Source organism: Opisthocomus hoazin, chromosome 8 (genome assembly GCF_030867145.1).
Source record: "Opisthocomus hoazin isolate bOpiHoa1 chromosome 8, bOpiHoa1.hap1, whole genome shotgun sequence".
NCBI lineage: Eukaryota > Metazoa > Chordata > Aves > Opisthocomiformes > Opisthocomidae > Opisthocomus > Opisthocomus hoazin.
The window spans coordinates 57,036,540-57,322,960 of record NC_134421.1 but is presented as its reverse complement, the minus strand read 5'-3'; the positions used below and the strand labels follow the sequence as shown (position 1 = coordinate 57,322,960).

At 45.4% G+C, this 286,421-nt stretch overlaps 5 protein-coding genes across 12 annotated transcripts; 3 read left to right on the top strand and 2 right to left on the bottom strand.

Moving 5' to 3' along the window:
• Nucleotides 1-39,957: 39,957 nt before the first annotated feature.
• On the bottom strand, nucleotides 39,958-49,772 carry ALG10 (ALG10 alpha-1,2-glucosyltransferase). The gene is made up of 3 exons (XM_075428906.1): nucleotides 49,566-49,772; nucleotides 49,046-49,243; nucleotides 39,958-46,019 (listed from the first exon to the last, which is right to left on the bottom strand). The coding sequence occupies exons 1-3, from the start codon at nucleotides 49,728-49,730 to the stop codon at nucleotides 44,964-44,966; spliced, it is 1,419 nt and encodes a 472-aa protein (XP_075285021.1). The 5' UTR covers nucleotides 49,731-49,772; the 3' UTR covers nucleotides 39,958-44,963.
• A 78-nt stretch (nucleotides 49,773-49,850) lies between these two features.
• Nucleotides 49,851-54,475, top strand: TPRKB (TP53RK binding protein). The gene is made up of 4 exons (XM_075428742.1): nucleotides 49,851-50,046; nucleotides 51,472-51,594; nucleotides 51,886-52,062; nucleotides 54,082-54,475. Exons 1-4 carry the CDS (start codon nucleotides 49,906-49,908, stop codon nucleotides 54,166-54,168), a joined length of 528 nt encoding a protein of 175 aa, XP_075284857.1. The 5' UTR covers nucleotides 49,851-49,905; the 3' UTR covers nucleotides 54,169-54,475.
• A 10,588-nt stretch (nucleotides 54,476-65,063) lies between these two features.
• Nucleotides 65,064-77,424, top strand: GTSE1 (G2 and S-phase expressed 1). Of its 3 annotated transcripts, none has more exons than XM_075428391.1 (12): nucleotides 65,064-65,160; nucleotides 66,116-66,199; nucleotides 66,929-66,992; nucleotides 67,073-67,688; nucleotides 68,898-69,068; nucleotides 70,423-70,567; nucleotides 71,912-72,289; nucleotides 72,484-72,556; nucleotides 72,939-73,187; nucleotides 74,393-74,573; nucleotides 75,706-75,846; nucleotides 76,855-77,424. In XM_075428391.1, exons 1-12 carry the CDS (start codon nucleotides 65,064-65,066, stop codon nucleotides 76,936-76,938), a joined length of 2,283 nt encoding a protein of 760 aa, XP_075284506.1. In that variant the 3' UTR covers nucleotides 76,939-77,424. The 3 variants fall into 3 exon arrangements, with proteins under 3 accessions (XP_075284506.1, XP_075284508.1, XP_075284507.1); XM_075428393.1 differs by having other exon boundaries at nucleotides 65,108-65,160; nucleotides 66,116-66,157; XM_075428392.1 differs by having other exon boundaries at nucleotides 65,108-65,160; nucleotides 75,706-75,840.
• A 1,544-nt stretch (nucleotides 77,425-78,968) lies between these two features.
• TRMU (tRNA mitochondrial 2-thiouridylase) lies at nucleotides 78,969-92,851 on the top strand. 2 transcript variants are annotated; one of them, XM_075428939.1, is made up of 11 exons: nucleotides 78,969-79,068; nucleotides 79,225-79,390; nucleotides 82,118-82,224; nucleotides 82,751-82,873; nucleotides 85,977-86,149; nucleotides 87,127-87,180; nucleotides 87,722-87,788; nucleotides 88,615-88,715; nucleotides 89,787-89,931; nucleotides 90,179-90,261; nucleotides 91,113-92,851. In XM_075428939.1, exons 1-11 carry the CDS (start codon nucleotides 78,984-78,986, stop codon nucleotides 91,257-91,259), a joined length of 1,251 nt encoding a protein of 416 aa, XP_075285054.1. In that variant the 5' UTR covers nucleotides 78,969-78,983; the 3' UTR covers nucleotides 91,260-92,851. The 2 variants fall into 2 exon arrangements, with proteins under 2 accessions (XP_075285054.1, XP_075285055.1); XM_075428940.1 differs by lacking the exon at nucleotides 82,751-82,873.
• Nucleotides 92,852-104,974: 12,123 nt separating this feature from the next.
• On the bottom strand, nucleotides 104,975-280,550 carry CELSR1 (cadherin EGF LAG seven-pass G-type receptor 1). 5 transcript variants are annotated; one of them, XM_075429586.1, is made up of 35 exons: nucleotides 277,412-280,550; nucleotides 207,469-208,107; nucleotides 186,895-187,117; nucleotides 182,732-182,847; nucleotides 178,275-178,363; nucleotides 156,774-156,931; nucleotides 155,503-155,666; nucleotides 153,933-154,058; nucleotides 148,312-148,478; nucleotides 147,670-147,855; nucleotides 147,223-147,336; nucleotides 146,722-146,896; nucleotides 145,843-145,984; nucleotides 143,532-143,652; nucleotides 142,123-142,306; nucleotides 141,272-141,373; nucleotides 139,354-139,448; nucleotides 138,819-139,028; nucleotides 135,949-136,132; nucleotides 132,995-133,138; nucleotides 131,544-131,745; nucleotides 131,039-131,206; nucleotides 128,482-128,608; nucleotides 127,662-127,862; nucleotides 122,581-122,755; nucleotides 117,780-117,892; nucleotides 116,376-116,455; nucleotides 114,967-115,093; nucleotides 112,882-113,007; nucleotides 112,432-112,568; nucleotides 111,819-111,922; nucleotides 110,834-111,001; nucleotides 109,706-109,948; nucleotides 109,140-109,404; nucleotides 104,975-107,192 (listed from the first exon to the last, which is right to left on the bottom strand). In XM_075429586.1, the coding sequence occupies exons 1-35, from the start codon at nucleotides 280,548-280,550 to the stop codon at nucleotides 107,168-107,170; spliced, it is 8,739 nt and encodes a 2,912-aa protein (XP_075285701.1). In that variant the 3' UTR covers nucleotides 104,975-107,167. The 5 variants fall into 5 exon arrangements, with proteins under 5 accessions (XP_075285701.1, XP_075285705.1, XP_075285704.1 ...); XM_075429590.1 differs by having other exon boundaries at nucleotides 109,706-109,906; nucleotides 277,412-280,191; XM_075429589.1 differs by having other exon boundaries at nucleotides 112,474-112,568; nucleotides 277,412-280,191.
• Between the last annotated feature and the right edge of the window lie 5,871 nt (nucleotides 280,551-286,421).

Sequence of the window (286,421 nt, the reverse complement as noted above, 5' to 3'; positions counted from 1 at the left end):
GATTGTAAGGGAAAATGATACCAGGTAATTAAACCAAAAGTCAATCAGATTCAAAGGAAACAGCACAGCTGAAAGATGTCCTTTGGAAAATCACTTCTACTCCAGCAGATCTCAATCTATTTAATCCATTTTGTTGCATCCATTCCTGCCCCTCCACTGATCTCTTTTGTAAGAGTCAAGAAGATTGTGTTTTAAAGCTACAGATAGACAAGATGCTGTGTGGTAGAGAACACAAAAAATACTCACATTGGTTGGCCTAAACTAAGAACTGGGCAATAAAACCATGCTCACAGCACAAGGTGGCCACAGGACCACTTTTCCAGTCTTTCCAAGGTTGGCCCAACCACAGACATACAAACATTTTCAGATTTCTTCTCTTCTTCATGCCCAAGATTTGTGTCTTTCCTACCACCCCAACAGCTAAACCTGCCATTTTTATTATCCATCTTTCTATTAGTACCAAAATGTCTCCCCCCTAGTGTCACAAGCACACTTTGTTCCTATATCCTCAGGAAATGACAAAGAGTGGGAGTACAGTATTACACTTGTTCATAGAAAGGGTATGCATTTTTCTATCCTTTCATTTAAAAACATTCCAGCTGAAATGAAGATAAAGTTTGGCATTACTCTTAATCACAGAATCACAGAATCACAGAATGGTAGGGGTTGGAAGGGACCTCTGGGAGTCATCTAGTCCAACCCCCCTGCCAAATCAGGGTCACCTACAGCAGGCTGCACAGGACCTTGTCCAGGTGGGTTTTGAATACCTCCAGAGAAGGAGAATCCACAACCTCCCAGGCAGCCTGTTCCAGTGCTCCGTCACCCTCAGAGGGAAGAAATTCTTCCTCATGTTCAGACGGAACTTCCTGTGCTTCAGTTTGTGCCCATTGCCCCTTGTCCTGTCCCTGGGCACCACTGAAAAGAGTCTGGCCCCATCCTCCTGATACCCACCCTTGAGATATTTATAAACATTTATTAGGTCCCCTCGCAGCCTTCTCTTCTTCAGGCTAAACAAGCCCAGTTCCCTCAGCCTTTCCTTATAGGAGAGATGCTCCAGTCCCCTAATCGCCTAGTTGATTTTCCCTATTTTTCCATACTAGTCTTAGGAGTCAGCATTACGGCTCCAATATTTGAATCCAAGAGATCTAATTCAGACCTTAAAGTTCAGGGGATTTCCAATGTCCACAACTGGTGTGAGAAAAACTGGATTTGCAAGGTGAGTTCAAGTTAAAAATGCAAAATAATAAACTGTAAAAACAAAAGAAGGAACATTCCAAATAAATAAAGCCTGTATTGCATGCTGAGAGATGCTGTAACAAGTTCTGAATTTGGGGAAAACACTACTTTCATCTTTCCGCACCCTCTCTCTACCTACCTGCCCTTGCTGCCCAGCAGAGTCCCTGTATCAGGCTGTTGAGAGCTCAGGTAGATTGGCACCAGCTGCACCCATAGACATTCTTACATGGACACATTTCCCTGCACTTAGATGGGAATAACCGGCGGCACAGATATGGGATGGAGAACAAGTGTCTGGGTAACAGCTCTGTAGAGAAGGGTCCAGGGTGAATCAGAGAGCAGCATGAGTCAGTTGTGTGGACCCACTGCGGAGAAGGGCAAACACCCTGTGGGGGTGGACAGGCAACTTAACCTGCAAGACATAAGAACTCACCCCTCCGAGGTCCCCACTGCTGCCGGTGACTCCACTGCATCCCTGTGTGCAGCCGTGAGTAACATGCCCCCAGGAAGACGTGGTGCAGATGAGGATGGAGATGAGAGGACTGCAGTCTTGTCCATTGAAGGAAAATTGAAAAAATTGAAATTGTGTAGCCTGGAGGCGAGAAGCATTAATAACACTCTTCGAGGACAGAAAAGGCTGTTGTGGAGAAGAACGCAATAAACTGGATAAAGTGTAACTAGCAATAGGACGAGAGGCAATGGCCTCAAGTTGCACCAGGGAAGGTTTTGATTAGATGTCAGGAAAAATTCCTTTACTGAAAGAGTGGTCAGGTATTGGAACAGGCTGCCCAGGGAGGTGGTTGAGTCACCATCCCTGGAGGTGTTCAAAAAACGAGTAGATGTGGCACTCCAGGATATGGTTTAGTAGGCATGGTGGTGTTGGGTGGATGGTTGGACTTGATGATCTTAGAGGTCTTTTCTAACCTATGATTCTATGATTCTATTCTATGGATTTTGTATCCTAAGAATATGTGTGCTACATCAGGCCAAAAGCTTGCCTCCCAGGATCTTGTCTCTCACAGCACCAAAGTGGATGTGTGGGGAAGTAAGGAAACAGTGCAAGCATACGAAAAAGATTCTCGCCAAACACTCCAGCCTCTAGTCATCTTCGCTTGGAGACTTCCCAACTGGGACCTGCTTGTTTGCTACAAGTAGGACAGGCAGCTGCAGACCTGCCCTGAGGAAGGAGCGTTTTGGGTGGGTGTCAGGAAATCTTTCCAACACAGGGACAGCAAAGCACTGGAGCAGGCTGTCTGGGGCAGTGGTACTCTCTCTATCGAAGGAAAGCAGAGATGGATCATGTCTTGAAAAGCCAACAAGCCTCCATTTAGAAATAAATGCTACCAAATCCAAAATAACTGACAGCAGAATGACATGGGACCTTAATCTCCGCCAGTAATCTGATTTTCAGCCAGAATGTGACCTGGCCCCTGGATTTACAGAGCAGGCACCCCTCTTTGGAGGGAAGGAGCACAGTCACAAATGTAGAGCAGGCTGTTGGGCGTTTACACATTGCCAGTTGTGCCACAATTTGGGGCAGAAACAAAATTAAACTTGCTGCTATTTTGGCGAGAGACAGAAGGAACGAGGCTTAAACAATCTGTTACTGAAAGAAGATACTGTGAAAATAACCACTGAAAAAATATGTGTAAGGTGGGTCTGAGTGATACGTGTAAAATTTAACAATTTGACGCTTATTCTTACATAATATGTTTATTATTATAACATGTTTATGTTTTACATTAAATGTTATAACATGCCGGTTGGACGTTAATGTAAAAACTATTAGATATTTATACTTTTTAGAAATGTAATAAGTGACAGTATTAGTCACTGAGATGGTGTTTCTTGTACAGCTTTGGGAAGATTTTAAGTCGCACAGATGAAAAATAAATGTAAAAAATGCATATATACTATATATGATATATAGACAGAGAGAGTTAAATATGAAATGGAGCTATGTGTCCCTTTAATAAATCAGAATTCATGGAGAAACTCAAAAGAAAACATTAAAGCAAGGCTTGAATTCTCAGCTCACCTCTCTCTGTTATTTCCACCAGCAGCGTGTGAGCTGGGCTATCACTTTTCTATACAGACCCAGAGTTACGTAGTCATTACTGGAGCTGACATTTGCTCTCACTCCATCCATTTCCTTAAGATTATTAACATCAAACAAAAAGTCAGTTTTACACAGTTGATCCTTGACCTTCGCTCGTGTTCCCATGGAGCAGGCTCCTTTTTCAGCAGCTCCAGCCCCTGTTTCCTTCTGTGAGTCATCCAGCAAAGAAACACTTGCGTTACTGAAGTTATCCTTTGGATCACACTGCGATGAACGTTTCTGTGGCATATTGTTTGCTCCTCTGTGCTTCTAATTATCTCCTGGAAAAGCTGTGTCTGAGGTACAGCATTTGATTGCTTGACACTCAAATAATTAGAACACTTCTGGTTTGGGGAAAAACTGGTGAGATCAAATGATCAACGACAGAGATCAATTTGTTCTAACGGATCTGTAAAATTCACATAATGACTTCCTATTGCTAGGGATCAAACCTGCTCCCACTTGCTGGGGGGGTTCAGTCCACATGTTGCTGATACTGCTTCGACCAAGCGTCTGAAGTGCACCTGGGAATGAATTATGTGCATGCTTTTTGTTGCAATGATTCATAGAGATGCCTGAGTAAACAAACACATCTCGATAAGAAGCCTTATTCCAATGGTTCGTTTGGTCCGTGGTTCAGCAGCCTGGGGACCTCAGAGGCAGTTCAGTGAGGCTGCGGGTCCAGCTAAGCTGCTAAAAGCATCAACATTTCCTGACCCCACCCCGAAATACTTCTTGATTTTGACTTTCTCTTTGCTTAGTCACATAGTCTGAATAGCGCTGAAGAGGGACAGGATCAGCCTAGTCCTCAGAATACTCAAACTGGGCTTTGCTTTGCTATCTACAGGCAAATTTATTGTGGAAAACATCTTAAGGTTTTTGAAATAATTCACATAGTATGCACAGTATTTCACTGTATGCCACAATAAAGAAGCAGCTTTTAAAGTTGGCAGTGGAATCAGCGGTGAACAGAGTCAAAAAAACTGCAATACCTGAATTTTTCCCTTTTCTGGTAGCACAACGTGATGGAAGAGGCATGTCCCCAGTTCCCACGTGCTGAGACCACAGTGGGTCTTGCTATTTTCTAAGCCTCATAACAAAAACAAAACATTCAAACAAGAAATATATGGACTCTTATTTAGGAATAGAGCAAAGAGAAGTAAATTAAAATGAGGCATGGGTACCACAGTGTCATAAGATCTAAGAAGAAGATCTCTCAAAGAAGATCTGACCCAATGTGGAACACAGTCACTCTCTGGACTATGAATTACAGGGGACCTGTAATCTGCAAAAATGCACCCAGAGAGTGTTTATGCAACTTGTTTTTGTGTCACACCAGTATCAAGGTCAACAGGGCTTATAGATAAACCAGAAGAAAAAGAAAGGTGTGTGGCAACAAATGCCCGACATGCTGCTAATGGAGTCGAGTGGCCCAGGGGAGAGCAGCAGGGCTACTGACCGATGGAGAACTACCGGTGGCAGCAGCGAGGTACCATGGTACGCCAACATCAACACCTTGTCTTTCACATCCAGCACCCTGGCTGTCACTCAGGAGGAGCTTTCTGCAAAACGGCGGGGCACACAGTGCCAGCCGTGCAGACCGCTCCCCCGTGGACACCACACAGCTCCTCAGTGCTGCCTACCTCCCCTCTGGGGTTTGTTCTTTTACTTCTGCTGATGGAGTCCCAGAGCAGCATCACGTTCCAGTGCCCTTTTTCCAGTAGCCAGTGTGAATGTAGAAACAGTACTTTCACATTTCCTATCAGCTCAGGGTGAGACCCTGGAAAGTGTTTTTTCACTTCTACGTTCTCTATAGCTACTGAAGTGCTTTCTCCTTGTAGTGACAACTTCCAAGGACCAACTGCTGCCTGCAGGACTCAGAGAAGGAAGAGAAAGCAAACTGAAAAATATCTTGAAAAGTAGATTTGTGAACAGCTGAACGAGTAGAACATATTTTCCTGAAAATACAAATCCTTTGTCCCCTAAACACATCATTCCTTCCATAACCTCCACTCCTCTCTTTGTCCTTTGTGGCATTCCCAGTTGGTGGGACACAACACGTCTGAAATGAAGCAGACGCTGTGGCGCCGCACTTACTGCTTGGTTGGCTAGGAGCTGCCAAGCAATGGGAACTACTGGAGTTTTCTGTGCTCTTTTCTAGGTGGGAGCGCTAAAAGGCTTTCACCATCCTTTACCTCCCCAACAGCCCTCACAGAATCCATAGGGATGACTGACCTTTGAAGAGGCTTCTAGCCCTCTGTCTCATGGGCTCAGGAACTGTGAGAAAACAGGAGAAAGAAAGAAGACATGCTCAAATGGTTTTTGTTTCCTTAGGAAACTGGGCTAAAGTCACAGTGGAACTAAAGAAATGCCTCAGGCAAGATATACTGCATTGTGTTTGTCTAGGAGAGCTAGGATGCTGTGGACCAGGGAACCTTTGCACTTTCCATGGATGGAGATCACACTGATGGTTGCTGGCAACAAAACCATAGACATAAATAACTTGGTATTACACGCAGGCATTTTTAAGGTCTGCTTTTTCTGGATTTCCATGAAATGTATAACCTCATATCATCAAAATAAATTATTAATTTAAAAAAAAAAAGCTAGATAAGTAAAAGACAATTAGCTGCAGTGACATATGGGGTTCTTCTCCCTTCTGGCTATTCCTCAGTGCAGAGCCCTTTCAGATCATTTGTTGAGTAGGTCAGCTTATCTCCCCACAAAAAAGCAAAACCAAACCCCCCCAAATCCCTCTTGCAGTATGAAGGGAAGGGCAAAGTGACATGTGCTGCACCACAGGAGGAGAGAAAGCAAATCCCAGAGTCATGGGCCTTTCATCGAAAGCTGGGACCTGCCAGGTAAACAAGGTAGCATCATTTCAGATGCAGCAGCTCCTCTTCATTTGCTGCTTGTTGAGAGAAAACATTCCATTTTCTTGATCATTTCCTCGACCAACTCCACTTCAGGCAATGCCTGTGCGTGTTTTTTCATATGGGGGCAGTGGGGCTTGGCAGGTAATGGTTTACAGGTGGTTCTATTTACCTCTGCAACTCAAGCTCTGAGATCAGAAATAAATCTTTCTCCGGTGAACATAAGCAGCTATTTCAGAGTTATTTTCTGCTGTGTGCCTCAAAGTGTAGCGGGCAGGTCATTTTTCAATTTGTTTAGATTCAGTTGGCAGGGCCAAATGAAACGTGGTTGATGATTTCAGCCTCCTTTTTGGGTGGCGTTCCAAAAGGCAGCAGTGGGATGCACCGTGTGGTCCTCGTGCAGAGAAACTGCAGTGATGAAGGCAGCGTATTGACTGAATTTCCTATTACCCTTTAGGCAGGTAACACTGAGCATGTACACGGCACAGAGTGTGGAAAAGCTCAGGCTTTGGCACTCACACTGTGTTTGTCTGGCCGTCTGCTGTAATAGACTCTTGGCTTTTGTGAAAACAAATATTTTCTCAATTTGTCATTTTCTCCTATGAGCTGTGAACACATGCAAAATTAAGATAAATATCAGAGGGCAAAGCAAATCCTCTTTGCACGTTGCAGCACCAAGTAAACTAAAACACGTATCTGCCAGACTCCGAGGGATTTCTGTTCGTGCAACTCACTTGCTCCAGCGCTGACCATCTCACGGTTCACTTCACCATACACCAAAAAAAATGCAAGCTCAGGTTAACACCCCAACTGCCATATGGCATTAGCTCTCACGTGCTGCAAGCTCAACTTTTGATATGAAGTTGCCTGCTGTAGATGACCCTGCTTTGGCAGGGGGGTTGGACTAGGTGACCCACAGAGGTCCCTTCCAACCCCGAACATTCTGTGATTCTGTGAAGTTTTCCAGTGGGATCTGTGTTACTCTTTACTTTCCTGCACAGAAATGTGAAAGAAGTAAGCCAATCTATCAAAGCTCCCTTCAGGCAAAAAGAACAGCATTTTACTGACATTTCCATATTGGCTTTGGGACACCACAGCACATACCATAGTGTGGGCAGGAGTGTGGCTGCCTCCTTTGTAGGAGGGGATGGTGGTTCGATCTCCCATTTCCCCAGGATTGCCACAGCCCTTATCTTCCTCTCCCCAGCTTCTCGACAGGATGCACTACCTGGATTACAGCTATCTTTCAAAGCCTCTTTCTTTCTCTACCTTTTTTTTTTTTCCCCACTAGGTTCCTCAGTTGGGCTGGCTCCTTGGAACAACTTACTCTGCTCCATTTTTTTCAGCCGATAGCAGAGTACTTCTTCATCCGTAGATTTGTAGCCATTTTTCCTACTAAAGCTTCCCTTGTTCAGGGGAGCTACTCATTGCTGATCTGGCAACCTCAGTATGGAAACACCCTGTGTTTTTCATACCGAGAAAAATGAAGGTGTTTGCCCTTTCCTCATCCCAGATCTCTCCCTACAGTGCTCCTTTGCCTCATCTCCCAGGAAGGTAGAGAACATAAGCATTTACTTCAAGTTCTTACTTTGCTCTTCTCATTGCAATATCTAATCTCCTTCCAGAAATACATGAAGCAAAGTGACTGGCACCTGTCACATCTCTGCACATTCCTCCTCTACCCTGGGGGATAAGTGTGTGCAAAGGAGTATCTTGGCTCTGAGCCTGTTTATTTTAAGCTTGATTTTCTTAACACAGAGCTCATGTATGTCATTTCCCCACCCCAGACACCACCAGACCATCTGTTCTCTTTCAGTCTAACTTAACAGAGGGACAATGGTCTTGAAGGCAAGGTGCTATGATGAGAGCCAGGCAGAAGAGAGAGTTCTGAATGTCTCCCATTGCTTGTCTTGGGGAGAATCTGCAGGAGGATTTCATCCCTGTTCAGACATCTAAGATGGTGCAACTTTGGCTCCAGGACACCAACTGTTGGGAATGCAGGCTTCATAGATCACCTCACTGAGTTGTGTGGTGGCCCTTATTACTAGACAAACCCCATCTACAGTATCTCACACAGATGAGCCCTTTCATTGCTGCCTCGAACTGCCTCAGTTGAGCAGAGTCACTGTGTGCTGTCTTCATACTGGTCTGACAGCTCATCTGGTGCGTACACTGGCCTCCTCATGGAGCAGCCTGAGGCACACAGACTGGAGAGTGGATGAACAATTGCATGGGAAGGTATTTCAGGGATGGTGGTGGCAAGCCACAGCATAGCCTTCTGTGCCAAGTGATGTGAAGGGATTGCTTTAGGCTTCACACCAGGGATGTTGCATTGCACATCCAAAAGACTCGAGTTACTGAGGCCAAGTCACCACTCTGTGTAGAGTTGTTTGCTAACGAAAGAGGAGGGTGTTGCTCATAGGCACTGCTAAAGAGCTGGACATGGACATGGACACCAAACACAAGAGAGGTGCTACTGCTGGGACTCATGCCAGGAGTATGTACCTTCAGGCAAAGGCACTGCATGTGGACGGATTTCTTTCAGAACTATACCCTATTCTAATCACCTCCATTCTGCTCAGATCTCAGAGAAGATGAATATGACTGATGAATCTGGCCAGACTCTTTTCAGCGGTGCCCAGCAACAACACAAGGGGCAACGGGCACAAACTGAAGCATAGGAAGTTCTGTCTGAACATGAGGAAGAACTTCTTCACTCTGAGGGTGACGGACCCCTGGAACAGGTTGCCCAAGGAGGTTGTGGAGTCTCCCTCTCTGGAGATATTCAAGACCCACCTGGACAAGGTCCTGTGCAGCCTGCTGTAGGTGACCCTGCTTTGGCAGGGGGGTTGGACTAGATGACCCCCAGAGGTCCCTTCCAACCCCTACCATTCTGTGATTCTGTGATTCTGTTGTTCTGTTGGTGACCTTGTCTCAAGATCTAAGCAACTTGCTTGAGAGACTCAATACCTAATTCCAAGCTTTTCTTCACAACCCTGAGAAACAGAAATATACTGTTTTAACTCAAAGCTGAGGTGTGCAGGTACTCGCAGAGCTCTGACTGCTCCTTCGGAAATGCACACAACGCTGGATGGCTCACTGGTGGGATTTGCCACCACCATGTGCTTTGTTTCTGGGTAGCCCTCAAAGCAAAAGTGCCACAGTGGTAAGCGGGTGTCTTACTGTCAGTGCAGGACATAGCATTGGGACAACTCTCCTACGCCATGTGTTTGGCAGCTGGACCACAGCCAGTGCACAGCATATGGAGACCAGGAGCGTCTCTAAGAAGGCCATCAATTAAGGCAACCCACATAGCTCCTCCAGCTGCTCTGTTATCAGCCTCAAACATTTCAACAGCAGGCGGAGGTTGCAGGAGTGGGGGCAGAGGTGGCTGCCTCCATAACACCCCTCCTTGCCTGGCTGGAGCAGGGAGCGGCTGTGGTCCCTCCATGGGCTGCCAGGGAAGACCCACAGGATGTGATTTAGCGAAATGTTTTCTCTGAGATCTGTTCTCCATTCCAAGCAGTACTTCTGTCAGGAAGGATTAATGAAGCACAAAATTTATTAAATGGAAACATTTGGCTTCAGCGAACTCATCTAGTTGTTTACTATTTGCTCTTATGCACATTTGTTTTTGACAAATGTTTCTGGTTTAATCTGTACATTTTCTATAAGCTCTTCCTTTACCTCAACACTTTTCAAAGTTAACAGCATTAATAAACATTTATATACCACATGCTGAACAAAAGCACCTGCCCACAAACACTATTTACTTCATTTGGTTAAGCCAGTGAGTTATTTATTTACCTGGCATACAGCTAAAAGTGATAGGAGACGGCTTTCTAGCTTAACACAGCATTGGCAAAAAGTATTGACTTAAAACTTATACATAATGCATTTGAAAGGAGCAAAAAGCAGCGCGCTCAAATAATTATGAGTTCCCAAATACACTTACTACCTTATCTCCCATTTTTTGTCATTTATTTTCTGACTTTTTTGTACCTTGTTTTTTTTTGTGTGTAGAGAGTGTAGACAGAAAGAGGGGAAGAAGCGTTTTTAAAACTCAAGCTGGTTTTAAAGAGCACTTAATATGTGAGGTGTTTTTTTCTTTGCAATGTTCCTAAGAGTTATTGAGAAGATGGGAAAGGGAATTTATTGGATACACCAGCCTGTGAATACTTGTCTGTATTTTATTTAGACAAGTACAGCGTGTGCTGCTGGTGTGAGCAGACTAAGGGCGGGGTTGAGACGATAGCTGGTTAATTACCTTTGTACCCACTTTTTGGTACTTGCTTTGATTTAGGCTTTCCTTGCTCTTTCACTGTCTTTCAAAATAGAGGAGTTTTATAAGGCCCAGGAACTTCAGATGTTTGGCCTGTTGTCCAGGCCAAAAAAGAACACTCCTTGAGCATAACTTCTCAAGCAAGCAAAGTGTCATCAACATATGGATGTGCTGATTCTGAATCCTATACTAAATATTTAAGAAAAAAAAAATATGCAGGAGATATAATAACAAAATTAAAAGAGAGGGGTACTATTCAGTCAAGATGCTGAGGTGCTGGGGACAGAGGAGGTTCTAGAGGAAAGTTGCAGTAAAAAGCTACCTGTGCTATTCAGTAAATGGCAACATCTTGCTCATCTGCAAAATACCATTTATCTCTGAAGTTCTGATTGTTTCTGGCCCCAGCCATTAAGACTGTTAATGCATTTTATACTTCACATCTTCAGAAATGCCAGGAACTAATTAAGGAATCAAGAGCAAAGCTCAGGTCTGCTCCCTCCCAGCAGAGGTTAGTTTCTGTCAATGAGGTTAAAGTTTTACCCCTAATCCTACCCTATTGCATGTCCTATTGCTGGACGTAAAGATCTGTCAAGCTCTTGCGAATCCTCCTGGTCACTGCAGTTTTCCCTGTGGAGCTGCATCTTTCCACAAGGAAGGCACAGGGAGCCCAACATCAGCTCTCTAAATTACTCTACTGTGCATTGTTTCTTCATGCAGAGCACAAAAATATTGCGATTCATACGCAGTGAGAAAGGCCTCTGCATTAAAATCTCTTTTAACTACGTGTCTCATGTGGTTTGCCTCTGGGCAACAAGGTAGAAAACACTTATTTTTCTTTCTTTTCTGTAAAATTGAGGTGTCAAAGGTTTTCCGTGAAAATCAGAGTGGCACTGTACTCATCATAGAAGAAAAAGTCGAAACACAGCTCTTGCCTGAAGAGCTGGGTGGCAGAAGGATGGAGCAAGGGTGACCAGACAGGGGAAATGGCAGAAAGAAGTTAAAAAAGATGGGGCAAGAGAGATCTTCTTACCTTCTGTATGCGAACAGAGGGAGCAGAAGTCAGAGGCAAGCTTTGCACAGATCGTAAGCCAAAAGATCAGAGCTGAACAGAAGTGACACACCAGCAAGCCCCGAGCGGGCTGGAAATCAGACCTTCTCCCATATCTAACACGTTGTTGGCCAACAGGACCACAACCACCTCCTGATACCTTTTTGGAAGAAAAGATCTTGTCTCTGTCATCTTCTCCATTCCTCTGTCAGAGAACCACCTGGGAAGGCTGTGGGGGATGCTGCAGGAATGCGGTTTCAGCCCCCAGCTGAGCAGGCACTGTTGGTCTCAAGGAGCCCTGTGTAGGTTATTTTTACGTCAAATAGTAAATCCTCAAGAAATGCTAATTCTTTTTTCAGACAGAAATTGGCCTAATCAGACTAAAACCTTAAAAAATAACAGCTTTGTTTCTTTTCAGTTTTTTTCTGTTCCAGCATATTCTGAATTTCATTACAGAATGGTATTTCCATTCCAACGGTGACTTAAGGTTTAAAAAAACTCTTAAAGGATTCAGTCTTCCAAAACAAAACATTTGGTTTCCTGTCAGATTAATCATTATTTACACAACTCTGTATCCCATTTTTGCAGAGTGCACTGGCTGTCACCTGCCAGAGGAAAGCTTTCCATAATGATCTGATTCCCTCACACTGACAAAGTCACGCCTGAAATTCCAGCGTTGAGAATTATCTTAATTAGCTTACGTTTTCCCACCATCTATTGCCTTAAACCAGAACTGGCCTTGTCTGACAGTGAACTTGTGAAATACTTGTCCTCTGAACTCTTTTTATGCAAATGTCCTTCCATTTTAAATTAAAATTTGTTTCAAGTGGAGATTAGGACACTCTTTTAGAAATGCGTTGGTTTGTTTTAACAAACCGTTCCATCTGGCGAGGTAATACGTCCCTGTCACTGTCCTTTTAGCTTTATTACATTAGAAACTTTCCCAGTATCTAAGACCAAGTCTGGGTTGTATATGATCTCTGTGTATTAATTAATTGCAAAGCTTTAAACATATATCTTGGCATCATGGTACTAATTTCTGAAGATCCAAAATGTGCGTTTGGGTGAATGGATTGATAATGAGTTACTTTATGCTGACATCAGGCGGTGTCTCTTCGGTCAGAACACCCCAGCAGAGCTGCCATGTGCTGTAACCGATTTGGTTGCTGGCACGGCAGCAAAATACTTGTGATCCCAGCACAGCTGAGACAGAGCTGAAAACTGACTGCATGTAAAGGGCCACCACTCATCTGCTTAGTCTTCTCCTTCCCTTTCCAGCAATGTACTGGTGCTTTGTGCCCCTTCCCAGTAACCGGCTGACCCTGAGCGAGGCAGAGTGGGAGGAAGGCCAGCTTCAACGGGCCCTGAGCAGTGCTGACACCCATTTGCATCCTCTGTTTAAGGTTTCTGCTCCCCAAACCATGCTCCACCTGGCAGAGGGGATGAGAAGAGAGGGCAGGACGGGTTGTGCTGCCTCTGTGCCCATGCCACCGTGCAGCTGTGCAGCACAGGCAGTCCTGGGGCTCGGGTCTGGGGGACAGGCTCGTGCTGAGGTCCAGCCACTCGCTTCAGCTCATGACAAAGTTGTCATTGTTCGGTGGATGGAGAAATCTGACGCGCTTGAATTTTCCATGTAGGTTTCATTTGATCAGAAGAAATCAGTTCCACTGTACCATCTTCTAAATGGTTCGTTATACACCTCACCCCACATCACCCTGTCTCTCTTGCAATTTAAAGAGACAATTTTTTCTACTTTCCTGAACTTTTAGCCCAGGCTGGTGAAGCAGATCTTTTGCAGCACAGAGATGAAAGCGTAGGAGCAGTGCGGGGCTCAGCATCGGCTGCGCTGCTCCTGGACCTTGGACTGTCCCTGCAACCTCCCACCACCGCAGTCCCCACCGCGGCTGAGGTGGCTCGGTGGCTGCGAGGACAACCTGAAGATACAAAAGGGACAACCGGCGCCTCGCAGAAACATACTCCCTGCTTCCTTTTTTTTTCCCTCAACATGATTTGTCTGTGTCTGGAGAGATGGGGCCAGGGGCTGGTAGAGGTGGTTAATGAGGGTTCAGCCAAGGGCTATGCCACCGGTTGTGAAGCCCGCTCATAACTGGCAGCTCCCCCTGCGCTCGGCTTCAGCTGCACCATGGCGCGAGGGCTCAGAGCCGTGTTAAGGGTGACACGATGTGCTCAGCCGGAGGGAAACCGCTCTCCCAATGCTGAGACTCGGGCACGCACAGACTGGCTGAGCCGCCCCGCATTCATCCGGCCCTGTTAAAGCCCAACATAAAAATAAAATCATTCATCATCTGTGACTAAATTAGTGCCCCAATAAAACTTTAATGTGCCTTCTGAAATTTAGCCGCATTCAGAAAGCGCTCTCCTAAATATTTCATCCAAAGCTTCCCAGGGCAGTGGCCACACAGCAAATCTGTTTTATTGACAAGGACAATGTTTTAGCTGAACTGCAGTTTTTAAAGACAATGCGCTTTCTCTGCTGAATTGCCTCTCGCGCAGGGGCTCGCACCCGCATCCCACCCTTGCTTCCCGGCGAATGTTGGTGCAGAATGTGCCTCTTTGTGTTTTGAAACATGCATCGTTCCTTCCACAAAGATTCATAATTTGGGGAGGTTATTTTCGGTAGCCTGAACAAGACACGGTGGGAGCAGCGCAAGGGTGATTAAAGGCATTTGTGCGTTGCACAATGCCATTACTGAGGCACCTCAGGCAGTCACTCCGTTTGCAGCACAGAACTATGTAGGAGGATATAATTCCTCTCTGTGTGTTGTAATGATCGGGATTCGTGGTTTAAAACCAGGGTAAGGTCTATGGTGCAACTCAATGCAAAGAGAAGCATAAGGTTATTAGTGCAGGAGTACAATTGTTATCATTAGTTCTATTTGTTAAGTGCTAATTATATTCTAGCCTTAATGCAAGTCATGAAACAACAGTTCCTGCTCTGAACTGTTTGCAGACTTGGCTGATATGTGGTTTCCCCCGGGTGGGCCAGTGGGTCTCCAGCACCTTCCTGCCGTGGGGTTTGCTCCGCTTGGCGCTGGCAGCTGACCGCCGACCAAGCCACGCGTGGGCTTTGGCTCTTGCTAGGGAGAAGTCACTTCTTCAGCAAGTATTTGGTGAGAGAGAGCAGGGATTTGGAGCTGGGGATTTCATGTACTGGATGAATATCATCAGAAGCAAATTACGGGACAATTTTAAAACAGGGATGTCAGTTTTCTTATCAAACTGTAAAGAAACTTAAATTCCCCTCGTGGAAAGGAAATTGTGGGATTATTCACTTGTAGTGATTAGTGAGGACTTCGAATTGGAGAGCAAAACTTGATGTGCCTTTACATAAGGCACAGGAACAACGTTTTACAGCTCTTTGTTACACTGGTAACAGCAACCAACACCATTTTTTTCTGAAACCAGTATATTCCCTGGGGTGCTACTTCAGGTTCCAGCCCTCTGAAGAGGGAGTTATTCCTTCAGGAGTGACTTTGAAATCTCAAACACTTTCATGCTTTTTCTGGCCTAAAATTATTAAAAATATGTCTCCTTTCCTGAAAAAAAAGCTGTCTCCTGAAAGCTTCTTATTTGTTATGCTCAGGAAAATACAAGTGCTCTTTGATTCATTTTTTCTCTGGGGAACTCAGTTACAGAGTTCCAATAATGAGAGGAACTTTTCAATCTTTTCATATAAATAGGCGGGTTTCTTATGCTCACGGCACCAACCAACCCTTCAACAGACACCCCTTCTACCAGCTTTACCGGAAAGAAGGCCTCTCAGTTAAAAGGCAAAACCATATTAGCATACACGACATGTGCAGCACTTGCATTTTTAAATGAGGTTAACATGTGCTTGGCAGTAGAATGAAAAAGCCATTTTGCAGTCTCCTGTTTTCTTATTCTTCTAAAAATGCTCTCAAGCTGCTGCAGTTTCTCCTTCTCACCTTCAGAAGGGGCTTCAGGCAAGACATGCCATAGCCAAGAAGAGAGAAAACAAATCCCGCTTTGCTGATGGCAAGTCATGGCTGCCCCATTAGATGTGGGGACTTGAGTTTACCCAGAGGCAGACCCCTCCACCAGCTGGGGCCATCAGCCATGTGCATGTGCAATGAGCCCAAGGCCCCATCACATTCAGGCATAAGCTTCCAGGCCAGGTGCCACAGAGCTTTCCAAAAGTAATGCCATGCTGGTGGATCCTGGTGAAACCATGGAGGAGGGTGATGGGCCACAGGTTCAGAGGAACTAGAAATATTGCTCTGTGCTCATGCAGAAAAAGTCACTTGTGGGTGGTGTTATGTAAAAAGACCAGAGCAGCAATAACTCTGAGCAGGAAGAAAGCTTTAGTGAGTTACTGAGGCAGGCTCTGCGGGGATTCATAACCCAGGAAACAGAACAGACCTTTCATCAGAAGCAAAAACAAAGTGCAAAGGATTTGTGAAGCACTGATGGCACTGCTTAGAGACGATGTGCTATAGAAAGGCTGTGGCTCCAGAATCTCCTCACCACTCAAGCTGTTACCATTTGTGCACCAGAAATCAAGAGGACAAAATTAATAGTGTGAAATACTGCAAAATACATTGTTCAGACTCTGAATATCCTGAAACAGAAAATGCCAAATGAGAAGTGGCTCCTAGTCATCAGAAATCTTGTTAATCCAGGTGTAGAAGGAGTGATTGATCTCATAACAAGAATAGTCACATCTTCAGAGTTACAAGAACACAGCGGGTTTCAGCTGCTCAGTTTGGAGGCATGCTCCCCACCACGCATGGATGAAGCAAGGAAAAATGTTGCAGGTAACCCAACCACTTAGTTTCCCTGGCTAACCGACCAGCCTGCCGTAGATCACCAGGTGCTGACAGCTGAACTGAGAACAGCAACCAGCCTGGCCTCGAGGCAGACCCCGCAGCCAGTGAGGAAACCTCTACGTACGAGATCAGAGTGAGTTAGCTCCTTGGTGCTTGGAGCTGAAGCAAGGTTTGATCAATTTGCCTCCTTCAGGCAGACGCTTCTGTGTAATTTCAGCAGTACAGAAAGAAGACTAAGCTCATTAGCTAGGCTAGGACACCTGATGAACTCCTCTGCCAGGATGCAGTCTTTCCAGTTACACACAGAAAAAAATATCGTCTGTCAAAGTATGTTTAAGTGCCATGTGCTTTGAAGTCATCAGCAGTTAGTATGGATCTTATTCAAATCCTAGATAAGCTGGGAGACTGCATACATTGTTCAAACGCTGAAGAAGCTGATACGGCCCTTTTCCTCCAGAAATTAAAATAAGCCTCTAACCAAGTTGTTTCCCTGCCAGTAAAGATTCACCCCTATATACACAAGTCTTATTTGGGGAAACATTAGCAGACAAGTGAAAAAAGACTTTTTGTATCATGTGAGTGGAATTGTCCATCAGTCTGCTTTGCCTGGATCACAGGAACATGGCTGGGCACCTACCTTGTGTAACATCAAGAAGAGCCTGGTGTGAACCTGTCATATTTAAACACCTAAACAAACTCACACAAGATGGGGTTCAATCAAACTCACAGCAATGTCTTGGAGACCCTGTAGACCTGCCTGCAATCAAGTCCTCTTAACAAAAATGTCTGCACCTGAAGAGACGATGCAAACCAGCTATTGCAGATAATGCAAATACAATACTTGCCAAAAAATTTTGGGGTGACCAGCTCTTCAGCAGGAATGGCACAGAAAGACACCATGTGTTTCAAAACCTCATATTCAGGGCATCAACCAGCTTAAACCAACTCGGTGCTTGACTGCTGTCCAGGATATCCTCCTTCTCTGCCCCACGCAGGTTTGTGTGGCTAAAAATGAACCCTGCCAAACCCCTGCTAGATCAGAGAGGCAGATGAGCCCCGTGCACCAGCGTATCCGGGCAAGCCAGGAGGGCTGCACACAGAGCCCTGGGGAAGGAGCCCAGCTCAGCCCAGGCCGGCCTCGGCTGCCGGCAATGCAGCCTCCAAGCCGGACCTCTGCGTCCTGCTGCCTGGAACTCCTAACGCTTCCAGGGCTGAGGTGCGGGACAGCTACAGGTAGGATGCTGCAGCCCTGCCCAAGAGCTATCCAACAGATGAAGAAGAAGCATCATCATAACTGTGCAGTAGAGCTCCATGAGGTTACTTATGAAGCCCTTCTTGCTTTAGCATGAAAAGCATTACTTCTCTGCCTATGGGATAATTATGCTGCCAAGCATCCCATCATCGCTTGTTGGAAGAAGTGTTTAAGCATTTCAGCAACGTTTGTGACAACATCTGCCAGGCACAATTCAACTCAATCCCTTTTAATGATTCATTTTCATGAATTGTACATCTATTTTATGTGCCCTGCAGTTACTTCAGAGGCAGTAGTAATGAAAACTCAACATTTTGGATTCCTTACACTGGTGTGGTAAGCACGAGATGTGGACCATTGCAGACACCTAGTGCATTACCAGAGCTCTAATATGCTTTCTTGGGAAATGATCCGGATTATTTATGGTATAATTAAAGGTATGGTATAATTAATTTGTAATTCTTCACTTGCAGTGTGAATCTTTTTGATTAGTAAATAGATAATGCTTAAGTGCTATTATGTAAAAATACATTTATCATCAGACAGAGGGGGTGTCATCATTAAGTACATAATTACAAATCTGTAATTACGGGAAAAGCTATGTAGGCAACGTCTAGAGACACAGACATCTTCAAAAAACATCATTATAATTTGTGCTCTCGGGGGCAGGGCTGAAACATGTACCTTTGAGCGTCTGGCAAAGCGCCGCATGTCCATCAGAAGATGGACATGGCCTGTGGCATGTGATGGTGGTTCAGCTCCCCGTGATGCCCACCTTCTCCACCTGTCCTGCCCCTGATTTAACTCAGAGCTGCTACTCGGCCCCGAGGCAGCAGAGTGTGCTGAAGTGCCTGCGAGCCACCTCCGCTTCCACTCTTCCCAGTGGCACTGGCTGGAGACTAAGCTGTGAAGTGGGCTTAAAACAGAATGGCAGAAAGAAAGAACAAGTCTGCTTGCAGAGCTCGCCTTGCAGATCACGCAGTGATTTACGTTCTACACCAGAGAAACAAAAATGGTGAAAACTGCTGCTTCTCGAGGCAGGTCACATTTCAGAGCAACTTTGCCCTCCTTCTGGACAGCCATAAATCATCACAAGGCATACAAATCAGTAGAAAATCAAGCTTTGGCTCTTTTGTTTAAATTCTCAAGGTCACATTTTTTCACTCAATAAGGTGGGTGTTGCAGGTGAACTGTAGAGCGTGGGACAGATAGTTGAGATAAAAATGTCAGGTGCCGGACAGTCCTTTACTGTATGACACTGAAATGCTGCTCTGCTCCATTTTGCTGCACACATTTTGGTACTTGTTTAGTGCATGCTATTAGTGTAGCTGTGTAGGAACCTACTTCAGCCATTTAGACCTGAAAATTGGACTTCAGACACTTTAAAAAAAATAACATTCAAATGCTGAAACATAGGCATGAGAGGATTTCCAGATAAAAGACACCAGCTGCTCTCCTAAGCCTTCCAGAGATTTCTGATACCTCTTTTTAACATTTTGTCCATCCAGCCCTGCTGTTTGTGAGGAAGCGGGGATAAAGGCCATAAATAAAGTCCGTGGTGTGTGATCTGCATTTTGAGCTGGAAGCTATGCTCTGGCACAAAGAATCATTCCAACTTCTCTAGATAATATTGCGGAGCGCCATGTGTGTGACTAATGGTAACAAATGCACTCCCTCCCCTGATTTTGTAGAGCACAGAACTTATGTGAGCATTCATGTAGAATTGGAAATCATTGATTCCTATGCAAACTTTCTAACTGGGATTTTCCAATTAGTCCTGAGGGAGGTATCGAATATTTATTCTTGTGTCACAAGTGGTCAGTCCAGATATAAAATTTTCAAATGTTTATTGAGAAAAAATTCTCATTTACTGTCTACTTTTCAAGGCTAATTAGCAGAGGTGCTCTGCAGGTTCTGAAGAATAAACCTCACTTCAAGTAAAGAAAAGCTCCGCAGAGCTGTGACTCTGAGGGGAACGCCTGAAGTACAGCCGGAGGTGTGTGTTCCCAGCAATGTACAGTCCGAGACTGCTTTTTTGTAGGCCAGCCTCTCGAAAAAACCTTGGCCTTTGCTTTTATACCCATCACATAAGACACTTCCCAAGCAATGGGCATGAGACCAAATGTCCAATAAATATTTAAAATGAAGTCAAGCGGCCCTGCCACAGCCTGGGCTGGAGAAGCAGCATCTCTGTCCCAGCGGAGAACAGAGGACTACCAGGGGAGTCAAGGGCTTCATCTGCAGCAGAACCTCCCCAGCGCAGGCTGCAAAGGCGCTGCAAGAAATTTCTGTCGGCTGCCTGCGTCTCTCCCCAAGGACAAAGCTGTAGCGCTGCAGCTCTCCGCATGTCGGTGCCAGGAAGCTTTCACCCGCATCGCCTGGTCCTCTGCCAGCCAAAACGGGCATCGTCCACCGTGCCTGAGCACGTGATGAAGTGACCCCAACAGCTTTGGGAAGGGGTTGCGCCGTCCAGTCTTCCCAGCTACCTACTGCAACTCCCTGGTGCCTTGCTGGAGTGGGGGAAGAGCATTACTTCATCATCTGAAATGCCAAGCAAATATGCTTTAATTTGATTCAGTGTTGATCGTAATATTGATTAAAGTTGGAAGATAGCCTGTGCTTCTTTGTGCATACAGGCAAGACATATTGGGATGTCTTTTGCAGCTACCCAGGGGAGAATAATTCTAGCTATAAGTAATGCTTGCCAAAATACATTACCTGGCATTATAGACGAAGGAGATGAATTAATATCATCATTACCTTTTTTCAGAGTTAATAAGTCACCCAGAGTTTGCAGTGAGGATTCCTTTATGCGCACTCAGTGCAAATGAGCTCAGAGATACACAGTCCTTGGCCAAGTCCTTATACCTAAGGAATGTCCCTAGTCGTAGGATATGCCTTAACAGTTAAGGGGTTTTTTTCATCTTTTTTTTTTCTAGGGCTGTATTTAAGGGTGTGTAAGAAGCAGAACAGAATTCTCTTGCTCTCATTTTAAGTGAGAATAAATTTGGTGCAGTTACTACTGATATCTGTTAATACAAGTCTCTGGAAATGACAGGTCGATAAGAAGAGACGGGTTTCACCCACATAATATTAACAAGCAAAACAAGTACTTTCTCAGTACTGATCTTATAGGAATACAAATGAACTCTGACATCACAGCTATAAATTCTTAAGTGTCAACCACACATTTTCTCAAAATTTGTAAGGCAGTTTAAGGAAACAGAGAGAAGTTTAAGGGCCTACTAGATGATTAAAGACTCACGATATTTGTCTGGGTGCAGGAATAGCACCACACACTAGAGGTTTTCCATTCTTCCAGGGGAGGGTTAAGGTGAAAGTTGAAGTTGTTGGCCATTGCCTACCTGTTTTAATAACTAACAGCCACATTTGGACCTCATCAGTGCAGGGGCTGATCTTGATGAATCTAACTTGTGTTTAGGTAAGATAAAATAATGTGAGTGCCAATCAGTCTCAGCATGCAGATTCTCCTAGGTGGGTTTAGCCCAGCTGGCAAATGTCTGGGGCTGACAAGAGAGATGCTTGTCAATAACATTCAGAGACATGAGGTGGCATTCATCCCACCCCATTCAAGTTTCTGAAGCTACAAGGGCATGTCTGTGCTGCTAAATGAAAGTGGGTCTGATTTCTGGCTCTGAAGCCAGGCGACACAGATTATCTCAGCTCATGTGCTTTGGGCCAAGTTCTTCTGGGGCCACATCAGCTCCACATCGCTCCAAGCCCCAGGTCTCTGCTGGACCCAGTGTCATGCACCTGTGGACCTAAAACTTCATTATTCTTCGGTGTTTGTGGTTTTTACAGTTCAAAGGCTCTGAAATCAAATGAGAATGATTCTGAGCACATTTTGTTTGCTACCTTAATTCACTCTCGAGTGAACCAATCCTCACCAAGTAAGTACTTAAGTCTTTGCTGGCCTCCAAAGGAAGACATTCTCCATCTAAGTTCAGGCACCTAAATGGCACAGACCTGGTCCTACTGTTATAAATAATATGAATTCTAAATTATTGTGTTTAAACTCTAATGTATTTCAGTTATTAAATGTAAAATGTTAAGCTTTAAAATAATTTTTAAGTTTGCAATACCCTTTAAAGTTGTAAAATGTTAACTAAATATGTGTGCATATATGGAGAGGTACATAATTACAAATATTTCATATATATATATATGCACACAGAGGCAATGTTGTTGTTATTGTGGGTAGGTAAGTACCTGAGTAAGCACCGATACAGCAGATTGTAGGATACCCAACTGGCAAGCACACGATCTACCAAAACGTCTGAATGTCTTCCAGGTTCTGTTAGATCACATGCAAAGAAAAAGACGAAGAAGCTGTTTGTACTGAAAGAAGAAACAGATTCAGTTACTTACTATATGTTGAGTCCCGACAGTGTGCTCATATCTGAAAATCTTATCTCCAAGCATCTCATCAATGAAGGACTGTGATTGGATCCCAATACCCTATATGAGAAACGAGTCACAGGGCTAAGCAGTAGTAAGACAGCACCCTGACTGTGGGGTTTTTTTTTAATATAAGGATTGCTAGGCATCATTATTTCTTGTTTTCTCTGATTCTTGGTTAGTATTCACCTGTTCTTCACAGCTTGTTTCTGTGACGCAGTTTTTTGAACAGTAACTAAGACTTCAAAATGAGTGTACGCTTTAGAAACAAATAAGCAAATGGCACATTTGTACAGATTTCATTTGCCTTTTAATATGCAGAACCTTTCAACATGGTCTTTTTACAGGTCAGTGTGGGGTACGTCTCTTGTTTGTTTTGGTGTATTAATTAGTCTCATACGTTCTTCTGGAAATCAAGACACAGACTCATCTGATTTTTTATGTCGGACAAAGCCTGAAAAAAACCTCAGATATTTCCTGAGTTCAATCTCTTCATTTAAATGAAATATAATCTAAATAGCATCCGAAATAAAGGTATGCAATTGGCTGGGTGTAGGTCATGATTCATAAGTCTTTCATAAACAGCAGGGAAATAACAGCTATTCTGACTGCTATTGCATATATTTTTGGCTTTAAAAACCCATCTACCATGTCAGTTAATAGTAACTATTTGAGCCAAAAATAACTGTCGCTTTTTCATTTTTAATTACTGCATCTGTTATCGCATTTAATCTTGGCATAGTAAGACAATGGGACATTACCAAAAATAACCCCACAAATTATTTCCAGGCTCATGAAGAAGCTGCCAGTGCATAGCAAGAATGCAGACCCACAGAAGGGTTTGCAGCGGTAAACAACGCTTTTTCGTGTGCATTAACGTTTCTAGTCAATTATCAGATGCTTCTCTAACTAAATATGCCTTTCTGGCATCCCTAATTTGATGCAGTCACCAGCGCTGCTCCGGTCCATGAGGGGAGGTGGAGTAGGAGCCGGTGATGACCCTGGGCAGCTCACAGTGGCAGACCCATGGCGCTGGCATCCTCCACTCACCACACACACCAGTGGCACCAACAGGATCACCCAGCCCTTGCCTGGCTCTCCAGCAGGTAATGGTTGCATTCTTGGAAGGGGTCGTATTCTGAAGTGCGAAAGGCCCGTTCAGATGCTGCTACGTTGCATGTACATGGAGATGGATGGGAAAGGCTGATGGGCAGGCAGGCACCACCAGCTTGCCCCGAGGTCCATCCAGCCACTGACCACGAAAGGGCGCAAGCGATGGTCCCCCTCCTCCGATCTGCTGTGGGAGAGCCCCAGGAGAACTGGCAGCGACAGAGAGAGAAATGCAAACCCTTGGGCTGGCATCACAGCCCCATCTAGCAGCCTGTGGTAAGGCAGCGTTGAAAAGCTATGTGTGAAAGTTCGGCACAAACCTGCCTCACTGCAGACAGGCAGACTGTGTATGTGGTGTCCTGTTTGTGGTCGAGTAGGTGGTGAAAACAAATGGCATAATTTTAGCATGGGGCTAGGCTGGAGAGAGAATGCATAATAAAAAGCATCAGTTTAGTGGGCTCCTCTGATTTCTCTACAGCACTGCTATTGAAGCTCTTTCTATTCAAGGAAAATTTGGGAAACCTTTTGCTTTGGTTTTCAGCGCGTGAAGACAAAGCAGAGTACGTGGGAAGGGTAACGGCTGTCTTTCCTGGCAACTTGAAATGTATTTTGACAGAGCAACCAGCAAGAGCATTGTAAAATTTTCTAAGTACAATTTAGTTTATCAGAAGTTGCTGGGTCCTCCTTCAGCTTTTATGTCATTTTAAATGAAAAAATTCCTACCATAATTTATGGCACTTACTTTTTGTTTTCTTCTGCCTGGGGGTTTTTGGAAGTTAATAAAATCAAACTGCATATCTCAGTAATTGCGTTTACATAAAGCTAGGCTGTAAATTCAGATTTCTAGCTTAATATTGTAAGATTACTGTCTTCAATTGCTCATTATGCATCCTAAGCATTTTCTTTTTGCTGGAAACTTCAACTAAGTTCACAGATTTATCTGCACATATCAAATATATAAGACGTTTATTTTCACTCCTTTTAGGATAATAAAGTCTGTGGGGAGTGCTGGAAGCTGCTTTTTGAGATGTAGCAGAGCAGAAGCAAAGGAGGGGAGAGAAAGCAAAACATTGAGAGCGTGGGGAGGGAGAGAGACTGAGCTTAGTTTTAATAATTGGCTCCCAGTGGCAAAAAAAAAATACAAAACAGAACCCTCTTGCTGACTATTTCATGGTAAAAGCTTTGACAGAGTTGTGCTTTCGTGTAATGTTGATGAAGGTCCCTGTGTGCTGAAGCCAGCTGAATTATATGGCCATATTCTTCACACGAGCAACACAGCTGTATGTTTTGCTGAGTAGTGAGCTGTAATAAGTTGATGCTGGATTTCAATGGGCTGCTGTAAGGTGGCAACATCACAAGAAAATAAAACATCCACTAGCAACCAAGGCTAGTATGTCTGACCCAATCCTGCTTTCAGAAACATTCTGCAAAAATTCTTGGCTTGATTTACAGTGATTTGAAAGCTACATTTTCTATCCATTAAATTAAATTATCAGAAGGAAACTACTTCAGATAAATACATCACTTAAAATGCTGATGAGTGCATCTCTGGCATTCAGCGAGCATTTCAATCAGCAGTGAAAAACATATCCCTTTTGGATATATAACAAGACAGATTACAAAACTCCTCTACCACACCATACCAAGAAGACAACTAATATATATTAGATCATCTTTGAGAATATCAGCAATGTTATGGACTGGAGATTAACTGGAAAAACATATTTAATAAATGCTAGAGGCTGTGTCTATTTCAAGAGAACGTCTTTTTAAAAATGAGGATGCATTATGGAAACACGATGCTCAAAAAACTAATGAGTTTTGAGCTAAATTGATCACCTGCTATACCATAGAATAGATGACTGGAACTATGCCATGGACCATGTCCCGGCCCCCTCGATGCCCGGGGTAGTTGTGCGATTCATTCAGTGAAGCAGGAAAGGCCCTCATGTTCTTGTTCAGGCAGGGCTGGAGACCAGCACCCTGCAGCATCGCTGGGACAGGGGCTGGTGTCCCTGGGCTGGGCTGAAAGCGGCTCCCAGGCCATGGGCAGGGTGTGGGAGGGCCCCGGTGGGGCAGGCAGGGACAGCAGTGCCCTCGGGACTTTGACACAGTCTCAGAGTCCCTGCCTGTCACCACCAGGTTATAAAAACAGGAGAGAAAACATGATCTTCTGCCTTCCCCATACAATAAGTAGTGCCCACCCTTACTTCCAGAACATGAGGATTATGGAGGATTTTGCAGCGATGCTACCTGACTACCTCTACTTTCCTTCACTGGGCGATCCCTCTTTAAGTTACTACATTTCATTGATGCACCTTCACAAGTCTGTTCCTGCCTGAACCTGCTCTTCCATGTGTCCCGCTGTTTCCTTTCTTCCTTCTGGCTGGACTGTTTGATCCGCTACTCTGACAGTTCAAACTAGAGGGTCCTTTGTAGCATCCGAGTTGAAAGCGTGCCTCCTCACAGAAAAAGGCTTTGCCAGGCTTTATTCATCCCTGTAAGCTGCTAGTCTATTTAAGAAGGATTTTTCATCGGTTGCTTTTCCAGAGCTGCGGAACAATTACTAATCCTAACCAGTTTCCTACCTGGAGAAACAAGACGACTTGAAAGCCACAAGTCGGGAGAGATCAGAGAGCCCAGGCAGGTGGGTCCTTCTGCTACAAGACAGTTTCTCAAAATATCGATGACGACTCTGGGAGAAGCCAAAGCTTAGAAAAGAAAAGCATTAATAAACTGCAAGGAAAGCAGGGGATTCCTGATGTAATGAAATCACTGACTAACAGATATTTTTCTTGGTTACATTTACCACATCTTGTCCAATGTGAAATAAATTAATCCAAAACAGATGATTTTTTTAAAAAAAACCTAACTAATGGTCGGAGGCATAAGAAACCAATTTTTCCTTTAAAATGCTTAAAGAAATTCTTTTGCACTCAAAAGTTCAATTGCGCATTAAAACACTAAACTGTTGTATCCTTATCAAGGATACAACAGTATAAATATTCTGATTACTTAAAGGTTGGCATTTATTTTGCTGGGAGCAGGGCTATGGAGGACATAAATATATCGCCTATAACCATGCCTGTCGTAGTGGAACGAGACTGAATGGTGCAAACAGTAGACAAATACAGTACATATTTTCTGGTCTTTTCACCTCCTCAGCTTCTACACGGATTCTGTCACAAAAGAGTAGCACTTGCTAGACTGGGTGAGCCCAGAAATACAGGTGTCTTACTTTTTACATTATGATTCGTTCCACCGGCTCTTTGCTTCCTTTTTTTTTTTAATGAGTTTTTTGGCTGAATGCCATTTTGGCTTGTGGCTGGGAAAGCACAGGCATGTTCACCCAACCATCCGGATCATCTGTGGCGAATCAGTGCCAGCACACCACTAGTGTTTGCACAAATGACTGTTCTCACCAGCAGTTAACATCAAGAGAAACACAAAAGGGAGCCTGAAGTGTCTTGTCTCAGGATGAGTTGATGGACAAAGTTCTTGGCAAAATAATTAATTTTCTCAGAAAATGACGATTGTTGAAACTTCAGACTTGCTTTTCATTAAATTGCAGAGAAGTTCCACACATTACAAGGTCTGATAGCTCCAGTAGAAGAGATGTATAATACTCCTGCTAACATAAAATAATTTAAATGATGGTGTTACAAGACACAGGTATGACTAAGCTCCACTACTACTAATACCAAGAGATTTAAATCAGATTTTAGAGGCAGGCAGACTAGAGTGCCCTTAGACTAGATGACTCCATCTGAGCACTAAGACACATCTTCCTGGTTACCTGGTCGTTACCTATTTTAACAAAAGTTTGCTTTCAGAGTTTAGGTAGAGGAGAAGGAAATTAAAGGCAATAAGAGGAGAGAAGGAAAGGCAATACAAGGGAAGGACTGACCACCAAAATGCTGAATGTCAGTCCATGCAAGTGCATCAGTATGAGACCAACTGTTGATCTTTTCAGCCAGTGGGTCAAATCGAGTTAAATCATTCCACCTTGTTGCATGTTCCAGAACTAAATCCAAAGACAATTTTAAGATTTCTTGGACAGATCTTATAGACTGTTTTTTGAATTTGTTTTAATGCAAGGTACTTGCTGTTTATGAAATCTTCCCATTCTGTACAGACATGCTTAAAGGAATCATTTTCTTCTGCTGAAACATGCTCGTCGCCTTAGACGCCCACTGGCTTGTCCAAAAACCACTTGTAAAAACAAAATTTCAGAACATCTTGGAACTAGTCAAGTGTGGGATGTGAAAACTTTGGAAGCCAGTAGCTACTCAGGTTGTCACTGAGAACCCTAAGTGGTCCAAGCACCTGTGGCTCTTTGGGAGAAAATTCACTGTAGGCACCAGCACACAGCAACCGGGGTGACCCTCTGCTTCTCTTGTACACCCAGAGGCAGACAAATATTTGTACAAATATGTACTGCGCACAGCTACACAGGGAAATGTGCAAAATGTAGCACATCCAGGTTTTGAAAGCATTAAATGAGCATCTAATGAAACATCAGCACTGCATGGGAAAGGGGAGGAGGGCGGCAGCTTAGTGTGCACCGCAATATCTGCAGTGTCAAAAGTACTGGAGTCAGCTCAGAAACCGAATTTTAGAAGGATATGGTAAACCTGAGAGCTGCCAGTGATGAATTACATCCTTTTAGGACAAAATGCCCAGCTGTAAGTCACCAGGTCAAACACTAAGTGATCTGCTTTAAAGAGTTTGTAGCAGAACAAGGTCTTAGGAGGAGATGCTGAGCAAGCAGGGAGGCAATATGAGGGAATGGAAGGAGCACACGCTTCTGTCAAACACAAGCGAGTGAATAGTTAGTCTCTGTTACAGCAGTCTTGGGTTGAGTGATTAAACCCATGTTAAAAACTGTGATTTGTAAACAGATGGCTCTACAATTCTGCTGCTGCTGCATGCACATAAACACCACCAAGTACCAACAACCGCAGGAGTAAGTTTTTTCCCTGGTCTTCTGAATGGAATACCTTCACCAGAATAATAATGAATGGACTGTTGGTATATTCATCCTTCCTTCCCCCATTATTACTGAGAAATCTGATGTCACCCTTCAATTTGTTTATGATTAACAAGCCTTTGGTTCTAACTAGAAGAGATGCATTTCGCTACACATCAAAGAAAAGCTGGTTTCAGAGTGCTTATTTTAGAGTTGCAACCACAGGCTCAACTAGAGCAAACCAAGAGCAGGAAGAGTGGCTTTCAGCCGGCCTTGTAGTAGGTGTCTCATCCAGAGCATTCAGCTGAGCAACAAACTCCGGTGACAGGTACCACCACTAGAACAAAGGCAGTCAGATGTTCACGGTGACCCAGACAGATGGTCTTAGAAATAACGTATGTATATTTGAACACACTTTCAAAAATCCAGAAATTGTTGTAGTTCACTTAAACAAGGGTAACTAGGTCCCTGGCCAAAGCCGATCTGATTTCTTAGGTTTGCAGGAGAGAGACTGTCATTCCCAAATGCAGGTTGCCCTTCAGGATATCTCTTTCCTCCATTCCATGCAACCCTTCAGTAAAATGCCACTTTCAAACTGCATAACCCAGAAAAGCACTCACTGACCCGCTTGTCCCTGCACACCCCCGAGGAGGGATCGTCCTGTCCCCAGTGATCATACCAGAGCCCACCAAGACCAGCTTTCCATCTCCTTCCCCCGTTTGGGACCCTAAAGACACAGAGCATGAAACCCCCCTAACTGTGCCGTAGACTCACACAGGGTATTGACTCATTTTCCCCAAACGAAGGATATCTATGCAAGTAGACGTTCTTCCTGACATATTTCTCCTGTCACTTTACTGTCTATCATCATATTTTCCAGCCAGCGCCTGGGGTCATGGCCGCGTTCTTCACTTCTCAGCCGGCAGGGAACATGAAGCAGCCTTTATAAACGAAGCAGCTCAAGTGCCAACATCAACATAGACTTCTTTCATTAGCCTGTGTAAGCTGTCTGAAGCTATTTAAAGATCACTTTGGCAAGAACTATGGGCAATGGGCACACTGGCAAGGGGAAGTAATTTAAAAATACACCTTCTCTGCTCTCCCTCTTTCACCCAGCAATCCTGTGCCAGGAAAGCCCCTGCATCACTCCCCTGTCCTCATGGGGCAAAGCCAACGTGGTCCTCAGAACACTGGGATGAAGGCCAGGAGGGACTGGCACAGCCTTTTCTCACATCCTCCGCTGGCCTGGGGAGAGGATGGTGCCTTCTCCCATCCCAGTCAGGCCCTCGCAGGAGAGAGCCCCAGGGCAGGAACCCCACTGTGGGGGTGATGGGTTGCACCTCCTGCACCTTGAGAGGGAACTGGGATGCACAGCAGGTAAACGCTCATCAGCAAGAATACTAAAATGAAAAGCAAATTCCTCTCTCCATCCTTATTGCAAAGATCAGGAAACGGAGATATGAAATCAGATCTCTCTGATACAGCTCTCAGCCTTCTTCACGCATTCTCGTCAAATCCAATTCTGTTTTCCTCCACTTCATGCTTTTAAAAATAGCTCTCGGAATGTGGCTTTTAAGTGGCGTAGAGACGATGACACGATACAATACAGGGCACTATTTTCACTATTTTGTGGATGATTAAAATAGAAGAACCAAAGAGCAACTTACTATAATTTTAATCTCCCACACAAAGACTATTTATCTCTCTTCCCCCAAAGTAAATTACAGGCTTTGTTACTAAAATCGTGAATCAATTTGTAGATGTACCAGAGTCGTTGATAACTCTGCAACCTTCTAACCCAGTTAGGTTTATTTAGTGTGTATGTACAGGCTCACAGTTATTAGGCAGCATCCATATGTGAACTCATATTTCTTTGTTATTCTGTATTAGGAATACAATTTTTCGAGTTACCCAAGTCTTCCTTTGGGATCCTGATGCTATAGGCAAATTCTTTATTATCTTGGGGGAAGGTGTGCTCTGTAGAAAAAGAATACTTTGGCAAAGTTTTGGCATTCACTATAGCAAAAAGAGAAGTTATAGTTTTGAAAGAGAAATAAAAATAAAAGTACTATCATTTTTTAATTACAGAACATAGAGTTTCTCTTTGCATTATAATTGGTACTAGATTTAAGGGTCACATAAGAACCTGTGATAAAATAGATAAATTAGAATTAGATACGGTTTGAGCCAGATCTAGCAATATCCTCTGAATCCTTACAGGCGAGCCTTCAGCAAATTGATTCTGACGGATGCCTACGACATTAACAGTGAAACTCTAGGACTTTGGTGATCACTGTGTCACCATCAGCTTCAATTACAATAATTCGGTCAGGTGGATCAAAATCTGGGTGATTTTAGCTATGAAAAACGTGCATGCCTTCTAGTAGCTGTTCGAGAGATTCTAATCAGAGTTTGAGTATACTCTTTTGTTTTAAAGCCCACAGGATCAGAAAGCTCTTTCTCTCCAAGCTGCATAGTCACAATTATTTGTGACAGATAGATGTACTCAGAACAGCTTCTGATCCATCGATATGTCTAATGTATCAAAGGAGGAACTAAACACAACAGAAAGGAGAAAGTTAAATTAACCTTTAAGATTAATTTCCAGGAACCTGACATCTATTAAATTATTTAAAAACAAAATCAAAACGCAACAAAAGCATTTGGAAAGCAGTTAAGTCATGGGCTGTTATCTCTCCCTGGATTCTGACCACAAGAACATGACAGACTTATTTGCTTTGCATCTTGTTTAATTAACATGCCATCAGAGGCGCAGTGGCAGTGGCAGCATGGACCACCCCTGACACTCACCAAATTCCAATCAGCATCTTCTGTCCTCCTGCAGACAGGCTTTATTTGACAAGCTCTTTCTGGCTGACTAATGTGCCTTGGGTGATGTTTACGGTTAGCATAGATACTTGTAGAGCAGATATGACTTATTACAACATGTGCCACTTGTAATGAAAATCTCATATTCTCCAGGAGTGGGAAAAAAAGAAGAAACAAGCAACAGCTTTATAAAGGAACATCTTTCAAGACGTTCTGTTTAGGCAATACCTAATTCCAAGCATACCAGCATTTTATTTTCATTCAGAGAGAAAATGATTACTTTTTGAGGCAGGATTGCTTTGTGTTAGAGAAATGCAATAATAAAATGCCGTAAGTTTCTAACAGTAATATACGATAGAAATGCTGGGTATTTAAGAGCAACACAGCCCTATTTGCAATGAACTGAAAAATTGAAATGACAGAGTCAGTGCTAAGGTCTCAGCTTTTTCCTTATTATCCGTGTTGTACAGTAATAGGTGAGGTGAAGAACGAAAGCTGTCATTGTCTGAATCAGAAGCTTTCAGACCTGTGGCTTTCATCAGTAGGTCACCTACCTGCTCTCAGGTTTTAAATTGTCAGCAATTATTTTAAGTTTCCGTGAAGGAAAATTGGCCTAGATAATCACGGAAAAGGAAAACTTTACATTTGCTAACACTGCATTGTACAGTTTTGTGAGTTCCTTGTATTAACTTTGACTGGACATCAGATTTATGTTATCCCTGTATGAGCACTAAAATAACAATTGGACGAGAATTCTCTTTTTCACTGATGGTCACACACTGGGCTAAACAAAATTGTCACTTAGGCATTAAGTTTCTCACTGAGGGTCGCACCGCTGCCATCTTGTCAGGGAATGCCACCCCCATTACTGCCCTGCACGGAAATTCCTCACTCCCACCCCATGGCCTGCTGCCCCTCGCCCTTGGCCACAGCCCTCGCAAGCACAAGCAGAGCCATCTCCAGCTCTCCCCACCACCCTGTCGCAGCGGTTGCCACGTCTCGGCGCTGCCTTTCCACGCGGAAACACGTGCGTTTGCACCTCGCCATGCTGAGCTGTAAGACCAGCGTGCCTGGGATGCTCCTGACCGACTGCCTGTGCGCCGTGCAGTTCATCTGTGCAGCGTGGGGTGGTTCCCAGCTGGTTTCCAGCTGTTTTTCCAAGAGGGCTGTAAGGCACCTGGAACTGCTATCTAATTTTTCTAAATCCTCTAATCTATGTAAGCCTGACTTTCAGCCAGGGAAAGATGACACTCCTAGGAAAATTCGGACACATGCTCTGTCTCATCATTCATCTGAGCTCCTGCATGAACACCAGTCCCTTCCAAAAATATTTAAATTTCCCATCTACAACCTGACTTGTGAGGTGAGTGGTGGTAACAGGTAGATGCAGCTACCCATATAGCAGCTGTGGGGGTAGCTCCTGTACTCCAGGGAGTAGCTACGTGCTTTTATCAGTAGGCAGCCAGCGTCCTCTGAGAGCCACAGTTCCGGAGATACTGAAGAATTTTTAGGTGATCATTGTAACAAATCTGTGCCAGAGCTTATGATCATGATGAGTTTTTAACAGGGAAACGTTGGGTAACAGATGTTAGGGGAGAGGACGAGCATGGGAGGGAGCAGGAGGCACCTCTCCTCTCGGACTGCCACCAGCAGCTCCAACATCTGGTTCAAATCACAGCACTGCCAGGCTCCCATTTCTACTCCTTTTACGTCTCCCACTTCTACATACAGATATTCGCAAGCATCAGTCTGTTTCTAAGTAGGTCTCGTTTTCTTGTAAATGTTCAGGGTCTGATGAGGTCTAGTTACTGGCTTATTCCCCGTGGTCTTTTTAATTGCTGCTACATAGTCCCCTCACTCTGTGGCTGGCTGGTATGATTTGGAGCTTGGATCTTCTGCTCCTCCCTCGGCTGCAGGAGACTGAAGGTGTCACCCATTTCTGTGATGCTCTGACGTTCTTGAGCAACAACACCAACGGTACAAAGAGCAGCCTTACTACCTACATCAGCCTTTTTCACCCATCTTTTTTGCCTTATTATACATATGCACTGTCTCCAGTTGCAAGGACTTTCACTCACATGGACATTTATGTAGTACATTCTATATTTGACTTCATTACAGTGTTAATAATTTTCACTCCTCATTTTTGCCATCATTTCAACAAGTCCAAATCCAAGCCTTGAAAGTGCTGTCCTCTTAGCAATATTCATTAGGCATTTTAACATCTTTCTTACCTTTTTTATAGTTTTTCTTTTAACTAGCCTGGATAGTCTGGGCACTCATTTGTTACTTTCAGTACTTTAACTTCTAACAGTCAAAACATGATTTACTTTATTTTACTTTACTATATCACGACAATGGGTGTGCCATGCTAGCAAATACAGATTTCATTCTTGAAATTGCTCATTTACTAATTTCTAGCAGTGTTCTTGCTGAAAAGTAGGAATAACAATCCAGAATAACTGTATTTTGCGGTTAAAAAAAAAAAATCCATGACAGCACAGTTTCCAGTAAATCTGGAATTCCTAACAGAGGCTGTTCCTTTTCAGTACCTTCATTTTCCTATAAATGTGACTAAATGTTTGCCTGAACCTTTGCAGTGGTTTGCTGCACTCCTCACCATCCTGAGCTGCTGTAGAGCCCTGATCTGAGCCCCAGAGTAACATATGAGATACCACCACCAAGGGACTTGTTTCCAGTACTGGTTTTGCTCCAGTTCCAGTAGCAGATTGTGTTATTGACCAGTCCTTAGCCACAATGGCACAGTATGCCAGATCAGACCAGAAGCAACTATAAAAAAGACAAATGGGTAATTTCCCCAAACTAGGGTGAGGAGCGAGCAAATTGGGCATATGACCAGAAAAGCCAAGTCTGGGCTCAGCTGATGGGAGCTCAGCTCTTCAGGAAATGCAGAAAGTATTGCAATGGATGCCTTGACTTCTTGAGCACCACCACGGCACCACCGCTCACTCTTGTGAAGGACCTCTTCAGACAGAATGAAGCAATCATCTTACTGCAAATATGGAAACTTAAAGATTGCTGCTGATAAATACTTAGCACCCTGGCTTCTCCCCTTCGTTCACCCACTGTGGGTTTTTCATTGTCTAGAAAAGTTATATTTATTTATGTTTTATTTGCTAACGATTTCTTTAAATGGAACAATGAAGGGAAGGTTTAACAGGAGCAGCAGGAATTAGAGGATATTGACTCTTGTTGTCCAAGAGAGGCATAATACCAGTCTCTGCTTTGTGAGTGGAGCCAAAATGTAAAGGTTAATTTTTACAGCTCTGTTCTAAAGAAAAGTCTCTTTTATCATTAATGATAAAAGATTAATCATCAGTTTAATGTTTCTCCATGTATGAGGACCTGTATTTTTTTTAAAACCAACAAAGACAGCAGATTATCTAACAATTCTTTCAAAAAACACTGGTTATGATTCTTTGCTGGGTTACGTGTATTGGAAACGTATTTATCTAAAGCAATTTTTAAGTATTGCAAATTAAATAAAGTATAGAATGAGAGAACAAGGCTGGTCCTACATAATTAACTCTTATCTTCTCTTTATAAAAAAGGTTTTTTTGCAAGAAGATGCAGGGAAAAAACCAAAGGCAACACAAACAAAACTGGGAAAATATCCTTATGCAGTAAGAGGAAAGGCAATGAGACTAGTTTGCCACATATAACAGATGAAATACAAACAGAAGAAAACAATTGGAAATGAAAGAAAAGAGTCACTCCCCGGTGCCACTTGACCACTAACGCCAGCTGCACTCATGCATTTTGAAGGACATCAACCCATAATGGGTCACCAGAGAACCTCTCTCACCAGCCAAAACCAGTGTAAGGTCCTCTAATCTTTTACAGGGACTCATGTACATGGAAAGCAATGAAAAGTGAATTTCATTCTATAGCCGCAAGTCCAGTAAAGAATATCCTTTTGTGTATTATCTCATCCACTCTCCACTACCTTCAGTGCGAAACTACATGACAATAAATGGAACAGAGCAAGAGCATTAAGGGGTCAAGTGGGCTACTTTGGTTCTCCATGCCCATGTCACTTCTAACAAAACTAAATTTAGCGTACCTCCGAGTACAAGAAATTAAAAAAGCAGGACAGAAATTGTCCCTTCCTTTGATTTTAAATAAAAGGACTTCTGGAGCTTGAATCATAATATTTAAGTGCTAGTGACTGGCAAGTCTGCATTTGTGGCTTTGAAAACATCTTCCATAGGTGATTTAGTGACACAATTTATATTAGCTTAAACAAGAGTCAGATTGCTTATAAGTTCAGAAAACATCAAAAAGCAATCTTTGGCTTTCAGGTTGCTCAAGAGCCACCCACTTCCAGGTTGAGCAGATGCTGACACTGCAACATCTCAGATGAGGAAGCCAGGCTGGGCTAACAACTCACGTGTAACTTTAGGGCTGTCTTTAACGCTTATTGAGGATGGAGCGCTGCAGTCTGCCGAGCTCAGTCGCTTTGCAACCATTATCTCAGGACAACACAAAAGGGTTGTTAGCTCATCCTAGCTAAAAAGGATCAATCATCTGGAGGGGCCCTACTATGGCTACGAAAATCAAGACAAGCGAAACTCCTCCTCTGCCAATTTTGCTTCTGACAGCCAGGGTAGAATTATCACACACTTCTTTTTCCCAGGCAAGTCTTCTTAGCGCCATCCCACCCAGCTGATGATAAGTACAGCCTACATTTAGATTTCCTGAAATCCTTGTCTGAATGAGCACAGAGTTCTGGTTTTCAGCAGCAAGAATGAGGCAAAGGAACAGCCTCAGCTTGCCAGGGTGGCCAGGACAAAGGCAGTGACAACTGCAAAGTCTGTGGCACGTGCTTACGTGAAGAGAGGGTGGCACCAAAGGAAGAACAGCCAAGCAAGAAGAGGAACAGTCTGTGGTGGGAGGCATGGGTTCATCCACCCTAAAGAGGGATGAAACTGGCTGAGGGGTCAGGGTGAAGCAGGGTTGCCATTACCATGGAATTTATTCCTGACCCAGGCTCCCTGCAAACGCACACAGCATTACTTTTATCTTTCTTCTCCTCCATACAACCCACCTGGCACAGCTCTCACTCTGTTCTCTTATTTGTTATCAAAATACAGAAGTCCTAACAAAGGTTCAAATAAAAAGATCAGATTTATAAGGGTATTTAGGACCATAAAAATGCAGATGAGCACCTGCACAATTAGATCCTACTTTTTCAGATTTGGTGCACAGCTGCTTTCTACCTTGTACAAGCTGGCAACAGAAAACCTGTTACAAAAATTCTTTTCAGCTTTGTATTTCCCTGTATTGTTTCATTGTTACAAATATCAAATGGTAGCTTCGCAAAAAATGTAGTCACTGCTTTGAGTTTTATTTTATTTATCATTATGCATTCTACTGAATATACCAAATCCAAAAATCTTTAAGGTCTTTATGTCTGTTCTTTCAGGTTGTAAGACTGAGAGCATGCAGCCCGAGTGTTTCAAGAGGGCATTATTATTTCTTTAGTGTGTAGTTCCTGTTGATTTAGATCCTCTAGATAGTGTCCTTGGAGAACACACTATTGAAATGAAAATAAGTCTGTCTCATGAAGTTGTACTTACTACAATTTCAATTAACTTAGTGTGTGGGTAACGGAAAAGAGAGTTAGACTGTACTTACCTTCTTCAACTCTGCCTTGGAGGTATATGTTCAAAGCACCAAAGAAACTGTCAATATCTATGCATTTGCAGAATAACATGAAAGATTAAATCTGATACCCAGTTATCCTGCTTATTTTATGCTGGATTTAATGAGAAAATAAAGTATTGAATATATTCTGTCAACACATACCATTGTCTGCATTTTGACTGCAGAGTATAGGTCCATTTGCTTCAAGTACTACTCACTACTCATGCAAAGGTATACACTTCTTTAACTTCATAAAAAAGACCCCCAAATCAATTTTTCATCTAAGAGCCAATAAAGCCAAGTCCAGGAAAGAGGATCTTGCATTGTTAAAGAAAGCACATCAAGGGCTGAAGAACATTTAGCACGAGATCCACCACAGCAAAATGACCAGAAATTTTTTTAAAGCACTTTACGAAAAGAAAGGTGTTGACTACAAGCTGGTTTTGACATGCTGTTTTTTGCCAAGTAACTGCAGACTATCAAGACACTAAAACTGACTTTAAAGACTTTTCTTGTTTGTTTGCTTATTCTCTCTGACGAAATGATGGGCAAAAAAATTCAAGAGCATCATGTACTGTATTATGTGCAACCTAAATAGCAAGGTAGAATCATTGCAGGTGTTTAACATCTTTGACTCGGATTCAGTCACAAACAACTTACATTAACTGATCTTTGCCACAATTGTACGCAAAGGTTTATAGAAGGCTTAATAGCTTATTAAAACAAAGCCTAAAACCCTCTAGCCCCTCAGCAGGCTGATTCCACAGATTCGCGAGTACTTAGAGCCCCACCAGTGCAACTACATTTTGCTTTAGTCAACCTGAGGAAAAGCAAGGAGGGCCTCCTTGCAGAGCCACTCCATTCTCATAGTCAGAATACCTCTATTTCAAGCCAGACAGAACAAGAAAATTCTTGTGCTCAATCTCCCCCCAAAAATTGTGTCTCAAGGCGAACACAGCCAGCCTCTCAATACAACAGCAAGCTACTCAAGTTAGCCCCAGCTTTACAGGTCCAGACAGCAGTCAATCTGCTAAATTTACCTCCATAAGCACTTAACTTCAAGGAGCTCTACAGGCAACAGCCAAACCGTAAACTGCTCAGCCAAACTGAAACTCCACATGCCCTAACTCTGCCTGCCTCTCCCTGGTTATTGCTACTAACTGATGTGCACATCTCTAGCCACTTCACAAAGATGAAAGCTGTTGTTATGGGAATTGTTAATATATTTATTTTGGACTGATTTTTACATTAGCGTGGCTTCAGAAGTCAAAAAGTGATGCTTCACCAATAAGGCAGCCAGAACGCTCTTCAGACTAAGGGTATCAATACAAGGTGCCACAGAGCTTGTTTTGGCTAAACAGAGCAAAAGCAGAGCTCAAAAGCGTCGTGTAATCCTCAGTTCTGACGATGATACTTCTTTACATGCTGAAAATAAACCCAGAGAAAAACAAACTGGAGCACAAAAGTCCTCATGTCTCTGTAGGTCAGCAGGTTAAGAGGCTGTTGGGTTGTGATCTGCACATACCAGTATACATGGTGTGTATCCACATATGCAGAAGAGGAAAATGGGGAGAACTGTCTTTGCACAGATGCAGCATAAAGCTCACAACTAGAGAAAAAAGTTTCCTAAAAGAAATTAATTTCTGAAAAGCTTGTCAAAGGATATGGCAAATTCATCACTACTTGCTGGTTTTAAATAGAGCGTATTTTCAGAAAATATGCTCCATTTCAGCTACAAAATTCACTTACATAATGTGGAAACTAATTCCCTCCTTGGTGGAAGTTCCCAGATAAAGTTTTGTGGCCTCCTGTCAGGCAAACAGCTTGATGAGGCCATTGCAGGGCTACCTCCTCCTCCACCGCCTCCAGAATTTAAGCAGTGTATATTTACTAAGCAGTAAAGGAGGGTGGAGGGAATTACTAGTATTTATCTTGACAGCAAACTTACAGCTCCTCTCAGACAACAGATGGTTCCAAAATCCAAAATATATTTCCTTCTTAGTTCATAAGAAAAGTGCAAGCATTTAATTTCATTTTGGTTTTAAGCAAACTATCACTCTTCCCTATTTCAGAAAAGAATGCAGAAAATCCCATCTTAGTAATAATTAGCTGAATAAAATTCACTGTTACTGAAGCAAATGTGCACCGGTACATTTTTACCAAGGATGCACACAACTCTTTACTATAGCCAGAAAATAAATTCCTTTTCCTTTGACTTGCTCCTGGTTCTTTTCCTGCGGGACTGGACCTGGACAGGGAAGGTTATTCCACAGGGCTTCTTGAGATTGTAAAGCAAGTTAACATGTTGTATCGGGTTGAAACTTTCCAAATTTAGCTAGCAAGTGGCTGTCAGCAAAATCAGCTCAAACACGTGTCATTCTGGCCTAAGTCTCGGATGCGAGGCTTCCCCAGCTCAGCGAGGGTCCTGCCCAAACAGGCTGTGCTCTAGAAAGTAGATTGCACTAGAAGGTAGTTGTGACAAGATGCCTGGCAGATGAATTCCCACCTTCACAACTATCTCAATGGACTACGAAAATCCTCTCGGTAATGAAAAGTATACAGTGCTACAGCAGCACAGGAGTGCACAGAGCAGTAATGAATTCTAGCTGCAACAAAGAAAACATTTGGTATAAAACACCCACGCTGCTCTTCGCCAGGACTATAGTTACGATGTGCTTACTCCCACCTACCAACAGTGTTGTGGCATTTGCTCAGCACCGACCCAGAGGGTGAAGCACCATCTCTGAAATCGGTGATATTCCTGACTGCGTCTCCTTTGTTCTTTTCGAAGCTTGTCATTTCAATTTCAATTCAGCCAGGCAATGCTTTGTTTGGGATTTGATGGAATGCAGGAAAATGCAGCATGATTTATGTGTATTAAACTTGCAGGTCTGAAACAGTGCCCTAAAATTAGAGACTGTTGCCAGCGATAATCACCGTAACCATTCCTTCTGCATTGTATATTCACAAGATTATTTCTGTGACAATACTTCTAGGAGGGTTGATATGAAAACGTAGAAATCTAATCTCATTAGAGAAGATCTGAAGCTAGCTAGGGACATGAACTTTTGCAATTACATCTACACTGCTACTATTAATACAAGTTCATACCAATTTGAATAAAATGCATGGGATATTAGTTTATACCTACTTAAAACCATGAAGCACATGGGAATACATTGTTCTAAAAATATTTCTTTTTTAGGATATGACAATTTTTGCTTTATAAATACTCTAGAGTATCTGGGCAACTAACAATCCAAAAATGAAAGCAACCCCTTTCCTATCACTGACACAGCTGCAATTCAAGTAAGCTCACAACATTTTGTTAACACAGTAAGAACAGTTTTTATTTACAAATCCACAGCTAAGTACAAAAACATCTTTCCATAAACCAATTAGCTCCCAAGTTTCAGGAAGATCATTCTCACAGTGATCAGACCAGCTCTACACAAGGAGCTTCTCCTTCCAGCCAGAGAAGACATGTCCACTCGCATGGCAAACAGCTCTCCCCTATTACCACACACTTCAGCAAGCCACAGTGAGCGGCTAAATACAGCAGTGCCCCAGAACGCCCCAAAGCACCCCACTCCTTTCCGCTCCCAGTAGCACTGCACGCTCCTACCTGTGGCAGCACTGCAATGGCAATTATCTGCACAAATCTTTTTCCTCGTGCTTCCTGCTCCTCATATCCCAACTATCCCTTTAGCTGCAGGAACAGCATGAGGCCCTGAGCATATTCTAAAATTAAGCACAAAGCCTCACAAATTAAGGGCATTTTAGCTACACATTGCTAGCTAGGTTAGCACTTCTCTCTCATGTAGAGATCCTTTTTGTTTGCAAAATGATGTTTGTTAGGAAAAACAATGATCTCCATCCATCTAGAGTATACTTTTAAGGATGTTTTTCTATAAAAGATCTCTCAGCTGACATACAAATGTCACCGAATCAAAAATAAAAAGCATATCCTGTCTAACAAGAGATAAGCAAGGAAAGCAAAAGCTTTCCAGGGGAAAAAAAATAGGATGGTGAATACAGACAAAGAATTTGAGATAACTGGAAGCAGTCTTTATCATGGACTCTGGCTTTACACTTTCTCATTACACAAATCTAGATGACACATTTAAAATGCAGTATGTCAACTACTATCGGGCTAACAGACATTTGAGCATTTGTATTTCATACGTGCATCATCAGAATTAAAAAGAGCAAATATTTCAGAAAATCACCATGTGTTAGTCTCAAAAGTATAATTACTTTGCTTTCCTCAATTTGCCCTCCAATTTTTTTAGACAGCAATGGGTAGAATGAATATGTGAAAAAAATAAGAAAGCTGTAAAATTTAATAATAACACATCAGAAAGAAGTGTGCCAACTCTCTAAGCAACTACACTGTTTAAAACAAGGACATCATTTCAACAGTAAGCTTTCAAGTTTTGTTTTGTTCTCTTAGACCAGACATGAAAATTCCACAAATACCAAAAATATCAAAATAAGACATTTTAAAGATGCACAAAACTTGCTCTTCTTCTAAAACTTAACACACAATATATATTTAAAATTACACACAAGGATATTTTAGCTAAACCAGTTAATAGAACAAGCATCAGCCATAACAGAACTTGAAGTTTTCTAGTTCTCAGAAATAGTCTTGCAAAACACCCTGACGTTACGACTTCAAGCAGCGCTGCCTTAAGCAGTTCACCACCTCAACAAGATGGCACAAGACCGCCACCTTGTGAAAAAAAAAAATCAGACCTGCATTAACAGGACAAAAATCAACTGTCACCAGAAATTATAGAATACTTTTTCCTACAATATTTTTAACAGAAGTAATCCATATGATTTATCTACTCACAAGAAACGTAACAGATAAAAAAAATATTTCAGCATGCACTTGTTGCTTACAGCGTAAAATTCATGCTAATTTTGAACTTGAACTCATGTTGTCAAAGAACTTCACAGGAGTGAAATACAGAATACTCACAAATAACAGAAAATACAGTTCACAGCATATAGGATCACTAAACAAACTTCCTATCTTCCCAAATAACCACCTGTTTTTAACTAAAAGAAAAAAACAAGGTGTTAAATTATTTGTCTTTTTTTTCCCCCCACCTCAAAACAATTCAGCCATGCTATGGCTGTTCAGCTCTCTATTGTTATTATTTTGACAGTTATGGAAAAATCATCATCTTCTTTCTGTCTGAGAAAACTGAACCTGAGCCTTTATTTTTAAACAGCGATTACAAAAATCTTAGCTGCACTATTTTTGTTTTCATCTTGGACTTTTCAACAAGTGTGCGTGACTTTTTTCTACATAGACAGCTGATTAATAAGATTTGCAATAAATTACCAGTTTAATGCTGCTGTAAGTAATTTCATTGCCAAATGACACCTGCTGAAGAATTAACCTAAAGTGAACAATTATGGCTGTACTGAAACTAGAAGACCTCGGAAACATAAACCAGCATAAACACAGTCCTTTCTGTAGGTTTTTAAGACTAATAGCTAATAAATTATGAACAACTACAATGGAAATGTTTCAGGGGCTAAACACTAAAATGGATTTTCCAAGAGGTACTTGTTCCAAGATTATAAAGTATGTTTAAATAATTCCTGTATCTAGATTTAAACTATGCGACTGATATCTGTCAGATTTCTAAAAGATGTTGATGGAACTTGGAGACCTTTCCTTATGAGATATATATATGATTACAATCATCTTGATTTCTGAGACTGGATCAGGCTAACACTGAATATTACCCACAAACTCCCTGTGGTTCGTCAGCAAAAGTGAAAATATAGCTTTACTCTAAAAATAAATTCTTTCATGTTTTAGTAATTCATGGACTTTCTCCTTCAACTTACATCAACTCAGTCTGCTTTTAAATTAGCAAAATAGGTTGAGAATAACTGTACTCTTAAATTAAAATATGTAAGTATACTGATAAATCTTTTGATAAAATATTATGCCATCTTTTAACATTCATTAAAAAAAAACCCAACAGTTCACATACATCTCTCTACATGTAACTTTTCTAGTGTCTTGTGATGTGGAGCTCGTTAGAAGGTATTGTGCTCAAAATTTTGGGGGACTTTTTGCATTCACTTTTCTTCACAAAAGAGTTGCATTAAAATTGTATATATTTAAAATGAGTTCTTTTCACTTGAAACATGGCTGCTGTCTCTGTTAAGAGTAAGGAGGAAGCATAAACACTGTTTCTTAACAGGGTTGATAATCGAAGGCATTCAGGCACCAGCATCAACAGACATGCTCGACAAAACAAGACACCTGTGGACTACATAAGCACAGGATTTTTTGCACCTTGTTAAGTGAATAAACAGCTGCTGCCCTACACAAAGCCAGGAAAAAAAAAACCCAGATCTAGAAGACAACTCAGAATTCTACCCAGAGCCCCATCCCTTCCCATGTTACCATTCCAACTCAGTACTAAAATTTGAGAACACAAATGAAGTTGTACTAAAACACACATATGGTCTTCATCTTGCTTATGTTTTTACTGGCATGGCATACAAAAACAAAATTGGCAGCAGAAGGCACACAAGACTTTCCCCCCGGATCTATCATACTAAAATCACAACACGTGACAACATCCTGGACTCTTCAAGAGCCATGCTGGATTCTTGGAAAGCAACCCATTTCGGGTTTCTCTTGACCCTTCAACTTCTACGTAAGCCAATCAGGAGTGATTGAAAATGGCTTTCCCTATTGTACACACATCATCAACAAATTACCATACCGGCAACAGGTCAAGAAGCAGTTACCTGGCAAATGTCTTAAATTCAATACAAATAAACCTACTCATTGAAGAGAGGCTTTCAGGTTTCCTTAGCAGAAACAGGGTTGCAAAAACATTGGAGAGGAGAAGCTGAGTTAAACACAATCTTCATAGTGTTAGTACAGGGAAGGGATCAGAGTCAGGACACAGATCAGCATACTGTAAAAGAAAAAAAATAACAGTACTGATGTGAGTAAATAACTCCACAGTACTGACCTTTTGAGAACAATTCCATTTCTGAGTGACTGGAGCAGCAATAATATGATATGTTTACATAGACCTGGCTGCAGTACTTTCATTACAGAACAAGAGAGAACCTAAAGATGCTACACAGTATGTGAAGTTTTGGATCCCCTCCTGCACATAATTTAGTTATATTTATAAAACAGTTTAATAGTTAACATCAAGCGATCAAATATTTTAGAGCCTGATTAATGTCATTTACTGACAGGAACCATTACAGCCTTCTTTTGTTCTGATGATAATGCACGAGATGCTTTAAAAATATATATATATATATATACACATTGTATTTTACCTTTGTAAAACAAAATATATACTCTCTAGTTCTGTTAGATTTGTATATATATGAAAAAACATTTAAAGAACAATTCAGTAATGCCATTATTATTTCTGTAAGATTACACATCAAAGATCTCAGAAACACTCAGTTCAACTTGGGAGTGCACTCCTATCCTACTTCAGTACAAACCTGTGAACACAAAACCTCAGGACATAAAAGCCTGATTACTTAACAGAGTATTCATTAGACTGCATTCCACTGTGTAATCACACGTTTCAGTCTGACATACATAAATTACTCCCCTTCTAACAGGGCACATTATCAACTGCAATTTATCTTGTGTTGTACGGTAACATTTATTCCTTCAAAGAAGTACATGCATATAGCCTCCACTGTATTTTCTAAATACTAGTTCGAAATAAAATTTTCAAAATGCTCTAATGATTTAAGAGCCTACATTCTGTTTGCAAAACTAATGTAAGCATTTATTGAAAAAAAATATCATGAAATTCAGCGGGATGTAGGAGGTTCTGAAAACATTATACTTCAGTAGTGGTTTATACCTTGACCACCAGCAAACCTAGATGGAAACAACCTGATCCAAGGAATAAATATGCACCCAGAGGTAACAAAAAGGTTAAACATTTAAACACTTTGTTTTAAAGAGAAACCTCTGAAACATAAACTGTCATACCTTCAAGGGCATTTTATATAGTATTTTATTATAGTGAAAATGAAATGTAAACATCTCCCTTATTTCACATTAATTACAGAAAGGTCTTCAAATTCCCCCTCACACTGAATTTGTTAATTCCAGAAAATCATAAATTCAGTATGTGGAATATCTTCGCATCACAACATATCAGATGTCACATTCAGTTGCAAGAACATAAGCAAACAGCTTACTTCCCCAGTTCCAACTGGGAAAAAAAGTCCTTACATAACGCAGAACATACTGCTTCATTCCAGAGTCCGCAGTTCTGAAACAGAACAGCATTTTCCTAAGGGTATGAAAGCATGAAGAAAAAAAAAAAAAAGATAAAAAATCACCACATAAACCTCTGGATTTCATCACTATTTGGCCATTGGAATGTTTTGTTTAGAAAAAGATAAAAAGTTAGAGCATTCACAACAATATAAAAAGCCAGCTCCAGAAGCTGTCTACATAGAGCTGGAAATGGAATATTAAGCCTATATATCAAGAATGGCAAAATAAAGTAACGGAATTCTAGCAATTTTTGAGGAACTGTGACTGCTAATAAACATAAAAAATACATTAAGATCCAGAATATTGATTTTGATTTTAGTGTATCAGCAAAACTCCAGCCAGCAAACATATAGACTGGCACTAACACATATTTTACAAGCTCATGTCTTTGGAAGATTTTTCTCCAGACATAGAATGTATAATGTCTGTTATCTGCTAGTAAATACTTATGAACATAGGTAAATTTCCAGATCAGGAACCAAGAGATGACAGTGATTAAGCTGTACTGCACAGGGTGCTTTCGTAATGACAGAAGGAATTTCCTGATTTTAGTAGGGGTCAGTAGATGAGGGAATGAAAAAAAGACAGTAAAGGACAGGAAATAGAACAGCTGAGGAAAGTGCAAACAGGCTTCGTGGCTACTTCTGTCACCAACAACTATTCCACCATTGATGAAGACAAAAACGAAGAACGCAGTTACTAATATGATGTATGGCCAAATTAAAGCAGTAAGTGTAACTAAGTTTTTAGGCGATATGAGATACTCAATGAGAAACTGCAACATTCTGATCAAATCCGAAAATGATCCTTTCCTGGAAGAAATCTTTTCATCTTTCTTTTTCTGTAACTCTGTCTTCCAGGCTTCGTTTAGCTTCTCTGCAACAACATTTCCAGCACAAAAAACTGTCCACACAATATTTGTCTGACGAAACATGAAGCCACAAAATCCAAGCAGAGCTGAAGTTTTATGGTTACCATAAAGGCACATTAAATAGGCAAAGAGAGTAAAAAATACTGATCCTGGGTCCGTATAATAAAGGAATGTAAAAAAATAAAGGGTGGGAAACACTGCAAGAGTTAGCGTAGACAAGATTCTCTGGAAACCAGACACAGCCTAGAGAAGAAGCAGAAAAATGTGGTTAGCAATGTTCAGTAAAAATAAAAAAAAAAAAACAAACAACCTAATAAAGAGTATCATTCTGGAGAATTCCATTAACACAATATAACATTTCTTACAGTGTTTGGTTCCATTACTACACAAGCACCCCTGCTATATTTTTGTTAAACCTCCTGCTATGTTAATACAGAGCGTCGGACTATACAATGTTAAAAGACAAATGCAAGTACACAACATTATTGCAAGTGAGTTAAAAATACAGCAATGAAAATACACCAACTTCTTTTATACATCAGGTGTTTAAATATTTGTGGCATTAAAATAACTGTGGGAGTATAACTGCTCCAATACGTAGGATAAAAGAGCTGCATTAATGGGCAAAAGAAAACAAAAAAAATTCAGTGTTTTAGGTCCCTGCAATCTCATCATCAGACTCTGTTTATCCGTGAGAGAGCAGAACATATCATTCTGTGCTTGTACTATTGCCCCTTTTGAACCCAGTCCACAGAATGGCCAGTTCCAAGTTTCTAATCTTTGGTGCAGCTTTTATTGTTTATCTTCATTATAATTCACGAGTTAGAAAATAAACTTTAAGGAAGATAGGCAACCACGCAGTTAAAAACTCCTCCCAAATATCCCTCTCACTACTTCATGCAACGTAATTCACAATATTAAAAAATGTTGCGTGTTGTTTCTGAATGATGTAGTGTGGGGTGCAACAGCCAGTCACCACCTTATAGAAAAAAGGAATGGAGAAAATGCTTAGTTCGAAGAAGTGCCACATTTTCTCATGTTTAGACTATTGTTATGAACCCCTTTTGTTTTCTTACATTTACATTTCCACCTCCAAGCATAAAATTAAAAGTATTCTGAAAGTGGAAACAATTTATTGAATTTGACCCAATTCTGTATAGTCTTATCATGTGCTTAAACATGAAGAGTCTCCTATAATAAAGTACACCAGGAGAAATTTTCTTTATAGTAAAGGAATCCTTCAGTTATTGGGGAACAAGCAAAAATGTTTTAAAAAAACAAAGTGAAGCAAAAGAACTTTACTAAGGTGAAAGACTTTGAACAGGCCATTAACCACTGGAACAATTTACCTACTGCAGCAGTGGATGCTCCACCACTTTAAACATACAATATTCTTGTATCTAACTTGAACTGTTATGGTCTGGATGGGTGGACTGCTAGACAGGTAAAAACTGGCTGCATAGTTAACTGGTCACACTCTATTGAAAGGTGAATGTAACAACCAGAGTATCACAGGGATCTACAGCAGGACCTGTCCTGTTTAACATCTTTATCGATGACTTGAAATCAATGAGAGTACGCTCTCATAAAATCTCAAAATAGATGGCTTGGGAGGACCGAACAGCAGTGCCTACCGATACCCGTGAGGACGTCAGCAGGTAAAGGGAGCCAGGTCCCTTGACGCGGGACACGGTGGGAGGACAAGAGACAACAGGCATAAACTCAAATGAGAAGTTCAGACCAGAAGTAAGAAAAGCCTACTTCACCGTGAGTGTAGTCAGGCATGGAGCAGGTTACACAGAGAGGCTGTGCAGTCACCCTCCATCCCTGGAGAATTTTCCAGGCCCCAGCTCTGAGCAACGTGGTCTGATCTCAGGGGCGGCCTGCTTTGCGCTGGAGGGTCCCTTCTAACCTGAATCATTCTCCCGTTCCTTCCTCTGGTTCTAAATACTGACTTCAAACCTGGTATCTTTCTAAAGAACACATTTCAATTTAAACGCAGCTCACAGAGCTTCACTCAGGATTCACTGGTTGAAGTTTTGTGGAGACTCTTAAGCGATTCCAACCAGATCAGCATTCAGACCTTTGGATAGTAAGTCTATATGTGTACTAACTTTAACTTCTATTTCAATGGGACTACTTATAGATAAGAGTACATTTTTAGAGGACTGCACCCTGAGACAGAAAAAAAGATACTAAAAAAATGTAGAGAAAAGGACCATGCCTCCCTGGCCAAACTCGTAGTTGTAACTGCAGTTACATAAAACTGAAGACAGCTCACATACGCAGTGAAGCGAACGTACACGGAGCCATCAAAATTGCTTGTGCAGGCCCATAAAATCATAGAATTATAGAATGCTTTGGGTTGGAAAGGACCTTTAGAGATCATCTAGCCCAACCCTCCGGCAGCAAGCAGGGACATCTTCAACTAGACCAGGTTGCTCAGAGCCCCGTCCAACATAGCCAATACCCTTTTAAATCCTCTAAGCTCTGGTCAAGAGTGACATCTCATACAGCAGGGTCTGATAGCCCAGCTGCACCTGCATGGAAAGACTTCTTCTCCCCTTGGGTTCAAATGTCTTCCCTTTGAATTTGTGATGACTCCTCTGCCTCTCCATTATAAGAGTTGTTGAGATACCAGCCTACCCAGTTTTATGCACTTGCATGGTGGCTTTTATGAAAGCTGTTCCATTTAACAGCACAAGAACATAAGCTCTATGCCTATTGTTGGCCTAAGAAGAATCAAAGCCATTTGAAGATGTTTAATTTGCTCCTATAGCGTGATGTGGTGAGGAAGGGGAGCCCGGTTGTCTGCAGAGCCTCCTTGTCCAGGAGAACATGAGCAGCTCCACCAGCACTGTCTTTGAGTGAGCCAGTGATAAGCTTATGTTGAACTGCTCCTGGGGGGACACTGCTCCACCAGTGCATGACATCTCCACACCGCACTCATCATCACTCACGGTGGTTTGTAATAAAGGCTCCTGGCTTTGTTCACTTTCTACTAAAATGACTGCCTTTCTGCAATCACAAGAGCAGATGGTTCATTAGCGGAGCCACTGCTACCTCAGGACCCTGTCTGAATTTGACTGAGATTCATCTTGGACATTTCTTTTTGGTGAGTTACCTCAAGGGTGACTCTGTCCTATTCATATTGGGTGCAGTCCTAACTGTGGTATATACCGGTTAGCTTGGGCCCTGAGGTCATGGCAAGGTGGCAGTGTAGCGTCATCAGCATCGCTAACGTCCTCATCACTCTACTTTGACCGTACCTTATTCTTCTGATGGATCTTGAACAGAAGTAAATACAGTAGGTAGAAGTTGCCAGCACCGAAGAGGAGGTTAATAAACCTGAGCATTCCCGCCGAGCACACCACGCTTCCCGTCCACCCGAAGAGCCACGCCGCGGGCTTCACCACTCCCACCGAGGCCAGGTACAAGCCCGGCGGCGTGGTGATCATGGGGTCCCACTGGAAAGCGGAGAGGAACAGGGTTACGGGGCTGCCACCACACGAGGAAGGGCCAGCGGCGGGGTACGGGACCCCATCCCCACCCACGCCCCGTTCTGCCAGCTCGGGTGTTTAGCAAATTCCCGGCGTTATCAGACCGACACGTTGGAGTAGTTTGCATCCCACGCCGCGCGGCGCTGCACCACCGCGTAACGGAACGGGGAAAGCACCGGTCTGGAGAACAACGGCCGCGAGCGACCCCCCCTCCCGAGCGCCCTCGGTCCGTTCGGAGCCGCCACCGACCCCGACCGGGGAACGCCGCCCGGCAGGGCCCCGCGCAGACCTGGAGGAAGCGGCCATGGCAGTAGGCCTGCGCCTGGGGGACGTGGAAGGCCTCGTCCATGTATGGCCCGCGCTGGCGGCGGTTGATGGCCGCGAAGAGCAGGCACGACAGCAGGAACGCGCCGCTCATAGCGGCCGAGAAGCCGTAGGCCTCGGCCCGCTCCATGCCGGCGGCGGAGGCCGGGTGACCGGGAAGCGGCCGCGCTTCCGGGGCGGGCCGGGCGCGGGGAGGAGGGGCCGGGCGGGGGAGAGAGGCTGCGGGCTGCGGGCGGGCGGCCGGGCCGGGCCGCGCCGCGCCGGGCGGGAAGGGGCGGGGAGCGCGGGCCGTGCTGCCGGGCGTGATGGAGTGGACGCGGCCGCTGGAGCTGTTCCCGGGCTGCGCCGTCACCCTCCTGCTCTTCCACGGCGTGAGGAACGCCGCCGCGCTGAGGAGGAAGGCCGTGGAGGGAGCCATTGAGGGAGCCTTGATCAACCCGGCCATGGTGAGCGGGCGCTTCCTGCGGCGTGGAGACCCTTCCCCGTGGGAGGTCTGTGGAGACCCTTCCCCGTGGGAGGTCTGTGGAGACCCTTCCCGGTGGGGGCTCTGTGGAGAACTCGTGGCCGCCGTCACGCGTGCCGCTGTACAGGCGCTGCGCGGTGCCCGTGCTTCGCTGTGGTTACGCTGTACACTGTGGTACAGTGTCGGGGTTCATCTCCGTGAAAGAAGCAGCCGCGGCCAAAACGCCATCGTCTTGGTTCGCTTCACATCCTGCTAGGTGGAGCTGTTTAAACCGGGTGCTGTCTGTACAATGTAGTACCGATTGCTACATGCAATTGTTGTCAGCTCAAGCACACTTTTTAGAATAAAATTGTGTTTATATTGGTTTGACTACTTTGGATTGAGAGAGCTGGCCTTAGACATGCCTGTTGTTTTAAGGGCTTTGCACTTAATACAGAAAAAATTACTTCCACAAGCAAGCAGAAGTGTTTTGTTCCACACTTTTATGCGCACAACTCAAATTATCGTTAATGGGTGTTAGATCTACTTCTCATTTGATAGATCTACATCTCTATGTCTTCACTAATGGGCAACACAGCTTTTAGCTTAAATGTTAATAAACAAGATGCTTTTGAGATACTTCATGCTTCTAGAGTAATCTGAGGCTTGAATAAAAAATAAAATGAAATATGCTACATGTAAATTAGGCGAATGGGTTCTTTCCATCAAAATTTCTGCTAATGTAATGACAGGGTCTTTCTGCTCGGGAGAGGGCTGTCAGGAAATTGTTACGGTGAAAGAGAAGTTCCTGTGTCTGTTAGCCTGCAGTCCTGCATGGCACGTGACTGCTTGTGGCTGCTTTCCACAACTTCCTCAAGAAGTTACCGTTCCTACGTATTTGAACCCTGCTTCAGTAGGAACATCGATTTCTGCAGAAGCTGTTCTCTAGAGCAACCTCTAGCTAGCAGGTGTCAAAGGAGACAAAAGCCTGCTGTGTGAGTTCATGTAAGACCAATCAATATACCCAAATCTACTATTTGGAGCCTTTGTTCTCATTTAAACCCATAAGTGGTTTCTGAATCTAGTCTTTTTTTGGTAGAATTAGCAAAGCAGGAGTTAGGGAAGGGGAAAAAAAAAATCTGTTCTGGCAATTTACTGACAGAAGATTTAGTAATGTAATTCCGTTTTCAAAAGATTTCAGTTACCTGACTGAGAGACTGTAATCTTTATTTTTATGTGAAGTATTACCCCACGCAGGAAATAATCGCATTGACTCTGTAAGAGCAAGAATTGCTAAGATATCTAGCAGAATACTGTTCTGCTCACTTCTATGACTGCAGAATTAGACTATCTAGTGGTCAGGATTTTTTCAAGAGTTCAAAATAGTATGTTAAATTTCTGTTTTGACTTCTTCTGTTGTGTTTTACAGATTGTAGATACTTTTCAAATTCTTGTGGCGGCCAACAAAGCAGTTCATCTACACAAGATCGGCAAAATGAAGACCAGATCTCTCTATGCAGAAATTATTTTCAGCCTTTCACCAAACAACAATGTAAGATTTACTGAACAAATGTCTTTTTTTCCTAGAGAAGCTTCCTAAGATCCATGCAGCCAAACTAAATATAAATATTCACTTAACTGTTTACCTGGCTACTAATAGAAGTTACTGTTATTTTTAATAATGCTAATATGCTGTTATCTCCTGTAGTTTGTTAGAATTCCATTAGTGTAAAACGTGTGTCAATTTATACTCTTGGTTTATTTGACCCAGTAACTGAAAAGGCTGCTTATATGTAGTGAGAAAGTGACTAACAATATTTTGATATTTTTCACCTTTTCTTAGATTTCAGATGCATTTAAAAAGTTTGGCATTTCAGACAGTGACACAGCAGTACTCATTGTTCTGGTTGTGGATGGAGAAAAAACTGTAAATCTGGAAGATCTCACGTCTCAGGTAGAAGGCCAACAGGTTCCTCTAGATGAACTCCCCCAGCTAACAGACACTGCCAAGATTAAAAAGGTACGTAGCCAAAAGAGATGACTGGTGTAGAGAAAAGGGATAGTTTAGTTGTCTTGTTACTGGAAAGCGGCGAAATAATTCACTCTCTAAAACTTAAGATGCTTTTATGTTCTTCTGAAGCCAACGGAAGAGCTGAGCCTGTACCATGCAAATCTGAGTGGGTGGCTCAGCTGAAACTGTGTGGCTCTGGTTTGATGATTTAGTTGACCATTTTGGATTCTTCACAGTGCATATGGAAGAAAGAGGCTGTCTGCCTTTTTGGAGGGGGGGCGTTGATTTTTTTAAAAATAAGTTTTCAGCTATTTTTCTGCTGTATTCTTTTCATTTTCTGATATGGAACTTGCTGGGGGGGGGAGAAGCTATAGTCAACCATTTCATTTGACACGACTGGCGGATTTATTAATATCTGAAAAGCAATAAATGTGTTTCCCACATTGCTGAAAGTATAGTGTTTCACTGCTTCATTGGTCAGAGCTAAATTGTGTGTGGTATTTGTGCACAAGCTCTGAAGAAGTTCAAGGCCAAGTTGGATGGAGCTCTAAGCAACCTGGTCTAGTGGAGATGTCCCTGCTCATGGCAAGGGGGTTGGAACCAGATGATCTTTAAGGTCCCTTCCACCCCAAACCATTCTATGACTCTGATTCTAAGTTTGGAGTTTTAGAACGCAGGCATTCTTCATTGCAGCGCTGGACACACAGGGGATAGCTCCGCCAATTGTGCGTGCCGAAAATACACAATTACTAGGTATTTGTGCTATGTTAACATACATATTCATTATATTTCTGAGAAATGCTTATCATATTCATAGTTTTTCCGATAACTCATTAGCATATGTTAATGTCCTTCGCACATGTCTGTTGGTGCCTGTCGGTGGTCATCAGGGGTCTTCAGATGAAGGCATATACTCTTCATCACAGTGTCTGCTGGTTGACCTTTGCTTCTGCACAAACTCAGTTCCAAGATCATGTCTACCGTGTCCTTCAGGGTTGCTTCGTTCCAGTCTTACGGTCATCTTGGATCCCCCTTATCTCTGTAGTTTCGTACATCTGCTCTCCCAAGGCTGAGCTGTCTAATGGGGGATTATTTAGCAGTCTCTCACCTTACAACCATCCCGATTATTCCCAACTTGCTTTGGTTTTAATTAGTCTGTTGTGCAATGATTCGGATGACTTGAAGTGATAACTTTTATCTACATCTGCTACATTCACTACATTCACAGGTATCAGTCTGATTGAATATCGATGAACATAATTAACGTAGGGTCTGTATTTCTTTAGCACAACTGGAAACTTGTTTTAAGTGAACCTTGACTGTTTCTTTCTTAAATTTTTTATATTTGAAAAAAAGTTCTAGGTGTCAAACCCTGACATCACAGATTTTAAGTCTTTAAATTCTTAACATTGTCAGGAAGTTGGAACATAAAAATAAATTCCAGATTGCTGCCTACCATTCAGGCACTTTTGCTTCCTGTTTTCTCAGGCAAATATCCATTTAATGAAAAATAAATTTTCCGTCCTGAACAGTTTCATAATCTTAAGCATGTGACTATTTAGTCACAGCATGGGCGGCTAAAATAAAAATGTGTTGATGAGCTGCCAGGAGCTGTGTTAGAGCATGCATGGTCTTAACAGATTACCATATGGTAGATAGGTATCTTGAAGCATATGTGTTTTTTGTGTGATATAATTCAAGTAACTTAAATCAACTTGATTATGTCTTTCAAAGTAATGATGGGAGACATATGAACAGAATTGGAGAAATCATAGCCTATAACTTGTGGAGTTAAAAGTGCTGCTGTCATTCAGTTTCTTAGCTTTCCTGTATGCCTTGCAGTTTCAGAATTTGCTTGGTTCCTCAGTCCCTATTTTGTCTTGCAGTCACAATACGATAGGAATTTGCAATGTAAAAAGTGGGGGAGGGGGGAAATCTTTTCTTGTGTACAGATTTTTAGAAGATATGTCATCAATTTTTTTCTTCCTTATACAGCTTTTATCTTTTTCTTGTTCTTCTTTTCTGCAGATGTACAAAGTTACTCCACAGGAAGAAAAAATCAGCACCTTATTGGATAGCGTTGTTTGCAGAATGTCAACAAAGGATGTTTTATGAAAATGTGGAAATAAATTTTTTTGAAGGAAAAAGAGGGCTTTGTAAGATGTAAAAACAGTTCATTGCAATTCATCCCGCTTTTCAGAGAAAGTGGTGTAGTACTGAATAGTTCGATGACATCTGAGCTTTAACCACAAACGAGCGAGCTTGGATATGGGGGCAATCTGAGCTGAGTTCTAAGCACAGAGAGCAATTCTGCTGTGCAAAGCAGAGTTTGCCATTGGCATTTCTGTCCATTTTCTTAACAAGAGAAAGAAAATCACTTTTGCCAGTACCTTAAGTTGATCATAAACAGAAGTCTTGGAAATCTGTACTTACTTTTCTCTTTCATCAAATGTTTTGCTAGTCCCAGATAGGGTTCAAACATTGTAAATCATTTTTATTAATCCTCCTCTAATTGGTTTTGCTTTGGCACCCTGATGGATGATATCCTTTTAACGATACTACTGCTGGAAAAGGCATCTCTGTGGCACGAAGTATCACTGATGGGACTAGCAAAAGGAAAGTTTCCTTTGAGAACTGGGAGGGATGGGAGGAGCACCATGGCAGCCAGTGCTGGGGGCATCAGAGGTGTGCAGAGCAACAAATAAGGTCAGTATGGATGATGCGGCGGTGGTGGTGGCACCTGACAATCTGATGTCATCAGATGCCGCGTGCTGCTGAGGTGCGGGTCTGTCGCTGTCATACCTGACTGTTGGTGTTAAAGGATAATGAGAGGTACTTTTACTTCATAACACTGAATTGTGAGTGATGATGCTGACTTACTAGAGTCTGGTTCCAGGTCCAGAATTCACAGAGAAATTTGCACCATAGATATATTCACTTAAATGGTCAATTTAACTTACATAGCACTCTCAAAGGACCATTGAACTCATTTTGTTTCATTGAACCAGTGTTAGGAAAGGCCATCAAAGGGATTTCCAGTAGTCACCAGGTCCAACAGCGCTGCATGAGTATCATTTAATCATATGCTGGCATCCTGTTTAAGAAAAATTGCTTTCCAAATTAGGTAGAAATCCATACTGTTTGGTTTTTTTGTGCTGTATTATTTTTCTGGGACGTGTATAAAACCATATAGCTGTCTGCATCTTTGGGTTTTTTCCCTAATGTTCTCTGACGTATTACAATTTGCCTACTTGCAAGATATTTGGAAGAGTATGCCCCACATACTTACACAGTGTTTGGGAAAACAAAATGTATTCTGGGGGAGAGATAAGTGTGAGTTAGAGTTGAAACATTATCCACCACGGTAAACAGACCAGCAAACTGACATATAGATGTAGCATTGTCTGCGTTTCTGTATTTAATATGGAAATGCCTAGCTTCTGTTTTGCATTTTGATTTTGGTTAATCTGACCCTCAATTACACCATAGTGTATATACTGTCCTTACCAGCCAAAATCATCAGCAAAATACTTAACCCAGTACCAAAGGAATTATAAGGTTTATCAAAAGAAATGATTCAGGAAAACTGGCTGTGCTAATTTCTTCATTTAAAGGTGGTTTTACAGAATGTATCATCCTCTCTAAAGGGAAGTGTGAGGCAGTGGTAAAAAATGGAGCTTGGAAGGGCTTGAGTCTTTTGAAATAAAACATGCATAACAGTCTGACAGTCCAATTGGTACATGGAGTGTATCATCAGATCTGCTGGCTGAACTGCTGGCATTGTTCTTGGTAGCTTAAAATAACAGCAGACAGGTATGCATAAACCACAGCCTTTTTGGAACATGTGTAAAACATCAGTCTGATCTCTTTAATATAGGAGAAATATTAATAAAAAGATCACTACATGACATTTGATACGCACATTCCAAACTTGTGTTCCCCATTTCTGATTCTTGTCAATCTATTGCATTGGTGTAGAAGCAATAATCAGTTTGTTACTGTTTGACATGAGTTAAATTATGAAATTGTGATTTACTGTGAGACCCAAAGGAGCTCTTTTCATGGGTGGATTTACTGGAAATCATTTTGGGAGCTAAAGCCTCTGTCGTATTCATTTAGTCAGGCGGATGATTTGGGTCTGTTGGCAGTGAAGACTATGCTGTTGCCCTGCAAGACCACAGTTTTTCCCTAGTCCTGGTTGCACTATCAAAGTTAAATTACCTATTTACAAAAACTGGTAAAAAATGTAGATTTTGTTGACCCTGCAAAGTTATGTTTGTCTTTCTAAACATATTAAAAATTAGTAAATTTGGATCTATAATGTTACTGTTAAATCAACCACCATTTTCCAGCAAAGCAAAAGTTGAAGGAAAAAAGACAGGTTTTTCAAAATATTAATGTTCTGCTGCTGTCTCCTCTGAACTTTCATACCTCGTCTCCTCTATCACAAGGTGAAAGAGAGGACGCTGAAACATTTTCAATACCTTACTTGGATCTCCAGTGCTTCAGAGGCAGGATTGTACCTGCAGGATTTATAAACTTAGCAGCTAAGTTCAGAAGTATGATGTGTGGTCAGTTGTCTGTTTTTTAGGTGGGGTGGTTGTTGGGTTGGTGGTTCTTTTTTGCCTGTGTTGCCTTTTTAACATAGTCTGTATGACAAAAATTGAGCAAAACCAGCAGTCTGTGCTTGTAAAAGGCAATGATTAAAACCTCGTCCACCACAGAACTCACTTTCCTGCTTGAATGCTTTGCAATACAGGAGTTTGTTAAGGAAATAAAAAAAATAGAGGTGGTGAGGCAAGCAAGAAACAGACTGTACAAAGCCATCTTTGGCAATGACTTTGTAATATGCTGTAAAGCCAGCAGGCTATTGCTGTTTGCCTAAGCTTTCAGCCTCGTCCAACCTGCTGGACAGGGTTCACCAGCAGCCCTCACCTGCAGGCTGGTGCATGTGTGTGGGATCAGCCGTGTGCCCGTCTCATGGTTGGGGGAGTGTGTGTTTTGGCACATGGCAATCCTCGCAGTGAAGGGGACAGTCGGAGGTTCTGCAGGGAGAGAGAGAAGCAGAGAGGAGGATGCCTCGTGTCGGGATGATGACTCCTCAGTGCTGTGCGGCCACATCTGCATGCCGTCGTGATGAGCGTGGCAGCACAAGCCATGCAGGTTCACTGATCTCGCAGCTCAGTTTGAGCTGCACTCTGTGCACCTCTGAACTGTGCGTTTGATAATAGTAAAAGCTAAAGTTTCTAAAAACTACGTGTGTTAGAACAAATAACCAACCCGATTTGCAAAACATTAAGCAAAGAAAAAATCCACGTCAGCTGTTGGTGACTGGTTCCAGGAGTGAATTCCCCTCACCATTAAGCATCCCCCATCCCCAGCTCTGTTCACTGGCTTCCTCTCTTCTGTCATCCCGAGATGCTTTCACTTATCTGCTTTTACCTGTCTGCTTTTACTTCCGAAGCCCTTCTCAGGCCACATTGGTGTCCTACAGCCTAAGCTTGTTCTTTTGCCGCGTTGTTTTCAAAGCTGCAGCTTCGGGCCTCCTTCCGTGCCTCCTTCAGTTAGGGGAAGCTCCCTTCATCACTTTCAGAATAAATGATTATTCAGTACCACTGTTTGACCCATTGTCAAAACTCCCTCTCTCCTGCAAAAGCCTTGATGATGGTAAGCTTCCAGCACGCTGAGGCTGTTGCCTGTCACACAACTCCCATCGCTTGGGGTTTTTCATGCTACCACCAGAACATCTGAATCCCCCTCTCTTCTCGTGTACTTGAATGGTACGTTTACAGGGGAGGGACCATCCTTTTGCTTTCACTTGCAACATTAGTTCATGCTATATGGTTTAGGACTGGGGTCCCTATGTCCTATGACAGTGTATTTAATGTGCTAATCATCATTTTTTAATTATTATTATTCCTTTGTCTGCTATTCTTCAGAGAGCATCATCCAAGCTTTGCTCCCATGTCAAAGCATGATGGGGTGGTACCTTAACAAGGGCATTGCCTGAGCAGGGTAACACTGTCGGAGCGCTGCATAGATACAGGAACGCCAACTCCAGCACCCACACCAGCCTGCTGAGAGCTGGCACAGGTGTCTCTGGTGCTGCCCTGTGCTTTGTAAACTCTCCTGGAGGTAGGTCATGTAGGGCTTCTGAGAAACATTTCTGTTTACGGACCCCTCCTGCTTGTGGGTGGATACCAGAACGAGGTACACGATACCTAGAGGAATTGCATTGTCTACAGGTACTGTGTAATTACAAACATGTATCTATCCATTCCTAAGTATTCAAAATGTCTTGCAGTTCTTCTTTGTTTGTTAGGATATTGCTTGTTAGTTTAGGCAATGTTGAAATTTGGGGGTTAAGATGAGTTTAAGCTCCAAAGACTTGAACTATTGTTGCCAACAGTCACTGCCCCTCAGAGCTGCCAGTTCATTAACCTGAGCTCATCAGGAGCAGGCAACCATACAATAAACAATGAGTTTAACAGTCTGCCAGCTGGCTGTATTTCCAGACAGCTTGCAGTTTTTCGAGGGGAGTTACTTCCCTGAAAAAGTGGGAGTATGGAATGCCCCCCATCAAGATTGGGCTGGTGTATGTAGAGGTTGGTACTGCCACGAGATATTAATGAGTTATGGAAAAGCAAGCAGTGGTTGAAGATGAATTAAATATATTGGTACAAGATTGCAGACTGAGCCAGCTGGTTCTGCAATAAAGGATTCTTACCAATACAGCTTATTTCACGGTTTTATTCCTGAGTTTACAAAGGCATTACCGTAAGTTAAAAATATGCAGATGCAAGTCCCATATAAACTCTCTTCAGAAATGGAGACAAGAATTTGAGTGGTTCAGAGGTCTTCCTTTGCCTGCAGGATAGCTAGCTTTATTGGGGTTTTTTCCTATGTTGTTGTGACATGCCAGATTATTTGCCTGCTTATAGTGTATGTTTCACCGTGGACTGGGACAGGTAATCTTAGCAGAGGTAAAGACTGGACAACTTAAGTTCAAAAATGGAAAGCTGGGGTGAATATACAAAACACTGACCAATAAAAACATAAGTTCAACTCTTCTTCTTGCTAGCATATTGTGCTTAAATTAAGCTTCACGTACATGCAAAGGGTAATATAAACACGTACAGTGCAAACAGGTATATGTTATTCACAAAGTCATGTTCTGTACATTGCCTAATAAATTGCTTCACAGATTCAGTTCCACAAGTAGCAACAGTTTAAGCAGTTTCAAGTAAACTGTAATACGCTGAGACTGGGTTTTTTTGTACCTCCGGGGTATGTATAATCGACATAAATATTCCTTTAAATATTTGACAGAGAAAGCATATTGCTGCTATGAGGATGAATCCTTTCTCGACCAGGCTCCCCAAATTGCCACTAGAAGGATCAGGACAATCACTGTGTAAAGGGTATGGACTGTGGCAAGATCATCTCCATGCTGGTGCTTGAACCCAGAGGTGCTCTGCCGGTTCTCACTTTTGTTCCCATTGGCTTTCTGTCTGTGAGCACGGAGAGAATGTATCCTGCCATAACAAAAAGCAAGACTGAGATTAAAAAGGATTCTTTTTTATTAACAGTTCAATAGTGTTTATAATGAAGTCCAGAGTGTGCATTGTATCATTGACTAGATTTGGGAAAGAGCTCTTCAAACTGTATGGGGCTAATAAAGTAATGTCCATAATTGGAAATGCAAAACATTTACCAGCCATTTGGTATCTCTCCCGCTGACAGGCAGCGGGACTGAGTATGGGCTTGTTAGAGGACACACAGTGCTCTTACTCTTCACTGTTGATACAGATCAGTTGTATGAGGAAAAACATACCCTTTCATTTGGCAATATTATGAAAGTGGCAGGGTTTAAAAAAAATTACCAGTGTGCTATGTGAGCTTCCCACCCTACTCTGATAATGCATTTCTATCTCTGCTTTTCAGAGGGGACTTCCCTCAGCAGCTTGTGTCAAGAAATTCATGAGACACCCATCAGGAGTAACTACACAAAGCATATCTGCAGGATTCTCTGGAGTGACATTTTACATTGCTTTGCCACCTTTCCCAAACGGTTTGAAAGCAGAAGTGTCAGCTGATAGTAACTGACCTCCTGTTATTATCTCCACTGAAAATTGCCTGCTAAGCCCCAGGGGGCCTCCTTCTTTTTTTTTTTGTAAGAGAAAAAGAAGTTGAACGTCCACAATTCCATCTGAACTGGAATGCCAAAAGGAGATCAATCAGCTTGTCATTTTCATGTTGCTTAGGAAGGGGTCTGAGTAGTATTAGACATATTGCAGCTCTCGTTCATACATGCTCCTGCTGTTATTATCACAGAAGAGTAGGAGTAACCAAAAATGTTACCGCAGACACAGCTTATGAGTAAAGGGCTTTTAAACACAAATCATATTCATATACTCCTGCACACTTGGAAGAGAGCTGTCAAAACTGATTTGTTAAAAATGAATGACTAGGAAGTGCAATCCGCAAAAGGGAATTCATCAATAAAACAGAAGTTCTGCAGCTGAGATTTTACAGAAAGTAGCTGTAGAATTACAAATACATATATAACATTCACATCAGGACAAGGGCTACCTTCCGTCTTGTGTAACTGCAAATCAAATAATACATTTCATGATCATCTAGCAGCATCGTGTGAAGACCACAAGAGGAACATCCTATCAGTAGTTTGCTCTCCTGTTCCTACCTGAGGGGAATGCAGATGTGCAGCTTACCTCCTGGAAGCATGCATGGTGTCTTGGTGACTGAGCTCCCAATGCGTCAGATTTCTTCTTGCAGAGAGGAAAAAGGCCTTTTTTATCCTCTTGTTTCCTTGCACAAAAGAGGAAAATCTTCAATCAGTACCAACAAAAAGAATCTTTCTTCCAAGCCCACCAACTTGACCAATGCTAATCTGGGAGCACTTGATATGTGTCAATCAAAATTCTCAAATTACTGGTTTTCTAAAGCTGATTTTGACATAGTTTTTCAAGAAATTCCCTGGAGCAGCTCGCAAGGCAAGTAATGAGTAATCCCAACGACTGGCTTCTTTTAGCTGCTGGGATCCCTTCTTATAAACAGTAGCTCACTGCTAAAGTGTTGCCAAATTCATAGCAACACAAGTAATGCACAGATGGAGGGTGCTGGTGATGAAAAATGCAGGATGAGCTGTAACTTAGAACTACTTTCTATTAGATCACAGGCTATTTTCGGGTAAAACTTAGTTCCTTTCTACAACTTTAATTCGGTTTAACTTGCCTGGAGTGAAATTTCAAGCCACCATCACTTAGATGTGCTCTAATATTCAAACACTTTTATGAAAAAGTAAGTACCTTCTTTAATAATCTGTCAACTTTTATAACACAGTCATATTCAACAGGCAGTCAATAAGCAGTGCATCAGCACAAAAGAAAACATTTGGATATTTAGGGTTAGTAACAAAGTCACAGATGTCCTATTCTTCCCTGACCACTTGGAGCCGTTAATTATCAAGAGGCTGTGCCAACGGAGAAGGTCTCCCAAAAGTTGGGTACTGCATGATTAGCTGGGTTAATGGTGGTTTTAGTATAATAAATCCAATGGTCCAGTAAATGTTTGTAGGTGACAGCAGCATCTCTCCTACGAGGAAAGGCTGAGGGAGCTGGGCTTGTTCAGCCTGAAGAAGAGAAGACCTTATAAATGTCTACAAATATCTTAAGGGTGGGTGTCAGGAGGATGGGGTCAAACTCTTTTCAGTAGTGCCCAGCGACAGGACAAGGGGCAACGGGCACAAACTGAAGCATAGGAAGTTCCAGCTGAATATGAGGAAGAATTTCTTCACTCTGAGGGTGACGGAGCACTGGAACAGGCTGCCCAGGGAGGTTGTGGAGTCTCCTTCTCTGGAGATATTCAAAACTTGCCTGGACAAGGTCCTGTGCAGCCTGCTGTAGGTGACCCTGCTTCATCAGGGGGGTTGGACTAGATGATCCCCAGAGGTCCCTTCCAACCACTACCATTCTGTGATTCTGTGATAAACACATTTAAATCTGTAGTTTAGAAAAACAGGCCAAAGCCCTTCTTCCCCGAAACAAAACATGAACACCTTCTTGCATCATCTTTAAAATATCAAAAAAATTCAAATAACCTTATTTCTCATTTAACTGTTAGTTTAAGATTATTGTCACATATAATTGCTGTTAAAACAAATCTGAACTTGTAGTTCTGGTGCATTTCTAAAGGTTTTTGCCTTTTCTTCGCCTACCATTTATGTTTTTATATAAATAAAATCGGTTCCTTCGGTTTTAGTAAAACAATTAACAACTTCCATATATGTCTTGGGATATCACTTACACTCCAGAAAATTAAGACTGAGATTGTTTACTCATACTCTCAGTGGTCTTAAAACCCTTTTCCATAAATAACATTTATAAGAAGAGCTATTTTAATTTCATCAACACTGTGACCGTTTAACGGAAACTGATCCCGTGTCCATTTCCTTTACGTAAACTTGTTACAAGACCAGTACCTCAGTGTGCGTTTCAGGACAAGTGCACGTGCGGTTTACTTCCAGTGGCTACGTGAGCAAAGCTGTGTCATTGGAACCAGTGGAGCTACTCAGGACGTCATATCAGTCTTCATTATTAATAATGTATTAAATACAGAAAACCAAAAATATTACAAAGAGTTGGAGGAAGAAATTTGGACATCAGTAAAGAATTACTGACTTGAATCACTTCTAGCTTTTTCAGACTTGATTCTGAGAATACAGGCTGTTACAACTTTTGGATTCTGTTTTCTTAAATAACATATACAGAGATGCCACAATAAAAGTTGTACACTGAGTTTTTCCTGTCTGTTTTTAGCTTTCTTTACACATTTTTTCTACTTCAGTCCTAAGATGTGTAGTATTTACCCTTTTCTGCATTAGTCCCATCTTGGTTTTCTGTTTCTTACTGATGCTTTCACTTTTTGACTGAACTAAGCAAAAGGAGGTATGTGCAAGCCTCACCTCAGAAGTGTGAGACTGTTGATTTTTGGTCATATATTACACTCTTGAGATCTCCCAAGTTTTACTCTTCTATTGTAAATTTCTTTGGGGAAAATTATCCTTTATAATGTGCAAGGCCCAGTTTTGCTAATACAGCAGTGGACCCTTGTTCAACTTAGTGAAAAAAAATTGCTGTTCAGCTACTGTTGTCTCACAAACGGAGTTCGTTACCCGGTGTGCAACATGCAGTATGCACACAGAGCAAAGGTACCAGTTTATTTCATGTCTGCGCAGAGAAGGGTGCTAGGTGGTAACGCCACAAAGCTAGCACAGCTGGTTACAATCACATAGCATACTTACACAAGTAAAGAGTAAGGGTCTCTGCTTGGGCCAGGGTGTTGAGCTCAAGGGCTGTGGGTTTTTGTATTATAATGAGGATAGTTTTTTTAAAGGCGCTCTTTATCATTCTTCTGCTGACAGTTCCAAATTGTTCAGAAACATCTTAATTAGCTTACATATTTTTCCAAGATATACTTTGTTCCCAAGGACAGTAGTTCCTGATTAGACATTCCTGTATCAACCACTCTTGCCAACGTCTTGGCCTTCCATTAGCACTAGAGTACATATTTTAGCTAAATAATTAGGCCTGACTGACCTTCTATGCATACTTGTTTAATGCTGGTTTCAACCGACTACACTATTAGTGAGATATTCTATAAGCTAAAGCAATGCAAGAGAACAGTAAAAATGTAGAACTGAAATAGTTACATCAGTAATAGTAATTCAAGAACTCACGAGAAAAACACCAGAGAGAACAGGTATCAAATCTTGAGGTAAAAAGCTAGAAGGCAGAAACTGTAATAATGAGGGCTGGCCTGTTTTAGGAGCCACAAGGCCTTGACACTTCCCCACCTGACTGACCACTGCCAGCCAGGAGGGACTCCCGGGGTGATGGGCAGGGGGGAGAGGTGCAAGGTGAGCATGTTAATACTCAGCCTAGTAGCCTGTTTGTCCCAGCCATTTACTGTGCATATTAGCCAACACACGGGATACTTGCTATATACTCCAGGTGCATACATGCTGCTTGCAAGGCTCCACGGAAGATACCCGCGTAAGTGGCCAAGTAGAGAAAGGGTTACAAAATATTTTCTCTGTATGAAAACCTGCAGGTCATGATTAACCATTTTTATTCGGCTGCCAAATTCCAGGCTGGTGATTTAGTTAGTCATCCTGGAACACTCAGAACACATCACAGAATCACAGAATGGTAGGGGTTGGAAGAGACCTCTGTGGGTCATCTAGTCCAACCCCCCTGCTGAAGCAGGGTCACCTACAGCAGGCTGCAGAGGACCTTGTCCAGGCGGGTCTTGAATATCCCCAGAGAAGGAGACTCCACAACCTCTCTGGGCAGCCTGTTCCAGTGCTCCGTCACCCTCAGAGTGAAGAAGTTCTTCCTCATCCTCCTATGAGGATCATCACTGAACTGCAATTTCTGAGGCTGCGTTAGGGGAAAACCCTAAGCACTGCACAGCATCAAACATCAGAAGGGACGTGGAAGAGTGCTGTTCTCCTGGTGTTTCTCACTGACACGTACCTACTTTTTAAACTAGTCTGTCAGCCCGCATTGATCGGCCGCAGCTGTGATGGACATCCCGGAGCCTTGCTGTTCCTTATGTCAGCTCAGGAACAGGTCTTTTTGGTCCCTTCTCGTGCAGTGAAGTCACCAGGACAAGCGTGTGGAGGAAGCAAAAGGAGCCCGCCCGCAGGCTCCACCGCAGCTCTGCCCGGGGTCACCCCCAGGCCCCGCACCCGGCAGGGCCCCGACGCCGCGGCCTTCAGCGATACCCGGGCGCTCCAGACGCCTTTCCCTTCCGACGCCGCCACCACTGCAAGCCCGACCCCGCAGCGAGAAGCTGCCCACGGCCGACAGCTGATGCCCGGCGGCGGGCGCGGCCCTGCCACCGACCGCTGTTGGGGAGCGCGGACCGACTACAAGCCCCAGAATGCCTTGGAGCGGGGGAGGGACGTGTATAGTTCGAACCTGCCAATGAGAGCGCGTCGGGCGCGTCACGTGAGCGGGGCGCCATTTCAAACGTGTGCGGGCGGCAGCGCTGTGCTGCTTGGTGCTCGGCGGCCCCGTGGAGGTGAGCGGAGCGGCGGCGGGCGGGAAGGAGCCCTCGGCGGCCCCGGCCGCTTCCCCGGCGTTGCGGTGTGGTGTCCGAGGCCTTCCCCCGAGGCCCGGCTGCAGGGGGCCTGAGGAAGGGGCCTGCGCGATGTCGCCTGAGGTGGGGCGGTGGGAGGGCGGCCCGGGTGGCTCCTCGCCCCTCGCGGGGCTCCCTGTGGCTTGTGAGCCACTCCGCGCCCGTCGGGCCGCTTCTCCTGCCCCGGGGAGTGGGTGGGGAGCCCCTCGGCCCCTGTGGGCCCCGTGAGGGAGCAGCCCCGTGAGGTCCCTTGGGTCCGGCCGCCCAGCGCGAGGGGCTCGCGCTGAGGCTCTCCCGGCCAACGAACGCCTTGGCAGAGCCCGACCGGGGTGCGTTAGGGTCGGGACGAGTCTGCCGTTGCTCCTGGGAAGATCGTTATTTGGTGGATTTCTGCACAGGAGTGGAAGGCGCTGCCTGAAGCACGGCACACGTTTCCTCTGTGGAGCAGAGATGTGCCCAGTCTCGGTTACACCAGTCTCCAATTAGTGCTGTAAAAAGCTTTTTTTAAGGCTGTGGGGTGGCCGCATGCTGTGTCTCCCTAGCCCTGCTGCCCACTGCGGCTGTGTCCATACAGCGGGCGTAGCTGCTGAACGCAGAGCTTGTGTTAAGGACCTTCAGAAATCCTAGGCATTAGTGCTGTGTCTGAAGGCTTTTTATGCAGGTTGCAATGCTTTACATATATGTAGAGTCAGATAATTCGATAGCATGTTTCCAGAGAGGGTGGTGAGTTGTGTGACGTCCCGTAAAGCTATGTTTGTGTGGCTGTCCCTAAACATAACATACAAGAGTGTTCAAAGGGAGTATTTACCTCCTTGCTAATTTGGCAGTATCATTAAAATTCTGTGACCTTCTTGTTGTTTCTTTAAACCTGCTGCATAGCTAATTCTGTATTTTCCAGACACTATGGAGGAAGGAAAAGAAATGGCAGCACATTGCTCAGGTAGCGTGACTGAAGAAAAACTGGATATTTACATGAGCAGTGGTAGGTGGAGAATGCGCTGGGGTATTCTTTACTTGGGGTATCTCTTATTAAAAGTTAAGACCTTTCAGATCAGTAGATTCCTGTATCTGCTTTATAACTTGTTCTGTGTACTTGGTTCCTTGCATGGGCTGCAGTTGCCAGTCTCAGACTTACAAGCCTCCCCAAGAGCTTGTGGAGCATAGGTGCTAGAGCATGTGTAGCAATGACATGATTGTCATCGACCTCTTTTCTATGTATATCTAAACTGAGCTCCTCCCTTTTCCTTATATGTCTGCTGCAGATTCAGTTAATATTTAGTGTATATATTTTCTAACAGAAAGACTAATCTTTCTACCTGGCTCCTGTTACTGTCCTGTGGTGGTCTGAACTGGAAAAGAACTGACTGATAGGATGACTGCATTGTCATATAGCTCTAGATTATATATTCTCACTTTTCTTGATTGGAGACAGCTGATGCCCTTTCCCACAGTCAGATGCCATGTTCTTATTATGGATGCTTAGAAATTAACATTGAGATCTTTTGCGATATTTGGGTATGTATCACAATTATGATTATATTCAGCTGTACCTTCAACTTCTTTGACCTAAACCATGTTTTTATTATTTTCATTATTTAAAATTGGTGGCTAAAACTCTCTTTGCCATCTGACATCAACTTCACCAAATTGTCAAAGCGTAATGCAGTCATTTTTATTGCAAATCCACACTGTGACAAAATCCTTGTTATAGTTTCAGACTTTCCTCTTCTGACTGATGAAGTGTTTGATTTTGACCTTTCACTCTCTCCAGCAAGGTAAGTGAAGGATCCACGTGTAAATACACCTTTAAAATGGACACACGTAAGGTGCTGGGCTGACTTATTTTTCTTTATAGTGGAAATGAAGATGAAGTTTTTGTGGGATCTTTGGGACACAAAGAAAAATGTATTGCTGTCAATATTGAAGCAAAAAGATGTGCTGAAAAAAAGAATGTGCCTTCTGATGATAAACTTATGTGGAGCCCACTTACAGGAGAGAAATTTGTGGAAATTTTCAAAGAAGCTCATTTGTTAGCACTGCAGATAGAGACTGGAAGCAAGAATGAACAGACTAAAATAAGCCAATCAGAAGAACGGGAAAACAAGATTACAGAAAAATTTGTGGAGGACTCAAAGTCAAAACTGAAAATACTGAGAAACCAAAATATAGAGAAGAGTCCCAGGGCTGTTAAGAGGGAGACGTACAGTGTGTGGGATAGCCCAGCATGCCAGCTGCCACCTTGTTTTCAGAAGGAATCAGATAAACTTCTGTCAGATGACAAAACAGATGCTCTTAATACTCCTCTGAACAGAAGCCCTGTTAAAATTCAGGTATCTCCTACAAAAATTGCCAGTTCACCTCTGATACAAGAACTGAAAACTAAGGAAAGAAATACAAAGGCAACTGGCAAACTGCCAATGGCAAAACCTTTATCTACTCTTGGAAAAAGCAATTTGGTGACTACTGAAAAGGTAAAGACAGCTTCTGGGCCACAAAGTTTTCTTTAAACATGGCCTTTGTGTGTTCTAGAAATGTTTAAACTGTCTATAAGCTTTTATCTTCCGATGTTTCTCTGTCTCATAAGATCCTTAGGCAGGAAACATTATGTATAAAAAAGAAAAATCAGGCCAGATACTATAGTATGGTAGCCAACTAGTTCATTTATTATGACAATGTAGAGCATCTGCAGGCAAATTTCTTTTTCATTGTATTCTGGTTTTGTGAATACCATTATTCCTCGCTTCTCTAAATGCTGGTTTGTTGCTGATAAAATTACTGCACTGTTCTTAGTGACTTAATGTGCAAAAAATACTTTGTTTACTGTTATGCCTTGTCAATGAAGGTGGGGGGGAGGGCGACACCCCACAATTATTTCAATAGGACAGGAAAATCTATCCGCTCTAGTTCTGTCCACAACTTCTCAGTCATGAAAAGCACTGATTAATGGTGCTACGTTTAGGATGTGGTTATGTCAGCAACTGAAAATGTACTCTAGGACAGCAAGGAAACAGTTGTGTTAGTGACCTTGTGTGCACAAATCTCAGTCTCCAGATATTCTATCTTCTGGATTTTATTGCTCTACACCTTATGGCTTAGGCTTCAGTATGTACTGCAGATTTTACTGAGAATGTGATATTGGCTTGTTGGGAACCATCACCTATAGAAAATAGGGGACCCTTTGATTCCTTTGTGGTGTAAGTCTCTTCTTGATTGTGGGCGCTATAAGAAAACGGACAGTCTTAATGCTTTAACTAGCCAGATTGTACCCCACTGTCTAAATGGTTTGGATGATGCAGTCTACTATTGTAAAGTCTCATCTTTTGGAAAGCTAGAGTAAAGCAGAAGAATGTGAATTAAATTGAGAGCTCGTAGTTGTAAGGAGCAGCTGTTACAGTATGTAGGTGAACATGGTTATATGAAATTTGTGCTGATGAATTGTTTTTGCAGAACTGTTCTTAGGTTGATGCCCAGTATCTGAGTTCAAGCATGTTCTAGTACCTAACAAATACACTCGCTAGACTAACTTTCTGTTAGTCTAAAGACTAAGGACTTGACTGGGTTCAAAAGCTTCTTCATTGACTGTTGGCTTGGTTTCTTAACAAAATCAATTTGTGTAAAAAGCTTTATGGTGGTTTCTAGAAACACTAGTAGCTTTTAAAATGTTGCATTGAAATTTGCAGCCCAAACTAGGAAAATGCACTAGTATTTCTGCAAAAAGAGACTTGAACAGCATGGGATCATATGAAGATCTGATTTCTGATAAATCTAGTGCTGCTTCAGATGTCTTTGAGTCTTCGTCCAGTGGCAGTTCCTCAGTGCAAGACAAAAAAGCCCTTCCTGCACCAAGTAAGGTAATGGCAAGCATTCTTAATATAAAAACAATTTTTGTGATGTTCTAATAAAAAGAAGCTGAATATAGTTTACCTTCTAATTTAAAGCTATGTTGTTGTGTCTAATGGTTTTAAGGAGAAGTAGTCTCTGTTCTGTAATTGCCGTTCTTGAATGTGTGTTCTAAGTCTATAACACAATGAACATACTTAAGAACAATTATAAATGTGTGGATTAACAAGCATTACCTTTGCTTTCAAAGCACTAGCTGCAGGTAAGTGATGAGCAATTTTCTGTAAGAAACAAAAGTTTTTTGTGTGTTGTTTAACTATACCATATGACAAGGTTGCCATAAATTAATGAAGGTAGAATACCTATAGCTGTCAGGAGTTGTTCTGAAGTGTTAGACACCTACTTCCATGCTGCATGCCACTTAACTGAATCACAGGATGGTTGAGGTTGGGAGGGACCTCTGCAGCTCATCTGGTCCAACCCCCTGCTCAAGCTGGGCCACCTAGAGCCAGTTGCCCAGGACCATGTCCAGACAGCTTTTGAATATCTCTACGGATGGGGACTCAGTCTCTCTGGGCAACCTGTGCCAGTGTCCGGTGACTTTCATAGTGGAAAGGTGTTTCCTGATGCTCAGAGGGAACCTCCCATGTTTCGGTCTGTGCCCGTTGCCTCTGGTCCTGTCCCTGGGCACCAATGGAGACTTTCAGATATTTGTATGTATTGATGAGATTCACCTTGAGCCTTCTCTTCTCTGGGCTGAACAGTCCCAGCTCTCTACACCTTTCCTCAGATGGGAGATGCTTCAGTCCCTTAATCATCTTAGTGGCCCTTTGCTGGACTCTTTCCAGTAGCTCCAAATTACTCTCCCACTGGGGAGCCTGGAACTGTACACAGGTCTTCATGTGTGGCTTCTCCAGTGGTGAGCGGAGGGGAGGGGTTGCCTCCCTATACCTGCTGGCAACACTCCTGGCACAGCCCAGGATACTTTGTTGCAAGGGCACGTTGCTGGCTCATTAAGCTTGTCCACCAGCACTCCCAAGGGCCTATTCTGCAAAGCTGCTTTCCAGCTGGTTGGTGCCCAGCGTATACTGGTGCCTGGGGTTACTCCTTTTATTCTTCAATCACTTTAAGTCCATACTCAGGTTTGTGGCAGGAATAAAAATAACAGTCTACCTCCTAGACTTGATGTTCCACTTCTGTATAATAACCCAGATATAACTATTTCTATGAAAATTCACTTTTTAAACTGTCATTTCAGGAAGGATCTTCTCTAAAATTCAGAAATAAAAAGCTATAATACCAAGAAAAAGCACAGCAAAATGTGTTAAATGTGTTGTGTTTTTTTTTTTGCTTTCCCTGATTCAGCCTGGCTTAAAGAAAACACATCTGAAACTTCCTGGTGTTCCCAGTGGTCTCACAAGAAAGACTACTTCATCATCTTTGTCATCAGTTTCCAGCATGAACTCAAGTCTGAATTCAAGTTTACCCATTTCTCCCACAGGAAAAAATGGTAATCACTCTTACTATAGACTTGTGCTGCAAATTGATTTTGAAGTAGCTAAGCATGTCTTGGACTGTGCGTTGGATGTGTTTTAATGGTGTCAGTACATACAAGCAGTAAGAAATGTTTTGAATGGAGAATAAAATTTTGTACACTAGCCCAATAAATCTCTGTGGACTGAAGATAAATGTTAGACTTCTATTAGTTGTAAAAACTAGATTTGTGTAGGCCTGATGCCTACACGTGAGGGTCTGACACAGCTAGAAAGTAAGCAATGCCGCTGGAAACCTGTTACTTTTGTACATTATCTTCTCTATTATTGTCAAATATGTAAGCTTCTGAAAGCTGTAGGCTTGTTTAACTTGAATAAAAATAAAAAAAAAAAAACACAAAACACCCAATGCCAAAACAACTGAAATATGGAAGGAAGGTTGAAGGTCTAGTCCTGAGTTACTGTAAGCCTAGTAAAAGGATGAGCTTTACTCAAGCAAATGGGAAAAAAACCTCTGGGGAGATAACAGAGTACAACAAAGAGGTTTATACTACAGGGAAGACATCAATTTGACCCTTTCGGGAAGCCTCAAAGGATCAGGAAAATAAGTCTCCTAAAAATACTGACAGCTGTAAGCAGAATCACAGAATAGTAGGGGTTGGAAGGGACCTCTGTGGGTCATCTAGTCCAACCCCCCCGCCGAAGCAGGGTCACCTACAGCAGGCTGCACAGGACCAAGCACCACAGTTCTTGTAGATCTATCAAGATACCAAGCTACTGCAAATTTTTATTTTGCGCTTTGTTTCTGCATGGATAATATATCAGTAAAAGTTAAGATTTTTAAATAATAATCTTAAAAAATAAGAATTATTTTATATGATAGAAGTGTCTAGTCAAGATTCATCCTATTAATGAAATTAACCTACAGACTAAAATTAAGAACCATACAGAAAACTGAGAAAAGCACTTGCAGTTCAGCCCGTGGTGTGAATCAGTAACTTGAACTACTTACCTTCTCGAATGCCTGCTTAAGGGAACAGAGCCAACTATGCTGGGAGAAAATGTTGAAAAAGTAACTTGAATCTGCAGGCCGTTTTGGCATTCCTTGAAGAATATTCTTTGACTTGATTACAGTAATTCAGGAATTTGGTGAGGAGACTTTCTGAAATGGACAAAATTGCTGGAGAATTCACGGAGTAAGTTTTCAGTAGTTGTATATGTTCTTAAACTTGAGTTGTTTGAACATAAATAACTGCTGTAAACTGCTGTTTTTCTTTCCTCTGTGAGCATAATTGTTCTACTTAGTTAATAACTTAGCAACAAGCAATTACTCAGAAGTATAACTCAACTTTCTATTTCAGGAAAATCAAGCATGTCTTCAAAAGCTAGTGTGAGTGGCTCTAAGCTTTCATCTAGTACAAACAGACTGGTCCTTGTCAGACCTACCAGACTGTCATCTCTCCAGGCTGCCAATACCGACAAATCCAGGAAGGAAGGAAGATCAGCTAGTACTCCCAGAATATCTAGTGCTGTCAGCTTGACTCAATCTTCAGCTTCTGCAACATCGTCTGAGGCTGCAGGCAGTGGAATTCAGAGGCTGGGCTCTGTTCCCAATCTGCAGAAGCTATGTCAGCAGAATAAAGATGGAAGTGCAACAAAAGGAAGCCTGTGTCCAAAGCCCGCAGCTAGCGTTTTGTCTGTTCTTCCAAGTGAAACTAAGGTTCCAGTGAAGACTGGAGGTAAGCACATACTTTGTATGACCTGTCTTCTAGCTTGGCTATTAAAAGCAGATGTTACCTTGAATGCTTTTTGTTTGTTATGTGACATTTCTGTCCACCTCTTAGAAGCAATTAGTATCTTAACTGAAAGGTAGCTGTTACTAAAAAAGATAAATATGAATGTGGATAGCAATTAACAAAACTTTTCTCTTTAGATACACGATCAACCACATCAGCACCAAAAGTAACACCGTCTCTTGGATTAACATTTTGTGGCACGCATGCAAGGTAGGGTTTAACTGAAAATTGAATGTACTGAGGCATACTTCTTAGAATGCAACATGGTTGGGTGTTGCAAATTCGAACTTCATTGTCTGGTTTCTCGAGACCCCCAGGTTAGCTATGTTAATGCCCACTGGAGCTGATTAAAAAACCCACGAACAAAAAAAACTCCTTTCAGAAGAGGAGGATTTTCTTTGCATTGCTAAATAGACTAGAGTCATTCATAAAAGAATTCTTATGAAGTAAAGCCCTTACTATGCTGTGATTATCAACTTTATGATGATTACCGCTCACTTACTGACCAAAGGGAGACTGATTTCTGTTTGGTAGAGTAGTTTGAATAAAACTGATTATGGAGGCTCTTGGCTAATGCATGTTCCTTTTTTAGTGCCATGGCAGTCAGCACTCCTGTGAAAGCCTCAGAAGATGGGATCTGTCAGAATTCTTGTTTTCCCGGGAGGTCTGTGTCCATGACTCCTGCCAGTCTGAAACGGTCTGGCTTGCCCACACCTGTTCATCATATCTCAGGATTTCCAGCAGTGACTCCTAAAACTGTGCCAAGAATGGCATTTTCTCCATGTGCTGCATATGTCCGCCAAAGTTCCAGCTTTTCTACCAAGAAGACTCTTACAGCTGGGTAAGACAGAAACCTCCATATATATATATATGTGTGAAATGAGTATTGTAGGCAAACTGCCTCTAAATGAATCTTAACGATGAACTTCAGGTTTCAGCAACCTCTGCTAAATGTTAGATAAAGCATTTGAGCAAAGATGCTGTATAGGCCTGATAAAGATTTGTATCTTGAGACTAGTAAAATACTGTAAGCCTTACTGAGGGGAGTCAATATCTAATGTTAAAAAATTATAATCTCTAATAGGAAGTTATTTGTATTTCTTTAGCGGACAACTTAAGACTTGTATCTGATGTTCTGACTGAAAACAGATTTGGTGTTGGCATTATTTTGCTGTTTTCTTCTGAAGAGAAGTAGCTGGTTAAAATACACACTGTTCTGAACTTTGCTTTATACTATTGCCAATACTTCTGTAAAATTATATGTTGTTAAAACATCAGTCAAAAAGCCAAGGATTTGGTTGACTGAGCAGGTTTGGTAGACTGAGATTTAGTTTCTGAGCAGGTTTACCTGTGTTACATTTGAAATAATTGAATGGGTGAATCCTACACTGTTGTTAATCAGGTTTTCTCTGAAAATGATGTTGCCTTCATATTATCAACCCAACATCTCAGAAGTGCCATATATATGTATGCAGACTTGCTTCATGGTTGGAGATGAACAGTATTAAAGTAGGAGTGATTAATGGCTAGAAAACTCTTCCTGTGTGTCATGCTACTTAAGCTAAATGTCCAAAGTAGTATTTTCTCTCAAGGAAACAATTACTCTCCTTACAATGACTTATCATACTAATCAGATTACAACCTGTGGTCCTCCAGCCGGTGCTGGTACTTCCTCTTAGCAGGGACTGAAGTGGGTTGCTGAGTGATAGGCAATGTCAGTACTTGTTTGCTAGCTGTTTTCAAAGTATAAAGAATCAAAATCCCATGTGTGAAGTTTAGGCTGCATGTGTATGTCAATTTAAGATTAAATTCTTCATCATCCTCAAGCTCTTTTTATGCATGGCTAGGCTATACATTTATTGTAGCATGGAATATCTTGTATTTTGCAGGTAATTAGCATACTTTTGGGTGAAAATATGGGAAGCCTTTTGGTTATTAAAACTTTGGGTAAAAAAGGAGAAAATTAGGTTAGGGCATTGGCTTGTCTGTCTATAGTAGTTCATGCTGATTGAAGAACTCAATTGTTGCCAATGCTCTTTTCCCTAGTTCTAAACAGACAAAAGACAGTAAGACACAGATGTCGTCTTCAGAAGATGATGTATCTCCTCCACCTGTGCTCCCTCTTGCACTTAACTTCTCACCAGAAAAAACTGCTGCAGAAGCAGTAGAAAATGAATTAAAAGAAGCTGAAGTACAAAATCAGCTGGTTGAAGAGAAACAAACTGAGGTAAGAAATAACAGTACATTTTTTACAGAACTATTAAGTAACCTGCTTGAAAATCAATTGTTTCAAGATGAGTCATAATTAGGAAAACCACTTCAGTACATGTGAAGTTGCAGTGGATTCACTCTAAGCATATGCACCCTCTGGTGCCTATTTCTAGCAGTGAACATCTGTTCTGTGTTTCTGCTACATTTGTTCACATTTCAAAGCTTAGTGGTCAAATACTTGCAGATTTCGTATTAAATATCCACTTCAGGATAAGTGCTGTGAAATCTTTGTGGATTTGATTAGAAAAGCAGTGTCGCAGGGCAGTTCCTATTGCAGCCATAAAGCCCTTTTGAAAAAATAAAAAATAAAACCATGCACTGCTGTAGCTAAATTCAGTCACCTGACAACATGCAAATCTGCATCCAATGAGTGAGGATTAAACCCCAAAGCTATGTAGCAGTAAACTTGGTGAACTGTTGTGTACTTAGTCCAGTGAGCACTTTTCTCCTCTCCCAAGAATCTGCTGGCTTTGTGTTGAAAGCTGGCACTCCACAAGCATGGAGAAAGGACTGAATTGGTAGTTCTGAAATATCAACCTGTCAAAGTGGCTGTTGATTTACAAATACTCAGGTGTAGAATAATCTGTAGATTAATTACTTGATGTTACTGCATCAGTATTTCCCTTGTTAGCTTACTTGATGACACAAGGTATCTTACGGAATTGCTTAGCACTTGTATGGAGTAGTTAATTGGGAAAACAGGCAACTAGTTTGCAGCTCTACAGAATAGTTGATATGGCTAAATTACATTGCCCAATAATTTTAGTAAATTCATTTAAATGTTAAGAGTTATTACTCTTCTGTTTTAAATTTGACTTGATTCTGCTTTTAAATGAAGAACTATTTTATGCCCCAAGGAGCTCTTTTGTCTTGCTGCATTTTCCCTATTTGTGATGGTAGCCACTGGCAGAATGAGAGCTGAGGTTTTTACATGGTGTGCAAACAATCCTGCATGAAAAATACCCAACCTATAAACTAAGCCTGTCCTGTGATTCTTACAGCTGTGTTAGCTAAATTGTCTGCCTTAATGTTTACAAAGGAAACATGGAGAGCAGAGGGGGAAAACCTGAACTATCTCTTTTTTTAAGGCCTTACTGGTAGATATTGGAGTTGACACATCTCTGCCACATGCTTTGGAATGTGCAAGCAGACCTCTGATTGACCTTTCCAATACTCCTGAAGTAAATAAGATTACTCCTCTAAAGCCTATATTCTCAGAGCAGGTAAAGGTAAGTTACATTCAAGTCTGCTGGTGCAAATTTACTAGCACAAAAATGTCAGCTGGCTGCATATACTTGCCTGCAGAGCAGCTCCACAACATTGTAAGAATTTTTCAGCATTAGCTTAATATACTCAATATGATATTACATACTGAGGTGCTCTTAAGTAAAGAGAACATAATGTTTAAAATCAATGTGCTCTAAACTAGAGCTTAGTGACAAATCTGCAGATAGGAAAAGCAGGAGGATGGAGAAAGAACTTAATGCTTAAAGCAGTTAAAGAATTAAACTCTTCTGAAGCAGGAAGTGAATGCTGTCTTCAGCAGAGTAGCTATGTGGACTCTTGTTTTCCTTTTCTTGCAAATTTTCAGTTCTTGGTGGCAGCAGCAGCTCATTTTCAGCAAAAAAGCAAGGCTGTCTCCTGTTTAACTCCTTTCCTAATCCCCTCCTTAGTTGAAAGATGTATGCTAGAATCTACTCTAAATTTGACAGGCATTTCTGAGCAAGTGTTTTGTACACTAGTGGCTTGAAGGTGTAGATGCTGTTAGATACTGTCAGATGAATGGTAGTAACTATGGGGATGTAGCCTTTGATGACATTAGATGTAGTTGGGATCAATTTAACATTAGGTCCTTCAAAGTATCTCAAAAGAGGATCACAGAAGTCTGACTTCTAGGGGCATGTTCAGAGGAGTTTGGAAGTGCTCTGCCCTGCCTGGATGACAGTGTCACTTCAACATGTGTACTAGTGAAGCTCAGAAAAGCTTTGTAGGGTTTTAAGGTGAATATGGGTAATAACCACCTTGTGAGAAGCTTGTGCTTTTCTAACAATGAGCTAGATGTTTAAAGACCTGAAACTAAAAGCTTGAGTGTGGTGCTTGTATCAGTCTTCCAGATACTAATAGGAATCCTAAACAATAAAAAGTACTTGAGAAGACTGCATTAATGAAGATTATCGCTGCTGGTGGTTATGTACAACAGCTGACTACAATACTAGATTTTACTGTTTTTCTTTCAGCTAATTGATTTGAGTTCACCTCTTATCACTCTGAGTCCTGATGTAAACAAAGAAAATCTGGATTCCCCTCTACTCAAGTTCTGAACTCGAAATGAAGAATTTCTGGCATCTGTGACCTTTAAAGTGTTTAGGTGTTACTCTTCACTTGTACACGGTTGGTTTTTTTTTTGAAGATGGCTACAGGTTATCTGATGAACTGTATTAATACAATAGAATTCTAACAGTCTTGATGTAGTTAAACCGAGTCTGATTAATGGTTCTGTTCATGGATGTGCTGCAGTGGAAGTATTTAAACTGTGTGGTTCTAAGGCAAAAAGGGATATTGTCTGTACTGGAAGCCTGTTTCTTTTTATTGCCTATCAATTGTTCTTTGATTCCTTATCCCCTATGTGCAATGAAGATTTAAGTTAAAATAAATGAGTTGTTTACCAAACTGTTGTACAAAATAGCAACCTTTTACTACAGGGTTTGGTTACACTATTTTAGTGTTTCACTAATAAATGTTAAGATGTAGGTAAAGCTGGTGGGCTTGAGTGGTTTTTCATACAAAAGTGTAGCAAGTTTGGAAATAAATGTTTTACTGTTGAATGCTAGCAGAATACACTAACAGCAACAGCTGCATTTGTGTGACTCAAAGAAGAAAGCAACACCTTGTTCCTGCCAGATGGTTTAGTCTTGACATTTGAAGGTTAGACTTGAACTTTCTCGCTGTCAAATAATAGAAAAATGTGTTCTTACCTGAATTTACCACACTTGGATAATACACAGATATTTTAAATACAAGGAGGTGAATGGAAATGAAAATGCATGCAACTTGCAATGCACTTGCCTGCTTCTCAGCACAGCTGCCTGTTCTGTGGTTGCTGCAGTGTCAGACTGTTGGGAATGAAGGCCTTGGGCCAGATTGTGAACATTCTTCTGAGTCAGAGGAAACAACCATGCTACCTGCCTCCTGCCAAATGTGAACCATAAAAATGGGGAGTTTGTATACTTTCTTTGCTTGTTCCTGTGTTCCTTCTGTGAAAAGTGGGAGTAGTGTGGCCAGCAGGAGTAGGGAGGTGATTGTACCCCTGTACTTGGCCCTGATGAGGCTGCACCTGGAGTACTGTGTTCAGTTTTGGGCCCACTCACTACAAGCAGGACATTGAGGGGCTGGAGTGTGTCCAGAGAAGGGAAATGAGGCTGGTGAGTGGTCTAGAGAACAAGTCCTATTGAGGAGCAACTGAGGGAACTGGGGCTGTTTAGTCTGGAGGAGGCTGAGGGGGGGACCTTACTCCTCTCTACAACTACCTGAAAGGAGGATGTAGTGAGGTGGGTGTTGGTCTCTTCTCCCAACTAACTGGTGATAGGACTAGAGGCAATGGCCTCAAGCTGTATCAGGGGAGATTTAGATTGGAGATTAGGAAAAATACTGAAAGAGTGATCAGACATTGGAACAGACTGCCCAGAGCAGTGGTGGAGTCCCCATCCCTGGAGGTGTTCAAAACATGTGTAGATGTGGCACTTCAGGACATGGTTTAGCAGGCATGGTGGTGTTGGGCTGACGGTTGGACTTGATGATCTTAGAGGTCTTTTCCAGCCTTAATGATTCTAAAAGCAAGATGGCTTCTTCAGCTGAAGCATTTACAAAGACTTTGAGTTGGTGCTGTGCCGTTGAAAGCAATGCTCAAACCAGGTCCTCAACTGGTCACTAAGCAGGGGAAGAAATGAATTTGGCTGCATATTTCTAAATTAAAATGGAGATATTAAAAAAAAAATCATAAACTTTTTTCTTAAGTGCTGTATTTGTGATTCCTTTTTTAAAAGAGGTAAATGGCTTTATGCCCTACGCTTGGAGGGCTGGCGGGTGCGCCAAGCGTTGCGCAAGTCGTTGTGTGAAGCCGTGTTGCCGCAGGCAGCCGCTCTCGGTCCGGGCTCTCGGCACGGCCCTGACAGCCCAGGAACTCGGGGCAGCCAGCCGCACCGCCCCAACGCGCGGCCCGACGGCAGGCACCCGGCCGGCTGCGCGCCTCTGTGGGACGCCCCGCGCCCGGAACCCCCGGGCTGCCGCGCGTTTCCCCCGAGCGCGGTCGGGCGCCGGGCCGGGCTGGGCGGCCGGAAGGGCAGGGCGGGCGGCGGAAACGGCGGGGATGCTGGCGGCCGGGCGGCGGGTGGCCTGCGCCGTCTCCGGCGGGGTGGACAGCGCCGTGGCCGCGCTCCTGCTGCGCCGGCGAGGTGGGCGAGGGCGGCGGGGCCGGGCGCTGCTCCCCCCCGCGCCCGGCCCTGCCCGGCCCGCGGCGCCTCGGGGAGCGGGCCTGGAAAAACGCGGGGTTTGGGCCCGGTTCCGCGGGGAATTCCGCTCGCTGAGCCGTCGCCGCCTTGGTTCCGCAGGCTACCAGGTGACGGGCGTGTTCATGGCCAACTGGGACCCGCTGGACGAGCAGGGAGCGTGCTCGGCGGACAGGGACTGCGAGGACGCCCGCCGCGTCTGCCAGAGGCTCGGCCTCCCGTTCCGCCGGGTCTCCTACGTGAAGGAGTTCTGGAACGACGTGTTCAGGTAGCGGCGGGAGGGCGGGCGGAGCGCTGCCGGGGCACCGGCGCCCAGAGAAAGCGCTGGAGCCTCTGGAATAGCGGAGGAGTTATTTTTTGTCGGATCGGTGGTTAAGATCAGACTGTACGCAGTGCTACAGGCTTGGGGAGGGGTGGCTGGAAAGCTGCCCGGCGGAAAAGGACCTTGGGGTGTTGGCCGACAGCCGGCTGACCATGAGCCAGCAGTGTGCCCAGGGGGCCAAGAAGGCCAACGGCATCCTGGCTTGTGTCAGGAGCAGCGTGGCCAGCAGGATAGGGAGGTGACCGTACCCTTGTACTGGGCACTGGGGAGGCTGCACCTGGAGTACTGTGTTCAGCTTTGGGCCCCTCACTACAAGAAGCACATTGAGGGGCTGGAGTGTGTCCAGAGAAGGGCAATGAGGCTGGTGAGGGGTCTGGAGAACAAGTCTTATGAGGAGTGGCTGAGGGAAACGGGGCTGTTTAGTCTGGAGAAGAGGAGGCTGAGGGGGGACCTTACTGCTTTCTACAACTAGCTGAAAGGAGGTTGTAGTGAGGTAGGTGTTGGTCTCTTCTCCCAGGTGACTAGTGGTAGGATGAAGAGGCAATGGCCACAAGTTTTGTCAGGAGAGGTTTAGATTGGATATTAGGACAAATTTCTTTACTTAAAGAGTGATCAGACATTGGAACAGGCTGCCCAGGGAGGTGGTTGAGTCCCCATCCCTGGAGGTGTTCAAAAAACATGTAGCTGTGTCACTTCGGGATATGGTTTAGCAGGCATGGTGGTGTTGCGTTGATGGTTGGGCTTGGTGATTTTAGACATTTCTTCCAACCTTAATGATTCTGTGATTCCACTCTATGATAACATTTACTGAATCCAGTTTACCACAAAGCAGTCGTGAGTTAGCCTTGCTCCTTTAAACTTGTTCCCTGAAGAGGATGTTAAGATGTTTCTGTGAATTTGTTCTGTTTTTGAGGGAGAAAGTTCAGCACAGGAAAAGCTGAGATTTTTTCTTGGGAGGCAGGAGAAGAAGGGAAGTGTTGGTAAAACAACATAATTTCTCTTTTACTTACTCAGCATAAGTACATAAAGGTCGTTCCCTGATCTTCATCATTCCCCCTCAAAGTAGTGCTGCTGTTATCCTGCCTTAGAAGCAGCTGAAAAATAACCTTGTCATGCTACTTCTTTTCATGTTGAAATGGTGTCAAGTTGAGCCCTAAACTTTTCTACAGTCAGTGGAGAAAACGGTTCTGTTCTGGGAGAGGTCACTCCGTTTTTCTCTGGTGTGAGAGAATGATTAAATGTTTCCAAAGCGCTCGGGCAGTGGGGGGAGTCCGTAGATGAAGGTGAATCAAAGATCGTGGAAGGTCAGCTGTTCTTCTGCTTCTCCTCGCTAATCAGTACAGTGCTATCAAACAGTCTGTTGCAAGTATCTTTCTTTGTTTCGGAGTCCTTTTTTCTTTACTGCCATCACCGAGCTTGAATTTACTCCTCCTCCCGAGTCTCTCCTTAAAGCGCTGTTCACCAAAACCCGCCTTTTATGGAGAGAACTGTCCCAGGTCTTTCTTTCCTGTAGTCTGTGCAAAGTCCGTTGTGCTTGTTGCATCAGAGCGATTCAGCGGGCATCCTTCGCCGCCTTTGCTCCGATTCTGTGCATACGGGAAGTTCCGAACTGACATGAGCCTGGCTTTATGCCGAGTCTTTTGTAATGCTTCCAGTGTGCTCTTGCAGTATTTACACAGGAGTAGTGTGTTACCGTGAGAGTACGGTGCTGAGCCAGCTCTGGGTAGACCCAGGTGATTTAATTATTAGTGTAAATTATTAGTATAAATTGTTGAATTCAGAACTGTTAAAAAGGACTTGGACAAAATAAGAGGAGTTGGGTTTTTTGCTATTTAAAGGTAAAGTATAACATAGTAAGGAAAAAACAATTGATTCTGTTTTGGGTGGTGAAGAATAAACCCAGATACTGGAGTCGCTGGTGTTCTTTTAAATACAGCTCAAGATACTGCTCCAGTCTATGCCCTCAGTTCCTCTTGACTTCAGTGACTACTGAGGACAAGCACAATGATGTAGTGGTCAGGCCTTTTGACATCTCGGTGCATCACTGTGTGCTTGTTTAATTTCATTAGTTAATGTGTTTAATTTCCTTAGTTAGTGTTTACATGTTTTCAAGCAAATAGTGCTAAGCACTTTAGTTACACAAAAGTGTAAAACTGCGACATGACTTTGAGACACTACTTGAATTTCTTCAAGGAAGAAAAAAGAAGGAAAAAGTCTCTGTAAAATTAAGAGCCATAACTGCTTGTGGTGGTGGTGTTGTAGATTAAGTTACTGTCCTTTCAGCTGGAATGTAGTAACTCCTGGTGCGTGCTCCATTGCACTGTCACTTTGAAAAATGAACCGGGGTTCTTTAATTCTGAAAGTAAGTGCTTTATAAGAGATGAGTAGGATGTGCTCAGTGGGGAGCCACATCTCCCCTGAGGGAATATTAAGTTAATAAAACACAGTTGCAAGGTTGTGAGTGGTTGTTTGACTATGTCCTCAGACTGCTTTAGAGAAAATCTTCCAAGCATTGTTTTTACCAGGTTAAAATCTAGTGGGTATTTTATTTCTTAGGTAAGATGCTTAGTATGACTGAGTCTCAAGTTCTCATGTTTAAACAGATTGTCCGGTCTTGGATAGTATTACGCAGTGTTAATAAGGTTTATTCACATGTGAATCTTTGTTTTACAGTGACCTCTTAAAAGAGTATGAATTGGGAAGGACTCCTAATCCTGATATTGTGTGTAACAAGCACATCAAATTCAACTACTTTCTTCATTATGCTATGGATAACCTTGGTAAGGCATTTTCAAGTGTGTCGGTACACAGTGTGTGCTGTGGAAATACTTAATGGATACAAACTCTTGAAAAGGTGGGGAAAACCATGAATTCATGTGCATGCCTACTTCACGTATCTCTGTGGCAGTATTTCAGTATTTGCAAAGTATTTGTTTTTAGTTTGTTTTTACATACAGAAACATAGAATGGTTTGGTTTGGAAGGGACATTTAAAGGTCACCTAGTTCCAACCCCCCTGCCTTCCACCAGACTAGGTTGCTCCTGTGTAGGAGCACGTTTAGGGATGTGTATTGACCTGACCATTAAGTTTTGCCTTTGTATGTGGTCCTTAAGGAGGAAAGCACAAGTTCTGGCATGCCGACGAAAAGTTTACATTATTTATATAGCAGGAGTATTGTCAGTATAAGACTTCATAGGTTTTCTTCCATCATTGGTTTCTGCTTTTTTTCCTAGGCGTTTATAATGCTGTTTTAAACTGTGAATTTCAAGTATGTGCCTCTGTGTTTTGTGTTTTTTTCCTTGATAGGAGCAGATGCAATTGCTACTGGGCATTACGCTAGGACCTCACTAGAGGATGAGGAAGTGTTTCAACAGAAACACATTAAAAGACCAGAAGGGCTTTTCAGAAACCGTTTTGAAGTTAGAAATAGTAAGTGGTTTCTTCATTTCGTATTTCATTGCGGATACGAAAGAGAAATTTAAGTTATGTTCGGCGTCACAGAGCCAGAGAAGTTTGTTACCTTACACTCAGTGATTACCATTTAAACTCCAGGATTAGTAGAAGGTTGATTGGGCAAAACAGGGGATTACTGAAAATCACCCTGACTAGTCAGGCATTGCATTCTCTATTTTAAAAATTCTAATCCAAGTGCAGGGATGAGAATAAGCATTTCAGGAGTTATCAACATTCTGGAGGAGCTGTAATGTGGCTTAAGGAGACAGTGCTATCTTCTATAGCCTGGAGAAGTATCTCAAGAAATCTTTATCTAGTATTTCCATGACCTACGTAAAAATTTCTTTATATGTTTCTTCTATTTCAGGGACTGTATTCTTTGGCTGTTTTGTTTATAGTGTTGAGCAACCTCATCATGGGGATATGCTTCTGTGGAATTTTAGAATTAAGCCTTTGAAACATTAAAATTAGTAACACACTTTGATACAGTAATTGGACTGTGTGTTATTTTACTGGGAAAAAAAAATCATTCACTAATTCAACTGTTCTGCTTTATTTCTCTGTTCTCCTGTAGAAGCCTGGTTTTCCCAGGCAGATCAAGGTTGTGCCTACGCTGCTATTGAGAAGTGCAAGTGCAGCATATGTAGGCGTTTTTAAGGCTACGATTCTCAGGTCAGCAAAGGAACTCGCAGCAGCAGCAGGCTTTGCTCTTCACTTTAATAGTCTGCCTGTGGCTGTACATAATCAGAGGTTGATCTCTGCACCACGGTGGTTCTGATGTTACCAGTAGCAGAGCCAGTGTGATTAATGCTGTTTTAGGTATCTCTCTGCATGGCACTATCACAGCTTGGATGGCAATGTAGAAATTTCCCGAGTAGCTCTGCAGTGGGCTGTAATGCAGAAATGAGAGCATGTAAAGCTCCAGTGTATAATAAGAAATGTAGTGTACCCAGAGGGAAAGCAACTTGCAAACTGCTGCCACGGTGATGTTTTTGTGTTACAGCTTCCTGGCTTTCACTTGTTCGTTCTGGTCTCAAAGGGGTTTCTTTGTTCTAATTTAATTTCTGGAAAGTTGTATTATTTTGCGATGTTCTAATTAGGCTTTCTGCCCTGTTACTGAGATTTTGTGTTAGTAGTGGTGACTGAACTACTGCCTGTATTTAGTGTTCATTTGAGTCAAGAAACATCAGTAGAGATTGTACAACATCAGAGCTCTTAAAGAGAGCAGACAGAACATGACTGAAAAACTACCAATTTTATTTTCTCTGGGTAATCAGGAGACCTCATCTATATATATATAATATATATATCTATATCCTGGAGGCCATCATCAAGCAAGTGGAGGAAAAGAAGGTTATCAGGAGTAGTCAGCATGGATTCACCAAGGGGAAATCATGCCTGACCAATCTGATAGCTTTCTATGATGGCATGACTGGCTGGGTAGACGAAAGGAGAGCCGTGGATGTTGTCTACCTAGACTTCAGCAAGGCTTTCGACACGGTCTCCTATAATATCCTCCTAGGTAAGCTCAGGAAGTGTGGGCTGGATGAGTGGTCGGTGAAGTGGATAGAGAACTGGCTGAATGGCAGAACTCAGAGGGTTGTCATCAGCGGCGCTGAGTCTAGTTGGAAGCCGGTAACTAGTGGTGTCCCCCAGGGGTCAGTACTGGGCCCAGCCTTGTTTAACTTCTTCATCAATGACCTGGATGAAGAGTTGGAATGTACCCTCAGCAACTTTGCTGACGACACCAAACTGGGAGGTGTGGTAGACACACCGGAAGGCTGTGCTGCCATTCAGCGTGACCTGGATAGGCTGGAAAGTTGGGCAGAGAGGAACCTGATGAGGTTGAACAAAGGCAAATGCAGGGTCCTGCACCTGGGGAGGAACAGCCTCATGCACAAGTACAGGCTTGGGGCAGACCTGCTGGAGAGCAGCTCTGTGGAGAGGGACCTGGGTGTCCTGATGGACGACAGGTTGACCATGAGGCAGCAGTGTGCCCTGGCTGCCAAGAAAGCCAATGGGATCCTGGGGTGCATCAAGAAGAGTGTGGGCAGCAGGTCGAGGGAGGTTCTCCTTCCCCTCTACACTGCCCTGGTGAGGCCTCATCTGGAGTACTGTGTCCAGTTCTGGGCTCCCCAGTTTAAGAAAGATGAGGAGCTACTGGGGAGTCCAGCGGAGGGCTACAAGGATGGTGAGGGGACTGGAACATCTCCCCTACGAGGAGAGGTTGAGGGAGCTGGGCTTGTTCAGCCTGAAGAAGAGAAGGCTGCGAGGGGACCTAATATATACTTACAAATATCTGCAAGGTGGGTGTCAGGAGGATGGGGCCAAGCTCTTTTCAGTGGTGCCCAGTGACAGGACAAGGGTCAATGAGCACAAACTGAAGCAGAGGAAGTTCCGTCTGAACATGAGGAAGAACTTCTTCCCTCTGCGGGTGACGGAGCACTGGAACAGGCTGCCCAGGGAGTTTGTGGAGTCTCCTTCTCTGGAGATATTCAAGACCCGCCTGGACAAGGTCCTCTACAGCCTACTGTTGGTGACCCTGCTTCGGCAGGGGGGTTGGACTAGATGACCCACAGAGGTCCCTTCCAACCTACCATTCTGTGATTTGAAAGAAAAGAGTCGAACTCTCCTGAGTATTGGGAATAACTCTGCTGATTGTTCAAATTATTGATTTATAGCGGAGTGATTTCAGGGTAGTACTGACTGCTTTTTTGGAGAACAATATACTCTAAGATACTTGAAAGTTTGTTCTTTCTTTCACATGAAATGTGACTTGTTTTTGTATTTCGTATTGTTGATGTTCTTGCCAGTGACACGTAGAATAATGTGATAGAGGAGGCAGTGTAAAACTTTGTAAGATTCTGTGTTGTACAAAATAAGAATCCTTTTAGATCTTGTTAGTGGTGAGAAAATACCAGAACATTATAAATTAGTTTTTGAAAAACCTGAAAAATGCTGTCTTTGACATGTGTTTCGAAATAATAAAATTAAATATTAATTCTCAAACAAAATACTGAAGGAAGTTGAACTGTTAAATGGGTTATGTTTAAATGCACTGTTGTTCTTCACTTTACAGCTGTGAAGCTTCTTCAAGGGGCTGACCTCTTTAAGGACCAGACCTTCTTCCTCAGTCAGATCTCGCAGGATGCTTTGAGGAAAACCATCTTCCCTTTAGGAGATTTAACAAAAAGCTTCGTAAAGAAGATAGCAGCGGAACATGGCCTTCATCATGTGCTAAAGAAAAAAGAGGCATGGTAACACTTTTGATTTGTATTTCTCTCTAAAATGGACTTTCCTGTACTTCTTGAACTTTAATCTGTGACAACTGGACGGTTTCCGAGCACCATAACAGAATAGGTTGGGAAGCAGTTTTATAGCTGTCTGCATGCTTAAAAGTGCTTTTATGAGCTTGTTAGTTGTGTATTTTAGCTTGCAGATAATTTGTCTGCCGTTGTATGTCAGAAGAACTAAGGTGAAGGTGAACGTGATAGGATGCTGTGAGCCTGAGGAAAGCATTCTCTAGTACAGCACGTGAGAAGCCTTTGAGCTTTATTTCCGTCGCCTATAAAGGCTTCCTCACTATAACTGTTTTTCAAGATGTCTTCGTAGAAATTGGATCATACTGTTTTTCCACAGTTACTTTTTAAAAGATAAGATTTCTATTTTCCTGGCTGAGAAATAACACTTCATGGTCAGTTTGATCCTGAAAAACATGGTGTGGGCAGCAATTGTATTGCTGATGCTGTCTTGAGGGCATTTAGTGTTTGCATTCATCCCCCATAAATGGTTGTTTAAATGGTTGGCTGAAGAATGTAGGCAGTAACTGAAAGGAAAAGGAAAGCCTGTTTGTTTATGGAAGGTTTGGGGTGTTTTTTCAAGACATATTATACCATTACTGTATAATTTGTGTTAGTTTTGTACTTCAGTCTGAAAGAGACTTCTATTTTTAATGTACATACGGTGTAGTCACCAAGATTGATGTATTTATTTATTGAACATGTGTTCTATTTCCCATTATTTCTCTTCCGTGGTTACGGCTCTCACTGGTACTGTACAGAATTAATTCATGTGTGTTGGAGCAGATGCTGTGGTTTTGTTTATTTTATAAGACGTCTAGCAGAAGGATAGACAGGGAAGAAAAATCCTTCCTGGACAGATTATTAATAGATGTAATTTCAGAAGTTTTTCTCTGCTTTTATGGATTCAATACTACGTTTTCTTTTCAGAGCATGGGAGTCTGTTTCATTGGTGAAAGAAACTTTGAAAACTTCCTTCTTGAGGTGAGCAACATTGAATCTGTGACAATCTTTATGTTCTGTTCTGGCTTCCAGTAGTAATTTATCACACTGTCTACAGAAAAAACCTCTGACAGCTTGCGGCCCACGTGAGGCAGCCGTGTCCCGTTTCCCTTTGCAGTCACCTGGAAGCTGACGCCTGCAGCCCGTGGGAAGTGGCTGCCCCTCCGGCAGCGAGCAGGCAGTCGCTCTATAGCACAAGGCATGTGTGAACGCGCTCCTGCGCCTGCCAGGCTCTGACGAGTGGTTGGGATGTTGCAGGGGCAGATGGCTGGATCCCGCTGTCCCTGGCATAAGCGAGGATGGGGGGAGTGAAGTACAGAAATTCTGCTGCTAGGGACTGCCCTTCCTGCTTTTCTCTCTAAAGCAGCACTGGGGAAGAGGCAGTAAGCTTCTTGGGCAGAGTTTGCTACTTGGAAAGCCGTTCCCCAGCTTCAACAGAATGTAGTGACAGAACCTGAAATAAAAACTGTGAGGGTTTTTTTTGGCCATCTTGTGACTTAAACAATCTTTTCCTATTTGGTAGTATTTAGAACCTCAACCAGGTAACTTTGTTTCCATTGAAGATAAGAAGGTGATGGGCACACACAAAGGTAATTGGCTAACCCACCTTAATAACTGCCTTTACCTAAATGGAAGAATATTGCTTGTATTTGGAGGGACAAATTTTGTGAAATTCCAAACCAGTCTACAGGTTTTTCCCGGTTTGGTAACTCTAATTTAACTGTCGAAAACGTCCTTTATACAGTAGTAGGGCTTTGACCTACAACTGATTATTTGTTCCATATTGCAAGACAGTAAATGATAATTACAAGGGTTACTCTGTTGATACTAAGTGGTTGTTAATTTGATACCGAGAGACCATTGTTCATTTAACTCTTTCAGAATGACTGTGCTTCAGTTCCAGGTTCTTTGGTACCTAAACATTGCAGAAAAAACACTCCATGTACTACCTGAGTGATGCACAGTGCAACATCACCAAACATGGGCAGCTTACCTTTTGCTTTCCTTCCGTGTGTCCTTCCTTTGTCCTCCTCAGTTCTAGCTGCCAGAACCGAGTTCCTCTCTCAAGTAATTTATGGAAGTAGGGTGTTCTACTAGTACATAAAAGTAAGGGAAACTGCTAAGACTGAGTGGGAGCAAAACCGCAAGTTAAAGCTGAAATGAAGAAAAGTTTGTCTTTTATAAACCCTAAGAATGCCACAATTGAAACAGATTAGTTGAAATCATATTCTTCAGGTACATGAAAACTTTCAAATGGATGTTAGGTTAGTGTGTAATAGGCATATTTCCCTAAGGCAACTTGGTTCATTGTTCTTTGTTTAGTGGTAAGGTTTTGAGGAGATGATTTTAACACATTCTTCTGAAAGTAGAAGATTAAAGGTTGCTAGCAGCATTACTTTTTTTGTATTTCTTTAGGTTGGTTCCTCTACACAATAGGCCAGAGGGCTAGGCTAGCAGGCCTGAAGGATGCTTGGTTCGTTGTAGACAAAGATGTCAGCACTGGAGATGTCTTTGTGGTGAGTTAATTAACACTGGTATTACGAATGACTAATACAAGCATTTTGTGACTCCTGCTGTGCAGAGTGTGATTCTAACCTGAGCAGAATTCTTGCCTCTTCTCTTGGGGGGAAACAAGAACCGAGTAGTGCAGCATCAGCAGATTTGAAACACCTTGTCCAAGTTAGCTTTTCTTGAGTAGAAAATTGTTTCTGTTTTTGACGTAGAACTTCAGCAAACAAAGGGCAAATACTGAAAAGAATCAGCCAAGCTACAGGCTACAGAGCTCTCATTTTCTACTGTAAACTATGAGATTTTTGTTGTAGTTATTAGGACGCAGTACATAAAATGTGTTAGCTTGATTTACTATGTATTGCTACTTTCTAGTAAAAGAAGTAGTAGCCAGTAATACAGTTTTATCATTTTGAAAACTGAGGCAGAATATATATAATACTGCAAATCAGTGGTGTCTCAATGACTAATAGTCATGAGATGACTGGGAGTTCTGCAGCTTGCTAGCATTGTTAATGTTTCTTGCTGTTCGTGCAGTCATTATTCTTATTTGATACTGATGTGATTATAATGAGGTGTTCTGCTACTTGATGTGCTTAGGGGGAAAAAATCGTGATCAAAAGAGAGTTGAGGAGAAACAGGCGGGACCACTAAGAAATTGTTTTTATGCCCTGCAGTAAAGTTATGTGTGTGCAACGCCTTTGTTGGGGAGGTGTTGGGTTGGAAAATTGAAGAAGAGGGAGAGAGGGAGGAAGCATCTTGCTGAGGTAGGGTAAGGAGGGCAGTAGATATCTGAACTCAGCCTGAAGAAGGCAGAAACGTTATTGGAGTAAAAAGAATACAAGAAGTGACATGACTCTGAGTCGTAGAGGACTGCCAAATAGTTCAGGCTTGCTTTAGCCTGTTTTTTTTATTAAAGGCTTCCACCTGGAAGCTAATTAAGTGCTAATAAATATTTGCTTTCTTACTCATTTTGTCTTCATTTTGATATGGCTTGATGCTTCTTGTATGTTCATGCTTTCACAAATTGTATGCTCTCTGGCAAAAACATCAGCACTGAATAAAGGTTGTATTTCAAGGCACCATCAACAGATCACCCTGCTCTGTACAGAGACCTACTGCGGACAAACCGAGTGCACTGGATAGCGGAGGAACCTCCTGCAGAGCTCGTTAGAGATAAAATGATGGAGTGTCATTTCAGATTTCGGCACCAGATGGCACTGGGTAATCAAAGCTTGTTTTGTTTTTTTGTTTTACTCAGTTTGTGAAACAGTGGTAGTGTCTTCAGTGCAGTGTTGCAGAAATACTTGAAATGTTTTGGCTTGCCTTTCTGTTTCTGTAGTGTCTTTATAAAACAATTCTGCATAGTCGTACCTTGACTTGCATCTGTTTAACCTAGCAAGGAAGGTTTTTCTTTTTTAATGTGAACAGAAGCATTAACTGGCAGGTGTTTGGCCATTTTCTGCTCTAGTGCCTTGTGTCCTGACGCTGAACCAAGATGGGAGTGTGTGGGTGACACTAGTGAAGCCAGCAAGAGCTATCACACCTGGACAGGTAAGTTACTAAAAGTTGTTTTCTTTCATTTTTTTGTGTTTTAGCTTATCTGGCTAATAAAACAGTAGTGTTTTTATTAGCTGGAGCAAAATAGTTAATTTATGTGTATGTGAGAGCAGTGAGCTCTATTTTGACTCTTTATCAGCTATTTGGAAGAAGATTGTTCCTGGTTTTACGTAGTCTGTTACCCATATAGTTGGAGAAACTGGCTTTCCAGTTTTAGAAATGTGTGAAAACATCTCTGGTAATCAGTTGTATATGCAGAAATGGAAGATGTTGTTGCCTTCAAGAAATGGGTTTTAAAAGGCAGTAGTTTGGTAATTAGATGCTTAATATGGTTTTCATGTTCAAATTTGTTTAGTGAGGATCTGTGCACAGTGAATTTTGTTTTCACAGTGCTGAGAAGGGATACTGTGTCGTAATGCCTAGTAACATGCTAATATAAAGGTACTCCATCACATCATGAACCGGTGGTTCTCAAACATTTTCTGCGTGCCCTCTCCCAGCGTACACTCTACCCTTCCTCTTCCTCCCCCCCGCCTGGGGGCCCGTGGAACATGTCAGGAGGCAAATTGTCTGAGACCTGTTTGTAACAGAGAGACGTGCCTCAGAGAAGTGACCTGAGCTGGGAAGACGAAGTTCATGATGGAATTTCCCCTAACGTGCTAATATTTACACTCATGTGAGCCAACAGATCCTACGTGGGTGTTTTTCCCTATTTTTTTTGAGAATCAGTCAGAACAAATGTAACTGAATAGACTCACTGTCCGGCAGGTCTCGCACAGCCTGCAGTTGCTCAGCATGCCGTTTGCAGCTGCTGCAAAGACTCTCCCTGTCTGTTTATCTCCTAGTTTGCCGTGTTCTACAAGGGCGACGAGTGCTTGGGCAGTGGGAAGATCCTGAGGATGGGCCCGTCGGTGTATACCATGCAGCAGGGCAAAAACCGAGAGGAGGCTCTGAAGAAGGGGGAGATTGACAAGATAGATCCAGTAACGTAACATGTGGACTTGTTTATTGAAGGACTTTGGAGAATTTGCTGCCTGACAATAATAAAAACGGTAATAAACGTATGTTCTGGTCATCTGTGTATTCTAAAGGTCACTTGACCATCGAGTCCTAGCTCTTGGCTGTTAGCGCTGAACAGGTTTAAAGCCAGTTTGGTACCATTTTATTGGACTGATTGGCGATATTTGTGTTAAAACATATCAAAGGATGTCTTAAAGTTGTTCTGTAATAGGAGTTACACATATAAGAATTTTAATATAAAAGTCATGTCTGAAATCAAAAATCTATTTTTTATGCATAAGTGAAAAACTTGTTTTTTTCTGACTTGAAGATACCTGTCTTTAGGTAAAGTACGTATGTTGTTTTACATTAAATGTATGTTTGTGCTTTGGACTCTGGAAAAGGAATTAATGATATTGAAGTCCAGCATTTTGAATGAGCTCTGAGTAACAGATATTTATTTTTCATTTGACATATTTTTGTAAGAAATGCTTTAGATTCTTAAGATGTATTAAGTAATGGTTTCAGATGTTTACCTAATTCAGAATTACAAGTCTTCGGGTTTAGAAACAATGTTGATAGATTTTTCATACTACTGACTCGTTTTTCGTTACCCACCGAGGGCAGAGGTCATTTATTTTGTCACGTGGGGAAGAGAATGCGTTGTCATGCTTCGGCAAGCATGTCATGCATATGCATTTCTGTATTACATAGCTAACTTAATTATGGACTCAGTAATAATTGGATCTTGAATCACGCTGTGTGTCAAAATGGAGTGGTGTTAGGAAGAGCTCAAACCCCTGTCCAAATTATCTACAGTTACAAGGATTGAGTGTGTGTCGAGAACACCCTAAGCTTATAATGAAACTTTATTACAGCAAGTCAACAAAAATGAAGTCCTGTCTTTCAGCGCGATAGTAGGAGGCAATTTTCACTGAAGTTCAGCTGTACAGGTGTGAAACTTTTCAGGTGGGTGTAGAATTTTGAGATTTGCATCCAATTTGGGCAGTAGGAAAGCCATACTGTGAACGGGTCTTTTCAGCAGATCTGAAGGCTTGGATTACATTCTGTCCTTTTCTGTTGCATTAGAAGATACTAAGAATTCCTTTTATTCCTTCTTGTAAGAAAAGTAAGAGGTAGTCTGTTTTCTCCAAAGTGTGGAAATAGAAGGGGGAGAAGACACTCTTTAAGTGTCTACCTGCTAGTCTGGCAAAGTTAAACACAGTTCAGGGGGCCCTGTGGCAAAAACCTAGACTGTAAAAATCTTAGGTGCTTCTCTGTCATTACAGTAGATCTGTTTGAGAGAGGAAGAAAGCCATCCTTTATCACCAGGGCCAAAATCTGTCCATGCGCAGGTCAACTGCAGAGCCTGTTCATGCTTCACGTCAGCTCCTGATTTGTGTTGGGTCAGTTGTGTTATGGGTCCTGGTCATGACTGTTACCTGTTTTTCCTAATGTTTTCTTTATCTTTCCTGAAACTTTTGTCTTTGCAAAATGTGGAATTAATTACTAAGGAGTTAGTGCTCCACGTTTTCCTCATCTGAGTTTTCCAGTAAACGTCCCAATTAAAATCTTCACAAACGTTTTGTGTTATACTAGTGTGTTTTTTGTTATTACTTCATCTCACAGCACTCTCGGATATGTTTGTTATGTGATAGTATACTGGTAGAGGTAGGCTCGACTGTGAGGACAGGAAAAAGGACATAGCCATTTCTATGTCTTCAGAATTCACTTCCTTTTAAAATTCACAGAATTGCTGAGGTTGGCAAGGACCTCTGGAGATCTTCCAGTCCGACTGCACCCCTCAAAGCAGGGGCAGCTAGAGCAGGTTGCTCAGGGCCGTGTTGTCAGGCTTTGAGTATCTCCAAGGATGGAGACTCCACAACCTGTGTTGATAAGATTCCCCGAAGCCTTCCTTTCTCAAAGCTAAACAAACACAGCTCTCTCGGCTTCTTGTGTGACAGACGCTCCAGTCCCCCTTCATCAGCTCCTCCATATTTGTGTCAAGAAGTTAGCAGCACTCCAGAGTCATCCTGAACTGCCTGTGCCCTTCTGTGTTGTCCCTCCAGCAGGTATCAGAGTGGTTTAGGTCCTCCATGAGGAGCAGGGCCTGCAACCATGAGGCTTCTTCCAGTTGTTTGTCTTCCTGATCACAGGGTCTGTAGCAGACGCCCACAGCAATGTCACCCATGTAGGTCACCCCTCTAATCCTAACCCGTGTGGGTCTCAGCTGGCTCGTTGTCCACCCCCAGGCAGACCTCCATCCTTTCCTGCTGCTCCCTCACATCCAGGGTGGCTTTCACAGAATCACAGAATGTTAGGGGTTGGAAGGGACCTCTGTGGGTCATCTAGTCCAACCCCCCTGCTGAAGCAGGGTCATCTACAGCAGGCTGCAGAGGACCTTGTCCAGGCGGGTCTTGAATATCTCCAGAGAAGGAGACTCCACAACCTCCCTGGGCAGCCTGTTCCAGTGCTCCGTCACCCTCAGAGGGAAGAAGTTCTTCCTCATGTTCAGACGGAAAACTCTCCTTCTCTCCTTTCTCCACCTCTCCTTCCTAGAGAGCCTGTACCCATCCATGGCAGCACTTTGTCCCACCATCTCTTCATGATCCTAGTGAGACCCACCTCTGAGCTGCACCCAGGCCTCTAACTCCTCTGGCGTTTTCCCCATGCTGCATGTGCTTAGGCACTTCAGGGAGGCACCAGAGAGGCCCCTCCTGCCTGTTTGTTTTTTTGAGGCCCCTCCTGACTGGATCACCCTGCTGCCTTTGCTTGCCAGCCAAGTCCCACACTGGGTCTCCCCACTCCATCCTGGTGAGCAGCAAACCTCCCGAGACACCAGGTCAGGTCAGCAGCTGGAGCTGCTGTTCCCTGCGGCAGGGAGCATCCACCTGCTGTCACGCTGCCTGTCCCTCCCTCTACTGCAGCGATTCAGGCTCTCAAGGCTGCAGGTCCCATGGGACATCTAGTCAATCTCCCCCTCGCCTGCGCTGCTGGCCTCCTGGCATGGCTCCTGCTGACCTAGACCCTCCACCAGCGCCCACCTCCTGCAGGCAAGGTGCTCAGCTCTGGTGGGCCTGGGGGCTGCACGCTCCTCAGGAGCTTGGTTGCTGTTGATATTTTCTCATTCTTCCAAAAAATGTGTGTCATTTGTTTTTAAAGTCGTCAAGTTGTGGAGTAGGTGCTGTTGTGGTTGCCACCACCTGGGAATGAAAGTCAGATCTTCAGAGCTGGTGAATGACTGCAGAACCAGTGACAGCCCAGCTGGTCATTTTGTTTAGCTTAAGGCTCTCTCTGACACTGGCAGTTTCCAGCCATTAACATTCGTCTTGTATAACGAGTCCTCACCTCCTTTTCGCTGTCATGTTTCTACCAGGCAGTGCTTCCTTTCCTATGCTCCTCAGTTTACATTGACACACCTACATTCTTTAGGATCTGAAACTCCACAACGTAGCTCTTGTGTAGCCACCTGGGACCCCGGACTTACTAAAGTGTCCCCAGGGCAAGTTCTCAGAGCTGTGTAAAAATGCCTTTCAGAATAGCAAAAAATCCTCACAATAACTTTGATAAATTTGCTGTTTTTTTGCAAGAAAAGGTTTGTCCCACCCTATAGGCGTAGCAGTTACTCGTGGAGTGGTTCCTTCGTGAGGGACGGAGCTGCTGGGCTGCTGAGCTCTGCGTGTGCCGCGGCGAAGCGTCGCTGGCTGTGAGCGCAGTGGGGAAGCACCGAACGCCGGGGCACGGCTCGTTCAAGCAGGGGGATGTGTTTCCCCGTGGCCTGAACGCGTTTCCTTAACCTTTGAAGAGAAAAGGACTTTTTTCACCCTTCCTCAGCTTTTTTTTTTCAGACTCTATCAGGTGGGCTCACTTCTTACAAATCCCGTGCAGAGGACGGATTGTCCCAGCACAGTGTCACCAGTAAGGCTTGGCTGCTGGATTGCTGGGGCGATGCTGGGCGCATGCCGAGCCCAGGTGGCTCCGGGTGCTCACCGGGTGAAGGCACAGTCAGCACAGAAGTCCAAAATGCTTTTGACATCGTTATGGTGAATTTAGGAGTCCTTTCAACGAGATTCCAGGTTTGCTGAGAGCCGCTGAGCCCGTGCCTCGTAGCAGGGAAGTTTAGACCGTGCTGCTTGTGGCATAGCTGGTGTGGGGCACAGCGGGCATCTGCCACAGCTCCTGTGGGATGGGGCCTTTTAACAAATGCCCTGTTTCCCTCTTTTTCTTTAAGCATCCTTAAAATTGGCCACAGCAGCAATCCAGGATGGCTAACGCAGAAAATTTGTGAAATAACTTGCTGCTCTTTGGTGGAGACCTCTCTTGCAACAGTCTCAATTCACTTTTGAGGCTCAAGGGCTTTGGTTTTGTCACCAGAGCTGAGCCTCATGGTTCTACTGAAGAAACCTCATCTGAGGAAGAGGTGAGTACGGACAGTGTTTGGTTGGTAGAGACTCATTGTCTGAGAAGGATGGAGGCTTCTCGGCTCCAGTGCAGCTCAGCCTCTTGCTGTGTGACCTTTGACGTGATAAAGTTTTTGCTGCTCTTGCTCCCAGAGAATCTCGCCCTACTGCTGGGAGCTAGGAGTTAGTAGGCAGTTGTGAAATTCAAATTGCAAATAGCTTCTTGTGTGGGATGCTTTACAACAGGTTGCACACGTCTAGCAACATGGAGCTTGCGTGTTTAGAACAGCGTTTCCAAACAGCTTGTACCCTCGGAGGGGGTGGTGCGTTTCTCTTGCCATCCTGTGTGTTCCTCCTGGGTAAGGGTCTCTACTCCTGACTTCCTGCATGAGATCCTCGCTCCTCCTGTATGTAGGGTCTACGGCAAAGGAAATGTTCTTCCGTCCTGCCCAGGACATGGCTCCTGAGCGGAGTCTGGCCGAGCAGCCTATAGAGGCACTTTTCTGCCCCTGGATCTGGCTGCCACACGCAAGATGAGCAGCACCACCACCATTTCTGACCGTGTTTGTGAAGAGGACGGTGGTTTCTGTAACACCAGTCCTGGTGCGCGGTAGCGTTGTGTTGGGAAGCGCTGCCTGAACCCCACGCTCCAGCCTGCCCGAGGCCGGCAGCCCAGCCTGGACCATCATGGAACGGGGGTGAAAGCAACGTGGAAGTCAAGGGGCGAGGCGAGAGCGGAGGTCGGAGCCCGGGGCCAGGCGGCTGTGCTCCCTGCGAGGGACCATCGCTGACAGAGCCACTCTCACGCAGCCTTTGCCAAGGCTGGAATTTGGCCCAGGTTTGGCTTGAGCTGGGTAAGAGCAGTTTGACTGGCAGGTGAAACTTCTTGTTTTCTCTGCTGCAGAAGATTAGCACTGACATGCTTTTTAAAATTCATGGGCTTTTCACTTTTGTTGCCATTTTTCTCCCACTTTGGGCAAGAAATTGCAAGCAGGTGATTTCACTTCCAAGTTGTTACTAAGCTTTTCAGGTCTCGAAATATTTGGTTTCAAAGACTCAAGTGAATAACTGTTTCAAAAAAAGGACTTGTCCCTTCCAGAGCAGAGAACTTGATAACAAGATTTGGATCACGTAACTGAAAAACCGCGGCTCGTGTCAGCTAAAGTCTGGGGCTGAACTAAAATCTCTGTTGTACCCTGTGAATATGTTTGAAACCTGTGCTGCTGAGTGTGTAGTGGCTGAAAAATTGCACTCGAAGAGCAGCCTGAATCCAGAAGTGTTTGTGTAAAACCTGTTTTAATTGCTCTCCTGGTTTTGTTCCTTCTCGGCAGCGTCCCTGCCTCCGCTGGCTCCTGCGGAGCCGGGGGACGGGGCTGTCCCCGTGCAAGGAGAGTGGGGCTGTCCTTTGGTTCCTTTCTCACCTGGATAACTCCACGGGCCAGGCGAGACGTCGCGCAGGTGTCGTGAAGGGCTGCATTCACCCCGCGGCAGCGCAGCGTTTCTGGTCAGGCAGCAAATGCATCGGCTCGTGGTGTTCACAGTGAAAGCGCTGGCGCTCGGTGTTTGCATCGGCTTGTGGGGCTGAAAGAAGCTTTCACCCTCCTGCTTCAAAATTCAATCTTCACACGCTTCTCTCTGTAGCTGCAAACCACAAGGAACAAAGCTGACGTGTTGTTTTATGAAGCCTTTTTTTTCCCCCTGTTTAGACTAGGTCTATCTTTTCAGCATACTTATAAGCAAAAAAAATAGAGATTTTTTGGACGCAGCACTGAAGTTTGTAGGGGTGTATGTTGCCACTCAGCCCCTGCGGAGAAGGCTGAGCCCTCCTCGGGCGCGGGGAGGTGGTTGTGTGCAGCCACCTCTCCCACTCGCCCGCACAGGCTCCGGACTGGAGCGAAGATTCACAGCGCAGCCTCCGCTGCCGGGATTTTGGGGTCGTGCCGGCTCAGAGTTGAGGATACAAATTTCCCTTCCACTTTTATCCCCAAACCAGAATTTTCAAACCTCTCTTTGTCCACAAAACCCCTTTCAGCTTGGAGACTTCGGCATTGGGAGGTCCATCGCGGGTCTCTGCTGTCCCTTCTTTACGTGGGAAGGTGTTGGGTTCTGCAGGCGGGGACGGCGGAACAAGCTCCGGGGGGATCGCGGTGTCACCAGACAGCCCCTGAGTCAGGCCGTGGGAGCATGCAGCACCGTCTGCTCTGCAGCAATGCCTTCTTCAGGCTGGATCCCCTTTACAAGATGGAGCACGTGACATGGAGGGTGCATGGCAAAGCGAGTCTCCTGGTTGCTCTCCATGAGCACGTGACTCCCCGATCAGCCACATTTACGGTACCATCCAAAAAAAGGCTGAGGGTTCACCGCAGCTGTAAGCCAGACTCAGTGGGAACTGGCACCAGAGACGAAGCTCTTCTGCCTGCTGGTCCTGATGCCAATGAGCATTTCTTCAGCTTCTCTGGAGGTGTGATGAGCTGGAAGCCAGGAAGAAGCTTCTGAAGGCAAGTGGCTGTTCACGAGGAGGGGACAAATGTGAAAAGCCGAAGTGGAGTGAGGCTATGGTGAAAACAGGGGTGTTGTGAACATCGTGATGGAGAAAGTCAGGTTGACACTCCAGATTTCTCTGAACGCCTTAGATGCTGGTTTCTTTAAATAAATCCAGGTTGTTTCATTTCTCCAAGCAAAGAAAAACTGTCAGCCCTGACTATTCCCAAGGCCAAAAACCCCCAAGCCCAAACCCAAACAGCTAAGCAAACAAAAAGATTTGCATCCCATGCAAGAAATGTACTTCACAGGGAGCAAAATGGAGGAGGGGACAGGCACTGGCCTGATGGCCTGGGGAAACATGGGTGTTATGAACGCCGTGATAGCATGCACAGCTGGGAGATGATGGTGACAGTAGGTGGAGAGGACATCTCACTGATGACGAACATACTTGCAACCATATGCAGTTTATGATTATCACTTTAAGAACACTTCCTCTGCATTTATATGTATTTATATGTATTTATGTGCTTCAATTAATTAAAGACAATGGAATGATGCGTCATAAATGTGATAACGCCCCAAGGTGGGGCGCTGGGCAGAGGAGATCTCCAGCTTCAGCATCAGGAGACACCAGGACCTCAGGCTCGTCCCCCCCGCTGAGCAGGCCATAGCATCACTCATAGCACCAGATCCTTATACTTATTTGCGTATGTGAGGGCTCTGATGAACACTAACTTATGGGTTTGGTTTGCTCAGTCTCCAGGATTTTTTTCTTTTCTAAAAGGTTTTGTGTTTTGCTAAATGTCTAGCATCAGCCAGAGAAACCCGAGGACGGATAATGTTAATGGACTCCTCATTCTGCGCAATTTCACAGCATATAGAGTAATTTCTTCAATAGAAAAGAACTTCAAACTCACTCTGAAAGTTTTACGGTCCTAGAAACAGTGAAATACAGGGAGAGACTCCCCTTAATCAGACCATACCTGGAGAAATGATTTTTTCCCAGGGGACTGCCCTGCTCCAGACTTTGATAATTCAGTGGCACCATTCCCATTCTGTAGCACTGGCTTTTGAGGATGCTCCCAGGAAAACACCAGCCTTGTAATTACAGCACAGCTGTTTCCGTGGGGAAAGGCAGCAGGGGACCTACTTCCAGCATGAAGTTTCATCAAGAGAAAAGTGACCCAAACTGCTCCTTCCTGGATTTCTCCAGCAGTGCTGTGGAGGCTTGTGAGGGACATTTCTCTGGAGCTTTCGCTCCCGCAGGGTTCCTGGGTTTGTGTCTCCAGGGTTGCGATGAGCTGGATGTGCTCTGAAAGCAGTGTCGGTGGCAGCTGTCACTCAGCAGTGCTGGCTGGCGGATGGGCCATCTGGGCTGTCCTGCCAAACTTCACGTTGGACTCTTGGACAGATGCCAAATTCTTCTTTTTCTTCTTTTGCTCTGAGACAGGTCCTAGGTCAGAAAGAGGAGACTCAGAGATAGGTATCACAGAATCTCATTGAAGATCCCTCTTCTCTCTTCGTACCTTCAGGGCACTTGCTCCAGCACAGCTGTTTTATTATGGGTGGCTCGCCATGTGCCACGAACATGGGGTTTCCTTTTCTTGCTGAGCAATCCTGTCATTGCAGAACTTGCCTGCCTGACCTTCTGCTGCAAACCCTGCAGCTGGATTTGGTGAGTGCTGGCTGGTGCTGGGAGTTTCGCTGCTGCCGAGTGGTTTCCCAGCGGTGCAGGAACCGTGGGCTGCGGAGGCTCCCTTGGGATTGCCGTCCCCAGGGGGGCCCAGCTGGGACCTGCACCTCTCTTCAATGCTCTGCCTGGCTGAGGATGATCTGGTGGGTCACACGTGGTGGGTGAGGATGATCTGGTGGGTCACACGTGGAGCTCGTCTCACCCCTGGATTTCTCCCACCCTTCCACTCCTGCCACAGCCATGCAGGGCCAGCAGGCTCTGGGGAAGCCGTGTGGCTGCAGCGGCAGGCGCTGGTGTGGGCTTTTCTGAGGTCTTCCCTTGCCCCACCAGGCACGTCCTTCACTTACCCACACAGAGCAAACAGCGGCTGGGAAGCGTCTGCTTGCAGGGGTCGGGGGGGTGACCTGTTCCTTCCTCTGCTTCTCAGCCAGCAGAGCTGGTGCTGGAATCACTTGTACTTCATAAATGCTTTCACTGCGTTTAGAAACAGCGTCCACAGGGACCCACTGCTCCAGTTGCCCCCTTTATACATGCACAGGACTTCACATGCTCATTGTTTCCTTGAGCACACGAATATTTAACAAAAAGCAGACCAAATCCCACGTTCTTCACTTGGAAAGTGTGATACAGGCTCAACATGCGAACGAGATCATTCAAGATGGACTTCCAAAGAGCTACTGCCAAATGATGAAAAGCAAGAGGTTCTCCTACACGTTAGCCCAAGGGGTTGGTGGTTTTGCAAGCTGTTACATTTGCGGGGGGGGGAAAATCCAACCCGTACTGGAAACCACCCAACTGGCTGCATTGCAACTATTTTAATGAAAGAGAGCAGTGGCACCTGGAAAGCTGGAGCTTTGAGGTCATTTCTATTTCATGAGTGGATCTGATGTAAGATCATGGCTTTGCGGAGGTCAGGATGGGCTCCAGAAGCCTCAGGCCATGCTGGGCAAGAGACTGTCCCACGTTTTGGCTGAGGATGGCCCTGGGATGCGTGGGAGCTGTCGGAGGGACAGGGCATCTCTCAATGCAAGCACGGTCCTCTCCATCCGGGGTGGCTTGGCCCCACTCCACCTCTGCGGTGTCTCCTGACCCAGGGGCTGGGGTCTCGCAGCAGCCTCGGCTGACTCCATGAAGCACCGGTTCAGCGACACTTCAGCCTGTGTCCCCATTCAGACAGAGAAAATCTGCTCAGAGTATGTAACGCTTGGGTCTGAAGGCGTGGATACCCTCCGCACAGCGGTGTTTGAGCAGAGGGATGGCAGAAGCAGATGTCTGACCGAGACAGAAGGGGAGACACCAGCCCAGTACAGGGCTCCAGGGGCTTCCTGGGGGCACTTACAAATACTTTTAAGTATTTAGAAGACAATAATGAGTTAACACGGTCTCCTTGCAACACACACATCAGACTAATCTGATTTTCTTCTTTAATACAACACCTGGCACGGTGGATAAAGGAGCAGCAGCAGATGGGACACGTCTTCTGTAAATGGTCTGATACTGTCCCCCTGCTGTATTCTCACACGCAGCACACAGTCTCTGCGGTCTGACGTTAATCGATACCAGGTAGGTGCAAAACTTGCTTGGCAAGGAGGAAAGTTTTACAAGAGCCCTCCTGGGCTTAGTTTTATTTGATATTTTCATTCATGGTTTGACTGATGAAATATAAAAGGTAAAGGCTGCAGGTGCTGCCGAAGGACTCCAGGCATCCTCACAGGCAGGACTAAACTCTAAAACGAGTATGAGAACCTGGAGAATTGATCCAAAAATCAAGACACTAAAATGGAAAATGAGTCCAGTGCGAGTTGCTACTTACAGGGAGGAAAAGCGAGCTGCATCCGTGCGAACAGGAGCATAAGGCAAGGCAGGAGCTCTGCGGGAAAGGCTGTGGGGCCCGAATGCGCCCCAGCCCAGCCCTGGCTCTGCAGGTGACCTTGGTGTGGGCGATGATAACATCTCACCGGGCCTGCTGGGGATCTCCTTTCTGCAAACCCCTGCCTAGACCTCGGCAGGAGCATCCTCTGCATCTGAGCGGGCTGCGGGTCTGAGCATCGCCTGAGGATATGGACAAGCTAACTCATCATCCTAGGGACTGCACTGCGGGCTATTGGAGAGGTACCGGAGCCCTCACTTGGGATGTTTCAGACCATGGTAGACAAATCCCCGAGCACGTTTGATCCAGAGGTGTTGGAGGGACTGGGCTATGTGATCACTTAGGTTACTGCAGCCTTATCGTGCCATGATGCTGCCACTGGCCCACCTCTTCTGGAGTCTTTTTTCTTACAATGTGCTTAGGCCAAATGTCATTGTAAGGATTAGGACAGGAAAAGGGAAGAAATGGAGATTTAAAATTTTTTAGCATTTCTGTTTTTTGGTTGTTGGTAGGCCAACTGCTTGCATTCTATAGGCTGCTCTGGTGTCCCCTCTCTCTCTGCCATCTCCAGAAAGGCTACATCAGGCCTGGGAAGGGTTTGAAGCAGGGCAAGAAGGAAGGCTAAGAAGTACAGCAGCGTTTCTGCTCAAGGAACAATTACAGAGATCTGAGTTGTTCAGGTGGAACGAGACAACTCAAGTGCTCTACGATGGAGCCTCTCTCTTTGACCTGGAGAAGGTGACTGAGAAACGATTGCTCACTGCCTCCTGTGGTGCAGGCAGCAAAGGTGTCCATTGCAGGGGACAGGAATGAAGCTGAAGATGAGTAAGAACATTTTCTTGCTGCTTGTGACCAAACCAGGCAATCCACCGTGTACCAGAAGTTTACATGGGTCCAAAACACAACAGGACACGTTAAGGGAGGAGAAAATGGGCTGCTGGAGACAAACACAGCCCCTCTTGCTGGGGAGCCCTGAGCTGCCGCATACTGGGGGCTGCGGACCCAGCTGGGGCCACCTCGCTGCGTAATGTGTGGCTGAAAATCCTCTTTGCCCAAATATCTGCTCTTGGCCGTTACCGGAGGCAGGCTCACGGGCTGCTCTTTTGTGAAAGCCTGAGCCTTATTTTTGCTTTTCCACAGTAAAGTGAACTACTGCTTGAGAAAAAACTCAAGTATTAGTGTTCCACCAAAAAATGAACTTGTACAACAAAATTAAAACAGTTTCCCTTTGGGCTAATTGCTTGGGTTTGATTAATAGCAAGCTTTGGAAGAGCTGTTTGCAAATTGAAGAGCCTGCTGTTAATTTTGCCCCTAAATCATGACAGTAACCAAGTTTTCTCCCCCTGACCTCTACACCCTTCCAGTTTATTGCCTAGTGCTTAGAAATGTTCATGGAAAAGCTGGCCAGATGATACTGAGAAATACTTTTATTTCCAGAAAGCTGGCAGACACTTGCAGGTCACGCCTGTCCCTTGAGAGAAGTGTGAACAAATACTTGCACAGCAGCCTGAAAAGCACAGGGTGAGCAAGACGACCACTTGGCCTCAGATGGCTTGAGAAAGCCAAGAACATAGCCAGCAAAGTCCAGAAAAGTCCTTCTTGTAGCAGGCTTTCATGGGCTGGGCTGGGCTGGTTGCCTCACCCCCTCCAGCTCCTCTCCAACCTTGTTTTCTGAATGGTTTGGTTTGGCCTGGATAAATACCAGGTGCCCACCAAGACCGCTCTATCACTGCCCCTCCTCAGCCGGACAGGGGAGATGAAATATGATGAAAGGCTCGAGGGCCGAGACAAAGACAGGGAGAGATCACTCACCAATTACTGTCACGGGCAAAACAGACTGAACTTGGGGAGAAAAGGGAGTTTAATTCATCACCAATCGAATAGTAGGATAGTGAGAAATCCAGATCTTGAAACCCCTTCCCCGCACCCATCCTTTCTTCCCAGGCTCAGCTTCACTCCCGTTTCTCTCCCTCCTCCCTTCAAGCAGCGCAGAGGGATGGGGAATGGGGGTTACGGTCAGTTCATCACACTTTGTCTCTGCTGCTCCTTGCACCTCAGGGGAAGGACTCCTCACACTCTGTCCCTGGCCCAGTGTGAAGGTCCCTCTCACGGGAGACAGTTCTCCACAAACTTCTCCAATGTGAGTCCTTCCCACGGGCTGCAGCTCTTCACAAACTGCCCCAGCGTGGGTCCCTTCCACAGAGTGCAGTCCTTCAGGAACAGCCTGCTCCAGCGTGGGTCCCCCATGGGGTCACAAGCCCTGCCAGCAAACTTGCTCCATCCTGGGCTCTTCTCTCCAAAGGGCCACAGGTCCTGGCAGAAGCCTGCTCCAGCACGGGCTGCCCATGGGGTCACAGCCTTCTTCAGGCATCCATCTGCTCTGGCGTGGGGTCCCTTCCACGGGCTGCAGGTGGAGATCTGCTCCATTGTGGACCTTCATGGACTGCAGGGGAACAGCCTGCCTCACCATGGTCTTCATCACAAGTTGCAAGGGAATACTCCCTGCTCCTGCATCTCGAGCACCTCCTTCCCCCTCCTTCTTCACTGACCTTGGTGTCTGCAGAGTTGTTTCTTTCAAATCTTCTCACTCCTCTCTCTAACTGCCGTCTCAGCAGTTTTTTTTCTTCCCCTTCTTAACTGCGTTATCCCAGAGGCGCTACCACTATCGCTGATGGGCTCGGCCTTGGCCAGCGGTGGGTCCGTCTTGGAGTCGGCTGGCATTGGCTCCATCAGACATGGGGGAAGCTGCTGGCACCTGCTCACAGAAGCCACCCCTGTAGCCCCCTGCTACCACAGCCTTGCCATGCAAACACATTACACTAAATCCAGTGGTTTCCCGGCAGCCCACTTTGCTCCGGGTTCGCAGAGGGTGTTTTTCTTCCACGGACCATTTCCCAGGTGTCAGCAATGGTACGGGTTTGGGCCGAAACGCGATGCATGCGGTGGTACCTGGGCCAGCAAACGGCGCTGGGCTGGGAGTGTGTGTGCGTCCGTCTGTCTGTCCGTCCGCCCCGAGCAAACCCTCCGCGAGACACCAGCCGGAGCTGGAAGCATCCTGCAGGGAGCAGTGCTGGTGGCTGATGCTTTACAGCCTCTGCTTCCTTGGCGACAGCGATGGGTACCCCTGTGTCCCCCCTCCTGCTACTTTCTAAGCCCTGGGAATGGCCACCTGGACCGCAGCATCTGTACTGCACTTTGAATAAACCACCAGAGGAAGAACACAAGTTCAAAAAAAATTTCTTAATTTATTGTAAATTCTCCTTTCATCTGTGCTGCAATTCCAGTGTTCTGCACATTAATAAATACACATTTGTTAAAAAAACAACCCTCCAGTGTCTAATCTGCCATAAAGCTTTTAAAAAGTCATAAAAATAGGTTTTAATTTTTTTGTCATTAATACAACTGACCCTCATTTACTGCAACAGTTCTGATCGAAATAAAAACTACCTACATCTCACTGGGACAAAATATACATACACAGATGTAAAACAGCTAGTGTGGGTTATACACAATGCCTGAGCCAAGTGCCAGACCCTTACAACATTCAAAACTCTTTTCAGTCAGAAAATGTCACACAATAAGTTGCATAAGTTTTCAAGGAACAGCATCCTTCCTCCCAATCCCCTTCCAAAGGCCTCCGCGATACATTTGAAAACGCACGGGAATGTAATGAAACCAAGCTTACGGCACACATTATTTCACTTTTTCCTCTACTCCTGCATTTCCTTTAGCCTGATGTTCTGCTTTTTCCCTTTCGCACCCGCAGCTGGACGAACGCAAGCCGGTGTGTTCCCCAGAGGGCTGCGACGGCGAGCGGGGAGCTCCCGACAGCCTCGGCGGCAGCAAGCCGGTCGCGGCCCCGCCACGGCCACCCCTCGAGTCGCGGGGTCCCACCACGGGGAGCCGCCAGCAGGGCTCTGCCCCACGCCGCTGGGTGCAAACTTCTTCACGTCTTGTTCTGCCTCTTCTTGCAAACACTGCAGGAAGGTGAAGACCGCAGACAGGCCACGCTTCACTTTCCTATGCTTGTGAATCCAGCATCTTTTGTGGGAAACACAGAACCTTAAGCCTTCCGTTGGCTTTTTGAAACACCAGGAAGGCCAGGGCTTTGTCAGAGTGCTGGGCAGTGAAACCTAGACATCCTTAAAGACCAGTATTTCTGCTCTGATTAGCAAGGTGCTGACTCCAGTGGGAAAGAAATTAACAATAAAATAAAATACTGCACCTGAGGCAGGACTTGCCCCACAGGAGGAGGGCCCTCTTCCTGCGACATGCAGAGCGCGGGGCTGCCGCAGAGCCAGACCAAAGTCAGAGCCTAGTCTGAGCCTACCATACAACGACACCAGTTTTCTTGTTCTTGGTAAGGGAAACATTGATTTGACTTCTTCCAGACAAGGACTGTGCTGAAATCTTAAGAGGAAAATATAACTTATTTTAAGTCCTGAAGTTCCGTTGCTGAGCATGTCGATGCACTTGAAAGAAGAGGTCAAAACACCAAGAAATGAAAAAAACAAAACATTTTTTGTGGGTTTTAGAAGAGATTACAGAAAAAACATACTGTGTCCTTAAAGTGTTCCAAAATCTGTCAAGAAGAAAACTTATAAATTATAGTAATGGATTTCAATGTAATCTTTACTGTATTACTTTGAAAACTGCATTGCATCTTAAGGTGGCTTCCATGCAAACCTCAGTTACTTTATCAAATGCCAAATTCAAGTAAAATTGTGCAACGTTCATATAAAAAATATCAAAACCTCTTTTCATTGATTTCCTATTATCAAATTAAGAAGATCAGTATAAATGTAAAATATACAAAGGAATTTTTTCTTTAGCAACACCATACAAAATATATAAAAGTATCTACACTTTTTATATATATATATATAAAGGATTTTTTTTTTTTCTTAAGATGATGAGTCCATAGGGGGGTGGATAGAGATGCTGGCATAGAAACAAAAGGACACTTGTTGGGATATTCCTCCCCAGAGCCCAGCAAGCCGAAGGGTTCACACTGGAGCCAGACAAAACTCCACAAGAGGCGTCTCCTGGTGCTTGTCTTAAGGCTGATGGACTGACTTACTGTAGGTCCGTTGCAATAATAATGTGTTTTTCCTCGGTTCTCCCCAGTAACAAGCAACCCCTGTGGCACGGTCCTCGCTGTGAGCAGGTATCCGTCCCTCACAGTGCATCCCTGTGGCCATTTCCATGCGTTTTGGCACAGGTTCATGCCACGCGGAGCGTACCACGCAGCGGCCTTATCGCCGGCACCTCCAGGCACCGTGTCTCTGCCACGAGCGGTCAGGAGTCCACCATAATGTGAAACCATGCAGGAATCTAAGCCCACTTCGTCCTCCTTGCTACGCAGCCACTCCGACGAGGTCCGAGGTGGGCAGGCGGCAACCCCGCGGCAAGGAGTCCAGAACCACGCAGCAGCGGTCACAGTTTCCTGATGGTTCAAATTGAAGTTTCGTTACTGCCTCTGTTAGCGAGAAGAAGTAAGCATACAGGCTTAGGGTTAAACGGGCACCGGCAAACCGCTCCACCCCACGCCACCTAAGCCTTTTCAGGATGGGCTCACGCCCCTGGAGTCACCGCGCCTTGCCAATCCCACGCCTGCACGGGGGATGCTGCCCCGGAGGGGAAGACCAGCTGGGAGAGGCGATTCCAGGTCATACACGAGAGCAGCACTCTTTAGAGGAAGCTCTACAGAGGGCCTGCTTTTGGGTAACGCTTAGGTGAAAACGTGAGGTTCACACACAGATCTCACAGGCTGCCAGAAACCTGGTATTTCAGACAGATCCATGCATTCTGCCGTCAAACAGCAGCGTTTTACAGTATGCAAAAGGCGCGGAGATAAACCAGTTGCCTTGCACAAGCTGGCTGGTTATTCTCCAGTGATGAACGCATTACCTGGTAGCAGCAAGCAGTTACTGCTTGTTAAAGACATCTCTGTTTCCTGGCTAACCAGGATGTATTTCAACAGCCAGTTCTCAGCAACCCCAAGATGTATTTTTATACTGGGATGTCCTTTGATGCTGAGCTGGGAATGGCCTGTGCACCCCGATGACATGGGTGTCTAAGGAATGGTGGGACAATGTCAGGGTGAAAGCTGGCTGAAAAATTCTCTCTTGGTTTGGAGAAAGAACGTGACTATTATTTGTGTTAATACAAGGAGCACCATGTGCGTAAAATGTTTGCGCAGACTTCACGTATGGCTGCTGTCCTCATTTTAAATGCGAGAATTACGATGAGTAACAGGGTTTCTGAGAACACCCTTTGGCTGAAAGCTTGCTCAGCCTTTTGCTAATGTTTGATCTAGCTTACACTGGCAAACACGCACACCGATGGCCATGCAGCGGGTGGGAATCACGCACCTGTTAATGCAGGGTCACAAGCTTGACATGGCACTTTCTCTGCAGCCTTTGGCTCTCCTGCCCCAGCAATGGTTCCCCTCTGCCCAAGCTGGACACCCACCCCGTGCTCCCCCTAGCCTAGCGCCTTTCCCCCCAAAACACTGGGCTTCCTTGGGGGCCCTCTTCACTGGGGTCTTGCCCCCATTGCCCTCTTCCATGCTGACTGCTGGACACCCGTGACAGCTCTTGCTGGTCTTACTGGACACGCATCAGGAACTGCTGCTCCATCTTTGTCCTGCCACCACCCTCTCCCTTAGGTGCCTCGTACCGGCCACATTATAATTAACTGTACACCATTAGTCACAGGTCCCTAATGGCCCCAAACACTCTCCCTGCTGCAAAAGGGGGGGACAGGTGAAAAACAGAGGGAAACTCCGCTGTTCCTATGGTCCAAGTGGGATGAAGGTTAGGGGTTAGGGGCAGAGAAGCAGGAGCAGGGGGTAGCCCTGAGTAGAGCACCCCTGAGGGCACGCACGGCTCCTGGGGCCACAGGTGGGCATTGTTGGGCCGTCCTGGATGCCTGGCAGCATGACGGAGCGGAAGAAGCCCATCCTTGTCCTGGTGATGGGCTGGGGAAGGCAATGACCTCGGCAGCTGACCAGGCAGGGAGGGAACAGACAATTCGTGTGGATGTGGAAGCCTCATTCGCTGTGACCAGGGGGCACCACGCCAAGCGCAGCAAGTCCCACAGCAAGGGGACGGGGCAGAGCTAGGTTGCTCTAGCCGCTAGCGTGCCAGCAACATGTCAGCTTGTCAATTCAGAACATGTCAGGGTGACCAGTGACAGGCATCTGTCATGGCACCCTTGCTCGTGATACCTGGTTTGGGCCTTCTCATCAGTGAAACACTGTGGCTTGCAGATATGGTGTGGACAAGCACTCAGGACAGTCACTGGTGAAGGACTCTGGTCCAGTCAGCAAGTGAAATCCTTGCTCAGTGGGAGTTTGGGGCTGGAAAGCAGGAGAGGCCAGAGCCACGGGAGGTCTGCCAGGGCATCCCGATGTGGCACTTACTCCGAGTCTGAGGTGTCAGCCTGTCCTGTTCCCACGTGGACATTCATGGCCATGCCGTTGAGCTGGTCTCGAGACTGCTCCCTCCGGGCGTTTTTTACTGTCACCCCCGAGTCCGAGGGAGAGCGGACCCCATCATTTGTCCCCAGGGAAGCAGTCCTGGATGAGACCGTGGTCTGATTGTAATCTGACAGCTTTTCCCGCAGTCGATTCTTCATATTTTTATCGACCAGCGGGGGAGGGTAGGTGACTTTATTTTTTAAGATGCCTGTTACAGAAAAAAGGGAACAATGAGAATTTTGAAACATATCAGTAATTTCATTTATCAAGCTGAACACATGCAATAAGTGATATTTTATATTCATTAGACTTCCAGCTTGTCACTTGATTTCAAAACCAAAACACTAAACTTCAGCAACTACCTACTAGCTTCCCATGGTGTATCTCGTTACACAGGTTGGAGCCATTCGGAAAATACTCTTCCCTGATAGAGCTACCACATGAACTAACTAATGTCATTAACCCTTTGGTCTCCCAGTCCAGCTGTGAGGCTGGGTTGGCCGTGCTACCTTTCCTCTGCTCCGGCTGCTGGTTATTCTGGTGGGACAGAGGTCTGTTCTCCTTCTGCTGCCCTTCGTTCTCCTTGTCCTGGGGTGCTTCGTTGCTGTGGTTCACCTGGTTCTCCCTGTGAAGCTCTACGTTGACCTTGGTCTCGACTTTGAGTTTCTGTTTCCCGCTGGGGTCCTCGCCGTCGCTGGCCGTTAGGCACTCTGTGGGCCAATAGGGTTTCACATGATTGGGAGCAGTATCGACTGCAATGCAAAAAAACACTAGCTCGAAAACCACTTTTGATAGCTTTGCTCAACCGCTGCCCAGCCAGTCCTGCTCCCTGTGGCTGGGGAGGAGTTGTGTGTCAATCCACAGCAATGCTCCAGAGCACCCTTGCTGGAGTGCACTGCCCTCGGGGTGCAGCAATGCCCACAAAACACGCCCGGTAGGACGGCAGGGTGTCCAAACCCTTCCCAGAGCAAGGTCGCTGCCTCCATTACTGAGAGGTGCAAGCCAAACCCGCGCTCTCAGCTCTCCAGGGCCGGCTGGTGATGCCACCAGCTCCTTGGGGATGATGGCTTCTGAGGGGTGAGGGCACCTGAGGTACCTTGTACTGTGTCTGTGCAGAGCACCAGCACACAGCCTGGACATCTGTCACTCTAAGCTGACATCTTTAGGACAAGATGAACTGTGCCTAGAAATGCCTTCGCTCTGCCACGCAGTATTGATATCAATGGCAAAATGATCTCCCAGAGTTTAGGTCCATGACCTCCCCAACGCCACTAAATCCACACGCCTGTTTTGTGTGAGGAGAGGCAGGAATTTCTTCCCTGTGCCCACAAAATAACCAGCTCCTTCCTCCTCTTCCTCTTCCTTCACGTGACACTTTCCTGGCTGTGTAGCACCTGCCTGCAAACCCTGTGACTGCTGTCTGTCTGAGCACCGTAAGTCGCAGATTTGCTCAAGCATCCTTTTACTTGCGCTCAGTCACCCCTGCGAACAAGCCCTTGGGAAGAAGGAAAAGCGAGGCACAATGGCAGGGGTGCTGCCTCAGTCGTATTGGTGGTCTGGCAAAATTGTCCCATCTGCTCTAACACTATTTTAAAGCAGGAAATAAGGCCATTGCTCTGCCCTCGCGCTGGGAATACCTTTGGGTGTGCTGTGCAGAGGGCCACGTTCATTATTCTTGGAAGCGGACGTGTTCCACTTTTTCTCCGGCTCAAGCCCGTCTTCCTCACTGTCTGATGAATGGGAGGAGGCGTACGAGCTGCTGTGTTCATCGAGGGACAGTTCGCTGTCGGAGTCTGAATCGTGCTCTACAAACGCGGAAAGGGGAAACGCAGCAATGAGAGTGCGGACAGGAGCTGAACAAAGCTATCAGGCAAATGCACAAGCAGAAGGCAAGGCAGGTATCTGGTTCAGGCCACACCAGGGATGAGCTCTTACATCGTAAGTGTACATAGGGTTAATTCACACGGACCGTGGCATCCACCTAAGTAACTACGGGAAGCAGAGCTGCTTGGCTCAGGCAGGGGACAGGGCCTTTCACGTGCTTGCGAGGTGCAGAACAGAACAGAGACACATTTTACCCTATTCAATATGCAGAACAGTAACTCCACAGGATCTCAATCAACACAACACACGGGCAAACCAAGGTACTTAGAAACATCAAGAATCTGCAAAGGCACTCTTAAAAACTGCTACAAGGCAACAAAATTTAACATCAAGACCCCAAATGAAAGGAAGTCAGGCAAGAGACGCTTCTCATTTTCTTGTACAAAACACATAGCAGTGAAAGAGGATATTGCCTCAAGGTCTCAAACGTTAAAAGATCTCCAGTTAAAAATCAAGAGCAACAGCACATAACTTGTGAGAAAGAAAGGGGACGCCAGAAACTGTCAACAGCTGTGACAGCTGTCAGATTAAAACCAAACGATCACAAGGAGTAGATACATCATATTTCCATTCCAGGATTCCCTAGTAAAGCAACCATTGCATAGCTCATTATGCCAAGAGCATAATGAGAATTAGACACATCAAGTCAGACTAACCATTCTTCCTATCATAGCAGCCTTTGAAAAAAGTGCTGAGAAGGTAAAGGTGCAAAACAAAGCATTTAGAAATAATCCTTACCATTGGATTTTGATGGATTCCTATGAAAAATGGAGGAATCTGCTTCAGTCTGACCAGCCCTCGCTTGACTTGAGGATCCACTGAGCTTATGAGCAGCCTCATCCCTTAGAGAATAAAAAGAGGAGACAAATTTCTTGATCACTTGACTGTGATTAACAACAAAGCAGACATGCAGATGAGATTCTTCTGGCCAAGTGCAGACAGCTGCAGTGGACGCTAGCCAGCCTACGCTTGATTGTCAATGGGGTCTCTTTTACAGCAAGGCACAGGTTATCCTAATGTAGCCGTCTGCCTTTGGCCACACGAATCACACTCTGAAAAGCCCTGAAGTTAATCAGCTGCATCCCACTCCTTGAGACACAACCGAATTTTAACAGGCAAGCAGCACAGCCCATAGAGTTAACCTAACAGTTCTGCTACCACTGCACTGTTGGAACTCCCCACCGCAGATGCATATGAAAGAAAACACATGGAAGAAAATGACAGTCACATAAACCAGAACTGTTACGACATAAAACAAGCAGCATTTGAACCACAACATTTCTGTTTTCCACAAGAGCAATGAAAAGGGAAAGGCAAGCACCTGAAAGCCATGCACCTGCCACCTGATTACCTGAGAATATAAGCAAGGTAGCTATTGTGGCTCTTGGCTGACCTGACGGTGCTTTCCAGGGAGACAGTGGATTCCCCAATAGTTGTGCGATACATATTTGGCTCTTCTATGTATGTGTTGTTACAGTTCAGAGATCGCTGAAGGGAAAAAAAAAAAAAGACACAAAGCCATAGTGAATGATCCTACCAAAAATCCGTGTTACCCACAAGCGCATTAAGTCTTGAAGGAAGGAAGGAAGAGATTTTTGAGGCTGAGGAACAAACCTATTTCCTCTCAAAAGTTTTAATTAAAACTTTAACTGAAACTTTTGAGAAAGGCCATCGGTAATTTTTGTACAAGTCACTGAAATCAATCAGACAATTCACTTAACTACGGACAAGCCATCTATAAGTGTATTTAGGTAACTTCTACCACCAAGAGGATGTTTTTTTCCCAGCCTTTTTTCCTTACAGTTAATAACGTAGCTCTTGTTGCAGTGGAATCATCTGGAAGAGGTTTCTTTCCAGTTAAAGTGTTCTTCAAGTGCTTCCTGACTTCTTTATTAAATACGCAGTGGAAGAAGAAAATGAACAGCCCCTGGATCATTTGAGAGAGAGCAAGAATAAATCTAAATGATTCATTGCTACTGAACTGCAAATACAAACAGCTATTAGAGAACAGCCTTCTCGAAATAACCCCTCAACTCTAGTTCGCAGTCCATGATTTCAATAGCCATAACTACTTTCTGTCTTTGACTGAAATGGCATTCATTGATCTCCTAGGACTTCTTCATAATTTCCCTCCATGTTCAAATGTGCGTAAAGGGCCCAGGAAAATACACACAAGGATGCGTTCCTCCACGATTTTCAGAGCAGAGCTTGCGGTAGGTGTCACCCTCCCTTGTCTGGGAGGAAACGTCCGCCTCAAAATATCTAATGGGGACCTCAATGTCCCACTGGAAGACACTGCAGGGAGTTTCAGGGTTGTAACTGCATGAAGATTTTAGAACTTTTACACTGATGATGAGAAAAAAATCAATAGCAGCACATAAAAAATACCATAGCCTTCAGTGAAAACTTCTGGAAATGGGGAACTTCTGTGCTAGGTGTCCTTAATACTGTTGCTTAGAGAACTTCAGAAAGCCTTGTGAAATGTGGAGAGACACGGGGGTCAGAGAGGTCCCAACTTCTGCTCCATATGTTCCTCAGTTCAGCAACACCTCCTGGTGGGAAAATCACTGAAATCCTCAGGGCTAGGCAGTTGTTGGCTGCCAGTAACAGCTTTCGCTGGGGGCAGGGGGCACACACATGTGTGCCTTCAGATGTATTTGCTCTGAGAAAATTCATGCAACTGCCAAACTGTTATCAATTTTGGTTGGAGATGTAGTATATAGAAGCAAATCACTCGTGAAGCTGCAGCTGTACCAACATCACAAGATGCCTGCACTTCATGATTTCAGCCAAAGCAGTTGACTTAGAGAAACTTTAAACTTCAAGCTCACTTTCTAAACTTTCAATCAAATGTGAACTTAGCTGGCATTAGCACTCTGGGATTATTCATTAATAAAATTCACATAAATGTCTCTTTAAAAATACAAGTTCAAAGAAGGCAATGACGTGAAACGCCGCATACCATTGTGCCTCTCTGGGCAAGTTTGGAGAATTCCAGCTGCTCACTTTCCTCCCTCTCATCAGGTTTATATTTAATTTAACTTTATTTTGGGCTTGTGGAAGCCTGGTTTTACAGCCTGAGTAGGTGTATTTATTTCAGAGAATACCAGTTGCAGTGGCAAAACAACCTCGCTCTAGGCTGGCCTATCTGGTGTGCTTCCAGGGCACAGATAGTCATCTCCGGAGAAGACCCATCAGACTTCTTTTTCTCTATGGTTGCAATCTGTGGCTTTTGTGCTGCAGCTGAGAACAGTGCCTGCTAGCAGTAGCTGTTCTAATACTGCAGGCACTTGCCATGACAGTTACTGCCATCCTTGGTCACATTCAAGCTGTAACCAACATGAACCTTTCATAACTACTTCCGTGCCAGGTCTCCTACAAATAACTACGATCTGCATCTTTGAGACAGGCAACCTAGTAAATCCCTAATGCAAGGAGTTGTATTTGAAAGTCATTAATTGGCTCATTTCCTTAAACAGTAACTTCATTTGCGAAAGCCTTGAACTTGGAGCCATCCACTCCGGGTGAAATAAAACAGTCTCTTATTTGCCGTAGCAACAGAACAACTGTTAACAATGAGCAGGCAGAAGGCAGTAACAAAGATTTTTGTCTCTAGAAAGACAGAGATATAATTGCCTTCTATTATTTACCTGTCACAGGTTACAACAGTAGAATACTTATCTTTAGAATGACTAAAAGTGAGACACACAATTACTCAAAGTTACGGTTTTGGTGAAAAGAACTCTCGCTTTGAGAAGAGAGAGCAAAAATCATACTTGACATCTCTGTTCTTCTTAAGACATCTCATGTTTAGCAGGTTTTTGAGGTCTGGGTGCAGCAGTGTGCTCACCAAGGTCTGCCGTGGACAAGACACCATCCAACTTACCTGCAGGCAGCTGAAAATGGCAAAGAGATAGTGAAACGTCATGACGTCGCTGTTCACCGCCATCAGCCCCAGCAGCCACGTGGCACTGATGAGCAGCAAGAGCAGGAACGCCGTTCGCAGCACAGAGCTGTAAAGCAAACATAAACGGGAGTTTGCAGTGTGACAGGACACCAGAGAACAGCCCAAGTTCTCCGCACGGGCGGTGCCACGTGCCCAACGATTCTCCGACTGGAAAGGACCTTTGGGAAAATCAGGGCAGTGTTCACCAGCTTCCAGTTCCCAGCTCTCTCACTGCACTACTCAGTGACCTAGCACACTCAGGTGAAAGAAAGGTGTTTTCTTTTCAAGTTCGTTTCCAAGGTTTTCTTCAAACAAACCAGGCTGTTTGCCAAGCCCATGCTGTTCAGCCTTGTTGACTCTGAGGAAGAGATCGGGGTGGTAAATGGCTATTTCATGTCTGTTTGTTGAGTTCAATCTCACATTCCTTCTCAACATTACAGCCCAAGGTTTTGGATCGAGGGCACTCAGGGGAATAGTTGTTTGCTTAAAAACATTATTTCCATAGACGCTTTCAAAAGATGGTCACAATTCTAGTGGCAAAAGTTTTATATTATGAGTAAAATAGCGGCCATTAAGTAGCAATTATACTCCATTTGTTTAGAGATTTAAAAAAAGAAGCTTAAAAAAATTACCCAACAGCCAGCGCTGAAAAAATAGCTAGAGGGAACCTTTTGAAATCTCATACAGCTACCTCTCTGAAAAAAAAAAAAGGGGCTGTCTTGCCACGGGCTAATTCTGTTTCAGTTCACAGGTAAATTCTGAGCTCTGGGCAAAACAGACGTTAATGGGAACAGGCTGCCACAGCAGCTCGGGAAGGCGGCAGGCTGCAGCCTGCGAGGCTTTCTGCTTGTCCCATGGGGAGTGGGACTGGGGGAGGCTGGCCCTCAGCACGGGAACCTCAACAGGTCTCAGCCACAACGTGGCCGGTCACCCAGGCGTTCAGGAGGGGAGACCCTTCTGAGCCATGGGCAAGCACGGGGAGACCCAGAACTATTTCTACCAGGGCATGACACGGGTGGAGGTGAAGTGACAGTGCAGTAGGGAGTGAGATGAAAGATCTGGAAGGACTGTAATGATATCATCTGGAGACCACTCCTTTCCCTCTCCCCTCCCTTCTCCTGCCTACACTCGGTGGTGGTGCAGAGCACCATGGTGGAGGTTTTACAGAGCCTCCAAAGGAAGTCCAGCAGAAGGTGCTGGCGAAGCAGCTCCAATCACCTCTACCAATGCTGACTGTCTCCTCCAAATATCTCATTTATTTCCTGCCCAAACACTTGCTTTCAGGCAATTCTGTCCCTGTATTACTCCTGGCCAGAATTTTTTCTACATGCTTTTGAACCCAAACTTACACAACTCCATTTTTTTCGAATGAACGTTGCCTTCGTCTGCACGATGCTTTCATTGCCAGTATAAAGATGACAGTGTTTACCTGAAAGGGAAATTGAAATAACAGCATGGATTCCTTCTATACAGTTGTTAGGGCTCAGTTTTCAATGACAATGCAATTTTTATCCTAAAATGGCTTGTGGTGCCAAGAATATTTTTCCTTCAATTTGCATGTCTCGAAGTTTCAAGATTCATCTCGTTTCAAGCCAACATCGTCAAGAACATCCTGGGACCTGATCTGGATGAAAGCCAGTAAGATGGTCCTACGCAACGAGGCTTGAGTGAAACATAAAAACTCAAGAATGGCTGTCCTGGTCCAGACCAGAGTCCACTCAGCCCAGCGTCTTGTTTCAGCTGGGCTAAAGTAGAAGATCGTAACAGAGCAAGCACACAGCGACAATTCCTCGGAATACTCCTCCAAGCCTCCACTGATTTCCAGAGCTGGGATGTATTAGGTGAGGTGGTGCCTTTATACTGAACCATTCATTGCAAATATCGATGCTGGGAATTTTTCCAGCTATTTTCTGAAACCATGCAGAGCTTTACCACCACCGTTGTCTTGTCTCTGTGAGTTTTAAACTTAGCTCCCTGTGGAGCGACCGTGTAGCTCGTCCTGTTTGTTCTGAGTCTGCCACTTCCTACAACTAACTGTGCTAGAAAAGGCACTGATCGATTGGCTCCACAGTCACATTCTCCAGGCCACCATGCTATTACAAGCTCCTCCCTATCCCTTTCTCTGCAGCTTTCTCTTCTCTAGGCTGAAGGCTCCTACTCCACTTAGTTGCTCCTCCAGCAGGGGCTGTCCCATGTCTCTGATGACGCGTGACCCCAATCTACACCACTTCCAGGTCTACTTCATACTTTTAAGATGAGGAGACCAGAGTTGGTATTCAAGATACAGTCACACCATGGATATGTATCTTCTGGTGCTCTGCTACTGAGGGATGTTTTAAGGGAGAAGTTAAAAACCAGCCACTTCTTTTAAATTTAGGGAACTAGAATTATTTAATATCCCGTTAGGACTTCTGGATGAAGGTACTTGCTATGGCTCATTTTGTTGAAATGTCATATATGCCCATCAACCAACCCTTCAATCATGGAACAAAGCAAACAGGAAAAAATAAATAGGTTTCTGGCCATACAGCCATTGCTCCACAAGCCATCTTCACACTGGCAAGCAGCCCTCTGATTTCCAGGAGCTTAGCTCATGCCTTATCTTTTTAAGCAAACGAAGCAAGCTTGAGTACATTGGCTTCAAATGTAAAGAATACAGTGGCTTCACATTACAACTATTGGTTCACAAAATGTAAAAGAAAAGGCAGCAGCAAGGCAGAGACAGCTCAGGATGCCAACTCCACCATACTTACAACTACAACAATTACGATGGGCCCAGCAAAACTCCAGATAAGGGTGTCATGCACAGACAACCAGCAGAAATCGGGGTTCCCATAGCCTTGTGGATCCAGACCAACAGCAAGCCCTGGGTCACAAAACAGGGAGAAAGTACATCAGAAAGGTGCTGCTGAGATCTTCTATATAACCAGGCACATTTTCAAACCACTGTCTAACAAACAAAATGATAATGGCAACATGTTCAACAGGACAGCCTGGGAAGTCAAAATCAAGGCAAATATTGAAATAAAACTGTTGTAAATCTAAACCTTCAAACTGGTCACTACGAGTTTTGCCTACCAGAACAAAGTTCAGCTGCATAGAAATGACAATAAATGCAAGTCCCAGATTAATTGTTTCACCACAGTTTTATAGTCGTACTCACACAGTGTGATGAAGCCTTGAGGGTGAGTGACATGTTGAGGAATTTCAATAAGCCTATGCAGCAGAATGACATGAATTATAACTGAGAAGATGTCTATACTACAAAAAAAAGTGCATTCTTAACCGCCATGAGCTTGCTGTCACTAAAATAACACCAGAAACAAAGGAATCTGGGAACTCATGAGAGTTAACTGCTTGAGCTCAGGTGGGATTCATTTTGAGCTGCCAACCCAGGTACCTCATCTTGCTTTCAGCGCTGTTTGACATGGAGTTTGCTAATGCCCCCAAGGCAACTGAGTCAGGAACATGCCTTTTATTGTTTTATTTTTCAAACCCTAGACAATTCCAAGCGAGTCTCTGCGTCCAGCCTCCACCTGCTGATTTACCAGTGCCGTCTGGTTTGGTGACCTATACCTCGCCCATATGGCGACAGACTGGGATTGCTGCCTTTGACCTGCAAAATGTTGCAGAGGTCTTCCTTCTTCGAGACACAGAAATTGATCCCTACGAGGCTTATGCCAATGACATATGGTAAATGGCTGCAGCATGTCGTCTGGGCACCAGCAGCACCTATCGCGTTGAGCGTATGTCCTGACTCAAGCAGGCAGACAAGGCTGACGGCAGTGCCGTTCTCTGCAAGGAGAATTCATGTGCATTAATAAACGCCTTTTTTTTTCTTTTTTTTAATTGAAACCTGTGTGCTTTGATGAAAAGACACTGAAAAAGAGGGAGGTAGTGGTGTTTCACTCTCCTTGCTTAAAGCTGGCCTACAGCCAATATTCACATCTGGTACAAGCCTACAGTCTATGAAAATTAAACTGGCTATTTGGCAAAGCAGTGGATATCGGATCTGTTTTCTCTGAAGTGTGGAATGAGATAGGACTGGTCTACCTCCCTGCTCCCATTGGCCCTTCCACCGACCCCTTCAGCCGTTGCCATCCAGAAAGTATTAGCCATAAATGATTAAGGACCATAAAGTATTTTATACAGATGTAATTCTGTAGACACAGCCTGTTTCCCAGGACTTGATTTCACCATTAGTGGGACTTTAACTATGTTTTGACCAAACATCTGGCTCTAAAAATAACTGGCAGACGGCAACATTTTTTCACTCTCAAAATCCTCCCCTAAAGTTCTCCATTAAACAATCAGGCAAATAGAAGTCTTCAGGTACGCAGTTCAAATTTTACTGGAGTCAACAATACGTGAAATAACACTTTATCCAAAGGCAGAATTAAGCCAATGCAATCACAGAATCACAGAATAGTAGGGGTTGGAAGGGACCTCTGTGGGTCATCTAGTCCAACCCTCCTGCCGCTACAGTAGGCTGCACAGGACCAATGCAATGTAATATCGAGAATCATTCTGGCACATCAATTAAACGCTGCAGCCTGGTTGTCCTGAGCAGACTAAGCGTGTGGGCTGCATGATAGCTCACTGGTTTTGGCAGAAACCAGGACTGGCCCTGTGGCTGAGCTGAGTGTCCTGTGGGGACCAGCACTCATCCCGGGAGCGTGCCAAGAGCACGCCATGGAGAGGTGCTGCGGGAGGGGCACGTGTCGAACCTTCTGAGCTCCTGCGGGCTCAGCAGCCACGTGTGACTCAGGCAGCTGTGGGTCAGCCTCACCTCTCTCCTGACTCATCACCTCGCCTTAGTATTCACAGCAAATAGCAGATTTGGAAAGTGCCATTTTCTGGGGGATATCGGTTTTAGGGCTCTGTAAGAACCTGTTTTAACATGAGCGCTGCAGTCTCCATGGCAAAGCAGTTACAGCACACGTATGCCAACTGGTTAGCGTGTGCTGCCGCAAAGACATGCAGAACTGGAGGGGTCTTGCTGGGTGCCAGCTCCAGCCCTTTGTTCCTGCGGCCAGGAAGTCATAAAATCCCTCTCCTAGATGGATCAAACCACGTTTTAAAATGAACAAACTTCAAGCAAATTTAAAATGTTCCACTATCGCTCCCCATGGAGGAATATTCCAGATCTGTGCTTTTGATGGCTGTAAGCCTTCTCCCAACTTCCATCCTACTTTTATTCATGGCAATTTGCTTTTCTATGCTGTGATTAAATGTGGTTCTTCCCTGCTGGAGTGTTGCCTATGTAAACATTTTGCTAAGTTTTTTTGTCCCCCTAAAGGTCCAGGTTCCCTTCTGCAAGTAGCCTGGTCCCATCACAGGTGCCTCAGGACCACTACTTCCCAGCTTGAAATGAATATCTGCGTGAGCATGGAAAATAGAAAAAAAACAAAAGAAAAACAAAATAGAGTAAAGCCACTGCTACTGAATGTTCTTTTTTGTTTTCAGGATAGCTATGACAAAGATGAAATGGGCTAGATATTTATCTTCCAAATAAAATTAAAAAGTCCTTTGGATGTCCAAGACTAAAATCCCTTCCTATATCTAGACTTTTCCACTACTACGAAACATACACAATCCTTCTCTCACAAAGAAATTTAAAAGAAATTGCATTTAAGATCATATCATGAAGTTGGAACATTATTACTCTTTAGATATTAAATTTTAAAATTTATAAAGGAAGTTTATTTAAAATATGTACAGTAAAAAAGGTTTCCAGGGGCAAGGAATCCCACATTGTGCTATTCATGATGACGTATTTCTCTCTTCAGATGATTTCTAAAACTGGAAGTGCAAACTAAAGGCTTAATTTTCTTTATCCATCGTTTCAAAAAATCCTCTGACTTGCTCAGTAATAGGGATCTGACTTTTCATTTAAATGAACTGCAAATTGAGTAGGTTCAGAGTTCAAATTACATGAGACAACCTGGAACTGTAACTCACTATTTTAAAAGTGCAGAATAGTTCCATATCATAGAGAAAAATATCTAAGTAGAAAAATGTAAAAATGGTGTACTTGTAATATTTAGATTGCATAATACTACTGTCGAGAAGGTCTGAATTAATTTAAAATTCAGGAGAGAATCTAAACATGAAACAGAAAATCCTTCTGAGAAAATTCTTCTAAAGAGTTATGCCTTCTGAAATGCAAATTTTTTATTGCTATTTAATGATCATACTTCATTTCTACCAGAAATGATGCTGCCAATTATCTGATTGCATGTAAACATTCCTGAATATACTGCAGTAGTCCTGTATGTACTGGTAACAGTTACACAGGTCTGAAATGTTTTAGGAGTTCTAGGATGACTTCTATTTCAGATGTCAGAGATATGCCTAGCGTGGCAGAGCCTTCTGGGCTGCACCTTCTACTGTGTTGTGGATAAACTGATAGCAGCAGAAATTACCTATGCACAAGGTGATACGGAATAATTTCCCAGCTCTGCGGAGAGAGAACTAACCTGTAGTAACCTACACTGCCTCGGTATTACACTTTCTTAAGTCACACAGAAAAAAACCCCATATATTTTTAAGTCTAACTTGTTGCATAATATTTTTCTAAGTGTATATGAGTGATATCTATTTGTTTGATCAGAGAGACGTCTACACCTCTGCTGTTGCTGACTGTATGTTGCTATCTGTAAAAATAAAAGTAATTGGATAGAAGTTAACTGTCTGCCTGTGATACGATTTCCCATCTGGCAACAGACACATGCTGAAATAGCTGAACCAAAACACCCCACTCCAACTGTTCTGCAAAGCGTACTTCCCGAGGAGCTGTCTGCCTGAATTAACGCAGCCCCATGTGCTTAGGGTAGCACTGGAAATGTCTGATTGCAAAAATAGGCACGGTGAGGGCGGAGATGGATGTGCTCCTGTGGATCACCCTGGAACAATTTAAAAGATTACTACCTCCAGCTTCTCATTACTTTTCCTCAACTGGAATTTATTGCCTTTGTATCTGAAACGAAGTAAAAGGTTGCCTCAGTATTCCCAGCTCATTTTTATGCCAAGTAAAACAGAACCGCTGAAATCCCCCTCAGGGAGCATTTGCTGCTGGTTGAAGGTAGGCAACGGGAACGTCCCGTGAAGGGCAGTAATGCCTTGTGGGCAGCATCACTGCTGAAGCCACTGCAGCTGCCTCCCCGAGAGACCGTGTGTCCATATCCTGAGGCACCAGCACAGGGAAGGAATACTTCTGAAGGCTACAGGCAAAGTTGTTAAAATAAAAACACTGTTATTCCCAAGCAATGTTATCAAGTCCTATTTTAATCTAGGCACAACTATGTTCATGTTGTTGTAAAACTCTCAGTATCACTTCAGCTGGGGCAACAGACATTTGGTACACAAATCGACCAAATTCAGGCTGACTGCTGCTGGACATGATTTGGTGTTGCCCTCATTAAGGAAAAGACTGACGCGGCAGCAGTAGTTGAGTGCACCCACAGATGTCTTGGATGGGGCAACTTTCCTGAATCTGGCCAGTGAAGATGGCAGGGAAGGGAATCAAAGCTGTTCTGGCGTGGTTGAAGGTACCTGTTATGATGGCAGGAATGCCCCAGCCAACGACGTAGTAGAACCGCATGTGCCCGAAGTTGATGTTCCTCACTTCAGTCAGCATCCGGTAGATGTGGAGCTGCTCCACGAACATCCAGGCAAAGGTGCTCATGTAGAAATAATGCAGGAGGATGGCAATCACAGTGCACACAAACTGCGGAAGGGAAAGGGCAGGGAAATTAGAGCTGCTCTTCTGAATCACAGCCTGGTGAGTCACGAGCTCCCCTGTGCAGCTAAAGGCAAGTGTAATAAAAAGGTTTTGGCAGAACAAATATATTGCCATTAATTAAGTTTTTCAGAGTTTCATAAAAGCTGTTCATATTGTGAAAGTATTTTTTCTTTTATATTTTTATATTATGTCGCCTGTTCTGAGCCTGGGTCAGCTTTACCCTATCAATCCAACATGCTTTTAGTCACTGCCCTTGCCCTCCATGTTCTGTGGCTAATTTCTCTGTGTGTATTTGCTGCACAGGTGAAGATTTTGGCTATTCTGACTGAATTCCTTCTGCTTGCAGGAAGGACAGGGCTGGCAGAGCTCCTGGCTCCTCCTGGTGCAGAGCAGGAGGAGGGGATGCTCCTACAGAGGCTGCAGACCCTCGGCCCTGCCTTGTGTATGAGTCTCGCCTGCACAATGCCACTACGCCGAGTTCAGTCACAGCACGTTTAGCTGCATCAGCTAAACCAGTCTCACTGCAAAGCCAACAAACTGCTCCTGAGAATGGCCACCTCCAGCCCTGTACTCACTCGGTGTCTCCCATTTCCACACCATGGACCATCCTATGGGTTTTTCAGCTACTTCATTCTTTGCAAAGAGAGAGATCTGTCTCCAAGGAAGTGTGCTATTTTGGTACAGTTCTGTTTTGTCTTAAATTAGATCATGTTTTGTGCCTGTATTAGTAGATAAAAAAGTACAAAGAAACTCTCCTTGTGTTTGGCAAAGGTGGAGGAGAGGTGTGAGACAGATCTTTGGTCTTCAGTTTAGGACCAGTCCCCGAGAAAGTCCTTCTTGCTCTGAAGAACTTCACTTCTGGGGACAGAAATCCATGAAGCTTCAGCCCAGGAGAAGTGAACATACTGAACATGAGCAGCAGATGATCTATAGACCTTAACCAAAGAAATCCAGCCTTTCTTTGAGGAACTTTTGCATCACTTAAATGAAATGTCTGTCACACAAATAGGCAAAATTTAACTTGGTCTTATAATCTAGCATAAGATCAGCAGAGTATTTTGCCCCTATGTGACTGTGTCATAGGTCTGAAAAGGTCTGTTCCACATACAACTCCTTTTCTGAGACTCTTATTTAAAAAAAATTGAGAAGCAAAAGCATGGATGCATCCATGGGGTGAGGCAGCGGCCATCTCTTTTGTCCTTGCAGCTCCGGCCTTCCCTGATGAAGCCTGCAGACCTCGCACATCTATATTTCAACAAGTCATGGAGGATGCCTAGCCGTGATGCCTAAAGTGATGCAGCCAGCAGTAGATGACTACCTACTCTGCAGATAAATCCAAAAAGTGCAATCAGCCTTTTACCTAATGTCAAAATCAGAGTATTTACCTACAAAGTGGGAGAGTGGCTTGTAGGCCCTACCTGGCTTGAGCAGGGAGGTTAACCCCTTCTTGTCCACTGCAGAAAACAGCCCTAACCACCAGGCTGTGGGACATGCTGGATCCAGAAATGCTCAGCTCTACGCTCCCCTTGAGGGTACTTGCAGGCAGGCACAGCAGTCATGAGGACAAGCAGGAAGAAAGCTACTGCTGGCTGGTTAGTTCACATCTCCGGCTGGGAACAAGGGGATCTGGAGCTTCCAGTCCCAGGTCTGGATTTGTTTTTTATCCTGTGTCAGCAGAACAAGGTGGACCACTAGGCCCTGCCAAGCTGAGAGCAGCAAAAATGAAAGACCTGCTGACACCAAAGAGACAGAGTCCTTAATGTGACGAGGAGAAACAGCTACACCGTGCAAACTCGTAGCTGAAGTCATCTTTGTGACCAAATGGCCACCTTGAAACCTCTGACCTTCATAGAATTGCATTTCTGTAATACCTGCTAACCAGCTTTCCCTCCCAACTTAATGGTTTGATGGGTGAAAACAGGAATGACCACAAGCATCCAACACCTGAAGTGAAATCTCACAATCAACTTTCTCCTCTCAGAAGCAAAGCCAAGGATTTTGCCAAGGATCTGTTGATAAGACTGAATTAGAAGCACTTTGCGTACTCACCCAATTTTTGTTTGAAAACGTTTTACATTGTGTTTTGGATCCTTTTGTTCTCATGCAGCACTGACCCTTCTTTCAGATTGTGGCATGTTTTTTTGGTGGTTTTTTCATGGTATAATGCTCAGAAACGTAGGTTTCCCTGTTTAACTTTGTCGAGTGAAGGAATCATACAAAGACCGCCAACTTTCTGGATTCACTTACTGCATCAGCCTTATTATAACACCAAGTGTTATTGAAAACGTTAGCTCACCAAATAAAAGACCTTTCTTCCCTCTATGTAAGCAGGGCTTTTTTGTTCCTATTGGCACATGCATAGGAGCAGACTGCTGCCCTGAACATTACCTTTTTCAGGTAAGAAAAAAAAAAGGAAAATAAATCACCTTCTATCAATAGTCCAGGGAAAGATTAAAACCTCTCCCAAAAATGTGACTGTTAATTTACAGAAACCCATAAAAGCCAGGCTGGGTGCCAAGCAGCGCAGCATTATTTGTGCTCCAGCATTCTTTCACTCTTTATGTTCATCAGTGCATGACTCGTTAGACAACTCTCATTCCATACAGACAGATGAATAATTGTCTCAAGCAGACATGGCTTACAGCCCTCCCAGCTTCTCAAATTGACTGGGTAGCCTGTAAGGAGTGGCTTTCTGCACTGTATTAAATATAGTCTCTAATGTAAAGATCTTTGTAAGTGGATTAAAGGTTTGGGGTGTTTCATCGAGTCCTGGTAACAGCACAGGACATGATCACACCATGAGCCCCAAAGCATGAAAATGAGAAGGAGCAAAAGAGAAGAACAGTCTCACCAAGTACGACCATGAGTATTTGTGGTATTGCTGTAATGAACCGTTTTACTACTCTTATAAACCTTTGCTTGGTGTTTCATGATACTATGAAAGCATTTGGAAACAAGGAGCCATCATTTACAGTGTAATTTTTGGTAAGATCCTGCAGGGATGTGGGCTTGGCACCCTGCTCCTTAGTATTCATGTTGGAGAACCGAAAGAGTATAAACTCCCTGGTAGTGAAATGCTGTGAAAAACGAGTGGTGTGCTCAAGCAGGCATGGGAAAAGTCAAGTACATGGAGTGCTGCGGGTCAACTAGCAAGGTGAGTTCATTTAGGCGAAGTTATTTTAATATGCAAAAACGTATATTATGAAACAAAGACAACATAGGTCACACATGACGTGAGACCATATCCCACAGGGCAGGTCACTGCAGAAGACCTCACCATAGCAGCAGATAACTGGAGTTCCTGGTGCAGGGCAATATTGGAATATGGGACTGGAAGCGACACTACCAGCTGGAAAGCTTTGTCCAGTTTCGCATTCACAGTTTTCCGAAAAGTAAAGTGGAGGAAGAAAGCCCAGAAAAAAGGCATCAGTATAACCTGAATCTTAGAAACTGAAGAATGTAAGCAACTTAATTTTATTTAGTTTTCCAAAAGAAATACTATTGAACAAAGGCTTCCTGAGAAGACATATTTTATGAGAGAGGTCTCTCAAATTTACTAGGAAAAGTCTTGACAGCACCCAGTTACTGGAAGTTGAAATTCAACAAAATCTGACAGCATGTTTAACTGTGATGAGACACTACGACACCTTACTCTAACAGAGGAAAGGGACTCTGCCATCACACCAAATCTCTAAGTCAAGGTCAGATACTTTCTAAAATGCACATTATAGCTCAGACAGGTATCAGAATCCAGGGCTTAAGTTATACAGCAAGTGAGGCTACATGGTCAGGCACAATGGTGTCGTTACCATAACGGTGATGATACTCATTGAACGTAGGCATTTTCTCCCATTTCTGCTGCTCGGACAATGTGGAATCAGTGTGATTAAAGTTATTTTTTCTTTTCATGTGTTTTCATCTCAAGATCGTACTTCCCTCTCAAAATTAATATTGAAACATGTACAGTAAGGGATTTCTAGAATACAGATTTTCTTCAGAGTGTTCAGATAATCCCTATACTAAAGTTTCGAAATGTCTGCTAAGGACATACTTTTTATTGCATGTCATCCCCCCATCTGTCTACTGACTGGTAAAAGCGACTGTGAAGCTTGGCAGTGCTGGAACCCTTGCCTCGTCTCCTTCCTGACTGCATGGTAACCATGACTTTTGAGACGGGTACTAACAACGAGCAGCAATACTACATATAATGCTACATAGTTAAGATAGCAATGAGGTCCTAGGTACAGAACATACACAGTTCATGTGTGGCATATATCTCACATTCAGTCCATTCATAGCTTGTGTTTCTTGATGTGCACAATGCTGGATATGATGGGCTGAAGCCAGCAGCCACTGTGGCTGGAAGGCACAAAGCAAAGCGACAGGCTTCCTACTGATTCTTGGATGTAGCAAGCTGTCCCATGCCTGGCAAGTGACTTCTCCAGAATGCATACGTATTAGCACCTGCAAAGCAACGCATAGTTGACAACCTACCAGTCAACACCAGGAGCTGTTTGGGCTTGTGAGGTACCTGCTGCAGGTGAAACTGAAGAGCCTCCTACTGAACAAAGCAAGACAGGAAACATACTAATGGAAAGGAAGGAAGAAATTAGTATTCAGGGTTCAGTTCATGGGATAAGCCTTCAACAGGGCTGCTGTCATTTGTTCTCTGAAAAGAATACATATTCCTATCTCCTGGCACTGCTATTAATCATGCAAACCACACAAGAACATATTTAAAGTCTGACGTTTTTCAAATGACTGTTGAGGCCGAGCAGGAGCAAAAAAGAAGAGAAAGTGAAACAGATGGGAGCAGGTAAAAGTCGCAGCATGAACCTCCTGGTCTAAAGCTTGACAACAACTCTAGCAATAAGCACAGAGTAACTCTTACCGGGTTTTCAGTCTGGTTGATTCCAATAAGAAAGACAAGCTCAGAGAAGAAAAGGGCAGCCACCAGGTTTTTGTGGATACTGTGCAAGTTGGAACGCAGCGTGCGGATCAGGACCAGCAGGATGAAGGTGAAAAGCAAAGCCACCAACGAGATGGATACGGTTGTGTAAGTGACGATCTTCAGAGGAAGCACCTCCCCATTCTGTAGAAAGACCAATTGACAGGACCTCTGAGAATTTTTCATTCCTTTTCCTCCAATTGAACCTACTACTCGGAAAGTCAATGTTTTCATTACTACTGAGCCAAAGTACAGATTTGCTTCAGGACCAACAGGAGTGGACAATGCCACACCTCTTAAGTCACTCAACATGTTGAATGTGTACGGACAACACTGGAGGAAGCAGATAGCTAGGGAAGAAACCCGGTGAATTTGAAGCTGGACTGCCCCTGTTGAGGCTATCCCAAGATGCTGAGAAACCTATGGTGCTTATGTCATTGTCCCTGCTATTGTAATTCTAGACGGACTTAATATCAAGTGATGCCACTACTACCACGCGTCTGTAACCCATGTCTCACTCTCTCCTCTGCAGGGCTCTGCAGCACAGTCTCGCTACACCGTGCGCCGCTCAGGTAAGAAGCTCCTTTCAGCAGACCCAACGGCGGGTGCTGTCAGGCACAGGGCAACGAGCTCCTGAGACACTGCAACACAGGACCGATCCGCTGACGATGCTCTGAGTCACATTCAAAGCTCAAGCTCAAGCTCTCAGTGAAAGATCTTGAAAACCAAAGCCCTCCAAAATCCTGAGTCTGGCATCACCCACCTCTCGTTTTGAAATGTCCATCAGGACAGCAAAGCTGGTTATATGGTTGCACTGGCAAGCAATGTGGCTCTGGTTTCTGGAAAACAACTCACATCCTCTGGAGGACCAGGCACCTGTCCCACCAATCCTGCAGGGAAAAAAGGCATTTCTGAGAGCCGTCCTCTGATCTCCCCTCACCTCCTGTTGCTATTGCTTTCCAGGGCAGCTCTTGCTCCGCAACAACAGAGGACTATAAGTACCGAGACAGAAATATTTATAGGTGTCACCTGCGTGAAAGAATATCATCAACTTTAAAAGCCACCAGCTGTAGCAGTTTCTGATATGACAGCTGGCTTTGCTGGCCCAATTTTGCGGTTTAACAACAGATGTTTTGAGTTTAAAAAAAAAAATGAAAAAATTGCTGTTGGGTCAGTGACCACACAAGCAATATGGGGAAGTGACTGCACAGAGCAAACTGGCTGTAACAAAGGTAAAAGATATCACAACCACAGAGAGATACATGCTTTTGAGTCATCTCTATTTCCCTAAATCTAGACACTGCTTGTAGAGCTCTTATGTGAAATACGTTTCAGCAGTAATATGATTTTGTTATAGTATTCCTCTGAAAAGTACACAAGAAAAGGTTAAAGCCAGTATGTAATATTTCATATCAGGAGATCTCTTGTATTAACAATGGGGAGGAACTGCTTCCTTAAAAATTCTTCCTTGTGCAGCCTTGGTTAACTCCAGTGACTTCAGAAATTATTTTGTATCAATATTAACTAGTCTATTCTGCAGTTAATGAGTAATGAAAATAGTCTTGTAGTTACTGAAAGAGTTTTTAATTAGATATGACAGGACATCTTTTTCATTCAGCAATAAAATATTTGTCAAACACTTTTAATATCACTTTCTCTTGAAAAGTACTCACTTTTTAAGAACTCTTTCATTACGTGCAATTTAAGAGCTGCCTTTTAACGCGGGCTGTAGGAGAATGTAACACAGACAACAATGCCACTGAAGCTGCCAGCGAATAGCTAATAGATGAATCACTTTAGAGCTAATGAGTTATTCAAGCCCCTACAATGTTTAAAAATTTATGAAAAAGGACTTGCCATTCCCTCATAGTTGGCAGAATCACCTGCACATAGCAGCAATTACACTACTTCACTTGCAGGCAAATAGAGGGGTTTATTATTGCTAACATAAGAGATTTCTGTTGCCTCTTCGATCCTTTCAACAACATAATCTCCTGAAACTTTTGACTAGGAGGCAAACATTTCCTAGGTTAGTTTGCTCTTTTATTTCCAGCATAGGATATTGCCTTTTAATGGATTTTCCCATAGGTTTACTAGAGTGTTTGGATCATCACGGAATGAGCAACAGCTATTTCTCTTACCCTGGGCAAACAATACCATCTTCTCACTGTACCTGGCTTGATGGTTGAAAATTGCATTATATCTGTAATAGTTACAATATTGTGAAACCAGAACATGCAGAGCCTGTAGCTACCTCTCCGCACACTGTCTTTTGTTTTATCCACACTCACGAAATATCTCCAACAGGACTGTGCTGTCTCCGCAACGTCATAAACCCAACTTATGACCGTATACAGTTCTTAACATTTTTCACATTTTCAAGAAAAATATGTCTGTATCTTTAACTTTACTGAACAAAAAATACCTAAATGAGCCATTTTCACAATATTTAATCTTTTCCCTCACACTCCTCCTAGAGAGTCAAATACTTTCTCCTTAAGTTCTGCTTATGCATTATGACTGCTTCCTAACAGCTGGAGGTCTAAGGTCCTAAAGAAGGTATTTTCCCTCCCTCCAATTTCCCACTAAAACAAATGAAAGCAAATCCACAATAGCTGATGGAATGAAAGGTAAGTTGCTTCTTATCAGTGCAGCTGTCTTTGGGTTGGCTTTTGATTCAAATACTTGAGATTCAAAAATTTATAATCTTTACTCATATAATTATATCTGCAAAACCTCAGTCCTCCTTTTTACCAACATGAAGACTTGGTTTTGTAATTATTTGCACAGGCTCTGGCTGAGGTATCAAGGGTGGGTGCCTGCTTGCCATGCACTCTGTCCATAGTCAATGGAGTGTAACAGGAGAAGATACCACCCATGTAAGAACTGAATCATCTCCTGGAGATGCCCTCCTAAAAAGAGGGCATGGGGCAATGAGAGTCCTGACTTAGGGACCTCAGACAAGCCATGAATTCAGGCACTGGAGTCGGACCATACCTGTCCAGATAAGGCATGAGCAAATACAAGGAAATTGTGAGATTTACTACTGCTGGGTGAAAATGAACCCTGCAGAAAGACATGATGGCACTGCTTTCATTAGAAACCACGTGGCTAATCCTTTGTTTGAAGGGTTATGATGATTATTTTCACTTTTCTCAGGTTGGTGGGAGATGACTACATGGCTCTATTCCACCAAAAATCAGCTGCCAGTTGAATAAACTGAAGAAAAAGGGTTTTCCTCCAGAATCACCTTCCTGGGCACAACTCTCTGTTACCGACACAGTTGTCACGCACAGCCCTAAAGCAAGTAGGAGACGTACGTGATGGAGTGATTCCAGAAGACACAGACAGGCTTTGTTCTCTCCTCCGTTTCCAGCATGGCATACTCCACTATGATGGGCTTTTCCACCAGGTTGGGAGGAAGCTCCCTGTCACTGTGAATGGCTGTGCTCACTACAGGTGTGTTAATAATTGGGCGATTTGGCAATCTGCAGAAGAAGAAAAAATGCAAAATGATCTAAAAGTTAAAATGCAAAGCACTGATTTAGTAGGTTCTGTAAATAACAGATTTCCAGTCACTTCCACTCAGAAAGTGAAGCAGATGCACAATGAGCTTTCCACACAGCTGTGTTTCCAAAAGCTGCTGGCACTACTGATGTGGTTGCGCTCCCACAGTGTGCCAGAGGAGGACAAGAGGCAGCAGGACGGTGACAACTGCAGCACAGATGACATCTGGTCACCACAAAAGCAGCTCCGCCTCCCCCGCACCCTCAGAGCAAGTGGAACAAGGGGGCTGCACAATTCACAAACAGGTTTGAAGTTTACCTCAAGCTCCTTCGGTCAGGATCATAGTTTTCAGGCAGGAGGTGTCCCAGGGATCGGTATATAATGACCATGGCAACAGTATGATGCGTTGAGTCATCTGGGTGTCGCTTCTTTCTCTTTGTGAATGCATTCTCAGGGCTTAGCGCATCACTGTTCACCTTGGAGGACAACTTTTGATTTGAAGGCTTCATTGTAGGCACTGCTATGGAATTAACACAAATATTGAATTCCTTCCACACAACTTCGGAGCTACCATTTAAACTGGTAATTTTGCTTCGCACAGATACAGAGGTGTTACTCTTGTTATAACTCTAGGCTTACAGCACTGAGCATGCTCCTAATGTTTTATTTGATATTTTAAATAAAATTTTAGCACATTTCATAGTTATATAGCTGATAATTAAATAACCATTGAACCACGAATAACTATTTAGTCTAGCTAGAAAATAAGCCATTTGTAAGTTAGAAGATCCATAAGTATATAAATACTCTGTGCATGATTTAAGGGAAATGCTAAAACAAAACACATGCTATTAAATTGCATGTACCTTCATATACGGCAAAGCTAGTGTTATAAATAGAACAATTGGTCACACGGGTTTTCTCCCCGCTAATTCTCATATAATGAGTTTTCAGTTTTGGCAGTATCTCTTAAAATTCACATCCCCTTTTTCCTTACAGAAAAAATACAAGTCATACAAGCAGATGCCCCGTTTCTGAGGAAAAAGTCATAAAGATGTATTAGCTTATTCATTATTATGTGTTATTTTCACAAGTGTTACTATTTCCCCACTTGGAGGATATTCAGCCATTGCACTTTGGGTTATCCTCTCTCTCTTCCTTTGCCTGAGGTAACTCGTGGTTCCTCTCAGCCATCTCCAGGTACTTCAGAGACACTGGGAAGCAGGTACTTCCCCATGTGTTTTCCCTCATCACCCACCTCCCTGCACAGCTCAAGACTTTTTATTTGCTGTCAGGTTCTGACAATGTGGCTCTGTTCCCAGATTTGGACTCTCCATCTCTCACACCGTCTCCCAACATCTCTGCAGGGACCAGGGAAAGGTGGCTGTGGGGCTGCAGGCTCCGGGCGGCCATCCCATCCCATCCCATCCCATCCCATCCCATCCCATCCCATCCCATCCCATCCCATCCCATCCCATCGGGAACAGAGGCAGAGCATTTCTCCCGCATTGACAGGGTGGTTCGAGGGGCCCTGAGCGAGACCTGACAGACAGGTACAGCCAGTTACGCAGCCCCCCCCATGTTTCTCATCGCTGCCAGCAGGCAAAATGCCTCAGAAGTATGCACAGCTGCTCCATCCCTAAATAACATTGGCTTGTGTAGATGGCTGTCCCGCTCTCACCCTAGTACCACTCTGCTCCACAAGGATTAATCACGCTCCTTGGGAGCTAGTCAAAATTTCCCTCCAAACAGTAGCAGAAGGGTTTTACCTTTCCTGTCTGAAGGTCTGAATAAAGTATCAGGGAAGACAACAGATGACTCCAGGTCTTTTGGATAATCTTCTTTAATCTCGTGAAATCGTGGTATTCTAGCTCCCGTGAAATTGGACTTGTCAAAGATGTCAACAGCAATAACTGCGGGGAAAAAAGTTTCTCATAAAATTAACTTCAAAGCTTTCAAATTTGATATTGTGACAAAATGAAACATGATTGAAAGGTTAAAATATCCGCACAACGCCAAGAAGACATTTAAACCCCAAAATACACAGTTAAATTTAATGTCTTCAAATAATACCTTACACGACAACTAAAAGATTACGTGTCACCCTTATGTTACATTTATCAAGTTATAAATTTATTTTGCAGTGGAAAGGAATTCACTAGACAGTACCTCATACTAGGAAACACTACTGCAAACATTGGAAATATAGAAGTGGCATGTTCTGATTTCAGACTTGCTTCTTGTAGGAAAGGCTAAATCTGCTGCTTCAGAAACACACTTTTGCTACATCTGTTAAATTGCAAAGTCAGCTAAGCAAAGAAAATAACCCAGATTTTACCTGGGACTACTCCTTAGTCCTCCAGTGCCTTCTCTACATTAACAGTTCCTCTCTGGCTCACCTCACCAGCTCTGCCTGCTGTCTAACTGCCAAAATATTTAAAAGCAGCTGAGCTGGCTCGAACTTTCCCATTTAAGAGCAGTCACTGAGTGCCAGTTTAGATGTTCTAATAAAAGTGAGAAGCTGGAAGTCCTGGGGGCAATCCTACACGGAAAGCTGTGATCCACTGCGAATTTCTCTATGAAGGTATATCCAAGTTAAGATCTGCAAACTCCCATTCCTTTCCTAGTCTCTACATAACTCCCAGATGGGCCATTAGGAAACTCCATTAACACCGTGTTCACCTGGAAAAACTGTTCAAAAGAAAACAGACCCCTTTCAGGCCAGAGTTGCTTCATCCCTCCCAAGCTCATACCTTTTTACTCAAGAAGAGCTGGCTGAAAAAATCAGGATTTACAACCTGCAAGAAATTCTGGGTTTTGTTTTCATCTCAGTTCAGTTCAGTTAAAATACTGAGCATACTTATTTCTGAGTGTGAAAATAAAGATATTTGGATTCTGATAGTCCTGAATCAAAAGGAAATATTTCATTTTTAGTTTATTGAACAGAAATCAAAGTATTCCAGTTTCACTTAGTTCAAAAATAATCCCTCCCCCCTTCAGGTGATGCAGGACTTTATAAACTTTGTAGCTTGACTGTCTCATGCCTTTTTATGCCCCTGTGCCTGTGGACATGAAGCATGCTCAGGACAAGGTTTGTAGGCAAAGGTAAATTCACTTCTTAATACCAATGGGTGTAGTTGGGAAAATAAGACAAGCTTTTGGGCACATAAGTCCTTCTCCAGGTCTGAAATAAAAGCAGCAGCTTGAAAAGCTAAATACAAGTTTAGGCTGATAATAATTTAGACCAGCTCTGAAAGAAAAAACAGATAGCAATGCTGCTCGGGAGGGACCTCTGAAGGTCACCTGACTCAGTCTCAGCTCCCACTCAGAGCAGGACTATCACCAACATCCGATCAGCTCAGACTGTTGGTACCTGGGGAGAAAACGGGGAAAGAGGTTGACCAGGCTGTGGTTGCTGTGCTTCACTTGTCCATGTACCGCGGGGACACCTGTGAAGTCCATCACAGTCCTGCAAGTGCAGGAGCTGCTATCTGCTTGTCAGAGGCGACAATTACTGTGATAGGTCGGGAAGGTGTCTTGGTACATCTGATGTTTCCTTCTGAGCTTAGACCCACTCTGCATATTTTGGACCCCAAGGACTTTGCTCTGATGATGGTTCTCCTCCCCCTCTACTCCGCCCTAGAGAGGCCCCATCTGGAGTACTGTGTCCAGTTCTGAGCTCCCCACTTCAAGAAAGATGCGGAACTACTGGAGAGAGTCTAGAGGAGGGCTACGAGGATGATGGGGAGACTGGAGCATCTCTCCCACGAGGGAAGGCTGAGGGAGCTGGGCTTGTTTAGCCTGAAGAAGAGAAGGCTGAGAGGGGATCTTATAAATGCTTATAAATATCTTAAGGGTGGGTGTCAGGAGGATGGGGCCAGACTCTTTTCAGTGGTGCCCAGTGACAGGACAAGGGGCAACAGACACAAACTGAAGCATAGGAAATTCCATCTGAACATGAGGAAGAACTTCTTTGAGAGTGACAGAGCACTGGAACAGGCTGGCCAGTGGGGTTGTGGAGTCTCCTTCTCTGGAGATAGTCCAAACCTGCCCGGACGCAGTCCTGTGCAGCCTGGTCTAGGTGACCCTGGTGGCAGGGGGGTTGGACCAGATGATTCCCAGAGGTCCCTCCCAATTCCTACCATTCTGTGATTCTGTGATGGGTTTTTCAAGGCTGGGAGGGTGTCTGAAGGCTTGGATAGGTGATTCTGAGTAAAATACCTTTCAGCAGAGGAATTTCTACAGAAGATGATTTTCTGGGTAGGTTCCAGGCTATGAAGGCATGTGAAAATCAGAGGTATACGACCAACAGTAGGGATTTTTTTTGTACTGCAGTAATTCTTCAGGTGGTGGTGGTGTGATTCTTTCAAAAACGTGATCTACTATGTTCAACTATACTAGGTATTCTCAAAAGGCATTACTTTTACTTACAAACTTTGTCCCTCCTACCATCTGTACAACAATGTGGCTGCAACAAAATGCCACACAGAGCAGTGGCACGGCCCAGAAGGAAAACAGATCAGACATCTCCCAGGAGGGCCCCATGGCAACGGAGAGATATGGATCAAGGCTCAATTGACTTGAAATGAATGCACTGATTAGATTAGAAAATCCAAGTACGTTGTTTCTCAGTGGGTACTGCTAAAACAAATAGCTAGCACCTCCATCCAGCACATTTTTAAAGTTCTAATACAAAATGTCAGTTTTCAACACAGATACTCACTCATGTTAGTGGTAACGATGACAAAAGGTCTCATGTAGGTTTTCTTCATGTTCTGGGCCACGTTGTTGAAATATTCCTCATAGTGCCTGAGCAGGTGAGCGGTGCCACCCTCCGTTCGCTGAATTTGCTCCCAGTGCTCCTTGTTGCTGGGGTCCAGTAGAGCACTGCCCACTTTGATAATATTCTGAGAAACAAAGTACAAGCCTAAACTATGAAGCAAACAAAGCGCTGGGTTTCAAGTGAGGAATATTAAAAATGATTGGCATTACTGCCTCAGGTGAGAGTATAATGAAATATTTTAATGCAGTCATGTTCCACTGAAGCCATATGAAAATATGCACACCAATTACTCACCCTGAGGTTTTTTTATTTTTCATAAAGCAAATCCCTCCAAACTTTTTATGAGCAAAGTAAGACAAAATTGGAGGCTGTAAGAGAACTGCCTGCTTTCTTTCGCCTTTATTACAGGAAAACTAGCAAGAAAATGCAGAAGGGAAACCTAACCATGTTTTCTTTGTCTTGGAGAGATGAAAGACAAGAAAAGCAGAGCACTTGGTATGTACACTGAAGAACTCCCCCAGAGAAATCAAAATAATGTGATATGTTAAAAATCAGAAGAAAACCATAGATGGCAATATTGTTTTCTCTTTTATTTTGATTTTTTTTTCTTTTTTTACTTTGTTGATTCCTGGCTAACTAGGAAGTTGGTGGTGAAGACAAGAGTGAATATTAACTTGAATATGCAAACTTGAAAATACGTAAGAAAACTTCAATCATGTTGTTCTCCCCCCATTTTTATGTTGCTTACGAATGGTGTCAAAAAAGAAGTTCTAGCTGAGGACATGCCCCTTCTGCCCTTTCTTACAAGAATATGAAGAAGGACCCTCGGGCTGAATGGAAGAGGACTCCCAAAGAGAGCGCTAAATGACTCAAATGGGAAAGGTGCTAAGAAGTTTTTAATCTTGGTGTACATATGAACTATACTGTTGTGTCAAAACCTAATTCTTAACTAAGGTAAAACTTGCACAAATAATAGTAGGAATTAATCACCTTAAGCTCTAAAACAGCCAAGGCAAATATTTAGGGTTCATTTAGGAGCAGACGGGAAAGATGCTATATTCTCTAAGTATTGTCTGAGTTGCTAGCATGTACTGGAGATAAAAGGGGCTGCCAGCATGAGCACCTTTATCTAGGGTGAGAAGCACTACATGGTTCCCCAGGAATGCAGGAGACACATGTTGTACTTGTTACCAGGCCTCCTTGGTGTTTGTGAAAGTTATTTATGTTTTGGTTTTTAATCTATTTTCCAGGCTTCTACCTGAGACTATTAAAAAAAAAAATTTCCTTCTCCCCTTATGCTCCCTCAGCCTATGATGTTACCCCTGTTTCTCATGAGCTTTACTGGTTAGTTTTCAAATTCCTGACCTATCCTAAAAATATTTAGGGAGTTCTTCGAAACATCATCTGTATGAGTTTCAGTGCCAAGTGCAGAGGTTTCCAAACCATTTTTTTTCCTTTATTGTTCTTATTTCTACTTAAGAAAACATGCTAAAAACAAAGTTCCTTCCCAAGATCTGAATGGAGGAATTCATTAACTCCACAGCCTGCAGATCTAAGTTTGCCAGCACAGTGTCTCCTCAAGAAAGGAAAAAATGAACTTCTTAAAATCTGATGCATCTAAAATGTTTAATGTTTCAGAAGGTCTCCCCTCTCTGTTGACTGTACAGCCCAAGACACTGAGGAATTTTCTCAGCCACATCTCCTCCTGCTCCCACCTCCCCAGGGACAGGTTCTCTCCTTCTGCAACTTGGCCTTGCTCGGGGTCTCCAAGTTCAACCCAAAGTCTGCCTGACCTGGCTGGTCCTCCTGGAGTACTGTGAGCCGTGAGCTGGGTGTAGCACAACTTCAAAGGGAGCCAGACCACCTCTGGCCAGCACAGAGGCGAGTCTCGGCCCATGGAGAGTTTCCAACATTGCTGTGCTGGTGCCTGAGCTCCAGGCTCTGCTAGCACAGGTCCAGAAGGATGTTTTAGCTTGGACTCTGTGCTGTACCATGTTCAGGATCTTTGAAATAGTATCGGCAAGTGCGGACAGCAGTACCCCGTAGCACACACGGCAAAGAAGATAGCTCTACGAGCCTGACGTGAGTCACCCAACCTTTACATTTTCAGATCACAGAAAACTCCCAACTTCCTCCACATCTCACATTTTTCCACCACAGCTACATGTTTCCCCTAGACAGAGAGGGTGCTACACCTTGTCCTCTAGACTTGGTCAGGCCTTTGCTAATAACTGGGTCTTTCATAAATGCTCTGACTCGCGGAAGCCCTCTGGCACGCATTTTTGTACGTGCCTGCATCACTTAAAATATCAACACGGTATAGAACGTCTTTTAGTGTACCAGCTCTTTAATAAACATGACTCAAGTGTTTTCAAACTGAATTATAAGAAACTTTCAGAGTCAGTAAATGGCTCAGTTATCTCACTGCAAATGTAAATGAAAATGATCACATTAGGCAGGGTTTCCAACAAAATTCAATATGGTACACAAAGCTATTTTAGCCAGAAATAACATATCAACTTGATTATTTTTTTCACTTGGGGAATTTTGCTTTTGGTTGTTACTATGACGATATTTATTATAACAGCACTTTCTATGACATTTGTATTACACACACATATGTGTGCATACACACATGCATAGCCATCTTCCCGCACTAAATTGAGATGATTGACCCATTTGTGAGACAGATGAAGCAATTCCATGATTTTCGCTCCACCTTGGTCAAAGACAAATTTAATTATGCATTGCCCATAACACTTATATGGGGAACTGTAAAGGCTCAGCACAGTATACAGTATCTCTCTTACCTCATTGAATTCCACGTCCCTCGTGGCTGCCAAGTCAAACCCTTGCTGCTGGCTCTCATATTGGAGGACCCGGATCATCACCTGGTAAGCTGTCCTCACGTCATTGCCATACAAGCTGTGTGTGTATTTGGTGGCATTCTGCAGCACTCTCACGATCCGTATGGTTTTGTCTCCGTCCAGCTTGGTCTCATTGTGGTGTAACTTCTCATTCTGAATCAGGGACAAAAAGGAAGAAGAAACCCAATGGTGTATCTTATGTATTTTTTGTACTTCATTTTAGTTACAAAGATAATAATCATTTAGGGATTTTAGGCACGAAGGAGTTGTTTGATCAAAATGGTGTTTGTCTTGAGAAAGGGCTGACAGGACAACTCAACAGAAAATATAACCGAGAGCCAGAAAAGCACAAGGGTCCTAATGTGAAATGAGGGGGTTCAAGGACTCAGTCAAAACATGGAGTGCAGGGACATCACACTGGAGTCGGAACTGATGATCATTTAGAAAATAAAGGCAAAAATGAGAAAACAGAGCTTACCACGATTTTTAGATCCACAAAAGTGTTGGTGGTGCAGTTGAAAAGCTCAGGAGGCAGCCAGCCCTTTTCAATGCTACAATGGCGAACTGCATTTCCTGAAGGAAGCAAAGTGTTAATGACAGATAACATTCTGAACTGTGCTGCGTAAATCTTCATAGATTTCAGGTATCTTAGACTTTCAGATTTCCTACATTTTCAAGTTTCTTAGATCTATGCACATATTCCACTTTCCAAACCTGGGATTCCTGTCTGAGAAAAGTTAAAGACTACTAATCTTCATGAATCGTTTTCCTCAGGCTTTCGAGAAAAGTCAGGCAAACTTCAAGATCTGCCCAACCCCTCTCTGCCTTGCTGCCCTAACATTTTCAAATTAATTCAGCAATTTATTTATGCCAAATATGAGAAAGACTGTGCACTTCCTAAATATTTCTGAAAACGTGTCCCTGCTCAGATTTCTGTGCAACAGCCTACATGTGAAGACGTCCCGGATAAACGCTGTCTTCCTGTCAAAACACGCTAGCACCTTTGCACACTGCACACAGTAAACGCTTCAGCCAACACATGTAATTGCCTTTTGCCACTTGTGGATGGTCTATGAGCAGCTTATTGTTTAATTTAGCCTATGATTTTGTACTATTTGTCAAATCATTTTAAAATGTGACTCTCGGCTGTGGATCCTTCACAGTGAATTGCAAGCAATCAAACTTAGAATTTACATTATGCTAGTTAATTTGCACATAACATATTGCATGTGTCTAGGCCATTTAATTACTCATATTTAAACAAAAATTATAATGAATTGAACAATATCTAATTATATTATTTCTCTTCCATGATTAGCTGAATACAATTAAACCTCAGATTCTTAGTCTGAACATTCATTATTATAAAGCTTACTTTTTTGAATGGTCTGTGAAATTCACTTAAAACATGCATTTCCCATAACTACTCCTGCCTGCTAGCCTATTTGCTAGAAGAGACACTGGGGTCAACCACTAAAACAGTGCAGAAAACTTACTGTAATTCAACTTTACACTGTTTAATAATGTAAATATTCTTCACTCAAAAAAAAATAATAACCAATTCTATCTCCTAAAATCCTCAGAACAGGAGCTTGGTCGATCACAAATCTGCTGCACACTTACGGGCAGTGGCCTCCCCCCAGTAATATCTGGGGAAGTCACAGAACCATTTGTAACTCACTGAGCCTGAGGACTGCTCGCAGCAGAGTTACCAGGCCCAGGAACGAGACAGAGCTTTAATTTCCCACAGAACAGCCTTTGGAAAAGACTGTGAATTCTGTTTTCAAAAATCTGATAAATGTTTTCAGGGACACACGTGAAAAAGCAGCTTGTCATTTGCTTGCTGTACAAAACAGCTCATGTCTTTTATAAAATGCATTTTTCAGCCATCTGACTTTAGAGTTAGAGAAAAGATGTTGGGTAGAAAAATGCAAGTTCTGTTCTAACTCTTAGCTTTACTAGCCTGCAATGCTAGTAAAGCAATCATCACATAAATGATTTTCCTCATCTGTCTTTGCCCAGAGGAGCTGTACCATTAAAGAACATGTACAAGTCACTAGAAACTAAAAGTTACATGTGTAAGAATCGCTTGCTAACCAGAAAATAGAAAATGGGACTGTGCTTTTTTGAAAATACAGACACAGAATTTCTGTTCTTTACATGTATTTATCTCCTGCACTTTTGTACTACTTTATTGCTACAATTCCAAATGTATTTTAACAATTCTTGAGTTTCAGCTAGCTAAACTTCTCTGCTTGTGATAAGCATGAGCTGTGCTGTAATCTCTAGACCCAACGAACTAATGTCATTCCCTATGTACGCATTTTTTTCTCTTTTTTTTTCCCCTCAGACAGGCACTTAGATAAAGTAGTTAATGTTTTACCCAGGGAACTTACCCACTGATCCCTTAGGACAGGGCACAGCAGCTGGCTGGCCAAACTTGGTCTGTGGCCACCAAATACCAGCCTCGAAAGCTTTTGGACAGCCATTATAAATCACTGAAAGCAGAAAAAGAAAGGATGCAATTTTTTCTGACAAGATTAAAAATCACTACAAGGAGATATTTCAACCTGCCTAAAGCACCTTCCGGTAACTGCCAAGCCCCGTCAGGATACCTGCCCTCTGCAGCGCCTTCCAAGCTGCAACCCATCAGCTGCTGCTCAGCCAGCAGCGCGGGCAGACAGGTACAGGCAGAGGAGAGCTCAGGATGATTATGGGGCTTTGGATTCTGGCTCTGCCTATCTCTGCCTGCTCCTTTATTGTGGGAAAACGTTTCTCCTTCATTTCACCCACACACCGAGGCGAGGCGGCTGCCGCAGCAGCTTTGTGCTGCTCACAGGAGGAGGGTGGGTGGGTGAGAGGAATGGCAGGATGGGCGAGATGGGGAAGGGAGGCGGATGGCACCGGGCGCACGGCACAGACTCTGCGGGCAGAAGGTGTGAGGGCTCTCGCCCATCTCTTCAGCTGCAGCACAGCTTTCCCCCCTAAGCTAGCCACATTTCCATCCAAAGAAAATCAAAGAAGTAGGAGCTTTTTCCTTTTTCCCCAGCCGCCACGAGGCACACTGGCATAGCCTTGGGAGGAGGGGTGCAGGTCTAGGCTGCCGCAGCTCCCGTTGCCACTGCTGGGGCCACGCCGCCGGGCTCCCACACGCCCCAGGATGCGGCTGCGTGCCCACCGCTGCACCCCCATCTCCCCCTGCCCCTGCCGCCCGGCGGAGCAGCAGCGCTGGCTGGACAGGAGGTACCTTCACAGCCCTTCAGCGTAACTTCAGCGAAGGGGTTGTCGCAGCGGTTGCACTGCCGCCCGATGACGCCGGGTTTGCAAGGACACTGGCCCGTCTCCACGTCGCAGGCGCGCGTGTGGGAGCCGGACGGGAAGCAGTCGCAGGGGTAGCAGGTGTCGCTGCTCTGGGGCCTGTAGTAATTTGCCTAGAAAAACCAAAACAACAGACATGTGGTGCTTGACTTCTATTCCACATTACTCGCATTTCCAAAATCCTGCTCTAGCAGCAAGTGCATCACAAAAGGGCTAATTTTGCAAAGCATGGGATAATAATGATATCACTGTTAACAGACAATGTAATAGCTATGGGAAGTGTGCTGTGCAAGCCCTGGCAAGGCAGAGAGGCAGAGCTGAGCGCCGGGGGGGTGGCTGCACTGCCCCACGCCACAGAGACCCACGGTTCAGACCACCGATTGCAGAGGGGCAGAAGGACCACATTGCTCCTCGTGTACTTGCTGTTGGTGACCAGCAAATGTATTCTGGGAGGATCTGCAGTTTTCTCTGCTTTGCAATTCCACTCCTGTACAGCATGAACAAGCCAGAGACGAAGCTTCTTGCACTGTCCATTTGTTTCATGTACAGGGAGGAGAGCAACCAACGACCACGTATTCAGATCGCGTCTGTCAATGCTTTTGATCTGCGGCGTCACGCGATTACACAAGCGCCTGGCACTGGCACCCCACTGACTGTTTAACGCAAGAGCTGCTGTGTGTCCTGCTGGCATTTAGGAGAGGAGAACGGGGCCAGATTTGCTAGCTCTGGTCTGCACAGGCACAGCTCCTCTGTTACTCAAGGCTATTGTAAAACCTATTGTGAAAAGTCCTTTGTCAAACCTTCAGGAGGGAGCCTCCCGCGTCCCCGTCTGTCCCTGCCTGTCCACAGCAAATTCCTCTTCAACTCGACAGAGCTGGCACTGAGGAAAGTGTTCAGCCTCTCGTATTATTCACCTCCCTCCAGCTGCTGGGCCTTTTGCTGGCCCATTGCAGAGGGGAGAGCTGCTCCCAGCTGGCCGAAGCTTTCATGGCTGTTACTCACTTGTGATACACAGAACACCACTGGCACTCCTCCGCACCCAGGTCTGATCTCCCCCGATAAGCCAGGCTGCACTTCAGAGAGATCAGAGCCAGGCTTTCATCCTCTCAGTTTTGCTTTTCAAACACAAATAAGATAAGAGCTGTACAGTAAGATTTTGTGAAGGGCGGTGCCAGCAAAATGTTTTAGGCAAAGATTAACGACACTGCGCACATATATATGATACAAACCACAACTGTGTGTACTTTTTCCCAGATGCTCACTTCTTGTAGTTATTAGTGCTATAGTTACTTTTTAAACTGAAGAAATTTTGACTTAAGACAGGTTTCTCTTGCTTACCTTGCAGTGGCATTCTCCATTGGTCTTGTTGCAATCAGAATCAAACCCTTTGCTAGTCTCACAATTACAAGGACCACAGATGGGATTTCCCCACCAGCCTCTGGGACAAGGCAGGTCAATTCTATAAAAGAAAATCACAATGAAATGAAGTTCTTTTAAGCTTCCTCTTAAAAGCTGGGAAAAAAAATGAGCTTTGGGCCAAATCTGCACTCGACTCCATTAGCTTATAGAGTGGATTGTATCTCACTGCAGCAGACAAGACTCAATATATATATATAAACACATATAGAATATATATATATATATAAACACATATAGAATCATAGAATGGTTTGGGTTGGAAGGGACCTTAAAGATCATCTGGTTCCAACTCCCCTGCCATGAGCAGGGACATCTTCCACTAGACCAGGTTGCTCAGAGCTCCATCCAACCTGGCCTTGAACACTGCCAGGGAGGGGGCAGCCACAGCTTCTCTGGGCAATATATAACTTCTCTGGCATATACATAATGTGATCAAAAAAGATAAAGAATATCAGTGCCACAAAACCCTGGTGGTAATGCTTCTACAAATGTTTTCAAGACCAGCTCCTCTTTATAAGGAGTATACATCTACATGAGCAAATGAAGTGCTCCTTCCTCTAGGAGAGGGCAATGAGGCCCACGCTGCCTAGTTGGAATGGTCGCGGTCCCTCCAGCCCCAGCCCCACGCTGGGGAAAGCACTGGTGAGGGCAGGCTGGAGACCCTGTGCCGGGCTGTGCTCCAGCAACTGCAGGTGGTGCTGAGCCCGTGCCCTGGTTTACCTACTGCCACAAACAGACTTGGGGTACAGCTCCCCAACACTCTGTATCCACCTCCCACCCCCACGGGTTCCTGTCCCAGCCCTGCTGTGGGCAGCAGTGCTTGTCCAGCCTGCGGGGACACCATCTCAGGTGCAACGCTGGCTGCAAGCTCACCCTATGCAGAAAAGTCCCTACTTTCAGCCAGCCTGGATTTCTGAGCCAGTTCACCACAGGGTCTGAAAAGCCCTGGTCTGACACAAGGGAGGAGGAGGAGGACACATGTGGTTGGTGACACAGAAGGGGGAAGGGTGACAGCTTTGATTCAGACTATAAATGGAGCAGTACAGCTAGCCAGACGCTGTGTGTCAACCCAAAAGCTACCCCTGCTGAAGAACAACCCTTGTTTTCACAGGTTCTTTTTCTGCTGGGTGAACTTCTGAGCAGGTTGGTTCCACAGATGCCCCAACACTAGTGCTGGCAAGGAGAGCTCTGGGAAGGGGCTGGGGCAGCAACCAGGGTCTCTGCTAGCTGGAAGTCTTCATCAAGCGATAGCCTGAAGGATGACACTGCTGAGTCTGTGGTCAGCACAACGCACAAGGAATCCCTCCCCGCTGCTCACTTTAGGAGAGAAAAGTTGTTTGCTGTCTGTTTCACAGACCATGCCAAATTTTGTTAACAGTAACTGCCAGGTTTATACTTCCATGCTTCATTATGTGAAAAAACACAATGTTGCACCCGACATGATGTCAGCAGACAACGACAAGGGAAAATGTCTCTGTGTTGCTAATCCAGAGGAACTAAAGGTGAATCTGGCAACAGCACAGCCAACATTTGCAAGCCCACACAACAAAAGGCAGAGGAAGAAGCTTGTGGTTTTCAAAGGGAAGGAAACATCACATGAGCTATTCCTAAACGGGCAGACAAATGCACTTCATTTGCAGATCATGAATGGCCCATATTACAGTAAATCAAAGTGCCGCCTCTGGGATAAGGCCGGTTGCTGAACGCTTATCTGAGACCAGTAAGCCGCTGATGAGGGAATCGGCACTTTTCTCCCTCACAGTAACAGGACATAGGCCTCCCAGACTGTCCAGAAGAGATGGCTTTTTGCCAGCCCAGGGACTGGACCCAAACTGCAAAGCCATTTTATCTGGCCACAGGCCACCTAACCGGGTGCATTGCTCTGTGCGTGTGCTGGGGGAGCTGAAGGAGAGACGCCAGTCAAACTCAGGCCAAGCCCACCACAAGGTACGGGTCAGATGCAGTGCTGTATAACACAGCATAATCGGTCAAGCACCTAAGCTGCTGCAGAAGAAAAGTGGCTCCTGAGCATATGGAAGTTTGCCTGGTGTCTGGGAAGAGAGCTCACGAGTGCCAAAGGGCACAGAGCCTGCAAATACCATCTACTACGAACACTCAAATTGTACCAGGAAAGCTAACCGAAGAAGAAAAGGACGTGGGAGGACTGCTGCCTTAGGAAAAGAGGTACCTGGAAGGGTCAGGAAACCAAGAACAAAAATAATTCTCTTACTTGCTCTCGCAGTACTGTCCATAGTAGCTTTGTCCACATTCACAGGTGTAGCCATGGGATGAGCTAGGTTTGTGCACGCACGTGGAGACATGCTCACATGGGTTCAAGTTACATACATCAACACAGTCTCTCCCAAAGTACCCTGGGGAGACAAGGTCATAAAATTACAGCAACCGTTGTAATTTACGATTTGCATGTCTCCAAAAGACTGTCTATTTTAAGCTTATTCACTAAAAACACATCTTCAATAATCAGTAGATTCCCCGCGATACTGTCAGAAAGAACGTACTCTTTTCCCTCCCAGCAAAAAAGATAGTGGGCTATTCTTTTCGACAGTCTGTTAGCATGCTTGAGGCACCCTTGTGCCTTTGGTTCCCAGTTTTACATTCAAAGCATGTGTTACAAATAGTTTGGTATTCTCTCCCTGTGTGTATGGGAGGTGACTGTGCTGGGTGCTGACAGCATGGGCTGGCTACATGCACCAAAACAGAGAAAACATTCAAAGTATCTCGATTAGGATGCAGGGCGTGAGACTGAAATCCAACAGCAGAAAAGGCTGGGAAAGAAAAAGAAAAAAAAAATAGAGACAAAGAAAACAGACAAAAAGAAAGGGGGAGATGTATGGAAAGAGCCCTCTGGACCAGAGACTGTCTGTTTGGTTGATACGATACGCTGCCTAGAACAAATGTTCCTTAGTTCATGACTGCAGTTTCAAGAGTGCTACAGTAAGACTGAGAAAGATAACACTGACTGGAAGAGCAAGAATCAGAATACGAGCACTTTGCAAGCATGCAGCTGCTGCCGCTGCTCTTCTTCTGATGGCCACATAAAGATGTGATCCAGCTCCTGGATGAGTATACAGGATGGTCACTGGGTTACCTGGGTCGCAGACGCAGGAGTAGCTGTCCCAGTCGTCACTGCAGTAGCTGTGCTGGGGACACGGATTGGAATCACAAGGGTTATCCACTTCGCAACCTTCCTTCACGTTGATCTTGACAGCCTGTTTCATGTTGAGCGTGGCTATATTTGTAGATGTCTCTCCCATTCTCACTCCCTGGTGACAAAGACAATTATTTTTAAATCAGAGTCTTCATTCAGAATACAGTACTATGTGTTCCACTAGTTCCATTAATCCACGAGGCTACATTTTAAAGAAACATGACCTGATGAGCCAAACCTGGATTTTTTTTTTCAAATGTTGTTCCTCTGTGAGACCAGATTTGTACCTGGGAAAGTGGGTGGACTTTAAATTTTCATTCTTAGATATTTTGATGGTGGATGCAGAAATGTTTGGGGATGGATGAAAAAGAAAACCCCACATTTTTACATGGGTATTTTCTTAAAAGTGCAAAGTTTGTTGCTACACTTTTCATTTGATACCTGCATACAGCCATAAAATCCCTGCTGAACAGACACTTGGTCTCCAGAGACACCTCCCACAACGATGCTTTTCATTTTCAGTCCGGGTAGTTGGTTGCCAATTTGAACAGTGCTCTGTTGAGGAAAAGGACAATCGATAAGAAGCACTATCACCCTCTGCGACACAGATTGCCTACTTTCTGCAGTGATAGAGTCAAGCAGTAGCTGACAGTAGATTACAGAAAAAATATCAAAGGAGAGTGGAGCTAGACATCTGAATGTGGCTTTTTACAGACTTGTTCATAAGATATCGTATCATTAAGCTTAATAAATTAATATAACTGCATCAGGCACAAATCACTGCAGAACACGGCTCACAGAATAAGTGTTTGTCCACACTCCTTTATCCTGCTTTCTCCTAAAAACAATTCTGTAGTGCTTAGTGGCAAAGTTATGATGCTGCCTTACCTGGTACATCCCATAGTCCAAGGACATGACAGCGAGGTACTTGATGTCTTTACCATCTTTAGAACTCTTCAGCTCTATTAATAAATGATGCCATTCCCCATCACTGACTCGCAACTGGCTCATCTTTAAACTAGCAACCTGGCTCAGGCCACTGTACACTTCAAAGTGCACGTAGCTGTTCAGTATCTGTTGAAAAAATGAATCATGTCTATTTTTTGCTACATATTTGTAATTGATGCGAAAGGGGACAGAGTGCAAGACAATAACATCTCCTAAGACAACCCAAAAGGGAAAAAAGCCCAAACAGTAACGAAGGGAACACTTGCAATAACTCCGTATAACTTTGGACATTCAGACTGTAACTTACCCTACTGACAAAAGAACCCCAAAACAATCAAGAGATACATTTTTTGCATCTATATTAATGCACACTACTATCTCTGCTTAAAAAAAATAATCTTAAACCAACAAATCCAAATTTTACAATGATCTTTTGACCTTTGTAAAAGGCTGAAGAAATAATTTGTATTTATTGATGTGCATTTGGCTGGGTGGACAAACCTATGCAGTTCATGTGGCCATATCTACTGAAAGGGGAGAATTTTTTAATTCTTTTCTAACCAAAAGCAGACATATTTTTACCTGAATGTTGATCTTGGATGCAGCCCCAGCATTGGCTTGCATTAACATGCCATTGACTTTCCGGGTTCTGAACATCAGCCCAAGGTACCACGGCACAGAAATGGTAATGTCAAGGTCACTCCAAATGATAATGCCTTCACCAGTGAAACGCTGAGGAGAAGGCATTGCTGTAAATCAAAAGACAGAAGAGAAACAGTTGATATCTTTCAGGACAAAGGCTAAGAGGAGAGATGACGCTATGTCGCAGTGATGGCGCAAGGTAGCTAGTCCCTGTTCCACTGAGCTATTTTTAATCTGCTATGGACTAAGAGCCGGTCTAGGGGAATTACTAGGAAGCAGCTGATAACCTTGCAAATTTCACAACCTACCCTTGTTGTGGGGTAGGCACCTTGTCTTGATGCCTGCACCCAAACGCAGCACCTCCACACTGCTATGGCATTACACCGGTGAGAGATACTCCTAGAAAGGTAAGCTCAGGATCTCTGCTGATACAGTTCTGCTGATGAGTGGGTGGACAGAGCAGGAAGTATGAGGGCAACACTTGCTGCAGATGTTTTCAACATATCTTTGATTATCTACTTCTAATTAAACAGATGAAACACAGAGTAAAAGGCTGGGAGGCATCAGGAAATATTAATTAATTATAAATACTCCAGGGCCAGATTATTCATCTGTCTCAGCTACACAGCCTTTTCACAGGGAGAAACCTTGTGTGGAATTGCCCAAATCATCTACCTTAAATATCTCGAGGTGACAGCTGAAGAGTTGCCCTCCCCTATAACCTTACACGAACACAGCTCCTACAGGTAGACACTGATGACAGCCTTCAATGGAAAGCACGCTGCTGATGAAAATTAGGGGAACAGCCACCCTTTGGACTTTTAAAGTAGCTATCTCAGGTAACAGGAGCTACAGTACCACGGAGTAGTTGATCCCCCTGATCAGAAGCACAAACTAAGCTGTGGGAGCTCTGTGCTGTTTGCAGCACTCCATACGGCACTTCCACCATGCGCGGCCCCTTGTAGCGGGATCTGCAGTCAGTCCCTGCCTGATGTCCTTGCTCACAAGCGTGCTGGTGAAGCTCATGGCAGCTTTTTGCAAGCAGAAGCAGGCTCTAGAGACTGCATACAGTCATCACAGATTGGCACCCAGTGTTGCATCTCCTCATGAGCTGAGCCCATGGGGACGGTCAGTGAGATGACAGGCCTTAACAGTCTCCTTCCCTTCTGCTCCATGCTACCGTATCTGCCCACTCTTCTGGATGTTCTTGTAGTATGAGAGATCACGTATACACAAACGCATATGTGTTACAACAAAATGGCAAGTCCTTAGAAAAAGGCAGACGGACGACATCACTGCAGAAGATGGAATCAGGTTGATGTGAAGTTGCATTTTTTGGAGGAAGAAACCCAAGTCCCAAATTCTGATCCCAAATTCTTGCCGGTCTCTCTAAGGGGAAAGGCTGTGTGAGGGGGAGCGCAGGGGCTGGAGGGAAGTGCTGTCTGCAAGCCCTTCGGCTCGCTGGTTGTTAGAAACAAGATGTCAGCAACAAGTGGACTATCCCTAGCCAAGTCAGAGATGTAAATTGACTTGCCCTTGTCTAAGATGTGGTTACCCAAGCACCACACCCTAGGGTAAGTGCAGGCAGCCCCAAAGGGCAGCCCCTCTCCCTCCTGCTCCAGGCAGTGATCTCCTCTTTGCAGTCACACTCCTTCCTGCACGAATGCTAGCGGGGGCATATGGTGGAAGAACTGAAGCTTAGCCTGCTCTTGAATTCCCGACAGCAATTTAAGATGGTTTGCTACCAGACATAGATGTCCCCAGCTTGCTTAAAACTTGAATCCAGTGCTCAAGCTCTGGCTGTCTGGGCCAGGGCATGATTCATCAGCCCGCACTGCCCCACATCATTGTAAAAGTGACGAGGACATTGGTGTTCAGTAGGGTCACAGAATCACAGAATGGTAGGGGTTGGAAGGGACCTCTGTGGGTCATCTAGTCCAACCCCCCCGCCGAAGCAGGGTCACCTACAGCAGGCTGCATAGGACCACGTCCAGGCGGGTCTTGAATATCTCCAGAGAAGGAGACTCCACAACCTCCCTGGGCAGCCTGTTCCAGGGCTCCGTCACCCTCAGAGGGAAGAAGTTCTTCCTCATGTTCAGACGGAACTTCCTGTGCTTCAGTTTGTGCTCATTGCCCCTTGTCCTGGGAACTACTGAAAAGAGCTTGGCCCCATCCTCCTGACACCCACCCTTCAGATATTTGTAAGCATATATTAGGTCCCCTCGCAGCCTTCTCTTCTTCAGGCTGAACAAGCCCAGCTCCCTCAACCTTTCCTCGTAGGAGAGATGCTCCAGTCCCCTCACCATCCTTGTAGCCCTCCACTGGACTCTCTCCAGCAGCTCCTCATCTTTCTTGAACTGGGGACCCCAGAACTGGACAGAGTACTCCAGATGAGGCCTCACTAGGGCAGTGTAGAGGGGGAGGAGAACCTCCCTCGACCTGCTGGCCACACAGTCAGTTCCTCCTTCTGCTCCACAGGTGCAAAAGCCAGCCCTCTCCTTCCTCCTCTAGCCTGCCAATCTTCACAACGACCTCAACTTCCAGCTTCTTTGCTAGTGGGTTTCTAGACCATTGCTTAGATTTTGAAGTCCGCCTGCCTCTGGAGAGCAGAGCCGGGATGCAAACCTTGTGGGCTTCCCACGTGCTGGAGGCTGGGAATGCTGTTTGCAAGCGTTTCGGCTTGGCTCCTGGGAGAACTGGACTGGCATGGCAATTAGCCACCTTCTTCCTTTTCTCACCGGTGGTGACTTTTGGAGCTTGCAAATACCATTCCCTTCCCACACCTCCTCCCAACTCCCCTCCCTTCCCTGGGGCCAGGGTGCACCTTCCCCTTCTAGTAAAACAAAAATCCCCATCTGTCAGCCCTCTCTGACCTCCTTCCTACCCCCAGTCCTTCCACACACCTGGAACCAGGGGTCTCCATGCAGGGGCTGGTGGCCACATGTGCTTCCAAGCACAGCATCTCCCTGCCACCGGCGATGCACTGATGCAAACTAATTGTTTGCTCAGGGTTTGTCACTTTGAAGTGCTGCCTGTGTATCTACATACAATTTTAAGTCTCCTACATTTAAAAGGCCATCAGAAAGATGTGAGGGCTACTCACTGTGAAGACAGAGGGCCTGGGGAAACACACTCCCAATACCGGGATGTCACCTGCAGTTTGGGTGTAGGACATGTGACAGCTTATGTTTTGGTGCAAACCTCTGGTGTTCAGCCCAAGGGCAGTGCAATGACATCAGCCAGCCAAGAGCAAGCCAGGCACAGCTGCTAGATCTTCTTTGCAGCGTTGCAGTACCTCAATTTTAAAAAGAATTAAGCTACAACAAAGGTGAAACTCATTTTTCCCCAATTTTATCTCCCTTCTATATGTCAGCAGAGGGAGATGGAAGCAGCCAGAAGGTGAATCAGCAGGTCCTGGGAGGGTGGTGAAGGTAAAACACCCCATCCTTACCAGTGCAGACCAGACCCCAGAGTTTCTGAAGAGTGAGCAACAGAAAAAGTTGAATTCTTAACCTGCCAAAGCCATTCCTGTCTGTGAATCTGAGGTAGATCCAGCACTGCCAAACGGACCGAATAAACGCATCAGCCAATCACTCCTACACAAGAATGCAAATATTCTAGGCAAGACTTTTAAAAAAATAGCTTCTTAATAATAGCTAATGCTGTTAGGATCATATCTGAGCACTCCTAATGAGTAACCTGAAACCAGGAGTATTGTGTATCAGTGATTCCTCCTGACATTAACTTCATGCTCTTAAAATCTTCGGTCACATTTCAGAAAAGTTCATTTCTTTCTTGGCTTGCAGCTTTTCCCTAGGGACACTTTGCCCCACAAGTATCATCAAAGGAGCAAGCAGCCTGCTACCCTCAAACTCTAAAAACCCCAAACAAGGACAAAGGGGACATGCAGCACTGGAGACAGAGGAGACCATTGGGTGGGGTGGGGGACAGTGACACTGTGATACATCATCTGTATTACTTCAACTTAAAATGAGTTTCCAACGATGGCTACGGGGCAGTTTTGAGGTGATTTTCTAAATCCCAAAATTCATGTTTCCATCTTGAGCTTGAGATAAGAAAATGATGAATAAAACAAACATTTGACTGAATTTTGAAATTCCATTTCAGAACTAAGACAGAGACAGAGGGAAGGATAGTCTCTGCATGTGATAGCACTACTCCCCATTCACTCCAGTATAGGTCACACCAGAGTGGGGCCCTGGCACTCTCTCAGGAGACATCAGCATGGGTTTGTACCACAGAGACCAGCCCATCATGAAGAAAACACCAAAGATACTTGGCATGAGACACATGGAAAAATTCGATCTTCATACCTTCAAACGTGGCGAGCTCAGAATATTTGAGGAGCTGCCACAGAAAGCAGGTACCTCACTAGCGGTAGTAATAGCAGCTCTGGGCTCTGCATGAAGTGGAACATAGGAAGAGGCCTCCATCATTCCTCTCCCTCATACCTAACCCTGCAGAACCTTATTTCAAAGCCAGAAATTTAACTATGTGTCCTCTCCTCCTAAGTTGCTGCTTCTGAAGCAAGGGGAGAACAGTTGTCACCACCTAGATCTGGCCCAGGCTGAGGCATACTGTGCTAAAGTGGTTTGCAAATCACTGTGGTGTGTGCATCTCCACTTGGAGACCTGCTATTCCATGGTTCATGTCCTGTTGAGACTAATCAAGAACATTTGATCTGCGGTAGATACATCAACAGGACATAATCCTTGATCACACTGCAAACTATTCTGGGCTAAGTGTCACAGGGGGATCACGGAAACGAAGACCTACCACATCTGCATCAGAGGCCAGAATTTGGCTTCTAGTAAAGCCATGCCTAGTTTAAGCAGGTTTTCCTTCCTGGAAGCCTCCAGGAAGACTCCAACCCAGCAACCCTCCACTAGACGTGGAGGTGTCACCTTACAGCAGGTGTCCCGCTGCTGCACTGGCCTCACGGGACCCCTCATGCAGATGACTCCTCGCTTCCTCGGGAAGAAACTAACTGCAAATTCTTCACACCCTATAAAACACACCTGCTGCTCCTTCCTCATCCTTTATTAATACGGTTTTGCACATACACGCCTATTGTGTTCAATCAAAGAAAAACCCAGTAAAACTGAAAGTGCTCATACTCAGCAGAGACTGCCTCCTTGCCAACAAAGTGGTGATTAAAACCGCACATTCATCCCTGGTTTGAGCCAAAGCCCAATAAAGTCAGTGGGATTCTTTCTACTGATTTAAAGGGGCTTAGGATCAGGCATTTTCACTATAAACAAATTACTAAATACTGCCAAGTTCTGTGGAACTACTTTGCTTACGTAAGTAAATCAATGAAAGCTGCTGTTATTCATGACAGTATGTCAGCTATCGTATTTACTGTATGGGCGATCTCTAAAATTATTTCAAACAGATAATGGGTTATTTTTAGTCCTAATTGCAATATTCTGTTACCTGTCCTTTAAGCACCACAGTCTGACGTACATACGATGAGATGTTAACGATGGGTAATGAAACCTGCACACGTGGCTATGCATGATGAGGTCTTTGCACCCTACCTTGCTCGCAGTTTTTCCCTCCGTAGCGCACGGGGCACTCGCAAATGTACGTGTTCCACTTGTTGACGCATGTGCCTCCGTTCTGGCACCAGCTGGTTTCGCAATAGTTCCTCTGCGCTGCACAGCCTGAAATTCAGGAAAACAGTTACTCTGCATGGTTTTAACAAGAAAAAGGCTCTGAATGATTGTATCCGAGTTTTTACGTAAAAAGAAGACATAACCATTACAGGTTTGGGGTTTTCTTAATTACCCTTGAAGTCAGTGAAGCAAAATGTGATGGAAAAAGTTTACGTGAGCTGAGCAAGTGTCAAATTCATAAAGACAAATCTATCAAAGGCTATTAAATACAGTCACTGAGCTGTAAATCTCTGAGGACTAAGAGAAATTTTTGGGGAAATATCACTGCACGCTTGTCCTGCTTCTGCACTCTTCCCCGGCATCCACTGCTGGAAACAGACCGACCGACTGGTGCTGTGACTCAGCACCACTGTTCGCAGCTCACCGTCATCTAACTGACACACTAACCAGGGAAGGCCAAAGTGCAGTGTTACACTGTGGAGTAACACTACTATACATCATTGTTTTAAACCATACGGAAACTTGTTTCCAAACGTGGAAAAAAAATTCATGCTAAAGAAAACACTTCATGCCCCTCCTCATGTGCATGTCCACAAGCTAAAAACTTGTGTTTAACTAATAATAGAGACATAACTTCTAAAACAGGGCTCCAAGACAATATAGCAATTTGAAGCTTATGCTACAACTCCCTTCTTAACCCATGAGCAATGCAACACATCTAAGACCTGCAATTTAGCACTTACACAGACCTTCAGCAGGGTGGAAGGAAGGGACCTGACACTCATGCATGTAAGAGCCAGTTTTATGATGATGAGAGCATTTTGTACACCAGAACTAATTCCGATCAGGGATCCAGGGACTGGAAACCAAACCAGAAATGCCTACAGGCTGCTTCATGAAGCAGGTTTCAGATTTGGAGGACTGCAGAATTTGATTTAAAGAACAAACATAATTTATGAAAAAGTCATTAAAAATGTTGTCTTTTTCATTAATTAATCCCAATGGCTTTCACAGCAAAGTGACATTTAAAAGGTAATTAAAAAAAAAAGAGGAAAAGTTCATTTAGGAGTACATTCCTGGGTGAAACTCCTAGCAATGCAGAAGGTCTAAACAAGCCCGGCCACTTTCTGCATGCTGCTTAATCCTGTCGGTGTGCGCTGTGCTGTTGTTCGTGTGCATCCCCGGCACGGCGGACTGCTCCTCACTCAAACCAGCGAGGTGCGCTGAGCACCTCTGGCTGCAGCCGTGCTGGTGACGCGGTGGAAGCGCGATGCCCAGCAGCACCTCGAGCACCTGCCACCCAGCCTGGGGCAAACGCTCTGCACTCAGCGGTGCTAGCAGAGGGACGGGGGCCGTTTCAGCCCCCTCTGTCCCCTGCCCCTTCCCGGGGTTCCTCCGAGCGCCAGCCCCCTGACATCCTAAGCCCTGTTACACATACTGCTACAGCAGAGGGCTTTCTGGTGTTGACTTTCGAGGCGGTAGTCACTCATACCTGGCAGAGTGCCGTTATTGGCGATGAAACTAGCCATGTCGATCGGCTTGCTGTCGATAGAGAGGTTCCTCATGCAGCCGATGAACTGTCTGTTGTGCACCGGGAAATCTTCAGGCAAGTTTGGGACACCGCCAAGGAGGAGAGGGCCAGTTAGGTCCAAAGATCTGAAAAAAACAAAGAAATGCTCACCATTTCTTGCATAAGCTTTGTTTTATTTTGTTCTTTATCTTACTGCTTCCATAAGCACATTTGAGCTGTTTAGTTTACCCATGCTGCCATGCACTTCCCTCTGCTACATCAGCACTTCCAGAGTTTGTAATCAAAGGATCTCCCAGAAACACCATAACCTTTAACTCAGGAGCCGTCATATGCATACAAAGTCCAATGACCTGTCCCTAACAGTGGCCCATATGAAGAAGAAAATTGAAATTATGGAAAACTTGCAGCCGCAGGACACTTCTTTCCGATTCCAGTCACCCAGGGGCTGGCTTATGCTCCTCAGCACAAGGGCTGAGACGCTGCAGATTTTGATCTAATGGCTTCATTATTACACAGTGCCAACCCTTTTTAAATCCTCTGAAGATTTTAGTCTTAATACCATTTAGTGGATGCAGGTTCTACTGAATGTCTCCACACTGTGTGAAAAGTATGTCATCTGGTCAGTTTGAGTTAGCCCTAATTTTTATGGTGCCCCCTTCCCTCAATGGTCTTTCTGCTGTCACTCAATACTTCATATCCCTGCTATGTTGCTTGCTGTAAATCTCCTCTTTAAACTCAAAAGTATTAGTGTTTTTTGGTCCTTCCTCACAGGAAACATTTTTTCATACCTAACAATTTTCAATGGCCTTTTCTGTATCTATCTCCTTTATTTCTATCTCCTTTCAAAACAGGACTTTTAACTTAAATGATGGAAGTAACAAGTTCTTCAGCCACCCCCTTCATCAATAAAGTGTAATATTTTACCTTCCCTTCTCTCTACACTTTCACACTGAGTAGATGCTTTTTGGGGGCCACCCACACTGACTTCCAATTTTTGCATTTTACAAGTAAATTTGGGCACGTCTGCATCCACACAAACCTCTGTGCATTCCACCCAGTGTACTGCCACTCGCAGTAGCCTCCAACAAATTCCATCTACCAAGCTAAACTTTCTTATTGTTAAATCATATCTGCTTTTCCAACTTCATCTGCTCAGTGGTTCATCACATACTGTTGACTCTCCCCTGGAAGAAGAGAATGAGGGGAAAACCGCAGATACATGGAATCCTTACTTCTTCGAGCCGGTCTGAGTCCCCTGGGCAGCACAGGTGTAGTTTCCAATGAGGCTCCCGAAGCGCACAGCCACTGCTGTGTCACAGTCGTCCACAGTCACCACGGCCACCTTCTCTCCTGAAGGCCCATGAGGAATTCCTAATCGCCCAATGTTGGGCTTCAAGAAATACATGGCACACGTCATACAACGCTACATACACACAGGGTTTAAGCGCTGGTTCAGCCAGCTCAACAACATACTTCTTCCTACCCCCCCAAAGGGGACTAAAATAGGATATGAAAACAAAATAGCAGAAGTTACGTTGACCTCTGACATCTAGGCAAGAAAAAAATCCCTAATGTATGACTTCAAATTGAGTCCACACACGCCCAGTGTGACAGACAGCATGGTCAGAAGTGGCTTTCATCTTTTCCACTGCTGAACCACTTTGACCCTAATCACATTTTCTTACTTCTGCACAGCAAACTAATAAATTCTGCTCATTTTGCAACTCTTCACCTCAAGTGAATGAAGTAACTTGAATTTTAACACTGTTTCTGCCCAAAGAGAGAAAACCATAAAATGATGTAATATCACAGGTGAGGCTGAAGGCTTAAATCAGGTTTTCTCTGATGGGGGTGCTCTGTCAGGGCCTCCAGAAGCTGATTGCAGGTTCCTATAAAGGTTGTACTGAAAGGTTGTCTAACGACTGGAAGGGAGCTTAGAAGAAGACTGCTTGTTCCAGCTACAGGATGGAGGGCATGGAAAACCACTGCCCATTGCTGAGCCGCCTGAGAAGCCCCCAGTTTCAGTCATGGGAGAACAGACATCAATGACCCGTGGAGTTGGACAATCAAAAATAATGGATGGATCTGAGCTTGCTCACGCAGCCCCTTTGGTCCATGCCTGCAGACTGACACCACGGGTGGTGGAGGGCAGATGGGAAGAAAGTGTGTTTTAGAGTGGCAACAAACGCTCCAGCTTTCTCCCATCTCTGGCTTCACCCAGGCGGTAGGAAACTTCTGCCCATGCAGTCACAACATGCCCTGGTGAACATGGGCCACAAAACTACAATTATCACATTCAGCTTCACGCCTCCTCTGTTACTGGCTTGCTCTGCTAATCACCATGCTGGCAGTTGTCATTCTCCCCACTTCAGCACCAATCAACAACTGGGGAAATCCAGTGATCCTGACAGACAGGAAAGCCTATGGGACCACCAGACATCCAACTCCAACCCCTAAACCTCTGTGCCTCCACCACAAACAAATCCTCCATCTCCACTAAGTTTCATAACTGATGACATGCACCCCAGAGCGACTGACAGGAGATAGTATCTGCTATGCAGAAACTCAAGAGACAGATTCCTCCAGTGGAGAAGTGCATCATGGCTGTTAAAAAAGGGTGCACGTATAAACAGCAGCACAGCAGCCTCAGTGAAGAACTAGCAAATTCTGTAAGAAAACCATTTTCCATGTTTAGCATCCATAGAGAGCTACAGAGTCCTAATCTACCACTGGTGCAGGATCTCTGAGGACTTTATGAGCAGAAGAGAAGCAATGAGCTGAACTGCCCTGGCTTTGTGCCATTCCTTTACGCAAAGGGACACCCCACAGGAGTGAAATCACCAGGATCTGACCAGGCACATGGCACAACTGAAAGCCAAGAGATATTTTTATCATGTGTTGACGAACAATAGTTGTAAACATGAAAACAGGAGATAGACGGGCATCACGCTGTAGTTTGCTTTAAAACATATATGCCCAATTGAGTACTGAAATCCCTTATTTGTACAGCAAACATGGAAGTAGTAAGGGGATAAATGCTTATTCTTGCTCTTTTGCTTGTACTCACATAAATTTGTGAAAATACCTAAAGCCACTTTCATCATCTGTAAAGAGACACAGATTTATTTCTATGGGTAATTATCCCAATGTATAAAAAACAATTTTAAAAGATGTTTCCTGGTGTCCGTTCCAGTTGGAAAGTATTTTCCAGTTCCTCTACCAAGAAGTAACGTGATCACATAGTTTGGCAGTTATACAGCATAAGGTTTTGACCTCTCTTGAGTGATATTAAGGCAGGCTTTATTTTTTCCGATACTCCCTGGACTTTGCCACTGCCTAGCTTGGAAAGACAGGAAGCATACAGATTTGCAGTGCTGAAAATGTTATTGTATGCAATGATGGCAATGTTAGTGAGCAGCTTTTCAAAGCAAATGAAAAAATACATAGAAAATTAACCAACCGACAGGCAGATCTTCCCTCCCAAAATTGAAATGTTTACATTCTGGGTGCTACTTCTATTCATTTGGAGGAATGATTCGATTAACATTTATGTTCTCGTGCTTCACTGAAATAACCTATTGTTTCTTCCATGGGAGCCTTGACAAAGGCAGGGTATTTATTCTCGCAGCAGGGGGGATCTGCCCAATGTTAATCAAGACTGCAACCTGATGAGACTCAGCAGTCTGCAGCTGCTCCTTCACAGTCAACTAGTTGCAGTGGCAAATTGATTTTTTTTCCTACTTTTATTTAACACAGAAACTGCAAAGTGTTTCTCTAGATGTTGACACTTCAGTGCAGTGCAGATCTCTGGCATCTCTTCAGCTCTTATGACCACACAGAACCATAAGCTGATGAAGAAAAGGAATATTCCAGTGAATAGAAAGAGACCTATTGGCAGTTCAAACCATACTTAGTTCCAACATGTAGTGATTTTCTGACCATGTTAAAAGGCTCATATGACAGAACAGGCTTTTCCTAAAATGGAAAACTGTGTTGCTGGGAAAGGAAAGAGATTTTCTGAGTGATTTACTGTGACACAGACTCTTTTTTCTCTAGAGTCCAGCGGAGGGCTACAAGGATGGTGAGGGGACTGGAGCATCTCCACTATGAGGAGAGGTTGAGGGAACTGGGCTTGTTCAGCCTGAAGAAGAGAAGGCTGCGAGGGGACCTTATAAATGCTTATAAATATCTGAAGGGTGGGTGTCAGGAGGATGGGGCCAAGCTCTTTTCAGTGGTGCCCAGTGACAGGACAAGGGGCAATGGGCACAAACTGAGGCACAGGAAGTTCCGTCTGAACATGAGGAAGAACTTCTTCCCTCTGAGGGTGACGGAGCACTGGAACAGGCTGCCCGGGGAGGTTGTGGAGTCTCCTTCTCTGGAGATATTCAAGACCCGCCTGGACAAGATCCTGTGCAGCCTACTGTAGGTGACCCTGCTTCGGCAGGAGGGTTGGACTAGATGACCCACAGAGGTCCCTTCCAACCCCTACTATTCTGTGATTCTGTGATTCTGTGATATGTGGCAAGTACTATACCATTCATCTTCTCAGCACCTAGCGTAGGGAATACTTTATAACTGAAATAATGTGAAATAAATAAAGACTGGAACAGATGGAGTATAATCACAGAATCACAGAATGTTCGGGGTTGGAAGGGACCTCTGTGGGCCATCTAGTCCAACCCCTCTGCCGAAGCAGGGTCACCTACAGCAGGCTGCACAGGACCTTGTCCAGGCGGGTCTTGAATATCTCCAGAGAAGAAGACTCCACAACCTCCTTGGGTTAGAAGTTCCTTCAGAACTTAATCATGAAACTGATTTTACTCTTTTAATATTTTGATTAATACTGAATATAGTTTGCTGCTGATGCAAAGGATATTCAGAGCATCACGCATTAAAAAAAGAATCACTTTGAACAGTTCAGTGCTAGAAAGAGAATTAATCACACAACATGGAACTTGGGACCTAATGACAAGAATTCCTATTGCAAGCTCAGAGACCACTATAAATGATGAAAAATAAGAAAAAAACCCTACCAATTGACTACAAAACAATTATGAACCATGGTGTGATTAAAAGGTAAAAAAGGCAAAACAACAATGGGTTGTTGTGAAGATGGGTATGAAGGATATCTTATGTCACTGAACCAGATAGAATATTGTGGGCAATTTTGATTTAATTTATTAAAAATAACTTATTTTAATTTATTAAAAACAACTGGAGCATATGCACAGAACCGCAGCCAGGGCAATGGAAAGCTTACCTTACCAAATAGAAAAAACGGACTTAGCATGTTTAGCCTAGCAAAGAAAAGGCTGGGGAAGGGTTTTGGAAATGAGACCACACTGTCACTGCAATGGACACGGTACAAGAACAAATGGGTATAAGATGTCCATGAGTAATGAAGGCTGGAAATCACCAGGTGATGCTCAGCCATAGGAGGGGTCATCCTTGAGAAAGTGGCAGGGGAGAAAATTATAAGAATTTACTTTGTTTGTGATTATAGAAGCTGGTGTTAGCAGAGGACTGGGCTACGTTTGAAAGAAAACAAATAAGAGTAAGTAGTACTTGGAAAACACAGAAGAAAGCGAATCGCCAGCACTAAATGACAGCACACACATTTACGTTTCAGGCATGATGTCTGCCTCGATGGAATCCTACTGGAGCAAGACTGATCCCTAACAGTAGGAACAGCCAACACTAACCAACATTAATCCACACTATTATTTTCTGGAAATATGTTCAAGGAGTTAAAAGCCAGACTTTCATCTGGATACTTAGCAGTCTTTTCTGCCTGTCAGATTCATCTCCTGAAACACCGAAGGGCCAGTTTCATTAGCTGTGCCAATGCTGCACTCATGAGTAAATGTGCAATGTGGTGTACAGGAATTTACCAGCATGACCCCCATTAATGGTAATGCAAGTCATGTAACTGAGTTCCTGCTCATGGGGCCGAAAATTTACCTTGCGCTGCCTAACCCTAAAGGCTGCCTTTTTACTTAGTGCTCGTCTAGAAAGAGGTTGGAATTCAAACTTCAAAGACCACATGCTGTAAAAGTGAGCAGCAAGAAGAGGTACCAAACAGTGCTGGAGAGAGAACTTGGTCTCCCTTATACAAACTATGAAAGAAGTGGATTCATCCTGGACTCAACAAAAAGGGAAAAAAGCAGCCTTGAGTGTCGCAGTGTATTATAACTATCGCATAACGATTCTTCAAACTTCCTGTGCATCCCATATTAAAATACATTGTGTTTGTTGTACTGACACGTTTGCCTGATATAATCACAGAGTCACCTAGAGAAGAGAAAGAAGCAGCCCTGACTCAGCACCCACATATGACAGCAGAAACCACCTATCTTTCTCTCTAACTGAAACAGGACGAACCACATTTATGTTCCTCAAATAACGGCAATTAGTAGATAAAATTATATACAATGTGATGAAACTTGACTTTGCCGCTTCAAGCTTTCATGAAGAAGATTAGTGGTTCTGATCTACAGGTGGACAATCTCAAATCCTGTGTCTAACCCATGACATTCTCCCTTGCCCAGACAGAGTCACCAACAGACTGCGACTGCAGGAATGACAATCTCCCAGGATGTCTTTCGAAAACTGCAGCTCCCTTTCTGACCATAGTGGAGTTAACAGGGAGACTCAGCTGCACCTGGAGGAGTGACCTTCTCAAGCCGCAAAGGTGCATGTAGCTCCCTTTGGCCACCTGCAGTGACTTGCTCAGGTTGCAGTGAGAGAACGCCACCGTGAAGGTATTTCACTAGCAATGCCAAATCTGATTTTCGTGAAACCCAAGTACGGAGCAATGAACTGTTTGGACTTCTCCCCACCACTTCGACAGAAAGAAACACATGTAGATTCTCCCAGGTGCATGTAAAACCCTGAGAAGTTTAATCTGTGAATTTGTGTTTTATGAATGGAGACCAGATAGAGGAGAGAAGGTCATCAAAACACTTCAGTTTACAGTCTGCAAATCTACTGCACAAATCTACTCCCATTCCACTTAAAACATCAGACACAGATATTCTCATGTATCTTAGTTTCATTTGGATCCTCTATTATTTTAAAGTAAATTTTTAAACTGCGAGAGCCCACACAGTTACTTATTAAAGACACAGCTGGTGTAACGATGCACAGTGAATGGAAAAGACGTACAGATTAACGGACAATGGAAGCCTTGTCTTAAATACTTCACTGTTCTATTTTTACATTATCAAAACTACTGTTCTCAAAAGTCATGATGCAAAATTGTTGGAGAGGTTTAAGCAAATAGTCCAATCTTTGGCGGACTTATCTAGAATTAAATCAGAGTAGATACTGTACATGTAATAGTAATACAAAGTGCAAGTATGCTTGTTTAGTCAATCAGCAGCAGTGGTTGACACTCAGATTCCTGATCTCATCCTTTCGTTAGATGCAAGATAACAGGGCTTTTCCAAAGGTCCCACAAACCTCTCCTCCACGAGAAACACCTTTTTCCAACTTGTTCTTAGATAAAAATTCTTAGATAAAAATTTGCCCCCTGACTTTTTGCACAGATGGAAAGAAGGAGAGTGGTTCTGGTTGGCCATGGGAGAGTGTTCCAATGTCACGGATATTCCCTGAACTCAAACCGAAAGCTGTGTGCTCCAGCCCGAACCTCGGCCATGAGGACTTCCGCCTGCTCCAGCCACCCCACTGAGTCTTTTGAAGGAACTGAGGAGACGATTCAGCAGCAGACTGTAAGTGTGGCCAAGATTTTGAGAATGCAAACTGGGAACCTCTGCAAATGAGACACAACCCATCTCTTTATGCTTGGCGTGAGGAGACCTGCTTTCTTGGGGGACCGATGTAACATTGCATATCATAAATACTGCATTTCCTCAGCTCACTGTACACATTAAAAACCATATCTATTTTAGAAAGTTGGCCTTTTAGCAAAATGCTTTCTGTGGCATAGCTTACTATGCAGAGCTCGGCTTGTTTGTCTTTTTAATAAGTGCAAATGTGTAAAAAGAAAAGCCATCCTGAAGTCAGTGCCAGCCTTTCAGTGCTTCCAAGAGTTTGCTTACCAGACAATAAGTTACCCTTCTGCTTTTGTTAATCAGTAACTAATGATTTATTGACCGTTTGGAGTGGTTAAAGGTTAAAAAGAATCTGTTTCCTAGCTATTTTTAATACAAAAAAAGCACTCCTCTGCATTGTTAATGTGCTGGTTCAGACCCCACTGCCCCCAAAAGTGCTGGGTGGAAAACGCCTCACGATCGTACCCATTGGGGCTCTTTGCTTTCTAACGCTTCCAGCTACAGCAATAATGGGAAAAAAATGGAGCAACTGGCATCGGGTCCCACTGGAGGCTGCTGCTGGGGCTCCGGCAGCCGCCGGGGTCCCCCCTCACTGGTTCCCCGGTGCTCATTAGGCAGCCCGCCAGCCGTCCCGGCTCCTTCGTTAACCCGCCGGCCTCCGCTCTGCTATCCGATGCGGGGCACGGACAAACCCCCTCCGATTCCCAGGCGATGCTGTGCTGCTTCAGTGGTCAAAAAGCTCATTAAGGGCCCGTGGCGGCGGCGTTCTCCCTGGGCAAGGGGCTGGAGCCCGGGAACCCGCAAGGAAAATAAATAAAGAAACAGGAAAAAACAAACGGGGAAAGCACCGTGGTTGCAGTCCCGGGGGAGAGACTAGGAAATGCTGGACAAGCTCAGCGCCGTGGCATGGGCTTGCAGACTGTTCGGACAATTGGGAAACTCCAAATTAGGCCAGATTAGAGAAACGATTAAGGTTAATCTCTGCTTTTTAAAGTTTCCCCCTACAGCTTTCCAGAGCACCTTTAAAAGAAGGCAGCATGAAGAACTGGGAATCTTTTACACCTCCTGATTAGTCACTAGGGAAAGGCAGGACAAATCATTTCACATAAACCCCTCACTCCTTTGATGTACGTATCCCCTTTATTCCCTGAATATTTTAATGGCGTTTCTTTACACAAACTTGGCTCGAGTCTGTAGAGAAACATGAGAGCCTGTGACAGTGAAAAGGAAAACTAAAAAGCTTCCCACCGGTGAGTCAAAAATGCAAATCCTGAAAAGCCACCAGACTAGTTCCTTTTCCTAGACAAACTCCCTGAAACACGGATCATCAGGATCCAAGCTCGGCCACAAAGTCAAGCGAGTTTTACTAGCCTGATTTGTTATCTCCTTCACGGCCACAAATAGAGGCTAAACTTTGACATTCAAAGCAGGAGGCTTTCGGCACAGCTAGCAGACCTGGCACGGGTGAACAGCACTGCCCGAATTGCTGCTGCTCCTGCGGTGGTAGGGCAGAGACGAGAAGCAGCCCTCCTGTCCCATCATGTGGCAATGGCACGGTGAGGCTGTGGAAAGCCACGGCTACACGTACACAGCATCCAGACATGCTCCTTCCCTCCACAGAGTGTGACCAGTATCTTCACAAGTATCATCCAGCTCCTGCCAAGGGTATATTCTTGGATTTGACTAATTTTGGCAAAGGCTGCTGTAGTGCTGATGGGAAGAGTGAGTGTTCCCTGCCTGCAAACAGAAATTTTATCCTCAAATTTGTATTCCTAGATGCTTCTCAGCTCTTTGATGCTGAATCAGTTACACGGTAAGAAGGATCTATTTTGGCTGCTGAGAGACCATGCCCACTCCCCTCAAGACAACATCCAGCTTTCCGCATGGGAGACATCACTCACCATGGCGCTCGCTGCTGCGGAGCCCCTCGTCCCCCCTCTGCAGCCCTCTCCTCCCCTCCCCTCTGATCTGCCCTGGTGTCTGCTGCTCCTTCTCCCTTTCCTCTCCCACCTTCTGAACCTTTTTTCTGTCTATGTTGCTGCCTCCCTCCCTTCCACCAACCCTGCCACCAACAAGGATGCTCTTCCAGGATCTTTGTAGAACTGGTAGAGGAGAGCGTGTGAAGGACACTGGAAGAGCATCCTTGTTCTCCTTCACATGCTCTCCCCTCCCAGTTCAGCAAACCCTTCTCCCTTCGCCATTTGTTCCTATCTACCTGCCAAAGTACCACTCTCATATATTTTTGGCTTTATATAAATCTTGTATGTTTTTGTACTTAATTTTGCATTCAGGATGCAAATGTTATTGCTGTCAGAGTACAAAAAATACCTAGAAACAGCACAACGTGACACTTACTCACAGCAACTAACTCCTTTTCCTTGGACTCATCCCTGGTGACACCTTGCCAAGCAAACCGCTGCTCAGTGTGGGTGATGGGGACACATAAAATCCAGGAATCCCACACGGCTCTATGGGCTCCCCCGCCCCCATGGCTGAATCTTTGTGAGGGTCTCCTGGTACACACAGACCTCTGTGTGGCCAGGTAATTGCAAAGTGCTGCTTCCCCTCACTCCACAGACAGATACAAAATACCTGAAAAGTTACTGCAAATCAGCCAGCTACTGTAGATTTACTTGTGTGATTAAACGGAGATAAAAGCGCACTTCAAAGAACTCGCACCACATTCCTGAGGTGCTATTTCAATGACTCCGCTGGCTTTGCAGAAGCCCTGCCAGGCTACGCTGCACAGCCTTCAAGCATGGTCCTCAGGGCCTTTCGGTGGGGCTCTGCCAGCTCCATGGAGGTCCCTTGCACCTCAGCTTTCAGGAGGAGCTGAAAACCACCATTTTGGGAGGTGCCACTAAACCTCGGAGGAGTTCCACATGGTAGAGGTGTTAGATGGCTTGAGGAGCACTGTTGGGTGCCGGGTTCCTCGGGGTGGTCTGAGAGCCCCACACCACAGGGAAAGCCACGCAGTTGAGACCCAGCTCAGGTGTGGGGTGGGTGCAGCACTAGGAGTGGCAGTGCTGGAACTGGGCACACAAATCAAGCCTTTTAAAAGGGGGGAGGAGTGAGAGGAGTAAACGCTGAGCAGCCTTGCGGAGGATGAGGCTTCCAGAAGAGCAGGGGCTCCGGTTGGTTTTGACACAACATGGTCCCTACTGTCACTTGCAGAGCAAAAACCCTGGGGACGGTTTCTGAAAAGTTACTGTTTGCACTTGCATATAAAATCACTGCCACAATGAGTGTTTTCAGGTGGCATTTGCAAACTCTGTGAGAACAACATTTCCAAAAGCAGGTGGGGGAGAGAAAAACCAGGCACTGGGTACTGGCTTGCCCTCCTCTTCCCCAGCCGCCTGAGAGGTGTCACAGAGAGCTGAGCAACTCGGGGCTGGGGAGCAGGACACACTCTGCATCTCAATGACCTCCAAATGACTTTCACTGCTTTACACTTTCATTTCCCGAGACACAGATTTAGAGGCGAGTTATTTGTTATTTCGTGTCAAGACAATGGAATGTCGCTCCGCTGCCAAATCCTGATTTCCTTTCCCAGATATCAATCACTTTGCACTTACCCTCTACCAGAAACTCTACCCCCCCCCACTCCAATCAACAAAAACAATTACTACTAATGGAAATCCACATGAACAAGTATCGGTGGACTTGCTGGGAGTACATTTTAAAGTCCAGGCTCACGTGTACCTGTTGTGCAAGGGCAGATCGGCTGCCCATGTTACACCCACCAACACCTGCAAGGCCTCTGCAACCACATCTGAGCAGGACCAAGAAAAAGTAAATATTAGCCAGGCAGCCCTTCAGTGCTTTTCAGGAGATTTTAGGAACGTAAATGGTTGCCACAGGCCAGACCAAAGTCCCACTGAGGGAGCAGCAGATGCTGTGGAAGAGCATAAGAAAAGGGCAAATGTACAGCAACACTTCTCCTGTCCTCCTGGCTCTTGGCTTCCCACCTGCAATACTACAGGCTGGAGCTCGAGATGGACTTTCACAGCATTCTGCCACATTTTATGGATGGAAGGGTCTCATGTTATCATCTAATCAGCCTTTTGCCTTATACAACCACAGAACCTCACCCATTGAGTCCTGCCTCAATGACATGGCTTGCACCTGAGCTAAGATTTTCCTTTAGAAAGGGAAATGCTGACTTGATTTAAAGATTTCAAAGGACACCGAGACTATCAGAGCTGTGGGCAGATGATATACCTTCACCATTAACGATATTGTATGTTATTTCTAATCAGAATCTGTTAAGTTTCAGTTTCTGTATATCAAATCTACGGTCTTCTCTAGACTAGGATTTTCATTGATGATCCTCTGGATTTGGGTGGAAGAGGATGAATTTTGCCTCAGCAAGGACAAGAGTCTCTGAACCTGCAGCCAGAATGCCAGGAAATGACTCATGAACCGAACTATTTCTGCAGAGATTACCTTTTCTCATGGCATTTTAAAATCCGAGTTCTGAGCATGTAGGAAATGACATGTTTTGTATTCAGACACAAGGAACATATTTCATGCTTTTGACTGGAACAACATTTTGAACTTTAAATGTAAAACCTTGGCATGCATTCAGCAATGGAAAACCTAATTTCTTTCCTTTCCTTTAGCTGCTTGTAATTTTAATTGCTAGGTTTTTTAAATGGCCATGCCCACTAGCACCAAAAATACGCAATACAGATTGATAATAGAAATGCATAGCTACAAATTCCTCTCACCCTCCTATTGTATGTGTGCTTCCAGCACTACCTACCGCTTACTTCACAAGTATACAAGCCTGCCCACCAAATAGCACAATCATCTGCTGATACAGTAACTTTGATTCCTGTAAGAAAGTTGTGGAAAAACTACCATAACCTGCATCTGGCTAACAATAATAGTAATCCAGTAAAAACTCCTTGACCTCTTGAATTAAAATGTAAATGAAACATGCATGTCCCTCAGGATGCTGGTTAAAAATCTTGGTTATGGCTAGCAAAGCAAGTGACTTTTTCACCTGAATTGCTTTTCTTCCTGAGTAACTGAAGAAACCCCGGCAATGTTCTCTGTGAAGAAGAGGCCCCGCACTTGTGCAAGTAACCACAGATAAGTCCTGCTCAAACCTAGAGCTAGTGACTTGACTGTGGTCATGCTCCCTGTATTTTTGGTGCCCTGCAAGCTTTCCCGTGCTTAAGCTATGGCAGAACTTCTGATCCCATGAAAATGACGTAGAAGGAAAGGCATCCAGCACAAACTGATGATCTGGTAAACTATACCATCAGCGCTCTGCTGGAAGTTAGCATTGTCCACTGCCTTCTCCTCGTTGTGCCGCCACTGGTCTCCACAACCCAGCAGTACCTTCTGCTACTAAATATCCACAATGAGATGGGTGATAAGGAAACAGTAAAATCAGAAATATGGCTGAATCCTAAGTAAGAACACATGATTTGTTTTAAGAGGAAGCACTAAATTTTAACACGCTTTCTGCCTTGCACACTTGAGAAAGCCTTTCAAAGCTATATTGGCATTTCTTAAGAGATATTGTGAATTAAGGTTTGGAAATGCAGAACCACAAAATTGTATTTCTTCCTGGAAAAATACACCCAGAGAAGTAGGTTGTTCCTATCTAAATGCCATTTTCAGTATTTACAGTACCCACTCCCTGCCAAATATCTGCAATTTATGTTCTGCGTTTTTCCTTACCAGACAATGCCAAGCAAAGCTAGAGCAGGCTTGTGCTAATCAGCGACACTGTAAACACAGCAAGTCACTCGGAGCCCGCAGGACCCAAACTCTGGTGGGGCCCAAAGCGATCAACAGTGGCATTATCATAATCTTCAACTGCGTTGTTTATTTAGAAAATCTCCCCCAATCTCTTAACAAATTAGTCTGGAAGCCATCAGGAGGATTAACTTCGGAAATTCTCCCTCGGATCACAATTACGTCTGCTCAGATGTCATGAGTGATAGACATTTGCATAAGTCATATCCAGCCTTTATTACTAATTGCATTTGCAGTGATTTGACTTCAGCTGGGGTCTCTTTTCCAACTGAGCAACAAAATGCAGCACTCGGCAGGGGCAACCATGCCCCGATGCGAGAGGTGCTCCCCGGCACAGGGTCTACTACCTAATACCTATCTAAGAATTTAATTGGCAACCGCTTCTCCTGACCGTTCAGATTAAGTAGTAAACGATACTGGATGGTGTCCTGGATACCACCAGGGCAAAGTCTTTCACCTTGGGTCCCATGACTAGAAGTTACGCCTAGCTGGTGGCAGCTATGTGGCTTTTCTCCAAGGAGCTGGCAACCCCTATTCAGCTGCAGGCATGTGCCTGCCTCATAAATCACCGCCGGCGCTGGCAGCCTCGCTGGCAGGCTCGGCAGGGAGACCGCAGGCTGAGCAAACAAGGCTTTCGTGCCGGAACGGGAGCCTCCCGCCCAAGGGGCAGCACAGCGGCACAGGGAGGCCCGCGCTGAGCCGCTGCGGGATGCTCCTGTTTGCCTGTAGGTCCTGGGGGGACCTCTGCCAACCCAGAACTTCTAACAAGAATTGGTCCCCTTTATAGGACAGAAAACAGTAACCAGTGGCATTCATGTCTTTTGACGCAGTTGTCACTAAAATGTTGACATCTGCCTTTTATTTTTCCCCCAAAGGCAAAGGGGCGAGGTCAATTATCAGTCCTGAATAATGATATTTCCATAACAGGTGAATTTGCCATCATCAGAGAGGGGCTGTGTTTTCAGAAGGAAACGAGATAACTTATCTGCTGGCTCCACAGGCACCCAGCGCAGGGGCACGTCTCTCACAGCCAGCAGGGCTCAAGCTCGTCTCCACAGCAGACCGTCACAGCTTGCTGCATTTCATCCCACCCTTTTCAAAACAAAGTGCTACGTTAACCTCCCCAGCACAGACCGGCACCGCTCGCAATGCCTGCGACTGCCTGTGCTTACGTGAGGGGTTCGGATTCAAGGGCAGGTCCTGCCTGCCCTCGGCGGGCGAATGGAAGTGGCTGCTGAGACTCCAGGTGCCCACGAGCACACCAGCACGCAGCCCTGTAGGTCTTGACTTTTAAGGCATGGCTGTGTCACCTCCCCGGTGACTGGATGAAACAGGGACCCAGCTGGGCCCTGGGTGTGAGTACAGGGGTGCTCCTGGGTTTTTAAAAGGGAACTCTGCATCCTTAAGCCCTTCAGAAGTGCTCTGCCTCCAGCTGCTGCCAGGCAGTTGTGGGACACAGGCTCCCAGAGTCAAAACAGAAGCTCTAGTAAAACAAAGGCGGTGATGAACGTTCGAGATTTGCTATAAAGATAATGCTAAAGATAATTCTCCTAATGAGAGCCAGGCGTAAAGCGTGTAAAAGTGTGAGAAAATGCAGGGGTTGTACAAGACTGAACCCAACAGCTTATGCTCGCCACGTGGTCAGCTGGAAGCAGGTGCTCCGTATGAGAAAGGCACGCTCCAGCAAGACACAGCACGCATGGGAGGCAAATTTGTGCCATCTTTTTGCTCCAGTGTGCAACTGCCTTGTTGTTCTGCAACAGTTGCAACAACTGTAACAGCTGTGCATAGAATCATAGAATGGTTTGGGTTGGAAGGGACCTTAAAGATCATCTGGTTCCAACCCCCCTGCCATGAGCAGGGACATCTTCCACTAGACCAGGTTGCTCAGAGCTCCATTCAATCTGGCTGTGAACCCTGCCAGGGAGGGGGCAGCCACAACTTCTCTGGCCACCCTGTTCCAGTCTTTCACCACCCTCACGGTGAAGAATTTCTTCCTAATATCTAACCTAAATCTGCCCTTTTTTAGTTTAAAGCTGTTCCCCCTTGTCCTATCACTACACACCCTTGTGAAAAGTCCCTCTCCATCCTTCCTGTAGGCCCCCTTCAGGTACTGGAAGGCTGCTATAAGGTCACCCCGGAGCCTTCTCCTCTCCTGGCTGAACAGCCCCAAGTCCCTCAGCCTGAACTCATAGGAGAGGTACTCCAGCCCTCTGATCATCTTTGTGGCCCTCCTCTGGACCCGCTCCCGCTCCAGCACATCCATGTCCTTCCTATGTTGGGGGCCCCAGAGTTGGACGCAATACTCCAGATGGGGTCTCACGACAGCAGAGTAAAGAGGCAGAATCACCTCCCTCGACCTGCTGGCCACACTTCTCTTGATGCAGCCCAGGATATGATTGGCTTTCTGGGCTGCAAGCACACATTGCCGGCTCATATTGAGCTTCTCATCCACCAGTACCCCCAAGTCCTTTTCCTCAGTGCTGCTCTCAAGCCACTCTCCGTCCAGCCTGTACTTGTGTTTGGGATTGCCCCAACCCATGTGTAGGACTTTGCACTTGGCCTTGTTGAACTTCATGCGGTTCACACAGACCCACCTCTCCAGCCTGTCAAGGTCCCTCTGAATGGCATCCCAGGGGCTGGAGAGCCACCACTTAGACCGCACAAGCAGTCGGGGCTCAATGAGGTCTCCCCAGAAATGGAGCTGGTTGGGTTTGCCCAGATGTATGCTACCGCCTGGCACTGACGACCAGCGTGTCAGGCACTACCACTACTGAGGTGTTGAGGATTTGTGGATGCAGACTCAAAATGTACTTGGAGCTGTACAGACACGGTTAAACAACCCTTCGGGATCAGCTTCGGCCGAGGAACCCACAGGCAAGGGAGCAAGCCGCCCTCCTGCCTGCTGGCTGAGCCAGCACAGGGGCAGAGCTGTGGCACACAGCTGGGTTACAGAGAATCAATCACGGCGTGGGTCTTGGCACTGAAACAGAGGGTGTTCTGGCACCTGGAAACAGCTTTCAGCTGGTGGGTGAGGGATAGACCAAGGCTCTCTGCGAAGGAAAGATATTGGCAAATTCTAGTGCGTGAGTGGGCTGAGAGATAAATCTCTACAGCATTAGCTCAGACTTCGGCAGTTCTCAAGCTCCAGCTTGCCCCAGATGAAGGCCAGTTCATTCAAGAGAAACCATCACTTACCACAGGCTGGAGATTTCTGAAAGTGTACGTGAGTCTGATTTAGAGCAATGCACGTAGCAATGCGCTTTGAATTCACAGCACACCGAAGATCAGCCCTAAGCAGCCCCCTTTTCTTTTAAGTTTATCTCTAACTGAAGAATTTGCCTGTTTTCTTCAGCAGCTGTCTTCAGGCTAAACGCAGGTCTGGGCTCTGCTGGGTGGGAAGAGCACGGTGATGGAAAGCAGCAGGTCCCTGCTAACTGTAGCCGCTGTGAAAGGATGGGCTACTCCCAAGACAGTCAAGCATCTGAAACAACAACCACTGCACCCTTCAGTCTAAAGGCACGCAAGGAAGGGGTGAAAGAACGACAGCTTACTATCAATTATCAAATATGAGAAGAAACCTTAGCCCAGGTATGGAAAAAGGGCAATGTTTGTCCTGAATATCTCACCCTAGGAGCCTGCAGGCCCAAGTGACCAGTATAGCCGCAACACTCTCCAAGGCAGCCATCATTTTTGCACCTCCTGCCCACGGAGGAGGAACCTGTGCACACACACTGCTCCATCTTACGGTCACCACTTTTGTGAGCCATCCTGCGAGTCATTCAGGGATTTGTCCATCCCATCCCCCAGCAGTACCGTACTGCACAGCAGTGACACCACGCTTCTCTCTGCCCTTCTCAGGTTTTCTGTCATTTAGGTACAATCATCCTGTGCTCCCTTAAACAGATGCAGAAGGAACTTCCACCTACAGAACAGTAATGTCCTTAAGCGACTTTGATGTCATATATGTATAAGTAACATATAAGATACACAGTATATAAATATACATGTACATGCCCTCTATAATTAAAGGAACATGTCCATACAAAAAAATGTTCGTTTCATCTTGCGCCAAATGATGAATTCTACCCTGAGGTAACGAGTCAGGTAAAACATTAACATAAATTTGATGGTATATCTCAAATTCTGAACAAAATTGCATTTCTATCAGAAGTTTGGGAGAGTGTCTTGAAGTTTTCACTTAATTAAAAACACCACCCACTACCATGCTCACTAAAATCTCCTGTTCCAAGCACTGCCTATAATCATACATGATCCTGTATGTGCAATGAATGCCAGATGGTTCATGTGATATTATTGATACTGAGCATTGTCACCATCAAACATCCTGGTGGTTTTGCTCCTATGCCAAACAAACATCAGCACGGCTAAACCTATCGATTGTCACTCACACCAGCAGGCACCGGAGAGCCAGAGGATGAGGACCAAACTCCATCAGGGGCTGACTGCACTCTCCTCATGTGGAAAGGAAGCACATTACCAAGGCAAAGAGGGCAGCTCGCATCGCTGCTGCCCCTTACGCCACCTATCCTGTGAACAAGCAGCATGCTGCTTCTCTTTTTTACCAGTTTTATTTGCCAGGCTGAAATCTTCCCCCTTCTCCCACCTTTCCTTCCAAAATAATAATAAAAAAATCCCATTTCTTCTGAATTTCTTATCAATACACATAGCTCTTGAGAAAGCAGGTCACATGCAGGTCACCTTTAATTTAATACCTCGCATTGATTTTAATGGCTGTAAGACCAGGATCCCAGAGAATAATGTGTTTGAGCTCACAGAGTCAGCGAGCAGCTTTCCTCCCTGCCTTCTCCCCGCTGTCAGCAAATATCTATAATGGCAAGAAACACTGCTAACAAGTAAACTGATATCTTGCTACTGGGTAGCTGACAAGACTTTTAACATACAACTGAAACTAGAGAATGGTTATAAACCACTCCTAGTTCACTTCTGCTCTCTTACAGCTACTAATTCCTTCCCTTAGTGTTCTTCCTCCCAGAAATTCAATACAGAGCCAACGCTTCCTTAGTACCACATCCATGGGCTTCCCTTGGGCACTTCCACTGAAACCAAGCATGCCAGCTGCTACCAGGGGAGGAAGCATCCATTTCCATCACTACGTGGTAAATGAAATGACATTGCTTCTCTTCCTCCTCTGATACAATTTTTCGTTACTGCAAGGTTTTACAGTGCCTGCACATACCAGGATTTGTAAGGAAGCACCAAACACGTGAGCGGATAGAGAACTGGTTTGATGTTTCTCTGCAAACATGGCAGCATAAAGCTGGCTCTGGACTCACCTCTTGCCAGTGAAGCTCTAGTGTTTGTCCCTAAGTGGCTGGGGACCCTCATGATAATTATAAAATATTTTTCAACAACACTAAAGATAAATATTACCAAGCACATCACTTCTGAGTACAGAAAATAATTTCCTGGAGTCACTTTGACACTTACTTCTTATTTCATTATTGTTATTACCAAACTGACATAGCGCAGGGTGGCAGCATCACCAGGATGCTGCAGAACTGCATGCTGTGTTAAGGAAATAGCTGCTGCAGAAGCTTCCCACCAGAGTCACCCTCCACCTCCAAGTCACCCGTTCTAGGAGTCCAAATTCCAGTGATGCTCAGCCAAATATCATCCACAGAGCTGCAGATGCCAAAAACCACTCAACCTTTGCTCGTATCTGACCACAATCAACTCGGATTGCAGGAACAGCTTTCAGAGCTGTGAAAACTCACCTACGAAAACTTGCTTTGGACTGAAGTGATTTAGATTATGTATCAAAGCCTGTTAGTCATTCTCCTCAAAAACTAAAGATGAAAAATTAACCTTGGCTGTGATGAAATCCAGTACTCCTTATGTGAATTACAGCATTATCTGAAAGCTCCAAAGAAGACCAAATCCTTTTTTTTTTATGCTAGATGCTGTACAAATGCGGAAAGAAGGAAATAACCTGAACAGTTTCTAGCTTAGTTCTTAAAAAGATACTTAAAAGAAGTTTAAAAAAAAAAGGAACTGGGAAAGAAGAATGAAGCTATGAGAGTACTTGAGTCCAAATGCTTGCTGCGAGCACAACAGGAAATTTTTGAATTGCTATTTATTTGAACCTGCACCACAACATGTCTCCTATTTCCAAGGCAGAAGGAAAGATTCCAGCTCAAAGAAGCCTTTCACTGCCCATGGACACTGTGGTGGGTAGGAAGAGGACAGGCACAGCTGTAACGACCCCCGCAGCAGGATGAGCAGCCTGGCAGCACTCAGCTGTGGGAATGTGAACAATAAGAAAAGTTTTAAACGTCTGTATGGGCTTTTCTGTGCAAAAAAAGCACGGAAGCGACGCAGAAAGGGACTGATGAACAGACAGGCAAAAGTGATCATGTTTATGAAATAAAGCAAACCTGCTGATGGAGCAAAATGCAGGTGGAAGGAGATGAAACTCAATGGAGGAATAAGAAAGAGCAAGTATAAACATCTCTTTAAGGGTTTTTTAATACAGGACAGACAAATGAATAAAATGGATCTCTACCGGTATCTGGGACGATGGATTATGCATTTCCTGTGGACAGCATTGGGAAGAGATGTCTGAAAAGCAACCAAGCCCAGAAGCTCACTGGGCAGGTAGCTGAACGAAGGGGTAAGAAGCCTTGTGGGGATGCTGGTGGAGGCAGCTTCTGTGGCCCAGCAGACAGGGACAGGGTGCTGCTGCAAAATGCCGGAGCAAGCCGGAGGCAGGGATGAGGGGGACAGCTCGGGGGAGCTGCGCCTGTTCAGGAAGGCTGTGCGGCATCTGAGTGGAGAAAAGGGGCTGAAGCAGTGATGGGACGAGGACCTGACACTGTGCAGTAGGGTTTGGGAAAGAGCAGCAGGATGCAGTATCTGCAAATAATATGAGTGCATAATTTCAGCAAACTCCTGAGTTTTGGGTACTCTGTTATTCAAACATGTTTCAGCTGAGTCAAGTTTAGACACAGCATCCCGTTTATCTTGGCACAACCCAAATCCCCAAATTATCTCTGTCTTTTCAACCCCCTCAGAGGAACTTTACTTCCAGCTTTGTTAAAACATGAAGTAGCCAAGGAACTGCTTTACAAACAAACACCAGCCGAGGGGAAGGCTTAGCCCTGCTGCGGGGCGCAGTGGGCAGCCCGGGGGGAGACCTGCAGGGCTGCCTTTGGCTGTCACTGCTCTGCAGCGCCCGCTCCCTCCTTCACTGCCGCAGCGCTGCTGCAACATAAGCACTTCCCAGACACGCTGGAAAGTTCTGAGAGCATGCTAAATACATATAGGTTAGCATATCCTACCTGTGTTACTTACTCAAGATTGTGAGTTTCCCCCTGCCAGACCAAATTTAACCATTCTGGAATAAATATCGCTAAGTGGAAGGTGATGACCTTGGTCTCCAACACGGACAGTAAAGGGCACAGTGCTGCTTTCCACACAGTGACCCTGCTTTTCATCACTTTTACGTCACACGAGTGCAAAGGCAGTGAAGTCAGTGGTGTTTCCTGGCATGGCCCCTCTGCTCTCCCTCTCTCCCCTGAGTTTCCTCCCGTGCAGCGGGGACTGACTCGTTCCCCTTTGAAAAACTGGGGCGGAAGAAGAAAATGATGACAGGGTGCACGTGTTAACGACAGGAAAACACCAGCTGCTAACACAGTCTGCAGCAAGCCCTGAACATGAGGCAGGAGGTTATTTTTAACATCCATGTCAGATCTCTTTGCCTTTTAAAGAGTGTCCGGGGGCTGCCTGGGTGCCTTATCTGCTTGGCTTCAGTGAGCTGCTCCCGGCAGCTGTGCCCTCCCCTCCGCGCTGACCCAGGAGCCCGAAAGCCGGAGTGTCCCTCCACCATCTCAGCACACGCTGCTTACTCCGCTGAAGCGAGTCACGAAGAGCTACGCAGACTATGGAAACACAGCACCTTGCAGTTTGCAAGGAAGAGTTTCGCAGTGTCCACCAAGTTTTGCTTCTACTTGTCTGTGCTCCGGATAGTGGGGAGCTAAAAGTACATTAATTTTAAGTATAAAACTATGAAAGGTTTTTATTTCCTCAATAAAATATCCTTAGGCTGGGAGATCCTATCCAGGAGTCCAAAGAAAATTTTAATCCTCCCATTCAAACTGCGACACAAACTGTGATGAAAGGATACAATGCTGGGAGATAAAGAACTTGCTGATCATATTAATCCTTCATCTTCCATTCAGCTTCCCACACCAGTATCCTGTTTCCTTTTTAACAGCCAACAATGCTCCTCTATTTCCTTACGTGATCTCCCATAATGCTACCATGTCAGACTTAAAAGCAACACTTCTCAGTAACTAAATGAATTCTCTAATTTTGGTTGTAGGTTATAGAAGAGCTCTGACATCTAGCTGTAAACAGTGACACCGTACACCCTAAAAGCCCTCTTTTAGGTTCTCCATGGAATGGCTGGTTTGCCCAAAGCCCCCGCCTTTGGCTCAGTCAAAGTGAACCTGCTCCTGACAGCGACCCAGGGGGCAGCTGTGGGACGGGACCCCGGAGCCCACCACTGAGTGCCAGGCCTCTGTGCAATGACGCTTGCTGTGTTTCTCTTGGATATCTTTTTATATAGCAGACAAAAAAATGACTTAGTAAAATAGCCCTTGATTGTGGAAACATGTCAACCATTTAATAACCAAATGTGTCAAACCAGAGAAGCCTGTGCCAGCTAAACTGGCCATTTTACACAAGAAAAGACAGCTATAGGGAAGAATTTTGCTTTCCTTCAAGAAAATTCTACACCAGCAGTTTGTATTTACTACACTGAAGGCTCCTGCATGGCACAACTCTTTTAAAAAGAACCAAATCAATCAATTAGTTGTTTTAGATACACTGACACCGTGAGCGTTTAAAGAACTGAAAACTAAAATAGTTCCAAGTACCTGAAGGTCTCCCTGGTAGTACTTCTAGGTCTGTTTTTGTCTTCCTGAGGGAAAACTCAAAAGCCCTCAGAGGGAATTTTTGTCCCAGACAAGGTGAGCAAGACTATTTGTGCCCAGCTGCAGCAATGTGCCTGGTTAAATCAACAAAAATCAGGTCACCTGCGTAAGTCAGGTCAGAGCTAGATGACCCATGCCTCTCTTACTTTACAAATTATAATAGGGTTATCAGCAACGCAATTAGTCTTACCTTATTGTAGTACTGCACCTGGACCGAGTGCCACTGCCCATCGCTGACCCCTCCAGGAACGAACGGTGCCACTGTAGTGGTTGTCTCCCCTGCAAGGGCAGGGAGAAGGGAAAAAATAAGTCAACATCACTCTAAACTCTGCTCTGCACTAAACCAAAACACAGAGAGACCCTCCTCTGGCACAGGATGCAGCCATCTTACTTCAGCATGGAGGAATTTGGGTTTTCGTCCTGTGAGACAGTAAATATCCCCAGTTTCATGGAATTACTTTGGTGCACAATACAGCTTCTGGCACATTCAGGTGAATTATGGTTTTTTTATGATGCTTCTGCAGAGCGTGGTAGCAGATGCATTGGGTAGATACAGCTATTGCTGTAGTGGTCAACTGAGGAAAAAATGTACATCAGTTTTTCTGCATTTCTGCCAAAAGCAGCATGTTGAGGTTTTTTTAATATGATGAGTATTGTGCTGGGATATTTTGTCAGGGAAGGGAAGCCAACTCCTCATCAGAGCTGAGAAAGTGAAACCCAAAAGTACTCTAGCATAAAACCCACGGATGGTAACTCTGGTCCCAGGGAAATTTTACCAGTGATTAATGAAATTATTGGTGGCCTTTCAGTATTTAAATTTGAAAGCAAGTCCTTGCCATTGCAACTGAAAAGCTAAGCTTTTAAGTCAGGTCTGAGTCAGCAGAACTAGCTCAGTAACCAGGCATATCTGTTCCGAGGTAGCAGAAAAATAAACATTCGTGTTGAAAGTACATAAAAGGCCTGGCACGAAGCAGAGATTGCTAGGTTTCGACTTTTTTTTTTCCTTTCTCTTTCCTTGTTTTTTTATAACAGTTGGAAAATTCGACATAATAAACCACAGGAAAAATACCTCCCTCCTGTAAGCTAACAAAGTTCACAGTACTGTTGAGCTTAAAATGTACTTTCTACTCTCTATTTGCAATAAATACTTAACCCTGTGTGCAGTATTATTCCCATGTCCCCCACTCCCCTTTAACTCCCATCCTATACACTTCTGTTATTTAAACAACACAGATTTCAGCTTAGCATGTTTCACATCTTGCTGTTTATTATCATTTAGTGACAAAAAATGTGTGGTAAAAATTAGGTTTTTTATTCAGCAAGCAAGTTTCTGCGAAAGAAAGATGAACTGTCTCCAATCCTTTTGCTTTGCTTACTGTGAAAAAGTTGTTGCGACAGGTAAAACAGTCGGATCAGATGTCCAAAACTTGCACTGTTTGTTAAAAGCCACTTAAAACTATAAAACATAAGCCACTCTCCTTCCAAAGAAAATACCATTTGCAATATGCAGGATCAGACCTGCTCTCAGGTGCAGCAGTGCAATTCTAAATTTAGTTTCACATATTTTAAAAGAGTTCCTCCACATTTAAATGCATATAAGTGCAAGTAGAATTTATTTTTCTCATTCCTCCTCAGGGTGCCTTCCAAGTGATTTGGTTCAAGTTTAGACAGGCGGAGCAGGACCTACAGAAGAAAGCACATCTCTCCGACTGCTGCATGTTATTTCATTACACTAATCCACTCAAAAGCCCGCCTTAAAATCCAATTTGGACATCTTCGAGGTAATAGAGAGGAAATGAAATGGGATATCTTCAACCCCAAGGGCCCAGATATGCACTTAGGCATTGCTGGTAAATCGATGGGGTCACATAGGATTTACTGTGCGGTTTGATGGCAGTGACTGTTGCCGGCCATGAGTATGCAACACCAACATGGGCTGCACCTCTGCTTCACAGAATCACAGAACCACAAAATGGTGGGGGTTGGAAGAGACCTTAAAGATCACCTGGTTCCAACCCTCCCGCCGAAGCAGGGTCACCTACAGCAGGCTGCACAGGACCTTGTCCAGGCGGGTCTTGAATATCTCCAGAGAAGGAGACTCCACAACCTCCCTGGGCAGCCTGTTCCAGTGCTCCATCACTCTCAGAGTGGAGAAGTTCTTCCTCATGTTCAGACGGAGCTTCCTGTGCTTCAGTTTGTGCCCATTGCCCCTTGTCCTGTCACTGGGCACCACTGAAAAGAGCTTGGCCCCATCCTCCTGACACCCATCCTTAAGGTATTTATAAGCATTGATAAGGTGCCCTCTCAGCCTTCTCTTCTTCAGGCTAAACAAGCCCTGTTCCCTCAGCCTTTCCTCATAGGAGAGATGCTCCAGTCCCCTCATCAGGGACCTGGGTGTCCTGGTGGACGACAGGTTAACTATGAGCCAGCAGTGTGCCCTGGCTGCCAAGAAGGCCAATGGGATCCTGGGGTGCATCAAGAAGAGTGTGGCCAGCAGGACAAGGGAGGTTCTCCTTCCCCTCTACACTGCCCTGGTGAGGCCTCATCTGGAGTACTGTGTCCAGTTCTGGGCTCCCCAGTTCAAGAAGGATGAAGAGCTACTGGAGAGAGTCCAGCGGAGGGCTACAAGGATGGTGAGGGGACTGGAGCATCTCCACTACGAGGAGAGGTTGAGGGAACTGGGCTTGTTCAGCCTGAAGAAGAGAAGGCTGCGAGGGGACCTTATAAATGCCTACAAATATCTGAAGGGTGGGTGTCAGGAGGATGGGGCCAAGCTCTTTTCAGTGGTGCCCAGTGACAGGACAAGGGGTAATGGGCACAAACTGAGGCACAGGAAGTTCCGTCTGAACATGAGGAGGAACTTCTTCTCTCTGAGGGTGACGGAGCACTGGAACAGGCTGCCCAGGGAGGTTGTGGAGTCTCCTTCTCTGGAGATATTCAAGACCCGCCTGGACAAGGTCCTGTGCAGCCTGCTGTAGGTGACCCTGCTTCGGCGGGGGGGTTGGACTAGATGACCCACAGAGGTCCCTTCCAACCCCTACTATTCTGTGATTCTGTGATCATCTTTGTAGCCCTCCGCTGGACTCTCTCCAGTAGCTCCTCATCTTTCTTGAAGTGGGGAGCCCAGAACTGGACACAGTACTCCAGATGGGGCCTCACTAGGGCAGAGTAGAGGGGGAGGAGAACCCTCCTGCTCGCTGTTTAAATGCTACAGGGTACAAGCAGAGTCATCAACTGATCAAAAAGACCTGGTGGGGAGGCAAGGGGAAAACCTTCATTGCTTGCAAGATCCTACTTTTCACAAAAACAAAATAAGAGTTGACTAGAGCCTGCATATCTATCCTGAATATGGATTATTCTGAATAACAGGATTATTTCCTTACCTGCCTGCCTGGTACAGAGATACAAACATCTCACTTGACCTACACGTAATCCCACTTGACCTACATGACAACAGCCCTTCCCAGATATTTGTTTCTGTCCTGATGGAAAACATCCCCTAAACCTGTGACACGAGGTTGTCTGCCCTGCTGAGATTTGGTAAAGCCACCAAAGCCTTCCCACTGAACTAAGAGACCTGCTCCTGGGCTGAAGCAGGAATGCATGTGATCCACCAAGAAGGACTCCAAGAGTCTCAGCAAGCCTGCTGAAGTCCAGGAGGTGATTCCTGGTCGCTTCAATGTGCTTCAACCACACGGTACAGCTGCGTGCTAACAGCTTCACTTGTTACCCCTGCCATGGAAACTAGCACAGCTGGGCATGAGTTCTCAGATGAAACTTTTTAACTCAGGAACCACCCCTCTGCTGAGACTACATCCACTCAGGGTTTGTTCTGACCACACTTTTGTCAGGAAGAGCTTTGCCGCTGCCAGGGATGATTTTTTTGGAGGAAACCCCTCCCTTGGGAGAAGGCCACGGTAGCAGGGATACATGCCACCCAGCACTTCACCAGCCTTCCCCTCTCTCTGCTCCCACAAGCCCCAAAAAGTGCTGGCTTTTTCATAGCGCAAAAAGCGAGCAAATGCCAAAGCCTCCGTTTCTCATTTCCTAGCCCACCGCAGCAGTGAGCGGGCAGCTTAGCTCTCTGAAATTCCTTGTGGGTTACAGCTTCTTCCAAGGGGAGACGCTTCCGCTGCACAGCTGTGCATTCCGGCGACGGCGTTGCTCCTCACCAATCCCTAACGAACGGCAGGCAGTTTTCAGTTCTCTCCGAGCTTTTCCTTTGGCTCGTAGGTATTTTTTGGATAATATTTACGCACCTAGTTTCACTGACAGCATAGTGTACAAACACATAAACACACGATGTTTATCCCTATGTGATAAAATGAAACCTCATTTAAGCAAATGTCGGCTCGGAGGCCAGCTTGCAGGCTAGTGCCAACCTTTTATAGTAGTCATAAACTCCGGCTTTTATAACTGATACGTTGACAAGCTTCTGCCTACGACAGCGAGTGTTACCACCACAAACCACTACAGTCTGGAGTACTTTGCAACACCCTGCATCAGTTGTTCTTTATACAATGTCAGCTGGTTACTCAATTAACGAGGCAGCAAACAGCCACATAAAATCACTGAAGTGCATTTCCAAACAGCTTGAGACGATCTCCTGACCGCAAGCAGCAAGGCTCAACTTGAGCGACACCTCACCTGCAGAGAACGTGAGCTGGATCTGCTCCTCGATGATCTCCAAGGCAATGAAGTCGTGCTTCTCATTAAAACGCCCGTTGTAGAGGAGGAGAGCGTTCCTCTCCCTGGTTGCAAACCTAGAAGGCAGAGATGAGGGGCTAGTTCATGCTTAACGGCTTACGAATTAAATACTGACAGTCAAGTCGCCCAGGAGAAAGGCAGCTTTATAGTTAGCAGAAAAGCAAGCCTTTGCGTCTTTCTTCAGACAGAAAATCAGAGAAGTGAGCCAGCGGAAGGATAAATCTACTCTTTCACAACCAACAGAGGCAAGCAGGATGGACATTACAGCAATCTACTCTGCAGAGATCTGCTGCAGATGCCGACCCTCACACAGGGTAAAATCAGGCAGATGCACGATGCAGCACAAGCGTCTGACACTCGCCAAACAGTAGCACTTACTACACTTTGCAAACAGGCTGAAAGCTAGGCAGCATTTTCACATCAAAGGGGGGATGCTTGCTGCCTGCTCCCTGTCTAAATGCTACAGGGTACAAGGAGAGTCATCAACTGATCAAAAAGACCTGATAGGAAGGCAAGGAGAAAAGAAAGATAAGAGTTGCTTTAATAATGCCACACAGACAATCAGCGTTCATAAATCAACACGTCAGCCAACTGGAGGAAGGCAAATAAACGCTTAAATGATTCCACTAAATCAGCGTCAACGGGGGTTTTTTGGTTTTATTTTTCTCATGCTCCTAACATGGGATGTATCACACATTTCTTGCAGAAAACGAGGCAACCCCACTTGTAAAAAGCCTGTTTTTTCTGTCAGCACAGAACTTTTTTTGCAAATTTCTGTGTTGTGTTTTTTTTATAATTTTTAATTGAATCCTGTTATCTTTGGGGATTCACACACAGCTTTTATCTACTTAGAAATGCAAAAAAAGAAAATTACACTTTACGTAAATATTTTTACAAAGATTAATACTATATAAAGAGGGAAAGAGAGAGAAACCATGGGAATTTCTCATGTTTCCAAACAGCAGCATAGTTTGATTTTGCATCTTGAACTTCAGGAAATAGGCCTGATTTAAATTAACCCACTTTTCCTACAAAAGAATCAAATGCTGAACACAGCTAATGAAAACTGCCTTCCACAGACAGAAGAGATGATTCTTGTGCCTGCCATGTCGTGTTTCCTAGCAAGACTCTCATGCAATGCAACAAAACCTGCATTCAGAGAATGTGAAAGAAGCCATATTTTAGAACATCAACTTCTGGTATTTGAAATAAAAAATTTCAAAATCAAGAATATTTTTAAACAACAGTTGTTTGTCAGACATGTGTATCTTGTGGATTACACTGAGTACAGACCTTTCAGAACCAGGAGTCTGAATCTGAGCTACATGGAAATGGGAATTTTTATTCCACACATTTTTTAATGTTTTTGAAGGAGAATTAATGGTTCTGGTTCAAAACACAAAAGTCACATTTGTGAAAATTCCAACAAAATATAAACTCCAAAGAGTTATAGTCCATCAAAATATTATATTACTGTTTCAATTACTTTTAATCAGTTTTGAAATATATCTTAATTTCTAAATTTATTTAACATACAAAATAATATTGTACAACTAAAAGGCAAACTGAATTAAGACAATACCGCTGAAATATTTCAATATTACCCAAACACTGATCTACTTTTCACTTTTCACCATCCAAAATTTCATCCTAAGGAATACAGTTCCTGTGAAATATTTCCCAAGACTGTATTTTTCAGTGGATAACTGCTTCATCAAAGCATTTTGATTAGATCTGTCTAGAATATATATGACCAAAAGAAATGAGAATAATATGAGTGATACTACTTCAGTGGGTGAAAGATTTAATTTTATTAGCAACAACAGGAACTTTAGTTCTGTTTGAATATATTTTTCTGATATGGTTTCAATTCTCTAGCATAATTTTTATTAAATTCTTCAGCTCTTTTTTATATTTCTTTACTCGGTGTGTGCTTAGTTCCTTCCTTTGCCACTAGTCAAAAGCATTTTTTGTACCATACTAATAGTTAAAGCACTACTGCTTTTGAACTTGTCTGGTTATCACCAGCTGAGGAAAAAAAATGCTGGTTTTTAAAAGAAGGGATATTTTTAATCTCAGGACACAAGAAACAAAAGGCACTTTCTTAGAGAATTTTGAATAAAGAGTGAGAAAACTTCTCCGCTGACAGTATCTCTTGGAGTGGAGGAGTAGCAATGGTTGGAAGGAAGCAAGGAACACATATAATGTTGGGAGCAGAAAGCCATGCCTGGTCAGTAACCTAAATACTTTCTTTAAAAAAATCCCATTTTAATTATGAGACTGGGCAATGCCAACATCCCGCTCTTTGCCATGAGTCACTGGAGGCTGAGGGAAGATAGACACCCTGGGATTTTACAAGTGCTCCCAAATCACAAAATATGTAATGGCAAATCATTGCCCAGCCAAACTGCTCATTCTTGCTTACCCTCACATAATGTTTTCCCCCTGCATTGCAAGATAATAAAAGCCAAAGAAATGAGAAGTGTAAATAAAAGTGAATTTCAGGTATGAAAAGCTAAATGTGTCGTTACCCCACACAGTGTGGGATGAACCCCATGAGGATCTAGACTTTTTAGCAGTAGACTAAGCCGTGTTTAGCTCATGACTAAATATGCCGTCTTGGTTTTAAAGACGGTGAAGAAACCCCGGTGTAAGCACTACCTTGCTACAGTACTTTGGTGTTTCTCAATAACCCCTGCACAGAGCCTTTGAGTCACTTTCACTTGAAGCACCCTGCATGTCAAAGCTCTCTTCCCGCAAGCCTGAAAAATGACACCACATGGCTGCGGGGACAAGCCAGGGGCAGTGCAGGTAATTCACACTGGCAGCCAGCCCAGACCGCTCCTTTGTTTGCACTCTCTGTAGGTCTGACAACGCCAACAGAGCCTTTTGCTCCTCAGCTTCTCCGTGTACTTAGACCCAATGCTCTAAAATGGTCTTCACAGACGCAACTCTTCCTCACCTGACTTGCATGCAAACCATGCCTGCACTTTCTGGTTTAACCAAAATGTCAAGATGCCATAAAATTTCAGACCTTAGGATTGAGGCAGATGAAGGATAAAATGGAAAGAAGCTGCCTGGCTCCCGACAGACGTAAAACACCCAGTAACTGCTGGGCACTTGATGAAAAATGTGCGTGGCCGAGTCCTTTCTGAGCACGTTCTCTGGACAGACGCACAGCCACGTCTGTCGTGGCAGCTGTTGTGGTAGCTATCAACAAATCCCCAGCCTTGCCCTCTGGGGTCGGGGCTAGCATATTTTGTGCTATTTACTCACAGTCAACTGTGAGGGAGAACCAAAGGTCAATTCCGACCGGCTAAACCATGGGAAAGCTGCAAACTCACCCCCTCTTTGGAGAAGAGATGCATGTGCACCTGGAGCTCTGGCTCCATGGCGGGCAAGCCCTATGCCTGGACCAAGAAGTCTGCTCCAGAAGAGGGGTTTCTTCCCTGGGATGCATGAGCCAGGGGAGGTGAGCCCTGGTCCATGCAGTGTGGGCACCACCATCGCTCCCCTCGCCTCCCTGAGTGTCCCCATGGGAGAAATGACAGCCAGCCAGCCCAGGAGACGACTGTCCAATGTGGGTACGTCAGGGCAGATGGGATGGGGATGAGGCTGGCTGTGCCTGGCAGCCGGCATGGGACCAGAAGCAGGAGCCGCGTGTGAAGGCCAAGAAGAGTGAGGCAAGGAACTGGGACAGTTGGGGCCGTCCCAAGCCCAAGGCTGAGAACCAACAGTGAGCAAGGACCTGAGGAGGACCATCCTGTGCCCAGCCATGGCCTGACAAGACCGGGTCCCCTCAAAGGCTGGAGAACAGGAGAAGGGACGAGCGCTCCCAAACAAGCAGCATGAATGGGTCAGCTCTGCAGCCAGCCTGAAAGTCAGGAGGCCACAGGCACAGCTAGAGAAAGTGGGAAACCCACCACCCACCCTCGCACCTCTCTGGCTGAGGGGTGCTGAGAGGTGGCCAGAGAGGCCCCGGTGTCCCTTCTCCCCACGCCATCGCACGTAGGTAATTCAGTTGGTGACAATATCTAACAAACGCACCCCAAGCTCGAGCAGAGAAGCCGGCAGCCACAGAGCCCTTCCCCACCGGGACTTACATGAGGGAGACGGTGAAGTGGAAGCGCTGCCGCAGCCCCTTGAAGGTGATGAAGGACTGTGGTGGGAAGCTCCTGGTGGTCATCTCGCAGTACGGCCGCTCATATTCGCCCGGAGGACACTCGCACTTGAAGCCCCCGATGAGCAGGTTCACGCAGGTTCCTCCATTCTTACACAGCCCCGGAGCACAGCGGCCGGAGCGCGCGTTCACCTCACAGTACTCTCCTGCAAGGAGAGAAGGGGACGTCAGGGACGGCGACACCTCACCCCAGCAGCACGCTGTGACACTCAGCCACCCATGCGTCCCTGACACAGGTTAAGCTGTTTCCAGACTCCTGTGCCTGACCCCCTCCAGCACCGAGGTACCAGCTGGTAATTGCAGGGGGGTATGGATGCTGCACCGGCTCTCGAGTCTGAATTTTCAGGGGGGACCGGGATATGATTTGCTGAGCAATCCCTTTGCAAATATCCAACAACATTGGCCCTGGTTTTCAGATTCCTTGGCTGTTTCCAGACCGGGTGATAAATATAAAGCTGGTGACAGACAGGTCTATATGGGAGGAGGTAACACTACCAATTAAAAACTTTCACGTTCGCTGTCAACCAAAATACGCGTAAATTGTTCCGGTGTTTCGCTCTGGGTTGGCGATTGTGTAAACAGATCTGTGTTTGCACCTCGCCTCGAGTGGAATTTGGCTTTGCTGCCCATGGCAGTGGCAGGGCACGGCTGAGCTCGTGACCACGCTCGCGAAATGTTTATAGAAAGAATAAGCAGGATGCCGATGACATACATATTGCTTCCACATTTTCCCACGTACCCTGCAGGCGACAGCCATTTTCTGAACCCTTCACAGATGTGCGCAGCAATTCTCTGGAAGTTACAGCTTCTGCGTACCGCTTGCTGAAGCTGTTTTCCCCCCAAATGCTTTGACTTCGTTCTACTCAAACGTCTGCATCAAGGTGTGTTAAATGCAAGTACTAGAGCATCAGGTGTCTTGCTTTGTATGCACGCTGCAATTTTTCCTGCGTTTGCCCAAAATCTGAGAGTGAATCACAACTTAAAAAAATAATTTGTGATAATAATAATTTGTGTCCACAACGTAGAGAGGACAGCCACTTACAAAATCTATGGCTGGGACAAAAGCAGCTGCTGAATTAATCATTGTCCAGAAAGCTAAACTCTCTATGTGAGTTAATTAGTTAACATTTATGCTTTGGCATGTGTCTGCCTAAGATACAGCGTGTTCAGATCCTGCACGTAAAATTGTTCAGAGAAACTGAAGATGGTGTACGTAGTTGAATTCTACCCAGTAACAACACCTGAGAAATAAACATAGAGCAAAACGACACAAACACAACCAGCTGAAGGAATGACTACATTTCCAACACGTCGATATTTGCATGATTACTCGCTACCAGATTAAAAACCTACATTAATTCAAGCACAGTTAAAACCGTGCAGATGCATTCCTGGAGGAAAGTAAAAGCAGCAGGGGCTGTGGGCAGTGACTCGCAAACGCAGGCAAATTAAAACAGAAAGTTTTGCCCCCGCCGCCCCGCTCCCACAGGTTCCCACGCCGAAGCGCCCGCGCCGGGCAGCAGCCGGCAGCGTTGCCGCATCCAGACGCGTTGCTGCATCCAGACCTGCACCCGCACCGCTTCTCCACGCCGGGCGGCCCGCTCCAATGGTTCGCAGCTGGTTTAGCCACCGCCCGAGGGGCAGCGATTTCTGAGAGCAGGTGAGGTGGACAGCCCGGCCATTTCGGCTCTCCAGCTTTGCTGCCTTTCTCCTCTTGTGTCACCATCACGAGCCTTCCAGGCGGGTACGATGCGCGCTGGCGAAATGCAGAAGCAAACACAAGAGTGCCACAATCATGCAGTCAGCCAAATGCCTGCCCCATCCAGGTGGGCTCAGCTCCGGAGGCCAGACCTCCGGTCGGGCGCCGTGGTCCCCGCGGCGAGCCGAGCCCTTGGACAGCAGCCTCTCGACGAGCGCATTCGTCGGCATCTCCTGGGATACAACACCCTGGGGTGTTTCGGTGTATTTCAAAAGGACGTAATGCAAAGCACAGGGGAGCTGAACACATCTCTCTACACTAATAATTCTCACAGTTAACAAATTATGAAAGAAACCTTTCCTGTCATCCTAGAGGGAACGCAAGCCCAAACTTCTGAAGTAAGAAACCATATATAGCCAAGAGCTCAGCTCCAAGCCTGTGCTTAGAGCTTTTCTGATTCAGCACTGATGTTCCTATATTCTCACTTTTAACATATTAAGATGAAACGCTGTGAAAACTACTTGGTAAATATCTTCCTGTTTCCACTTATTAACTGTGAGTACCCAGCAAGATTATGTGAATACACCTTCCTTGGCACTTTAAAATGCTCTACAATACGTTTCTTTTGGGAGAAACTGCATCTATCATCCTAGACAGAAAATTCCCTCAGTGTATTGGATCTGTCAGACAAAGTGCACACACAGATCAGATGCTCTCAGAGGACACTACAGAAAGCACTTCTTGCTGATCCACTGCACAAGCACAGCCAACCCCCCTCAGCACACACACATCTTGTGTTCTAAAACTCTCAAAACACTGGAAAAACGTAATTCCTATAGAAAGACTAAACACAGGTTTGTTGCGTTAAAAAAAGTAGTAGGATAAAGTAACTCTCCAGCTCAGAGAGGAATGTAATCTTCAAGGCTTTCTGAAAACAGAATGATATATTTGGCAAAAGCAAATAACACACAGGCTTGAATACACAGGGAGAAAAAGGAATGAGCTGAAAGGAGAGATTCCTGGCACTGCAGCACGCTGGGGAAATGCCATGGCAATACGGAGGCGAAACATAAAAGCCTAAGCTGGAAGCCATTGACGGTTCCGTATTATTCTCTTATATAACAAGAATGTATACACCATTTATTTAGATAGCTACACAGGCATAAAACTATTTAGGAGAAAAGAACGCTTACAGAAAAGTTCTATTGAATTATGTTTATTACTGCTTTTCATGATGACTCTTGACAAAGTAATTAAAAAAAATGTAGTTCAACTTTAAATAAGGTCCTTTGTCTTATTCAGCTCTAGCATCACCGATGTCTCAGTTACTAAAATTATTCTGAATCTTCTTCAGTCTGTAATGTAAATGAGAACATCTTTGATGCTGAATTTTCATATTTTATGTATATTTACAAAAATATATTAAAATAGTGGTTTTGAAATCTCTACAGTAACTCCAAGACATCACCGTGCTTCAAGGCACAAAGGTCTACCAAGAAACCTGATAAATCCCTATTTACCCTTTTTATCCGTAAGTAAAGAATGTGTCTGCAATTATTTAGAAACATGGCACTTTCGGCTTGATGAAGTGGCCATCTGAGCAAGCACTCGAAGCAGGGCTTTGACCAGGAGCACCGAAGCCCTTCCGGCCACACACCACACTTCTGTGTGGCTCTCGGGTTTGTCAGCGCCGAGGGCGGCCACCTCATCCTGGACACGTCGCCGTCCCACCGCACTCTGCCCCACGGGAGCTTGGAGGCACGGCCTTAAAACCGCCCTCCAAATTGGAACCGAAGCCTTTGAGGCCTTGACGGATGGGCTGGTTGCGGGCTGGAGCCGGAGTCGGAAAGCCCTGAGGGAAGGGCTGCTTGAGGAGCCAAGAAGGAAGGGGTCTGCGTCCGCCCGCCGTCGGGATGAAAAGCGCCTGTGTGCCTGCTCGCAGCTGAAGGTCGGAGGGCTGGGACGCGCTGTCAGAGGGGGTGTCTCGCAGTCCGGTGGGAAAAAGTAGCACAGAATGAGGGAGAGCTGCTGTGCAGCGAGGGTCTGGAGGGGCTGGGGTGATAAGAGCACAGCCCAGACAGCCGCCGCACGCAGCCTGGGGACGGTCTGCGACACCGGCGATTCCGGCACGGCTCATCCCCTCACCCAGCCTGCAAAACTCCCCTTCGCTCCTCGTGGCATTCCCTTTGCTAATACAGTTTCATTTTTTGCACTGGCCAGCCTTCTAGGAATCACTTAATAAACCAGTTATGTACCACAGCTCTGTGAAATCCAAGCAGGAGACGTGAAGCTTAGTCCCTCCAGCTGCGAAGCCTAAAGCATGCCCTGTCAGATAACACGGGCCATGGCTGCCTGTTATCTGCAGGGAGATTCTTGGGCTTTGAAAAAATCCTGGCCCAAGCCTGCAAATGGTTTACTGTGACAGGATAGTAGCTGATCGTCTATGCTCCCAGATAATATTGATGACTCTTAAAGCTACAAGTAATGCGGCTCTTGCACAGCCTTTCAGTTAGTGCTTCCCGGTTTTAAAGCCCTTAAGACCACAAGGTAAGAGTTGTTTTTGACACTGCTTCCTACTCTCAGCCACCATATGTCTCTTCTCCAATTTTAGGATTAACTTTACAAAGACGTTAATCATGAAATTTCTTCTATTAACCTTATGTAAGTGAAGACACCGCAATATCAGGTGTAACATAACCAGAACAGGCAAAGCAAAAGACTGGCTGGAAGATTTGGTCTTCCTCTGATCTATTCCAAAAGAGTTTAATTAACAAAAAATAAAGGGTGATTTAAAAAGTAAAAAGAAATACATATAAGCTATCTGAAAAATGAAAAAACAATCTCACAATTGCAAATACCTTGTGAGCTGACCATTATGGGTTTCAAACCGCACAGTGGTGTGCATCAACGGGAAGGTCTTTGCACAAATCTGCCTGTGGTTTTGCTGTGAGTTGCTTGACCTTACAATGACAATGTATAACATTGGAAAGCTTGCTGGAAACAACATGAGGGTGTTGGAATAAATACAGAATTACTCTACACTTCACTTTACTGCAATGTGTTTCCACCATATCCCTGTTTAGGGACTAGTTCTCAAAAAATTGTACAATTCTCTGATTGTTTTCAACAGAAATACTACATTAAATAGATATTTACATGAAGCAGCAGACCTGCATTGATGTTCTCGTTTTTTCCAGTTTCCCTAGTCACATGTTAATTTTTCACTCAGTATCTGTAATTGTTTGACTTGAACTGGTTCTTCTCTCCTTTCTTCCATCCTGCCATTTGCTCTAGATACAGATTAATCTTCTTCTCCAAGCTGGTAGCTGCTTCACCAGAATGGAAAGCATTTTGAGAAGCTGATTAAAGCAGCCAGCCTAAAATGATGTACTTTAAAGTGAAAAGAAGAAACAACAACAAGGAATAGGGCAAAAGGAGAAACAACAAGAAATAGACCCATTCCCCTACTAGAGAACCAACCATCATTAAAAATGTATTTGCTAACTTGCACATTATGGGAAAATCAATCGTCCTTTTCCTCTAGCAACTAAACCACTACCAACCTTAAATGACAACTGGCAATAAAGCAATCAGAGCACTAAGTAATAAGAAGGTTGTTAAAAACAAATTAGCTGCGGAATCAGCCTGGAAATCTCTACTGGGACAAGAGATAAAGAGGCTGGGATCCAAGGCACCCACTTTACGGGTGGTTTCACCATAGCTTAGGCTGAGTGGGAGTGACCACAGTCACCTCCTCTCCCCAAACTCCTTGCACTTTCCTCCCCCTCCCTTGTGTCGGCACTCACATAATCCTGCTGTTGACTGATTTGTGGAGCTAAGATGGCAAAACACCATTCATTTCTTTATTGCAAGGTTAATGATCTTCTGATCAGGTCCCTCCCAGGACTGATGGGACAGCACAGCAGGCGCAAGGGAGGGAGGCAGGACCATGCACCCAGGAACAGGAATGAAGGAATGGTCTTAGCAAGGTTTAACTGTTACGAAAATACAGCTGTAAGACATTTTAAATGGCTCACGTGTGAGTGCAGTGGCTTATGCTTGGCTTGGGTGAATTGGATCAACACCTTCAGTAGATACCCACCTCTCTCCACCGACTGTGCAGGGACGTACTGCAGGAAAATCTGCCTAAATCACAGGAGCAAGTCAAATAATAAAAACAAATATTGGATTTTGCCCATAAAGGGAAATTCATGACTCCAGTGGCTCTGTGGTGCGTGAGCACGCACACACAGACAGAAGTACTCTCACACTGTTCAGGACTAAATCTCAGTGACTTGCAATGACAGTTGTCCTTCATAATTTAAGTTGCTAACCATTCCAGATTTAACAAGATGTATTTGCAAAAGAGTAACCTGAAATTAACACACTAAGCAAAATAACAACAGAAACATTCCTTTTGCAGACTATATATATAGAGCTTGCCGAGTAGCTCTCTGAGGTGACAGACAGAAAACAATTCTATAATAAGATACTCAGGAAATCACCATTTTATCTCTGGACCTGGTTTAATTTTGTGGGCATAAGCACTAAGCTCTGAGCTGGTAGGAAGAGAGTGTGCAGAACTACCGGTGCTTTCTCAGCTACGTATCATTCCTCTCCTTTACCATCACCCTTCTCCCTTCCCTGTGCTTTCTTCCACAAAGTTCGCCCTGGGGATCCTTGATAACTCACAAATTTCCCAAAATCATGAGACTGGGATAAATAAAGGTCATGAGATCTTTACCCATGACATGCTCCAAAATGATGGACAGGGAAGGCTTTTTATTTTATTTGCCTCTGAAGCTGCGAGTGGCTTCTGCTGGCCCCAAGGCGTATGAGAGCTCTTGGTGGTCAAATTCCAGCCCAAAACACATGACCAAAACCGTCTGCTCTGAGGCAGCTCCCATTTCCCACTCCCACACCAATGGAAAGATGCTCCTTGACCCTCCCCAGCTCTTCTTCCCACTGGGGTCCTTGGAGACAGCATCTGTACCCCGGCTGCTCCCAGGGAGGAAGAGGACCACAACGAAAAACTCCCCCTGGTCAAACAGGCAAGAGAAAGGCTAGGACCTCTGCCCACCTCCTGATCCTTCCCCACTAGCAACCAATATAAACTGTATTTTACAAAAGCAAGAGCAGGGAAAGCTCAGGTCTCCATCTCTCAAGCTGCTTTGGGCTGTGCCTGCTGATGAACTGCATATGCAGAGCAGCCACTGAAATGGTACCCGGATCCTCACCAGCCCAAAATCAGGCCTGGGATCCTACACACAGCAGCAGCCTGAGCAGAAGATGTTTCTCTTCTCCTGACCACCTCCCCTCCTCTAGACACAAAACAGAGCAAAACAAAAGACACCCTGCAGGCATGGGTGGACGGATGGATGATTTGGGATTTGGGGCTTTTTGTGTTTTTGCATTTAAATGAGAAGGAATAATTGGGAAAAAAACCCAATACTGAGGAGGATTAGTGATATTTGGGGCACATCTGTTGGAGAAATGAATTAGTCTGTGCATTCCAGAAATTACAAGCATGTTCTCAAGATGATACGTGCTCAATTTGAACGGTCTCTGGACCTTGTCCTCCCATGCAACTTCCACCAGTGCTGGCAGGAACGGAGCACAGACCAAACTCACGACTGAGTCTTTAATACCTGTGTTCTCTTACTCGTGTACTTGTTGAGGATCAAAAATTCTCAGTCATTAAGCTTCCACTGTCTACACCAGACAGCTTGTCTTTCACCGTCCAGCAACAAGGCCAGGAGCAGTGCGAGCACCAGAAGTGCTACCAACACTTCTCACAAGTATTGCCATTTTTTTCCCCTGTAGCACTCTGATGAGCAAGGAGCCAGACACTACAGTAAAAAAGAGGTGCCTGCAACGCACCTGGCTTCTCCTCGCCGCCTGCTCCCGCGGCACCGCAGATAATCACCCCCAGGCTTCTGAGCAAATGCTGAGGAAAAGCACTTTTTTGGAACGTGTTAGATGTGGCGGAGGAGAAGCAGAGATAAAACAACCATGACTTCAGCCTGTCACATCTAACTACCAACAATTTTTGTTCTATGTGATCCAACGGCTAATTCCTTAATGTCTTAACCTTTACTTTTGGCTGATTTTACCACTATCTCTAAGCTCTGTAAATTATTGAACCATTTCTTGTAATGTACAGTGCCCTCACAAGGTGTCTTGTCATCTCCCTCCGCATTTGACCTGTAAGTTTAAGCTTTAGAGACCTTTTCAGGTTCTGTCTCTCACCCAGGACTATACACAGCACAAATCTATGCAAAAGAAAAAAGAAATGCACTGAAATTTCCAGTTTATGTTTTCTCTAGCAGGTTTATATGCAAGACAAATTATCATAACGCAAATTGCACTGATTTGGGGTAAGATATGGTGATGAAGCAGTGCCTTTCAAAAGCCTAAGGTCTATCTCTGGATGTATTTAGGAGGGGGAAAACATTACGGTAGATGTCAAAGATAAAACCAAATTAGATTATGCCATTGTGTCTGCAATTTTCATTATGACTTACTTGAATAAATCTCTTCCTAAAAATCCCAACTTCAAACTAATGAGAAACCTGGAGGTGTAAGAACGAAACACACCTCTGCATAACATACTTCTGTTCATTTAGAGAGGAATGTTCTTCCCTCCATTTATTATTAAGAGAAACAATCATTTTCTACCTTTACTATATATACATCTGCTATTAGCTTTTTTTCCTCTGCTCTCTCTGCCCCTTGATTCATCTCCAGGAGCGTTACCCAAGGAGGAGCACATGGAGGGAACCGAAGGCTGGGGCAAGACGTGTTCCCTTAGGGATAGCCTTTGCAGTCTGGTCTGTATTTGCATCCCTGCGCACCCGCAGGCACTTCGGCATGGGAACCAGCTGCCATGCCCAGTTCTCACCTCCTTCCACAGACAGCAGCAAGAGAGAAAGAGGGCACTCATAGACCCGGGGTGCCTCTGCTCAGATGACAAAAAAGACTATTTCCTCACGCAAAGCTGCAGATTTTACTGGGCACTGAATGCCACCACCAGCACCATTCATTCCCCAAGGGTGTTGTTACACAGGCCACTGTGGCCTCGCACCGGGCTTTTCAAAATATATTGAATTATTTACGTGAATGAGGAAAGCAAGCATGGCACGGTGGCTGTGCCAGGGATGTGTGTGAAATAACATCTTTTACCAACAGGAACTCAGGAGTCGGAAACCCAGACGTGCTTCCAGGCTTCCCCCAGCGCACCTCCAGCCTGGTGTCCCCAGGCTGCTTTCCACAGAGGACACCAAAGGGCTGCAACTCCCAGTTTCCAGATTTGTAGGGAAGGGGAAAGCTCTAGCACACTTATCTGAGCAAGTTAACATCTTGAAGAGGTTGAAAAAGGCAACATACCTGCAAATAACTGACCTGAGAAAGAGGAAGAAAGAAAAGGGCTCAGGAATATGGGAAAAAAGGAGATCAGGGTCTGCCTTTCAATGGCAAACATCACTGTTTACTTTAGCAGAGTCCAGCCCTCATTCCACTAAGATCCCATTTAATTTTCTCTATGTAGCTGTTACAGACTTGATGTTTAGGTTCAGAACAAGAGACAAAGCACAGAAGAAACCATCTGCCCTGGTCTCCAGCAGCTTGCTGGGATTAACTGCACAAGCAGCCAGCTCTGCGCACCTCCATTAACAGAAGACTCGTGAGAGCCTGCCTTTTGTGTTTTCCATCAATGAGAAGTTTTCACAGGAAAATCTCACTCTCACATCTTCTGTGTAATGCAACAATATCGTAAAAATGAAGGCTTTTAGATACATGCAGACCTGAAACCAAATCATGCCCCTAAACATCCCAGGTGGTCCCAGAAGCTCTGGTGGAGAGAAGCATAATGGTCAATTAGTGAGAATAATTGAAGAGAAGCCATAAAATATTAATAAAGCAACCGAAAAACATGCTTAAAGTAAATCTACTATTGTAATTACATTTTAGGAGACTAGAGTTCCAGAGCTTTATATTTTCATTTTATATGAGAAGCACTAGGTTAAAAGAACGTTATGCATAAAAGTACTGCATAACTGTCTCCTATGCGGATCATACCAGTTCAGAGGCTTTGCCTGGTGGAGTAGACAGAATGGGCAAAACCAATCTGATGCTCATCAGCTTTCCATTCTTATACATTGAAGGCAAATTTAAAAAAAAATCAAAACCACCCATTTGCTTGTCAAATTAAAAGGATTAGATTAAAAGATAATCCTATAATCTTATGTTCTGGTAGCCTCAAAAATATTTCCTACACAGGTCAGTAAACATAAACTGAAAACAAACAGCAGCTTAATCAGAGAAGCCGGCTTTTTCTTAATGACTCTTGAAAAAGCCATTGTAATGCCTCACACTACTCACACACAAAATCTCCAAATCAATGTATTTTTAAATCTACAGAAGAGGTAGAAATTAACATCACATTCTAAAAAACATTTGAAACAGACTCATCAGAAATTCATCCAGCCAGTTTCCACAACTTGTACTTAACTCTTGTTACAACAGTTTAGTAGATGATAATTCAGCCTTCATGTAAAATACAGTTTCATTTTAAAGTCACTTTATATGATTACTGTTTTGTTAGAGTTAATATACTTTACTGTGTCATCTAGATTGTGTTTAATTATTAAAATAAGACACTCATCTTCATAATAATGCCTCTTACAATGTGCAGACCACTGTGCTGACCCCTTGAAGCTGGGTGGCCCTATCTAATTAAAATATGTTCTTTAATTATTATCTTAGAAAATGCTGTATAAAAGCTCTCACATGCTTAGCTATGGAGAATCTGAGAGACAGCCTGAAGCAAAATATCTTCACCTTGGTTTATATAAAATTCGGGCCGATGACTGCCGGGGAAGCTGTGACTCGGGGGCACCGTACAGTACGGGCTGCAGACCAAAACCTGCCCAGGAGGAGCAGGGGCTGGGACGCAGGCACTGAACCATGCTGCTCTCAACAAAAGAGCATTTGCAACAACAATGAAGCTGCGGTTCCCACCATGCTCGGCACAACTGTATCGCAGAACTGTAATTATCTTGATGTTCAAGGCCTAGTGCCTCAGTCTGCTGCTCAACTGTCGGACCTTTCAATCACAAACACAAAGAGCAGACACACAAGAAACTACTTTATATTTTTTTCCTTCCTAACAGGACATCATGCTGATACCCTCATCTCTGCACCACTGTCCTTCCTGCCACTTTCCTCTTGTTTATCTACTGATGAAAATAAAAATGTCTAACTGGGGAATTCTAAATGGGCACAGACGCTCAGTATGTTTTCCATAATTCAGTCATACTGAATTGTAAGGGGGCTTCCCAGTTTTGTTTCCCAGTTTTGTATTTATAGCCAGGAGAAAAGGAGCCACATTACCTTGTTCCTTGGAAGTTAAACTTCTTTTATATTTTGGAAGATCTACAATGTTTAATTGCAGCGCTCCAGGAATTTCTTTCCTTAGCCTTCATGTCTGATCTGCTGTGAACATTGTGAGGGGCCTTCCAGAACATGAGGCATTTTGGAAAAAATACTCCCTCATTACGATTTTATCTTCTCCACAAATAACTTAAAGGCAAGTTGTTGAGTCTTTTCTTCCTGTTTTCTCTTCTCCTTGTTCCCTATCTGATTTGTTTTCAGCGAGAGAAAAACAAGACACCTAGCCATTGGCAAAAAACCCCTCCTGAAGGGTAGTCGAATATATGGGCTATTCTGACACTTGGCAAGTGTATGTTCGGGTGTACTAGAATGCCTTTGTGTGGCTTAAAATCTTACCCAGCGAACCTTTCTGACATTAAACTATGAGAAAAACTCTGAAGTCTTACGTTACACAAGGCTTTTTAATAAAAATAAAACTGTAAGCTACAGTCACAAAGAAGCTGGCCATTGTTAAGTAAACTGCTACTTGAAATATTTTAATTAAAACAAACCTCAGTGTGTGTAGTTTCTCTCAGATAAATGTTCTGCAATGCATATATATGTCCACAATCATGACAGTGTGTGAGAATTTAGCTACGTCATTGAGGAGGGGTTTTACATGTACCTATAAAATTATAACATCAAATAGCTCCACTTTGTGTAATTACACTCCACGTTCCAGTCTTCTTTTAGTTACACCAGTGAAGATAAGAAAATGCATTATAACAAGGGTTTTCAAAAAGCCTGGGAGAACTGTGACTCCCATTTAGGTGTGGTAACAGAGAAATCCCATCAATATAAAGCCAGCAGCCCAAGTCAAGAGCCTAAAAACTGCTGAAAATTGACAGAGCAAGATCATTCAAAAAGAAACGTATGTACAACAGGTTAAAGACAACAAAAGAGATTTCACGTATGCTAGAACAAAGGGAATCCGAAATTTAGACTAGTCCATCGTCAACCGGAATGCCAGGAGGAAACCCGAGGTGCTCAATGCGCGTCTCTCTCCCACTGAACGCCGCTAACTGATAAGGTCATACTCACAGGACAGTTTCTTGCCAAGAGGTGGGAAGGAGAGGTCAGGTGCCAGGGGTAGGCAGGTGCCCACGCCAGGTTAGCAGCTTGCCTTGCTCACGTAAACCCAGCTGCCTGACAGCAAACACGAGCTCAGCTTGGCATGGCTTCAGGGTCAAACGCATCATTTTCACATCAGGGATTTCACAAGATTTGACCTTAACAAAAGAGGCTGAAGCCAATGTTAGCCATGGCGGGGGGGTTGGACTAGGTGATCTTCAAAGGTCCCTTCCAACCCAAACCATCCTACGATCCTGTGACTACCCCTGGCCATAAGGGCTCCGTATTAAACACCTACATTGTAGAAGAGCTGGGGCAGCCCTTGTTCAACCGCAGCAATGCCATCATGTCGCAGCCCATGCTCACAGGCCCCTCATGTCTGCAAGCTCCCTCACTTCACACCGTACAGCCCGCAAATAAGAACCTACCTTCTCCCCTTACGGTAACGTAATCTAACAGACATCAAAGGCATCAATAGCAAGCAGGTGTAACAATCTAATTGTAGGCATGGAACCACCCTCAAACAGGTTATTGCCCAGGCTCTTTGGACACTGATTATTAGCTACACGCTACTTGAAATTATCAACAATGGCATAGAAAAGTGTAAAATCATGAGTGATAAACTTTGCAGGTGACAAATGAGGGGAGGAGGTAAACAAAGAGAAGAACAGGGCAGTCACACAGCTGGCTCAAGGAGAAGCAAAAGGAGATAAGCTGTAATAAGTAAGGAGGATTTCCTACGCCTGGAACTGTTTGGAAGAGCTAAATTCATAAGTATGTTGGAGATGAATTACTAAGGTAGCCTCTGAAGCCAGGGCTAAGTGATTACATCAGTGTGTGATCTGCTGCTTGGCTTTACAAAGCACACACCACACCTCCACTGCAGGAGTGCCCGGTAAGAACAGAAGTCTTGTCAAACCATTCTAAAACTAATTAAAAAGGGCAAACACAACATGAAGTCTGTAGCTAAGTTTCCACTTGACAGCAACAGACATTTCCACGGGCCAGGAGGATAAGCCGCGAGGCTGCAGAAGAGGCACCTGAACCCACGGCACCTGCAGCAGTTTGGCTGAATCACAGCTCGTCCCACATGCAGCATCTTGGGGCAGGGGGCCAGGGAAAACTTTCCAGTTTTAAACAGTAGCTAGTTTATGCACATCAGAATGAGGGTAATGCGATAAAACTCCTTGCCTGGGTTTAGGAAAAGGCATGGCAGACTGATGTGAAGGCTGCAGGACATTTACACTGTGTGAGAACTAAACTGTCAACAAATACACCGCAGTAATCAAATTAGAAAAAGCTTTTCACAAGTCAGCATAGGTTGAAGATTAGCTGAAGGACATATCCTCCAGATAAAAATCCACCTACAGAAGTGGCAGACCTCTTCAGTGACTCCTGTGAATCTGATGCGAACTCCAGATTTCCAACGTTCATACCCTGCGGTTTAGTGACATGGACAGAAATACAGTCAACAGAAATGTGACAATATTTAAAAGTTTAATAGACTTCAGCTTTTGACTGTAGTATACGAAAGTGTAACTTTACTCCGTTGTTATTCTTTCAGTTATCTGCGCAGGCAAGCAGTCATGCCGTCACACTACGTGGGCCATAGCCTCAGGTCCAACCCAGCACCACTTGAGTCTAACCGTAAGGCTGAGGCGTGCTGGCCCCATCCCTGCACGCATTAACAGCGAGCCTTGCTGCTGCAAAGACAAGCAAGGACCCATGTGAACATGCACAATAAGTCTCCGAGTTAAACACAGCCGGTGAGTGGGCACACAGGCTTCTGCTGAGAGTCTGAGTCAGGGAGGAGATGTCTTTCATGGGGATCTCCCTCACTTTTCTAGCCAGGGGCAGCCCAGGAACGGCTCAGAGGAGCTGCCTCAGCTGCTCTGGACTTTTCCACTGACTGCTTTTACGTGACCTGGAAGAGACAAAGATGCTGTGCCACAGCTTCCCATCCCCTTGGTGTGGGGGACAGCAGCCTCTTGCTCAGAGGGGTGTCTCACAGGCTTCCTTTGCTGTTCGTAACTTCTGCAGAGTCCACAGTGATCCTTTGATGAAAAGTGTTTTGTACAGGTACAGCTTGTAATGATCTGAAGGTGTAGTTCTCTGACAACACATATACACCTAAAAGCAACAGTTTTGCCTGGTGATACCTCTTAATCTGAATATCCAAAACTAATACTTCTTTTCTGGAATTTATGACACAAAACGGACATTGCACTAAAAGGAAAGAAAGAAAAGCAAGTGTCACAGTTGACTGCTGTGTTCTTCAAATGCAGCATGGACTGCCCAAGAGCCAATGGAAGACTTATTATCCATGGCTAATTGCAAAGAATAGGTTGCATGGGTTCCTTCTATGCTTAGGTATTAAGTCAGCTCATGAGACAACATCTGGGGTCGTTGCTCTTTGGCATGGGTAAATGCAATGGTCATACAGGGAAGCTTCAAAGCACTGAGTAAGATTTATGAGATGTTATGTCTCACAGTACATAGCTGAGTGTGAAGATCATAAAAAGAGAAAAAGATCAGCTTTTCCAGCTTTTGCACCAGTCACACTCTGAAAAAATGTCTGGAGGAGTTAAGCTCTGCTTCTGGACTATCCACTGCACTGCTTACGGGGTCCTCACCAGCTGCCCAAGCGCTGAGAGCCCCTGGGCCTTGGAAGGGGCCACAGGCTGGGAGGGAACGGAGGCACCTGACTGTGACCAACTGCTGCCAACCGCAGAGACACAGCTCGCCATGCTTACAACAACAGAGATGTCTGCTGACTCAATAAAGGCAGAAGAGGGCTTTCCTCTCAAAAATTTCATGCTGAGGAGACAGAGAAAGTTGAAGGCTGATGGAAGAGACCGTGCTGGGATGCCTGCGCAGGATACAAAACTGAGGAGTACTAACAGTAAGGAAGGATCTTGTAAGCATACATTGATTTATCTCTCCATCAAAGTGAAAAAATTACCTTAGCTACAGAGAGTGACAGGTCCACAGCAATCAAAGTGAAACTGTGGTGCAGTTATGCAGTCATAGTTTCACTACAAACATCAAAACTACGGTATGGCATAACACTGCTGAAAAAGAAGAAAAATTTCTAGACCTCCAATGTTATACAGACCTTCACCAGGGCACAGCCACCCTACATAAGCTTTCTTACGGTACTGTCACACAGAAACTCCAAGGAAAGGCAACCAGGTATTCTCCTCTAAGGCACTGAGAAACAACAAAAGTTATTAGAAGGGTGATAGTCAGCACTCTTCCTCAACTTCTCCGACACCCAAAATCAGCAGAAAAACTTCATAAAAAATGTGCAGACTTTTTACACATGGGAAAATCTACAGCCTTTATATTCTGAAAATAGTGCAAATCACCCAGCATCCTAATAACTGTAATTATATTTAAACTCTTGAAAATTAATATACTATTTTTTACTGTATTAGACCTTGCCCAGGCTGTTTTTACCTCTTTATTCTATAAATGCACCTGGAATCCAGTAGCATAACTTTGAAGCCCTGGACTAAGGGACATTGTTAGGCAGCAATGATACAAAACATTTTGGTTCCTTCACTGCGTTGCCTTAACTTCTCAATGAGGTATTACAGAGAGATGACCCATGAAGCTGTCCCATACCGTGGACAACGTCTCTACATATATGGGAGTGTTTGGAAATGACAGAATTTCTTATTTGGAGTTTTGTGGCAGAAACAAACTTGGTCACAGCTGTTTGAAAGTGCTGGCAAAGCCCCACAACCCTGTGAGGATAATCTTTGTTCAGCCTTGCCATCACAAAACCATGGCCCTTCATAAGCTAAACAAGGAGTTAAAGGTGCGGGAAGAAACCTGAAGGAATCAAATGAAGATTTGCCGTACAGGATTTGGCTGTTACACACCTGTGATCGCACCGCTTCAACAGAGCTGCAGAAGTGTAACCGAGAGTGGAATTTCAGACCCTCTCGCCCAAGATCAAACACTCATTACGGCTACCCTGGCTGCCAGATTTCTCTACTTGAAAGCTGAAATTCTCCCCAAATATATCTCTCTGGCCTGAAAAATGAGAATCTGGTATCAGACTGAGCAGGGAAATTACTATCTGAAGAATGGATATAAGTGAAGATAACACAGAGGCAAATCTTTGTGTTTACTTTCACTGCTATATGTTGTTTGCAAAAGCCAAATGCTGAGAATTTACTAAACAATACGAATAGGGACTTCTGGCACAACACTGTGAAAACAGCTATAATTACCTTCTCATGACACAGAGTCAGAATTTGTGGTGGCCAAGCTAGATGTCATGATTCCTCACGTCAATGTAGTATCAGAAAAATAAATTAGGAGGAAAACAGTAAAAGATCTCTAATTGCTGTATTTGATTACTAGCAGATTTACAACCACTCAAGATTTCTCCCCTCTCTGAAGTGAAATCCAAGGAGAGATGCAGAGGATATGAGAAATTCTCTGCTGATCTTTTTCCCTTTGCTCCTTGCTAGGGGTTAGGTAGCAAAGGAGGCTCTGTGCTAAGGAGAACTGTGGGAACCTTAAATCTTTTCATTATTTCAGGGGTTGGCGGGTTTTTTTCCCCATGGAGTGCTTCTGTTCTGTGCAAATTACATTTTGCTTTCTGGGAGCACAACCGCAGAGGAGAACAGTTGCGGTGGCTGCTGAGCAGAAGGGCGGTGGGCATCGAACTGCGGCAGGACCCCGCGATGGCAGGAGGCTCCTGCTAACAGCTGGGCAGCAATCGCGGGAACGCATGCCCAAAACGGTGGTGACAGCGGTTTGTCCTACAGGAGGCACCAGGATGGGGCTGGAAGCACAGCTCATTCAGCAACCACTGCATCAACCATGCCTCCGAAACCCGTGCGGGTGAGATGATGCATTTGCCCATCAGGGTTTTGCCCCTGAGGAGTACAGACAACTCTGCCTCTGCCCAAGCCTTCACCTCCAGCTCGTCTCAGCTGCTTCTGCAGCGCTCAGAGACACATGAAACGCAGCTAGAAAAATTACACGGGCTTTCCACACTGTTCATTAAATTTGTTTGCTTAACTTAAACTACATCCTTTAACCCTTTAGCCATGCACATAGGTCCCGGCCGTCGATGGCATGATTGTTAGTGTGTGCATTGTTCACTTCTCTACACTAATTTGTATATAAAGAAAAGAAGTTAAAGGGGTCGCTATTTCTGAAAAAACGTGATTGAAACTATATGTCCTTCTTCACTCACCTCCTTGCATCACAGGAATCACCCCAAACTAGCCAGTAATCAGGTTTCAGAAATATCTTGTAGAAGCTCAGTTTACCTTTGTGCCCGTAACAGAAGACTCATGAAGACAGAGCAACTTTCATCGTGTATAAATGACTAACAATTACATCAAAACACATGGAAGGCTTCAAAGCGGGGTGGAAAAACAGGGGGAAATTCCATCCGATTAAGATAGGACATAATTATCTTCTACAGGAAATAAATGCTATATTTTTAACAGGTGATTGGTCTGATAGATTCAGTACAGGGTTATGATTGTCTAGTGATTTCTCATCGAGTTGCAGTGTATCTCCCCAGAGAGATGACAGATCTTGGTATTTTCTTGTAATTATTTTTCTACATAGGCTCTTAATTGGGAAATGGAAACATGAGAGCTCCTAGAGCAGGCTGCATTTCATTCACTATTACCATCCATATTTCATCTTTCACAATTAATTCAAAGATTCATAAGTACCTCATACCGGTATGTTACTACACTGAGTTAGTACCATAGTAACATTTCTGTAATACCAGAATCTCCCAGCTTTCAGCCTTAGCAATTCCCTGCTCATTACAATTTACGACTGCTGCATTCCATGAGCCAATACACCCTGCTGCTACTGAAATCAACCTATGCTGTTTAAATATTAAATAGATATAAAATCTGTATTGTTGTAAACAATAAATGTTTATATACAAGCAGAAAACACAATATTAGGATTAATAGATACAAACTGAACTTGCAAATGGTTACGAATGTATTTAAAGAAAGGACAAAAATCATAACTAAAATAACAGTTTTTAAAGGAGACTGGGAAAAGATTCAATAATGCATCTTCATAAAATATTTCTGGTAATAGATTGATTGTTGATAACATTTTCCACCTCGTTCTGTAATGGGGATGAAAATCAACCAACTAATGACCACCATATGTGGGTAAGTGTGTCAGGCTTGATAGAAAAAAACACTGTCATGCAGCCTGGAGCCTACAGGCACTAACGTAACGTAAACCAACCACAGAGTAGATACTAAATTTCTGCTGCATTCATTCAGCAATAGAACAGAAATATTCAATAATATTTGTATCAATTCACAGGATAAGGGATTTCAGAGCCATCTTGATCATGGTTGGGTATGTCTTCGCCTGGCCAATATGACTGCGATCACAGCCTGAACTGTCCTTCCAAAGAATAAAGTGTTTCACTGAAGCGTAGTTAACTCTGAAACCTAAAGATGGCAAGGCTATAAGCAGTGCTCACTTCTTAACTTCTGCTTACTTAATTATCCTGGCAGCAGGACAGTTAACTTTTAACTCAACAACTATGCACTGAAAATACAGTTACAGATCAAATCTTCCTTTCTGTATGAATAATACGGTGTCTCTCCTCTAAATATGTACCCTGTCTGCTCTGACTGCAGTGTTAATTATTAAATATGTTCATCAATTATTAATATAAAATTATTCAATTTCATTTTTAAAGCATATTTAGCCTTTTTAAATGAAGATTTCTAGAAAGAGACCCTCAAAATGTGATGTAGGAATGCATGTCATTCCAAGCCCTAAGACATCAATGAATTAACTCTATTTATATACGTTACTTCGTTTAACGAAACTTGCTACTTTTAACCATTCCTGTCTACATTATAATAGTACGTAAACATGTTAAATGAAATCAACTGGTCATAAAGCCTATTTTGTGATGCCCGATGCTACACGTATTTTGCATTAGCTGTATGTAATGAATAATGGACTTTATAATGTATTTCACTGTGGAAGTCATTCATGAGAAGCCTGGCAGGAAAACCACTCTTCAGCAAAGACCAAACATCCCAGCCATCTCACAGCTGCATTCAGGGTTCCACCGGCCAGGCAAACAGTTTGTCTGCTTCTCCTTAAGTAGGTCCTGCTGCCCTCAGCCCCGCTCTGACCTCAGAGAGCATCTCCTGTCCCCCTCGCTGGGGAAAGCCCAGTTCACTCGCTGCTGCCATGTCCCTGCTCACTGACTCCTGGCTCCTTCCACCGTCACATTTTTAATTACAGCCCTGAGCGAAAAGCCACGGAAAGTGAAGGAAAAGCCTTCCATCTAGAGGGTTGGATCCAGCCCACCAGGCATACACATCATTTAGATTTTTTTTACATGGAGACATAAATAATTTATGTTTTCAATTTTTCATAACTTCAGCAGTGAGAGGCAGCCTTGGGAACAGCCCCCTCTGCTTCACCCCTCATTTGCGGGGGTCACAGCAGACGCTGCTGAGCCGTCAGCATAAATTACAGCCAGCAGCACGTCAGTGCAGAACACTTAACTGCATGTGCAGTTTCAAATACATAAATAATCGCACTGACTGTACTGAAGCACCAGAAAACATCCAGGTAATATTCTTTCATAACTTCTCAGAAGTATTTGAGAAGCAGAACTTTGATCTTTATTAGCTGTCAAGTCCACGATGAGGCAAAGTACGTTCCTCAGCAGGCTGCTGGAGATGGGCCTGGAAGCAGCTACATCCTTCTGGAGTTTATCTGGACATTTACAAAGCGGAGCTAGCTTGCACTACTTCCCACAAATGTGTCTTCTTGCAGTTTCTTGGGACCATGAACCATCCTCATGCTCTGCGCCTACTGACGACCAAGGGTTGATGACCTCCTACCGAGGCTGAGCACCCCCACCACACCTTGGGACTGCTAAGGGGCCAGGAAGGCATTAACATGCAAAACCATGAACCAGGGGATGCGTCCCACCTTCTTCCTTCCAGACAGAAGAAACACATTTGCATAAAGCATTTTGAGCAGAAATTCACGCAAGGCAAATCACTCCAGCAGCCGTTGGGCCCCCTGCATGATCTGGAGCAAGGCATGGTTCCTACCACCATGTGTGCACAGAGATATGGGGCTTACCCTGAGTGATGTGTGACACTCACAAGCCTTCTCCCGACCAGAAGGCAGCTCCAGGACTTTTTCTCCCTTTACCTAAGAATGCCAGCAATTTCAACTTGACACAGAGCTGGCCTGGATGACGGTTTAACATATAAATCATGGGTCAAAGATAAGATAAACACATACCAGTGTAGTCCTCATAGCATTCACAAGTGTAGCCCCCTTCTCGGCTCCTGCACAGCCCATTGCTCCCACAGGGGTTGGAGTAGCAGAGGTCAATCTCCGTCTCGCAGTAGTCGCCCGTGAAGCCTGGGGGGCATCGGCACCGCAGCCCGTTGATGGGGTGGATGGGGCGGAACAGGACGGTGTTGGAGCTGATGAACGGGGCCGAGCTGTCAAACTTCAGGACGGAGACACACTTCATGTAGTTCTCACAGGGCTCGCGCAAGCAGATGTTGTCATCGAAGGGCAGCACCCTCTGTGTGGAAATCATGGTCAGCAGGGTCCTGTTGAGGTAGATCTGCTCCTGCAGGTCCTCTGAGGGGAAGAACTTGTTTCGAATGCCACCAGGCAGCAAAGCCGAGAAGGTCACATTCAGGATATTGGAGCTGACATCTGTGTCATTCTGGATGTTGAAAACGAAGATGCCGTCCTTGGCGGTGGAGAGCACCGTTGCCACCCCCTCCACGAACCGGGATAGGAGAGGAGAAAGGAACCTCTCCTGGGACATGTTCTCCAGCCGCACCGTGATACTGTTGGTGAGCATGTCGTCCGTGATGATGGTGACGCGCAGGGTGCAGACTGCTGTGACACTGTGGACACCATCTGAAGGGAAGAGAGAGAGAGATAACGGCGAGGTCAGAGAGCAGGCTTCAACCTACGGACAAGGAGGTTCCCACAGTCTCCTGGAAATAAACAGACCTGTGAGGCATTTTGGGGCACCGGGACCGGAGAGGGAAATGTATCCACCTTCTGCAGTGACTACCAATGCCTTTACTCAGGAAACCAAAACAAAATTTCTTAAGGATTGCAACTCAAAGGACCAGGGACATCTCAAAGAGCCCAGAACACGTGGAGAATGTCCCAGGCAAATGACTGCAAGCGCCAGCGAGCAAATGGATGTCCTGACAGCCACAGGACAGTCAAAGGGAAGCCAAGGGGAAGGAGCCTCTCCTGACAGCAACTGAATGGAGCTTCATGCAAGTCACTGCTAGTCTACAATAGATGCTGGGAAGCTGTCGCTTTTCACAGCACAACAGCAAAATTATCTTTTCCCAGGCGTGGCCTCAGGCTTAAGGCGTCAGAACTATGCACAGACAAAGACCTGTTACCAGAGCTCTACAGCTCTAAAGTCACCTAAGGAAACAAGTCTTCACATCTGAACACCTGAACTTCTTCATTCCTCAAACCCAACCTCTTCAAAATACTTTATGAAAATTAGAAAAAAAAATCAAATAAAGTATGTCTGTAACAAAAAGCAGACATCTAAGAACTCTTCCATTTATCCTTCCTTTAAAGCCTTCCTGATACTGCTGTGGACTTTCTGCAGTAAAACCTGTAAATATACAAATATAGCACTAATACCTGACACTGGACTGATGCCACTGTAAAATCTCAGTACACCCTGAGGCTTACAGTAGTGCTGTGAATGTACAAACTCCAGAGCATTCTGCCATTATGAAACATAGTTATGATGCAGTGAGTGCTATAATTAATCCAAATTCAATGTGAGCATGGAATGGGAAGTTGCACCACCACTGAAACCAGACCACTTAGTTTAATTCTGTCTCCTCGCTAACATTAAGGACTCATTAAGAAAATACAGATTGCATTACAGAAAACATGGTTAGTATTATATCAGCATCTAGAAATCCCAGGAGAGCTCAAGACTGGCTTCTGGTAGGAAATGTTCCTTCTCAAAGATCTCATAGTGTAAATAAACGACGAGAAACGGCGGTGAGTTCATCTCAAGAGAAAGATGAACTGGTTTCAGTGGCCATTATCAGGCCCACAGAGGGGTTAAGAACTGAATCTAGCTCCCCTAAGTCCCAGCTCAGTGCTACAGTTTTGGCCCAAAGTATCCCAGATACAATTATTTCACAAGTGGTCTGCTATCACATTTATTTCAATGAAACCATAAGGTACGTGTGGAAATGTCTTTTGAATCCCATAAATGCAACACTGCAGCAGAAACTGCATTTGAATCAATCTAAACTCAGTGTGAGATCAAAATTCTAATAGCACGGATTGCTGAAGATCATTTTCCTTAGGTTTATTATCTCAAAGCATGAGTTTACGACCCATTATGATCTCTTATAAAACGTCTTTCAAGCACAGAAAAATCCTTTCCTATTCACTGTCACCACTACACCTTAAGTGCTGTTTTGTTTTAAGAAGAAAAGTATCGTTGGAAGATTTTTCCTCCAATAATATAGTAGCAATATAGTAAAATATGACAGTGTAATTAACCAAACGGCTTTTGACTCCCTCCTCCTGATCAGCTTGTCTGTAAAAGCTCAGCTGTTGACTTTTTTCGGCACTGAAACAGCTTTTAGGCAAACAGAAAAATCTTTTCTCCTGAGTGCTACTTCACTACCGCCTAGCTAAAACCACAGGTAGACGGGATCAGTACTTGGGGGGATCTGTTTGATGTGCCCCTCACAGCAGCTCACGCACCAGCTTCCACATTCTCCCAGGTTTGCAGAAAGCTTCCTCTCCCCTTCCTCAGGCTCATCTAGAAACACGTCGTTTCAGCCTCCACCAAGACCCAAAGTAACCTCTAAAACTGATCGGTAGCCAAAACCCTCACTGCAACCTCCTCCTCCGGCGCGGTCTGTGGACAATACAGGATGCACTGTATTTTCATAAATGACATCCTCAGACTAGTCCACCCACTTCTGTCAACTGCACGGCTCATTCCCCTGAAAGGCCAGAAGCAGAACAAACTATGCACTTTTTTAATTCTTTTCTCCTAAAGCAATTGACGCTCGCCTGCCTGTCCCATAGGGTGCCTGAACTGTTTTGCTATTTGTTGGACAATACACTACAGAAGTTCCCTCATACCAGCAAGAATGCTGGACAATGGGTCCTTTTCTTAAGAAAACACTATGATCTATAGCTCCTGGTATGTATAGTAAGCAGACAAAATACGCTCCACTGTCTGACAACGCACTAGAGTCTACAAACTGTCATAATCAATATCAACTGTCACAATATGCAAGAGCTTCCCAGCATTCACAACAGCTATTCTGACACAGTTAATAAATCACTGGAAACAGCCCGGTGTCGGATACCACACAGCCTCCTTGTTCCGCAGGCAGCACTAAAGCAGACCAGGCACAGACGTATAGCTGCAAAATGAAGTCGTGTTTGAAAAGCCAATTCGGCTTTGTGCAGCCCTGTTGCAGAGCATTAAAATAAAAAGGGAGTAAAAAGGAGCTGAGCATGTGTACTACAGGCAACAAAAGGGCGGCATGGCCATACAGCCGGCTGGACAAGCGCCTCTTTCATATCACCAGAGAGTCTGAGAGCAGCATCACGGGATCCGATCATCTATTCATTCAGAAATTCATGGAAAGTTGAAACAATCTGTGGTTTTATGGGACCAAATTAGTATCTATTCTACTTTCAGCAGACTGCATTTGCTTTGAGGGCTGGAACAAGTGCAATAAAGAAAGCAGAAATTTTGTCCTTGTCTTTATTGGCAATTGAATTAAGCCCTAAAGACATGACAATATATGCCTTTTGAGATTCAGAGGCAAAATATTCCATGGAAGTTTCAAATGTGTACTGTCAGAAATGTGAGAAAAATAATATTAGGAAGTACTATTCATGGAGTAGTAATACTTTATGCCCTTTCACTGTCTGACATGCCTACCATATGCAGTTATCTGATACACAAGCACAACCAATCTGCTGTTCTGCTAAAAAGCTTCTAACAACCTGGTTTTTCAAAGGTCTTACGACACAGCTATAAGAAGTCCCTATCATGTTTTGGCAGATGCAAGATGGCTTCAGTCAGAGGTGTGAAACACCCTTCAAGTGATGCTACACAGGAAGAACTCTGGCTACACTTTACTCTTTGGAGCAGACCTTCGCACAGATGAATACACACACATATGCAACGCTTAGCTGTCACCGGTTCTCACAGCCATCATCTGCTTGGCTTCAGCAAACTGGCTGGATGCAGGAGTCTTCCCGAAGGAGCTCTAAAACCATGAGTTGTGCTGGCAGATGGGACACATAGGCATCCTGCTAAGAGTGGCTTGAGCATACAGCCTGGATCTCAGAAGCCCAAGCCCCTGCTACCCAGAGAGCCTGAGAAAAGGGAAATGCGGGACAGACCAAGGAGGACGATAGGATTCAATCCATCCTTTTGCGGGGTTGGCTCCTAAAACCCTGGTACCAATGGCTTTTGTCTCTCTGTCCTCAAGTTTCTCTTCTGTAAAGTGGGGATAATGGCACTTACACGTACATCATGGAGTCATGAGTGCTGAAATGCTGAGATACTGGGGTAATGAAGGCAACATAAACTTCCTAAACAAATCACAAAAGGCTCTTTCAAAAGCTGGTGCAGCCAAGTTTATCAAAAACAAGGTGGAAAAACTAAAATACAAGACTCTTAGCATCTCATACATCAGTGAATGGACGAAAAGGATTCTGGATGGCTGGGTGGCTGCACAGGAGTAGAGGTGTTCATTACAAACACAGTTCCTGCACACTGAATTTATATCCTGGCAATATTATTTTATGTATGCTTTCTACAAAAGAAGGTGAAAAACAAAGCAGATTGTTGTCTTTTGTGTCACTGTCATTGCTGTACAGGCTCCTTAAAAACAGAGCTACCCAAATTCATCCTCCATCAAACTACTGAAAAGATTTAACAGCAACCACACACCCTGACGCATTACAAAGAAAAAAGAAGACAGTAAGGCTGACAAAACCTTGAACCTCTCTAAAATACACTGATAACTCAGAATTTATTAAATAGCCATTGTTTCATGATTACCCTTACTTTATGACAAACCCAATCAAATCTGAGACTTTAATCTCAGCTTTCTATTTTCTGGCAGTCCATAAACCAAAGAATTTCATTATCTAGACATGGAAACACAGCAAAGTTTAACTGAAATGCACATCTGGCAATGGCAGTACCTGGCCAGAAAGGATCCTTTTGTTTGTTTTTTAAGTTGGCAAAAATAAAATAATTAACACTTTTTGGTTTGTTATATACAAAGGTCTTAGGGCTGCATATCAAAGCTGAATATTTTATATAAATATTATAGCATCAGAGCTTTCTTTCGTAGATAGCTAAACCCACATCTATTCTAATTCTGCTTTATAATGCATCTGGAAGTAACAGATGTCAGAGTTTACGACAGCCATGCAAACTCCTTGGCTAGCAAAACGTAGCACAAGGACGCTCCATAGGTTCAAATAACCTCTTGCTCTTCCCAGCTCATAAGGAGCAGGCATGCCCATGGGTAGCAAAGATCACTCGTAACATGCCTTTGAATGATCAAACCTCCACCCCTCATTGCTTCCAGCCATGTCTTTACACACGGGAGTTAATACACACCTAGTCCAGCACTAAGCCTTGATTTAATGATGAGGATGCCATACTTTTAGTGTCCTCTCCACTACCTGGGCGGCAGTAGCACGTAAGTAGCACCAGCTTGTAGCAATGAGACCACAGGCAACACTTGGCTGCCTGAGCAGAGCTGGAACCCAAACCGCTTCCCACTGAGCAAACAGCAGGAAAACATCAGCAGATGTCCATAAAAGCGAGATGCATAGTCCTGCGCTAAGCTTCGGTTTGCCTCAGAACGTCTGCAAGGCTTGCAGGGCCGAACCCCTTCCTTGCACTGTGCTTCCACCACCATGGAAACAGATTTAAAATGCATACAAATCAGTGTATTATTAATATTGTCCCTTCCAAACCACTGCTGTAGGCACTACAAAGCTTCACTTCTATGAGCAGAAATTAGAAGTCTACGAGCATCCATAAGAAAACTCTTTAAAATATTTTCTACATTATGGAAAGGTTCAGGTACTTACCTCACAGGGAAAATATCCTGAAAGTAACCTGCACAGAAAAAGGCGGGTGAGACCCTAAGTAAGCTGCTTTGCCAAAACAGCAGGAAACATCACCAGAAAGGAAAATGAAAATAGGCATAGTTGTGAATTTACAGAGACTCTACCTCAGGGTCTTCCCAGCTTGTGCGCAGCCTCACTGGAGAAGTGTTTCAGGACAGAAGCTGTGTGCGTGACCCCAGTTTGAGTCCCTTCAGGGCACCCTGGCAAGGGACGCCGGGGCTGGGAATGGCCTTAGAGCTTTGAAAGGCCAGAGCAATGGGCAGTGGCAAACATCCGCCGTGCATCCCTCAGTCATTCCTCGGTTTTGATAGGAAAAGATGAAAGTACAAATTTCTCATTTGCTAGAGAAAAGTGATACTAAATGGCGCAATAACAGATAAGTGGTGTCCTTGAGATATACACCTCCTTTTGGAAAAACATGAATGTAGTTTTGTATAACATCCTACCATTTCTTAGACAGGCACTAATGGATTCTGTCAAAATCTCCCTTTCCTTGGGATCGGAAATGTTGCTGACGAGTAATTCCTTCTTTATATCAAGTTCAATGAAACAACATGGAAATGATCCTCCTCGGCCACGCGAAGCTGATTTTATCCCTTTGTTTCAGGCTGCCAGTCTCAGCTCCGCGCATTTAAGAACACTGACTGCCAACACAAGTTGTGGGCTTTGGAAAGGATATATAAAAATAATAATTATCTATTATTCACACAGTGCCAAAAGTTCATGTTGGAACCACTGCTCTGAAGAACGTCGAAGTCCAGGTCTGCTCCAAACCCCATTATGTCAACAGGAAGATTCTCATCAACTTCAGGGGGCTTCGCTCCCGGCCAAAAGCCACCTCTAACACTCACAGGCTGCAGGCACTCCGCTACAAATCAAACTCTCACGTACTTCTTTTTGTAAGACAAGTCATCTCGAACGTCATTTGACTTCACCTCAAATACTGTGTCCAGTTTTGGGCCCCTCACTACAAGAAGGACATTGAGGTGCTGGAGCGTGTCCAGAGAAGGGCAACAAGGCCGGTGAGGGGTCTAGAGATCAAGTCTTGTGAGGAGTGGCTGAGGGAACTGGGGCTGTTTAGTCTGGAGAGAAGGAGGCTGAGGGGAGACCTTACTGCTCTCTACAGCTACCTGACAGGAGGCTGTAGTGAGGCAGATGTTGGTCTCTTCTCCCAACTAACTAGTGATAGGACGAGAGGCAATGGCCTCAAGCTGCGTCAGGGGAGGTTTAGATTGGATATTAGGACAAATTTCTTTACTGAAAGAGGGGTCAGGCATCGGATCAGGCTGCCCAGGGCAGTGGTGGAGTCCCCATCCCTGGAGGTCTTCAAAACATGTGTAGATGTGGTACTTCAGGACATACTTTAGCAGGCATGGTGGTGTTGGGCTGACAGTTGGACTTCATGATTTTAGAGATGTCTTCCAACCTTAATGATTCTATGATTCTATGATCTCTTATTCCTGACTGCGATGGGTATCTGGGACACCTGGGGAAGGCGGGCAGTGGGACTTCGGGCTTGCGACTCTGGGCAGCTCTCACTCCGCAGGACCCCTGGCAGCAGCCATAGCAGTACCAGCTAAATCAGACAGCTAAAAAAACCCCCAAGCTGTGGGAGGAGAAACTGTGCATAAAGCAACTGTCAATTCCTAACATGTATAAGAGAAAAAAACAGACTAACTTTGGCACCATTATCTTTAATGTAGCCTGTGCTGTTCAGGATTATTTACTTTGTACATAATACTGAAAAGAAAAAAAACCATATTTCGGTTTGCAGCTTGAACAGCGGATTAAGAACAAATTGATGCCAACTGGATTGCTCAATGTTGTACAAGACTGCCATTAGCTTTTCTGAAACCAGCACCTGCAAGCTGAGAATTTTGAAATGCTAATTGGGTTGACAACACTAGTCTGGGGGAATATTTCCGGAGGGTGGGAAGTAAGGCAAGTTGGATCTGCTGCCAGGAAAAAAACGTTCTTGAATTCTGACTGCAGGAAGGCGGAAAATGCACCTAACTTCCCCCAAGATGCTCCCGCAGCATCGCCTCCTGCTCTGCAGGCCCCTGGCACAGCTGGGGTGCGGCTGCTGTGGGGGACGAGATGCAGGCGGGGGCAGCTGGCAGGGACGCGGCAGTGACAAGGCGGGCAGGTGGAAACCAGTCCCTGTCCTGAGCAGAAAGCACAAGGATGACGGGTACTTAGATGGAACTACAATCTGTGGGAAGACAGCATGAGCACGCTAATAACCTGCTCCTTCCAGGCCATTTTACTGATGATGAGATCTCCCTGCTAGCTAAAATGCAAACTGATTTTCCTTCCCGGACTCTGCACGTCTCCGTGTACATCAGCTGGTTCTGCTTGCTAGCAAGGATCAGCAAGCCTCCTCTGCCCGGCCGTGCTCGGCAGCGGGGCTCAGCCTGCCCCAGCATCGCGGCTCCGGCCACTTCCCCACCTGCCACCCCGGCAGCGCTCCCCTGCACGGCTCCCGGCCACGCAGGCCTGTGGAGGGGACGCACAGCCCAGGAGCCCACCCGGCCACCGCCCCACGGCCAGCACTCGAGCTATGGCACACACAGCCTTCAGACTCCGGCTGCAGAGGCAGGTTTCCATTTCATGCTAACGTCCGCGGAGGCTGTGCGTCTTAAGGCACTCATCGGACCTGTTCAGATGAGAAACTCCACTCCAGATCGCTACACCAGATAGATTCACAGACTGACTTGCTGGGAGCTCCGCCGCCTCCCATAAAGCTTGATCTCATTTCATGTATAATCAAAACTATTGCCTAATTACTGCAATAAGTATTAAGCCTCTCTGAACTTTAAAGGGAGAGGGTTTTAATATCATTTACATTTTCATTCTAACGAAATGCACAGCTAAATGTCCATAGCTAGAAGATGGTTTCCCAGCAGGCTCATATTGCCTGCAGCCACATCTCGCAGCGCACTGCAGCAGTGGTCGCAGTGGCAGGGACAGGGGGCACGGCCGGGCAGGGGCAGATGCCGAAGAGCACTGGGGCACACGGAGCCCGGGAATGGGAAGCCCAGTGCCCCACTCACTCCCCAGCCAGAGGGGTATTCCTGGGCATCTCCACCTTCCCAGCTGCAACCAGTTGTATACAGTACTCGAAACAGAATCACAGAATGGTGGGGGTTGGAAGGGACCTCTGGATATCATCCGGTCCAACCCCCCTGCCGAAGCAGGGTCACCTACAGCAGGCTGCACAGGACCTCGTTCAGGCAGGTTTTGAATATCTCCAGAGAAGGAGACTCCACAAACTCCCTGGGCAGCCTGTTCCAGTGCTCCGTCACCCTCAGAGGGAAGAAGTTCTTCCTCATGTTCAGACGGAACTTCCTGTGCTTCAGTTTGTGCCCATTGCCCCTTGTCCTGTCACTGGGCACTACTGAAAAGAGTCTGGCCCCATCCTCCTGACACCCACCCTTGAGATATTTATAAGCATTTATAAGGTCCCCTCTCAGCCTTCTCTTCTTTAGGCTAAACAAGCCCAGCTCCCTCAACCTTTCCTTACAGGAGAGATGCTCCAGTCCCCTCATCATCCTCGTATCCCTCCGCTGGACTCTCTCCTGTAGTTCCTCATCTTTCTTGAACTGGGGAGCCCAGAACTGGACACAGTACTCCAGATGAGGCCTCACTAGGGCAGTGTAGAGGGGAAGGAGAACCTCCCTCAACCTGCTGGCCACACTCCTCCTAATGCACCCCAGGATCCCATTGGCCTTCTTGGCAGCCAGGGCACACTGCTGGCTCATGGTTAACCTGTCACCCACCAGCACTGCCAGGTCCCTCTCCGCAGAGCTGCTCTCCAGCAGGTCCGCCCCAAGCCTGTACTGATGCATGGGGTTGTTCCTCCCCAGGTGCAGGACACTACATTTGCCCTTGCTGAACTTCATCAGGTTCCTCTCTGCCCAACTTTCTAGCCTGTCCAGGTCTCACTGAATGGCAGCACAGCCTTCCAGTGTACAACAGGTTTCTTAAAGAGCCATGAAAGCACCAGACAAATTAAACTGCAGTCACGGGATGCTTCAGCATTAATCTCCATTCCGGGCATGGTCTTCAAGCAAATGATGTGTTTTGTACAGAGTAAGATGACAGCAGTGTGCTTACCCCGAGGCACGCTTTTATGTCACTAACCCCACTTCAAAAGAGAGAGCCCTGAGTCGGGGTGCCCGGCTGCTCTGCCAGGGGAGCAATTGATGAGTCCCCACAAAAGCCTCCATTCTCCTTGTAGCTATGCATCCCCGGCAAACATTTCTACTCACTCAGTCTGATTAAAGCAAGAACTTCCCCAAGCACGCCAGGACTCCGCGCAAATCTCTCTCTTTGCAGTTTCAAGGGAGGAATGGATGAAAAATATTTTGAGGATGGCAAGGGGGGTGGGAGGAGTTTGGGGGGGGCTGAGAATTTCAAAACTGGGAGCAGTGATAAGGAAATAGCTTCTCTGTCTCAGTGTTTGCACCTGCACCGCGTATTAGTAACCTCAAACAGATCCTTTTAAAACAGCGTCAGCAAAATGAAATCTATCACTTTTATTTTTCTAAATGTCTCCATATTCCTGTGTTCCTTTTGCCTGGAGATATGCTCTGCTCCTTGCCACGACCCACAGTGAAACCACAGGGACGCTTCCCGCTGGACGGAGTTCAGGTTTGCTATCTTGACTGGAAAACAAAGGAGGGAACAATGAAAAAAGACGACGGTCACGTTTTTCTGATGTCACTTCTGTTTACAGCCAAGCTTTCACAACAGTTATGTATCAGCTGAAAGAGTTATGGATATACTGGGCAATGCAGAAATTTGCCCATCTCCCTGAAACAGAAAAACATCAGAAAAAATCAGCTGTGGTAGCTCAACAGGTTGCTGACTGTGCTTGCGCTCTGCCGAAGCACAGCCTGGAAAACTAAGTGGGTTCTTAGGCATACGTGTATTTTTTTTTCATTTTTTTGTAGTTTCAGTCATCGCAAGACCATTTGAGAATTAATACCAGGAAGAAACAGAGGGCTATCCATCCAGCGAAGGACACGCAGCGATGGCTACATATCAGCTTCCACATGCACCGGGCACAGGAACGGCTGGTTCAGCTGCTCCTTCTGCCCCGGAGATTCAAACACGCTGGAACACGAGGGGCCCACACAAGCAGGGTAACGCTCTCACGCTGCTGCGGTTCACATCAAGCTTGCTGCTGGGAGCAGTGACTGGGGCACAGATGTCCCGCCTCTAACACCTTTCCTAAAGGAAAGGTTTCAGAGCCTTTGTAACTCTCTTTGCTCTCTGAAGTTCAATTAACGTTTAAGAGTTTGTAATAAGAAGATCAAAATCAAGGTCCATCCACAGGGGTCCAACACAAAACACACCCATCTCCCACAGTCCGAAGAATTTAGACTTTCAGTTAGCCTGACTCCACTAGAAATCCCCAGAATGAAAACACTTTCTTCAACAAAATATGCTGTTTTCCCCCATATTTTTGTTTCAAAGGCCATAGGTTTTCTTTTTTCTTATTAGATTTTCAACTGACCAGTTTTGTCTACCTTTTCTGTTAACTGAGTTCTGCTGAGTTAAGCAGAACAAGAAGCAAACAAACAAACAAGAAACTTGAGTATAAGAAACTTAAGCAAATAAGAAACTGTAATAATAAATATTGGCTTGCATAATGTGATTAAAATAAAGAAATAAGAACAGAAAGGTACAGAAGGCAAAAGCACCTTTACCAAACTTCTGTAGTTTTGGTACTCACCAGGCACTGTCAATATTCACAGAAAAAATGCTATGCACTTTGTCCAGATTCTCTGTTGATAGGCAACCCACACAATCTTTTAAAAAAGCAACGTAAAAACAAAAAAGAACTTTGATTAGTCAAGCATCTCCGTGTCACTGGCCGCTGGCAATGAGCTCATCGTGGTTTTGGCCACACGGTCAACCGAGAAGATTATTCTTGGATCCCTGCCGTCAAAACTAGTGTGCTGGACACGAATCAAAAAGAACAAAGCACTTGTTTCCTGTTTCTATGCTCCTGAACCTGCAGTGGGCATTTTTCTCTCCCAAACTTTCCCAAAGAGAAAAGCAGCCCCACAGACAAAAGCAGGAGAATGCATGAGCTTGACTCCTGCGGCCGTACATCATTTTGGGAAGCCGATGCAGAGAAAGGGCAGGTCAAGTTCTGACAGATTAAAGTGGGTAACATCAGTGACTCGGAGCCATTGGTAAATGCAGAAACTGCCCTGATCTCCAGAAACGATACCGCAATCTCAAATGCCTATCTAATGATTTCTATTCAGCTGAGCTGTAGAAACGGATTCATAACTACATGATTCACTTCTTTGAGAATCAGATAAAGTTTTTTGCCAGACAGTTTGTAAGACACAGATCTTGACTGAGACAGGCATTTCACATTCTAGAACTAACATAAGGCTACCAAACTATTTCCATAAGCAAAAGGTTCTCTCTAAAGGAATTTACTGCACTGGATAACAGAGCAAAACACTGGTGCTCTCAATACATTCTTGATCTTACCACAGCATTAGCAGGGCATCACCAGGAAGGTGACTCTGCCCGGCAGTCTTGTTTTTCTGGCCACGGGCAGGGTGACTGTGTCTTTCTCTCCTGGGTGATGGTTCTCTCCTTCCTGCTCTGCCAAGGCTGCAGATGATGCAGACGACCACTTATTACGGGCAAGTGCCAACACCCAGCAGGCACATGTCTGCCACCGTGCCATCGGCTTGTCAGGGCAGGATGGTTCCCTGTGCCACCTGCATCGTGCACAGCACAAAGTTTTACTGGTGCAGTGACAATTTATCCACTATTTCCAGACATCTCATTGAAACTATTGCTCCTACCAGATCACCGGACATCCTGACATCCAGCAGCAAATCCCTCTTTTTCAGCTCAGGCAAAATTTCCAGGTGGAAAAGAGGACACATCTAGTGAAAGCTGGACATATGGTGACCTTAATGGTGCCAAGGAAGAAGCACTTTTTAACTTCCATGGAATAAACTGCTTATGGAAAAAAGCTTCACTGTACACTGAATTTTCTCAACGCTCTTTGTATTCTCTACAAAGTCTAATGCATATATATCTCGCCTCCACTCTAGTAGCAGTAGATTGCTACTAATATCTTTAAGGGCGTTATTTCTCCTTGCTTTAGTTGTATTTTATGGAACTATATAAAATACTGAGCCTATTCGAAATATCCTCAAAAACTGTCACGGTTAATGTTCAGCCTTCAAATGTAAACCATTCAGGGAAAACATGAAAATCCTCATTCTACGAATCGTTACCCATACAGTCCCACTGGTAGCAGCTGAGCCTGAGCATTACAGAACTGCTGGACATGCAGCCTTCAGCCTGAGCTCCCAGACTGTACTTTGGTACGACTTGGAGAGAGCATGGCTTCCCAAGAAACCCCTCCGTCAGAAAGGCGAGATTTCACCAAGCATTAGTACAGGTCCTATCACCTTTCCATAAAACATACTGAACTCCTGTGTCAGGCATTTGTATGCATGCAATATGGGATAAATATTATCCCTGAGTGAGTATAAACACTAATACTATTTTTTTAAAAATATTTTTTAAAATTTTATACTACACACTGTGAAAAGCAGCTGTCTCTAAATCAGGATTTTCTCTGCAAAGAGCTTATCTGAATTCCTGCAGGATGCTTCATACTGTGGAGCCATTTCCCAAGAGCTCAGATAATTGCTGAAGTTTCATTAGTAGAAAGGATTTGCTGTTTCAGTGTCCAGAGCACACTTCTTCACCACCTGAGTTCCGGGGCCATCTGTAGGGACAGGACACTGGCTCTCTGCACCATGCCCTTGAGTGCAGACACTCCTTCTCTCTCTGAACTGATAAAATTTGCCATATGTTGTGGCCTCAATCCAGTGATACAGTTCTCGGAATAAAAGTGTATTTTAGGTATTTTCTAAAATGTCCTCAGTTTTCAAAACCCTCTTTAGCCCTGTTTAGATGTAGGCTGGTATTACTGTACTTGGCCAGTGCTGAGCATCTTCATGAAGCAGCATTCCACAGGGCACCCAGTTACAGCACCCACAGGTACCGCACTGGGTTAACAACCCCCGCAAACGTCCCATGGGCCCGTGGGGAGACCCACTCCTTCTCTCCGCAGGGCACACCAGAAACCCCTCCCTGCCTCCCAGCCTGCAAGCAGCCCGCTGATGTCTGAGGTGGGTACATAAGATGGCCAAATCCTACCCATGGTGGTCCACAGCTGCAGGACCTCACAGCGCTGGCTGCTCAGAGCATTAATCTCCTTGAATGTCTCAGAGGTGGACTCTTGGGAAAGGGAAGCAGAGGTTTGGTATTTGCATGGAAAGAATGATTTCTCAATGGCCGTGACAGCTGGTGATGGGGAGAAAGGCAAAGGAGCTGCAGTCCAGATCAGGAGAGGTTTGTCGGGCTGCTGGGGTGCCTGAGCAGCGGCACAGCATGGGGCAACCTTAGTGGAAATGACAGCAAAATTCCCAGAAAGGTGTGGCGGGAAGGGTGAGGGTTTTGGCACCCTCCATCCAGGCCAGAGGCAGGACAGGCGGGAGGGCTGGGGGCAGCGCCATGGCCACCGGGGATACCCGGCTGTCCCCTGCCCGGCCCGGCTCCACAATTTGTCACGCAGACATCATCCCTCGTGTCACGTCAGCACAGAGCAAGATGCACACAAAGGTATGGCGACAGCTGGCTGCAATGTCTGCTGAAAGCATCTCATGGAGAAAAAACACGTCTACCAGAAATCTTCAAATATCGTGTAACTGAAACCAACATAAATTAACCAAAACATATCCATTCCAGTGAGCCTTTCGTTGGGAATGACTGAGATAATACTACCACCCCATATATATTTTTTTGATGTCTATATATAACTCCAAATCCTACACTGATGAGGATGACCATAGAGAGTCCCCGCTCTTGCCCTCCAGGTGAGGCTGTCCCCGTTACAGCTGGCTCCCGTGAGCGGGAGGTGGAAGCAGCCCTTCCTCCAATAGCCCCACAAGAGCAGAGAATTGCCTTAGAAGCTGGCTTTTAATCCTCTTTTCTCCTCTTTCTGCCTTCCCAGCCAAAACAAACGGCAGCATTTGTAGCTACCAGGAGGCCGAGGTGGAGCAGGACAGTTCACATGGGTGAGGGATGCTGAGCAGCAAAGCAGAAGCAAACTCCGACAGTGCATGTCGGGGGGGGAAACGGTTCACAGGCATGAAGCCTGTGGGGTGGGGTGTGTTCAGCCCGACTCGAGCCTTCATGGCCTCTAACTCACTCTAATTTCGTCACAGTAAAATTTACAAGTGCTTCCCCAGATGCCAAACCTATCTTCTACTTCAGTTTCATCAAAAAACCCCACCTTTCTTTAAGGATGGATTTATAATTAAAAGTAAAAATAGCAGTAAAATTTCAAAGAATGGTCACACTCAAAATAAAATATTCTACCCCTGAAAAAAACTACCAATTTGTCTTCGCCTCTTTTTCAGAGACCTGTTTGGCAAAGCAGACGTTTCACAGTCTCCTCTTACAGAAATCCAACTTTACGTTCTCACACCAGGACTGCTGCCGGCTCCGTGTTTCAAGGCTAAATCCTCTCACATTCATCTTTAAGAGAGGCTCTCGTGAACAGCAAACTGCGCCGCGACCCCAGGCTCCCGTGCTGGGCAGCTTCATAGAATCACAGAATCACAGAATGGTAGGGGTTGGAAGGGACCTCTGTGGGTCATCTAGTCCAACCCTCCTGCTGAAGCAGGGTCACCTACAGCAGGCTGCACAGGACCTTGTCCAGGCAGGTCTTGAATATCTGCAGAGAAGGAGACGCCACAACCTCCCTGGGCAGCCTGTTCCAGGGGTCCGTCACCCTCAGAGGGAAGAAGTTCTTCCTCATGTTCAGATGGAACTTCCTGTGCCTCAGTTTGTGCCCATTGCCCCTTGAAGCTTACACTTTGGAACAGCTCACGCTCTGTTAAACAATCTCTCTCGGCTCGCTTTCTCAGTTGGCTCAAGACACCTCCCGCATGTTGTTTCTACAGCGGTAATTCGAGGCTTCAGAAAACGCTGTAACAGGGGCTTGAAGTTAAGTCAGCACCCAAAAAAGAGGAAGAATTTTAATACTGCCTTACCTAATACACTCTTTTTCCTTACATCCAAGCTCGTAACCAGAATTTGGGCTTTCCTTGTATGGGACCATGACTCGTACCCAGACACTACCCAAGGCCAATGGATAGGATGTTGCAATTTGTTAATATATAGCTTCATTTAACAGTCGCTGCATTTTACTGAGAGGATGCTTCGGAGACCATGGAAATACAGGGGAGCTCCTTAGGTCTCTGAGTGCACCTTGGACCTCTCTCCCACAGTTTTAACTTGCCAATCAAGTAATGATGCTTCTGTAATTACTTTAGCAGTACTGATCTCACTCAGTGCACACTGTGCACTGCTGTGTAAGTGGCGGGATTTGAATAATTACACCATCCTAGAAAACACCTAATGGTAATACCGAGCTACCAGCAGAAACTAAGTAATGTAGTAAGAAATAACGTGACAACAACGAGGTCATACAAGCATGAAACACAGAATAGTTCTCTATTACCACTTATCACTGTAAAACAAATATGGTGCTTCCCTCTCTTCTCTGCACTGAGCTCAGAGCAGTCTCTACCCAAGGGAGCGAAGTAATCACCCTGCTCTGAAACATCTTTGGTGGACTGGGGTTACTCCAGATTTGCACACAGGTACCAGAAGGCAGAATCAGATCAAATTACTTTAAAAAGAATGAACCTCTTGAGATATTAAGACCTGAGAACCCACCTCTTAATGCACCATTGCTCTAATTTCTCCTCTTAACGCACTTGCAGCAGTAATCGGAGGTGATCACTGAGCTCCATCCTGCACCTTTAATTAAAGTCTGTTTCTGAAAGCCCTGTCTAGAGGCTAATCCCTCTCTACTCAGCTGCTAGATTTGCAAAGCTGGGCAAGCAGGCAGATGCACATTTGGGGAGGTGAAGAGGGCCCAGTTTGGCATCGCAAACTATCACAAAACACCTACTAATTCTGAAGCCGACTACTCCAAATGCAAATTGTCAACAGTCACTAGAGAAGTGGGGCAGAGAAGCACAAGCAGGGGAAAACCATGAATATGCACGTGAAAACTAATCCTTCCAGGGTAAGCAGACGTTATTTGTGTACAGCACTATTGGTGTGGGCCCAGGTCCTGTCAGCCCTTGTCTGGAGCAGATGCTTCTGCTGGAGCAAACGCAGAACTCTGCTGAGCTTGCAAAGAGGAAAACTGGGAACTGTAGGATGTCCTCCCTACAAGAGCTCAAAGAAGATGTGAAAGAAAGCAGAACTGGCACATCAATTAAAGCAAATTTACTCCTCAAAGCAGTAGTGTAGCGGCTCACAGGATTCTGATGAGCTGGGGAACTGTGTTGGAGAGCTCATGTTTTGCTGTAGGCATGGCGCATGGAGATTTCCGCACCATTATGGTCAGTCTGCTGCCTCCACTCGTGATGCATTGCCGCTTACCCTCTTGCTCTGCCAACACAGAGCTTCCTTATGTGGGTAAGGAAGGGTCTCAGATGCAAACCCAGATGTAAACGTCCATGGCTGACTGCTGGCCTTGCACTTCCACCACCCCTCACCCTGAGTGAGCCTAACAAACATTTACTACGTCTTTTCTCAGCCCCAAGGGATGAGTCTCTGTTCAGTGTTTGTACATCTCAGCAGGCTGCAAACACACAAGATAACAGTAACAGAGGTGGCTCTGAAGAAAAGGATTTGTGGTCCCAGTGCATATGTTGTAGAGAATTTACTGTGTGGGCTTAAGGACTGCTCAGACTGACTGAGCTGCAGCTCCCACAGGGATCACCATGTGGAAGAGGACACACGTACTCAAAACTCCCCAAACTTACAGTCCAGAAGGAAACATGCGACAGGGGGATGAAATAAGTGACCGTGACTGGTAGCTTCACGGTGAAGAGCCAGCCCTGTGGTCTGTAACAAGGAGAATGGGATGCCATGTTGCCTTCTGGGACCTAGGATGGGATTGATACAACAAATGTATGGAGGGAGGGTAGCCTCAAAAATACAGGGGAACTTTCCGAGTCACTATTTCCAAGTGAAAACTAATGAGACAAGCAGCAGGCAAGTCAATGCTTAATAGGATCATGCTAAAAATGCAAGACTAGGAAAGCTGAGGGGAAGCCCTCTCCGAGGTTCTCTGGTACCCACCGCAGGTCAGCGGAGACACCGTGCAGCAGCCAAAGGATGCCGGAGTGCCGCAGAAACGGACCTGCATTGGCAGTGCTCACGGGTGCTTTCTGCGATGAAAGGTTAGTACTAAGATTAAATGGTCTTAAGCAAAGAGGGTGCTAACCTCCCTGTGTCCACAGCTGACAATTCAGAAGAGCTTCGAGATAAGTGGAAAAAAACAGGGGAGGCGCTTGGCTCAGAGGCCTCATCACTGGCTCCAGCACACGGCATAAAAGAGAAATTAATTATTTTTCTTCCTTCTTGAATACACATTCTCACTTCTCAATTGCACACTGCAATACACATTCCAAGAAGCGAAGCCACGCGGTGTACACTGATGGCTGGTGTCTGCCTCTGCTGCTGACAGCCCTGCAGTACGTAAACGTCGTCCTAACACACACGTGCCTCTCAGGTCTATGCGATCCGGGGTTGCTGCAAGGCTGGGGAAACGGCTGAGTATATGACTCCGCAAATCCACCTCTCCATTGGCACTTTTTTTGGCTTAAAAAACCTTCCAAAGTCAAAATACTTATTAAAAGAGTAAAATACAAGCACTCAGTGACAACTACATTAACATACCCACACACAATGTAGAGGGTAATAAGCAAGCTATGGTAAAAACGTTCATAAATAACACAATTTGTGACCTAGGCAACATCACTAAACAGAGAACAATGATTCTTGGACTTGCAATGAAGAGAGAGAACAGAGACAGAGGTGGAGGGGTGGGTGATGCAATGCTAGATGTTGCTAACAAAAGAACATACGATAATGCAGAAGAATAAGGAGATGGAACATTATGGGAGTGAATAAATGGGGCGAAAAGCAAAGCAACCATACGAAGCAACTGAAGTTGGACATCAGGAAGAAATGACAGTGCAATATAAACTTGCTTGGCTTTTCATGCAAAGAGGCAGGGAATTTTAACACGCTATGTGTTTTCACACACTGTAACAAAAATATCTTTATTTTCTGCTAGCAGACCTGTAGAACAGTTCTGTGATACAGAAACAGCAGAATCCAATGGCAAGAAAAGAGACTTGAGAGGTCTTACGAACTAAAGCAAGAACTAGCTGGTGATGCAACAACATGGTAGTGCTAATAATCCCGGGCTAGTAATGAACACAGCAGCCAGCGTACCTAAAAGTGATTTGCCAAATACAAGACGAAAACCTTTCATTCTAGTGATGCCACCATCTGCAGGATTCAAACATAACACAAGCTAATTTAACCCAACACAAACTTCACAGGTTACACTTTCCTTACGTAGACTAGTTACTGATTTTAATGATACATGATAGAAGCTGAATATCTTTCAAGTGTTTTTATTGGAATTATAACTTCCAGTCCACCTGGACCCATGTGATGGCCACAACAGGTTGAGTTTGCAACTGCTGCACGTGCCAACCGAGCTGGGAGCACTACACCTCCTCACTTTAACTGCCACCTCCTCTGGGTTAATTCCTCTCTCTCCTGATGCCGACTGCGGTGCAGCACGTGGGCTTGGCGCTCAGCACTTCACGAAGCCATCCGGAGAAGGCTCATTCAACATTTCAAGCCGAGACCCCTCGCTGAGTGCGGGTTTCCCAGCCAGCCCACCTGCCCCGCAACCAGAGCTGCTCTTCCTCCGGTAGCTCCCCCGGCCCGGCACGGCACGGCACGGCACGGCACGGCACGGCCCCCCAGCTGCCGCTTTGTTCAGTTCAATTAAACAGCCCCTCGTTAACGTGCCTTGGGAAAGGACAAGCTTCCCCTTCCAGCAAACGCCGGAGATTTAACCTCCTGTATCTATTATATCCTGGTTGTTTTCAGAAGGACGTATGCCTGTATTTAGCCTGGTGACACAGTGACAGGTACCAAACGATCTTTAGGGATTTTTGAGGTGGGAAATAGTTGGTTTCCATTCTTGACATAAAAAACCACTAAGTGGTTCATGTAAATTAATCCAGAAACACCAGACTTCCTAGTTAATGTACTTGATATGTTGACAAAAGTGAAATAATAGATGATTTTTTAAAAGTATTTACTCTGTTTCTGATTTCTCTCTTCAAGGTCTCTTCTCCAGCCAGCTTCTAATGCTTCCAGATTTTAAACTGCATTTTACCAGTAAAGGGTCTTTTTAAATGATGCCCACCAAGAGCAACACCTCATCTTGCTGTTTTTCGAGCAGATACGTGCCACAGTCAGCAGAGTAAAGACATGATCTTCTACCTTGAAGCAAATCCCTGTCACCAAAAGGCTCCAACAGGTGCCATGCGCTCGGCAACGCGCTGTGCTGCAGCCCTCCCGCTGATCTACAGTCCTCAAACAAGACAAACCTCCATCCATCCTACCTCCACCTGACAAGCTCGGGAGCCTGTTCTTCCTGACACTACTGCCCCAGAGGAAAAAAATGACATACCAGCTGGCAATTGTTTAAGTCTACAGCTCTTCCTCGCAGCGCTTGAGAGTGAGGAGCTGAAAGGTGACATGTGTGAGAGTCCCTTTGATAAGAGGCCAAGAACTGACACCAACAAGATAATCAGGCCTTCAAACCAGGCACGCACATCTGAGACAACTATCTCCAGCTTCCATCTGACAAGAGAATAATCCTGTTAATATGAATCTTTGACACCAAGCTGAGTGCCACGGCAAAAGACAAAGACTAAATGAGTTTAACTTAGCTTCTCTGGGGCTTTTCAATGGTGTCCCCAACACTGATGCATGCAGCGAGGGGAGGGGGGCATTTTGCACCAAGGGGTTTTCTCGTGAATACATTCAATCTCAGCTCGCTCACTCTGGGATCTTTTGCACTAAAATTCCAACTACAGAAATTCTGGGGGGAAAAAAAAGGTGGCCTCTCAGACGTGCCTGTTGGACTTCACACAGACCATCCAAAAAGCCAAGCCCTGCATGCCGAGCCCCAGCTGCCCATTGGGAGAGAGAGCGGGGCTGTCCCCATGCCGCACAGGGCAGGACTATCCCTGGCAGTGCCACCAAGGCCACGACACAACCCCTCTTGCTCAGCATTGCTTCCAGCAAGAGGAGCATCCAGGCGGGCCTCTCGTGTGCTCCTGCACGCTGAGGTCTGCGGGAGCAGGGGGGCATCCAACACAACGAAAAAAGCACATGAGCCATCTGTCCCCAGTGGTATCGGCAGGGAGGGAGGGACAGCCTCCGGAGCACAGACCGGGTCGGTCTGGAAACGCGCTGACCCTGAAAGTATGAGCGGCTGGGCTCCCGTGGCTGACGCCAGCTCCTGACTTCTCCTGCCTCAGGTGAGTTGATTCATGCCTTTCATAGCCGTGAAGTATGAAAGATGCTATTGTTCCTCGAAGATCCCCACAGGATGCAGCTTCCACCCTGTTTGGCCCTGTCCTTGCCTCCGTACCAACGGGGCCGAAACACAACTTTGCAACCCAAGGCTGCCAGCTCTGGAGAAGCTCAGCTCCAGGTCATCCCTTGGCTAACCCTTCTTTTCCTTCTCCTGAATCCAGCTAACCACACCTCTGAGCACACAAGATACAGGAGAAAAACTGAACGCAGATGAGGCTTCAGCTCAGCCCCAGGTCTTTCTTTTCCTGATTGGGTTTTCGCTGCCTCCCTCGCCTTCGTTTTTTCTCACCAGACTGGTGTGCATAATGAAGAGAGAACATGCATTTTGCCTCGAGCAAGAGTTTTTTTAGTTCAGATCAGCTGCCTCTGACTGCAGTGGATGATTCTGGTACGAGAAGGGGATGCAACCCACAGCAGACCGAGATGAGAAAAACTCTGACTGCTCATTCACTGGTTGCTTCAAGAACAGGCTATACCCTGATCGCTTCTTGACTACAGCAGCTATGGAGCTTTGACATACTGCCGCTCTCCCGCGAAGAGCAAGATCGTACATGAGCCTACAGCTGTTCCAGAGGTTAATCCGGGGCTGCAGTGCACAAAGGTCTGTGCTGCCAGAGACAGCTGAAGCCCTCCACAGTGACCCGGTGACGGTCCCGCAGGACGCCTGGCAGGACACTCCACGCTGGCCTGGGACAGACACCCACCCTGTGCGGCTCCGACAAGCCCCGGCCAACGGCTGGGATCACGGACGTGCCCCGCAGCCTGCACAGGGGAAAGGCAGCGTTCGTTTGGGTGAAGCCCATTAAGACCAGCCCAGCAATTAACGTCCCACAGCTCTCAATACAAGAAAATCAACTCCTGCACTGCTTGAAGTGCAGCACATGTACATACATGAAAATACTAAAAGAGAGCTTCAAAAGGTACTCTGCGGAGAGAGGAGGAGCTGGGGAGGCTGAAGGCTGCCCAGAAAAGGAGCCTACAGCAGTTTTTGTCTCGCTGCCTTTGCCAGTTGCCTTTCATAAACAATGTTTGGGAGAAAAAGCCTCCATAAATGTCAACAATTGCAGTTTATTACACGATCCATGACCTATTTGTAAACTGACTCAATTTCTTAATTATATTTGCCTTTAGATGGTAAGAACCGTACAAAAAATTGGTACCTTTTGTGGAGCTCTAAGTGAGCAAATTACTGGCTTCCGGAGCCTTCCTCACATCTCAGCAACTTCTGGCACAAGCTCACTCAAAGAGGAGTATGGAAAAAAGAATACGTTTGTGAGAAAGAATGTGTATCATCTGTTATTCCCACACCGCTCCAAACCAGAGCGAACAGCGGAGCTCAGGTAAAGCCCAGACACACAGAGCATGCCTTCCCACTGCACTGCGGAGGGAGAAAATTCAGCTGGTTAACTTGCACAGACTGGCATTCGCAAGGTTTTAGCAACATTTTGAAAACGCGCTGGGAGAAGCACATGGACCTGTCTCCACTAGACTAACGCAGGGTAGCGCAGGGGTCGGCAGCTGTTCCAGGCTGGCACCCAGGGGATGTTCCTCCTCCTTGCATCAGAGACTACCTTTGCCAAAAGAAACTGAGCAAGTTCTTGGGGATGCTGCTTCTGCGAGGGCCAACATGCTGCAGACTCGGCGATCGGCAGTGTTTAGGTCTGGGCAAGACAGTGGCACCCCGCCCCTGGTAAATGTTATTCATCCTTACCCTACATCTCTTACTCCTCATTTTATTCAGTGGATTTCAAGATTTACTTTACAGGACGCAGAGAATAAGCACAGTTAAGCTGCAAATGTAGCTCACTGAAAGACTTCTTAAATGCGAAGTTAAATAGCTAAAAATTAAAAAGTATTAGTGAGCTGATTTTTTGGCACCGAATTCAAGATCACCTTGCAAATTAAAGAATAATAAATCGAGTAAAAGAACACCTTCACAGAACACAGCAATTAGGCAATTTAAACAAGAAAAAGACACGCTGAACGTTTTTCAGCTGAAGACAGGAAAGCCAATGTAACATCCTTTCCTTGATGACGGTTATTTCATTTGCCACTTCAGCTTATTTGGCTTATCGTTATAATTCTACCATTTATATCAGCACGTAAAAAAAGTATTAAAAAAGAAAATCAAACAGCTTGCAGATTTTTTTAGTCTGGAGTTGGCAGTTAGTTATGATTAGGAGGCACAGTCCATTCCTGTAGTGTGCCCTTCAGTCTTTGCCTCTAACACTCCCAGCCTGGGCTGCTCAGCTCCTTCACACTGCAGCAAGAAACTTGCCTAAAGTGTCCCACATTCCATGTCCAGGCATCCCTGGCCATCGCCCGCGCCGTGCTGCGACCCTCGAACGCTGCCCACACACCGCTGCCGGCACGCTGCAGGTTGCTGAGCTCTGCCTTGGCCAGCGCCTCTCGGAGCCCGCTCCAGACAAGGTCTGCAGAAGCAATGTCTGTGCTTTTCGGGCCAACTCACTTCTCTGAGCACCAACACACGACCTTTACAGCAAATGTTCAACTGCAAACACTGTACAGCTTCCAAAGTGCACCAAAGGGTCTCTCGGTGCTGTTTTGCAGACCACTATTTCAGAAACAGGAGACTAAGAGACTTCAAGCAGGCTTGTGTTCTGCAAACGAAACCTCTACTGCAGATCTTTTTCAGAGCAAGGAAGGAGAAGACAACCCAGTGTTCCTCTGCTCTGCATGTACACAGAGAGAAAAACACTCCTTTCTGGGATTTTTGTTTGATGTGGGGGAGCCCCACAACTGGAGTTGGTGTAGAGCGCAGATACCCTATTTGCTAAGATCTGTGATACCTCTCAATTCACATGAAGCCTCATTTGGAAGAAGAGGCAGACAGAAAGCTAGCCTTTTTGAAAAAAATAAAAGTAAGTAACCAGAAAAATCATTACAAGGTTTTGTACCCTACTGCACAATTCAAAAAATGCTAGAGAGGAGTCTCATCTTACCTTCCCTCCCAATTCAATTTACAGTTGAATTTATACTTCTAGATCCGCTCAAGCAAATTTTTTTTTCCTAGAAAGATAGAGACACACTGAAAAAGTCCATTAAAAATTCAAGGATGAAAGGTTTACAAGTTTTTTTTCCTAACGCGCTGAAAATGCCCCTTGCTGCGTTCAAACCTTTCAGCATGTTAAAGGGTCTGGTGGCCACCTGTTCGTGGTGCATCTCGAGATGCTTGGGAAGCAGCGGCTAACGCGTACAAAATGTCAGACTGGTGACTAACTAGCATGGGAACGGGTGTCTTCAGGATGAGGTACAGCCAAGCATTAGCCTCCAGAAACAGCAAGCATCGACCTTCAGAAGCTAAGTCCCCCACCAGCAATCTCTGCTGAGGAGCTTGGAGAGGAGCCAAAGGGCGTTGCCTCTTCCCAAGCCCGTTTCAGAAGTGCAGGGCTTTGGGCAGTGGTTGACGTGCAAACTGTTCCCCCATAGCCCTTCTCTCCCTCCTTTGTGCTCAGCTCTGCGGAGCTCATGGAGCCACCAGAGATGTGTCCGCAAACACCAAGGGGAGAACCGCCAGCATGCTCACTTCCATCGTGAACTCGGCATTTTTACCCCTTTTTTATTTCTTTTCCTCTACTCTATACATGGCAAATGGCCTCTCCAGTAAAGCCTTTGTTTGTGAAGGGTGGAGACATTTGTTTTTACAGTCTTTCCACAGACTATTTAAAAAACACAGCTTTCTCACATTGTGTTGTGTAAACAGAGAGAAAGGATTCGCCTATCACTGCTTGACTTCAGCTGTTAACAAGTAACCCACACCTTGATGAAGCCCTTTGTGAAGAAAAGGATAAAAAAATATTACTATCCAAACAACCGCCTGATAACAAATTGAGCTGTGCTGTTCCACTAAGCTTGTGCTCACCCACCTGAGAGGCCTTGCAGAGAGCGTAAGGGACCAGAGGATTTTTTCTAGGCAGGTAACACTCCACACTGCCCACAGAAAAGATCTGCCTCTCCTTTGAAAGGAGAAAGCAGAAGCCTGCTGGCAATGGCTCTGCTGATGTCCCTGCAGCTGCACCAGCCTGGATCACACCTGGATCCCCCCCAGCACCCCCCTCAGTGAAATCCCTTCACACAGCCCATAAACCTACCACCGTCATGAACAGACATGGATTTTTGTATATGCGTGTGTATAAAACAGTAAAAAAATACCAAAAGTCTGTTAGAGAAATTCACAGAATCACAGAATGGTGGGGGTTGGAAGGGACCTCTGCGGGTCATCTAGTCCAATCCCGCTGCCGAAGCAGGGTCACCTACAGCAGGCTGCACAGGACTGCGTCCAGGCGGGTTTTGAATATCTCCAGAGGAGGAGACTCCACAAACTCCCTGGGCAGCCTGTTCCAGTGCTCTGTCACTCTCAGAGGGAAGAAGTTCTTCCTCATGTTCAGGTGGAACTTCCTATGCTGCAGTTTGTGCCCATTGCCCCTTGTCCTGTCACTGGGCACCACTGAAAAGAGTCTGGCCCCATCCTCCTGACACCGGCCCTTAAGATATGTGTAGACATTTATTAGGTCCCCTCGCAGCCTTCTCTTCTTCAGGCTGAACAAGCCCAGCTCCCTCAGCCTCTCCTCGTGGGGGAGATGTTCCAGTCCCCTCACCATCCTCGTAGCCCTCCACTGGACTCTCTCCAGTAGCTCTTCATCTTTCTTGAACTGGGGAGCCCAGAACTGGACACAGTACTCCAGATGGGGCCTCACCAGGGCAGAGTAGAGGGGGAAGAGAACCTCCCTCAACCTGCTGGCCACATTCCTCTTGATGCAGCCCAGGATGCCATTGGCCTTCTTGGCAGCCAGGGCACACTGCTGGCGCATGCTGTTTGGGGCTGGGTACGTGCTACCGGGGCAGTACTCCGTGCTGCCCTAAAGAGGTATCAGGCAGAAGCTGCCCCTCGAGCCACAGGCACAGAAGTCGCTCCAGTGCTGAGCAACACCTAACTTTTGTCACTACACGCCATTAAATAATGTAAATTTACTTAAAGCAGAGCTGGGAGATTTTTCTAAATCTGCAGGGGAAGGACAATTTTATCAACAACTTTTGGGTGGAGGATTAGAAGGCACTTTAAGAATGAAAACATGTTGGCCCAATGCACATTTGCAGGCAAATCATCCCAACTGCGAGCATGCTAACAGAGCTGTCGCAAAGCAAGGGAGCAGGAGAGCTCCAGCAGAACAGCTTCGTACCGCACTTTGTTGCACGATGAATGAAAGACACAGACCACCAAACCCCACTCAAATCTGCCTGGAAAAAAACTGGTTGGTTTGTAGCGAGGCGAAAGAAACCAGTCCCTTTTTATCTGTGTATTTGAAGACTGGCAGGAAGCTAAAACATCACTGTCCTTGCCCCCAGAGACGCCAACTTGAATTAACTCCATCGATTTTGATGAGTTTTACACAACCATTACTGAAGAGAGACCTTGGCATCCCTGATTTCAGCAGTAAAGCCAACCTAGTTCTGTGAGCGTCGACCAAATACCGAAACAGTAATCATAGAATGGTTTGGGTTGGAAGGGACCTTCAGAGGTCATCTAGCGCAACCCCTCTGCAACGAACAGGCACATCTTCAGCTAGATGAGGTTGCTCAGAGCCCTGTCCAACCTGACCTTGAATGTTTCCAAGGATGGGGCATCTACCACCTTTCTGGGCAACCTGTGCCAGTGTTTCACCACCTTCACCATAAAAAATTTCTCCCTTGTATCTAGTCTAAGCCTACCCTCTTTTAGTTTAAAGCCAGTACCACTTGTCCTATCGCAGCAGGCCCTGCTAAAAAGTCTGTTCCTCCTGGGAATATGAGAACGATCTGGAAAACCTGTTCCAGCAAGACCCATCCCAAAAGTGCTTTTACAGTTGAAACTGGGATTTGCATGCAGGCTAGCCTACACGGTCTGGGGCCTCATGCAGGCTGCACCCCCCGGCTCCCAGCCCTCGGCAGGCTGAGAACTGCTGAACACAGGTCTCATCGTCCCCGCGCAGCACTCATTCCTTTTGGCAATTCTCATTCTGCTTGAAATTTTTGTAGAATAAAATTTATGAAAAGAAGGGGAAAAACCTAGGTACGAGGTGTCTCTAATATTTCCATTAACTGGGTTTATCTAATCTATTCTTCTTTTCCTGGTCCAGCCACAGAGGGAAAATGCATGAACATGCTCGTGCTCCCCAACAGCCACCCCAGAGCCAGCACCGGGCGAACGCGACAGGCTCCCTAGCCCCACATTATTCCTGTCAAAAAACCTGCCCTGTCACAGGGACAGCCACAAGTTTCGGAGGCCACGCACATCTGCGTCACTAACCAGCGTACGTACTGGCCTGAGCTCCACATGCAGCAACAGCTGCTGGGACTGACCTGAGACTGCATCTAACGCTCATACAGAAGAGGGGATGATGCCTCTTACCGTACCACTATTTACTCAGTGCCTGTAGGCAGTACAGTAGACCCTGCTAAGATAGGTAAGTGATGGAAATGTCCCAAAACGGATTCAGCTCCCAGCAGCTCGCAGGGAGTCGGCACTTGTGGAACTTCCCTCGTCTGCATCAGGCCCTATTACTCGGTGCCCTCTGAAAGCTGTATTGCGTATTGACTGTGGACAAGAGGCTGGTCTATTCACAAAAGCTCTTTCAAATCTGAAAAACATGGTCATTTTTCAAACTGTCTTTAATTGTCTCTAATACTTGCCATATGAAGTGGTAAAACAGTACAGTGATGCTCCTACAGCTACCCTATGCAAAAGCTGGAGGCAAATGAACTCACATCATGGAGATCCACAACCAAAATGGGAGAAAATGCTTTAGTTCTCCACTGCAAACATTTTAGACACAGTCTACCAATTTTCTTTAAACCATTTATTTGTATCCTATCTTCAAATTCATATCAAAACCATATAAGCAAAAATAAATAATGATCGGTCTGAACGACAGCAAAGTTGCACACTGAAAGCCAACCGCAGCTCCAGTTAACACCCATTTATTTCTATGGACAAATTCTGAGCCAATAGTCTTTAAAATCAAGTTTATGATTTTTCAGAATTATGTAAATATAGAATATGGAAGATCGCCATACTGAGGTCATCTGTGACTGAATATACTACGTTGATATAGACTGTCTAAGGACTATTTATTTAGATCTACATATGGTCCCCAAACAGACACTTCTACCTCAGTCTTAGAAAAAATGCCAAAGCAAACAAAGAAGAGAGGTAGCTGGCCCAGCACCCTCAGACACCTGCAGCCTCTGCGCTGCCCCTGCTCCCAAATCTCTGCTGCAGCAACTTCTGCCGGGGGAAAAAGGGATAGTTCAATCTTTTTATTTGTGCTTCCTTGCGGAGACTCGATAATAGCAATTTCATTTGCTGCCAAAATACAGAGGCCAGTTCTGTGATCTGGACCGGTCTCCGTTGGTTTGGGGCTGAGAGCTGCCAGGCTCACTCCATAGAGGACACTGAATAAAGGCCACTGAACAATAATTAATTGTTTTACTAAAATACAATGTGCATAATCTGTTTCATTTTTAATTACTCAAGTACTAACTGTAAAACAAGTAAAAGACAACTATTTTCAATTATTTTGATACTCCTGAAGCCCCTGAAAAAAAAGACAGTGAACTAAACACTGATTAGGTAGTGACAAAAATCAAGTTTGGATGCTGCTGTTCAGCAGAAAGAAGGAACTGCAATGATGTGAATGAGTTTAAATTTGTATCCATTTGCATGATAATTTGGGTGCATTAAGTTATTTTTTTCACTGAGTTTTATTCTACTGCATTTTAAATCTCTAATGGAACTGTAATCGAAAAAGTGATTGTCAAGATCAAGATCAAGAACACGAGAAGGAATTCAAACTGGCAAGATATCAATAAAAGTCTTAATCCAGCTCCTAGTGAAAACAACAGGAGTTTTGGCATTAGCTACAATGGAAGCAGATCTGAGCCTAAAATATCTGCATTTTAGGACTTTGCACAAATTCTCTTTAGCTTTCAGTTGTAACGATACTGTTCCACACACTGATTCTTTTTCCCTTGTGAATTCGCACTTTCACAGGAAAACATCAGTGTGTTTTACCTGTGGATTTGAGCTCTGGTGAGGAGCTAAACCATCAAGATCACAAGCCAACTATTATTCTCACGTTCACAGGTGAGATTTACACGACTGTGACTGAAAACAGACGTACGTGTATGTATACTGCAAAAAGACAAATGCCTTCGAGTATTAAAGCTCAAATGTCTAAGACCGAATGCACATTTCTGGGTTTATGATTTTTTTTCTTTCTCCAATCTCCTTCATTTTAAGGAGTTTTCACTTTCAGGTTTGAATGTGAACCATTTCCAGAGGCAAATGCTGAGTATGATAATTTTAAACTTACAATCATGGGGTTTTTGCTTGTTTGGGGTTTGTTTTATTTTGTTTTGTTTTAACCCAAAGAAGTACTTTTGTTCACTATTTTCCATCTAGTCCAAAAGCTACTAAGTAACTATATAACAATATAGGCATTTTCTCTCTCAACACTCTCTCCAGCTATTTCTCACCCAGAAGAGCTGAGAGGCAACTCTGGGACAAGTTAGGAAAGGAAAATCTTCAGGATTAAGTAAGCGTGCCCAACACCAGCAGCTTCCCAAAACAGCCAGCCTTCTCCCTTCCCTCCCACTTCCCTGGCTGCTCACCCTCCAACCTTGGGGGGCTGCTTTGCTTCATAGGCAGCTCCTAGCTCTGCCCACGGTGGTTCCTGTTCCAATGAACTAAGAATTAGACTGACTTGTCTCTAAAAGAAAATGTACTTCATTTCTTTTGGAATATAAACCCAAGGGCGCTGGGACCTCACCTTCTTGAAGCTCTGTACACCACGGCTCTCCTCCCTCCAGGGCCGGACTGCTGTTTCTCTCCCGATTCACTGAGCAGCAAAGGTTTTCACGATGTTATTCAATACCACTTGCATGAACCAGAACAAAATACACTGCTCGATTTCTTTTAAAGAGGCTTTATCGTGACCCAGGGCTGGAAACACTTCATGCATGTGTTTGTACAAAGTAGTCCATCACAAACTTCAAAAGATTATCACCCAGAAAACTATGTACCTAAAACCAGACAAGTCTTCACAGTAGTGTTATCTTTAAAGCCAAAGCAGCAGCCGTGGTAGTTACTGTTCTGGTTCAAGCCTGAAGGACGCAAAATAAAGCTTTCATCCTTTTAAGCAGCTCTTCTTTTGGCATGACAGTCAATCAGATGTGGAAGGTGGGTCATTTTGCATCACTGTTGTATGGAAACGTATAGTGACTGCTTAAAGCAAGAGGAAAAAACTAAGCAAGTCTAAGAGCTGTACATTACAGTGAGGTTCACCCTTTATAATTACTTCTGTATTTTTTCTTGTTCCTATTTCTCTTTTTCTGTTTATACAGAGAAAACAACTTCCATAAATATCTTTAGGGAATCTGCCCTAATGCTTGCTTTTAATTAGCCTAATTATCAAATACATCCTTAGGCAAAATTTTCACACAAGTAAAGTACATATCTAAGGGCCTGACATAGGCACTTTCATACAGGCAAAGTCATGTTTTTCTGCCTGGACAAAATTGCTGGGAAGAGAAAGGGGACTTGTCCAAGAAAACCTAGAAGTGTGATGGCTTTGTAGATAGTTCTTACTGAATTCATCAGAAAATTAAAACAATTTACTCCCTATATGATTTGCTAGTGCTTTCTGAAAGAGAGTGAAGTTGAGACAGCACTTGACATATTCCTTTTACAGCTACTGTATTTAAATTAGTCAGTTTCTACTACATAGTATATGCAGTAGAATAAAAAAGGGGCTTAAATGCAAGGTCTCTGCTATGAATCATTCAGGACCATAAGATCAGATGTCCAGTAATTGATTTAGGCTCTAGTAAAAAGGAAATCTCAGTAAAGTAGGCTGTTTTCTTTCTCTCAGCATCACAGAAAGAGAGTTCTTCATTCACCAAGACAGCACATCAATGAACTTAAATCCTAGGTTGGGGAAGACCATTGTTACGACCACAAAGATAAAGACCTCCCAGACTGAACAAAGTACCCAACATTTTGACATACTAAGCCTTCGCAGTCTTAATATTTTTCCTGAAAGCAAATCTCTCCTTTTTACACTTTCTCCCACTATTACATTATCAAAATTAACACGCAAGTATATAACGCCTTTCGTTTTAAACAAACTGGTGCACACCTCTCCAGTATGCAAGGCTGTCACCATTAAACAACCCTATGTAAAATAACTTTCTGGGCTTACACAGCCAGCAGCTGTTTAAGGTCTGTGTCCCTTTTCTGGTGGAACAATGATAAATCACCCGACGTTAGCTCACGCCTTTCTGCCTGATCACTTCCCAAAGCTAAGAATGTGTGGAATTGCTTTCCCCCAAACCACCCAACAATGCCAAGAATGCGCCCCTGCCCAAAGGTTTATAAAAGCAGCACAAAAAGAAAAGAAAGAGGGCTAACATTCGGAGCTGAAGACAATGAGACAATGAGCGGTGACCAAAGGGGACAGTTACATCGCCCCACGCGCCACAGCTGGGAGATCTGACTGTGTAACACACCCCGCTTATGGTCACTTTGGCACTTCAATATCTATCTCCACCTGCGATACAGAAAGTTCATAAATCTCCATATTAAACACTTTTCTGTTAACTGGCTCTTTCGACCCTGGCAGCCTTCACACCTCTGAGGAACCTCAGCAAAAGGCCTCAACTGCACGGCGCTACGGCCCCTGCCAGAGGAGTCAGCGCAGGCCCACCCCAGCAAAGGTTCCTCCTCAGAGGAACGCCCTGCGACCACCTCCCTCTGGGTCTAAGAACACAAATCTGACAAAGTAAGGCCTGCATGGTCAAGCTCTTACTCAAAGCAGCACAAACCGAGCTCTTTTACCGCAGCACTCATCACAGCAGCACAGCTGCCACCAGGATGAGAAGTCAAGCAGTGGTTTCCCTCCAAGCAGCTCCCACCGCCAGCTCTGGAGCAATGGGCACCTGCATGACAAGCCACCCCGAGCAGGCCCGGGGCCATCCGTCCACCAGAGCGACACGCTCCGCCAAAACTTCATCGTTTTCACTCATCGTCTTCAGGTGAAAACACGCACTCATCAAAACAGCAAAGTACAATCAATGAAAGACATCTCTATTAAAAACTGAAAGCAGTGCATGGCACATCATTAAAATCATTACATAATTTCCTGTATTATGTTGTTCAACTAATCCTGTTTTAATAGACAGAAGTTTTAAAAGGGAAGTTATAGATTAATTCTTTCTCTGTTTACTTCGGTAGAGAGGGGTTCCTGCTGTGAGGGTGATCATATTTTTGTCCTTCCGTTATCTTCTGCTTCTCAGCATTTCAATGCAGCCTGACAGAGTCTTCACTCAATATTTTTGAGAGTGCAATAGTAATGTACTAAGAAATCTGTTTCCCTTGTGTGGGAATGGGAACCACCAGAAATATTTCTGTGGCACGTGACATGAATCTCCTGCCTGACAGTCACACTGTGAGGAAGGTATGGTAGACTTGGTGCTCCATTCCAGCAACCTTACATGCACATTTGGTGACATATACTGCAAAGCAAACACACCAACACTGCACACGAACCCAACCACATCTGCAAGTCAGGCAGTAAGTCGTCTGCGCAGATGTTATACGGTTAATTATGAGTACATTTTTCCTCTGCATTTCTCTGAAGGCCAAGGTAAGACCCTGATAAAAATGCCATCCAAAAAGGCACAGCATCTGTAGGCATTTATGGTCTACACTATTGCAGATAACCATTTGCCAAGATGAAGTCAGAGAAGTTAAACAAAATTAATGGGCTGGTATTTATGAATAAACAGACCACAGATTATGCACTTCCTTAGTCGCACAGAATTTTCAGACAATGAACAATACGATAACTGTGTAACCCTCAGGACGTGTGCCTTGGGAAGCAAAGGCGACTCCAAAGCTGGGTAGCTAACGGCTGTCCCTGCTCTCCACGCACTCACGTCCTGCCGGAGCATTTCCAGGCACCCTTTCTTCACCATGGCACACGCTAAGATGCCAACTGCAACACAGGCAAGTGGAGAAGACAAGACAGGCAATCCGGCTTGTCTGCAAACCAGAAAGGACTCAGCGAGGAAAGGAGGCAGATCCTGGTTCCTCACTCCATGAAACCATTAGAAGATTAACTGTTAAGTGCTGTTGGCTAATGCTGCTGCTCCAAATCTCTTCAGTGCACCAAATGAGTTCCATCAACAGAAGCAAACCACACGTAATTTGTTTTTTTTCAAGGAGAGAGCACTCTTCCCTCCCAGGCCAAAACCTCCACCCTATAATCCCTGTTCGTCTCGTCTCTCCCATGTTTGCTTTCTCTGGTTTTCCTGACCTGAGGTCAATGTAACTGCTACACCCAGCATGCCCAGCAGCCACCCTGGTTAGAGCCAGCCTAGGTCTGTGTGGGCATACACCAAGATCTTCTGCTCTCCTGGCTTCCAACTTCAAAATCATCATCTGAGAAGATGCACCTCCAGAGTCAGAAGAGAGCTTAGCTGAGAATCCAGCTTGACAGCTTTATAGTGACAAACGATAGAGAAATCTACAGGGCAGCAAAACATTTTTCAGACAAAACCACTAAGACACTCTGTGAAGAACGACGAGTGGATTTTCTTTACGTCAGTATGATAAGAATAAACTCTACAGCATGGAACTCCCTCCTCTGAGCTACAGGCAAATGCAATACACGAGTTTTGTCATCAGGGATTCTTGCTGCTCCCTCTGGAAGAAAATCTGATGAAAGGCGATTAGTGCGTTGTATGTAAATAGACCTGAAAGGAGAATTTTGCTAATAAAGCATATATTGATTAATGCCCTGTTAGGATCCCTAAAAGTAAGGTATATGTACGGCGCGCTTGCAGACTTTTGCTTTCCCTCAGTGGAGAGCATACTCTTCTCTTCTGTTACAAACCTCATCAGATCCCAACATGCTGAAATACAGCACACAACAAGCATTATTTACAGTAAGGGATTAAGTTAATTAATTTATCAGTGTTACTTTAGAGGCATTTACTTGTTGAAGTAGCTGCACATTTGGTCCATAGGCTTACCAAGAGAATGCGACCAACACCAGAGTTGTTTAACTGGTCCCTCAGAGCTCAGCACACCGATCTTTATCTTGCTCTGCGCCAAGTCAAAGGGAAAATTCCCATCCCTGGGAACGGTGCAGGCTCCAGCCCGTACTGCACTTCTTCCAGAGCTGCGGCCAACTTCTCCCATCGTGTTTTCACAAGGAGTTCCCGATGCTCAACGAATACTCTTGGCTTTTAGATAGAAAAACAGCTTTATCTCGTTTTGCTAAGCTTCAGGTATTAGACTTTGGAAAGGTCAATATTTCTTTTTACACTAATAAGAATCTTCCACCAGGTAATTAAATCACACGCTTACTCATGGTGTAGAGTAAGATACTCCTGGTAATTGCCATATGACTGCTGCTGGAACAAAGTGTTGCTTAATGCAAACACGGCAGAATTAGGCCCTAGGACTCTATTAAAACGTAGCACAACTGTCAGAGTACAGCTTTTTCATAATAACACGTGATTTGAAAATGAAATTGCAGCAGGTTGGGAAATCTTGTATTAAGGTCATTAAATGTTTGCTCATTAAAGTGGTTTATTTTTTTCACCCGAGCTTTCAGTCTCCTGCAGGTCGGAGTCTTTCTTATAAGGGATCACAACAGCGATAATACACAGGAACAACAGGTAGAGATAACGATGCCAAATCCTCTTGTTTTCTGAGAGCTTAAGTTAGACCCTTAACATTAGCTTAACGCTGTTTTTTTCCTCCCTTTTTTTTTAAATTTAGTCTAAGATGTTCAAAATGATCTAAAGGATTAGGATAGAATCATAGAATCATAGAAAGTTTTGGGTTGGAAGGGAGCCCTAGAGGTCATCTAGTCCAACCCCCCCCGCAGCATGCAGGGACACCACTAACTAGATCAGGTTGCTCAGAGCCCTGTCCAAACTGGTCTTGAATGTTTCCAGGGATGGGGCCTCCACTACCTCTCTGGGCAACCCTTTCCAGTGTTTCATCACCCCCATTGTAAAGAACTTCTTCCTTATATCCAGCCTAAACCTACCCTGTTTTAGTTTAAAACCATTACCCTTCGTCCTGTCACTGCTGTCTCTACTAAAAAGATTGTCCCCATCTTTCCTATAGGCTCCCTTTAAGTACTGAAAGGCTGCAACCAGGTCTCCCCGCAGCCTTCTCTTCTCCAGGCTGAACAAGCCCAACTCTCTCAGCCTGTCCTCATAGGAGAGGTGCTCCAGCCCTCGGATCATTTTTGTAGCCCTCCTTTGGACCCGCTCCAACAGTTCCATGTCCTTCTTGTGCTGAAGGCTCCAGAGCTGAACGCAGTACTCCAGGTGAGGTCTCACCAGAGCCGAGTAGAGGGGCAGAATCACCTCTCTCGACCTGCTGGCCACGCTTCTCTTGATGTAGCCCAGGACACGGTTGGCCCTCTGGGCTGCCAGCGCACATTGCCAGCTCATGTCCAGCCTTTCGTCTATCAGTACCCCCAAGTCCCTCTCAGCAGAGCTGCTCTCGATCCTTTCATCCCCCAGCCTGTATTGATAGCGGGGATTACCCCGACCCAGGTGTAGGACCTTGCACTTGGCCTTGTTGAACCTCATGAGGTTCGCACAGGCCCACCTCTCCAGGATGTGCAAGTCCCATCAGCTATAACAGCAGTACCTCAAATTGCCAGAGGAGCTTCACAGCCAGGGTCAACCCAGCTCGTGCCGTGCGCGGAGCAGAGGCACAGCAGCCAAGCATGGTAATGCTCCAGCAGCCATCGCAGCTGCTCGCTGCCACCCAGCCTGTTGCGCTCAAACCTGGGCAAGTGCCCTGCCCTTGCTGAACAGTGCTTGCTGGAAGGGAAAGGACACTGGTAGCGATACCCACGTAAATCACGTAATTCTACTGATTTCCGTGGAGAGAGGTGTCAGCTGGACTGGCGTAAACTCAGTGTGATGGCTAATTAGCAATGTCTCACCCATATAAATCCAGACTTAATGAATCCAGAACCTGACTCTAAAGACGCTTCAGATGATATCAATAAAGGAGAAAGAAGAAAGGCCTAAGGCGCTTCCATGCTAATGCAGGAATATTAGCTCTCCCTGCTTGCAGCCCAGGAGACTCCATTTACAAAAGTATTTGCATGTTTATGGTATTTTTTCCAATGCTGTGTATTCAAAATTCAGGAGCTAAGCCTCAAGAAGAACAAGGAGGTTTATCCAAATGAAAATAAAACTTGGTACCTTACTATTTGCGCTATAAAATTAAGCCATTAAATGACACTGGGGACTGGGGGCTCTTGAAGCTCCTCTAGCTAATCACGTTTCTTTAAATGGGAAACAAATGTCTGTGAAATAGCAGAGCTCCAGGTGTCAGGGCATTAAGAAAACCAGTAAGTGTGCTTACTTGCAGGAGTTTCACACCAGAAAAAAAATGGTAATGTTGTCTTTAGTGCTCTTCTCCAGCTAGGGAACCTGTTTCACCGTCCCGACTGTACTGGGGCTGCTGAAGGAGTGGAGCGCAGCTCGGAGGGAGGAGCAGATGCACAGTCTGTGTGCAGGAGGCACCTGCACCCTTCTGAGGTGATTTGTGCCAATGCAAATCCCCTGGAAACCTGAGCATCAATTTCACAAAGACTAGACAGGAAAATGCTAACTAGGAGTCTACAGTCACCAAAATGATTTTATAATATGAAATGTCCGTATTTAGAATGAAAACAACTTATTAACTATTAGCAAATTTGACAAATTCAAAAAAAGGAAAAAGAAATTGCTGAAAGGCAAATAATTCATATACTTCATGAATTTGCTGGCTCTGTGAAATCCAACAAACGCAGCAAGTCAAAAGTCCTCGTGCATGAGTCAGGATTTGATTCACAAACTGACTCTTTAAGACTGCTAATGCACTCATTACATCCTCAAAGCCCTACCAAATCACCCTGCCGCTCACCATAATTTGGGCTAAATACGAGAACCAAGCAACATGTTCCTGTCTTTTAATAACACCGTAGTTTATGCCATTGCCTTAAAAAACTCTATGGAGTTTTAAACTTTTTAGATAGATATTGATATATTCATGAATAGATACAGAGATAACTCATACAGAGAAATACACAGAGGAAATGCAAGCCTGTACACCATTTAGAACTGGGCCAACTCATGCCGTGGAAAACAGACTGACCCAAAGTTATAGTAAAACAACAAAACAAACTCTCCTGTGAGCTACAGCTAGAGTCCTTTGTCTTCTGCATTTGGACACACATAAGGATCCTTCTCCTAGATTGCCATCCATATCCAATGGGAAAGAGGGAAGTCCCACAAGGGTGCACTGGGAACTCAGTCCGCAAGAGCTATGTTAGCACTGGCAGTACCAGCAGAAACACAGGAAGGAACTTTAGGAGAGTATTTGGGATCTGAATTCACGGGAGGGAGGTTTTTTCTTTTATTTTAACTGCAGCTAACTAGTGCATGTCACCTACCCTGAGGGAAATCATTGTCAAGATAAGGCACCCGTCTTTTCTGTAAGGTCAGCTCACAGGGCTCAGGTAGGAAAACTCCACTGACCTCAGCAAATTTGCCAGAGGATTACAGAAGTCCCTCATCTTCTTGATCCTGTGACTTGGGTAACTGAAGTGAATTGTTTGAGCCAAGCCAGAAAACACAACGTACTTTCCACAGTGAAAACCACCCCAAGACGTAGGTATTTTAGGCAGATAAACTACACCTGACATTGCACATGATTTGGAGGAAAAAAATACGTAACTCATCCACTAAAAAAAGTCTTTGCATCATTTCTGAAGCACAGGTGCTACAGACAGATGGAAAAGATCCACCCCAGATGGGGCTTATCTGGCTCCTGGTTGCCCTCTCGTCACACCATGCCTTACTGTATCTGAGAAGAGAAACAGTGGTAAGAGCTATCAATCACAGATTATTTGAATTATGCTCAGTCTAAGGAAGCTGCATTCCAGAAAAAAGACAAACCCCACCCCAACAGGGAAAGGAGACCTCGTACTTCAGGGCGGCTCTGCCTGATGCACAGCTCCGGGCATCCCGCTCCACACCCACAGACCCGGTGACCACCAACCCCACCCCTCTGCCTTCCTACCCGTGCCGTGACGGTCTCGTCCGCGCCTCAATGCATCTCCTTGCTAGCAGGCATATTCTATCAATGCACCTTTCAAAACGTAATTGAACCCTAAGGAAGGATTGTGTCTACTATGTTTGTTTGCTTTCTTTTTCATGTGGCGACCACTGGAAATGTCACTTCAAGTGCACGTACCAAGAGCAAACCGCGCCTCTGATCTGTCCAACAACATATGATGCAGGTATAAAATAAAATTAAGAAAAGCAAAGAACTCATTGATTCCCTCAAGCGATCACACGAAAAAAACCCACCTAAATAAACAAATAAAATTACGAGGACCTCAATTACCTTTCCACCAGGAAACCACAGTACAGAACAGAACCTGGGAATATCCTGCAACAACAACAGCCAGTGGGAAAATTTGGCCTTTTTAAAGTAAAAAGGACATTCTGGAGATTAAAAGCTTTACACAGAAAAGTCCAAGTTCTCCCTACCCCAATGACCCTTGTGGGAGAGGCCAGTTCCCAAGCTCTTCAAAATGAGACCATGAATTTTCTGCTTTTTATGAGTACTCACGTAGTATCTGTGTCTTTATTACTCAGAACTGTAGCTGGTTAAGCACTGGCTAAATGCACTGCATTGGCCAAGCAAGAAGTCAGCCCAAGCCCTAAGGTGTTTATGTGCGTTTGAGATCCTTAATGAAGCTGCCAGACGGTGCAGACAAGATTGACAGATGTTCCTGGTGGCATAGCAAGAATGGTTAATCCAACAGGGAGACAAATATGTAAGACATGGAAACCTAACAGAATCACTGTACGAGTGACTTCGGCATTTTAGGTATGCAAATCGCTGCAAGCATATGGCTTTTACCAAAACAACAATTCTAATAAGAATAGATCTCAACAGAGGAAAAATGTTACAAAATCCCCAGGCAGGCAAAATCCATAAGAAAAGAGGACAAACAACAGGGTCTAGACTGCTTACCAAAAATAGTTTGTCTTCTTAAAAATGAATTGAAAGTGGCAAAAATCAGTTTGTTACAATAAACTCTAGCACCCTATGGGAAAGAATGTTAAACTGTTGACCTGGTCTTGCAAACCTCTTCCTACCCAGGCAGCTAGAGTGAAGTTAATGAAATTGCTCAAGAAAGAGAAGACAGCTCACCCAGGGAAGAATTTGCAATGTCGGAGCCTAGAGAGATGTTTATGAAGGACAGACAGAACTTTTAGACCTGAAAATTATTATAATAAGCTTCTGTGTCTCTGTGCTCTACAGTGAATTGACCTGTTTATACCTGAGAACTGTCCTACAGCTTGCAACCAAATTACATGGATTCTAGTACTTTAGGCAGAAACAGCGGAGGCCATCATTGCTAGCCACACTGAATCATGCCAAATATCCCTGCAAATTTATCCCCATTAGCACTGCTTTAAATTGCCTAATTACAATAGCCTCTTTGCCAACAGTTTCTCGAAGCAATTGATTCTGAAAGTCAGCACTGGAGAGTCCACTGTCTGCGATGACGTGTGATGGCACCACTGATTATAAACTGTTGGTATCTACATGAGAACTAAAAGAGTTCCATCAAAAAGTGAAATTAAATTAGTATGTACCTCTCACAGCAGAAGGGCCACTCAAATGTAATTCAGCAAGATTGTAAATTGTTTTAAAATACATTTACACACAGATAAAAGGTTCTTTGTAGGACAGATTTCCTCTAATGCAAAGCTACTAATATAAGACTGATATTGCCTAATACCTACTATTTTAATTCTGATGATACAACATTTGGATATTTTGGGTGCTCTTTCGATTAAACTAATGAACAATTTTTTCGAATTTATAATTTCATATACAGTAGGTAACAGTTAAAAGCAAATATTTTACCAGGCTCCTAGTCCAGAGCTAGGTGACATTACAGGAACTAGACGGTGCACGCAGCCAGTATTATAATGTTTATAACACAGTAAGAGTTGCTTTCCTGGTGTATTCAAGGGAAAGAGGTGGGAGATTTCTGTCTTGAAAAGGTTCTCCTTCCCCTCTACACTGCCCTGGTGAGGCCTCATCTAGAGTACTGTGTCCAGTTCTGGGCTCCCCACTTCAAGAAAGATGAGGAGGTACTGGAGAGAGTCCAGCGGAGGGCTACGAGGATGATGAGGGGACTGGAACATCTGCCCTACGAGGAGAGGCTGAGGGAACTGGGCTTGTTCAGCCTGAAGAAGAGAAGGCTGAGAGGGGACCTAATAAATGCTTATAAATATCTGAAGGGTGGGTGTCAGGAGGATGGGGCCAAGCTCTTTTCAGTGGTGCCCAGTGACAGGACAAGGGGCAATGGGCACAAACTGAGGCACAGGAAGTTCCGTCTGAACATGAGGAAGAACTTCTTCCCTCTGAGGGTGACGGAGCACTGGAACAGGCTGCCCAGGGAGGTTGTGGAGTCTCCTTCTCTGGAGATATTCAAGACCTGCCTGGACAAGGTCCTGTGCAGCCTGCTGTAGGTGACCCTGCTTCGGCAGGGGGTTGGACTAGATGACCCACAGAGGTCCCTTCCAACCCCTACTATTCTGTGATTCTGTGATTCTGTATAGATGTTCAAAAAGAACAGCAAAAGAGCAAAATATTTCCTGTAAATCAAACATCTCACAAAAATACCATCCCTGAGCAGTGCAATTCTGCAGGCTCTAAGGCATCACCGCCCAGACCACTCGAATCGATCGCCACGTTTGACGCCCCAGGTAACGCAGGCTGTGCCGAACCCCGCTCACCTCCCTGCTGGGAACAGACCCAGGGAGCCACGCAGGACATGCTGCGTGCCCAAGGCTCGTAGGAGCTGGTCGCAGTGAAGCGACGGACTTCACGGTAACGTGAGCAAATGTGAAGAGATGCATTTTATAGCTAAACCACGTAAGGCACACTGTACAATGCTAGGTAACTACAATACACTGCCAATGGATAGGAGACAGGTTGTTCAGGAAAAGAAAAGGCTAATGGCATCCTTGGCTGCACTAAAAAGAACCCTTTATGCCACGGAACAAGCCTCGGTGAAACTGTATCTGGCCGATCATCTCCATTTGGGGCTGTAATCCCGCAGGGGCACGCAGCCCCCGCCTGCTACACCTCCCCACCTGCCTTTCCCCACACGTTTGCCTCGGGACGTCTCCCCTCGCAGCACCCCTCAAGCTCGGTGTCTGCAGCTCCCGACGTGGTGCAAGGAGAGCATCTCCAAAAACCCATGCTGATGGGCCCCACTGAATCATACCCAGTTTGGGAGCTTCCCACAGAAGCAAAGAGGGAACCGAAAAAAACGTTGGAGACAGGTTTAACTGCAGTCACTCCCATGGTTTCATACCTGACACCGTTCAAAGCAGAGGGGCTGCTCATCCCCTTCTCAGGACCAGCAGCCAACCCAGCGCTCCGCTGTTGCTCCTCCTCCGGCCCAAGGGCAGGACCTCCACGGCCAGCAGCGAGCTGCCATCTCCCGCTGTCAGGGCTGAGGATCTGCTCAGAGCCATCACCCAGACTTTAAACTCAGGCAGGCAATAATTTCTCGGGTGTCTTCATTAACTGCAGAGGTGTCAGCGTATTTTCCACGTAAACACTAAATGAATGAAGGCAGTGAAGACCTGAACTCCGGGGATGTACTAGGAGTGGTAAGAAGCAAGGACCACTCCCAAAATCCTAAGCAGAGCTTGGAGGGAGCATCTGAAGGGGGCAGGAGGGGGGCAGAGCCCCCGGCAAGGGGGGGCAATCCCAGCACTTGCAGCCCTTGCGCTTCCCCTTCTGCCGGAGCACCAGCCCCTTCCTCTGCTCAACCCGTGCCTGGAACTACGCGTTTTACGGAACTCAAGTAGCTAATGATGCGATGTGGAATAGATACATACGGTCTCCGGATACAAAATCCTCTGAAAAACAAAGTCATTAAAGTAATGTAACAGTGAATGCAAGACTAAGTGCAATGGTAAATGAAGCAGTATTGTCGTGTCCGTTGTGCTCTGGCCCTGATCTCTGTTACACAGTGACACATCTTTTTGCAGCAGACAGGAACAAAATAAAAAAAGTCCCGACTGAGAACACCGTCCCGCAGCCGAGTGACTGCAACCTTTCAGGCTAAAACACATTTATTGTGAGATCCTGGAGAAACTTCTAGTTCAGTTGTGGTTTTGCTGCTGTGACTATCGGACAAAGTCTTGAGCTCACTTTCTGTCAGTTCAGCCCCTAGCTCAGGGCATTCAGTGTGAGAACTCTGCTGGGGCCAGATGAGTGATACCCCGGAGCAGATATGATCTGGCTGCTACTGATGAAAGACTCATTAAAATTTTCTTGCTGCAAACACACAAGCCCAAGAACAATTTTGAGTGACCTTACACCTCTGCAAACAGCCAGCTGCCAAACCCCTACCACTGTGCACGACCCTTGTACCAGTGCTAGAGAAAACAAATTTAACAAGACCATAGCTGCAAGGGAATACGCCTGAAGCCTAAAAACCTTCCGACGTTTCCCTCACCGCGAGGCAGCGGGATTCGCTTTCGCGCAGAACAAGCCTCCACTTCATCCACCTTGTATCAGATAACCTTTTACATCCCGACTCCCGGAGTTTTGTCTTCTCCGGGAGCTGTGAAAATTCCTCCGAAGCGATGGGTACGGTCAAAGATCGCATTTACAAGCGGAGCGCGATGCCGCCGGTAACCACAGCAACCGGTGGCCCCCGAGCCCCGCCGGCCCCTCCGGTTGATGAGTAACTCGGGGACAAAGGCGCGCACCCAGCGCCGGGTCCCCCGCGCCGCCCGGCCGCAGCGAGGGATGAAGGGCTGCAGCACGGAACAAACCCCGGGGAAGGAGGGCCAGGGAAGTCGCCAAGCTGAAACTGCAGCTGGGGAGACACCTGTAGCTGGTGGGAGTCACTATAAAGCAAATATTAAAGCAATTTCCCTAAATACCTTTATCATTCCTCCTAGAGGATTTTTGAATGAGCAGTTGCAGCAATTTTGCATGTGCAGAACAACATGTAGGCGGAACTTCAGCCACAAAACCCTGAACTGGATCCAGCTTTTGTTCCTGCTTAACTTTGGGGCTTTCAAGAAGAAAGGGCAGACGAAAAAAACTGTTCATAACATCATTTCAACCGCAGTTCACCTGTAGCAACCGCTTTGCCAAGTGTAGCTCCAAGTCAGACCATGCTGTGCTGCTTTAAAAATCGGTTACCAAACATATTTCAATTAGCCCAGGAATAGTGCTTAGGTATTTAAAATCAGCTGCTTACGAGAAAGCAAAAACTTTTCCAAGAAAGCAGTAACCCAGCACGTGCTGCAGCATCTCGAGAGCAAAAGAAGGTCGACACGGGGTGGGCACTGCTGTCTGCTGCAATCACAAAACCCATCTCCTGCCATTGAAGGTCTTGTGAGCTTGGTGACCCTCCCGTGGATTTTCCTCACCCGATGAGACCCTGCGGACTCATCCCCGCGCTCCCAGGGGACTCCACGATGCACGTCCAGGTGGAGTGTGTGGGAAGGATCAGCAGATCCGCTTCAAAAGCACGCCTGTGATCTGAACTAAAATGGTAACACAGATGCACCCACTGTGAGACAGATTTAAACTCCACTGCAGCTTCGCCCAGTTCCCCAGACACCCTGATGCAATAGAAAAACCAGTGCCTGTTTCTTGCTCGGACGGGTTTTCCCATGTCCAAAAACCCCAAAGTCGCTATTTTGGGACTGATGAACTCTCACCCGAGGGATGAAAGTAAAATCAATGGCTCCCAGGTCCTGCTCCTTTCAAGTCGATTGCAGAAGTCCCTTTGACTTCAGAGAGAACAATACGAACAATAATAGGTTCTCATTAGGCCCCCGTTCCCAGCGGGGCTTCGGGTACTTCCAGAAATAACAAGATCTTCGCAAAGGTCTCTTTCTTTGTCTCTTCCTTTAATCCCAACAGGATTGGAATTTGGGGTTAATTTTGTTGCAGGAGTAGGCATTGAAATCCAGCGCGCCTCACATCAACACCTCTCATTCTGCCACCGTCTCCGAGTGTCTCAGGATTAGACCTTTCTTGTTGGGCAGCCAGGTAAATAAAGTGGGTTTCTAACAGATGGCTCTGGGCTAGCCACAAGTTTAGTTTTCACCTTATTAATATTCCTTGCATGTGCATATGTTATGAAATAACGAAAAGTAGGTGTACAGAATAAGGCACAGCCAGACACTCCAAGCACTGAAAGACAGAATTGCCAGGAGACTTCTACAACCTCACCCCAGCCCCTGCACATACTTTACTCCTATCTTCATTCTCTTCCAACCTTTCCCCAGATTATCCAGCATATATTTCACTTCACTTTATACAGTGAAGACCCTATCCTAGAAACATGTGCCGCCTCATCTTATCTTGGTAAACAGAAACACAGATGTAACAGATTCAAATGAATAATTGCATATCTATATAAAAACATACCGATAAAATGCTATATTTCTAGATTAGTATAAAAATTATTTTGTTCATGTTCTGAATTCTCTCTTTTTTTTACCTACACATGGTTCTGTCCAGACCCAAAGACACCGGTCATACATGTGGATCTGCCTGCTCAGGAGGTAACAGTGAAGTCCCGACCTTGTTTAAATCTTTTCAGGCCAAAGACCAAACTTCTACAAGCAAAGATTTCCCAGGCTGTGCTTTTCAAGCCTGCTCAGAGCCGGTCATTCAGGGCTCAGTTTGAGTGTCTTCCTTGAATCTTTTCCTGTTAATCTAGCGAATCAAGCTGTGATCCTGGTTTAGATCTAAAAAACCTAGAGCCTTGCAATAGCAAGAAATTAGAACCTAATTCCCATTGAGCCATTTCTTGTAGAAAGTAATTAAAATCAGCATTGATACACAAACAGCACTCCAGAGTGCTATTGTTTTACAAGTGACAGAAATCTGCATTCAGACAATGAAATAGGCTCTTCAATTTAAAGGGTCCCTTACTTAAAAAAGGGACTACAAAGGTGCATCTTGCAGCCTACTTTTCCTAAGGAATGTCTATGAGGAGGGTTCAATCACTATGACAACCTCTTTTTAATGCCAATACTTTTCTAGCCCAGACAACTCTTTTCTGAGAAAGGGCATGTTTCAAGGCTCTGCCAAAACTGTGGTTAAAAGCCTTACTGACAAGAAGATAATCTATGAGGTTACTGTTTTGGCAAACATCAGCTTTCCAAAAGAACGGGGAATTTTGCATTATTGCTGGCCAAAAGATTGCTGCCGTAAAGGGAAAAAAAACAACAGAGAGAATAAGAAAAAAAACCCCAATCTGCCATAAGCATCATTTGTGTAAAACACAGGCGTTCTGGGGTCTAACGGTTTCGTTACCTTGGGAGTTTGCAAACCTATAAAGACTCATTGTGTAGGGACAGATACGGAGAACATGAGCTACCCTCTCCAAATTTGCATTTTATTTCAGCCCATGATAAAGATCCTTTAACATTTGTCAGTCTTTATCTGTTAAGTCTCTGCTCCGTCTCCACTAACAAAATCAAATGCAACCATTTCTCACGACTCGTATTTACAGAGCATTTCTTGTACTATATTGCCATCTCTCTCTAGAATAAGCAAATAAAGGGTTTCCCTTTCATCAGTGATTTGATGTTATTCTGTCAGAATTACCTCATGGGGAACACGATAAAAGAGACTCCTCAATATTCACAGCGCCGTTCCAACCCGGCGTCAATGTAGCGGCACAGGAGCGCAGCCCCGTACGGGCTCTGCATCCCCGCGGGACGCTTCACGGCCAGGTGCCCGCCTGGTTTTCCCTGTCAGCGAGGATTTGCACCTACCCAGCTTCCAGCGAGCTCATTTGCTGCTCCGATGTCTGACCTGCTACTACTTTCACGGAGAAATAAATCAGCACAGGTGAGGTGGCAGAGCGTAAGCAGCTCGCAGTAAATCAGCGGCAGTCGCTGGCGTGCAGAACGAGGGATTTGGAGCGTCACCCTGTGCAAACGGCCTCTCACCAGCCAGAGCTCGCAGGCAGCCTGCTGCAGGGGAAGAAACAGGCAGAGAAGGGTTTTGCAATCGCAGCCGGCACAAAAGCCCTGGCAGCTGTTGCTGCTGAATGTGAGGGATGGGAAGGCTGCACACAGACTCAAACAGCCGCCTGCACCGGCAGCCGATGGCCGCAACGACAGGTTGCAAGAACTGTTCACAGCAGTGTTCTTCACTCGTGTAGGCACGCACATAAAAAAGAGGGTTTCAATGTTATACAATAACAATACAGTGTTATACAACATACAACTGTTAAAAGAAAGGAGGTAATTTTCTGTAAGACGTGCATGAGTAGAATGTACCCCTGCAGGGTAGCCTTTGGCTTCCTAGGGTACAACTACTGTACTGAGCCTTCTCCTCCAGAAGCAGCATGTATGTTAGAAGAAAAAGAGATGTTACGATAAAAAACACAAGAAATAAAGGGATTGGGGAAACACCTTTGGTTCTGGAAGAATCCACACAAACCTGCATATCTGTGCCTGTGACCCTCACTAGGATCTGTTGCTTCAGAAAGTCATGGAATCGGTCAAGCTAATACAAGGTCTTGGCTCATGCTACAAAATATCAGAAGAATAGTGGGTCTCTCATATTTTGACCTCAAAAATAGTTGCAGTGATATACTGGGATATGGTCACATACCGACACACAGTACACATGAAAAATGTTGCAATACAAGGATATTTATAGATCTCTCAGAGTACATAAACCATCAAATAACTGGTAATACTTCTGTCTTTGCCGTGCTATTGTCAGAGAAACAGGAACTAAGCTCTGAAGCGTTCAGCCAAGGGATCTGAGACATTTTTCTACAAAACATTTATGAATGCCTATACATTTGGCTAAAGAAAATAAGCTTTGTCCAAAAAATTACACCAGATCCTGCTTCAAGCCATGACACCCAGTTAAGGCGGTGTGTCCACTGTCCCCAAGACCGAGCAAAAAGGCTCTTTAGCGAGGGCCTCCGGGCACGGGCAGGACATGCTGGGGGGCAGGACTGGCGATCCTGCTCTCCTCTGAACTATGAGCGACAAATTCCTTTCCCGAAATGCAGCCTCTTGCTCCGAGGGCAGCAGAGCTATGCGAGCATACATTTAGCCCTGGGCTATCTATAGCTTCTGTACATAGATGACTTTGTCTCCCAGCGAAGACAAAGGCTGGTCCTTGTCTAGTCCTCCAGGACGGACGCTGGCCAAGCTGGGAGTAGCTTGAATGGTGATAAACTGGTGCATCCATCAAAGTCAACGGAGGCACAGGTGCAGAAAGTCAGGCACAGCCCCACTGATCTGCTGACAGTGATGGAAAAAAAACAGCCCAGAAGGCAACACCTCCCAAGCTCAAGCTGAAGCACAGGTCAATCAATCTAGAAAAGAGGCGAAAAGGCAAGAGAAGCCAAAAGTCACGAATTTTGCTGGCATAGTGCCACCGACCAGGTTGTTTCAACAAAATATGTTCATGTTTGGAGACTGGTGTCAGGATACTCTACCCACAGAGCACCAAGCTCCGCTGGCAGGCAACTCTCCAGCTGTCTTCCTCTCGGCATCCTCCAGGAACGTGTGGGATAGCTGTGGTCACATACTCAGGGCAGCCTCTGGCAACGAACAACTTTGGTAGATGTAAGCAGTTGGGGAACTGACAGAAACCCCTCTAGTCCCCACTGCTCTGCCCTGTAACCGGCCTCTTGCAGGCACCACTTAGACATCTCCCATCTCAAGGTAAAAACAGTACCACAGGTTTCAACACCCTCCAGTTTCCTGCAGGGTGATCTCAACCTCTCCAGGAGCTGACAGTGAAGAACAGTTTCTGGTTCTGCTGATATCACCACTTCCACTGTCTCCAGAGGTTTAGCAACTTAGGCAAGATCCTCCTGAAATGATCTAAAAGCCAGATGTTGCAGATATTGGCATCAAGGACATAATTTCTACAGTGGAGGATATTTTAAATGACAATATGAGAAACAGGGGTTGACCAGCCTCTCAACTCCAGTTTGATTTGATAAGAAAAGTCTGGTCACAATGCACTGAAGACCCTGTTTCTCTGTGCAGATGATGATATTTCAGGCTCTTCTGCTCCACAAGAACTACAGCAGTGCAACGCTTGAGATCTCCCAGAGCAACGCGGGCTGTTCAGAGGAGGAATGTGCAGTGGAGACGGCATCTCTCAGCTACAGTGAGGAGGGAACCAGTGGCCACGGAGACCCGTTGCCCAGACCTCAACCACACATGGGGCCTTGCAGATGTCTCCATGACAGCTTTGAATTGCTTAAGAAAAGGCGCGGAGCCTCATCTGGACCATCCAGGGTCCAGAGTATTGCTCTGTTTCCATGATATACCAACCTGGCAGTGCTCAGCGTCAGCAGAGATGTCCAGTTCAGCACCGACGACCCAGGTGCCAGCCATATGGAGAGGTCACCCAGCAGTATTTGGTCAAAACCAAGTTTTACAATTGAGGTAAAGACGGAGGTAGTCCACAAGACTATGGGAGCTTTGCAGTAAGTTCCCATTAAAGCCGGGAAGACCCGAGTCACATCGCTGCCAGGCTCCCTCCTGGAGGCTTTTGGAGAGACACCGATAATCGGCGTTAATGCCCCAGACGCTGATGTAGGGGAAGGTAGCTAGGCTGCAAGCCTGGAGCACAGAGCTAGCGCTGCTCAGTTTAACCAAAATAGTCTCTCTTTGTGAGCCCTGCCTGAGGTGGTCAGCGTCTAACAAAAGGCCACTGACAGTCCTTTGGCACGATCTCAAGCAGTTTGAACTTTCCACAGCTTTTGCAGCAACACAGTTCACTTAAAGCTGACGCAGGCAGGAACTTTCCAGTAATCCTCATGTTAGCTCTGATGCTGGGTTAATAATTCCCTGCTCAATCATCTGTGACCAAGACACCACCAGTAAGATTCCAGTTAAGTCTCACCCACTCAAAGCGGAGTTAAAAACATATACAGAAAACATAAAAAAATTAAGAGAAGCAAATGCTCTATCATAATTGCGTGCAAGACAAAGAAGTGTTGCTGGGTTTTTTCCATTTTATTACAGTGATTTATAATCCAAAATGGGACCAAGACCCTATGCTCTACAAACACAAACACAAGGAAAACAGCAAACACTTTCCTTTTGATGTCCTTTGAACAATGTTGCTTAATATTTTCTAGTTTTTGTTTTTTGTCTTCTTTTAAACCAGCAAATAGAGACAAATTTAAACCTAACACCTAACAGTAATACACACCCACCGTTGCTAGCCTTGAGGCAAGCTCTGAGCTCCCACTTCGAGTAAAGCTGTTCTCGGACAGGCTGGTGACAGGGCCCCCGCGAAAAGCCTCCCCCCCCAGCACCACGAGGCTCCCAAAGCCCTGAACTCCTTACGCTGTCTAGGTAATATTGTCACTACTTTGGTCTTTTTTTGAAGCCTACAGAAATCTTCCTATCCTGAACTGATTTTGGCTTGGTAAAGAAATTTGGTGTCTTCTGATTTTCGTGGGAAGAGCTCTTGTGAAAAAATCCGGCCACGTACACTCACCTTGGTCTTTCTTATCACAAAGGGCTCAGCAAGGGGTCTAAGAAACTACACAGCTGTACCTGTTCCAGCTCAAAGCCAAATCCCCACCAGGAAGGCAGCATTAATTGTTAAAGGAAAATACAGGGATTTTCCTTAGCGATTCAAAGGCAATTCATACAGCAACCAAAATATCAGGTTCAGATGCAATTAATGTGGTTATAATAGCAAAAGCACCCAGATACATAAACAAATAAATAAACTGGCAAATGGGGTGAAATGTTTAGCTGGAGTTGAGCTCTTCCCTTGGGAAGAGGAGCCACGATGGTCCCTGGGCTCAGCACAGCCACCAGCGCAGGGGTCAGCTCGGCCGGTGTGATAAGCACACGCTGGCTTAAGGCGAGCAGAGACCCTGAAGTCACACGTGTCTCCCACCCTCCCCTTCTGCCAGTTGTTTCCACAACCAGACACTACCTGGAGATGGGCCCAAACAGAATCAAAAGTCAAATGGGGACAAACATCTTAATTTTGACAAGAAACCCAGCCCAGGTCATGGCTACCCTGTATCACCCACAGCGTGGGGAGGAGAGCAAACGCTCCTCAGCACAGCTCTGCTGCGCGCATTTGTGTTGGCAATCTGCAGGCTAACAGGCTGCCAACAAATACAAATAAAAATGTAAAAATACATTTGCTGCACCTGGTTCTTTATTCTTGTCTGAAATCTATGACTAAGCTTTGCTCTAACATGAGTGGGGAGGCAATATAGCTCCTATTTGTGTATTGAAATGGGTATCAGCTGTATCTAAAACACCCCAGTTAAAGGGATGAGCAAAGAGTAACAAAAAACGAGATGGGGCACCCCACTGCTTTTCAGGCAGTAGCCAGCAGCCATCCAGGGACGGGTGTTTCTATGGCCAAAGCTTTGCAAGTTTTGCAAAGGATCTTTAAAGAATGTTGTAAACACAGTAAAAATTTTGCAGAAAAAAATGAAGCTCAAAGCATCTGCAAACACTGCAGACAGTTACCACCTCTGCAATTTGTCCATTCCCTTGAAATGGTTTGGGCATAAATATGCTCATTTACAGCAGGATGCTTTCACCGACACCCTCCTGGGCCAGTCAAGCACATGTGGAGAAGTTCTCTTCACAGTGTTATTAGACTAGGAGCACTCCTTGTAGGATGGGAAGACAGACAGCAAAGGGGGGCATGACAAGGAAATATAAAATCACAACAAGGAGGGGAACAAAGAACTGTAAGAACTAAAGATGAGGCAACATGCTTTAACAGAAAACAATTTCTGCAAACATGTGCATCAGAATGGTGGGGAATGTGATCAGGCACTGGGGGAAGCAGAAGCCTCAGAGAGGGATTAAACCAACAGAGAGCTGAGGGGGTCATGGCTGCAGCACCATGTAGCCCCAAAAGCCCTGAAACACCTGCCTGCCGGGAAGCAGGACAGTGCAGTGAGGGAAGGACCAGCCTGTACTTGTCCTGTTTCCCACACTCTTTCCTTAGTATTTGTTACTAGGTAGAGCTAGAGTAGGGATACTGGCTTACAGATCCCTTCGGCCTGATATAATTTAGCAAGTGATGCTTAATTAAATGAAACAAGGCGCTGCGTACGATCACCTGCGACGACATCCGTGCTGGCCCTGCCGCAGGCAGAGCCCTGGCAGGATGGCTGGCTTGCAGGGACGGATCCTGGCCACGCCGTGACGGGACTGAGCAGCGGGAGCCGTGCCGGCCCAGCCTGGCTCGGCCATTTAGCCTCCGGGGCTAAGCAATCCCTGCCTTACTTCACCAGCTTCTGTAAACATCAGCAGGGCAGGTCTTTTCTAACTTTAAATTAGTTAAACGTGCAGAACAGTGGTTAAAATCATGTGGACTATTTTCTGCTACCTGTACGGCAGTTGGGCTCATTGATCTCAGACATCAATACAGGGGCCACTCAGGCTAACTGGAGGGTACACCTTCATGACCTACACACGGTGCTGAAGCCGGCAGCCCAGCTAAATCCCAGTCCCCGCGCGGCCTCCCAGCCCCAGAACGAGCCGTGCCAGGAGATCCTCTTTCAGTGTTTACCTGCCTTTCCTTCAGACTCACTTCTACCGAAACAGAGGGAAGTCGGTGTACTTTTTGACTAACAAACACATCCAAAAAGGGTGTGTTGCACCTCACAGAAATCGTAACTCACCCACAGAGCAGGATACACCCAAAAAACTTCTCCAGCGAGCACCAGCTTTTCCCAGAGGCTGGGTTTGTGCACTTTATATTCAAGACAACGCTTTATGAGAGGCTGTTCCTGCCTGCAGAGATGGGTGTGAGGGAGCTCCTTCCCACCCGACACGGCTGCCGCACCGGCTCTGCATCCCCGAGAGCTCTCATCTGCACATCAAACCAGGTTCTCCTCCCAGGGCTCTGCAGCGGGGTCTGCCTTCCCATTCACCTCTTAAGGAGCGTTTCTCATGCAGGAGGGAAGTGTCCTGGACTGGATTTCTTCTGATAACTCCCAGGGCGAGGAGCACAGTAATCCTGGTGTCCATCTGGCTAGGCTCTCCTTGCCTCCAACCTGGCTCCTCCAAGCCCATTAAGATGAAGCCCTGCGACTTTATGCCACAAGAGAGGTGGACATCTCAGCGTGTGGTGAATATCCTTAACGCAAGGATGCCCAAGAGAAAAGTAAGAGGGAGGATGGTTTCAAATCAAAACACAGCTCAGGAGACACAAAAGCAGCTTTCCTGCTTTGCTTGTCGCTCTGCCCAAGCCTGGCTTCAGGGAAGCAATTGCCACACTTTCTAAAGCAAACCGATGAATAATCACAGGCCGCGTAACCCAGTGCTACCTACTGAGCAAAGTCCTCCGCACAGGTTTCCACACAAACGAGCGGTTTGAGGTTTTTTGGTCACCTTCGAGGATGGAGACAGCAAAAAGGGAACCCCAGGTGCAAGGAGGCAAGTTCAGTGTCGGCGGCTGCCTCGCAGCAACATGAGCGTACCCGCCCGGAGCCCCGGCGGATCAGACGTCAGCCAAGCACAGCCATCTTCTGCTTTGACTATGGCTGACATGGACTTTACTGGTCTTCTCCAACAGCTCTGAAGAGCGGCAAACCAAAGGGAGATCACGATTTCATGACCACGGCAGCCCATTTCCCAACTCCAAGCACTTTCACACACACAAACCATTGCAGGAGCCCAATCCTGATGAGTCACCCGGTTTAGTTTGACTCATCTCCCCTGCTTCTCACCAAACACAAGCCAGCACAGGCCAAATACTACCCAGTAGATACTGTCTCGTGAAAGCAATTACAGCAAGCTGCTTCCCAGATCGTGGGGCCGGTGGGAGCCGCTGGCGAGCGCAGCGGGGGAACGCATGTGGACGCATCCTGCACACACACGTTGCCTCCATCCAGGGTTTGTTCCCACCCTCTGTCTTTTCTGAAAGCATTGATTTCCAGCCCCGTGGGTCCGAGGAGACAAAGCAGAGGGAACAAGAAAAACAAAACAAGTGTGGACAAGGCTAGGAGTAGCTGTAGATAAGATGCTGCCTGCAATCGCAGCAGGCTCCCTGGAGCCAGCTCTCCCTCCCCTCCTCTAGCAACGTGCCTGCTGGCGGGGCTGCGCTCGTCTTTGCAAAGATAGAAGCTTTGGGGGTTTTTTAAACTATAGCCAGAGTTACGAGTACAGTCCTCGCAAGCCAGCAAGGTTTCCTAAAGTGTGAGAGCGGCCAGAGATGAGCCTTTTCTATTCCTCCTCTTTGTTCGGATCAGGAATTTGCAAGCCCAATCCCAGGCACACCAGGGCAGGCAATGAGCCCAGCCACCGTGAGTATGAAGCATCTTAAAGAGTTCATGAGGCTGCTTGCCAAGGAGCTGCTGTGAGACAAGGTGAACAGAGCTCGAAAAAACTGTATGTATATAACACCATTAAGATAGCAAATAAAAAACCTGCCCTGCAATGCAAAGGAATGTGATAGTTACCGACTGCTCCCCTATAGCTGCACAGAGCTCTTGAAATATTAACAGGGTTATCAGCGTTCACTTATTGGTTACAGTAGTGCCTAGATAATTCAAAGGACTGAGCCAGAGCTCATAAATACAGACTCTTTCTCAGTGCAAAATCCTTACTACCAGAGAATTTCTTACCTTTTTTAACCAAAATTTGTTAGTTCTTTTTATTAACAAACCTATAGAGCTAGCAATCTGCAGGGAATGAAGAACTAAAATTATGTAGTTGTTTATTTTTGCATTCACTTATTACAATATTTTCTTGTGCTCTGTGTGTTTCCAAGACAGGTGTTTTTAAACATGTTTACTGAATCTCCTACGGTTTTGATGTCAGCCCAGTGCAGCTGCATTTTGCATCACACAATCTGTGGTAGGTTCAAGCTGTAGAACTTCGAGGCGGCAGAACTTCATACAAAGGAAAGGTGGGAGTTTTGTACCCACAGAAGAGAGTGGTGAGTGCTGACACATGTGCCTATGTGGGTTAGGTGCCGAGTATCGTGCACAGAGCACTGCAACCAATTCTCCCTTTAGTCTGAGTCAATGCGGTCACACAGGCCTAAGGGAGGGACAGCATAACCTGTTCACATGTTGAAAGGACTTTCTAGAGACTTTCTGCCTTCCAGGAGGAACAAGGCACCAGCATAGGTGAACATATAGAATCTCCTCCAAGAAGAAGCAGCTGAGAACCCACCAAGCCAAGGCCAGAGCTTAAACCCACCTTACCACTGCCTCCTCTTTTACACCTTCCCTGGTACCTGTTCAAGCACACTTAAACCCACCATATCACTGCCTTCGCTTTTACACCATCCCTGGCACCTGTCCAACCATGCTGAACTACTCTGGCACAAGGTAATAAAATCCCTACTCAAGAAAACCCAACAAAAATGAATATTTTTCTTTAGGCTTTGGTTGCAAATGCACAGCAGCCCTAAGCTAATCTAAGGGCTGGCTGCCACATTCACTCTCCTCCTCTGCGCTGGCGCTCATCTCATACCGCATGGACCTGCTTCTTCACACTAAGTCAGAACTTTTTGGTTTGTTTGTTTGTTGTTTATCAGTTTTCATCCTCCCTTGCACTGTCTCTGATACTCGTTTGATGGACTGCGCTGTTTCTTCACGAAGTTTGTTTGGGTTTTTTTTAATGGCAGGTTAGCTCTTTAGCAACTTGGTGCATGGAAACAACCCAGCACAAGGTCATACAGGTGCTGGAAGGGAAGGGCTGTAACAGCCAGAAGCAAGATTGGCTCAGATTTGCTGCAACTTGCAGCCTGTGACCTTTGTGAATAACTTCCAGCCCCATTCATTTATCTGCTGAACCACGCTGCCTTGTGGATTCTTTATCTTCTTTTGATACCAAGTTTAGCAGATAGCAATGCTGTTATCAACACACAACAACTTACACAGGTTCAAGCAGTTCAAAGAGCTAATGCATTTACGATTCATTAATACGTGTGTTTAATTTCTGCAGCAAAAAAAGAATGGGAAATCATGTTCCCACCAACAAGTTCAATTTTCTATTCAAGGAAGCTTCTCGAGGAATTGTCTTGTATATACATAATAACTCTCATAAACTATCAAGCATTCATTAATTTATCAAACTTCATCTTAAACCCATTTACAGTTCTTTGGATCCCTTCACAGAGAGGTTGTTCCAGAAATTCGCTTCCCTAAAGGTTTCAAACTGCCTTTTAACATCCCACCTAAATTTATTGAGAGTTGGTTCACTTACAGATTCTTTCGTTTAAACTGCCCTGCTCTTAACTTTGTTTTCTCGCTTCGGAGAGGTAGATAGCAATCATAATCCTCTTTGGTTTGCATTTTGCAATGCAAAAGATGCAATCCTCTACCATAAATTATACCTCCAGTGAAACAAATTCTCTGTTCTCCAACTTGTCCTTTTTACAATATAAATTATTTTTTCTTGACTAGGAACTATCAGAATAGTACAGAGATGAGATATTCGCAGTGCCTTGTACAACAGCATGCAATACCTCACGTTCTTTAATAAATCCATTCCACTTAACAAACCCCAGTGATGGAAGCCCCACGTACCAACACATTTTTCAGCTGATCTGTTGCTTCCATCTTTCTGAACCAACTCAAACACACAGAGAGTGGTCAGAGGAGAAAAGTAAGTCACCCAAATAGCGCAGTTTCAGAAAATGCAATAATTTTCCGTCCCAGTATTTGATAAGCATTTTAAATACTACCTAAGTAGGTGGAGGGGCCATCTCCAAAGAGAGGGCAGCGCGGTCCTGGCACATCACACCCAGGTAACGATATATTGCTTTCCTCGGGGAAGTGGCAGCGTTGCCTCTAAACCAGCAGCAACACACGATCCGACCGAAGGAAATCCAAGAGGTGCTGAAATGTCATCAGTCAGAGGCTAACCTGCGCCAAGAGATTCTGTGATTCACAAATTATCATAGAGAAAATTAAACGCTACGAAATGCCTAAGAACAGAAATGGAAAAGAAATTAATAAGGTGTGTAATAAGCAACAGAAAGAGTGGCAGTTTCTTAGTGTGGGATTACTGACTGTTGTGCTTTCCAAAAGTGATTAAATTACCCTGAAGCTCTAATGGATCAGAATCTCATTAGTTAGAGGACCAGCTCTGAGCCGTGAGCTCGAGCCCTCGCCCCAGGACATGAGCATCTCTGCAAGGTGCCTACGCCTGTTGGCCTCTCCCACCAGCGAAAAACCCATCCCCAGGATGGACCACCTGCAAATCAGCTGCTGACTGCCAGGCACGGGAAGCAGGGAGGGACAACACTGGTCACAAAACCAGTCAGAGCCCTGCTTTTAATAATCACTGTACCGTAAAAGGGAATGCTACTGCAAAAAGGAAAAAACACTGGAAATGCAACTGCAGACGCGTGGCTGTAAAACCATCAGGCTGAGCTCTCTGCTGAGCACGGGGAGGGATTCAGTGACCCTAGGGGAGCCTTACCTGCTGAAAGAGCCAAGAATACGCCTTACCGGGTATTAGGCAATGTCCTGTAATATGACTACAGCAGTAAGCACAAAGGCTCTACAGTGCAAAGAACAACACCGCGAATTTCACAACTGCTGAAATCTCAGAATGATTTCTTTAAAATTCAGTTTCAGCACAGCAATAAAATGTAATTAGTCTTTTCTTATCGTTAGTTATTTATATAAGTTCATTTAAATACCTGAAAACACACAGTATCCCAACTTTACGCAGCACTAAGCTAGTAAAATGCCATTCAATATGATCAGTATGGGATGTGTAGAGTGTGAGTAAAGTTGTTTACCCCATGGGATGCTTTCCAGTCTGAGAAAGCTTTCAAATTGGCCATCAAAGCTGTCACTTTACTTTCCCTTTGGGCCCTGAAAAGAGCAACGGGACCATTTGACAACTGAAGTCTGATCAAGGAGACTCAGAGCAACAACCCAGGAGTCACTGACACCACCTTAGAGCAGGTGAAGCAGCCTCTCCTGGAGGACTTTCTCCCAGGAAAAAAAAGGGATGGATGCTCAACCGCCACCTGTGGCATGAAGAATTTTGTCTGATCATCTCAGCACCTCGGCTACAGCGCAGCCTGATGCACGCTGGCTGAGCCAAGGGGTGAATCAGTCACCTCAGCTTAAGAAATCCCCAGCCATTTGGCAAGGGACATATTTTAAAAGCAGATCGTACAAAAGTTTGTAAAACTCATTCATACAAAACCAACAAGTTCACTACATACAAGGGAAAAAATGTCCTTGTCTCTCAGTTCTCACCTGAGTTTATCGCCATTAATTGGTGAAGTCCGTCAATACTGTTGGTAGTAAATAGGAATTTCTTAGTTTAAAGCCGCTTAAAGCTGAGTAAAGTCCCAGACACTGCTATTAGCTGAGCCATAAGGGAGTTAAGGTACAAAGGAACCTGCCAGTAAAGGCAACTGCAACTTGTCACAAGGGATAGGAAAAAAATACAGTCACAGTCTACACCCAAACTGGGCCAAACTCCCAGTTCTTGGTTACAGGTGTTGCTCCCACAGACTGCAAAGACGACAGGCACCGACATCCAGCGCGTGGCGTGCCCCGCGACCTGGGGCTGGCCACAGCCGTCCTGCAACTGACTGTGCTGGGCAGCAAAACCTCCGTGGGACTGTCACCACCTCGTGCCGTGGCCCCTGAGACACTGGGCAAGGAGAGGGTTAAAGGATTGTGGACACAGAACCCCTGGAAGCTGCACCCGGCAGCCAGCACTGCTGAGGCTCCGAGCCCAGAACGGCCCCTGGGAGCAGAGGGGCTCCATGGGCGATGCAACGGCTGTCACCAGCTCATTGGGAGCATTTCACAGCAGGGGGGGGAATCCCTGGAAGCGATGGACTCTGCCCCTCGCCTTGGGCCAACGCACCCACCTAATAGCCAGTACCAGCACAGTGGGTCAGAAGAGGGTGAGGAGTGGATGAGGAACCCGCCCTGCCTCCCCAAAGACACGAGGGAAGGCAGCGTGAAGGGATGCTGCCACACCGTCGGCAAGCACCGTGCCTGGCGAGCAGCGGCCAGCCGGCGCCCCGCGCCTGCCGGACACACCACCGGCTATCTCACGGGGCAGCTGGGCGGTCAGTGGCTGGTGGTTTTACTAATTATTTACAGCAGGTATTACAAAAGCAGCCCCTGAGAGGTCTCCGCTGAGCGTAGCCCTGTGCAAACTTGCAGCAGGCAAACTCCGCAGACGCCGCTGCAAAACAGCGCACGGCAAACAGATCCAATGAACGCAAAGGGAGAGGGGAGAAGAAGACAGGGAAGAAGGAAAGAGGAACACCGGCATGTTTTGCATAACAAGCTTTCAGCATCCACCAGGCCCTAAAACGTACCCAGGGTTCCCACTTTGCACAACCAGTGCAAACAACCAGTGCCTGTCAGCAGCTTGGTCAACAAACTCAAGCGTTAGATTGCCAAACTCAATGCAGCATAATGCTGGGTAGCTTAGTATGCAGGACCTAAAAGTTAACCTGTCTTACCTAACATTCAAAAAAACTCACAGAAATTTGCCCACATCACTTCAGCTCGTAAAGAATCCTGTTGCAAACAGCCTGCAAAACCAACCAGGAGGCACCAGCAGGCTTCGCGATCTCGAGAAACCGAAGTTAAGACGGGATTTAAACTAGCAGGCAATTACCTGCCAGATGGAGAGCTCATCACGCAGAGCACACATTGCTAAATTACACTGCGTCGATAAAAGCAGCCAACATCAGAAATGCACCCCGTGAGAAGGGAAACTGAGTCAACCGACAGGATCCTTCAACCCAGCCGCTGCTGCCAAGAGACTTTTACTGTATGTGTCAGGACAACGTCAGCTCGCTGCAGCGTTAGCGAGCACACTACAGGAAAAGCCACAGGATCCAAGTGACAAGCGGCAACATGTTGATAATTACTAGCAAGTCTATCATCACAGCAAACTGCAGCGAGAAAGAGGATTAAACCGAAGATGGGTTGAACTCTGGATATTTAGCAGCGTAATTTATGTCTGAGTCTGTGAATCCTCCCATAACTGACCCTTTAGCCCATATGGGGGCTGCTCCACATAAAAGCAAAATATGTTTACAAATAGTTAAAGCTAGAAGACAAACAAATCAGCTCCAATCAACAGGAAACTTACACCCTGGAAAGCCCTGGTGTTCTTATTTATTTTACCTTTGAGTTCCCAGGTGGGAAGAGCTGAGTCCCTGGTTCCAGCCAGAACTGGCCGAATCCTGACATGGCCTGAACAGTTCACGATCCAGCTTTTCTTATGGCCTAAACAAAATGCAGCAGCTGAGGGTCAGAGCCAGGCTGCCCACGTGCGTGAACGTCAGCCAGAAAGCCTCCTCTCCGGCACCCTGCAAGTGCGAGCATGACCCTGTAGCTTACAGCACTTACCTAAGAGATGGGAAACGCGAATCCCACAACGGCTCCTGTACCTCATTCGGCTCCTCTTCAATGTATAGAACGGTAAGAGCTTTGAGATGAAGGGCTGGAGCCCAGCCCATCTCTGCCGCGACTAAGTGTCCTGATCGCTACGCTGAGTGAAGTGCCCAAGCTGTAGCAGGATGGTATTTCAAGTGCTCCCACTTTACAGGACACTTCACTGCCTAAAACGGGATACAGCTGCAGGGAGCAGGCACCTAAAAGCGAGGCGCTGTGGCATCTGATGGTTTGTAGAAGTCCTCTACCAGACCCAAGCTGTGAAAGGTGCCCACCGCCTCCTCCTAGCCATGCCCAGCTGTGCCTGCAGCATCTGGAGGCTGGCAATCATGCACTGCTAGAACAAGCAATGCACCAGTGTGGGGCAGCTTTCATATGATTTAAAATAAATTCAGACAGCTACATTAATAAATAATTTAAAAAAAAAATCACAGCTTGGATGTTAAAGGGTCTTCTTTAGCAACAGATCCAGCACGAACATCGCCGCAGGCACACAACTAAATGAGGGGCTGGGCTAGGCTGGCTCCTGGGAAGTCCAAAAGTGCTACAACAGGAATTCAGTTCAATAAACCCAATGACTTGCTAACATCAGCTCTGGATAGGGTCAAGGAGTCTGATCTGGCACTAGTGAAAGGAAAGAGCAAACCCAACCGATCCAGCAGCTCTTTGTACCCATGATGTGGCGGCATGGCAGCTACAGAGAACCACCCTGAGTCTATTTGCTTCCAAACCTGTCAGCTCCTTGGGGTTTAACAGCGAAGACAGACTGCTAGGTGCTGGCCATCATGTCTGTGAAACTCAAATCTGACAACGGTCCCTGCTTTGCCCCTTTCGGTGGAGTCCAGATGCTTTTGCTTCTCCCTGAAACTGGGTCTAGCCCACAGACGCCACAGCAGGCAGGAGATGCCATGCTGACAACGGGTGTTAACCATGGCCTCTCCTTCTCGCTCCTTCAAAAAGCGCTGAAATATTTTGACCAGATGCGTCATTTCCAAAAGTGCTGGAGACCTGATGGAATGCAGCATCTATCATGCATTCAGCAATAGTGTTGAAAACAGATTACTTTCCTTTGTATTTGATAAGCGTAAGATGTCTATGTTTATTATGTGGTCCCCTGAGGATTTATTACAGGTTTACCATTTCATTTATTTGCTTTTTTTGTGCTTGGCAAGTGTAAACACTGGAATAAATACGAAGGTGGTTACAGCTTACCAGCATTAACGACTTGTTGAAACAAAGTCCAAAAGTTTTCCTTTCTCTCCAGCAAATCTTACTTTTCTGTCCAACTGCTTTTTTTTCAAGTGCGAAGATCATCTTTCTGAAGTATGTTAAAATGTTATTTCTTTGTTAAATGCCAAATCCCCATAAAAGCATACTTTTCCCCTTCATTCACTCAAACCCTCGACAATATTTAAAGTCTCTCCTAACATTATTCATGGCAAAATATTTTCCTGTTTGCAAATTATAGCCTCCCCCATCCTTTCCATTTAGTCTGCGAAGCCTGTTACTACAGGTAGTTTGCTGTAACAGAAATAAGTACAATCATCGCTACAAAAGCAAACAAACCCTTCCGTCCTGGCACACACATTCAGGGTGGGCTCATCCCACTGAACTTTAGCCACCTAACAACAAGGCAATCAGGCCAAGTCAGTCATTTATGTTCCCTCTTCAACCCGTGGGGTGAGATGGGCATCGCCAGCCAGCAGCCCTCCTGCCTATCAACCGATCGTGGCTGCAACCTACACGACCCCCTTTGAAGAGAGACCGGATTTCTTGGGTAGATCATGGTAGGCAATACAAATCTGACGGTAAGAGCCAAGCTGCACCTTTGATTAGGCTGTTTCAATCCAACCACATCAACACGTTGCAACGAAACCTCGGCAGAAGCGTATGCACCCGGGTCTTACAAAAAAAGGGGTTAGGCAAATCCTCGCCAAACAAACACGTGATCGCTCAACGGCAGGTTTCAAAATTTTCCACGAAGATTACATCCTGCCCCTTTTGGAAACTTGTGTTGCATCTATAAATAGTTCAGTGTTTTCCAATGCTGGAAAAAGAGCTGCACTGGGGGGCGGGGGGGGGGGATAATAAAACTGTCACTTGTCACAGAAACACAAAGTGGGAAAACTAAATTTAATCAGGTCTCAGATGTTCTTTCTTTCAAGTGGACAACCACTGTGAACCAGACTTTGAAGAACTGAGCCCCTTGTCAACTTGTTCTGTACTCTGATTCATGCAATCTTTTGGTCAAACAGTCTTTAAGAAAAGGAGCAGATGACAAAATAGCCTATCACTCACAAAAGACAGCACTGCCGTACTTGTTACTTAAATGGCAGACTAGATGTCAGAGTAGTTGAAGTACTATTTTACCTAAAAAGATCAACACTCCCACAGAAACCAGGACAGAAAGACTGTGACATTGGAAGACTGCCAAAAAGGGTCATTAGATCTGATCTGAGTATCTTCAGCCCTTCTAACCTTCCGGTGTTTCCTAGAGACTCTCCACAGATATTTTTGGAAATGCAAGTCAGTATGCCAAAGGAAGCCAAGAGAGACAGTTGCCCAAATCCTGGAAATTAAGCAATACCGAGGTAAGCAGGTAAGTTGTGTTGTTATCTCAAGCAGTCAAACACAGCGAGTCTGTCCCCACCGACCGGCTCTCAAAATCCTGAGGGCTTATAAAAGAGAGGCAGAAGGGATGGAGAGCGCAGATCTTGTGTCTGACATGTGATCCTTCCCTTGCTCATCTCCCATGCGTGAGCGTTACAGCTAGAGTTGCCTATGCTGCTAAATATTGAAAAGGTATTTGAGCATGTAGGTTTAAAAGAGGTTTCTGCTTCATCTTTGCTTGTTTCCTGCCCAGAAAGTAATTCTGCTCCCAACCCGACCCACGAGGGAACCAAGGGGCGCAGGGAAATCACAAGCAAAGCCGTGCTACGGTGCAGTCGTTGCTGTCTGTACCCAAAATAACCAGATGAAAGCCAGCTCAGCTATGCCAACGTATGCAGCAGCTTCACATCTGGCTGAACCGTGAACACCGTCACAGGTGTTGCGTGCCATCGCATGCCCCGGAACCCATCAACCCCGAGCACCCGGCCAGCCAAACGCCGGAGACGACCCGTCAGCCGCAGGGGTGTCTGGCAGACCTGCAGCACACCCCAAGGAGGAGGCAGGAGACCACGGATGAGTCTCCCCAACCCTTCCTGGAAGATGCTGGGAGACACCAGGGCCACGCTCTGACCAGATTGGTGGAAATGTGCGGACTCTTCGGTTCCCATCCACGCATCTGCTTAGGGTCTCACCAGTAAGAGCCCTACCAGAAGAGCTGTGAGCACGCTACCCACCTTCCCCTAATGTCATACTTTAAAACCTGGCATTACTTTCCTCAGCCATGGAATGTCTGAGAAAATCCATTCAGCTCAAAGATGGGAGTCAACAATGCAAGGGAGCTGCCAGATACTGAGTATACACACTGAAGGAAAACGGACCATTCAATGAGCAAGTGTAAAATTACACACTTTATCAGCAGCCAGCCACTTCCTCAGGCAGCGCTTGGGATGTTGGAGATAATGAAATATAAAATGCCACTGCTTCACATCACCTATTTTCCCTACCACTAATTCTACTGCAGGTTTACTATCATCCTAACACCCGAACTTACAAAACCATTCCTGTATTCTAAACAAAGGGTTCTTTTGTCATTACCCTTGACAACAATTCGGTGTTTATTCTGTATTTGGCAGTTTGGAGCAGGCTCCACAACCCCAGCCTAAACCAATTCTGAACTGCGAGGAAACGTGTGACCAGAACAACAGAACAAAAGAGGATTCGTCCCAACCCACAAGCGCAAGGCAGAAGTAAGCACTTCAGTGACTTCTCAGAGGGGAACAACAACAAGGGAATACACCAAGGAAACCAATTCATTAATACACCCTGAAGCTTAAAAAGTAATCAAAAAATATAAACCAATTACTAATTCAATTTAAAAATGGTTATTACAACTATCTCCCCATTTGAAAATAATTTGAAAATAAGGGGGAAACAGTTTTCCAGGCAATCCCGCCATCACACTTCTCTAAATTTAATTTCTGTCCCTTGGGACTTGATTATCAAGTAAAGCCTAGTAGACTTCCCCTCACATCTTCAGTCTCATTCTTCTTACACCTCCTCCTTGTTATCCTAACGTCTCCCTCCTTCCCAGAAATCACTGAGAAAAGCATCAACATTTAGGCAATAAAAAAATAAAATAAAATTATCAGTACACTGAGTAAAGTGTGTACAAAGCCAGCTAAAAAGCCCTGCAACCTCAGTAAGCCATTTCGCACACCCTCTCAATCAAAGCAACCCAATAGCTCGTACAGAAATCTTACGAAGATGCTGCAGCTACAAACACGCCCTTGGGTTTATAAACAGCATTGCGGAGTTTGGGTTTATGCAGGGCTTTGACAGACACTTTTTTTTTTTCCTCCAGGAACTGATTGTGACCTCTAGTATTTAGGGTTCAAAGTTTCACTTTGTGGGATGAGGTGAGGAAGTGCCATCTTCCGTGTAGGCTTCAACCACCAAGACACGCTAAGGTAGAAATGCCTTGTTAAAAACTGTGTAACAAACACCAGGGGAGCACACAGCCTGCACTGCACACAGACAGAACCTGGGAGAAACAAACGTTTTTAGTGACAGCTACGTTGCACAGCAACATTTTCTGAAAAAAGTTGACTGACAAAAGAGCTTTTATCTGAGATAAAACATCTAATTTACTTTCTGAAGTGTGCTGTGGTAAACATATATTTTTTATCACTAGGGATAACCATTGTAGCAGAGAAATTGCTTATTTACAGTAGCTTGAGCTGCAGATAACTCCCTATGCTATTCATTTCCATGCAGAAGATAGCTTTTATCTCAGTAAAAAGTTATTTTGTCAGTCAGCCTTCCACTAAATATTTTCCTCGCGTAGCCATAGACACTTTCCTGTCTTTTGAAACAAAAACACCCCGCTCCTACGAAATGCAGGGACGGAGTGGAAGGAAGCACACACTAAAGCAACCCGGCAGCCGCAGCTTGTGATCGGCTGGAACGGATCACACAGCTGAAGAGAGAAAGTCAAATTCATGCAGGCGGGAGGGACGCACATCTGAAATGCATCTCACCTATGGAACAGAACACAATACAGAACCTGTATGGGCACACTAATGGATTTAGTCAGCCACAGCAGATCCAGAAGCCATCTTAGCTTTAAAATGACAGGCACTACTCCTGCTTTGCAATTTTAGGAAAATAAACACAGGCGTTCAAAACCACCACTGCTAACCGTTACGGGTCATCCTTCACTTCAGCTCCACTTAATAGGCCAAGTAACAACTGGGCTGCAGTCTCACAGCTCGTGGTACCATGCCATCTTTCCAGACGAGGTCCCTCATCGCTGCTTCCCTGGTCTTTGCAGCCCTCGAGCTGCCGCTTTCTGTCCCCTTAGCGCAGCATGCAAGCGGCCAAAGACCCCGGGAACACGAGCGTCCAAAAGCCCTGCGGCACGCCGACACAACGGGATGGAGGGAGGGAGAGAGGAGCATCCGTCCTTCCATTTCCATCATCTCCTAATTGCATGTAACCCACAGGGATCCCACCCCATCATCTCCTAATTGCATGTAACCCACAAGGATCCCACCCCATCATGCCCTAACTGCATATAAGCCACAGGGATCCCACCACAGCCACCTGCAGGATGGTGTTTCCCTGGGATGGGGGCCATGGAGAGCAGTCTGGGTGCCGGCTGCCCCTCGACAACCCTGAAAGCAAGCCCTCGCAGGCAGCCAGGAGCATCGCCCCTCAAAGCACCAGCCGTCCTGCAGATCTGCCCCCCGGAGCTCAGAGGATCCCCCCAGCTCCCCAAAGGCGGGGCCAGGAGGCCAGGGTGCACGCGATGCCACCGAGGTGCCTGGCCGCACCCCGAGCGCTTGCCCCCCGCACCCAAAGGTGCCCCTGTGCTCACGGAGACGCCTTCTCCCTGGAGTTTCCTTCTTCCCTGGAACCGCAGCTCTCCTTCACACACAGATGACCCCCCGTGTCCTGCGCCTCGGCACAGTGGTGGGCTTACCTTCACCAGAAGGGCTAAACCCAAGTACTGCATCTGCTGCTACAGAAGGCACAGAGCTGGAGATCCATAACCATTAGCGTAATGACTTTTGAATTACAATAATAATGAAGATCCTTCAACAAGCCTTGAGTAAAAATCCCAAGTTTATTGAAGCACAAACTAGCTCTATCTTCATTTGTATTTGCTGATAGTCAATAACCTCACTAAATCCCACTGGAGATTAAAAGCCAAAGAAATGTAAAAGGCGATACTTGAGCTTGCAGCCCTCAGAATGCTTGGGTGTCTATCCCCTCCTGCGGAAACCAGCCCTCCTGAGGAGCACTGCCTTCTCCAAATCCTTCGTGACCCCACGACATTTCACATTGCTCCGGAGCCCTCCAACGCTGTGGCACACAGCCAGGCCAGGTTCTGTCCATGCTGGCGAACAAGGCTGGGCTCCCAGCGGGGTGTGCGCACACCTCCCCTGTACCCAGCGAGCTGTCCTTGGCGACGAGCGGGGCTGCTCGTGGCAGCAGAGCCAAGCAGGTGCCAGCGGCGTTTGCAACGTGATCCCCAGGCACGCGTGTGCAGCGTGGGTGCACAGCTGAGGCCAGCACCAGCCCTCTGCCCAGCACCCACTGGCACCGCGGGGTAATGTTTAACACGGGCAAACGCAATGTGACTTGAGCAACGTTTAACTCGTTTTTTGACCAAATAAATCCCAATTTAACGTCATCCTGAACATCACTGATCGTTTTTAATGATCCTGTCAATTCAAGCCATATATTTATTAGTAACGCTAAGAAATCACAGACTGATCCGACTCTTGACCACCTGTTTCAGAAGCCCCCAGTAAAACCCTGCCCTCCTGGAAAGCAAGGGCAGGATTTCAGCAGGGTCCAGATTTCACCCCAGTTGTTCAAACAACACAAGCCCAACGACGCGACGTGCAGGCATGGGAATATAGCGCCAAGCTCTGCCTTCCTGTAGGGAAGCCTTGAAGGTACGACCGAAAAAGCAGAATGTTTCTTTGTAAGGGACCCCTGGAGCACATCTGGATTAGTTTCATGCAAAAGAGGTCCGGTTTGAGCACTCAGACGGCTCTGCACGACAGGCACGGGCAGAGGGGCACCCAGCAAGATTCACTTCAAAAGAGACTGACTTCAAAAGCTCCCTCCCGACCCAAAGCACAAGGTGATTACCCACACCACCCACACTCCTCCCTGTTCCTGACGGGCACAGCCCAGCAGGCACCGGGGCGAAGGCAGAGCCTGCCCAGGCTGCCCACCGTCCCCCGTAGCTGCTGACGACGCTCACGCTGCTCGAGTGAGTTTGAAATGCCGACTGTGCCGTCCTCAGGCTTTACAAAACCAGTTATCTCCACCCGCTCAGTTTTCATGATTCTTAAAGTTCTGCTGAAGTGCAGAAGGCCAAAATCACCGTGCTTTTTGGCGTAATTCCCAATTCAAATGAAAGAATGCTGGTTTTAGCCAAGTATCAAAGTCTCGAAGTAATTTAATGGAGTAAGCGCGGCTTCTCCCCAGCACCGCACACGCTCCCACGCCTCCGCAGCACAACACAGCACTAGGTGGAAATCAGATTTTTACAGCAGCAGTGCTGCTTCCGACTCGTATACAGATCAAATTCCCCAAGTTCGTAAGGAGCTCCAATCCTCCCCCAACCCGAAGAGCAGCTGCGAGCGGGGCAGGACTTCGTGTTTGTCTGGGTTGAGAGGTTAACGGCTACTCCATAGACATAGTTTTTCAGTTAACTGGCAGGTCATTTTAGCAGATGATTTGCAGGTATTTTGCAACACTTAGAGATAACCCAGTGGAGTACTTCTGTCTGAGTCCTTCTCTGTCTTTTTTTTAAAGGCAGCATCAGACAAAGCAGAGAACGCAGGCAGGTGAGAGTTTCCTGGAGGCAATCACACACTGCCAAACTCTGCCCTTTCAGTTTCCAAACAGCAAACTTCTCCAAATTAACGTCACATCGAGCTCAGTGCTTGTCAAAACTATTTCAAAATCCTATCCATAAAAAGCTTTAATCTTTCAAATATCACAAGACATGCAGTGGACAGCCACTTTTGATCAACATCACAGCGGAGTTTCAAAAGTTCACACCTTCACCAAACATGAAAACGATGCTGGAACAATCAAGCTCCTGTTACTTCAGAAAACAGAGGTCTCCATTCCTACCTGAGATTTCATCCACTTAAACTGCGTAAATCATTAGACTGAGAAAGGAATACTTCATCTCATGTCTTTTTCTGTTCTGAACACTCTATAGTCTAAGGAAACGCCTTTTCCAAGCTTCTCGCTCCAAGTTGAGTTCTTATCTTCTGCTACTGATAAAGAGCTACTGGTTCAGACAGACAATGACCACGCAATCACCTGCACCTTAATCCAAATGTTTTTCTTTAAGGTCACAAGCCAACCGCCTGTTATTTCTGTAAGTCCTCACAGGAGATGGACAGGGCATTTACGAGCTACCTTACCACATTAGCTGCCCCCCAGCATTTTGGAAGAAACAGGAGTGGTTTGTCAGGGGATACACGGCAGTAAATTCAGTCAGCTCAGTTAACATCACTTTCATTCTCCTGAAGCAAGCAGGACCTCCAGCCTGCAAGCACGAGGCAGAGCACAGCTTGCTCCCCCGAGGCCCTGCTGCATGCCGTGACTCCTTACAGCAAAACCACTGCTGCCCGGATTATACCACGCTTTGATGATTATTTTTTTAATACCATCATCCAAAATGAAGCATCTCCCAAAGTGTCACTTTATGTACCCTGGTACTTTCAGCTGTTTTTTTGCAGAAAGAATACAAATATTAGCTTTAGGTTGCAGAGACAGGCAGCGAGGAATGTATCTGGTTAAACCTCTGAAAGTCAACAGCGGTATGGGATCAGGTCCACAGTAAACTTTCTCGAGTGGCACCTGCAGAGGAAATTACTCATTGCATGACTGATGCCACAATTAGAGGCATAAAAACTAATTCCATGATAAACAAGCAATCTAGCAGAAAAAGACCAGTATCCTGAGAGCATGCATGTGCTCATACAGCAGTACGTACTGGACGACATCGACCGGTCCTCACACACAGAGACACCAGCTCTCTGAGGAAGCTCACGGTACAGCACCCCTCCCTCTCCCCTCCACAGCGCTGCGCTGGGGCTGTATTTGGCCAGGACCTGCCCCTAGCTCTAGCAAAGCAACTCCAGCGCAATTAGCAGCGCTACACAGCTATTACACAGCCATAACTCCTTGCTTTCAGCGTCGCCATTTCCCACAGGAACACACGCCAGCAACGCAAACCAGCGCCACATTCACCCGGGCCACACCAGTGGGGAACTGGTCTGAGGTCTCAGGATCTACCAGCCAAACCTCCCGGTGCGCAGCAGGCGATGAACACGTTTTGCTGCTATCTCCACTTTTCTCTTTTTTTTTTTTAAGAGAAAAGGGAGGGCAGAAGGCATTACAGACACATGTGCATTCCCTACATCTTTGCAAGTTACTTTATTTACTACCTCTGCGCAACCACATCAGAAAAACTTCAGCCAAGGTCTCACCTCAACTGAAGGAGAATCTACCCGTCCACGCACACTCGTATTTATTTACCCTTGTGATCCACGTTTACTAAACAACTTAAACGCACCACTTCAATCCACAACACGTGGGCTTGATACATTTTTGTGGTTCCTCTCCAAAAATCTCACAGATAAACTGCTGCCTCAGGAACCTGAAAGCTGTGCTCTAAACTGCCAAGTGGGTTATTTCTGCCCATGCCCCCATAGTGCTCTGACAAGCAGAATTACACGCTCCATGAACCTCGAACGCTTGCTTACCTGAGACCGACACCTTCATGAGGGCTTCCAGAGGCCTGTTGTTGTCCAGATCGCGACTGAGTTTGAGTTCCCCAGTGGCAGAGTCCAAAAGGAGCAAGTTTAATTCATTGCCTTGCACAAAGGTGTAGGCCAGGCTGTCAGACACGTCCGGGTCGTGAGCTGGGATCTTGCCTATCACACCAGAGGGGAAGCTATTGGACTTGTTGGTCACATAGTTATTGAAGAGGATCTGGAAGTCCTGCAGCATGGGAGGGTTATCGTTCTGGTCCAGGAGGCGGATGTGCACGGTTGCTCGGCTCACAAGAGGGGCCGAAGTGGCCTGCACCACGATCACGTACTCTGTCCGGCTCTCATAATCCAAGTCCATCAGGGCCGTGAGGTCTCCATTGAGCAAGTCCAGTTGGAAGACCTCGGGGATGTTCCCCTCTACAATCTGGTACATGATCTGTGCGTTAGTCCCCTCGTCGGGGTCGGCTGCACTGATACGCGCCACAATGGAGCCCACAGGGCTGTTCTCCTCCACAAAGATGTCAAATTCGTCCTTCTCAAAGACAGGGGGGTTGTCGTTGATGTCCAGCACAGTCACCTGGATATCCACAGAGGCTTTCAGCGGTGGGCTGCCCCTGTCCACAGCAAAGGCCCGCAGGCTGTAAACAGCCACATTCTCACGGTCCAGCTTGCGCAGCGTGCGTATCACTCCAGAAGTGGGTTCGATGTAGAAGTCTCCATCTCCGTCATCACCACCTTGGAACGTGTAGAGGAGACGGCCATTGAGGCCTGAGTCGCGGTCGGTGGCAGACAGCTGCAGGACGCTGGTGGAGAGCGGCACATCCTCGAAAACCGAGCCCTGGTAGCGGTCGCGCAGGAAGTGGGGCGCATTGTCGTTGGCATCCAGGATGAGGATCTCGACGTATGTGGTGTCTGACTTCTGAGGGATGCCGTTGTCGTGGGCTGTAATGGCCAACGTGTAGGAGGCCTGGTCCTCATAGTCCAGCTCCATCAGGGTGGTGATGGTGCCTGTGTCAGGGTCGATGCGGAACTGGGGGATGTTATCGTCCAAAATGTAAGTGATTCTCGCGTTCTCCCCTGTGTCCTCATCGGTGGCGCTGATGGTGACAATGGAAGTGCCGACGGGCTTGTCCTCACTGACGCTCACCGTGTAGTGGGAGCTCTGGAAGACCGGGCGGTGTGTGTTGGCATCCGTGACGTTGATGAAGACCTGGACGGTGTCAAAGCGGGTGCCGTCAGAGGCAGTGACTGTGAGCACATACTGCCTTTCCTGCTTGTAATCCAGGGGCAAGGCCAGCGTGATCAGCCCCCCTCCACTCTGACTGGTGATGGCGAAACGGTTCCTGGTGTTGCCACTGGTGATCTGGTAAGTCACAACACTGTTAACATCCCTGTCCACGGCTGTCAGGGTCAGGACGCTGCTGCCCACGGCCGCGTCCTCGTTCAGCCTGAGGTGATACACCTTCTCCGTGAAGGTGGGGTTGTTGTCATTCACGTCCAGGACAGTGATGGACACGCTGGCTGAGGAGGTCATGACTGGCACGCCGTGGTCCCTGGCCTCCACCCCGAAGTGATAGTTCTCCACAGTCTCTCGGTCCAGCTCTGCGGCCACCGTGATCCACCCCGTGCTGTTGTTGATCTGAAAAGGGAACCCGGAGTCACCCGCTACGGGGGCACCTCCGGCGGAGGGTGCCATCTCTATGAGTTTGTACTCCAGGCGGGCATTCTCCCCGGAGTCAGCGTCCACAGCCTGGATGTGCAGCACCGAGTAGCCCAGAGGAACGTTCTCCAGCACCGTGGCCTGGAAGGGAGTGCTCACGAAGATGGGGGCATTGTCATTCACGTCCACGACCTGCACCGACACCATGCCACTGGAGTTGATCAAGGGAGGCCTGCCCCCGTCCTGGGCCTTGATCCGGAGCGTGTACTCCCGGATGGTCTCATAATCCAGAGGGTTGATCAGGTCGATGGCGCCGGAGAAAGAGTGGATGTAGAACTGGCCTTTCAGGTTGCCGCTCACGATGCTGTAGTGCACCTGAGCGTTGCTGCCCCGGTCCCGATCCGTGGCCTGCACCTGCAGTACCTGGCTGTTCACCGGGGCGTCCTCCGGCACCTGGACCAGGTAGCGCTTCTCGCTGAACTGAGGGTAGTTGTCGTTCTCGTCCTCAACGGTGATGTGCACCATGGCCGTGGCGCTGCGTGGTCCCGGATCCTTGCCCTGGTCGTTGGCTTCCACCACCAGGTGATACTCGGAGACCTCCTCGCGGTCCACCGGGGCTCGGGTCCTGACCACCCCGGAGCGCGGGTCGATCTCAAAGACCCCGTCGCCGGCTCCTGGCTCCAGCAAGCGGTAAAGCATGTTGGCGTTGGCCGGGGCGTCACCGTCGGTGGCGCGGATGGTCAGCACCTCGTAACCCACCTCCAGGTTCTCCCGGATGCTCTCCCGGTACTCGGGCTGCTCAAACACCGGCTCGTGGTCGTTGGTGTCGCTGACGGTCACCGTCAGATAGGTGGTGGCCGAGCGGCGGCGCGGGGAGCCATGGTCGGCGGCGGTCACCTTCAGCACGTGGGTGTCCTTCGTCTCGCGGTCCAGGCTGCGGGCGGTGACCACGGCGCCCGTCTCGGCGTCGATGGAGAAGTAGTCGTTGGAGCGCTCGTCGAAGAGCGCCTCCATGGCGTAGGCCAGCCGGCCCGCCTCGCCCTCGTCGGGGTCCTGCGCCCGCAGCACGATGACGGCCGCGCCGGCCGGCTCGTTCTCGGGGATGGAGACCTGGTAGCTGGGCAGCGGGAACTGCGGGGGGCTGTTGGCGCTCCGCCGCGCCCGCCGCCGCCCGCCGCCCGCCTGCCCCGCCGCCGCGGCTCCGCGGGGCTCGGGGGCCGCCCGCTGCCGGGCGCGCCGCGGGCAGGGCCCGGCGGGCGGAGCGCGGCGCAGCGCGGCCCCCGCCGCCCTCAGGCGCCCGGCGAGGGGCGGCTCGGCGGCGGCGGGGGCGGCGCGGCGGCCCGCGGCCCCCGGGGGCAGGTGGAGGAGCGCGGCGGCGCGGGGCGGCCGCGGGTCCCCGCCGCCCGCCGGCGCCAGGGCGCAGAGCAGCGCGGCGCAGCCCAGGCAGGCGGCGGCGGACAGCCGCGGCATCTCCGGGGCTCAGCGGGCGCCGGGGCCGGGCAGCGGGCTGCCGCACAATCCATCCACCCGCCGGGCCGCCCGCCCGCCCTCACCCATCGGCCGCCGGCCCGGAGCCCCGCGCCCCGTCCGCGTCCCCCCCGCGCAGCGGGCTGGAGAGCCCCAACTTTTCCACCTTAAACTTTGAAGTGAGTTCAAAATGGCTCCTCTCCTCCTCCTCCTCCTCCTCCCGCCGCCGCCGCCGCTCCGCAGAGGGTGATTAGCATAAACCTGCTGCCCGGCTCCTTCGCCCGAAAGGAAAAAAAAAAAAAAATTAAATACCGCAGCCGCCCCCCGTGGCGCGGTGGCCCCACACGCGGCGCGGTCCCGCGTGGCTGCGCGACCCAGCGGGGCCGCCCCGTCCCGTCCCGTCCCGCTGCGCTGCGCCGGGCTGGGCTGTGCGGGGCTGCGCGGGGCTGCGCCGGGCTCCGCGGCGGGCGCTGCCCGGGGCGGGGTTTCCTGGCGGCCCCGCCCGGCCCCTCCCGGGCAGCGGCGGAGGCGGGGGGGGGCCGGGTCCGTCCCCGCGGGGCTGCTGCCGCGGCGCCGCTCGGTGGCCGTCCCGGTCCCCGTCCCGGTCCGGTCCCGGTCCCTGTCCCGGTCCTGGGAGCAGCGGGCGGGGCGAGACAGGCGGCCGCAGCCCGCCGGGCACGGCACGGTGCGAAGCCGCTTCCCCGCGCCGCAGCCACCTGCCCGTCCCCGGGACAAAGCTCAAAGCTTTCGGCGGCGGGGGGCAGACCCGAGCGGGAACTCACTCCTCAGGGGAACCCCAGCGCGGTCTGCGCGGCGGCGGGGTGCCCTCTGCAGCGGGGGGACCGGCAGCCTCGGCGGAGGGGGTGTCCCCGGGGCGACCGCCAGCAGCGCCGGGGAGCGGCAGAGCGCGGGCGGCCGGCGGGAAGCGGCCCGGCCCGGCCCCGCACGGCAGCGCGGCACCGGCGCTGCTGTCGTTAGCCGGTGCGGGGAGGTCAGGCCGAGCGGTTGGCGGGCGGCGGAGCCCTGATCCCCGCGGCTGCAGTGGCCTCTCGCGGGGGCGGGGGGAAGGACGCGGAGCAGCCCGCAAAGGGCCGGGCCGTGCGGGGGCCGGAGGGCGGCTGCGGGCGGGGGGGGTGGGTCCGCTGCTGTCAGCCCGGGCTCTGCGAGAAGAGTGCGGAAAAACCGGATTAATTCAGCGCTTTCATCCCCGGAACGGCATTATTGCGAGGGGAGAAAAAAACCCCACCTGGACCATGGCCAGTGGGTCTGTCGGGGGGGAAAAAATGGTTTCTGAAGTGCAGTTTTGGAAGATGTTGAGCTGATTCAGCTTTACTCAGATTTTTATTTTTTTTAAACGGAATTTAGAAGCTTAGTTGGCTTTTCAGTCCCTCTGATGAAAATGATGGTTCGTGAAAAGGAAGAGGAAAGAAATGGATTTTAAAAAAAAAATGTGCACATAACCTCCCCTCTATCAAGTTGGAGTGGATGTAGCGATCCGTTTCACACTCCAGCAATCCAGCAGCTCGCTCCGTAGCTGGTGCAAATCACACCGACGCTAACTTGGGGTCGGCGCAGGAAAACCCCGGCTGAAGCCCATACTTCTCTTACTTCTCTCTACGTTTTTTTCTGCGGTGCTTAATGCTCACGGTTTGAAAAATCAGCTTTTGTTACAGAGTAATCCTTTTCTATGGCTTTTTAGAGGTGAGATCCCAGTACATGTTTCCAGAGTTTTTATTAGATAAGATAGTTTTGCAAGGAAAGATGGTTTAAGCTTCTTTACTTTCCATTTTGTTGCAATAAGAGGCAACATCCGTGGGTCTGGAATGGGAAGATATTGTACAAGCATCTGTATGAAAACGATTATGTCCATGATTACACAAAATCCCCTGTCCTATTCCCATTTGTATGACTTGCCCTCTATTTTCAGTTAATTTTGTCTTGTTTATCTGACAAGTTTCACTGTTTTCTCATTAATTGTATGATCCCTATTGGTTCTTCCACGCGTTACACCGCTTGTCGTATAATTTTACTGTGAAAACAGACTTCAAACGCAAAACGGAGACTGTAGTATTGAAAAGCAAGGCCGACTCGCTGCCCTGGTGACAGGAGTGGGTGATTTAACACGTCAGCAGCTCACACCGCTTCTCGGACAGGGGCACGGTGAGGTGTCTCACGCCTGCTGCCGCGTCGCTCCGCACGGAGACGGGGCTCGCTCAGGGGCCGGGGCTGGCCTGATCCGTTTCTGCCGCTGCTTCTGCGGGTCCAGAAGAGTCCGAGAAGGCAACAGCGAAACCGGACGGTTGGTGAAGGCAAGTCAAGGTGGGGAGGAAAATCAGAATTACGTCTGTCTCGTGTTTTAACTGGCAAGTTGTCGGCGAAGGCTGATCCTGCTAAGAAAGTCAGACACTCCCTTTGCGCCTGATTCCGCAGATTTTCTGGTATAAGCTGCCCTTTTCTATAGCAGAAACCACACTGACATCACCGTGATGGGTGATGTCTGTAAAAATATGCAAGCGGGTGAGGTTTTGCCTGACCCTTTGTCTCCTTGGTACCAATCGATGACATATTCATTTCACAGTTCAAAAAATGCTGTTTCGACTTGTCTGGGAGTGAAGTATTTCAAGTTTCTTTCCAGAGTGAACCTAAAACAAAACTGAGAAGCTAAAAAAAAAAATAGCACTGTTATCCAGCTCCATTCAGTGCTCAGCTCTAAAAAAATATATATATAATTAAACTTTGAGGGATTTTCTTAAAGCATGAAGTTTCCAAGATCAGGGAGGTCACCACGACTCGCTCCTTCATTGGAACTTTGCTGTGAGATCTGTAGTCCAGAGGAAGAGGAGCGCAGAGCCGGGGTTGCCTGTATCTAGATCCGGTAACATTTTCAAGGTTGGGAATGAAGTGATTCCGTGTAACCTCCATTCCTGCGGAGGAAGTCGTTCTCTGGAAGGAGCCGGAGCTTCTCTCATTTCAGCCCATCTGTACCTTAAGGAAAGGCTTGAAAATTCATGTCAGTAATGCTGTGTTACAAAGAGTTCCCCCCTTTTATTTTTTTAAGGATAAGAACTGTGAAAAGGTTTTTGCGGTGGGATTTGTGAAGTATATTGCAAAAAGGTGATATGCAGTGTGTCCCCCACCCCACCAACCAGTCGTCTGATCTGCTAAACTCTCGCTGGGGGGGAGGTTATGCATGAGAAGAAAAATTATCCTGAAATTTAGGCCTTCGTGTAACACAAACGGTATCTTGTACGGGATCTCTGTATACAGTGTTAAACATAAATTGATACATGTAACACATATTCATAACTGCATTTATTTCCTTCACGAATTTCCTTCGCTGATCTATTCCTGCTAAAGCAACACTTTGAGAAAATAATCTTTGAAACCGCAGCAGGCAGCAATCAAGCAGCCTTTAACCGCACTTTACTCTTCAACCTTCCCATGTTCCAGCACCTGGAAAGAAACTAGAAGTTTTGTGCCATGCATTAGAAGTGAACAAAACTAGATTCTGGAAGGGAATGTTATTTATTATCCACGATTTCAAATAAACTAGCAATATATTCGGCATGACAAAAACCCGCCCAAACCCTGAATAACAAAAAAGGCGCTAGTTTTCAGGCGACCTGTGCTGGTTGCGGTTACATCCTGACCTCAGCGCTGGGTCTCTTCATCGTCTGGGACCGCACACCAGCAGAGATCAGCCTTCCGTCATCCCAGGCAAAATCTAGGCAGAAGAGAGAGAGGCAAGCTGCACGGAATTCCTCGCTTTCCACGGCCTGAGGTTGTTGCTGTGGCAGGAGGCAGGTGGGAGCCCTGGGCTGCTGCCGCCCGACTCGCCCTGGTGCTCCGGGGCTGGGAACTGCAGAGCGGGTCTCCGTCTGCCCAAAGCGCCCAGTGCAGTGTGCCTGGCTGGTCCGAGGGCTGGAGCTGAGTCCCACGGTCGCTGTAGTGCCTTTAAATTGGATAAACCCAGGCTTTTAGGCAATTTCTCCAGTCACCAGAAGGAAGCACGATAACAAGTTGCTCTATGAATGGGCATTTGGACTTCCAGTCCCCACACGAATCTATTTCGCCTCCAGCCCAAGAAAGCCCAAATGAGCAGAAGTCATTACTTTTTTTCACGTTTCATCTGAGTTTATTTTAAGAACAGAAGAATTAGTTTGAGCTCCGTAAGGTGAAACTTGAACCTTCACCTATTGCGGGAACCACATGGGTTTGGAAATGTTTCAGAAAAGACTTTTATTGCTAACATTCGTTATTCTTAAAGCCAAGAAAGGATTCCAAAACGCTGGGATCCTTATTGCAGGAATGATGTTCAAGGCTTCTTGGCAGTATGTAGCTTCTCTTTTGTAGTAAGAGGAGAAAAAATTTAGAGCTCTTAGATGGTGAGTTTGTTGTAGCCAATCGTGCTGTTGCTTCTTTTAAAATCCTTGGTGGAGGTAGCAGCGATTCGGTGTTGGAACTTGTTTATTTCCTTAGACTTAATACCATCCATTTATAATTTACCCTAAGGAGCTCAGCTCCACCCTTTTCAAACACTGCCTGTGAATTTCCTCACTCTAAATTGGTTTGGGTATTTTTTTTCCCTCCTCACTTACATTAGCTAAAGGCTCCACTAGTTCCAGCATGCAAATGGATAAATAAACCAATAGAGAAGAGCAAATTTCATGCCCAGAAATTGCATGGTGGCCAAGAGCAAATAAAAGCTGAATATGGCTCGACTTTTATTGATGGGAAGAGTGATGCAGAGGCTAACGCATCCAAAATGTAGTCCTACAAGCTAACAAGCTCTGTAACAAATTCTGTAACAAACTAGCATGCAAAAAGCTCGGCAGATGTTCCAGTTCAAGTAAGCTGAGTAGAATGCCCAGGTCTATAGATTCACGGGATTTTCTTTTCTTTTCAGATCTTCCCTATACATTAACAGAACTACTGAGTGAAAAACAAACCCTTGGAAACTACTTTTTACCGTTTGCTTTGCAGGACTCGCCCTTGCTCTCTCGCAGGGTCTCACCCTACGTTGTACAAACAGATTAAAAAAATGAGCTCTTGTGGCTTTGCCTAAGAGGTTCAGGTGAGTTTGCTGAAAGTTTGCTGCCAGCCCATCAAAATAAAGGTGCAGCAGGACAGGTTTCCTTGCTTTGGCAGCTTCTGTTATCTAATTAGGGGATTAGGGGGACTAATTAATAAGAAAAGAGTGCAAAAGACAGACACGTCTAGCTTGGCGAAGAGACAGGTTAGGGACTGGAGTGGGCTGGAGCCTAACACCACGTCACAAACATCCAGAAGCAGTCACTGACGGCAGTACAAGAAGATGAGGAGCAAGGGGACGGCGCGGAGGATGCGTCGGCTGGGTAGCAGGGTTCAAGTACTGACAGAGGGGTTTCTGGCTGCAGAGCAGCTTTCTGCAGGACTGCACAGTGTGCTCACGGGGCGGGCACGCTCTGTGTTCACATGCGAGTATGGGGATAATGTTCTTGCACCACCGTCGGTGACTGCTCCTTGGTGACTACACCTGGACGTCTGTAACATCTCGTCAGACTCCAGCTGGCTCCAGTTTCTCCCTAGCAATTCCTTAAGCTCTCTCTACTCTTTTGAAACCCATTTAGTACTGAAGTATCATTTTCCAGGGATTTTAATGTCTCCAAAATGTTTTTTTTTTCCCAAAGTGAACTAATATTTTCTGAACTTTTTATGGTTTACATAGAGAGAGGATTAGTTTTTTTTCTCCAGTCTCCATTACTTTGTGCTTGTCAGCACTGAGCATCATCTGCCATTATATTGCCCACTTGCTCAGCACTACAAAATTCTCCTTTACCCCTCCAGAAGCCAGCTAGATTTGATGTCATTGGATTCAACAATCTTGGCTATTTT

What these genes read in the sequence shown, in the direction of transcription:
- ALG10 (XM_075428906.1), bottom strand. Translation starts at nt 49,730, where the DNA reads ATGGAGCGGGCCGAGGCCTACGGCTTCTCGGCCGCTATGAGCGGCGCG. An exon ending in GCCATGGCCGCTTCCTCCAG is followed by an intron (nt 49,244 to 49,565) that starts GTCTGCGCGGGG and finishes TCCGCTTTCCAG; the next exon opens with TGGGACCCCATGATCACCAC. An exon ending in AGATCCATCAGAAGAATAAG is followed by an intron (nt 46,020 to 49,045) that starts GTACGGTCAAAG and finishes CTTCTTCTCTAG; the next exon opens with GCTGTGTCTGGTTTCCAGAG.
- TPRKB (XM_075428742.1), top strand. Translation starts at nt 49,906, where the DNA reads ATGGAGTGGACGCGGCCGCTGGAGCTGTTCCCGGGCTGCGCCGTCACC. An exon ending in GCCTTTCACCAAACAACAAT is followed by an intron (nt 51,595 to 51,885) that starts GTAAGATTTACT and finishes ACCTTTTCTTAG; the next exon opens with ATTTCAGATGCATTTAAAAA. An exon ending in ACACTGCCAAGATTAAAAAG is followed by an intron (nt 52,063 to 54,081) that starts GTACGTAGCCAA and finishes TCTTTTCTGCAG; the next exon opens with ATGTACAAAGTTACTCCACA.
- GTSE1 (XM_075428391.1), top strand. Translation starts at nt 65,064, where the DNA reads ATGAGAGCGCGTCGGGCGCGTCACGTGAGCGGGGCGCCATTTCAAACG. An exon ending in CCCTTCCTGCACCAAGTAAG is followed by an intron (nt 69,069 to 70,422) that starts GTAATGGCAAGC and finishes TCCCTGATTCAG; the next exon opens with CCTGGCTTAAAGAAAACACA. An exon ending in AAGAAGACTCTTACAGCTGG is followed by an intron (nt 73,188 to 74,392) that starts GTAAGACAGAAA and finishes TCTTTTCCCTAG; the next exon opens with TTCTAAACAGACAAAAGACA.
- TRMU (XM_075428939.1), top strand. Translation starts at nt 78,984, where the DNA reads ATGCTGGCGGCCGGGCGGCGGGTGGCCTGCGCCGTCTCCGGCGGGGTG. An exon ending in TTGAAAACTTCCTTCTTGAG is followed by an intron (nt 87,181 to 87,721) that starts GTGAGCAACATT and finishes CCTATTTGGTAG; the next exon opens with TATTTAGAACCTCAACCAGG. An exon ending in GCACTGGAGATGTCTTTGTG is followed by an intron (nt 88,716 to 89,786) that starts GTGAGTTAATTA and finishes TTGTATTTCAAG; the next exon opens with GCACCATCAACAGATCACCC.
- CELSR1 (XM_075429586.1), bottom strand. Translation starts at nt 280,550, where the DNA reads ATGCCGCGGCTGTCCGCCGCCGCCTGCCTGGGCTGCGCCGCGCTGCTC. An exon ending in CATGAAGGTGTCGGTCTCAG is followed by an intron (nt 208,108 to 277,411) that starts GTAAGCAAGCGT and finishes TCTTCCCTTCAG; the next exon opens with ATGGTGTCCACAGTGTCACA. An exon ending in TTCGAAAAAAATGGAGTTGT is followed by an intron (nt 115,094 to 116,375) that starts GTAAGTTTGGGT and finishes TTTGCTTTACAG; the next exon opens with CTCTGTGCTGCGAACGGCGT.